This window comes from Gallinula chloropus, assembly GCF_964237585.1.
Source record: "Gallinula chloropus genome assembly, chromosome: 2".
Classification (NCBI taxonomy): Eukaryota; Metazoa; Chordata; class Aves; order Gruiformes; family Rallidae; genus Gallinula; species Gallinula chloropus.
Window position 1 is genome coordinate 141,065,484 of NC_140086.1, and position 288,358 is coordinate 141,353,841.

Consider the following 288,358-nt stretch of genomic DNA (forward strand, 5'->3'; position numbering starts at 1 on the left):
AATGACTCCAGGGATGGTGCCTCCACCACTAAATCTCTGGGCAACCTGCTTCAGTGATCTGCCACCCTCATAGTGAAGAACCTTTTCCTAATATCCAACCTAAAACTCCCCTTTTCTAGTTTAAAACCACTGCCCCTGTCCTATTGCTACATACCCTTGTGAACAGTTCTTCCCCAACTTTCTTATAGACACATTTCAGGTACTGGAAGGCTGCTATAATGTCGCCCCCAGAGCCTTCTCTTCATCAAGCTGAACAAGCCCAACTCTTTCAGCCTGTCTTCATAGGACAGATGTTCCAGCCCTTTGATCATTTCTGTGGCCCTCCTCTGGACACGCTCCAACTTGTCCATGTCCTTTTTGTGTTGAGGGCTCCAAAGCTATTATCCAAAAATTATCCATGGATAAGATATAACATAGAGGTCTGAGTTTGCTTCTTCCACTTCCAGATGTACAGAGTTACTGTTCTGCTTGTAGAAGCCAGTATCAGCTCTTGTCTCTGGATGACAAAACTGGAGAGGCAGCCTAAGCGTCCTCAGCCCTGTCCACCACAGCAGAAGCACTGTTCAGTAGATGTGAGTACTGATCTAGCTGGAGCAGAAGTTCAGATCAAGCCTAACAAGAACCATCTCATCTCAGACCTGAGAATGCCTTAGCACTGACTGTCCTCCACAAAATATCTAACACAACAAATAGGAATGGTTTATCTGGGAGTCCCTAGGCACCCTAATAATACAAGATAATACAAGAGAGAAATTATAATTGCCTTTTGCAGCCTATAAGATCTGTGCCACTCAACTGCAGCGGTGTCCATCACTTCTGAAAAGTTAACCCTTTTTTTGTTCTTACTGGCATGAGTATTTCTTTCAACATTATCAAAAGGCCTGGGATCTCTCCATTTATGAACTGATTTATGAGGATTCTTTCCATAATTTGCTATGAATATGAATGAATCTTTCCTACCTGGGGCCTAGCAGAGGAGTGGGACGTGGCATTTCGGGAAGTTTTGAGTCTAACTCACTCGAGTTTTTTTCCTGGTCCTCAGACTGATGACATTTAAGTGTAAAAGGAGGCTCTGCATCTGGTACAGCTGTCCTTTATATTCTTGTCAAGGTGACCTTTCTAGGTTGCAGCAAATGTTGCCACTCCCCAAGGTGAAAAAGATACTGGTCATCCTTATCCTCTCTGGAAATCTTGGCAGGACCAGGAATATACTTCTAAGTAATTCAGACCCAATGCAAACCGTCCAGTGACCAAAGTGAATGGAAGACAGGGAAGAAAAATGACCCAAAGTAAGTTCTAAAATCAATTTCACTCCCTTAGCTATTTCCAACTTAATTTCTAACTTGTAAACCAATTGCTATTATTTGTCAGGCCATTAAAAAAACCCAGCCAAACCTGCTAGAAATGGAGCGGGTGGTTTACATCATCCACCAGCCAACAGTGAGAATGGAGGTGACTGGAAAGATATGAAATGTATAGCCTGTGCTGATAGAACATGGGCTTGCAGGATTTATATGCACTCAGGGACCACTTACAGGACTGTTCAGTGCTTGTGTGGCCAGACATGTGAACGTCATGGGGTAGTTTTTCTTTGCAATGATGCAAGGAGGTAATAATTCCCACATTTTTCTCTCAGCGTCAGAGGGAAGGTAGCTTGAAGAGCAGGAAGGCTGAGGATTGGGACCTCTAGTTTCTCTAAGGTGATATTAAAATATTCTTTAACTCCAGACGCTTTGTATTACCTAAACTCCTTAAAGATTTATGACCTTTATGATGATCATTTTCCCCTGTGAAATTTTCCTTCTGCTTAAGTATTTACAGGAAGAAAAAGTTTTCCTCTTTTTCCTCTCAAGTCAGCAAAGCTTATCCTGTGAGGATTTCTGAATGAAAGGGGGAGATGAGTGTTGCAGGAACATACCTTAACTCACTTTAGAAGCATTTACTGGACTTCCTGCAATGCCTCCTGTCCAGCTGGCTGGGCAGCCACTGCCCTGCCTGCCTCTGTGCCTGGATCTTCGGCTTCATTTTGTGGGAAGAGATTGGGAAAAAAAATTCCACAAACAAACTCTGAGATGCTTTACATCACCAAATCCCACCTGGGATGTTATTGGTTTTGACTAAAGGAGGGAGCTTCACTTAAGGGGTTTAAGGGAATTTCCAGCTGTTTAGAGCCTCCTTTTCTCTGCCTCTTATTGACAGAGGAAAAAAAAAAAAGTTTCATCACTGTAACTGTGTTGCAGGATGAGGCATCCAGTGGTTATTGACTCGGTATCCATGGGCAGCCTGACCGCTACCACTGCCTGAACTGTACAGAAGGGAGGCAGCTGCCCTTAGGGATTCTTACTGAGACCTATTTCTCACCAAAACAGAGAACATTTATTTTGGTCCTTGGCATGTACTTAAAATTAACAGCTCCTCTTTTTTCTGTCCTGCTGTGGATATTTGGGAAAACAAATTAAATCACCTTTTTTTGTTGAACATCAGCTTTTCACAGAAAATCACTTCAAACTAACTTCCTTTCCGACTTCTTTCAGTTCTGGGGTACATTTCACTGTGATAGTGATAGATCTGTGTAGTGGGATCGCAATACCATTTTGTTAGTACAATGTAAGCTGTAGAAAGGTGGGGAAACACAGCAATCCAGCTTAAAAATAACTTAACCCCCCCACACCAGCACAAATTACTTACATTACAGTTCTGAAATTAGTACAGTATGTTTCAGAGAGTCAGGCATCTTTACTGTTTCATCACACTCTCCAAATTTATTTGTCTTCATAGCTTTGTTTCCCTGAATTAGAGAGGCAATTAAAAAAGGGCTATTAGGCTATTCTGTGATGGAGAACTACATACATCAGTGTGCTGCTATTGGGTTTTTTCAACAGAAGTAATCTGTAGATGTACTTCTGGCATGTATGGTTTGTGAGTACAATTGTATCTGGGAGTAAGCTCATCAGAATAACAGCCCTATCCATAGCAGTTTCTGAAATAGAACAGGTCATAGAGAAATTATATACTATTTTTAAAAGTGGATCAGCATTTAATTATTTGCCAATTTATGTATAGTTATTTGTTGTTTAACACTATCACTGAAGTTGTATGTCGGGAAATGAAAGACATTCTGTGCCCTAAGGAGCCTGTGAAAAGCTTTTTCTAGATGGACTTGCAGAAAACTAGACAAATTGCACTTTTACTTTAGACATATTCAAAGGAAACTTATCTTTTCAGAGGAAACAAAATTTTCACAGAAACTGTTTTCAATGAAGTGAAGTCTTTTCTTCTAAATAGGTTTTTGATTTCTCTGAAAGAGTCCACAATTTTTGTCTTAGAACGACCAAGGAAGTTCAAATTAATATTCTTTGATTTTGCTGCAAGACTTGTAGGAAGCCCTGGGGATTTTTATTAGGAGCTCTGGCACCTTAATTTCATCATTTTTACGTAAATGAAGCTCTTGTTAAATGTTAAGGTTAAATCATGCTTTGCAGAGATTGCCTAGCAGCTTGACTTAAAATTGTTCTCTCCTCTTGATTATCTGTTTTTCTTATGAATTCATCATTTCACTACATCTCCAATTGCCTTAGAGCTTAAACAGCTTATTGAACTGAGCCAAAATTCCCAAATAACACAAAAACTGCAGCAAAATAGAACAGAAACATGAGAAGAGGTCCCGAGAGGTAGGTAGAAACAAAAATCTCATAGTGTATTCTTCAGACTGTCCCCCACTTGTATGTCATTCTCTGAGTTAATCAGCCCCATATGAATGCCAAGAAAAATTAGCCAGCCTCCACACTTCTAAGAAATAAATATATGTTATTGCGCTATGTTTCGTTGATTTCATTAATATGTTACATTTCACCACTGTCTCTTAACTGTTTCACCATTTTCTCTAGCTTTCACCCATGAGCCTGCTAGAGGGGCCACCAGGTTCCAAAGTACAGCTTGAATGCTGCATGAATCACCGTTGGAGACTTACAAGACTTCATCTTCATGCTGGCCTGGCTTCTCGGTGCCTACATCACTTAAGCACATTTTTAATCCAAGTATCTCCCAAGTGCTTTGATACAAGACTTGGAAAAATCCCAGGTTTTGATCTCTCTGAAGCCCTACACAGATTTTATGCTCCCCAAAGGAGAAGTTACATTATTTATTTCTTGCTCATGACTCTTGGCCAACAGGAAAATGTATATCTGAACAACTTAGGTTATGTCCATATGGACAAGTTGAAAATTTCATTAGCTGCGTTGGACAATACCCTATCCAAAAAGTTCAGTTTCCATAGTGGAGCAAGCTCACTCCCAGTCTCCCCAGAACACAAGGAGAGAAAAGATGCAACAGTAGCCTTTCATGTAGAGATATATTTGGCAAATTTAAAAGCCTGCTGCAGCATCCCTTGAGAGGCTAAACAAATTTAAACTTGTAAGTCTTATACACAGCTCCTTTAAGATGTTATTTTCTCCCCTAAATACCATGTTGAAATTCTACTTTTAGGAAGTTTAAGAGTGTTTGTTACATTAAATTTTTGAAACCGAAAAAGAAATCCCTTTGAAAAAATAAATCTTGAGAAGTAACAGTTGCTTGAGGGCAACAGATGCAGGCATTGAACCACTCAAAAGTTCAAACACCCCAGGGTGTTTGAGCTTAATAAACCCAGCACCACCTACAATCCAGATCAGTAAGAGAGGCATGCTCTCCGGCCAAACTTGAGAGAAAGCTTGTATTTTCAAGAGTTCATAATTCAGTTGTAAAATGCTAATTGTTTCCCAGACTTCTCTTTGGTATTCAAGATTCAGCCAGAAATCCTTCCATTTCATCCAGTACAGTTCAGGTTAAGGGCAAAAAGTCCTTTAAATATATCTGCAGCAGTTTTTAATGCTACAGTTCTAGCAGGGTGGGAACTGTTGTAAGCCACAGGATACAAAGTCATTTTTATTTGTACAAACTGAATAAGCACTGTTAATTATTTGAGCACCTAGTTTTGTGTAATGCTTTTCACCAGTATATTTCAGGAAGTCAGATGTTATACTCTATGTTAATTAATGACCACCTAGTTCTGTGTGCTACTTTTCTAACTGGAGAAATAAGGGAACAAGTTAAGCTGTTCTACCAGACTAGCTACCGAGCTAGGGAAAAAAATCAAGGGATATTTAGTCCTAACTGGACCTGCTCACCAGAAAGCAAGTTACCCATGCAGTAAAAAGTATGACGTGCAGTCTGTACATGTGAACAGTATAGTACAGAGTCAGGTCTGTAGCACAGCCTGTTCATTTCACAGGTCCAGTTGTGGGGACAGCCATGGCTTGCTCTGGCTGAGTGTGACCAATAGCCCTACACATCCCCAGGGAGGTTTAATGTGCCTGTCAGGGGGGCTGAGTGTCTGTCATCCATGTGCTTTGGAGCATGCCATGCTGCTGTTTTAACTGTAAGAGGAGACAACAATATCCTAAGAATCAGGTGTGGATACAGTTTTTGCCATTCTCCTAAAAACTTGCATACCTGGATATTAAACCTGCAGTTTTCAGTGGCACAAAAATTCGCTTCCCAATTGTCCCTCTGAAAAACAAACCATGGAAGAAAATCAACCAGTATTATCCTTCTCCTGAACACCTCTAATGGCAACAGCTTTGACAAATTCTCTTGTACCATATTGACTGAGTAAAAGCATAGTGCACTTCATACAGCAACGTGTCATGGGTGACATTGTCTTTTGTTGCAATTTGTATTTCTTAGCCTACAAAAAGCTTTAAAATAAGAATTAAGTTCCTAAAAAACCCTAAACCACAAACCAAACCAGAAAGAAAGAAATAGCAGTGGTCTGATTCCTTGCTGCAATATGAAGCTGAAATTTCAGTTTCAAGTCACCTCTGTGAGCTTATTCATATCCAAGCCATGGCACGCTTGTGACAGTACTGTAGGAACAACTATCCGTACAGAGCATACAATTATTACCCATTACAAAGACAGCACTGGAACAGAGATATGATTAATTACAGTAAATTTAGCACCATGAATTGAAGGACTTGACTCCCATTAGCAAACAGGGGAGGGAAGCTCAGCAGGCAGATAATATCTTTTATAGACAGGGATCATATACGTGCCTATTTCACACTTATTTAATTTTCCAAAAGCACTATTAGGAATTTAAAAAAAAATTGTTTCTGAAAAGCAGATGAAACATTCAGACACTCCCATACAGAGTCTGTGTTCAAGATGGCCCAGAGCACAGCCTGTGACCCAGGCTGGTGGGCCTCCTGGGATAGGTAACAGCCTTAAGTGCCCCCATGGACAGATGCACAACAGTTCTGCCAAGGGCACCTCTCTCACCCCTTTGGCTGTGTGTCAAGTCAAAGATGCACTGCCATCCACCACGTTGGTTGCTCTGCACCACGACCAGCATGCAGTGCACACAAGGAGCTACCTGGGATGAAGGGTGCCTGGTGGGGCAAAAAAAGGGGCACAGAGTCATGTAGGCATCCTGCCCAAGGTTTAAAACCTTCATTAAGGCTCTGTGGTGAAAAACACTGCGGTGTGTTAATATCGGTGTGCTGCTATCCTCTGGAGATACCATCAGCCACCAGAGTGACTATGTTCTTGTGAAGATACCTGAAAATCTATCTGGCACTGTATTTGCAGACAACAGTCTTATAATGTCTTCCTCTTCATTTCCCAAGTATGCAGCAAGACTAAACAAAAAAGAAGTTATTGGGAAAACAGCAATTGCTATGAGATGGAAGTGTAATAAATAAACATCAGAAAAATCTAACCCTACCATAACTAAAAACCCAACCATCTGAAATTTCTTCTGCAAAAAACTCTAAGATACAAGGATTGACCATCAACTGCTCCAGCTAGGTTGGAGGCTAGATGCTTACGTTTAAACATTGGGAATACACCTATAAAGTATTACAAATGTGGTCTTTACGCAGGACTCTGAACCACAGGCTGTATCAGAGAAAGCAGAGCAGGAAATACTCCTGCAGATGGAAAGGTCTGTTACATTCCTTAAAATATTAGCATGTAGTGCTGGGGCCTTTTTGCTCTAATAAGGTACAGGTGACGAGAACGGCGCAGCCGTGCAGCAGGTCCCTGCACTCTCTCTGCAACACTAGTGTCAGGGAAGAACAGAGAAATGTGTAACTGCTGAACCTGTGAGTAGTTGGTAGAGAGGCTATTGGTAATGCCTGGAGTAGGCAGCAGTACTCTAGTTTCATACCGTCACTTCTTTCGTAGCCTGCAGGTGTGAAAACTTTAGTTTAAATCTTACTGGTACCATGAAATAGGGAAAAGCTATTGACTTGATTGATTTTTTTAGCATGCAAGGTATTTTTACAAATGATTTGGAACCTCTGCTTTTCCTTCATACATAGCAATATTTCTATTTTGTTTGTTAAAGAATATAATTTGGGTGCAGAATGTTTATTCCTCTCATACTACTTTTCTTACTAAAGTAGGTGGATGATAAGCACTATCAGTTGCTGAATTCTGCAATGTTGTCTTTAGTTACTGGAAATACACCATCAGTTCTCCTCATTATTGCAGGTCATGAGCATCCAGGTTAGCTGCTAATCCCGTGTGGAACTGAAACATGGGCACAGGGGATTTTGTCACAGGGTCTTCCTTCTTTTTGTTAAAAATGACAGAAGGAAACAAGACATGGAAAAAAGATGCACATTCAAAAAAACTAAATTCTAAATCCAACAGATGATGTTAGGCTTTAAACCCATTGGTTCATCTGGTAGGTTTCCCAGGATATCAGTTAAGATCAGTATGAGTGTGCACTAACAAAACACTCATCCTGAAGTAACTGCTATGCCAGTCTCAGCTCTTACCTCAGGCAGTGCCAGGGTCAGCGTGTTACATGGATGTGGCTTTAGAGACAATGTTGTCTTCCTGATCCTTCAGCCACGATGCCCTTGCACAACAAGAAGGCCAATCAGCAATACCAGTTCCTGGCCTGGGAAAGTGCATTGTCCAGTCCAAAACTTCTAAAAGCAGTGCTGGTGACTAGAGGGAAACAGCTCTCCAATGGCAGCATCCACAGAACCAGCTCTCAGGCTCTTCTCTATCTTCAAGTGGCTAAATGGTGATCAGTGTCTGACTCTGTATTTTCATGGAAGTTTTGTGATTCAGATATAGTTTCCCCAAGAACCTGTCATAAGGTGCTCATGGAAATGAAAAGATGCATCTAAAAGCCTTTTTCTTTAAGAAGCATTTAAAATCATGTCCTGTGCCCTATAACTGCTTTCAAATACATTCAGGTTCAGTAAAACATACATAGCAAAACCAACTGGGTATGCTGCATCACCTGCAGTTTCTTCAGGCAAGGCCACATCAGAGAAGCAAGAGTAATAATCTAGGAAATGCTGAAGAGACTTTTTTCCAGCCAACATACACAAATCTACAGTTACTTTGCCCCCAGGGGCTGATTGTCCTGTACCACATCGTGAACACTGTTGCTTAATTTGGCCTGGATTTTGTCATATGCTTAACACTGCTTCCCTAATGTCACTGATCATCTGAGGCTATTATAAAACATCACTTCTAGCTTGTTTCATCTCCTGATTGAAGAATGTGTGAATGAAGAACATTCACATATTTTTAATAGCATGGTTTTCTACAGCTCAGGAGCCACCATTCTGCTAAACTAGACTGAAAATCCAGCACAATCCTTCCCATCCTAATAGTCAGAATTTCACCATCAGTTGTAGGAAAACCAGGACACCTTTGCAAATCCTATCTAACGCTGTCTCATCTAGGGAGTGTTATAAAATCAAATTAATGCACATATAATCTTGGGTTTTTTGCTTGGCTTTGCTGCAATTTCTGTCCTGTAGCAGACATAGCATTCGTACTTCTGACAACTCTCAGAAGCTTGCACCTTGTTGGAAAGCCATGCATTTGTGGATAGATTAAAAAAAGGTCTTCTTTAATTACAGTGTTTGCAATGCCCCTTGTGGTAATGGCAACAGTCATCTTCATATAACAATACTTTCCTACAAAGGCATGAAGTTGTTATACCCATACAACAACCTCTATTTATTTGAATTAATTTTTCACAGCACTTTGCCATAAGTACCATTAATGTCTAGCTTGTACCCTACTGCTGTCCAGGCTTGCCCTTACTGCGCTCAGGAATCCCAACAATTTTGCCAAGCACCAGTCCCAGATTGTGCAGAGTTACTGTCACTTTACCACTCATATCATCCCACTTGCTTTAAGGGACCCACCTTGGGTTTAAATCTCAAGTTCACTGGCAAAGTTCGTACCACATTCAGGAGCTCTGTATTAGGATCTAATTGGTGCAATTAATCATGCATCTAATACCATGCAAGCCTCAAGGTAGGGATGAACAGATGGGACCCCGGGAGGACTGCTGTGCAGGAAGACTACAGCAGAGGTCACGGTGGGCCGGAGAAACAGCTTCTGGTTGTAGGCTGTCTGCAGCTACCAGAGCCCCAGCTCTTCATGCCTGTTGAAGAATCACAGCTGCTGATACTGTCAATAGGCCAGAAAAAGGAGAAACTGCAGGGGAAGGTGGGAGGACTGTGTGGAACCTCCTGACTCAACCCCACACTTTTGTGGCATAAATTTTTCCTCCCTCTCCCTTTTCTTCCCTCCCTTTTTATTTCACCCATAAAAAACTTGATTACTATGATTTCATGCAGGTGAAGTGAATTGCCCTTTTCAGGCTTGAGACTTGTTTCATTTCAAGCCCTAAGGGTGCACAGTGAGGAAGTGGGAAATGAGCTCTGAGAGACCATGGGTGTGATTTTACACATGTGGGTTTTTGGGGCACTCAGGCTCAGGAGCTGGGTTTTTAACCCTGCTGAGAAAAGTCCAAACTGAGGATTGCAAACTATCAGGTGAATGCCATAAAATGAAATGCAGTCTTTGCAGGAGATGGTTGTCTGTGTTAAATTTCACGTCTGCCGTAAATCTAAAAATGTTGATGTTCATGTTATTTTGTGTTTAAATGCAAAACATTAATTAAAAACCTATTTTAAAGCCTGTCATTTATTGATTCATGTGTAACAGAATAAGCTATGAACCCTCAGGATACAGAGTGACTATAAAAGACAAACTGCAATTTCCCATGTAGGTATTTTTTTTCCTGAGCCCTTACTGCTTATCTAATATAGTTCAGTCATCTAATTATTACATTTCTAAAAGAATGTGTGGTTTCAATAACTGAGGTCTTCATTGGATATTTCTCTTGCTTTCTCTTCTGTTTTTTCCCTATGACATACAACTGCACAGACTGGGCACGTAACTGAACTCATTAATGTTTTAGCAGATAAAAAATTGGACTTCAGTTCTTTCTTCAAGAAGTGAGTGATTCTTTTTATTATTTAAATCTGTTAAGCATATTTTGCAGACACCATTACTGCTGATTTAGAAAGACCTGTGACAAAACCTTTAGGCCTCGTGACAGCGTTAGGCTCTGGGGACCCTGTGGAAGGCTGCGGAACAAGAAGACCCAGTTGGGCTCAGGACCGTGGGCTCAGAGGGCTGCTGGTCAGACCTTGCTCCCAGCTGGGCCAAAGCACTGCAAAGTCCGTGAATGGACTGTTGACACGGGAAGCCTTCTGCAGTGTGAGAAGAGCTTGGGTTTGGTAGGTGTTGTATCATCCAAGGCTAGACCAGGAGAGATGGATGTAGGGGGGTATTGATCCCTGATTAAGAAATTGGCTGGTGTGCTCCAACCGTGGTTTCAGTTTTCCTTGCAAAAGTCATGGTTTGTGGCAGGAAAAAGAGGACTGGTAGGACATACATCCCTGGCTTACACCAGAGAGACTTACCAGACTGGACGCAGGAAATTGTTCAAGCCTGGTTGACAAGATGTTACCTAAGGGCTATAGAGCCCTGCAGTCTCTTCCAAATTCCCTATTTTCTCCTGTATCAACAAACTTCAGTCAGTCCTTGAAAATACATGCTGGAGTCATTTACCCCAAGCCTTCCTGGCTGCAGCTCACGTGGGACGGCCACCGCTCTCTGCCTTCCTGATTCTTTATCTAGAAGGAAGCTGTCCTGGAAGCATTCTGCTTAATAAAACATGCCATCTATCACACATCATAAAAATGAAATAGAGAAACATCAGACAGCAAATATAAACACTCCCACAGACCTCCTGACACTGTAAATAATTTATGGGGTTGGAGCTATACTGGCATACTGTCCCTGCTAACATTTCCACTGGCCTACCAGCACTGACAGATTCCTTGGTTGTTTGCAGAACAATCCCAGCTCTAGTTTCAGTTCAGTAAGTGACTTGATTTGGGTGCTGCTCTTCAGAAAGCTCAAGATGTGGCCAGCTCTCCCTCACTGAGTGGAAAACTCTGTTCAACTGTATCAGAATAGCTGTACTCAAATCCAGTTTAAGCACTGTGGCTCTTTATAGAATAATCCCCCCAAAAAAGGCTAATGGCCACCACATCATTTTTTCTCTCCTCAAATGTCTCACACAAGTTACTATGAAAGCTCTAGGCAAGAAAAATTCCTCTTAGACAAATAAGCCAAAACAGAGCAAATAAAAATCAGCTACACACAGAATTTAATATAAAACCCAACACTCTTCTGTCCTAAAGCCCAAAATTTTGCGAAATTCTGTGTGAAACTATCAAAATTTAAATTTTTTTTCCTACAGGTGGCAACTAATAGTGTTTTCCAGTGGGGGACGTGTTTTTCTTGCCTATGAGACCTTAGTAATATTCTAATGGATCTCCCATTCACAAGAATTTTTGTGTTATTAATGCTAATATTAGGTCCCTAAGAAAGTCAATTATATAGGAGAAAATCTCAATGGAAAGAGCAAAGGAAAAGGTCTTCCATTACTGTAAAAACCTCTTCTGAAGAACAGTTCTGAGTCCAAATGAGAAAGCCACAGGCAGTAAGTAGAGGAGTGAGCTTGCATATAAAGAGCCCTATGAAAGATACAGCTAGATGTAGTGCCATAGAAATGTCCATCATTTTCTACCAGATCTGGCAAAATTGATGACAAAGAAACAAAGAGAGAAGAATGATACAGAAAGATGCTGGTGGCAGACTGGGCCATTAGCAGGAGAATACTGGTATTGCAGTCAGGTATTCAAAGTCAACACAGCTGGATGACCGCAAAGTACATCAAATGTTTATGCTGAATTCCTTCTCTGCTGGTTTTCCAGACCATCACTGCAACAGCCCATTGACTCCCGTATGGACACAAAACCCATCAAAGGACGTGAGAGCGAAAGGTCAGCAGAAAGCACTTTCATACTTGAGTGCTGTATGCTAAGATACAATTGGAAGGTAGTTCTCATGTACAGTTTAACATTGGGCTTTTATCAACATAAATCTGATGGATACACAATGCAATGCTCATTGCAAAGTGTGCATCACACAAATGGGCTGATTACACTCGAATGCTCTTTCCTTGGTGTGTATTGCTCTTTATTTCTCTATTAAAGTGTGGGGCTGCACTGAGAAGCTGTACTGCTGAAACAAATGTGTGTGTAACACTGCTGTATCATCACACATTTTTCCACCACTAGCAAGAGAACACAAGAACAAGAGTCTGAATGGAATTCTTTTCCATGATAAACTCATAAAGTTAGAAGCTCCATTAGTTCTTCACTCACTGAACCCTCTTGCAAAAATAGGGTTGGATCCAGTGTGTTTTGGATGGGGAGGAGGGAAATGCACTTGGGAACACATCACTGCCAAGAGTGTTTGCTGTCCCATAAAAGCCTGAGGTGGGAGGCAAGAGCCACTCCAAGTAAAAGATTGAGGGAGAGGGAAGTATTTCATAGAAGTCACGGAAGTTACGATCAGCAATCTAGATCCAAATAATGAAGAAGATATTTTCTCAGTAAAAACTGGAATTAAAAGCACCTAATTTCAAAAGGGGAAAAAAAATTACTTAAGTACCTTCTCCATGAGAGTCAGGATCTTTGATTGCAGTTACCTGAAAAAAGCAGACTGAAATTTTTAAAGCCTCTGGTGTTACATATAACAGTCAGCTTGCAGTGAGCCAAGACCAGACTTTCTTGCTGATAATACAGTTAGACAAAGTACTGCTTACTTGATTAAGTGTGTCCTGGAATTTTTTCTGTTTGTATCACTTGAGTCCCATAAAAATACACTACAAGTTAAAAATCAGAATAATTACAGTAATGCCTTTATTCATAAAAAGCTGCTACCTCCTTTGCCAGATCATTTTGAGTATTCTGTAGCAAAATAAACTTGTGTTGAAAATATAAACACACTAATAGGAAAACAGCCTCTTAAGATTTAAACAAGGGCCATTAGAGAAAAACAAAAAAAAATAAAATAAACCATCAGAAAAAGGGAGAAGACAGGATAGAAGCAAAAAAAATGATGAATCATGGATCAAAAGTGATGTAACTAAAACATCTCTGATGCAGAATGGGAGGAGAGCCAGAAATGCCCTCTAAGATGCTGCCATGACAATGTGTAAGAGGAGGGGAAAGCAGTTACTGGGGCCAATGCAGACGCCATACAGTGATAAAACTCGTGGGAAAGAAACACCACAAACACCTCCCTGAGACACTTCACTCTGTCATTCTGAAATAAAAGAGGAAGGTTTTCTCCCTTGCAAAATGAGCTCTGGCACCCTCCCCACCCAGCCTGCTAGCCTGCTTTCCACAGATGTACCACTGCCACAGGACACAGAAAAGCAATCTCCACTGGACAAACCAGCCCCATCCATGCCCCATGTCTGAAGGAAAGAGGTACCTCAAGAAAGACATCACCACCTAACAGGGACTGTCATGTTCCTTAGCCCCATCTACTCTCTGTTCCTTTCCCTGCCTTAAATTATAAACTGAAAAGCTGCAAGAGGGATGGTCTGATCCAGCAAACAGCTGGTAAGAATTCAAGTTTACAAGGGATGGGGACCAGGTGGTAACATATCACAGGTAGGAAGTCTCCACAGCTCCTGAGGCCCCAAGACAAGGGTGAGATACCAACTTGCTCAGCATTATAAACAGCATGTGGAATGCCTCCCATGACAGACAGCTCCCAGCATCACCAGTCTACCACCAGTCATGACTGCACAGGAACTACTGGAACCGCTCAAGAAACTGCCTGAGATTTCCAGCTTCATACATCAGACTTAATATTAATGATCCCCTGACATCTATTTTCTCCTCTTACATAATTCTTTGGTTTTTCCACCATAAATTTAAGTCTTCAAAATTAACCACCAAAAATTCCTGTCCAGGAATAAGCCCTAAGCTCTTTCATGACACTGAACACCCTGACTACCACTCATTCACCTTTCTTTAAAAGACAAACAACCCTTCTGTGTTTCTTCAGTAACCTCTGAGGCCTGAGGCTCCTAGCTCACAAAATATTTAAGTGCTCACTTAACTTTTAACTTTAAGCATTTAAGCTCAGACAGGGCCCAGAGCAGTAACAGAAAAAATGAGTATGCAGAGTGAAATGTGCATCAGATCAACCCAATGTATTGTTTTGGTAAAGACTGGCAAAGAACAAATGTTTGAAAGGAAAAGAAGACCAATATTTTGCAATTAAATGAAATCCCAGTTTGATTCTGTGTTCAGATACACACATAAATGTCTAACAAAGGGAATACATGTGACTGTAACACTGAAATTAAAAGCCTATGAGGAAATCATTTAACTCTTTCAGAAGAGAAATTGAGCAAGTGCTCTCTGGCTTTGCTTGTCAATGTGAACATTGACTAAACATGGGTGTAACATTACCCCCATTGCCTGTAATAACAAAGCACAACAAGGTGTTGAAAGACACGTCTGAACTATGGATAGAAAAGCCTGACTGATGCAGTTCTTATGGAAACCCTTTGAGGTCTCCTTAGAAGGAACCCCGGGCTCTAAGTGTCCTGAGACCTGCAGCGAGTGCAGAATTTCCAGCTTCAGAAAGAAATTTACTCCACACCAAGAGTCCACAGCACTGCTCTTGTTGGAAAGCACCTGAGTGAAACCTTGGGTAGCCTGAGGATACGCAGAACAGTGTGCAGTGTCAGAGACACAAATTAGGCTTTCTTCCATTTATACAATACCTGAAAGACATGGTATTTAAATTGAACAGAACAAACTATCTATAAGAAGAACATTTGGTGCTCTGTATTCTTGACTGTTGCCATGATAGTTCTGCTTCAAAATAATTTCGACATCAGTAATCCCTGTCCCCCTCTTAGGGTCTCCTATTTGATTTCTCTACCCCTTCTAGATAACTATGGTTACCACATGTGAAGTTGAGAAATGGGGAATTATCACACAGTGGTCTTTAACCAGGCGTTAGTCATGAGGGAGGGATGGGGGTACACAGCTGTGGGGCTGTACAGCCTCCTCCCAGCTTCATCTGTCCCTGGCTAATGTTGTACCAGGAAAAGTCTTCTCAGCTATGGAGCTTCTGGTCACTGTAGAGGTACCTGACCTTGAACTGCTTAGTTTTACATAAGATCTCTACTGAAGAACAGTTAGGTGACTCCAAGAGACTGTCCTTTTCAAGGTTTGACACAAATAGCGACATGGACTATAGAAGAGTCTCTGCACACAATGATCCTAAAATCATGGGGCCAAATTTATTTTCAGTGTAGCTGTATTGGCACTAATGAAGTTACATCTGGGATGAATTTGGCCCTTAGCCTGTGAAAATGGAAACCTTATGACAATCTATTTCTGAGTTAATGACAAAGCTGAGCAGTAAGTAATTTTCCAGTAGACTCCAATACACAGTGGTAATAAATTGTTTTCCTTCTTTATTGGCAGCCAGCCCTGCTTAATCAGAGTGCTAGAAGGTGGGAAGTGCCCAGAAATCCTAGTGGCTCTTTGTTCCTTGAACACAGTGTCTTTTAGGGATAGAAATTCTCACTGTGTGTGCACCTGTGATGCACCAGCAGAGCAACCTCCCCAACAACTTTGCTTTGCACAGAAGCATCCAGCCTCCACCTCTGCCATTTCTATAGAGCTGGCATTGCTGGAGAAAGGAAAACTGATGTTTCAGCAGAAGACTGGGAAGGGAGAGCTCTCTAACGTGGGAAGTATTACTTGAATGAGATACGGATGGGGAACGACTCTGAGGAGAGAAGGGGAAAAGTCTGGAAGAAAGGAGTCATCATGTCTGCCTGAGATAGCAAAGCCTGGCAGAAAACCTTACCTCAGCAAGCAGGACAGGTGGAGAAATGCCTGCTCCTGCTGCAGTTCTACTGTACCCCACAGTCTTGAGAGCAACAACAAAGGTGGATCTGGCTTTGTGGAAGGTGTGTGTGGAGCACAGTTGTGTGCACTCTGTATTCACCTCCCTGCCCCAAATTCTCCGTTCTGGTTGGAAGAGGATGTGTTGCCATGTCAACAGACTTTGTCACTGAAATTAATTTTGCTCTGACTGCAAGATATTAGGGTTCATTGTGTTTCTATAAAATATACCAAGGGAAGAATAAAATACTTATTCTAAAAATGATTTAAGATAACGTTGCCAAATGTTCATGAAAACAGAAATTTAAAAAGAGAATGAAAAAAAAAAATCCACAGAAAAAAGTTATTTGAAAATCCTTTGGTTTTTAACCTCTTTCCTACCACTGTACACAGCTGCCTCTGTCTATCATTTCACCTTTCTTGCACCATCACAGAAACTTCAGCTGGAGCATGGGAAAGCTGTAGTATGTGCTGTGGCTCCACACTAACCATACTCACATTGCTGTGATACAAATGAATGTGTTTCACAGCAGTCACCATCCCTATAAAGAACTCCAACGGCAGCGATATCTCCAAAGACCTCAAACAATGTAATGAATTATAAACCATTCTAGATTTCCTTAATTAGAGTGAACCTTTCCAGGTGTTCTTTAGCCAAATCACTTAAGCAGTGTCCAGGTTTCTCTGCAAACAATGTTCCATTTGCTAGTTTATAGTTTCCTGTCCTTTGCCCTCTTTAAAACATGGGATTCAAATCTGCTACTTCTTAATCTTCAGGAATCTCTTCCTGACCCTTGTGAACTTCTAGAAAATGTCAGTGAAAGAATGTGCCTCTCCTAAAAACATATGACTATACATTATCTGGACTTTAGGCTCTGCCTGCTTTTAGTGCATCTAGAAATTTTATAGCTGATACTGCTGTTATCTCTCACACGTGGGCAGACTCTCACCCTCCCTTTCCTTTCTGCAGACAGCTACAAATGAGCTGTTTAACAAATGCACTGTTTCCTATCACCCAATATCTATTCCTCACTATCATTTTTCATCGACCCTATGATTATCCTTTGTCTGTTGTGTATATATAATAGGTCATTTAACATTTATCACGCTAACCACTTACAAATTCCAGAACTGGACAGTTGTAAGGGATTATTTTATGTGGAACTGAAGTCACTTATCTGAATGATTTGCAGATGTGATCTCGGAGCTGCCTCCTAGTGCAGCAAGAGGAGCGGTTACTGTCACCACTGGCCTTCCACCGCGCGCTGGAGAGGGACCGCTGTCTGTCAGCCTCAGCCTCAGCTCCTAAGTAGTGCAATAACCAAGTTATGCCAGGTGGGCAAAAGGCTCTTTTCCTGAAGTAAACAGAAATATTTTCAATTCCTTTAGGAAAAACAAAGCAACTAACACTTATTTTTGGATGACTATACTGAGAAGTCTGTGGTGGTTTGAGAAGCTTCTGTTGATGATTCCTCTGGCATTTGACATTGGGGTTCTTGGTATGATTTATGGAGAAGTTTGGAAGAGCTGACAGTGCCCTAATTGCTCAATAGATGACTCCAATGATGTCAGTGGCAATGGCGTTATTGTTTCTCTGCTTTTGAAAAGGCCTGATGTATTTTATCTCCCCCAACAGTTTCCTTGAATTCTACAGCCTGGGTTTCTACACAAAATATAGCATACTTTGTATTTACTAGCACCTTTTCTTGTTTATTCTCAACATTTTGCCTGTTCTGAAACTGTAATAACCTGTGATGTACAAGAAGGACGGAGAACACAAGAAGTGATCAATAAGCCTACTGCCACTTATGATATTCCTTATGTTGCTCAACAATTCACATATGCTGAATGCTCCGTAAAATTTTGTCCATATTTTTAAAGGTATCTTGAGATATAGTAGATATATTTACTATACAACATAGACAGTAATTTAAAAATCATGACTGGCAAGTAAAATAATTTCTGCTCGTTGTGACCTCATTCTTTGTAACAGCCAGCCCCAAAACATCCCCTGTAGTAGAACTACAGTTCATTACTTTCAGGTAGGAATAAACATCAAAAGCCAACATCTTTGATTTAAGTAAATGTAATTAATAAGTATTTATTACCATACTTTCAGCAATGGATGTTAATTTGTGCAGTATCAAAGTAGAGACTGCCGGTATGAAATGGGCTGATCACTGCAGCTTGTGTACAGTGAAGCAGTGGACACGAAGTCCCAAGGGTAACGCTATTCTTCTGAAATGACTGACACTTACTTGCAAGGAGAATTTAGCTGTTAAATGTTCAGCAGGTATAAGGTGGGATGTCATCATGTCTTTTCACTTTCCTGAGTTTTTTTCTGCGTGGCTCTCCCATGAGCTGCCCTTGTATTGGGTTTCCATAGTGATTACAGAAATGTCACCATCTGGTAAGTGACCTGGAAGGGCCAGTTTATTTTAGAGAGATTAAAATGTAGTAAAGTCAACAGTTTTTAAGAGAAGCTGTCCCCCAATCGCACAATTTGATTTTCTGCAGCTGATCAAGTTTTATACTCATGAAGTAAGACATTACTCTGTCCACAGTCTCTCTACAGAGACAAAACTGGTCACAGCCTATCCGATACGCACATTTTCCACCAGAAAACACACACCAGTGACTTCGCTTTGGGGTGACTGTTCCTCCCTGACAAATGTCACGTCAGGTTTTCAGCTTCTTGGGAACTTTTATTTGTAACGACAGTTGGAACCGTGACTTACAGCAAATACTTTGGTGAGAGTACGGCACTTCTCTGCATCAGCTGCTGGTTGCCCTGCAGCACCGCTGCACTATTATTAACATTATTTAGAGTTACTGAGATACTTATTGCCTCTGGAGACAGGAAGACAGACACGCAGCAGCCACCGAGAGCCTCTGGCCCTTGCGTCCTGCCATGCTCGGTGCAGGCCCGAGCCAGGAGACACTGCGGTCCATGAGGCAGCTGCAGTGTCGCTGACCGATGGCGGGCACAGGGCACCAAGGCCTCCTCAGCCCAGTGCTGGGCTGCAGGAGAGGCAGCCTTATTAAGGCGAAGGGTTATTACCTCTACGTAACGACTACGTGACCACACTTAAAGATCAAAGCAGCGGCTCCCACCGCGGCGTCCCACAGGCAGGCGGGCTGCGAGCGCAGCAGGGGGAAAGCCGTCACTGCCACAAAGGACGAGCGGAGGCGCCGGCCGCCCAGGGGCCGTCACGGCGCAGAGGCCTCGCCCCGCGGCCGCCGGGCGGCGCTGTGGCACAGGCTACGGCCCGGGCGGCTGAGGGCGGGGAGGGCGCCACGCCCGGCCGCAGCCCCGTCCCGCCCCGCCGCCGCGGGACGCCCCTGGCCGCCGGGGTTGGGATGGGGCTGTGATGGGGAGCGGGGCTGACGGCGGCGCGGCCCGCTCCTCTCGCCGTGCGGTCGGTGGAGAAAGCCGCGTCTCCGCGGCGCTTCTCCGCGTGCAGTCCCGGCTCTCGCCTCGTCGCCTCCCCGAGCGTTCTCAGGGCCCCCTCGAAGGCTCGGGGGAGCCCGGCAGTCACCGGGACGGTTCCCAGAGCAGCTCTCTGTGGCTTCCCAGTTCCTCTGAGAATGCTGGCCTTCCCCCTGGTGCCCCAGGCCGGAGGCGCCCCCGCGGCCCTCGCAGGGACCCGCATGGTGCCGGCTGCGTGTGGCCTTGAGGGGCTGCCAGCTGCAGCGGGGCCAGCGCGCCTCGGGGCCGCCGCCGGGCCCGGGCCCTCCGTGCCCCGGGCACCCCGTGGGTGGCAGCAGCCCAGGTCTGGCAAGGGCAGGAGCCCTGTGGGACACAAGGACAGGTCCGGGCCCCGGGGCAGGCATCCAGCTTGTTAGTTCCAGTTTAAAGAAAAAAGGAAATCTTTTTGTCTGATCATTCAGGAATTATTTTAACTCCGTGTTGATCTTTTTTTCCCCTCTGCATTTTTAGGTCTTACTCCAAGCTTTTCGCGTTTTCATGCCTACTCACAAAGCAAATGGAAAAAGTGCTTTCTTCTGGCCTGTGCATAAGCATAAGCACCCTCAAGATACCGTTCTAAATATTTTTATTTACTTCAGCATATTTCATCTGTGCCTTAGTCATAGTGAAAACAAATACTTGAATATTATGACAGCTCTTCTCAACTCTGCTGCTTGACCATGATTACACAGCAACTACCAGAAACATCCTTGAGCCAGTGAAGTGGCTCAGAAGTGCTGTTTACAGCCCCTAACTGTGTCCCTCTTCCAGCTCCCTCCGAACAGCTGATTAAAGCAACTGCGGTATAAGATGGAGGTTGGGATCATTTGTGCTGGCACATCTCATTCATCCTGGCTAAACTGTATTTGGCACAGAATTGGGGAATTTGGACTTTCTGGCTGCTATATTCACCTCTGAGAGCGAGTTGAGAGACCCACTAGTCATGGGCAGCTGACTACAGCTGTCAGCCAGACTTTTGGCCCAAAGCTGTTGTGTAGCTTTCTGTTTTAAATGTAACATTTAAATTTTTATATATATAAACATTTAATGATTTTTTTTCTCCCTGAGACTTCTTGAAATATAAGCAGGTAGCAATGAGACTACGTATCGCTTTGTGTTTCTAATCTTTAGGCAGTTCTGCTGAATCTTCTATCAGTGCCAAGGAAAGACTGACTGGCTTGTCCTATCTGAAGCTGTCCTAACCTTAGCAGAAAACCTGAAGAGGAGACCTGTAAGCTTTCTGTAATTGAGATTGCCCTTGTGTGAAATAAACTACGTTTTTTCATGTTATCTATCTGCCTTGAATTACACTATCAAGTAGAGACATACTAAGTCAGAGAACACATTTAGAAATATGAAGTTCTGTGGTTGAATTATGACTTTTTTCATTCTTCCACAACAGTCTCAGTATAAAATGGGGAATCCTGAGAGCTGTCCCTTGAAAGAAATCTGAAATATCTGGCAGCCACAGAAAGCTTTCTACTTGTGTTTTACATCAGGACATCAAGCCATATTTGCTTTTGTATAAAAAGACTCTACAGGTGACTGGAGAGTGAGTAGGACTAAGCCATGAGAAGCATGTCAAGAGAACGTCAGTCAAAAGAATAGCTTAGAAGAGAGGAAGCTTTGTTTTTCTTTTCCTAACTTAATATTGGATACAGTTAACTGTGCGATGCATGATGCTCGTTTATATGATGGCCTTGCAGAGAAGCTGTATCCATTTCCCACGTTTGACTGGAGCCATGGGGCCTTACAGTGAGCGGGGTGTTGAGCAGCAGGCCTGTAACAAGCCCCGAGTGCTGAGAGGCGGTGTACATTAGGTTCGGCACAGGGCCACGCTAATGCGATGGTACAGCTTCCAGATGGGAGCTGGCTCCTCTCCTGCCAGCCCAGAGTGCAGGCAGAACGAACACGTGTCTGCCTGCACCCATCTGCCCTATATCCCCCCACTTCCCTGGAAGGGAAGAAAATGCGTTACCACACAGAAGATCCAGATTGCCCTCTGCACCCTGGTTCCACATTCGTGCAAATGGTACCGATTTCCATATATTCCAGACTTGTCTTTAAAACAACAACTCTGCAGAGTTTGCTAGCTTAAGCTAAAGCTTCTAAAATCAACTGTCTTGCTGCTGATGTGTTGTTAGAGTTCACATGCAACTGAGGAACGTGAGTCTGAGGAACTGGTCCTTAAATTGCTTTGAAGAGGCTATTAAGGAACTGAGCAACAGTGCAAGGATGACATGAAGCCATTCGTTTCATTCCTGCTGGGTGCTTGGGCAACGCGGCCTGTGGGTTACGCCATCTTGTGCAATGCATAACCACGTATTCCTTTACAGAGACAATCATAACTGGAAGTGCAGTTCCCCACATTCCCTTCTGAGAGTCACAGATTCAGACTCACCCTCACGGTAAAGAAGTTTTTCCTCATGTTTGACAGAAATTCCTCTCTTCCAGTTTGTGCCCATTGCCCTCATCCTGTCACTGGGCACCACTGAGAAGAGTCTGGCCCCATCCACTAGACATTCGCCCTTTAGATATTTGTAAGCTTTAATCATATCCCCTCTCAGTCTTCTAAACAGACCCAGCTCCCTCAGCCTTGCCTCGAAAGAGGGGCTGCAGTCTCCTGATCATCTTTATAGCACTCTACTGAACTCTCACCAGTAGTTCTCTGTCTTTCTTGAACTGGGGAGCCCAGTACTCCAGATGTAGCCTCACCAAGGAAGAGTGGAGGGGGAAAAGAAACACAAATGAAGCCAAACAGAACAGGATTTTGCCCTCCTGACCATAGCAATAACCATCCCACATCCTCTGGAGTGAAGCTCTTTCATAGAGCGTTTATGGGATAAAGTTTTCCCTATAAAACTTGCTGCAGGGACTTTGTTCATCAAAACATGAAAACAAGAGGCTGCTGCTTCTTGAAAAACATGAAGATGTTGTTGTGAACACTGCTGTAGCATTTACAAGGGAATGGAAAAAATAGCAGCCTTTTAGAGAGACTTAACTCAAATCCCCATGTGCAGCAGTGTTGCCTCCAGCGTAAAGCCAATATAGTTTTTGATCCTAAGCCTTGCAGTCTGAAGCTATCCTGTGGTTCTGCAGTTGTGTTTGTTTTGGAAGATGCACAACAAATAACGAGAGGAAGGATATATGAGATATCACAGAGAGCTATAGGGAAAGGGGTTGTGACTCCAAGGAGGGGGGAGCTTTGTGCATGTGGTCTCTGAAAACCAAAAAAAAAAATGTCTGCGGATAATATTTGCTTTTTCTAAACTCCCTTAGGCAAACAAAAACAAAGGGCAGAGGGAAATGATTTATTTTTTTTTAACTATAGCTTTTGGTTACTGAGGATCAGATACTGTTTTAATCAGTTGATCTGTTGAGGAGGGAAGCAGAAACTCCCACTCCTAGAGAAGGTTGTAGAGCAGACAGGAAATCTGCAATATAAATGGGAATCTTCTGAGCTGGTTGATATGCTGAAGTTCTGTTCTGAGGGGGAAAAAATAGCCATCTGAATTTGTTTTCATCTCTAGATGGAATGAAAAGTCAAAATTCATACTCTCCCATATACCAAGTATTCCCCAAAGCTGAATTTTGGGAATACCAAAGTGGACTTACCAGAACATTTTGTTCAAGTGAAGTCAGAGCATTTTGTCTTGATAAAGTCAAAGGACTTTATTTCAGCTTTTGATCTGGAAGCTCTTTGACACAAAATGATGGGAGGATGTGTTGCTCTCTGAAGAATCTCATGGATTGTTTTTTCAAACAAGTTGGGGCTGAAGTGGTTCCTTGGAATCTAACCTTGCAGTGATGGTCAGCATTATAGTAATTCCAAAGCCACTAAAGCATTCTAATTAGGGGTAGCTTAAAAATCCTCAATACCTGAAAGGATGCTGGAATGCCACTTTGCTCTGAAGTTCAGTGAAAAAGATAATCTGATATACTTACAGAGGAGGTAAAGATGGGCAGCCCCTCCATCTTACATGCATCAGGCACTATGTGCACTGTGCCCAAGCTTCATTAGCCTAAGACAGCGATATGTTGTAAATATTCTGACCAAGACAAAATTAATGGCCTTAATATATCCAATTCTACTGTGTCCTTGGGACACTGAAAATGCAGTTAAAGCCACTGCAAAACACTGAGGCTTCCTTGGATTTCGCAGATAGCAATGATTCAAATTCATGTTTTAACGTGGCTGCTTGAACAGACAGCTTGTAAAGGTGGGAAAAGGACTCGTCTTTACTAGGGTGTTTCCTACTTCAGGAGCTGGAGTACTTACAAGGTTACCTTGACAATTAATTATAAACTGGTAATTAGAGTATTAATGGAGCTGGTAATGGTGGGGTTTTTTCCCCGTGTGTTGTGCCACGTTATGATAAAATCTATTAAAACCCTGCTATTCTCAGTAACATTTTAAATTAGCATAATTAAGAAGGCAAGGTCAAAGAAGAGTTGCTAGTAACTGGGCAGTTAATTTTTCCTGGGTGTTAGTTTTTAGTTGTAACTAGCAGTTGTTATCCCAAGGTCACCTTCCTTTAGAAAATACCAGGACTGCTTTGCCAAGCAGCCAACAGCCCAGGCTTTGGGGTGAAAATGAAAGTGTTACAAGAAATAACGATGGAAGCGTTGCAGGTAGATGAAATGTGGGAAAACAGGGAAAGAAGCAGCCAGAGAAAACATTCTTGTTGGCCTCAAGGGAATTACAAAGGAAGCAAGCTAATGAACCTGTAAGCAAGGAAATGCAGGATTCGGACTAAGAACAAGTGAAAGCAAACATACTATCTTGGCCCAAGAAGTCCAGCACTGCTGGCTTTCATGAAACGAAAATCAGATTCAGATCCTAATATTCACTAATCATTAAGGAGAGGATTAAAAAGAAGTCAAGTGGCTAAATGCAAGAGAAAGTTCACAGGTGAGTGGATAAGGGAGAGGGGGACTGTTGGTCACACCTGACAAAAAGCAAAGTACATGGAACAAGCAAAAATGGACAACAGTGATTAATTGCAATTGAGTTCTTCACAGAAACAGATTAATTTCAGGTTCTACAAGAGAAAGACACGAAATGTGTACTCTGTTATCTGACCTGATACTGAGGAGGAGGAGGGCAGTTACTTTAAAGGAGATTCATATGGTTGATAAGGAAGAAGGAAATAAGGACAAGTTTAAATTAAGACGTGGGAAACCAGGGAGGAACAAAACAACAAACACTGTCAAGGAGATGGACTAGATGACCTTGCAGGTCATCTCCATCTCATGTTTCTTTGACTCTTTATGAAGACAGAAGGGTCTCAGTAGTGGATATTTTGGATACCATGTTAATGGCCAACTTCAACGCAGTTGTTCAGGTACAAAGACTGCCTTTCTGGATCCTTTTTGTAATTTTATAATACTGAAGTCACTGAAATGCAACTCTGAGTTTCATCAAATCATATCTTTAAAATACTGACAATGAGCAGAGGTGCAGTTTTTCTCCTTTTACAGTCCAATTGTGGTGGTATCTACATTGTGAATTATTTTGGTCTTTTTCCAGCGGCTTTGTACTCTGTTGAGAATAACCAGGATATTTGGCTGTGCTGATCTGCGGTCAGTTCACATAGAAGACACCCTGTTCTCATGCTGGTATGCATCCAGTGTCTGTTTGTGGGTCATGCACCAGCAGTTTGCTGTAGCCCTGTAGCAGGCCATATCATTTCATGACATTTCATAGGATCATAGAATTACAGACTGGTTTGGGTTGGGAGGGACCTCAAAGATGATCTAGTTCCAACCCCCTGCCATGGGTAGGTACACCCTCCACTATACCAGGTTGCCCAAAGCCCCATCTAACCTGGCCTTGAACATTACCAGGGAGGGGGCAGCCACAGCTTCTCTGGGCAACCTGTGCTAGGGCCTCACCACCCTCACAGGGAAGAATTTCTTCCTAATACCTACTGTAAATCTACCCTCCTTCAGGTTAAGGCCATTACCCCTTGTCCTGCCCTCCCTAGTTTCCCTGTAGGTCCCTTTAGGTACTGGAAGGCTGCTGTAAGGTGTCCCCAGAGCCTTCCCTTCTCCAGGCTGAACAAGCCCAACTCTCAGCCTGTCTTCATAGGAGAGGTGCTCCAACCCTCTGATCATCTTTGTGGCCCTACTCTGAACTCACTCTGTCTTCTACTGGGGATCCGAGAGCTGGACGCAGTACTGAAGGTGGGGGGTATCACAAGAGCATAGTAGTGGTGGAGAATCACCTCCCTGCAACATGCTCTTCACACTTATTTTGATGGAGCTCAGGATGCATTTGGCTTTCTGGGCTGCCAGCACACATTGCTGGCACAAAAACCACATCAGTTTTTCATCCTCTGATACCCCCACATCCTTCTCCTCAGGGGTGCTCTCAGTCCACTCATTAAACAGCCTGTTGTTGTGCTTTGGTCTGCCCTGACCCAAGAGCAGGACCTTGCACTTGGCCTTGTTGAACTTCATGAATGGTTTTGCACAGTCCCACCTCTCAAGCCTGTCAAGGTCCTCTGGATGGCATTCCTTCCCTCCAGCGTGTTGACTGCACCATACAGCTTGATATTGTCAGCAAACTTGTCCACATCCCCAACAAAGATGTTAAAAAATAGGAGTCTCAGTGTGGACTCAGAGGAACGACACTCATCACTGGTTTCCACTTGGACATTGAGCTGCTGACTGCAACACTTTGAGTGTGACCATTCAACCAATTCTTTATGCACTGAGTAGTGCACCTGTTAAATCCACGTCTCTCCAGTTTAGAGACAAGGATGTCATGTAGGACAGTGTCAAATGCTTTGTAACATATCTAGGTAGATTTGAACTGGTCTGTCCTGGATGTCCCAGCTCTGCGGGGAAAAAGCATGAGAGAATACCAGTCCTTGCATCCGGACCCATGGCAGTGTTGGAGGGAATTGCTAAGGGAACAGCTACCCACTTACAGGAATGCCATGAAGCATTGAATTAAATCAAAGGGTAATGTGATGATAAACCCAAATTTCTGGTGGTACCCCCAGTGTTGTCTGTGTTTAGATGAGTTGGACAGGATTTTTGCACTAGATGCCACTATCTTGGATTTGATTCTCCAGTCATCAATCACAGAATTACAGGTCATGATAGAGGTCTGGTGCTCATCTAAGTCCTTGGTTTTGGGCAGATGCAGGGTAGTTGCTTTCCGAGTTCTCCTTTCCAGCTGAAAAAGAATGACCACAGCTGTGGAAATCACTGTACTTTCTAACAGTCCATCCACCAGTCCTTTCCTTCCTAAGCACTTTTTTGCCCTCTGCTTGCCCATACTGTTCCTTTTTTTTTAATTTGCAGTCATGCTCTGACTGTTAGAAGAGACAAGCAGCTGCAGGGTGGTGTAACAGGCATGACTGCTGGAAAACACCTTCTCCAGAGCTACATTTCACCCTGTATTTTCCTTCTCCCTGGTAAACTCTCTCACTCATGCCTAACCCCCAGCCCCTGCTTGCACAAGAAGTGTTTGAGAATTCCCCTTCAGGGTGATTAGATGCCAGAAGAACCCTTAGCCATCTCTTTCTGTCCCTGTTATCTTTTGGGTGTCAAAGACCCTTCTTCCTCAATCCCTGTCCTATATTGCAGCCAGGACATTTCGGCTTCCAAGATTTAGTGTGGTAGCAAATGGTTTGTGTGAGCAGAACGAGATGTCAACAGCTTTAACGCTGGAACGTCTCATGTCATTTCTTTCAAGTCTGCTCCGCTTAAAGAACATCTCTGTGTTCCAGGAAAATCACAGCACCTTTTCTTCAGGGTTATGTTTTGGTTTTTATTTTTGTCACTTGTTTTCATAGAAAGGCCAAGGTGCTTCTGTATAGTGGAGAACAGTCATAGTCTTTTAAAAATTCATGTCCAGCTTTGCATGTGTGGGTTCATCAACAGTGAAGCAAATATTTGCTCTCTCTCATCTGCATTAGCACCAGCCAAAGCAATGGGTGATTCCATCTCATGGGACAAGGTCTCCCTCCATTTAGAGGGGAGATCAACTGTTACAAATAGGTTGGGTCAGAGAATTTCAATAGTCCATACAGCCCAACAGAAAGTGCAACTCCCAGACTGTCTGAAATTCACTGAGGTGTAAAAGTATGAAAAGCAGACTCTTCACTGCTTGGACTATGATCTAAGAAAGCCGTGCTCTTAGTGGTATAAAGTCTATGCTAGCATCAAGACATCTTTCACAGTCAAAGCTTATGTATGACATCAGTTGACATCAGTGGTCCTGTGTGCTATTAATGAAATGGCACCTGTATTTACTGGAAGCATCGACAGGAGCTCGGCAGTTCTAGTAGCATTGGCATCAGATGGTCAGGTGCCATGGAGGTCTCTTAATGAAGGAAGTCCAGGGAGTGGCCAGGGAAGGCTAACAGATCTATAGTGGTAGTTTCCCCCCCGAGAGCCTGTCTCTGTTTTGGCTTGATCTTGATGTTTTGAGAACTGTTTTTTTCTGAACCACTTGGAGCGGGAGGTTCTGTACTAACAAACTCCAGACGCTGACTCCAGACAATGGTTTTAGTCCTGAGAAAACTGAGCTTTCATTAGCATTAGTGGTTTATTTGAAAGGTGTGGTCCCCCAGGGCAGTGGTGCAGATGACACCCATCTCCTCCAGTATGTGTCTTGCTTGGACAAATCTCAGTAGCAAACAAACTGGAAATGCCAGGATCCACTATCAGAGAGTATGTGAAAAGGATGGAGGCTTGGGGTAATCTGTCTGGCTGTTGCAGATAGTTTGTCCAGCTTCAGCTTTATAAACAGTATGTGCTCTGCTTCTTACCTCTGCGTGAGGGTGTGGGAGACAGTGTGTACAAACACAAATGGAAAAGCCCCTCATGCATACTGTCCTTTAATAGAGAGGGAAAGAATAAATATTAGCAAACAATCCTGACTTTCCTCTAACCTTTGCAATGAAATCATCCTGTAATTTATGGTTTGATTTTTTAAAAATGACTTTTTATTGGATGCACAAGCTCATGTGAGCATAAAAGAGTTCATCAGTCAAGAACATATATACACAGCTCCTAAAGACCAGGCTTCTTTTTTGTTTCCCCCACAAAAAAAGAGAGAGCCGTGAAGAATGTCTTGAGTGTGAGCTGGAATCCAGACAAAAGTGGAAAAAACCTGCCCTTTTTGTGTTTTATGGCACTCACTGTCTTTTTAAAGTTATGGGTTTGGTGTCAGCACTCAGCAGATTTAAGGTGAGATAAAGTCTATTCTTTTCTCCTTTTTTTCAACCTCTTTTCTGTTCCCTCCATAGCATCTGGGATCTTAAAACCAAAAAAAAACCCCTTATGATTTATCAGTCCTAATTGTCTCTCAGTGGGGTTTGAGAGAAGAGATCATTAGCATACCCAGACATAACGCAGATGTTCCAGTGATGACATGTCAGCAGAAGGACCGCATTTCTCTTTTGCCTCCTCCCTCTTTCTGATTCCTTATCTAATCTCATTCCCCTCAACACATCTGTCATTTCTATCGGTGTGATGTTTGTTAGTGGGAGTTAAGGGGAAGGAGTAGCTCCGGCAGCATGGCAGGGCCATGCTGGTGGAGGTGGTGAGCACTGCTGACCTGGGCTGGGAGGTCTCAGAGGTGGGGTGGCCCACGCACCCCTGTGCACTGCGAAGCCAGCTCATTTACTGCAAGGTGTGCTCTGCTGGGCAAGGCCACAGCATGCCAGGATGCAGAATTGGGTCTATCAGGGTGTTAGCAGGATTATCAGGGATTAGTAGGGGGACACAGGCAGCCAAATGACTCTGTTTGTGTGTCACACCTGGGAAGACCATCCCACTGGCATGACCTGGGTAAAACATCTCAACTGCTGTCGTGGCATCTCAACAGCAGAGAGGCCCTTTCCATGAGGTTGTTCCTTCACAGGCCGCCAGGGTGAAATAGGCCCACAGCTTCCACAGCACACTTATTTAAGAGAAGTATTATTTATGAAGATTTTCCTATCAAAAATAAATGTCCTCTGGCCTGAGGGGGAGCAATAAATGCTCTAAATTAAATTGTCAATCCATATCAATCTGGATGGCTGGACAAGGTAGGAAAGAAGGGATGAACAAGAGCTTCATTTATAAAGAAGCAGTGTCCCCTCCAGCTGCCTGGTAGTTTGTGTTGGGGAGCAAAGAACCTCAGGCATCTCTGAGTCTGAAAAGGTAAAGAGTAAAAATTACATTTATATCTAGAACTTTAAAAACATTTTCTTTGAGGAAAAAGTCCAAAGGAACGGAAAAGATAATAGGGATCCTTGATAGCGATCTTGCTAAGAAACATTTCCCAAAGAAAAAGCAATAGCAGCCCTGCCAAATCAGCATCCTTTGAGCATGCTTATATATAAAGCCCTTGTCCTTTTTCCCTCAAACCCATGCTGCACGCAAGACTTATTTTACTCTTGTCATGGAAAATAATTCCATGGCTGCTTTCCATTTTAGGAGTAAAGGACAGACTGTTTAAGTAGAATTGCACCCATTTTAAATTTCAGGATTTCTGCACGCATAGTTCTAACTCCTAACACATTTACAACAGAAATGTCACAGAGAGACATCATATCTGCTGCTGTATTTTCATTTTTTAACATGAGGAAGCCAGAAATGGGGTGAGAATGCCTATTACCTTCTAGCTTCTAATTTCCCTTTCCACTTTCATTAAGAAGCCTGTGAAAGACCTTGAGAAGAGCTGAAGAGCTTGCAGCTGCTGCTCCCACCCTGGCCAAGGTATCCACAAAGACATGGTCCACCTCCGCCATCCCACACCTTCCATTGCTCTCCATCTGCAGAGAAGGGAGGTTTTGGTAGCAGCTCTGACTTTGTGGTGGCAAAGGGATTCGATTGGGCTTTGGTGCTCCTGAGCCTTTTATAGCTGACAATTACCATTACAATTAGTGCTTCTAAACAGCAATTTACTTCTACAATTAACAAGTCCAGAATTAATTTTTTGTGGCACAGATGCTGAACATACTTTCCCTGCTCTGTCTGTGCAGCACACCCCTGAATTACGCTCCTCATAATGCACTCAGCATTGGTTTCAATGCATTTCACTACCAAGCTGGCAAATCACCTCAGCAGAATATATATCAGATGAATTTAACATAGCATGTAATTAATTCCCACATAACTGGAAGTTCAGAAGATGAAGGTAAGCACTCGAGAATGAAGCATGGCAAAATCCAAGGCACAGTTTAGTCTTTAGCTTCATGATGACTGACTCTCAGACCAGTGCTTTCATAGCAGTGGTGTTGGGACAAGTGGATTTGTTTCAAGAGTGAGCAAGGAGATGTCCATGTCTCTGTCCTAGCTTTTCCACACCATTTTTCACCCTTTTTAAACACAGTCGCTCCTCTACATCCATTCTGGTGACACATAACTACCAGGAATAGTTACTGGAGATGGTGCGGAAACAAGTCGAGCACACATGGGAACATTTGAGAAGCCAGTTGCTAGATGTGCTGCAGATGTTGCTCATCTGGAATACTGGTAGCTGTTCTGCTCACAATTTTTTCCAAAAATACACTGAACTGACGTGAATAGCAAATTCTTTTCTTAATCAATACTTTCACTCTGGAATTGTTTTGTTCTATGTTAGACAATTTAGAGAGGAAAGAAAAAGAGGCTGCGAATAGAAGGTAGTATATCTCAGACAAAAAAGAACATCCACACTGGGGAAAGGTACTTTCCACTCTCCACTGAATGGCGTTCTAAAAGCAAGTAGAGTTCAACATTTCTCACAGAACCTTGTCTTGGGTTTGGCATGCTTGTGGGAAAAGCAAAACAAGAACAGTGTGCGGGATACTGTACATCATTACAAATACTCCAGGCATTATGAGAGGAAAAAACCCCCAACCTATCACTGTTGATGTTATTGCCTCAGAGATGGTGGTGTTTGGTTGGCGTTTTTTGGTGGGGGTTTTGGTTTTAGTTTTTGGGTTTTTTTTAAATTGGTTTGGGTTTTTTGTCTTCTCTGGCATTCATTATTCCAAAATTAGTTTGTTTATAAACATTTCAAAATTGTAGGGCTGTGTGTAAAAAATTCAGAGATAATGGTTTTACAGATACCACATTATTTTAAAATAACTTTGTCACTTAAATAAGGATTAAGGGCTTCAAACATTGACCTTTCTTTGAGAAACCGAGTTGGTTTTAAACAGTCAGACTATCTGGGCTAGTTTCTTCTTTTTAAAGAGGGATTTAAACATAAAACCAGCTGCAGATAAACACTTGAATTTCAGGATCAGAAATCAAGCTTTTGTTTAAAAAATATTTAGTGACAAACTACATCAGCTTGAGAAGTGAGGGGTTTTGAACTGCATATCATTCACCTTCATGAAACAAAAAAACCCTCAAGCCTTGAGAACTGTGGTCAGACAGATATCCTAAACATGCAAGGGATGCAGTCTGGATCCTCTGCACCTGTATTTCCCCAGTCTTCACACCACTAGTTTACACCAGAGGAAAGTATTTTCCTTTTCTGTCTCTTCATCCCATATGATCCTCAAAATTCTGTGTTGAAGGTGGAAGATGTTACTCTTCAACATAACTTCTGGAACAGGTGACTGAAGCAGTGAGGCTCTGGCAGACTAAGTACCACTGATCTCCAAGTCACCATCTGCACAAAGGATCTTAATCTCTGCCAAACACCCCCGATGCCACCAGACCTCAGTGGGGTCTGCAAGCACTCAGCTTGTCAGAAGTGCCTAACACCACGTATAGGAACTAGCCAATTATAAAATTTGCTGCTGCTATTATGGCTGTGGCTTCTTATAATTGCCTTCAAGACACGTAAAGTTCCTAATGCTGAGGTGCTCCTGACGATGTGTGTGAGACTGAGCGGGTAGCACGGGGGTCAATCACCACCCGTGCTCTCAGCAGGGGTGCTGTTGCAGTCCCTCACTGGAATGTGCACTGGGGCTGCTCTCCATGAACAGCAGCAGCATGTATCTGTACTTCCCAAGAAGAACAGAAGAATGGCTGTGTCCAAGAAACTTCCGCATTGCAGACATTCCAGTTGTTCCTTTGAGCCACAGCCGTAACTCTCTCCAGATGTAACCCTTCACTTCTCCCTCTTTACAAGTTTATTTTCCTTGTAAGGAAGAAAAACATGGAAAAGATTTTTGGTGGGTGTAAACCAAACTGAGAAGTACTGAATGTAAAGAATGAAGAAGGCTTTATACAACATCTGACTACAACCAGTGGGCTGAGTCACACACATAAAGCCATGGAAGTGCTAAATGCCATCAGATGCCTTGGTCTAGCTTCTCACCTAACATTGCATGGAAGAGGAGTATACATCTGCTGGAAGGGAAATCTTTGCTTCAGCTTATGGCTTGACAAAGGAGCTGTGTGGCCTCTTTAGCTCTGGCTGCAAACTCTGGGCCAGATCAAAGTCTGAAGGTGCTGCACATGTCCTGTCTGGGCAGTTTTGATCACAGCAAACATGTACATGCAAGGCTGTGGCAGCTCCACAGCTCTCATGCTTCTCTGTAGATGCTCTCTGGAGCAGGAAGAAGGCACGAAGTGAAATCATTCCATCTTCACACTTCTTACGTATTCTACTGGTGGGAACATGATGGACTTTCCAGAATTCAGTTTGTTTTGGGCATAGGCACTTGCTCTTCCAGCTCCTGTGTGAAGAACACTTCCCACTTTTCATGACTGGAGGGTCACTGCAGCTAAGCCTCTGCCTGGGCCTGACAAAGCAGTGAAACACCTTTAGTTCCCCAGCCTGGGAGCCCTGTCTGACACTACAACTATGGGCAATGGTGAGGGGACCACAACCAGCTGTGCTAGTTTGGCCATGTGGTAACAGCATCATGGCAAAAGCTAATGTGCTGATTGAGGTACCTTGTCTTTTAACCAAAATCACTGGTCTCTGCTTTGCACCCAAAGAAGCTGTGGAAGAACCTGCCCAAACATGCTTAGAGCTGTGCCCTTCCCCAGGGAACCAGCTGAGCAGGGAGAGGAGTTGCAAGAAGGAAATGTAATCCTTTTTTTATATACTTCAGTCTACTGGATGGAGAAATTGCAGCAACAGTCTCAAAATACTCAGGTAGTGTTTCACCACTCCATTTTGTGATGCTGCTGCTGTGGTGTTGTACTGTGTAACAGAAGAACCCCCATGGGTTTATTTTCTCTGAACACAGGAGGAAAGCACATCTTGCCAAGGGACCTTCAGGCAGGTATTTAGCTTTTCCTGAGGTTGCAGGTAAGTCAACAAGCCTATCATATTTGTTAATTTAAAAATAACCCCCAACAAAATAAAATAGATGAACCAGGTTATTGCTGCATTCTTCAACACTGGGCATCTTCCAGATGTTGTCAAATGGGGCATCATCCCATTAACTTTTTCTTCACCCAGAACCCTCCTGAGGCTGTCAATTTGCAGAGAGGGCTTCATGCCCAGAGCTAACCTCTGCCCTTAGACTGGTGATCCTTCACCCTTTTGGTAAAACAAGCCCCCAGAGGAACCTCTGGAAGATGTGGACACACTAAGTTTAATTCCTTGACCAGGGATAGTTATTAGGACAACACCAGCAACAGAAGATGTGAAGACCTTTACCTTTGGTGACACCAAGCTTAATTTTTAGAAGGCCCAGGAGTAGAAGTAAGGACATGGGAGCAAGTGAAGACCTTCTGCTGATGCATGGTGGGCTCTTGAATCGCCACCACAAAACAGCTGTGTGGAGCCTGCCCCACTGGTATGTGTGAGATACAGTAGTTCTCTTCCAAGGACAATCTGAACTACTGATTCAATAATTCACATTTGAAAGGAAAATCTACATGCACACAGATGCAACAGGCAGGGATTAGTCCATATTTTATGTCAACACAGAGATATCCTACAGAGTATTGGTTTTCTTTCTTTCTCCCCTACCTCCTTTTCTTTGGCCTGGTTTATGTTTAGTCTCTTATTAAAAACATGTGAAAGTATCATAAACACAAATTTGGCTGTCAAAAGTTAGGTCCCTAAAACCATATGTAGGTATCTGGAGTGGCTGAGATAGGGAGCTCAGTGTGGCAGAGAAAAGTGCTGACATGCTAATACAGGTGCTTTGGCCAGTATGTTCAGGAAAGAAACGTGAAAATAGTGAACTCTTCAGCATCTGTCAAGTTCAGTGCTTAAAGGATAAACAGAATATAAACTTTCCAAGACATTCACTGGGAATCTCAAACAAACTAGTTGGAATTCCAGGCTTCTTCATTTGCTGTTGGCAAGGGACCACAATTAGACTGACTGTTAGCAAACCTAAGGCTGATTTAAGAGAAATTTAGGAGCTGTAGTTCAAGAAACCAATTTGTACTACATACTAGTTGGACTGCTAGTCCATGGAGATATCCAGCCCTAACACTGCTTTTTCTATTGCAGCTTTTTCTAGATGCTCATGCTTTTTACTGCATGTACTCAGAAGTGTTGTCAGCTCAAGTACTTCATTGCCAGAGTTTTTGAAACTGGTGCAAAATACCTTAAAATCTGTGGGATGGCTGAAGCCACTGAGCCCATTCAGGTCATGCTGGACACTGACAGGCTCAAGAAAGGACCAGAGGATAAAAGGATGCTGTATATCTAACAGCCTTTTGGCTACAGCCCTTCACAAAGCATAGAAAGTGGATGCTAAGCTTTATTCAACCCATCAGGATCTGAATAGCCATTTATTTGTCAGGAGAAGAGCATAACTAGGTGATGGAATTGAGATACATGCTTCATCCCCCTCATGGCATCAGTGCCATTGGTGCAGCAAAGTATGCTGGACACCTGGGACCCACGGGAGAGCGAGTGTCTTTCTGTCACCCAGTGAGAGGGGACCCTCCCAGGGTGGGGAAAAACCCCATGCTTTGAGCCTGCTTGTGCAGTTTGTAATGCAAAAGATACAAACCGCTCCCTCCTGTGAACACGGATCATAACTTCCCACTCCTAGAAGATCAGTCTGACTGGTGGACCACAGCCAGATACTCCCACTCTGTTTTGCTGAAGCATGTTGGTCCTGCTGGCAGGGGGCACGTGGGGCTGAGAGGAGCCCCCCACACAGCCTCTGGCTGCTCACCTTTCCACCTTGCTGCTTCTGAAGACGTGGCCTCGGGACAGACAGCACATCCCAGCGGCACCCAGTGCCTCAGTCCTCAGCACGGTGGGAAGAGAGACTCACGTTGGCGCCTGCAGTTTCCCCCTTGGCACCAGACTCGAGTGTTGCCGGATGGGCTCAAGGGAGTTGCTGAAGAGAGTTGCTGAAGAGCAAAGCCACAGCTGCCACTTCCACTGGCTGTATAAGGCGCTGAAGTAACTAGGAGAGATTCTCTGGATTGCCTTGATGGGCCAGATGACAGCTATTTAGGTATTAGGATGCCCAATTTAGGCATCCAGAATAGGAAGTCTGCTTGTGGCCCTGTGTGCTATGACCGTTGCTTATTATGCTGTTCATAATGGTGTCATTGTTTCCGTATGCTTCCTGTTTTATTATACCCATCTGCTGCTCCATATTTGATATCTGAAGGGCAGGCTTTCTGTGCCACAAATTTGCTCTGTGCTTAGCGCATCGGACAGGCATGCCAACACCCAAACTCTGTGCTTCCTCTGCAGCCCCCGGTGGGATCACTTAACAGCTCAGTGGAACAGTTGAGACAGAAAAATGCTTCACTCCCACTTTGAGCACCAACATTTGAGTGGTTTGCCTGCTTGTGCCTGCTATCTATGGCAGCAAAAATTCAAGACTTGGAGGGCAAATTAAGAGACTGATTCTCCTATCAGTCCTTCTAAGCAGTAGACATCACTGCCAGTACACTGAGAAGAAGACAGCTTTCACAAATGCAATGGACAACATCTTTACATCTGTGATGCAAGTGAGCCAAAATAAGGACATACAACATTAACACCCAGGCTCCACTGCCACCCTTTTCTGCTCATGGTGGCTTCACAGCTGCTTTGGATGCCAGTGTGCAGTGATCCTGCTAGGTTTAACAAAAGGCTTTGTCTGGGCTAAGAGTTTCAAGTGTCAAGATGTTTCTGACTGCTCAGTTTCAGCCAGGTCTGAATCTTCAGAGGGCACTCAGGGACTCAATGCCCCAGTCACTTCACCTCCAACTGCTGCTTATTTGAGTCAACACTGGATGTTGCTCAGGGACTCATGTTTTCCTTCCTCTAAATCCTCTTTGATGATCTCATTCATGGTTTGTGTATCTGTACTTACATTCTGGGCTGTGCATCTCTTCTGTTACAAGACAAAAAAGGCAATACTCTGGTATTTATGGGGGCAGAGGAGCACAGGCAGCGTTCTAACTTGTTGAGAAGCTCTAGAAACTACATAAAATTCCTGGATAATTCTGTGTTCAAAGGAAAAGCAAGCCTGATGCCTTTGGTATCCATGGACCCACAGTTGAAAAGAGAGGTATTTAATATTAATAGTTCTTCCCACCTGAATTGTTCCACATGACAGCTTGGAAAACTATTATTTGTATGATGTTTCAGTAGCTTTATATGTGACTGCATTGATGATAATGGATTAAGCAGACTTTTTCAACAGGCCTGAGATGAATAAATAGCTTAAATCACAGTACCCACAACTACTTTCCTCATCAGCTTAGTTTTACTTTATTTCACCAGTTATAATTGCTGCCACGTATAAAGCAAAAAAAAAAAGCAGCTAAAAATATAACCCTATATGATTTAATGGGCCTGTGGGGAAAGAAGGGGATCAGCCACATTCTGCTCCAGTACAGGCCCTTGAACTTGCAGGAAGTACTCCCCAGGGGCTGACGTTACTCATCATCGATACTGAGTTCTAAGTTTGCTTTGGCCTTGGAGAAACAGGAGATGCCTGGTTTCCACCTGATGGGTTCATTATCTGCAAGATGTATCCAGCAGTGGTGCTCACTGGCACCACTGCAGATATGGACACAAGGGATGCTTTGCCCAAAACTACATGAAGTTTGTGGCCAAGCAAATGAACACACAGTGTTTGCCCAAGTTCAGCCCTGCACTGAAGTAAAGACCATCCCTTCCCTCCCATGTCGCTGATGTACACTGACAACAGCACCAGCCTCAGAGGAAGCTGTAGGGCCTGGGGCAGCAGTGGGGAAGTTGTTATAAAATCCCTAGGGTACATATTACATGGTCAGCTTTGGAGATCCGGCCTGCCAAGAGGAACAGGCAGAACTCAGCCAGGGAAGGGTTGTTTTGAGGGGCGGTCTGCAAGGAAAGGACTGGGAGGTTGTTCTGAAACATGGGGAATGAACACAGAAAGAGAAATGGGGCAAGAGGTGTTATATGCAGCAATGAGAGAAGACCAAAGTGGTAGTTTGTGTGTTTGAAACAATAGGATTTGGGGGATGCCATCCCCGATGCACTGTGTCTGTGATGACATGGCCATTGCAAGCTGCTCCTCATGTAACCGCTCTGCAGCCCTGTGACAATTACATGGTTGCTGTACCCTCTCTGACAGGACTGGGCTCTGCCCAAGCCTCCCTGGGGAGGAGGTGGGGTGTAGCCACAGGATGAGACCAGCCTTCCAGTGACCTGTGGTCACCAGCTGGGACCACGTCACGTCACATCACAGGGTCAGGAAACAACTGGTACATGCAGGAGTGGGGGAGAGAGCTGGGGAGCTCCTGCTGCTGCTGCAGAGGCCCCTCAGACCCCCAGCAGCCAAGGAAGCCCCTCTCTCTACACCAGATCTGGAGCAATTCCATGCACTGGAATCATTCTACATCTTTCCAGGCACTGCTTCTCTGAAGCAGTGCTCAAATCCCTTGCTGCCACCTCCCCTTCTCCTGCAGACCTGCTTAGGAGGTCCCTTTGGGAGGTGGCAGGTGTAGTTGAAAGCTCCCCAGCTCTTTCTGAGTATGTCTGAAAAAGACAACTCCTTTTTTTCCTGCATTTCATTCCCACTCTCCAGAAAAAGCCAGCTGAACTCAATCTAGGTAAGATCAGTATATGCTTGACACAGCATATCAACTACAAGAGATGACATTGAAAAGACCACAACGTATCGTGCAAGATTTTCTCCTAAAGATACTGCAGTGAGTCAATGCATTGGAAACCTAACGGCTTCACACAGATGTTGTTTGCTTAAAATGGCTGGAGGGTCAAATTCAGGCTTACTTTGTTCTACTAAATTACAGAACAAAGACTTGGCTGGTTGCTTAGTGAAATAATGTGTAATAGATACCATAGGACTGAATTTTTGTGTATATATGGGCATTAGAAAAGCGGGGTGGAGACTAAACACCCCTTCCCCCAAAATCAAGGAGAATATACTCTCATCAATCATATGGGAATTACTGAAAAGTTGCAGACGTGTTCAGGAGACAGAACACATCCTCAGCTTTTTAAACAAGAAGCAGATGGAAAGGAGATGGCATTGACTCTGTGATCCAAACCATTTGAGTGAGTGTGGAGGAGCCAATGGAGTAGATATTAAACAAGCAGCACCCAACAAAGTAGTGCAAGATGCTCCAGAAATCTTTGAGGCAAAGGGAGTATGTCTGAAGGACTGAGAACTGTGATTGTGTCAGGACTTTGCTCTCTTGTCAGGGGAACTTTGCTGTGGGTTGCAGAGCATTCAGTCAGCCACAGCTGTGGCTGGAGCCACCCAACCAAGAGAAGAACATGGTCCTTCTTCCTCGATCTGTGTTCCTGCCTCACCTATCTGCTAGTGAATATCTTATGTTAAACAACAACATCACTGTTACTAATGTCTAAGTGCTTCATTAGTGCCATAATATATTAAATATAGAATTAAAGAAATGGTAAACTTCAACAATATCAAACAAGAACTCATTATATCAAAAAATAGGATCACTATCATCTTCACTACATCAATTAGCTTCACTGCCATTGTTGATACAGTTGTGCCTTCAGCTGTTAGAAAAGAATTACTTCACATCAGCTACTTAAAACTGTACATAAGGACTGAATCTATCCACATACACAGAGAAGCTTCTTGTGTGCGTAACAACACTTGACAAGTAAAAAAATAAAAATCCCACTTAAAGCCTGATTCATTCCTCAGGTCTCCTGACTAAGCCAGGCATAGACAGAGTTTCCACAAATGATTTAATTTTTACCTTTGGATAGTACAGCCTTTGCTCCAGGAAAAGATGTCATACAGCCTCAACAGACACCAAAGCAGTCACTTTGCAACAGCAGTGATGCCAGAAGCTTTAAGCAGCCATTGGAACAAATCCAAGCCTCATGTCTTTGCCACCTCCTTCCTTCTCTCAAAGTCAATGAAGTGAATACAGCCCTTCATTTAAGAATGAGGGATTCACAGATAACTCAATAGTCCTGTCACAGCTGCAGATATTTTTTCCTTTCCTTATCTAATTACTAGGGAAATGGTCTTCCTCAAACTTTGCATAAGCAATGAATCAGTTGGTCACTGTGAAAAATAATCACTGTAGATCATTAGTTTCCTTATCTTCTGAGGTCACAACTTCTCAACTGCTGTTGCTGAGCCTTATTTCCAATCCATTAATCTTAGTAATCAACCTTCTTCTTGTTCCTGATCTACTCTGTAAGTCATTTATAGTTAATGCAGGTAGTATCCCACAGCCTCTTTTACTATTTAATATGAAGTCCCTTGTGCCCAGCCACCTCGTGTTTATGCTTGTAACTGTTATACTTGAATCACAGAATCACTGAATCACAAGCTTGGAAAAGAGTGAACAAGTCCAACTGTTCCTGTCCTATGCTAAACCATATCCCTAAGTACCTGATCTACCCTTTTTTAAAGCACATCCAGGGAAGGTGACTCAACCCCCTCCCCGGGCAGCCTGTTCCAGCCCTGACAACTCTTTTAGTGAAAATTTTTTTCCTAACATCTAATCTGAACCTGCCCTGGCACAGCTTTGTGCCATTTCCCCTTGTCCTATTTCCTGTCACCTGGCTGAAGAGACCATTGCCCACCTCTCTGCAACTTCCTTTCAGGTAGTTGTAGGTGGTGATGAAGTCTCCCCTCAGCCTCCTCTTCTCCAGGCTAAACATCCACAGCTCCCTCAGCGGCTCCTCATATGATTTGCCCTCCAGCCCCTTCACCAGCCTGGTTGCCCTTCTCTGGACTCGCTTAAGGACCTCAATGTCCTTCTTATGGTGGGGAGCCCAGAACTGGACACAGAACTCTAGGTGCTGCCTCACCAATGCCGAGTACAGGGCAGACAGCAGGGGATGACAGACTACTGGAGCTTTAAAAATCTTTTGGTTTTCATGTTGATTGGCATGGGAATGTTTGTTATAACAAAGCCATAACACCCTTGGAAATCTCAGCAGACCTTCCCCCTATTACATCCCAATGCCTTTTCTGTGCCTAAAAGTGGAAAAGATAAGTCCAGATCTAAGCCTGGGTCTCCTGTGAGACTTCACTGTTTAAATCTATTTTCTTTTTCAGCTTTGACTGTGTTGACCCAACTTTTCCTAAATGCTCTTGAAATACTAAAAATGAACAACTCCCTCCCTTCCTCTACAAGGAAGGCCATCTGAAAAGCCAAGAGCTGTCATGTTTACTTCGAAACACAACATTTCTACAAAGACACTTTCTGCAACTTCAGAGACTGTTTTCTGGTGCTGCTGGTCTGATAAACAGACAGATTGCTTTGCTGGAGAAATGTTAACCTTCACAACCAGAGCATCAGAAGTCAGGTGGTGTTTGTGCTTTCAGCATGCACTTGATTTGGTTGCCTTTTCTTTGTCTTGTGCTGGCATGAAGTGTGCCCTACTCTCCCCAGCTTCGCTGTTAGGAGTGCTTGGTATTTGGTCTTTACAGTGATGATGATGGGAGGCACACCCTGATCCTTCTTGACAGGAGAAATGGGGAACCTAAGGTTGGTATGTTGTTAATATGAGACTTAACATGAATTTGGGCAAACTGTGAAAGAGTAAGCTAGCCTCTGCAACGCACTGACCATTCTGAAGAGCATCCTGAATTCTGCTCTGCTGCCATTATCCTGAGCTACTTCTGGAAAAGCAACACTGTCTGATGCAGTCCCATTTTGGAGAGAGATCCTGAAGGCTGCTTTACAAACTGTTACTGAAACAAAGGAAAATACACAACCAAATGGAACGTGGTACGTCAGTTCAGTCGATGCAACATGATGAAAACAAACGAAACCATCTGAAAAGTGAGTTGAACAATTACTTCCATTCTTCTTTTATAAAAATCACTGTGTACAGTAGAAGAGCATCTTGAATAGTTAAGTGCCCCTCAAATACAACATACAGGCAAAACAAGAACAGTCCTTCAATATTAAAAGCATTCCTGCTGTGTCACACCATGGCGCCTGCATAAAGCTAGAGTCAAGACTTTTATTGTCAAGAGGCACTACCATTACTCTACATTTTAACGTGGATCCTTGCCAACAACCATAAATAAAACACTCATAAGGAATTCCTAAAGGCAGTGTGTCAGATGGTATTTCATTTAAAACAAAAATTACTGTGATGCAGTGGGATACTGCAGGTCGTGGCCAGTTCGGACTTTCTCTCCCAAACACCTCTAGGTGTTTTGTCAGCTCCCCAAAGGCTTTTTAGTTAATGTATGCCATGCCTACTAGAAGATCCTTCTTCGTAATGGATGAAAAAGTCACAGATAAAAGGTAGAGAAAAATCAGTGCCATTTTTAAAAGACGTCTAATGTGGGAAATCTTTAAAAGCTGTCGGGGAAAAAAGTTGGAAAAGATAGAACAAATTGTAAATGAGTTCTAGAACAGTGACAAGAGAAAGTTCTTGTTAAGAAGGTGGTGGTTAAATGAAAATTGCATCCGCTAAATACCTTTAAAGATTAAATACCCAAATGACAGCATATTCAAATTTACTGATCCCTGGTACCTAAATTCTGAAATTTTCATAAACCAGAAAATGTCACCTGACACTTGATACTCTTAAAGATTATTCTGTAGGGATGAAATAACTGGACAGCCTTTTCAAGCTCATCAAGAAGCATGTGAAATAAAAGACGAACGTCTCTATTTAATAGACCACTATGGTGGTCATAGCAGTAAACAGTTTTAAAAGGTTTTAATTTATAAAGTAACCTCCTGTTTTTTCTGTTCTCTTAACTACTCCTTTATTCTCAGAAATTAGCAGCTCACCACATACATTTGGAAACATAAGGCTGGATTTTACAGAAAGCTGCATTTAGAAACTCATTAGAAGGCTGACATCACTGAAACAATAGTTCAGTCATGTAGGGATGTGGCAGAGGTTATCGTGCAGCACATTACTAATATACTGGGGGAAAAGATTATGTCAACTGCCTGCTAGTGTCCACATCCAGGATGCCATCTCCCCAGGGCATGAACACTCCTGGCAAGCACTGAAACTCAGAAATCTCCTTTGAAAAAGTGTCTGCAATTTGCAGCCAAAGCTATCCACAAATGCTGGGACCCAAGACTACAGTCCCTGACGGGACACAGCTTCCCTCCATGGGGGAAATTTAATCTACGAGGATGTAGAAATATAAAACAAAGTTTTGCTCAAAGTAACTGTTTGTCAGATCATGTGCCTCTAATTTGGTTTCCAGTGACATTACACAGCTGCAGCCAATGGATTCCAGCCAGGCTCAGCAGTCACTGAGGTTCTTTTTGGTTTAAATTTAGTATCTGAACATGTTTTGCCCATCATTAAAATGGAGAGTAATTGCTCAAAAGTGAAACATAGATGTTACAACTGCAGAGAACTTACTAGAGCACTTAGACTCATCCTCAGAGCAATGCAGGATTGAAAACACATTGCAACAAATACTGAACAGTGCTGTTTTTGGTTTTTTCTTTCATTTTTCTGTTCTCTTTTTCTTTATTGTAATCAATAATCAGTATATTTAAAAATTTAAAAAACAACCACAAATGCCAGTGTAAACATGCTTCAGGTATATAAGTAATACAAAGTATTGCACATACAAAAGTCCTATGTTCAGTATCAAGTTGTGGTGCTGTTTCATCACGGTTAGAGTTGTGCAGATGATGTGATTGTGATGATGAGCCACCTGATCTTATTTCAGAAGCTGCTACATGCAACAATTCAGTATTTACAAAAGCTACAAGCTCACTGTCTTTTTCATGGGAGGATGGTTTTGCCTGGAATGCATGGGCTACAAGGTGTGCAGATGTAGGGAGGGATCACTCTGTGGTGGTGGTGTTTTATCAGCTGATCTCTAATCTACAAGGTGTCAACTCAAACTATCTGCAGGAAGGCTGCTGTTGATGGCTTTCTGGGAAAAGGAGAAGAGAGAGGGAAGTGGTCAGGCCTTCCCTCTGTCTCCTCTCCTTAAGTCTCAGCAGTACACTACATCTGATAACCAATGACTCCATAAAGATCTTCTTGTAAATTTGCCTTAGATATGAAGATTGAACACACCTGCTCAAGCTCCCTGCTCAGGCTTGGACTTCACAGGTCAACCTGCCTGAAATGGGAAAACTGTAAGAGGGCAGTTACCTAAAAGGTGCCAAGCAGTGGCAGAATGCACGAGGCCAGCTGTCAATTAAGAAGCTGAGAGGGACTGGAGAGAAAAGGAGCCCAGGAGAAGGAAAGTGCTGTGTGTTTCAAAAAATGAGTAACGACAGAATCACAGAATCATAGAATGGTTTGGGTTGGAAAGGACCTTGAAAATCATCAAGTTCCAACCCCCCTGCTGTGGGCAGGGACACCTCTCACTAGAACAGGCTGCTCAAGGCCCCGCTCAACCTGGCCTTGAACACTTCCAGGGAGGGGGCATCCACCATCTCCCAGGGCAACCTGTTCCAATGCCTCACCAGCTTCATAGTGGGAGAATTTCTTCCTAATATCCAATGTAAATCTACCCCCTTCCAATTTAAATCAATGACTCCTGAAGTTTACACAATACAGCTAATTTCACACTCACAGGCAACACTAAGACTCAAGCTTTCAAGCGCAAATTTGCACAGATTAGAGATTACAGACCCTACTAAGCTAAGGACCATTTGCTGATAGAAGAGAAAGAATGAAGATTCTCTTCTTCAGAATCCTAAATCCAAGGAAAAGAAAATCTTAAATGTATCATTTTTACCTTCTTTTTGTTCATGCTTGGCTGGCTGACATACTGTTTTTCTGCATAAAAACAAATCCTGCCCACCTTCCTGCAAGACTTTGCTTAAGAAATAATTACATTCAGCCTCAAACTTTGCTGAAATCAATGCCTTAAATAGACTGTCAGCTTGTAGACTGTAAAATAAGAAAAAAAGAGATTTCTTTAGGTGAGCAAAGTGTTAGGGGTCTACAACACAAATTGAACAGAAGATACACTGGCAGCAGCCATTCCATTTTAAGAGACCATTTCAACAAAATAGCAGGGCAGTGACAAACAAGATTTATCCTGGCCCAACTCCCCCCCAAGCCTTCTCAAGATCACCAGAGTGGCTGTGTAATTTAAATCAGTGTTTCACAAATGCCTGTATCCTGTGTCAGCTGTACAGGTGTCAGCCAACAGCACTGCAGTGAGAGGGTAACACATCCCCTGCTCTATGCTGTGCATGGATTTAGGTACTTGGGTGTGATACTGCCAGCTGAAAGAGATACGACAGGTACTTGTTCATCATATGTTTCATCTTGTAAAATGTCACATAAATCTTCTGCTCTGCAAAACATCTCGTAGCCAGGAAATATGTGTTCTGTGTGTACAATGTGTTTACTTTTCTATTTACATGCAAGGGAAGTACATGATTTCTATTTTTTTACTTTCTTCTCTCAAAATCTAAGTCGATGATTATATCAGATACTTATCCTGGAAAGGTGAAAAAATAAATAATTGTGCCCCATCTATACAGTTCTTCATAGACTACCTTTGTTCTTCAGAAGTACTTTCACAGTACTGATATATTGCTTGTCTCCCTGAGCCATAATTTCATAGAAGTTCTTATTCTTAGGGAGGTGTCAAAGGTATTCTGCATGATACACTAACATTCAGAAGGTTTGCCCTGGTCCATCTTCTAGACAGTACAGCAATGCAGGCATTCTCTCCTTGGGAGATTTGGGTTTGTTCTAGAAGCTTCTCAGTATACCACGTGTTCAGAACCATCTGCTGAAATGTTGACTGGAATACAGGATAAATATTCTGTTCAGTGGTGAGTATGTTTGTAAGGCAGTGATAAAGATGCTTTCTTTGGCAAGGATGGCCATCATGTGGCATGTTCTCAGAACAATATGACACCACGTCACTTGCTGGTACAAAGGAAGACTGGTGGAAGGAATCCTTCATTTTGATCCTCATCGTTTTTCTAGTCGCAGGCAGGATTCTGACTTGAACTGTCACTCTCTTCCTCTACGCATCAGTAGTCTTGTTATTTGTCAGTTGTTCCCTGTCAGCCATGTCATCTTGAGGAGGCCTAGCTCTGTCAAAGAAGCCACACTGCAGAGAACAATCGACAGAAACAAAGACGTCAAGGTAAGACAACCACAGGGAGACTTAGCTACAGTTTGATTCTTCACTCAGTCAACCTGAAATGTTGGGTACAATCTATGGCAGGCCTGTGAGGCTTTTTTTGTTTCCATTCAAGTGAAAGTTTCAGGAGACAGGCATCAAGTTCCACAGAATAGCTTTCAAAATACAAATGAAAGCTGTCTTTGCAGGAGCTGTAACGTTGGCAGAATGCTGATACTGAGTCTAATGAGAAAACTGCTAATTTCAGTTCAGCAAGACACTCGTTAGGAAAATATATTTAAATTTAAAAAAAAATACAGCAAAAAAAATGTGTTTGAAAAGATCACTAAAGATGAGGTGCCTCTCACCTCAATTTAACTGGCTGCAAGTTACCCTTTGGTTTAAAGTTTTAAGGAGAGTACCACCAAAAGGTAATTTCTCTCATTGCCCCATGTTTTAGATGCAGCTTTTTGGTGCTGTTGTTAACTAAGTAGGTTAATCTGGAAAGTTAGCATAGGCTGCACACCTAACCCATAACCTTTAGGCAGCTAAAGGCAGATAAGCCATATCCTAACTTAAGGAATTATTTACTTTTATTTTTAATGGGAACTGAAGGGATGGAAGAAAGCTAAGCTGGCTCCCTGTCATATAGCAGTTTCCAGGTACCTGTCTTAAAACTTGTTAAAGGAGTGTAACAATCAAGACAGAACTAGAAAACTTTAAAACCAGAAGATATTGACATATAAAAAGAAATCTTCTAAAACTTAATTCTCAAAGCTGGGAGTGTTGTTACATGCTGACAAAAACTGGAAATTCCTGAAGTATTCAGAGAAAACAAAGTTAGAGTCACTTCTTTTTGAACCTAAACATCCTGAAAAAGAGGATCATAGGTCTTGGGAAACAGAGCCAAACTCTGTATGCCCATTTATAACCAGACTTGAATAATAAAGGAGGGCTTTGAAAACAAGTTCCCTGCATAAAGGTCACTGAACTAGCATGTAAGAAACTGCCAGAACAAAAAAGACATATGCATATTGTTGCTTTTGCTCCAAATTGTTAAAAGATTGCTTGCTCTTATCTGCTAGTATCTTCCAATATCTTTCAGGGCTTTCTTAAGGCAACAGTAACAGTGATAATGCAACATACCTTCCACAAAGCTAGGGTCAACATAGCTAGTACCAGTAGTCCCAGGAGTATTGCTAGGATTATAACCCATAAAGGGATTACAAAGGAGACGTTTGGAGTGGACCAAATGACAGATGTTCTGATCTGAAATGAAAAGGATATATTAAATGTACAAAAGTTAAGCAAGGAAAGCACAGAGGTTATACGTATTCAGTAGCATTTTGCAGATTAGAAACGCACATTGCTTGAATTCTCCCACATTGCCTGAATTAGCTGTGGAGTTCCTTTCTACTTCTTCAGGATAATTACTAGAAATGGGATTCACACATATACAGAAATCTTCTTTTATCAGCCATGTGGATATCTTTCACTTAATAGAGAGCAGCAAAGAATATCTTTCTGTGTAGATGCTTTAAGAAGAGTCAAGGAGCACAATTCTACTTGCATGTCGGTACAGCCTCGTCCAGTGGAACTGACTTACACTGAATCACTCTGAAATAACGGTTGACTTCAGCCCAAACTCTTAATTCAAACCACAATAGATACCATCTACAGTACTGTCATTTTAATTTCTGCTGATATGCCAGTATGCATTTTTTCCATGACTTGCATTTCAGCCAAGCAGTCCAAAATGCTTCACTCCTACTGCTGCAGATTTTTTTTTATAGTACCCCTGACTGGTAGGGAGTAGGGACAAACTTTCTATGTGGGGTACCACCTGCCTTCCACCAAAGCTTACACTGAGGCTTACACAGAAAATTCCAAGACAGTGCCCAGTCCTTTTGGGGTTAGCACTTTAACACTGGCCATTCCCCTGAAGATTCCGTGTTTGCAGTGCTGGCCATGCCATCATTGAGCTACCAAACACATTCAGCTAATATACTTGCCTCATGGAGCTGTAATATAGTTATTACTCTAAAAGAGTTCAAAAGATACCATATACAAAGAATAAATATGTTAGCTAATTAAAGTGATAAAAAACATTTCAAGGCTAACAGAATTGGTAAAAATCCCCATGAAATCCCACCCCTGGGTCCCAACAGATACCATGCTGGTGTGATCAAGTGATTGATCAGGGATCCCATTCCCTTCTCCAGCTTCCTCTTTGGATTGCTTCTTAACCACGGCAGAACTTCCTAGGCTCTCTGTATCATTAGACTGAGGAAGAGCAGTGCTCATTTAGTAAGGACAAAATAGTTTTGAATGGCTCTCCTTGTGTCTCAGAGTGGTACTGTATCTGGCATTAAAATTCAAGGGCAAAGAAAATGTCATCTGAACTGTCTGCAGAGAAAATGGTCATCTGAAGTGTCTGCAGATATTCCAGACCTCAAAGCATGTTTGAGAACATAGAATCTCAGAATGGTTTGGTGTCGAAGGGACCTTAAATATCATCCAGTTCCAACTGTTGTGCAATGGGCAGGGAGACCCTCCACTTGACCAGACTGCTCAAAGCCACATCCAACCTGGCCTGATGAAATCAGTGGAAACAGTCTATTTCATTATGGACAGTGTATTTCACTAGGCTGTGGACAAAGCTGATAAGAGTGTACACAACTACAAGTACCTGTGCAGCCATTCCATGTCTTCTTTTATGTACCACTTCCTAGACGTTTGCTACATTTGCGTGCTGTGTTTTCCTCCCTGTTTGGCTGTGAAAACAGCAAGGCAACCTAGCTCTTCTTGTGATACCTATAGAGCAACTATCAGCATGGATCCAGATAAGGACTGTGGGTCTCCCTGAGGACACACCATAACCAATGATGAGTGGCATAGCCTCGCTTGTACTGCATGACTTCGTAATCCCCCTCCTTCTTCTATCATTCTGCCTTTACAGACAGTTAAGTATAACTTACAGCATAATCTCAGTAGTTCAGCTAGAACCTGACAACTGTTAAAATAAAAACAAGAAACCATAATCTTATCAAAGTGCAGAGCATCATTTATCATGCTTAGATTATCAGCAATGAGTAAAAGAGAAATCAGGTCTATCCTGTTTCAAGCAGAAGCTGCTGCAAAGCTGCCACATCTCTCTCCTCTTGTAGCAGGAGTGAGGCCAATGGTTAAATCTTAAACCCATTTTGCCTCACCCACACCCCTTTTCCTATGAATCCTTCTTTGTCTTATGTTTTTGAAAGCAAGGGAAGAGTTGTGCTAAGTGCTTGAGATTTATTTCCTGAGCAGAGGATTGTATGTAGTCATCAGTCTCACTCCTGCCTGTGTGCGTTACCAGCGGAATATAATGCCCCCAGGCTGCCTTGTTTCTGTAGAAAGACTTGCAGGGCTACTAATGCAACTCCTGGTGAACAGTTTGACACTGCAAATCCTGAACACCCACAGAGTTGAGGCAGAAGCTGGAGGGGAAGAAAGAAACAAAGCATCCCTTTAGTTTTGCCTGCCTCGTTTCACCATTTCCACGGAAGACTGTCCCTCCTCCACCCCATGCTGTCCACAACAGTTTTACATATGATTTTGATTTAAGGCAAGTTTGAATTATTCAGCTTGGATTTCTGTTCTTCTCCATGTGGTAGGTTCAGTACTGCCAGGGAATGTTTTGGAAGGGATTTATCGTTTTTCATCTAAGGTGGCCAATATGAAGAAGTGGAATTTTTACACGTGTTGCATGTTGGCACTGCACTTTAGGTGGGTGTTGGCTTTCCTCTCCATTCAGGGATAGAAGACCTTTTCATACTGAACACTGAAAACAGAGGTTGCAGCTCTGTCAGGCTGGTGAAAAGCACACCTCACAGACTTGAGAGGAGCTGTCTGACTTTTGGCCTTTCTCATTGCCGAAAGTCTCACACCTTTTGTACACAGAGGGATGACAAGGAACGACATCTGGCTCAAGCACTGAGATGAGGGTGAGGTCAAACCCAGAGTTACAGACTAAGCCTTTGTTTGCTATTGGAAATAAAACCCAAGCTCGCCTTGGCACAGGCGCTGTCTGACAGTCTTACCTTCAGAATCACTGTTGTTGTGCCATGAAACTCTTTTGCTGCTCATGAAAGTATTTCTGTAGTGATTTTATTTCCCTTTTAAAAAATGAGCCACAGTTAAGCACATTGTAAGTAAAGAAAAAAATACTAGTGGGTTTTGCCACTGATTTTTGTACAGTTCGGATTTTGCTCCTAGTTTTAGTGCTACTCAATGTAATTACAGAATTGTCTTTGATTCCACTGGAAGGCAGCACAATGCAGAGAGAAACGTGGTAAGCTGACGGTTCATCGGCAGGTCCTTGTGGATAGATGGGAATTAGATTTTACTGGTGTACCATCATCAATGGTTAGAATACAGTAAGATCCTTACAAAGCCATTTTTTCCCTCTTGTCCTTCAAAAGACATACTTAAAAAACCCTTTTTCATTGTTTAATTTGCTTCTTTAAGAAACAGTAGCTAAATTATTATACTAATGCCACCCCTTTTACTGCCTGTGATGGCCTTCTTGTAATCTTTACTCATTTTTCTTGCAGAGACTGAGAAACAGGAGCTCTTTAGTACTCCTAAATGTTCTCACCCCACCTTTGCAGCACGATGTTCTTGTAAGTTCTGAAAAAATGCTCAAAGTAGAATTTTAAAGGCTCCTTAGGCTTGGAGTCATAATTAATATTGACGCTGATGTTTACATTTTACAAATGTTTGTGCAAATACATTTCATAAGGAAATTTTTAAAAATCATTTAAAATGAAAGTACTCATGACTGTGTCATAGCTAAAAAAGAGTTAAAAGTCTAAGTCCAAAACCAATTTTAGCCACTGTAGGACACTGATCAAACAGTTTATACTAAAGGCAGCCCCTGTGAAGATCCCATCAAGATTTAAGAAAAGCAATCATATTTTATTAAACTCCAAAACTGGATCAAGAATAATAAATTGAAATGGAACAAATCACTGCTCATTCTAACTCTATACATCTTATAATAAAAAATATTATTTCACCTTACAAGTGAAAGTCATACAGTAGGACAGTATTATTTTCCATAATGCCTCAAAGAAAAAATGATAATTTTTTCTTGAATGATACATCTTTTTGCAAGGAAATCCAACCAGTTGTATAATATATAGTTGCAACCCCAAGCCTATCAAAATCAGTAAAAATACTTTTATTGATTCCAGTGGATTTTGGTTTAAGCTCCACTAAGTTTCAAGCTAATTTTCTATTTGATGCCATTTTCACTTTTATGTTTTACTACAATAGATTTGGATTTTCTTACATTTACATAATCTTTCACACATCTCTGTAATGACCCTCTGGTCAAGACACAGACCTGTGTTCCATGATGATGGAAATAAAGACTTCAGTGCTGTAAATGTGTAATCATATAGATACATGACTGTGTAGGTTACTGATGTATAACAGGATTATTTATAATACTGAAATTAAATACACATATCAGCCTGCAAAATTGGAATCCAGTGCTTTATGAATTAGATGAAGGACATGTGGTCTGTACTTTTAGAATGTATTAGCTTCTCTATATAAACTGCAAGGTGTTAGCTGGTTATTAAATATCTGCTTTTGAAAATTAATTTTAACATATTAAAATATACACCCTTGGGTTGTCTGAATGAAAACCATAGCCTTCCAAAGAAATCTTTGGAAACTTTTAAAACACAACCCGTGATCTTTTTCAGAAGGAACAAAAATATTAAGCGTTGCCCAACTTCAAGCAAATATTTCTTCTTGCAAGTGGAACATCAAAAGAGCTTGTGCATATAACACATCAAGCTGTAGAGCTGGCAAGTATCCACTGCCATGTCCAGATATGAAACAACATAAAAGCACTATCATTTTTCAACATTTTACAGTTGCCATTACAGGCATTTTGCTGTAAATCATCTGCAGCAAATAACAAGCATTATACTGGCTGGAGTAAGAGAATAAAATGCTTATCTGATCGTTTGGTAGATCATCTGACACTTGTTGAGAACAGCAGGCTATCACCTGGGGTAAAGCACTTCAGTCCAGATGAAGGCACCAGTATCAACAGAGCTCTGCACAACATGTGTTTCTGGTATGGAACACATGCTGCAAGAAAATAAAAGGAGCTGGAGTAGATCTGTCAGCTTGGAGCCTTTGAACCTTTCTGGAGGAACACTGTATTAGGCATCAAACCTCTCTGGTGAAATCATGGTCGTCCTGATGTTTGAGATTGAAGTCACTGAGATTTTGCCCTGTGTCTTCCCAGAACAAGTATCAATCAACCATTCAGCCCTCATGCTTGTTCAAAACAAAACTCTAGCCTGCATGCTCTAAATATATTCTATGTAAGCTGTAAAAGATTTTATTATGTTGGTTTTCCATATAAGAAAATATTCTGCTCCCTGCTACTACATCTTAAGAGACTGATGTGGTGTATTTGCACCAGGATTTAACTGGGAGAAGTTTGTACTGAGCTTCCCCTTTAAAAGAAGGGCTGAAAATGATAAATCTTTACAAAGATGAGAACCAAAACCTTCAAATTTCGATTACTCTTAGAAGCAAATTTTGCACTCCTATTTTGCTTATTTCCATCACTAATGTCAGAATAGAGTGAATTTTACCCATGGCATTAGACACCAGAAGAAGCAGATTCCTTTCGCTTGCTCCCCAAGCTCAATGTTTTGGCATCAGCAAACAAAGCAAACTTAGGCCTCCAAGATTACTTTTTCATATCCACTCCACAAATAAGGAAGATTCTTTAATATCCATCTATCACATCTGTCAGGAATGCTGGTTAATTTCACACCTTGCATCTGGTGGGCTATGAGGTAGAAAACCTACACCTTTCTGAAAATCAGGGTATCAAAGCAGCTTAATACAGATAAGGGAGAAGTTGCCATAGATAACCCATAAACTTGTGTGAGAGAAATGCTGACCAGGAGAAGAGGGAGATCTTTAATCCTGACAGAAACAAGATTCTGGATTTTGCACAAAACATTTCCTCCAGATTTTTTTACCCATAGCAAGGTAATTAGATGCTTGCTTTCACAGTTTTGTTTTCTTCTCAATAAAAAAAAATCCCCTCCTGACTACAATAAAGCATTCTGCACATTAATGCAGCTAGAAGTTATTTAAAAATTGAGTTAGTATCATATATCAGCAACTTCCACAGAAAGCAATAATGGTATTTCCTTTATGTATTATTTCAGGAATTTACACAAGATACACAGGAAAGACTGATCTCAATCCCATCTATAAAAACTTTCACAGCTGTGGATTAGGATGACCCAATACATGTGCTTCACACAAAGGTGTAATTCTCAGTTACTTACTGCTATGCTTCCCTCGGGGAGCTTTGCTGGTTGCACTTTGTATGGCATGCTCCTAACTTCGAAGGACACATTGGAAGAAAGAGTATAGAAATCATTCTTCCTCTGAAATTAAAAACAATAAAAATCAAAACCTCATTTATACTTAAAAACATTATGAGAAATAAACAGCAAAAAAATACAGATCATTGATTTCCTAGTATCCTGGTTCCTTTTGGTAAACAGTACAGCAACCCTGGAACCTGTATGTGTCCATGAGACAAACACATAACACAACATAAAGCTGAGATACAACGACCACACGGTCAAATGGGGAAGAAGGGTTAGATATGTAGAAAGACACATACAGTTGTTTCTCATATTTCTCTCTGAAATGGGTGCCTGATGAGTTTGAAGCAGTGGTTGGGGTGGGGCAGTGTGTGTATGTATGTTAGTTGATGGGGTGTCTATCTTTTAAAACCTTGTCTCTGCTCCCCAAAAACAAACACCAGTATCTTGAGAAGATTTCTAGGGCTACATTCAGACTAGGCTGGTAGAGGTCCTTGATGGCATCAAAGGAATGGCAGTGCCTTTCCATCAAAGAACAACAGCAAGAACAAACATCTTTGTACTTAATTTAGAGTATGATTGATTTCCTATTGCAGTAAATATCAAAAACCCCAGAACAACTCACCTTGGTCTTTTACTACATTGTGCAAAAGCAACAGCAAAGTATAGCAGTCATTGTTTGACTGCTCACCAAAATATTTATATAGTTCCTATTAAGCACTTTAACAAACCCAAAGATGTGCAAACAAAAGAAAATGTATCTGTTAGTTCTCTGTCTTTCATTTATACTTGCTTGCATTTATAAAATATTATTGGATTATTTTAGATTACATTAGGTACTACCTTCCCTGGTTTAGAATGACTATAACCTGTTACTTCATATAGCTCATGCTGTGATTTTAATTAGTGCTTTCACCTCATTTGGAAGGCAGGCAGGCAGACATACTACATCTGACCAACTGTGTATCTCTTTGTGCTGTTCTGACCTTGACAATAATCTCCCACTCCGTACAAACTGCCCTGAAATGACAGCTAAGTGATGGTATGAAAAGTATCTGCCTAACTCTGTTAGGAACTGGCACAGGCACTGATGTGAAAGTGCATGTCCCTTAAAAGAATCTCCATAGTTACAACATTTACTACAATGGATACAAATATTTTCCACACCCACATTTTGAATCCTGTGGAGCTCTTGGCATCATCAATATCTGTTAGTGTTGAAGGCTGCCTACATTAGCTATGAAGTAAATCTTTCCGTTCACTTGGAATGCTACATCTTGCTACTTCACTGAATGTTGTTTTGTTACAGAAGATCCAGTACTCAACTATGTCCTCTTTTTCTTGTCTTTATCCCAAGGAAGGACGGCTGAGTGGTGTCAATGCTTTTCTGGAAGTCAACAAGCCTGTTTCTAATTCTATTTCTATAACTTATTTTTTGGGTGACACTTACCTTGTATATTCCATCCCATGTAAAGTTGGGGTGATGATACAGTTTGTTTAAAAAAGTGATTTGATATGCTATAAAAATCATGTGAGGACTAGGAGTTATGGCTATCACTACGTCCCTTGCACTCAGCTCCCTGAGGTAAACAATTTTATTCTTTTTTGTGAGTATATTTTTGAAGTCCTTAGCATTTTTTGCTACATGACTCAAATCTTTCTGAAATATGACAACCAGAATTCAACACAGGATTCACTACGTATTTACAACGACAGAGCCTTGTAAGAAAGCAATCTTTCATTTTGCCACCACCTTCTTACAGTCCAGTGTATTTGGAATGTTGCTGTCACTTACTAAATCCCCTTCTGCAAAACTCTTTCTCCTTCCTTCTGCTTCTCACACAGTTAGGAGTTCTGCTCCATTGAAAAGACTCTGTTCCTATGTGATTACTTGACATCTTTTCCTCCCCTCTAGGTGGTTTTTCTCTGGAATTTCCTGTTGCATCACAGGCAATCGCTTCTGCCCTTTCAGCTGTTTTGTGGAGCAAAGACTGAGATAAGAAAACCTAATGATAACTTTGAATACTGCTTTTGTCCTTCATTGATGGAGAAAGGTGTTCATGAACAAGAACTGCAATAAGCATAACCTAAACCTGGGAGCCAGTGTGGATGTAGTTGGATAACCACGACCCAACTCTAAGTTTTCACAGAATGCTGAAGTTGTAAGGTACCTCTGGAAATTGTCTACCCCAACCTCATGCTCACAGCAGAGTCATCTACAGCAGTATGCACAGAGGTTTAAGTATCTCCAAGATTTCCACAAACTCTAGGAGCAACCTATTCCAGATTTTTCTTATCACAGAATCGTAGGGGTTGGAAGAGACCACCAGGTCCAACCCCCTGCCAAGGCAGGCTCCCTAGGACAGGTTGCACAGGGAGGTGTCCAGACGGGTCTTGAATATCTCCAGAGAAGGAGACTCCACCACCTCCCTGGGCAGCCTGTCCCAGGGCTCTGTCACCCTCACTGTGAAAAAGTTCTTCCGCATGTTGGTGCGGAACTTCCTGTGCCCCATATTGAGGCCATTGCCCCTTGTTCTGTCTCCACAGACCATTGAAAAGAGGCTGGCCATTTCCCCCTGCATCCCACACTTCAGATATTTATAAACACTAATCAGATCCCCTTTTAGCCTTCTTTTCTCAAGGCCAAACAGCCCCAGCTCACTCAGCCTTTCCTCGTAGGGGAGATGCTCCAGTCCTTTAATCATCTTCACAGCCCTTCTCTGGACTCTCTCCAGGAGATCCCTGTCTTTTTTATACCAGGGAGCCCAGAACTGGACACAATACTCCAGGTGGGGCCTGACCAGAGCAGAGTAGAGGGGGAGGATCACCTCCTTTGACCCGCTGGCCATGCTCCTTTTGATGCGCCCCAGGATCCCATTGTCTCTCTTATCCACCAGTGCACACTGCTGGCTCATGGCCAACCTGTCATCAACCAGGACCCCCAGGTCCTTCTCCGCAGAGCTCCTCTCCAATAGGTCATCCCCAGCCTGTACTGATACAAGTGGTTATTCCTTCCCAGGTGCAAGACTCATCTTTTTTTAAACCTCATCTTATGTTTAAACAGAATTTCCTGTATTTCAATTTGAGCTTAATTCTGTTACTGGGTATCACTGAGAAGAACCTTTTTATTCCCCTGCTATTACTTGCTTATACACACTGATAAGATCCCGCCCGAGCCTTCTCTTCTCCAGAATGAACAGTCCCAGCTCTCCCAGCCTTTCCTTGTATATCAGATGCTCCAAGTAATTAATCACTGTCATGGCCCTTGGCTGAACGTGATCCAGTATATACGTCTGTGTGTCACTTGTCCCAGGGAGCCCAGGACTGGACAGGGCACTCCAGATCTATCTCACCAGTGCTGAGAGGAAGAATCATCTCCTTCAATCTGCTGTCAACGCTCTTCCTGATGCAGTCCAAGAGACTGCCAGCTTTTTTTGCTGCAAGGACACACAGAGTGGGCCCATGTTTAACTTGGCGTCCACCAGGACCCCCATATCCTTTGCTAGAACACTCACTTCCAGCTGGTGTGTAGGGTCATTCCTTCTATGACACAGGACTTTGCATTTCCCTTTGTCACACTTCATGAAATTCCTGCCAACTCTCTTCTCCAGCCTGTCCCTCTGAAAAGCAGTATACCCATCTGGTGTTATCAACCATTCCTTCTGCTTTTCTATCACCTGCAAGCTTGCTGAGAGTATACTTTGTCCCATTATCCAAGTCATTAATGATGTTAAACATTACTGGCCCAAGCAGTGAACCCTGGGGTACACCATAAGTGATTAACCTCCAGATGGACTTCATGCTGCCAATCACAAAGTTCAGGGGCAGTTCAGTCAGTTTTGAATCCACTTCTCTGTTCACCTACCTTTGTTCATTTTGACAGGCTAAAAAACCTTGCTGAAGTCAAGATCAAAAACAATGGCTGCTTTCTCCTCACCCACCAAGATGAAACTTGTTTTCCTCATTGCAGAAGGCTATCAGGCTGGTCAAGCATGGTTTTCCCTTTGTAAATCCACACCACAATTTCTAGTTACCTTCTTGACCTTCAGATGTTTACAAATGGCTGCCATCTCAGGGATTGCAATGAAGGTGGCTGGCCTGTAGTTCCCTGTATCCTCCTTCTTTAAGATAGGTGTGACATTTGTTTTCTTCCAGTCAAAGACCTTTCAAAGATAATTGAGAGTGGACTTGCACTGACACTAGCTAGCTCCATCAGCACTTGTAGGTGTATCCCCTCAGGTCCCTTGGACTTTTATATGTCCAGTTTGTTTAAATGTTCCCCATACCTGATATTCCTCCACTGCAGGTTTTGTATCTAGTTGCAGAGGTAGATTTTACCAGCAAAGACCAAAGTGAAGAAGGCACTGGGTAACTCAGCCTTTTCTACGTCCCATTCAGCAGAAGATACATTTTCCCTAGCCTTCCTTCTGCTGCTGATAAAGAACCCTCACTGAAGTGCCTTGCTAGACTCCTGCTGGGCTTTTACCTTCCTAACTCTGTCCCTGCATGCTTGGACACTGTCTCTGTATTCCCAACCCAGCCCCTGCACTAGGTCAACTGATCTGTCACTGTTTTGGTATTTCCTTTCTATGTTTTATTTTTATCAGGAGCTCCCTGTTCATCCATCCAGGCCTCCTGTCACCTTTTCTTGACTTCCTGCATGTCCAGATGGACAGTTCTTGGGCTTGAAGGAGATGATCCTGGATAATCACTGATTCTCCTGGACTCCTCTTTTCTCCAGGATCATTTCCCATGGAGTTCTTCCAATCACATCCCTGGAAAGACTGAAGGCTGGTTTCCTGAGGTCCATGGTTGTAGTTCTGGTATTTGCCTAGTCCATTCTGTCTTCTTTTAATAACACTAGTTTTCTCTTCAAATATGTGAGTGTTTACTGGTGACATGAAGCCAGCACATTTATTGCCTTCTGGAACTCATTTGGCTATGCCATAATTTTTTTTTTCTTGTAAAATATTTAGAGCAGCCAAATGTTTATTATCAGAACATTTAACCTCTCCTTGGGGTTATATTAGCTATGAGCAACACAAAGAAAACTGCCTCAAGTGACTACATAGGGACAGTCAAATCAGCTCCTTGCCATAGATGGCACCTAATGAAAGGGAACTACTTTTTCTATCAACAGTGCTGGAAATGAAAAATTAGACCGAGTTAATATTAGACTTGGCAAACAAGGCATTTTTTATACACTTTCATGGTGCTAAACATCTCTAAGATGGTCTTCAGAAAAACAATTTTTCCTTATCACATTAATTATTTTCCATTTTCAGACTCAAGCCACTCTTCACCTTTTATTCTACAGCACTACCCTTCTCACACGAAGTCCCAGCACGCTTCTGCAGTTGTGTGATGTTTTGCATCCAGAAAAAATGCCTGGAAAAAGCCTTATGTTTTCAATTCTAAGCAGTTCATATTAAGCAGGATTCTGGATATGATTTATATGATTTATAAAAGTAATCTGTACTGGGGAGAGCAGGATATGTTATATTATTAAAGAAGCAGACATTAGACAGATTGGCCAAGCTACAGTAAAAGCATTAACTCTCTTGAAACATCATGTAAAGGAAACACAGCACTAAAGAGAAAAGAAAAGAAATCCTTTCACCTACTATACATGGTTTACTTCATTTTCAGCTTATATCAGTAATAAGAACATCAGAGGAGGGTACTTTCTGTGGATTAATGCATGGCTGGGGTTAGTAACATTCGGTTGTGCCCACCGCTCTCAAGTCTCCTCAACCCTTCATTAGGCTCCTGGAAATGCTGCACATACCCACTGCTTTATAGCAATGGAGAATATAATACTAGAGGCTTTTTTCCTGCATTCACAGACTTAGGTGTTTGTAGGCAAGGACTTTAAAACAATGACTGTGATTAGCATCAGTTGGGAACAGGATTTTTACTTGCACAAACACCTTGGAGATACAGGCAGCTGTCTCTCTCCTAGAGCCTTGTTTATAATTCTCAAGACATTAATGAGAAACAGCATTTCTTTACCGTATCATTTTTTTTTTAAATAGCATATGTTTAAATATTCAGTGTTTACTGGAAGCAGCAGGACCTGTGGTTTGCAATTCAAGCTGAGGACTTCATTATGGCTCAGAGGAAGGGGAAGAAGGAATTTGGTATTTGTGAATGTCAGTACCTAATGACCAAAGGGGGGAGCCCAGCCCTAGCTACACAGGCCTTTTGAGGTTCCTCTTGTGGTAGAACATGCAGAGCCTGCTCTCAAGTGCATCGCTGAGATATCTGTTTGCCAATATCCTGACAAGCAGGCAAAACAAGACCATCCCCTTTGCTGCTTGTGTGGTGGATCACTGCTGGTGTATTTATTAAGACTTCTTTCTTTCTACACACTTTTTTTTTTTTTACAAACAGGTTTTTGAACTGAAGCCTTTGTTTCCTTTAACAGTTGTGAGAAAAAGAAGCATCCAGAAATGAAGGAAAATGTTCCTAATAAATATTTAGTGCAATGTTTCCCTAGGTATGAACAAAAATAATGTGGAAAGGGCTAGAAACTCTTGGACAATTTGAAGGAGAGTTCTCCAGGCTGCAGCAGAATGCTGGTGCTTTCTGCAGAAAACTCAGGCAAAGACCTGAAGTCTCCCCAGAACATCTTTAAGGCATATGGAGGCATCTTACAGAGCAGACTAAAACACAGGGCCCACAGGTAGCTAGACTGAGGGTAGGAGGAATACAACTTTTAGCAGCTTAAAGAAGTCTTACAGGTCATTGCTTTTTCACAGGTTTGAAGATCTGAACTACTTGAGAGACCCCAGAATTACTTTGCTCCACTGAGGCATTGTTCAACTTCTCTGAAATGCTTCTCTTCTGGTTAGGTGCAGCTCATGGAGTCACCCTAACTGAAGGGCATGTACTTACCTGAAAGCTGCATTCTGTGGTGGAATTTTCCCCCAGAACTTACATCTGCTGCATATAGTGTTCAGTGCTGCTATAACAATATTGGCCTTGCTTGATTAAAACTTGTTTGCCTTTGTGTCTGCTGGAGTCTGGCACATTTGAGAGACATCAGGGTAAGCAATATGGTGTTACTTTTTAAATATATGCTTTGGGAATTCATTAGCTTGTTTTCTTTGACCCATACCTCCAAAAACCTGAACTACTGCCAATAAATAGAGTAGCTTACATAAATGCTGAGAGTAGAGGTCATACAACTATTTGTTCTTTTATTAATTCATTAAAAAAGTGCATGTACCACACAAAAAAGACTCTCTAAGTTCAACAGCAGTAAAATATGGAGATTCTTAGGAAAATTTTTCATCAAGGAAGTACAATCAGGGCATGAACTTTAACAGTGCTGATCACAGAATCACTGAATCACAAGGTTGAAAAAGACCTTTAGATCATCAAGTTCAACTGTTCTGTCCTATGCTAAACCATATCCGTAAGTACATGATCTACCCTTTTTTTAAACACATCCAGGGAAGGTGACTCAACCCCTCCCTGGGCAGCCTGTTCCAGGCCCTGACAACTCTTTCAGTAAAACATTTTTTCCTAACATCTAATCTGAACCTGCCCTGGCACAGCTTCATGCCATTTCCCCTTGTTCTATCTCCTGTCACCTGGCTGAAGAGACCATCGCCCACCTCTCTACAACCTCCCTTCAGGTAGTTGTAGGTGTTGATAAGGTCTCCCCTCAGCCTCCTATTCTCCACACTGAACATCCCCAGAATTAACGATCCTTCTGCAGGTCATTGCTAATGATAGTTCCAGGTGCCGGACAATGAAGGCAAAGGGAGATGAGAGGACCAGGAGGACTTCCAGCTGATGGCCCAAAATAACAAGGTATTACATCAGGATCTGTTTCATTTTCTATACTCTTCCAGACCTTTCATTTCCTTTTTATGTCCTTGTAGAGGTGCAGCTTCAGTAGAAGAGAATACTGTCATCCTATAAACCAAGGATATGGGGTTTCTCAAGCTTATGAGGTAAATGAATTCACATCTTCCAGTCATGAATTCTCTAACACTAGACTGACAGCGCTAGTTTCTGCCACTCAATATTGAACAAAGTCCTCCTGAAGACTTTCAACTAATGCTGTAGGTACCTCCTGAGAATTTTTTTGATTCTGCTGAGAGGAAATATTCCTACTTAATGCTGATTTGGGTGCCTATCCTCCTATAAGGGTTAGTCCTCATGCACGACCCTGATCTTTAATTCAAATCAATTTGTCTGTGGTACCTCAATGTGTCCACATGTTGTACAGGGAGCCTAAGTATTTAGTTTCAGGTTTTGAATTCCAGTCTGGGGCCAGTGCCTTAAGATGTAAGTATTGTGGCACTTGTCACCTTTGTTATGCTAAGCATTTATTTCCCTATTCAGGCATCTAAAAAGAAACAGGAACAGTGCATGTTCAGAAATACTGAAATAACAAGGATTTAACGGAGGAGCCAAAACATGGCTAAGGAAGCACCTGATCACAGCCTGGCTGACATGTTTCTGTTGCTTTTCAGCTCTCAGATTAAAACTAGATTTCTCTCCCTTCTAGCTATTAAAGTTCATGCAGTCAGGGGTGCCGAATTAAAAAATCTGGATCTGTCTAAAAGTTAAGAGAGAAACAAAACAATTATATTCAATAACATTAAAGGAAAAGAAAATAAACTTCAAACCTCCGGGAACCTCACACACCCTTTGTGGTTTATTTACATTACTGCCTCCCCAAATCTCCCAGAAGGAGGTTTTTATCATTGTGAGGAACTTTCAATACAGGCTGAAATAACAGTCAAGAATGAGCTGAGTTCCACTTCCTACAGTGCTGTAAGTGTCCAAAGACCTTGGAGCCTTGAAGGATGTTGCAAATCAGACAGGTGGTACAGATTCGTCATTTAGAAACAATACATTTTCAAAACAGATGTTTTACTAGCCAACTCCTGAGCCTTATATTAAAAAGTGCCCATCAGAGTTCAAAGAGCACTGGGCAAGATCCCCTTGGATCTCCTTCTGATGACTCAGTAATACCATGATTAGACAAATGGGGACATAATAGAGCCCTAACAGAATATAACGTAACATAACCGTGTAGGGTTGTTTCTCTTTTGCACGAATCAGGCCATTATTTGCTCGATCAGCAAATCTGAAGGCAAAAGTCAGCCTTACCAGAGGGTTCATATTTACAGCTAGGCTTTGAAGTTAATCCAAAAACGTCTGCGATTCTTCTTGGCCTTTGCACAATGTCTGCCTCTATCTCTGTTGGCTGGTTAGGAAATTTGGGCTGCTTTATTTACTCAAACATGTCTAATCATTGCATGTCATTTAGCTGTTATTTGTTATGGGAGTTTGGGTTTTAAGGTGACAGATTACAACTGTCAAGAGGCAAAGAGGTCAGCTGTTGTCAGTTAAAGTAAGTGGAAGAGGAAGGAGTCACTCAGTATGTGACTGATCTTTTGTGGCAACAAAGTATACAGACTGATCCATACAACTTTGATGAGAATCGTGAATTATTTTACCCCAGCATTAATCAACCACTTTCAATCAAATTCTTACCACGTTTGCATTAGCATATCTGTAAGAAGAAAATAGATAATGACAGTGTGTTCTCAGTTTTAACGAGGAAAAGCGATTTCTTCTGCAGATTATCATGTCTTCAGTTGGATCGTAACACAGTTGAGGAATGTTGTATGTCACCATTATCCTGCTTTCTTTGGCATATGAAAATTTTGTACATTAAGCCCTTGTGCAGGAGAGCCTGGGTTGTTACTGTAGAAACAGCAACTTTTCCTCTAAATTTTCTTGACAAACCCATGACTGTAAGGTTCAGTCTGACCCTTGAACAGTCCTTCCTGGTTCAGAATCATCATGTCCTGATTATATTGACTCTATTTTCATCCTCAGTTTGAATCTGCAGATTTCAGCCTAGCCAATAGTAGTGGCTTTTAAAGTATACTTCAGTTTTATTCTGGAATAACCTTAGGAATTAGAAGTTTACAGGCTTACCAAGAGCAGATTCTGCCCTTTTTAGGAAACTAATTATACTCTACAGTCTTTTATGGTGATAGCTGTATAACTCTTAATTTTAAAAGAGGCTGTGGAAAGAGGAACTGTTTTGAGGTGAGTGGGAGGAAGCCAACCAGATCCTATCACACTGTTTTCTCTCTCTCTTCTGAACATGTAAATTTGCATGTGAAGCAGGGGTCATGTTATTCTGGCAGCTCCTTAGACATAAACAGGAGGATGCAACAGTTCTCTGGGGACTACCTTTTTTACTTAGAAAAAAAGTCTGTTGCTTTAAGTTGAGTTTTCTTTACAAGGTTTGCAAGCTGCTATCTGAAGGAAACAGAGATACTTCCTAGGGATCCAAATACAAGGTAAAATAAAGGCCCATAAAAAGCCTTGCCTGATAGCAAGGTCATGTATGGGTGGTGGAGTAAGAATAGGTATACTTGTAGGAGTGTTTGCCCATGTGTTCTCTGCTCCCAGGCAGCCTACAAGACAGCTCATCCTTGCCTCTGCCCACAGGCTGGTATAAGGTTCCACCTCTGCATGGAGCTCACTGAGTGAAGGGGGGGTACAGCTATAGCAAGCAAGGTATTTTAAGGAGCACAGAGTGGCTAAAGGGCCTGTAGCACTGACAATTCCTGGTTTGTTTGCACACACCTGTGTCCCAAGGCACAGCTGTGACCCTTCTACACCACTCCAATCAGAAGGAGGGCAGAGAAGGGTGTTTCAAATCAGCTGGATGAAGCATCCTCTGAATACCCTCTCTCTCTTGCCAAACAGGCAATTGGCTTTGGCATCTAACTTTCAGATGACTAAAATTAGGTAAGGCATATCCCACTGCCCCTGCATTAAATATGCCACTGAATTCCATGCAGTTATCCTCCTTCTGAATTTAAGTCAGGCTAACTAAGCCTATAGCTAGAAAAATATCCTGGCTTTATTAAGAAACACTAAGAAAAGGAGATTTTATGTCTTCTGTAGCTACTTTGTTCCAACCATTACACATCCTCTGTTACAACCAAAAAAAATCAGGAACACATTCTGTTTCTTATTAACTTTGTTTTGGTTTAATCTCTTATGGTTGTTTCTTGTAACATACTAAACTGGAACGTAGAAAAAACTTTGACCAGGCTAATTCTCACTGAAATAACTGTAAATAGCCTAGAAAGTTGGCATCAGAGGATCTGTGCAAGGGGGTTAATTTCTGGGATTTTCACAAAACCTTGGTTTTGACTCTGTACAGAGTTAATTAGATTTCACCAGAAGAATGATGAAGAGAAAAACCCGATTGGATCTGGAATGTGCCAGGTCCAGTCCCAGGAAGGTAGCCAGCTAAGGGAGCTAAGCATTATCTTGTGCTTGGTGAAGAAGATGGGGAAGGTTTACTGTGATATTGCTTGGACACTGCAGTGATCAAAATTATCACAGATTCTTTCAGCCAAGGATAATAGTTCAGCCTGTCTCTGTGTTAGGAACAGTGAACTAGCACAGTTAAGTTCTTAATTGAAGTTGACGAGGACTACTCAGTATGCAAAGGTCAACCAGTCTCCTACTGGAATTACAGAAAATTGGAATTAAGTTCTCGTCATAATTTCCAATACATATGTTTCTCCTATGAGTGCAGACATGTTTACATACTGGTATTTTCTGTGCAAAATTTTGTAAGTCCTTTGCAAAAGCTTACACCAGAAGATGTTCATCCATTACCCAGATTTAGAAGGACAGAAAGACATCCAAGCTATCAAGCTTTTGGGCTTACATTTGAACCAGAGCTTGCCCTTTTTTCCCACTGCTAGCAGATGATTCACTAGCAAACCTAAGGAAGCACATACAGTGTAACCTTTCAAGCACATTTGCTAAATAGCTTCCTCTTAAAAGCATTGTATTTTTGTTAAGGGAACTGAGAGAATGACAGTTTCTTGGGATTCATTGTTAATAGAAAAAAAATGTACTGACAAATCATGAATTAATTCACATAGTATCATAGTCCTTTTGTAACTGAGCTAGACAGAAATCACTACCTCTCAAGCAAGGCCAGGTAGTTCTCTGCTCTCTTCACCATAATGGTGCTAACAGCCATTGCAAAAAGAAACACAGGATTGACCTTAAGTCCTGACAGGTAGAAAAACCCTTTCAAGTCATCCTTTTGGTAAACGCTGCCAAAGACACCTGTAATCCTTAAAGTAGGTACCCACTGTGGACTTGGAGCCATGATTGTGAACTATTGTGCTGGCAGCCAGCCTTCCATAAATACTGTCCCATCTGCTCTCGTTTTTCCAGGAAAGCAAGTTAAGCAAGGAAGAATTTCTTTTATGTACTTTTAAGATTTGAGGAAAGGGAGAAATTAAATTAAAAGGTGTAAGGAGCTCAATTTAAAGCTCCTGTTGTAAGCTGAAGATCCTCAATTCTTCTCTTATTAGGGTTAAGAGGCATTGTGGGGATAAACCATTCTTCTCCTACATCAATATGGAACAAAGGAAAGTTCTTTCATCCCAGGTAGAAAGACTGGGAAATTTTAAGTCCTTTGAAGAAGGAAAGTGATACTGTTTGCTCAAGATAGGACCTCCAGTTATTTCCTTGTAACAGCAAACTGAATTATAAATTTCTCAAGTATTGCCCACTGTTACAGAAATGATAACCACACAGTGCTACAGACAGATGGCCAGCTGTGGGGTAACAGCTCTGCCTTATGCAGTGTAAATACAATGCTGAGATCAGATGAGGTTAGAAATGCAAGAGTTTGCAAAGACAAGTTCCTTTTTTCCATGGTCTGCATTGTCCCTTCTTATTAGTGATAAGTCACAAGTTGTCACTGCATGAGTGTTGTATGTCATATGAGCTTGCTACACATTACTCTTCCCTATGTTAACGGAGAATGAATAACAACAAATTTTTAAGCTGGACACAGTGTACACCATCTACTGTTTGGCTCCAAAGAAAACTTTTCATCAGGAAAGACAATGAATGCAGCACATCATGGCAACCTAGCAGACTATTGATTTGGACCAGTCCAGGAAAGTAGAACTAAAACTAGGAAAGGTGCTTCAAAATAATCTTGGAATTTTCAGGTATGATTCAGGATATGAATTTGAGAGGGAGTGATAGTGAGAAAAAGAAATGTAAGCAGCATGCACATGACTTGACCAGGAACCAGTGAGATGCAATCTCCAGAAAGGCAATGATGAAAAGGATATGCATTTGGCCCACTTAATTTCATCATTTTAAATATCCAGTCAAATAAAAGATCCAAGCATCTTTGGGTAAAGAAAGAGATTTTTGTGTGCATTACCTCCAGGAATGTTTGAGCCCACAGTCGGGACCTGATTTTTAGGGCTGCACTCTTCCCTCTTTCCAGCTGTCCCACAGTGCAGGAAATTTGGATACACTTCACATTTGTACAGTTCTGTGTAGAAAATAAAGGGAAGTCACACCTATGCTTTAAAAATGTATATAATCACTTTCAAATGCTACAGATTTGCAAAACTAATTAACTTTCCCTTAATGAGTTAAGTAGTCGGAAATCAGTAATTTAATATACATGAGTCATTGTGAGAACTATAAATCAAAGGGGAAATTCTTTTAGCAGCACCAATGAATACAACCACCTGCCTGTAGTAAGGAAAATAAAAGTAATAATTATCACCAATATCTAGTCTGAAGAACTCTTAAAATTCCAGGTTCCCCAGGTACTTACCAATCCTTTGAAGCACGTACTTTGTCTTTTATCAGTCATTCTGTGATTTCCATACAATTGGATTTTTTTGTTGTTACTGTGTTTTTTTTTTCTCTATGCCTGAAGCTTTTATTTATGTTCTTAAATCTTTCCCCTCTTCTACCTCTCCTGGGTTTCTTACTGATATTTACATTATATCAGCCAGAACATTTGCTGAGATTCATTAGTTGCTCTACTTGAAACTTGTTGTCCATGAAACGTTCCTCACGAGCAGTGATTCTGGCTCATGCACAGGGCTGAAGACAAAAGCCAAACAACACAACTCAAAACTACACACTCTGTTAAAGTCTGCCAGAAGAATGTTATAAAAAAGGTGGAGAGCTGACTGGAAGCCACAGCAGGGAATGAGCAGTGTCTCATGGGGTAACCACAGAAATGATGCGGTTGTTTGTGGTGTAGAAACAAAGATCTCATAGAAAAATGATTAGAAGTATGTGTGTAAAAACTGGCATAGGTTTTTATATACAAATGGGCTGTACCTGAAAAGTTTACATTTGACTCGGGAGGAAGGCTGAGGTTTTAAATGATTCATTTCTTTTCTAAAAAAGCAGAGAATCCTTCCTTTACAGGTGCTCTATTGACACTCATGACAGTGTATCTTGTGACCTGCAGAGCAAAGCTAAATGTTCACAAGTACATTCCCTTGGGAGAGTGAGAATGGCTCTGCTACCAAAGCCCACACTTCAGAAAACGAGATGATGATGTATGTAATGTCAGAAAAAAACCCCTAAGGAATCCTTTATCTTTTTAGACAGCTTTACCCACAAATCTCTATCTTATTACAAGTTAAGTAGATACTGTGTGCTAAATCACTGTTTTCTAAATCTGCCTGGAAATGAAACTGTAAACCTTTTTAAAAAATTAATATTCCAAAGTATCTGTTTATTTGGCTTTTCATATTTAAACATCCTCCAACCAGATTTATTTATCTTGCAGGAAGGAGGAGAGCTCTTTTCATTAATCATAGTGGCCAAAACCACATATTAACAAAATAAATCATTAGTATGCAAAAAAAAAATCTGCTTTTGGCTGACATTTTAGGACCTGAACAGATATTTCTTTTTTTCTTAGTAATGCATTTAGTCTGTAGTGATTTTCAGAACATGGTAACATTAGAACAAATAGAAGAGAAACCAAATATTAATAACCAGTATAAGTACAATAAGAGATTCTCAGCACATTTTTCCTCTCTGTGAAAATGCTTTGATGAAAATGAAATTTACTTAAAATTTTCTGATTTAAAAAAATGCAGATTTTAACAAAAAATTACCTTTGGCTAATCAGTCATTTTCCAGACCAGCATTTGCTTTTGATGCCTACTTCAAATGTGTAAAAAACATTTATATTTCTGGATCTGTAGTATATGGTGCTGAAGGAACATTGAATTGGGACAGTTTTCTAAATGAACAAGTGATATATTGCTTTTCTAAGCCTATCCTGAACAAAGTCTGGTGGTAAGCAGTGTACCCATCCTAATTTGTGCTTATCAAAAGTCTATTGTACTAGAAGACTGCTCATCACAGTACTAATTTTATGTTACTAAGTACTTAGCTAAATACTGTCTCTATTAAGCAGCTGAAAGCTCTGGTTTGTATTTTAAGATGTGAACACAGTACCTACTTAAGAACTTTGTTAACCACTTTCAGTTGCTGCAGTAATTTCTACTGGCAGCATATGAGCCTAGTCACTGAGAAATACAACTGATAATTAAGGTATTAGCGAAGAACGGCTTAAGTCTTCTGCGGTATTGATTGATATGTCTTTGAAAGTGCAAGCATTTTTCCTTTAGCCCCAGTGGGATCAGATTCTTCCCAGGGTATTAGGTTGATGAAAGAATTACATAGGAATCAACTGAGTTTAAAATGGGTTCATCTGTGATTTTGTTCTTAATAACATTATGGTATTCATTACTTTCAGATTCTATCTTCTTCCTGTTACAAAAATTGCCAAATTAACTTTCAGAAGCAGCATAATTATTGTATTACTCCAGAATACTTATGTCTGTGAGGTTCTTTTCTTCGTATCAAATTCTAGTGATGTCAGGGAATTCAAACATGAGCTTGCAGTAAACAGCTTAATAAGGGACTGGACAGCATGAAAGAAACTCTGCCCAAGGTTCATAAAAATAAAAGGATAGCACTGAACAGCATGAATCCCATGGCTGACCTCAAGGTCACAGTCTGAACACAGCCTCTAGGCAAGGGGAGCTGACACAGCGCTGAGGCATGCTAAGGATGAGACACTGAATGCAGGAATGGAAAATAATACCCAAGTTTAGGTACTCAGGTACCAGACTGACTAATCAGAACTATTTTCCTGGGAGAGAGATCTTTGCTCTTGCTCAAGCATTGTTAGAAATGCAGTGATTTGTCACGTTTGCCTTGCTCGTGGTACTGTGAAGAGACAGAGACTTACTTTTCTATGTGTATAGAGGGACTTACTGGGGGAAACAAGTACGTTCCAAACTATTTGGACAAGAGGGAATGGGGTCAAGTTGTGCCAGGGGAGGTTCAGACTGGATATTGGGAAAATCTTTGGATATTGGGAAAATCTTCAGTGAAAGAGTGGTAAAGCATTGGAACAGGCTGCCCAGGGAGATGATGGAATCACTGTCCCTGGAGTTGTTCAAAAAATGGGTAGATGTGGCACTTTGGGAGATGGTTTAGAGGTTATGGTGGTGTAGTGCTGATGGTTGGGCTTGATGATCTTGAAGGTCTTTCCCAACCATGATGTTTTTATGATTCTATGATTTGTATGTCAGAACTGTTACTTTACAAGAAAAATGTTAATTTTAAGCTTGAGCTACTCTTTACAAAAGATCCAGAATGTTAGGAGTCAAATTAAAGGGAGATGTATATTTCAATAAACAGGATCTGAAATTTAATTTGTGGAAGAAAGTCTCATTCTTTGTACTAAAATTCCCCCTGGTAAGTGTGCCATTGCATGACCACAGAGATTTGTCTGCAAACAGCCAGGAGTTTGGCATGCGTGATCTTTAGTGTAAAAATCTGTCAAACAAGAGCGCTAATCTGTGGTGTGATGATACATAATACACAGTATTTTAAATGGAAAGGTTTGAAATCACTTAGGACAGTATTTAGAAGTCTGTAAATAAATTGCAGTCATACCAACAGATAGCTTGATATATTGTATGCCCAGTCCCAGTTTATTGTTATAGCTCACCAATATTTTTGCAGAGTTTGTCCTGTGAGGTTCTGCTACTGTGACATCCCTTCTCCTGATGTAATGAGAAATTGTGGAATTATATAAAAAAGCAGCAAGTTCAGGAGTGTCTTGTGGAATAGCAAACTGCAAAGAGAAAACATGTTAATGCTAGTGACATACAATGACTCTAACAGATCTGTTCCCTTCTCAGAGGGCTTGGAGTTGGGATTAACACTGTTGTGGTTTTTTTTCAATTTAACAGCACAGCCATAAGAATATAATATCTCCAAGTAGGAGCACAATCAGTACCAGCACACAAAATATTGCAGTTATAGGAATTACAGTAGATACCATTTTCCCATTTTCTCCACTTTAGACAATTTTATTGCTGTATGTAATTTTGTTCAACCCTTGGGGCCAGATTCTGACCTCTCTAATAGGATAAATTCAAAGTTGCTGCACTGAAATCTGGTCATTAGTTCAGATCAGAATCTGCCTATTGAAATATAATGATTTTACCAGCTTTAGAAGGTAAGAGAAAAATCTGACTTTTAGCAACAGAACATTTTATAATTACTTGTTCATTTTATTTTGGTAACAACTCTGTATAATGCAACAGTTGAAAATGCATTCTCTTCAGAGTTATCTTCACAGATGTTTATTCTCTGATTACCACCTATTTTTATTGCTGTCTTTAATTTCTATGCAGAGCATTTACCTTCAAGAAGTCTCAGAGAATGCCTGGGAACCCAATTGCTACGGAGGGAAAGATAAATTCTAATTTACAACAATCCAATCATGTCAAAGCACAAGAAAATATATGCAGAAATATGTAATAAGATCTCATTGGGAGCTCACCTAAACATAGAGAAGACTATTCTTTAAGGGCCTCAGTTTCTGAAGAGCTACACCAGATCCTTCTTATCAGTTCATTTAACCTCTGAACACAAAACATCTTAAACAAATTCCTAAAGAAAATGTCATTTTAAGAAATGTTGCAGCACTAAAGGGAAAATAATAGCTACAAGCACACAAAACTAGTGCTGTGTAGTCCTAGATTTGGAAAATCTGTACCATTCATCTGATTAAAGTGATAAAGAAGGAGCTATTTTGACATTGTCTGAGATCTTCAGTCATAAGCATCCTGCAAAGTTACTATAATTTATTAACTGATAAAAACCGCAAAAATAGGAATAAGGTTTTTTCCTGTTGCTTAATTAGGTTAAGATTGTTTTTCTGCAATAAGGGAACAGTTAAATAGCTAGTAAATCTCTCCCTCTTAATGTGATAACATGTGGGAAATCTCTTTCCAGGATTCTTTCACCAGCAATATAATGACAAGCCTTTGAAGAAGCCCTCAGTATATAAATGCAACTGATACATATGTAGATCCATTTGAATACGAGATGATTTTTTATATTTTTTTTCACAGATCCTGGAGTGTCAGCTTCTTCAGTAGTGAATTATTACAGCAATGGTTTGAAAACAGCCCTCTGTGATCAAGGGAAAACATAGATGTCCCTTGCAGCAATTTTAAAGCAGAATTTCTTCACTGGTGTAGCTATTAAGGTTAAAGATATTATTTTATCCTTCTTGAGCCAGCGGAATGAAATTGTACAACTCTGTAGATATTTTCACATGCCACATATCTAGCACACCATACCTTGTTTTAAATGGATTCTCCTTCCCTTAAACTACAATGGCATGCCTTGATTTCCTCACCAAGGAAAACTACTGCCTGCTTCTCCTGAGCCTTGTCACCTTCAGCAGATTTCCAGATCTCTCCAGTTCTTCACATTTCAAAACCTGGTTTAGCTTTCCTCTTTTTCTAGCTAGGCAATACCCTCTGCTGCAATGTGTAACTCAACCAGAAATGTTCTGGAAGAGGGTAAAAGCTGTTACCACAAGAGGTGTCAGTGAACATTCAAAAGCTACACATCGAATGGTATTATTTCGTCTCCAGACCAGGACTTGGACACCGTAGTAACAGCTCCACAGCATGAGACACCACCTCTGTCAGTCATGTCAGTGGCTGTACCTTACCAATGTGGTGGCAGCTGCTGTTTCACTGCTTCCCAGCAGATGTCTCACTCATGGTACTACAGTGCTCAGCTATTGAGCTATATGTGCCATGTGTGTCATCTTGTATCACCTACCAGAGTTGGAAAACACTGCCTATACATCTGGTATTTATACACATTAGCTCCAGCAAACCACTCTTTGACATCAGTCTCGGAAAAAAATCCTCAACAAACTCATCAGGAGTACTAGCCCAGGCCAAAGGTCCATCTAGCTCAGCTGTCTTCTCATCAACACTACCTTTAAGCAGGTGTCGAGGGAAGAGTAAGAACAGGCCATGTATACACAATGCTCTCTCCTAATAACTTTCAGCTTCCAAATGTTTTGTACTCAGGGGCTTCCTGATCTGCATGAAGTTTTTGTTCATTTATTAATCTTCTCTGGACTTCTGTGACTTTGTTCAGTTTTCTCTTAAGACAATGTAAACTTTTAACCCTGAAAACTTCCTTTGGCAACAAGTTCCAGATATCAAATACCTGTTGCATGAAACACCACTTCCTTTTGCTTGTTTTGAATTTGGCTCTACAGGCTTCATTTGATGCTCCACTTCCTGTGCAGTGAACCCACTGCATTCCTGTGCAGGAACAGGCAGAGCAGTCAATCCCCACCCACGCTCTCCCTCCACTTCTGATCTCGCAGATCATACTTCTGCATGGTCACCTCCTTCCTAGATTGAAGTTCTTCCGCAAGGGAATCTGTTCTTTATCTTTCTTTGGTCCTTTTGCTACTCTTTTGCAAGATTCATAACTTTATTATCCTTTCATGTCCCTCACCACCTCCAGTGGAAGATAAACTACAGAAAAGGAAGAGCCTCTAAAGTAAGAGTCTTCCCATGTGTGTTCAAGTTTTATTTATCTCTGTGGAAGAAACAACACACCACGAAGACAGTTTCTACAAGACAAGAAATTCATCAATAGGGATGAACATACTGCTTTAACTGAAACTGAACAATCTTAGTCATTTCAAAGGAGAAACGCCCAAGCACCCAGAGAGCTAAGTTCTGAAATCTAAGAGGAGCCAGGCATATAATGTCCCTTGCCATATTTGGAAATTTGAGCCAGGCATCCTGGTGTTTATACAAAACCTGAAGGAAACTGTTTCTGTATCCTCTTCCCATCTTAAGCAATAGATAAGCATTACAAATTTGAAAGCTGATTTGTCTATTCATGCCATTCAGTGCTTTGAAAAACTGAAATAAGGAAAGGATGTTTAAGTTCTTGCAATAATGATTGTGTAGCTAAAGCCACATTCTGCTAAGACAGATGGACCGTTATTTCATTATTACAGGAAGATGTCACACAAGCCTCATGGGAATTTAGGCTTGTTTACTTAACAGATGTAATCATTATCAAGTAGGAGAAGGAAGAGCAAACTCAAAAAACTAAACCCAAAAATATAATAAAAAACACACTGCCTGAAAACGTCATTAAGAACTGTGGGACTATTCTGTCCAGGAGCTCTGCCCCTCCAGCAGCAATGTTCCCCTCTCAGTTTCCTCACTGAAACTTAGAACAGAACATAGTGGCTAGAGAGAGGACGCTGAACCACTTTCCATGTAGTTGCAAATGGATCTGACCAGTGGCTTTGAGTGGCAGCTCAGCTTCTTGCTCCTTACCACTTTTGAAAAATAGGGGGAAATGATGTTGAAAAGATTAACAGAAAAAGTCCTCTGTTTCCAAACTTTCTGCGTTTTGGGTACAAAATGGAAACATGTTCTGTCTTTGCTTTCTCATTCCTTTTTTCTTCTAGAGAAACTAAATAGAAGGGTGGAATCCAAACCCCTCTATGGCTTTCTGGGTGAAACACAAAAATCTAGCCATAATATATTTGGTATAGATAAGTTTTTCTATAGTCTTTTAAGTATATATTGTAGTTGTCTCTCTAAGCTAAAGACTTGTAGCACTTGTGGTCATGAGCAATCCCCTTCACTAGAAAGATGTCTCCACTTTCATCCACTGTACTGAACTCAAACCCTGCAAGAGATGTATAGCATATTTGGAACACAGCTCTTCCCACAAGATATTTAACAGGCTACTGGTTAAACTTGAGAAGTGTTGTTTATTCCAGAAGTGTCTGGAATCAATTATGCTCAATAAACTGGATACCTTGGTTTTGATGGGGTAATATGTAGAGCTGCATTTTGCTAAATCTTCTGGCCTCAAACCAAACCAAGCTCTTTTGGGGTGATTGTCTATCACAAACGTAGATCTTAAAACAGGCTTTTAGACACTGGCATATTGACACTTCACTGAGGATGCCACTGCTAGGCTTCCCCTTGTTCATATTTTCTCCAAACTCTGAGATCTCTATCTCTGCTATGAAAGAACCATGTCCATGAAAGAGGAAGCCATTAGGATGGCAAACAGTTCCTAGTAGTAACAGTTATGAAAAAACTGGCAGAGGAATTTTTTTTCCTCTTTGCTGGTATGATTAAAATAATTACAGGATCATTTCCAAGTAGAAATGTTGCTTTTTCATGTTGCTGACAAAGTTGTAGTTTCATGAGTTGATATTCATTAAGCCACAAATAGCTGAAGAGTATATGAATCATTTTATCAAGTGGCAATACATGAAGACATCCATGTCTGGAGTACATTTCATGCAGAAATGGGATATTCAAAGCTCATTCTTTAAAAAATTAAAATCATTAACACTTTAGACCAGGTAAAATGTATACAGGCTTCTAAAATGACTCCCATTTTACATATTATACTGTCTCATAATACGCTGAACTTAACCATAATATAAAATATAGCATATGACATTAAAAATATGCATTTTATCATATAATTGGTTGTCCTGGTTCTGGCCAGGACAAAGCTAGCTTCTGCAAGCAGCCAGCACAGGTAAGTCAAGTTGGCCCAGACTGCTTTCCACACCTCATGACATCACACCCCCATAAAAGGCGGTCGGACATCGGGTCAGTGCTCTGTGATATGGCCTTATCAGGTCAGTAAAGTGCTCAGTGTTATCACCCTGTGTGTGAATTCTGCCACTGGTTCTGTTCCCCTTTCACAGGCTTGTCAGTAGCTCTCCATATCCCACCCTGGGGCACTTTGTCTGTTTCTCCTCAGGGTGAGGGGTGGGTCAGCAGCACTTGTTGCTCACTCAGCCTCTGACTGGGGCTGAACCATGACATTGGTGCAAGGAAATAGCCACTGGCAACCAAACGTGCTGAGGACCTACTGGCTAAGAAGCAGCTCTGCAGAAAAAACCTGGCTTAGGCTGCACGAGCCAGCAGTGCACCCTGGCAGCAGTGAGGGCAAACAGCATCCTGGGCTGTATGAGCAGGGGCAAAGGCAGTACACTGAGGAAGTGATTATGCCCTTCTGTTCATCACTCATTAGATCATATGTGGATATAACATCCATTTTTGGAACGTCAGCAGAAGACAGAGATCAGTATACTGTAATGAGTTTGGTGGAGGGCCCCAAGGGATGCTTAGGGCTGGAGCAGTTGTCCTGCAGGTAGAGGCTGAGGGACCAGTGCTTGTGCAGCCCAGAGATGAAATAGCTCTGGGGCAACTGAAGCTGTTCACAAAAATGGAGCCTGGCTTTTCACAGAGGTGCATGATGGAATATTGACAGGCAATGAGCATAAGCTGAAACAAAATAGGTTCAGATTGGATGTAGGGAAAAACCTTTTCCTGTAAGGACAATCAACAGGCAGCAGAATTTGCCCATAGAGGTTTTGCAGCCTCTGTCCTTGGATGTTTTAAAGACCAGACTGGACAAAGCCCTGAACAACCTAGTCTCTTCTGACCCTGCTTGAGGAGGATGTTTTATCAGAGTACTCCCGAGGTCTCTTCCGACCTGAGTTACACTATGATTCTAAAAAAACTGAATCATCATACAAATAAGCTTTAAATTATGTGTATGGGAATCATAAACTAAAATTATGTTACAACCTTTAAAAATATTTAATGCTACAATAGCTGGTGAGTATCTGCTGTCTACGAAATAAACATCCCTGAGAAGTTGACACCTTTAATTTAATGATATTGCACTATTGTGCTACAAAGGCTTTTTCCCACTCCTAACAGGTTCAGATCAGAGTTAATAGAAAAGCTATGTGCATCCCATTACAAAACTAAGGTTTATGTCAACTTTGGGAGTTCATCTGCCAAACATGGCTGTACAAATGACTTTCTGAATTAATGTACTCCTTAGGACACAAGAACTGAAAAACTGAGTGTCATGTCCTCAAAGCCGTGTTACGAATGACACCACATGAAAACCCTTTTCCATTTAAAAGTTATCTTGTATCTAATACTGTGACACCGAATCAGAATACAAGTTTCTTCTGTTAAGAAGAGCACAGAAACCGACCGACATGCAATACAACTGTCACACTAGAAACACTATAGGCTTGCTTTGTGCACAAGAAAATGACCTAAGGGTCATTGTGAAAATTCCCCTAAAAGCTCCATCGCATTGTTGAAGTCTGAGGGGAAAAAAATCAAGCAAAAGGCAGACAGGGAGGAAATAAAAAGGGCTGGCTTACCTTTATTTGCATTGTATTGATAGGAGAGCTTGTTTGACAGTGCAGTGGTCCATGTGTCTGAATATGAAGAATGTAAAGAAGAAATTCTTCTCGACTGGAGACAGGCCAACCAACATGGAGAACTGTGTGGTTGATGGCACTTGGTCCTATATTGTGCAGCTGTCAAATAAATATCATCAATACTTTCCAAGGCAATATGTAGCAACAAAAACCACAGCAACCACTACTTAGGAATTTTCAAATTCTTCCTGTCCACATTAAAATATTTTGGGGAAGTTCTACAGGTTATTAATATAATTCTATTGATGGAGAATCTGCAGCAGATAGGGAAAAAGGACTTTTCCATGTTCCTCACAAACCTGCTGGCAAACATGGGAGAACAACATTTTTTGTCTGAGTCTGCATTCAATAAATCTCTCACCTTTCCCTTTTTTTCCTACCTATCTGGGCTATTAACATAGTTTCCTATATCAGTTTGCAATTTGAAAATATCTGATGATCACAGGAAGCTTAAATAGGTGCTAACACTGGGCATAAGAGCTAAAGAAGCAGAACACCATGAGGCTCAAAGTTTCTAGAGATGTGAGAACCTCCTTTTTTAAAAAATATGTAGAGTGTTTTTCAGTGATGAGCTTTATTTAGATCCAAACAAAATCTACTTTTAGTCTTAGATGTCATTCAGCAAGAGGCAGTGATGTGGGTATTTGGGCTTTTTCATGCTTTGCTTCTATCTATAAAGAATGAAAGTTTCTTTTATCTTCAACTATTTAATCACTGCAACTATTTTAATCCATTTGAAGTCACATATATAGTTCCACGAACAGTCCAAATGCTTGAGACAGGAAGATTTGTAAGAGATATTTCAATTTAGAGAAATGCATTAAGATGAGGAATATATAATATTATGAATATTACAGTCTGACTCATTCCAGTTTAGCATTAGTCATGCAAATTGTAATCTTACACTGATGATTAAGCCCAGTAGCTTAATTTTTCTGAGTGTTACTTTGTGGATTATAACTGTATGTGAAGCACTTTGTTTTACCCCCTGGAATAAAGGTCATCCATGAGATTCCAAAGACTGTATTCCATGGAGTTCCCTCAATGCACTTGTTTATAACTTGAAGTCTTTCTGAATTGATGACTCATCAATAGAAAATATGACAATAAAAGTTAGAAATATGCATACTTGAAATTTTAAGAGCTATTTTCAACAAAACTTTTCTAAACAATGACTTTTACCAGTTACATTTATGTCTATTTTTTTAGTTAGCTAAAGATTAAAGGAACCATATTTTTTCCTGTGCCCAACATGCATAGCTTCTAATGAGAAACCAGTCAAATCGATGAAAGTATTTGGCATTGATTGTAAAGAGATTTTAAGCACTGTTATTCTTATCAAATACTCAAAATATTTACAGATCCCTTATATGTCAAAGACAGACTCCTAACATAAACTAAGATTTCCTCCACTAACATTAAAAGATATAGTGGTTGTTAATTCCCAGATTAAATTTGATTCATGTGCTAAAACTAGAATATTTACATTTGTGGTTTTATCTACTTGCACATAAAGATGATAAGCCAGATTCATCAGGACTTCAATGGGAGCAGTAGGAGGTCCTGTGGCAACATATATAATGTTTACCTCATAGATGTGTTCAACTAAAGGACCGAGTTCTTCTTCTTTTGTAGGTTCATCTTTGGGTTCCCAGTTGTGAAGTGGCAAAATAATTGTTGGGGGATGAGACACACTGTAATAAATAAACCAGGTTAAAACAGTAACTGTTACCACTGATCAACTGCATTACTTTTAGAAAAAAATTAAGATCCCTACAGAAGTGTGAGACCTTAAGGGCATTTTATTTAGGTACATTCATGTGAATTAGGCGAAGCGAGCAATACAATGCTTCCATTAAGTCTTTAAAGACTGAGGGTGTGAATCTACTTTCATATTTCCTCTGAGGGATGGTCCTTTCCAGAAAAGGGAGAGACTCCGTCTCTATTTGCAGAGAGGAACAGTTTTTTTGGCATTTACATAATTCTCACTGATGAGGCATCTGAATACATTATCCACAAAAATAGACTAGATACATAAATGAATGTATTTCCTCATTTCCATTTAAAGCCTGTAGATGTTCAATGCTACGAACCTTCCTTCCCTGCAATTCATTTTTATATATTTATTTAACTTCTCTGACTCTGAATTCCCTATAAATTCTGCTAATACTCCTTTAAAAAACCTTGAAAAGTAGTGTACCTCATTTTACAGGTGGGAGACAGGCACAGATAGAGCAAATGACATCTATAGAGTCAAAATGGAAATTGGTGCATTAAGAAATTGAATTCAGTACTAGAACCTGGAATAGTTCTCCTGGCTTCCCATTCACTTTGCTAATGAAGTGGCAGCTAAGACATTCCATGAGAGACGCTGCTGTAACTTGCAACATGTAAATCAAACAGAAATGAAGAAAACAGTGACTTAATATTTGACTTCTGTCTACTATTTTATTTTTCCTTTCCTTCTCTGTTGGACCTCAAAAAAGGACCAAGTATCTTCTGTCAACGTCTCTATTTGAATCACAAGCACTTTATTTCCCATAAAAACTGAAGTTCCTTGGAAGAGTCCCATTCAGATGCCAACTTTAACTGTATACAGTTGTTGAGGAGTTGGGAAATCTGATCCCAAGAATCACTTTCAGCATGGTGAGTTCTGGTACAGACATCTGTCATCTACCAGCTACTGGAAGTAGCTTTTGATGCTAAAATGTTAAGTATTACCCTTTCTTTACAGGGGTCAACTCTCACTCAGTTTTGCTGGTTTCCAGGATATTTAGCTTAAAGAAAAGCCATTAAATTTCAATGTTTGTTCTGTCAAAGCTGTAATTTGCTGACAGAAAACTGTTGAAAGAGAACTGCTAATGATTTTTTTCACAATATAACATTTGACTCAAACAATGGACTTCTATCCACCTCTGTTGGTTCACTTTCCCTAGAGTCTAGATACAGAAAGCACCACTGTGGATTGCCCTGTCAAGCAGAGGACAGAAGACTGGGTGTTCATGTTGTAAATGCTGACATTTTAAAAAGCTTTAGGAAGAAACAAACTGTTCCTGCTTCCAGCTCTTACCTCATATACAATCAACAAAATGTCTGATAGAAACTTTTCTACAGAATAGTTTCTCAAAGCATCAAGAGATCCTGGAGAAGAACAACTTAATACCACCCAGTTAAAGTACAACCCTAAATATCTCCCCAGACTTGAAAAGGCCAGCAGTTTGTAGTAACAAAGACAAATCTACAAGCCAAACCAAATGATAATGGAAATGAAAAATATCAATTAAAAAGTAATTCAGATGAAGTACTTTGCTTGTTGTATTTCATAAATAGCCTTGCTTCCAATAGGAATTTTAATTACTAATTGTTGTTGGAGAAGAGAAACTCTCCTGATTTGTTACAAAATCCAAGACACAAGGACCCTTAACCTACTGCAAAAAATTTGCACACCAGAAAGTGCACATAGGCAAAAAGAAGCAGGTGTGAGGTCTCAAAACCCAACAGTTTCTATCACATTCCCTGTGCAGTGTTTTCCTTATCCACATAATTACAAAAATGCAAAGTGTAAATGCAGACAACCCATTAAAATATTACAATGTATATAAGAACATTTAATTTAAGAGATTTTATAGTTATTTTGAGGACTTCTGCTGTTGACATGAAAGTAGCAATATCAGGTCAAATTGAACAGAAATCATGTCTTTGGACTATTCTACTTTACATTTAACTTAGGATGTTTTGAACATTTTAATGATTTATTAGACAAGGATTTTTCCTAGACTTTTAGGGGACAATGATCAGTCAAACAAGAGCACTGAAAAATAAAAGAAGCATGTTCTACAGAAAATGCTTATGTGAGATGTACAATAACAATTCTGCCAGCTGCAAATCCTCCCAGTCCAAATTACTTCCTTCCTGAATCCTTCATCCTCCAGTGTGCCTTCACCAGTGGGAAATAACAATTAAAACTATAAAACTTACATTTATATAAGAAAAATAGTAATAAGGATAACCGAATATCAGACATCAGAGCAACTGCTCATTGAATGAACAACGAATGAACTATCTTAAATTTCTCCTGAGTAGGATATGGAAGATGTGTTCTTCCTTTCTCACGGGGCAGTATTCACATGGGTCCACTGTGCAAGTATAGATGCAAGTCTGCATTTGCACATTTTGGTAACTACCTACTTTTCCTCAGTAAAATAAACAATGTTTCCAATCCCACTTCATGCACCTCTGTGCACAGCAGTAGGGAAACCAATGGAAGATGATATCTTCCAGTCCAAGTGTGGACAGTCCCTCTTTTATTTTTATCTAGGAAACTCTGAGCAAATAGTTCCCTTAGAGCTGTATGCTTTAGCATCTCTGAGTAATTAGCAAAATCTGTCAACAAAGCAGTTGGGAATTTTCCTTTGCACATGCATGCTGTAGCTAATAAGGAAACCAAAAGACTCGAGGGGAAAGGAACTGGAAGTTGTTCAATTTAGTAATTACTCTGTATTTAATGACCTGTTTCTTAGCACTGCAGGCAACAATTCAAGCCACTTCTTCCACTTGTGAGCACACTCTTTTTAAGAACCAAGAATATTTTGGTCATTTTTTGGGCGGTTTTCGATTTATATATATTACAGAACTTTTCATTAAAAAGGAGACCTTATGGCACAGAAATAAAATGATGGAGTTAAAATGTTTCCAAAATGTTTGCAGAGTACAAAAATTTTCTAAGATTTTTCTATGAAAGTGATGAGCAACCTTACTGGAAAAAAAAACAGTATCCACAGCACTGGAATCAGCCCTTACTGAGAAGTCTCGTGTATCTATCCAGAACCACTTCACTGATGCACTGAAACTCCAATCTCATTTTGTATTGTTACCTCTCTTCCCACCCAGCTCATTTCCCTACATCAGCACTAACTACAGAAAATGAAATACTACTCTCATTTCTGTTCTTGTTAAACATGTTGTCTTTCAACTGCTCCTTGTGAGAAATGTAAGAATTAACATAAATCTACGCAGTCTTTGAGTGCCTATCCTCTTTTTTTCCACCTAACTCTAGCCTTAGGGTTAGCCTTCTTAACCTGAAAAGCACTTATGAAATGAGCTGAAAAATACTGTTTAAATCTCCCAGACTCAGCTTTAATATTAGGGCAGGAAACGTGATCTCCGTGGTCTGCAAAGTTGATCAACTCTTATATTGCACCCTTGAAGTGCATCATATGAGACAATTGCACCTCTTGCATCAGCCAGGCCTCATGGCCTGACTCCGGGAGTAAAGATGGACCATGTGCCTCCTGCTCTCCTCTTGCAGAACTGAGAACAGTTAAAAGTCCAGAGCTGTGGTCTGAGATCATGGAGGAAAACTTAGATCCCAGAAAAAAAAGCATTTTGGGCAGTTTTTTCTTCAAAAGAATTTCCTTCTGGCTTCCTCCATGATGCCAGGATTGGAGTCTAGTTCCAAGGTTTTTACAGCGTAGCCTGAGATTCTTATCACTTAATTGAATTTTATCATTTCCGAAACCAAACTGTATGTGAAACAGAGATAGGAATAATCATCTTTTATCATATCCTGTGTTTGTTTAGTTTTGGTATCCCTTGTGTTAGTGGACAGACACCTGCTTCAGACTGAAATGTAAGAATCCTACAGTAGTAGCTAGCTGATCTCGTCGTAAGTCATTCTTCATTCATCTCTTTTCCAGAGGCCTCATTCTGCCCTCTGTTAGTATATGCCTTCCATAATGTGCTTCATCATTCCAGCCATAAATGCATCAGAGATTCACAGAATCATAGGGGTTGGAAGGGACCTCTAGAGATCATCGAGTCCAACCCCCCCGCCAAAGCAGCTCCCCAGCTCATATTGCACAGATAGGTGTCCAGACGGGTCTTGAATATCTCCAGAGGAGGAGACTCCACCACCTCCCTGGGCAGCCTGTCCCAGGGCTGTCACCCTCACTGTGAAAAAGTTCTTCCACATGTTGGTGCGGAACTTCCTGTGCTCCAACTTGCAGCCATTGCCCCTTGTCCTGTCCCCACAGACCACTGAAAAGGGGCTGGCCATTTCCCCCTGTGTCCCAGACTTCAGATATTATAAACATTAATCAGATGCCCTCTCAGCCTTCTGTTCTCAAGGCTAAACAGCCCCAGTTCTTTCAGCCTTTCCTCCTAGGAGATGCTACAAGCCCCTAATCATCTTTGTAGACCTCCTCTGGACTCTCTCCAGGAGATCCCTGTCTTTTTAATACCGGGGAGCCCAGAACTGGACACAGTACTCTATCAGATCCTATTTTGGTTCATGTGCAGACCTACACATATGAACAGGCATTTTGTACCAGTAACATCCATACACATTGTGAACACCCAAATAAAATGTTGGCTCAGACTGGTGTTACTATGATGTGGGATCCTGTGGTGCTCTGCATTTGCACAGGTACATGGTAAATTTACTACAGTCCATGTGGGCTGTCCTACCCTACATCACCTGGTAAGCTTCATCTTGTAAGGCTTGTAGGAGTGAGACACTTTGGGAATTCTCAGATGGTTTTGTTAGATAAGGCATTTGGGATTATAATACATCAAAAGATTCACTCCATGGGGTTATTATAATGTGGAAAGTTTCAATATAAAAATTAGTTACCATTATGAATTGAAATGGTCAAATACTTACCCTCTGATCTGTACTTGAGCCGCAGCACTGATGTTGATATGGAGGTTGACTAAATTGCTAGTGGGATTAATCTTGTTAGAACTGGAAAAGAATAAAAAAGGTTATTTAGCAGAACTCTAGATACCACAGAGGTAGAATACCATAAGGCTTACAACTGGAAAATGATGCCATTGGACATACTACAGCATGGGCTTGCCATTGCCACTCTTCAATCTTTTAGGTACTAGTATTTAAGTTTTTTATCATTTGAGGTCACATGTTTAACAACAGAATCATCTCAAGCTTCCTTTCAAGAATCCTGTACACTAATATAATACACAAATGTATTTAGCTCAGTATGTAAATTTCCTTGTTTAATTCAGCTATCTGTATGCATTACTATCCTAATAGAATACACGGGTCTTTCCTGCATTGGAGGAAGGCAGTGTTAATGACAAGATAGGCTTTGTTATAGCAAAATTTGCTTTTATGACTGTTCAAACTTGTGACTTCTGAATGAAGCAGTTTCTGAAGAAAAAGATCCAAAATAACCTTTCTTTACCTTTCTTCTTTTCTCCCCTCACCTATTTGGAGATTGTTTACACTCTTAATCCCACTTAGCAGTGAAAACACATCCCTATCTTTCAGGCCTAGTGCTCTCACTCACTTTATTGTATTTTGTATTGCAAATCCTTAGTAGGAAAGGTAGTTTCTCCTACTTCAAAAGGCCATTCCTAAACTGCAGCCCTTTCACATAAAGAAAGGTTTTCAGGTTCATATTCATGAAGATAGTGAAAATAAATAATTACAGTCTTAAAATTTTATTTAATTATCAGATCAATGATACTAAATTTTGGGTTTGTTGGGGTTTTTTTCTCAGCAAGTGTGGAAGTACCTCCGTGTTTCAAAAACACAGTTTACTGTTATCACATCTGGGTAGCATCAGTCAAATGGAAACATTCAGCGGAGGCCAGCACTCCCAGTGACTGGCTCCTGAGGAGTAAAGGGCAATACTGCTTTGATCCAGACCTTCTGGTTACAGATTGCTAAAATTAGGAGCAGCTCTAATTTGTTTGTAAACTAATACAGATTCCCCTCAAACATCATTTGAAGTTTTGATGTAATACTCTGTAGCCACTGCTTTGAGTACAACAATTGCATAAGGTATAAAAATGACTATACCACCAATGTGTTAGAATAAACTGCTGTCCAATTAGTATAGTGCCACTACTCCCCATAGGCTTAAAATACAGATTTTGACCATATACTTTTGGTATTCAAATATTGTTTGTGCATTATGGTATTTTGTATAGAAGAGAATAGTTTAAATAAAAGTGCCAGAACATTTCCCTCTCTAAGGGGCATATAATTAGCTAGCAAAATCCTCATCAGGAAAGGAATCAGATTTCAAGACACTACTCAGTCTCTTGCTTATTTCCTATAAGCAATGAACTTCAGTCTTGCAAACCAAAATGTTTATTTTCCACTTGATGTTTTGGAGTAAATTAAACGTTTCTCTTTTAAATAACCAGGACACAAATCCACAAGTGTTCTCTGCTTCTCCTTCCTTCCATGTAGGTAATTTTCTCTTTCTGCTTTATGGACTTCTACTTCCTCTTTTAAGATTGTTTTACTGTTCACTTAACTACATAGAAATGCCCAAACTTAGTGCTGCTTGAGAAGAACAGTACAAAGCAGTGAGTTTCAACTGTGTTGTACATTCCTTATACAAGAAGGTTTAGGGGTTTTGTGTTTTGGTTTGGTTTGGTTTTTTAAGTAGCTGTATGCTCTTCAGCATTTTGATACCAGGTTGCAGAAACTCCTTTTTGGTAGCCCTACAGATTTCCCCCCTTTATGTTTTACTGAAACACAGTCATTAATAACCCAACAGTGAACAGGTACATAAAAGCTGCATGTCCTCTAGAGGACCCCATGCTCAGGTTTCCGTGGTCTCCAGCTCACCAGCCAGACTCTTGGGAGAGGACTGAGCCTGAATAGGCACCTCATGTTCTGTGGCACTGCTGCACCCTTCCCAAGTTTCTGCATATTCTTTCCTTCAAGGGTTACATTTTGGAAACATTTAAAATGTCTCAGTTATTCAACACAGTGACATGATCAAGGCCCTCATTAAAGGCCAGACATGAGCAATTAAGTCTGCGTGTGTGGGGCGGGAGGGCCCCATCAGGAACTCCAGTGTGTATTTGATGAGGACAGATGGAGCAGAAGCCCTGCCACCTACTGAAAATGTCCCAGGTTTGTTCTTGCTGTTATCCTAACCCAGCCCATCTGTGTGGTATTTTGTCCCTGTGGAGGAAGTACTGCACAGCATAAACCAGAAGATTCTCCAGCAGTAATATTTTGGGTCCACAAATGTGGAGAAAACTAATGGAAAAAAGACAAGGGTTCACCTGCATCAAACTGAAAAGGTTTTTTTTCTTCATGCCAGTAAATCTGCTGAGCAGATTTTTAACTGCTCTCCATCTATTTTCTAAATTGTTGTGAAGCAGCAGCATGTCTTTTTATTTGAGCATGATATGTTTTTAAATGCAGACCTTTGTTTCAAAATTATTACTGTTTATTAATCCTGATGTGGAGAATTAAATGAAAATTTGACAAATCTGAAGAAGATCCTTTGACCACTGACCAAAATGAGTTATATTGTATTTTAACACAATAAAATAATCAGATTGATTTTGCTAGCTAGCAAGACTCCACAGAAAGCTACCATAGGAAAGCCCAGTGAAGAGTTAGAGTGACTTTCTTGCATATTAAACTCCAGATATCAATATGATTTCAGAATTTTAACAACCATACTCTGATAAAATATCTAACCTTTTTATTTGCAGATCAAAATTGATGCTGAAATCTGCATTTTCAAAATGCTGAACAGAAAATCGAATGCCTGTAGAGAACTGGGAAGGAAATAAAACAAGAAGTTACTAAAAATAGTTTGATCTTTCCATATCAAGAAAGCAGCACTGTTCACCACCACATTTCACAGACTTGTATAAGATACTGTTACTTTTTAAAATTAGTATGAAATAATATTTTTAGTTGTTTTCAGGAAAAAAAACCACCATCCTGCCAATGTCTGTCACCAAAAGGAAAACTTGGCTGGACAGAGGAAAGATCAAGAGGAACAGAGAAGCAAAATCCCAAGAAAACAGCGGTGGGCCCTTCTTCATCCAGACAGTCTTTGCTTTACTTTGCCAAGCCCAAAGAAAATAATAATTGTCTGGCACTTCTCATCCCTGCCTCCATATATGCATGCCTTTGTCTAGGTCTCCTGCATGCTTTTTAGGTGCTGTGGGGCTGACTGATCATCTGTTTTTCTTCTAGAGGCTAAATTAGGAGCAGCTTCATATTGTAGTTTGATTTGGTTTGAGTTTTTTCATTGCAGCTTCTGGGAGCCATAGTTCAGTTAAGAGGAATAAAACTTCAAAGTTATGTTTGCAGTTCAGTTTTCCACAGCTTGCAGTGTGTGACCACAGAAGATGCAGGGTAAAACACACAGTTCTCAAAGCTGAAGGAGATAAGGGCTTCCACTGGTGCTCCCTTGTGTTTATCCCTTCCTCCCTCTGATGATTTCCATTTGCTTTCAGGAAGGGCATGGAGTAAAACAGCACAAGTTAATTCAGAAGAGAGAATGGAACTGGAGGGTAACTAAAGAAGGAATATATAATAGCAGTGTATTATATACAATACAGTGAGGCTTCTGTAACCCTCTTGTTGGGATTTATTTGCAGCCTCCATATGTAAGTGGCAGGGCAACAGGGAGACATGACATCTGCCCTCCATGTTAAATTGAAGAAATCATACTGCAATGTTTAAATTAATGTTTTTAATTGCCGCATTTCAACTGCACCTGTTTTGAATCTGGTAATTTTTGAAATGTGAATTTTTCATTGAGACTGACAGAAAAGTCTTTAGCCTGTAATCTTGTACAACTTCTCACTCCCCCCGACCTCCCCTGCTGCCTGATGGTAGAATTTCCTGTCAGATAACTTGCACGCTATGCTTTCATTTTTAAAAAGGATGGTTATGTATAGCTATATTCTCCATGTGGAGAAACAATCTTCCTGAGAAATTAATCAGAAGACATTAGGAAATGAGGACATAATTCCTTCATCTCTGCCAATATTGGGCTAGATTACAAGGTGGAAAAAAAAAAGGAAAAGAGTTGTCTGCTTGGCATATTTTTCTTATTCTCGGAGTCGCATCATCACCAACATCCTTGTTAAATTAAAGAGAAGATGAATAGCTTACTTGGAATGGATATGTAAGCTGTTTTTAAGACTGCTTTTTAGAGATGATTTTAACAACTATATTGCTATTTCATTCACCTTTAAAAGTACAGCATGATTTTTTAAATCTCCAAGACAAAAGTTTCCAAATACTGAATTCAACATTTCTGTTTTTAACAATGAATCTATATAAATTTCTTTACATTTATAACAGAAAAAAGATTTGATGAACCAAAGATTAAAGTTTCCCTAGAGAGCAGAAACGAACTGCAGTTTTGATGATCTATTATACCCTGGAGGCTTAAACCCTTATTTAATGCTGAAACACACTCCTACTGTACCAGTCTAATAAACTGCAGATGTTGCTTTTGTGTAGTCATGAGACTTTATTAATGTCAAGTAGCCCTTGACACTGCTACTAATAATGGGTCAAAGATGCTGACATGCCCTTGCTGAAACCTCGCTGAAACCAAGAGAGTTGAATTTGCTTGAGCTTCTAACTCAGAGGTCACTCATCTTCCTTATTTTAGTAGGACATTCATTTTATCACAGTTGTTTAATATTATTTAATATTTTCCAAGTGAAGTTAATTTCATTAAAATGGCATCATTTGCTACATTAGTAGCATGCAATACATGACATTTCTGCTATTACTGATAAACTTCAATCTGTTACTATGTACAGCAGGACCTAGAAGTACTCTGGGAGACAGAGGACTAGGGCTTTTTTTAAGTGTCTTACAGTGCATATGAAAGATAAAGCCACTGTGCTCTTGAAGAATCAGTTTGATACATATCAAGAAATATGCAAGATCTTCTGAGCCTCCCAGTCTCTTGACCTTATTTCTAGTAATTTCTATTAACTAACATTTTTTTTCTACCAGAACTTATAATACAAGCTACATCTCACTTGCCAAGGCCACTGAGCAGGCAGTAGGCTTGTCAGTGTGATCCATTTCAGTGTCATAAAGAAGTATTTTAAGCACTCTCTGCCAGTGAGATGGAATCACAGACATTTATTTTTCATTCTGGGACAATTTTCCCTCACCCTTCTTTTTATCTTCTTTTTCATCTTTTTATCTTTTTTTTTAATGATAAGGTTAAGTAATTTTTGTGGCCAGTATATGAATTGAGGTCACAGATTTAAGTCAGAGAGACAGTGATTTTGATGATAATAATGCATTTTGAAGATGTGAAGTGTCAGACAACTGCCCGCAGCAGTAATATCCCACGGGTTATATCACAAAATCCTGACATAACCCTCATACTCAGAAGTTGATGTTAAAGAGTTCAAGAATTCTAGGGTTTCAGGGTGCTGAAAAGTCATTACAGTGACTCAACAGTTAAGAGTTTTAGCAATGTTTTATTTTGACCTAACCCTCCCTTCCCACTCCCTCACAACTTCCACAGAGTCTCTTTCTGATTGAATGCTTTGAGAATAACTGATCTCCTGCCAGAGCAGAATTGTTTTGCAAAATTGGAAATGGATCAGAGAAGCCTTTCGTGATTTACGCAATTTGTAGAAAGGGCTGGTATTTTGCTGTTGGAAGTACATTTGCCATCATAAATACATTTGGACTGAAAAAGCTCAAGTCCTTTCACCTTCACGAAGCGTCCAGGAGAGCTGTTTCCAAAGATAAAGTTAGATTTTAAGCTTTCATTCACTATAATCAAACATTTTTGCCATCTGGCTTGGTAATGCCTTAATTTCATACGCCTTAATTTTCAAGGGCTACCTTCTTTTGTTATAAACCAGAATATCATTAAATATGTTTTGAACCCTGCTGTTTTATTCTGCTACTTCTAAGTGTCTCTTTATGAGATATTTTTCTTAGGAATATTTGGTAACAATGCATTTATGGCAGCCCTAGAGCTGAGTGAAGAAAACCAGGATTAATTATGTTGTGAGAATTCCTAAGAAGACAGGTGGGAGTAGTACTGCCTTAGTGTCCACCGAATAACATTCTTGATGTCTTCACACTGCTAGCATTTTGAGTCAAGGTTGATGTGGAAACAGGGCTTTGGATTCAAAGGGAGGAGCATGAGGGGTTGTAGTCCAATACCTTCACACTCAGACCTTTCCATTACTTATATTTCTGACAACATGCAGATCAAAAAAAAAAATTGCTATTAGCTTGATATACAATGTTAGGGTCTCCTGTGCTCTGTCTTCCTTTTCTCTTCCAGACCCATGGGTTTTTATGCTGTCCTGTTATTTTCAACAACTCTTACTTTTTAGGAGTTTCATTTAGTAGAATAAAACAAAAACTAGAAAACCTTTCAACCTTTCAGGTCTCTTCTCTACACTCACTGACTCCAATATCTATTCAGTCTACCACCTTAGTGCAACGTCCTTCCCAGAAAATGTTTATCGTACCCTCTTCAGACTTCTAGTTCACAACAGCTTTACAGAGAAGGGTCCTCACCAGTTCCTGCTCCCAGTAGGTGCATCACCTGGAATTAATATTTCAATCTTTCCAGCTCCTTGTAAGCCAAAATGTCTACCTGGGACTGCTCGTGACCATGAATGCAGGTGACTGTCTGAGACACCTTGTCCCCCAGTCACTTTTGAAAGCTCTGTGACTGAGCTGAAGGTAATGCTACAATCCAAACAACCTTATTTTAGTGCCAGTCTCCTCTCATATGACCCATTTGGTTCTCTTACTGAGGTTCAGGCAGTAAATGCTTCAACATCATAAGAAGCCAGGAAAACAACCCTATATAGAGAGTCTGAAGAGTGAAATATTGATCTTCCATAGGAAAGAACTTACTTAGTAGGGATTTGTAAAGTATTAAGGAGATTTGCTTTGGTTTCTTTGCAAAGCCCCAAGTCTCATATGAAATGCAAACAGTGGCAGTTTTCAAGTAAAAGCTGTTGTTTATTCCTCTGCTAGGGTATCCATGGCCGAACATTCCCGGGTTCAGCTTTTTTGGGATTGCCCTGAACTGTTTTGTCATTAAACAGGGACAAGTGATGACAATTGTGGGATGGGTAGTACTTTTTCTCTCTCCAAACCTGTGTTTAATCTTTATCTGCTGTCCACTCTCAGACTTTATTCCATCCCACTGTTGTCTAAAAACAATGCTTTGAATGTTTAATCTAATGTTAACTATGATTTATGAATAGCTGTCTTAGGAAAATGACTAGAATGACATTAATAACTTGAAAGAGAACTTGAGTCTACCCACATATTCATGGATATAAATCATGTTACAAACTGGTAAGACAACCCTTATGCACTCAAGATGAGAATCAGGGTCGAGAAGCTGACATGTACAATAAAGATCTTAAATAGAAAGAATACTAGAGGGGTGAAATAAACAGATCACATTATGGATTTGGATTCTCTTCTCCTTACTCTAGTACAACTTCTGTTAAATTGAGTCACTCTCAATTTCTTTAGAATAAGTGAAATAAAATACAGGCTCCAACATCATTAATCCTTTAGAATAACAAATTATCTTTTTCAGAACAGTTCTGCCTCTTATTACGCCAACAATTTCCTGTCTGAGTAAATAATCTGGTTTAGGTGCTGCTTATTGGGACACAAACTGCTAATTGAATAGTTTTCCATTTGCTTCTCTTTAAAATTCAATTAGATAAAAATCAGTAAATGCATCTGGTTTTCCCTTACGTTTGCGCCAGCCACCATGGGGTTCCCCAGATCACAAACCACCATTCTAGTTTCATTTTCCATCTTGTAATCACAGCTCAATACACGCAGTGCCTGCAACAAAAGGACACCAAGATGGGGGTCAGAGATCACTGTGAAATGAATCCAGTTGGGAAGGTGATACCTCTTGGACTGCCACATCTCGTTTGACTTCGGACACCTGCTCAGTGCACTATCAAAACATTTAACTGGTTATTGTCAGGCGATGGGGAAAACTGATGCCAGGGAAAAACAAACAGGAAAGTTTCTCAGTGTCCTAAAAGCCATGATGAGATCACTATTTCTAGTTTGGAATTGTTTGCTCATTCCTACAGCCATAATGACTCAACAGAGAAAAAAGGAGGAGGCAAAACTGGGTAAGGAGAAGAGGCCTCATACTAACTGCAACAGTTGTGTTATCCATCACTACAAGTCTCTGTACTGAAATTATGGCATTGGCAGAACTTTATTATAATGAAGTTTAGAACTCATTTTCCAACCCATGGTTAAGTACTTAGAACATTAAATACTTCATTAGCAACATAATTCCTTAGATGTGTTTATAATTTAGAAACAAAGGAGATAAATTTTCACAATATCAGCAATTTAAGTTGTTTGGTGTTTATAGTAGCAAGTAAAATTCAACTCCTTCCAGCAATTATTCGTTCAAAGTCCAGTTTGTACCAATCAGGCAGTTTTGGAGAATAACTTGGAGGATGTTCTCATATAATTTCCCTCTAAAGCTCTTAATGTAAAATGTTTCCTCTTTTTTCTCTTAACCCTGTATAGTCTTTATGACTAGTTATATCATCTGTATACAGAACAGACGTCATGAAAGGAGGAATGGTTGTAGAAGTTAAGAGATACAGAGTAGGACAAAGCAACAGAAAAGTTTTTTATTGTTTTCCTCTCTAGCATATTTAATAAAACAAAATATTACCATATGCATGCAGAAGCAAACCAGCTTTGTAATAGCAGGATGCAGCTAATTGTTGCTCATTTGTAGCTCTCACAGATTAAGCAATACATTCAAAGTCAAGCTCTTTCTATAAAAAGACCTGGGAAGTTTCCAGACCTCTGACTACCAGTTCATTCCTATCTGTAAAAGCCAGTACGGATATGCTGATCTCTTAATTTCCTGAGATTAAAAGAAAATACAGGGCATGTCCTAAAACATGTCCCTGTAAAGCAAGCCCTCAGTACATACCTCATTCTATACTGACGCTTCTACAATTTGCTAGGAGGAAACCAAGTTTGTTACACATGATGCCCAGTGCAGTTATAGCCTTTCCAAGCCTCTCAAAGGTCAAGAGAAGAGGATTTTTATGCTCTTTCCAGCTAGTTAATTAAAGGTGGGAAGTAACACATAGGAGAAGAGAGGGTGTGAATACAGTTGAAACCAAACTCATCTGGAAAACTTCATTTTAACTTCCTGTGTGGGTTTATAGTTTTGATTTTGCTTTATCTCTGTGTGTGAAATTGAGGTCTACATGTTAGAAAATATTCATCTATCTGGGATACTTTTCCGTTTCTTTATTAATGCTGTATCAAAGACCAGCACAGAGTAAATCAGTCCTTGTCACCAATTTTTTGTCCCTCAAAAGCTGAGTAGCTTGAGTAGGTTTTCTGCAAGTTGGAGGCTATTCTCTTATACTGAAAATGATTAATTGCACAGAATTTTCATGACCAGCATCACAAAAGCTAATTTGTGCAGCATAAAGATGTGACAGAGAGTCAGGTGTCATAGAATTTCTTCAATACAGAGATTTATTGCCTTTGCTTTTTCACTGATCACCTTTTTGAGGTGGTTAAGTACAAAACAGGAAAATTAAAACCAGGCAGAAGGCAAGCAAGAGTAGAGACCTACTACTGTCAGTATCACTGAGTTCAGATGGAGCTCAGCCAGATGGAAGGTTACGCCACAAAACCCTTCTACCTGGCACTGGTAGCAATTTATATTTTTATAGCAACACATGGTCTTTTGGCAGTCTTGAGCTGAAGCAAAACCCCAGCAATTAACACATGTGCTCCCAGGGTGCATTTTAACTAGGAAATGATTGGATACTTTAAGTAATCCAGGCAGCCTACAAACTTGAAACTCCTTCTGGTGGTCTCAGTGCTGAATTACTAATTGATGCCAGCATAGTTAAGAACAACAGGCTGCAGAGTAGAACAGCTCCACTCTTTCTTGATCAACACCTTCCAATATTATTTGCTGAGGTGCCAGAATATAGTTTCTCATCTGGCTGACGTTTGAAGAAGTTGTATTTCTCCTCACAAGGCTCAAATTGCATCTCATCTAGCCAGTCATGTAGTTACTGTAAGAATTTTCAGGTAAGATATAACGCTTTGGTATGGAAGAAATACTTATTTGGGCTTTGTATTTACTGAATCTATTCCTACTAATTATGCCATGTGATTTCAGTTCCCACTATTGCTACTAAGGCAGGATTGAGCTGTTCAATAAGGGGAACTCTTTTACTGGGCATTAGTGCACAGCATTCAGGCAACGGCTTGGGGTTCAAACACACAATCATACTATTGTAGTATAGGAATGTACCATACAGCAAGTATATACTGTTGCTGGATCTACTCCTGCCCGTGGAAATGTGAGGTCGTATCGCATGGGTATACTTTTATCATTGCAGCTAATTCCACTAACTCCACACCTACTGAATGGTTATTAAAAGCTAAAGGGTTCCCAGTAACCAGTAAAGCTGTGGTAGTTTACTCAGATCTCTGGATTTTCTAAGTGTTTCCACAATACAACTAATGAATAACACATCTGATTTCTTTGTAAGTCATTACATGTCATTAATCAGCTTTTGACTGAAGGAAGTATCAGTGTGTGCTAGAATCAATGTAACTTCAAAATCACTCACATCCTTGACCTCATAGACTTGGCTCTTCCCTGGCATGCGATCACGTTCATCCCTGCAAAATGCTGCTCTTTTGATATGGTTGCACAGTCTATGTTCAATGTGTTACAGCATCAGGCCTGAGATAACAAGCTCATGACAACTGAGGCAGGTCAAACATTGCATTCCATAAAGCTGAAGGGAGGAGGTAGAAGGGAAGTGAATTTTCAGTTAAATTGTTGACTTTAACACTTTCCTAGTCCAATTCAAACAATATAGAATAACCCAATAAGTTGTTCAAAAACAACCAGGTTGTACAGGAAGCACTCAAGGGACTTACTTGTTTTTCTGTTAGAGAGACTAAGTCCAGAGTAGCCCCATAATAAAGTAGCCTAATATGCTCTATGAGTATAGTTACTTGGAAATGATGGTAGCATTATAGAATGATTTGATTCTAAAGATTTTTTTCAGTTCCATCAGAAATGTATCAAGCTATTTATTCAGCTCAGTACACTTCATTTATTCTGCTTTCAGTCGACCTGATTCATTGGTTGTGATGTGAATATTGTCACTGCCTGAATACAAGGAATTCTGCAGTCTGGAGAAAAACAGCTACACAGAGGGCCACTGATACATCAAAGTGTCAATACAAGCTTTAGATGCAGAGCTTTAAGAGCATGATGGTAACAGGCTCTACCACAAATCCACCTGCTGAAATTACCCTGTATTAAATGAAGTACATTTCAGGAGCAGTCACAGATGACAAAACAGAGGTTGAGGAATATAAAAGAATGTTTGTGTTTAAAAAGATTCCATATTCTTCTTGGTGGTGTTCACAGCAGTTTCAGATGACGTATGGCAGTACAGAAAAGCAACAGAATGCATCCAAGAGCCAACCTCCACCAGCACTTAAACACCAGGAAGTTTTAGCTTTGTCTTTTTGAGGAAAATTGCAGTATCAACTTCTTTTCCAAATGCACTTGGAACCATAATATCATGAAGACCACAGGTTTAAAAATCACACATTTACAGTTTAAAACCAACAGAAAAAATGAACTTGCTCTCAGTACCACAAGTAATCCTTGTGAAAACAGTACCTGCAGTGCAGAAGGGACGGCACTGAGAATGACGTAGGAAGTAGAACTAATGTTTTGATCCTTCTCAGACAAAAGGTAATGACATGTCTCTGAATGGAATGAGACAGGGAATATGAAAAGTCAGAGAATAAGAAATAAAGTTTGTGTTGTAGTGAATTAAGTAAATGTGGGCAAAATGAATCCAGAAGGACTCAGAATTGGACTTGTCAAAAAAGTCTTTTATTGCCCAGAAAGTCTGAAGAAAATGAAAAAAAAAAAAATTAAAAAGCATTATATTTCCTGGGCTTTTACAAATTATTTTTCAAAAGAAAAATAACATTAACACTGTTTCCCAGCCTGCTCTAGCTTTGCCTTATTCTTCCAAAGAATTCTCCCACCTCTTTTGAACTTCCTTTCCAGTAAGTATACCTTGTCGGAATTATAAAATTATTTTTTTCCCTAAAATAATGAAAAGCCCTGAGTGATTTCTGTTCAATCCAAAAGATTGAAGCTAATGCATGCTGTGGGTTCTGGAGTAAGTGACATCCTTGACATCCTTGGTAATGACCAAAATAACAGCCAATGATTACTAAAAACGAACAAAGGAAAAACCTAAACAGCTGTCAGTATATTAAAGAGAATGTAAGTTTTGTAGATCACAGTCTGAAAAAACAGAGGCAATGCTAAGAGAACTAAAGAAATAGACAAGAGGAAGATGCTGGTGTCTTTATTTAGTTTGTGTAGAAAGATATGCTTCTGAGAACTGAGGTTGCAGAGAACTTTCATATTCTCATCTTTGATGACATTATTCTTGTCACTTTTTTCAAACTGGGTTAAAAGCCCATTAATAAAGACACTGACAGAAGGAGAATAAGGAAATACCTTGTAAGTTACTTTCAACTTCCTTATAAACATTTGCCTTTAGAAAGGAAATAAACTTGCTTGCTCCCACTCTCACCCTTGAGGCCCTTCTGAACGTTACAGGCACCGACAGAAAAAAGAAGCTCATGTTGCAACAACTTGGGAGATTTATGTGCAGATGAGACGATTCAGACTTGCTGTCCAACAGAGAATACATGAACACTCTGCTTGTTTGCAGGATAGTGTTTCAACTTTGCTCTTAAAAAACAAACAGACTCAAAAATGAATCACTTTATGTTCAGTACAGCTCAGCAGGACTTCAGTCAACATTAGTTCTTCTGTGAACAGTGGCACATTTTGCATTATAACTGCTTTTTTGGCCTATTCATACAATAAAATAATGTAATAGAAAGGAAATCAACTCTGACAAGTTTATACTGCAGTTGATTTTCAACTATTCAGTATATCAGAGACTGGGATACTCTTAATATACAGTAAAACACTGGTGTGCTGGGAGCATGAGACAGAAGTGTCCCAGTTATCTACGGTTCAGCAGGGCTCAGTAACTGACTGAGAGATGGTACCATGGGATGCAGGGTTGGAAGCACTCAGGGGATTCTGCACTATCATTCCCTGCTACTGGTAGAGTTTACTGGTTCATAATCTGAATTATATGAATATCTCTAGCCCTAGGAGAAGCGTGACAGTACTTGTGTGATATAATAACTAATTTAACAGCGTGAGCTGGCTCTGAATAGATTGGTCATGACCGTGTCATCTTCTGGTGACATGGATAATCTTTAGCCTGGGCTGTGTGAGCAAGGACAGCTGACAGCTGATGGAATGTCCCTTCCTAAGAGGCACCTCTTTACTTGCTGCTTTCCACTGGCATAGCCTATGTAGGTTAACCTTAGTCTCAGTTCTTCTGCCTTATTATCGCAAAATTTTGATTTTCATTTACCTTGTTGTTGCGTTCAACCCCGGTATAATCTGCTTCAGGTGGAATCTTTATATGTAGTTCAGCTTCATAGGCTCCTTCCCCATCATTCCTCGGATTTATGATGAGCATGACGCAGTTTTCTTCTCCAATTATTAGCTGATCTTTATCTCTATATAGAACATACAACTTGTCAGGAGTTAAAACATGCATAATTAAGATTTATGTATGACAGAAGGACACTTTGCTCTCATAACACTTTGCTCTTAGAACATCTGTTCAAGAAAACATTCCATCAACAAAGAACAAAATGTTTTCCATAAAAACCATAAAAAAATGACCCCATGGAAAAGTTGCCAGCACCCAGGTAGGAAAGAAGTCAAAAGAAAACATCACCATGGACAAAGTGGACTCCTACCACAGAACTTGAAATTTAGTTGTATAAAATTTCACAACTTAAGTACTTTCTAACCAGAACGAAGTATCTAGTGGAGAAATTACTTGCCAGAGAGGTCCCATCAGCATTGTTTCCTGGAGGGCACAAAAATGGCAGGATTCCAATTTCCCCCCTCATGGCCATTGTAAAATAAAGACTGGCAGATCTCCTGGGACCTGCAATGGCACTGTAACCCTTCCTCTCACGACTGTGTACTGATTTTGATGGCACAGAGTCAGACAAATGTCAGAGGTTTCCCACTTGTCCTGCTTGGCCTATTTCTCCCTCCATAGGAGTATCTGTTGCCATGTTTAGAAATTCTTTCATTCTGAGATTCATTTATGTCATTGAATACTGTATGAGGAGAATTGTGTCAAAAGTTTAAAGTAGCTGGCACACTGAAATACATTTAAAATCTCCTTTGAACAGCAATTCATATTGTCCCTTGGCATTCAGAGAACTGGAACCACTCCTAAAGAATACTTGCAAACTGTATTTTCTATGATAACCATGAAACATCATGAAAGCATCTGACAGGTACATTTTCAAGTGTATACTTCTCCATTGCTTGGTTTACTAGATTAAATGGGTGGCAGATTAAAATCTGGAAATCAGGTAAGAAAGAGTAGAAACAACAGACTGTATTCTATATAATTCATTCCGTTGAAGCAGGCAGAAGTGGCTGGATTTTGTTGCAAACACCATCATTCACTTTATTTAACTTACGGAGTAGCAGAAAGCTGCAAGTCAGGAATGCACAAGTTATCCTCCCCACAGTCAACCAGAATGTAAGCCTGTGTTGTTGTAAAATAATTCAAAATAATAATAATACAGTTAGTATCATTATGCTTAAAAGTCCAAATCACTTCATTAAATATCCCTAACCTAAGTGTCTTAAATATCACTGAACAATATGTCTTAAATATCACTAGCACTGCCCTGTTGAATTAATCTTTTTCTCCTATCTTTAAGTTCCTTCCCACATGACTACTGCTGGAGACTATTTAGACTGTCAACCCTGTTCTTAGCAGAACATTATCATCCTTAAGGCCCTTCTCCACAGTAATTTGGTTGCCTTATTTTAGAATGTGATCAAAACTATGAACACAATAATGTTTTGGAAATGTTTTAAAGGCTTGCCTGACTCTATACTAAATTTACATTTTGAATTAATTAAATCCTTGTGTAATTTCTGGGCATGAAATTGTTTTAAGGAAGATGGCATTCAGTATTTATAAATGCTTTCACGTTATATAGAGAAAATGTGGCATGCAAAACTCATACCTGTTCTGTTACTGAGCTTTTCTGGTAATAGTTCAGTATTGGCTTCACAGTCAAGCTATCTCCAAAATCGGATTCATCCAAACTGTAATTCAAGTTTATATTGATGGGAGATAATTTATCACGAAATTCTGTTTCATCCTGTAAGTGACAATCATATAGTAAAACCCAACGGTTTCATATAATTATCTGAGATTAATATGGCATTGCAAAAGATTAAGATGTTATTGAAGGTAAAGCTATAGTTCTTTAACAGCTGCTGACCAAATTTTGGCTGCATATAATGCCATTAGGGAAAGCAAGTGACTCATCAGCAACTGGAATGCCCAGAACACATTGCCTCCCCAGCCCGCATCTGGAAGAAGCTGGCTGAGCTGAGGAAACTCATAATTTTCTCAAAGAATTAGACTAAAATGAAGCTGCTTGAGACACACAGAACCAACTCCTATCAGCTACTGCCCTCCTTCCTTTTGGAATGGAGGGGGTGCACATGTCAGTTTCTGGAGTTAATATTGTTGATTTGTTCCATAACCAGGAATTTATATGGATTAGCAATGGGAAAACTCCACCAACTTTATTGCCCAGACACTTCCTTACTTGCTGCTTGAGACCCCCTCCATTTCACCTACCACTGCATTTGTAGTACCAGCCTTGGTATTTGCTTCAATTGCATGAGGTAATTCCAGCTGCAAGTGAGTAACCAATTGCCCTTTCTCAGAGCTTCAGTTCACCAGGTTTCATTTCTCTAAAAATATTCTAAAATATCCTAAATATATACATACATTTTAAAATATAGGCCAATATTGCTGGTGACAGTCTTTCAAAATACCTATTGAAACTGAATTGCCATCACATATAGTATGTTTAGTTGATTATCTCACTGTGAATGTTATAGGGAGAGGAATCTTGCATTTTTGTGTCAGGAGTTGTAGTATTTAGTAAGATGTCAGAAAAGCACAAAATTAGTGTATTTTTACACAGAAGAACTGTACACTCTTCTTAAAAGGAAGTCTTTTTTTTATACTTACATTGACAAAAGATGAGACAAAGATTTACATAGAAAAGTTCTGCCCAGGTACAAAATAGTTCTGGACACGCAAATGAAGCTTTTCTTATCTCACATGTCACTAATTTTGGCATCTAAGAACATTGGGAATTGTTCTTATTTTTCCAGTGGCTCCTTTATTTATTATTATCTTTAGATCCCTGATACTACAAATGATGATAGTGCAAAATATTAGAAACAACTTACTCTGAGATAAACAAGAAAGTCCTGGCAATGGGTCTGTTTCTGTCTTTCTATCACAATGGAGAAGTAATGGTGTGACTGATGGTAATCGAAGAAGAGAGTCCTCTTAACAGCTCCTTTCTGTTTCAATGAATCTAATTGCAATTCACCTTTCAGCACTGGAGAATACAAGTAAATTAAATATTTATTTAACATGGAAACAAAAATCAGTATATAAGTACTTCCATCAGATGTCCTGTACAAGTATGATCTGTAAATGAAGTTCCAAGAGAACATTCTCCAACAGGGTACATTCTTGGTTTTATTGGGAAAATGGCTTTAACTGAATCAAAAATGCTTCAAGTGAATAATAGAAGCTTTGTATTATATATCTACATATAGATACGGAGGATCTCCTATCATCTTTCAAGGTGTAAGGAAAAATATGACTGAAATTGAGTGGGTCAGAGTAAATTATAGGAATATAAAATATTTCTTACCTATCACATCTGAAATACTTTGACCTTCAAAGTCTGCGCAGACTCTTACAGTAAAGCTATGTATAAAAAAGAAGTAATTATTAGCAGAAAGAGAGCTGGCCTGGGATTCAGCAGTTCCCAAATAATATCTATCAAGTTTTCCTTTCTTTCTCTTAAAAGAATTTTTACTGAGATCTGTATTTAGCTACCTAACATATTCTGTAACCATGTTAGATAGTCTCCTAGGCTCCACTAAGAATCAAAAAAGACAGGGCCTGAATGTCTTCCTGGGAAAAATGCAGTCTGTGCTCCCACTAAACCATGAGACAGCCTAAAGAGATCACCCTTCTAATGCTATTGGGAATGTTGGGTTCCTAATGTTGTGCTTCAGGAACCCACCTTTGTAGGAGTCTGTCTGCAGAAGTCCTTTCTGGTTCATTACGGTCAAACAAGAAAAATCCTTGAGCATAGTCAACACCCAAGCTGTTTTCTAGCAAATGATGTCTATTGGCGTTACTATAAGACTTCCATGATTTCAAGAGGCTATAATTTGTTCCAAAGACACCAACTGAATACTTCAGGTTTTGTTACGCAAGAAGACCCCAAATGTACTGTGTTTAATTTTCTCAAGTTTCACAGAAGTTGGCAGGTACATGACCTAAACCAAGCTCAGAGAAACTACTTATTCATGTTCATTATTTAGTATGCTAATACAACACATTTTACACAGTGCAACACATTATAAAATAATTGGTTTTCATTTGCCTGTTCGTAGTCTGTAGCAAGTTGTTTTGAGCCTAGCAATATTCACACTGCAATTATAACTGTATTATACAATCCTCACCTCAGACATAACTAGGTATTTCTCATAATACACGTTTATTTCTAGAAGACAGGCAGTAGGTTTACAGCTACACTCAACTGACAGGAGAAGCCTTTTACGGTTTTATTGGCTGATAACAAGGCTGATTATGAAAATTAATTTTAACCCCCCTAAAAATTATAAATGCTTACAAAAATGACATTTTGTAAGGAATCTATGGAAGTTATAGAAATATTTAACTGAATCACATTTTTAAAAAGCTTTCACAAATTACTCTGGGTGGCTAACGGTTACAATGATGCTTGTTGATGCTAGCAGGGTGGGCTTCACTCAGGAATGACAAAACAAGAAATTGGTCACTCAAAAGATGCTCATGATGCTGTGTCACAGTTCACAAGGACTTAATTCTCCACACCATTATTCCCAGAGAAGTCCAGTATAATGTAACAAAATTACTCAGGTGAAAGGTTTGGGACTTCCTAAAACTTGCAAGCATCCTTGGTTGCCAATCATTATTACAGACTATTTTAATGAGTTCAGAAAATTATTTGTTTTGTATATGGAAGATTCAGCTAAACATGGATAGTAGCTCAGCACTGGAAGATGTGAAATCAGCTTGGGTTAAATAAAAACATATTTGAATTAGCCATTGTCCTTAATCTCCTCACTACTGTTAACGCTATATACTAACTACTCCACACAGTGAATTCAAAACCAGTAACATAACCTTTAAAATAACCTGTAATCACATTCTAATTGTATGTTTGCTTCCTCTGACAAACCCAATGAAACTGTGCCACATCTGGGATTCATGTAACTCTCATGACCTTATTAAACACTTTCCTCTTGGGCAAAAAAATTGCCTTACGCCATTAAACTCCACTTAACTGTAGCCTTCAAATGACATTATGAGAGTTGATTCATGTTCCATGAAGAAACTGCAAATTCAGTCATATTCTTATTTCTTTATAATTACAAGTTAACAGTTGAAGAAGAGATTATTTTCTAATACACAAGGACAAGAACAACAGAAATGAGAAAAGCTTCTGTAACCGAATAAACATAATCTAGACATCAGGCTTCACAGGCCAGTCTCACATGCCACAGTGTGAGAGTGTATTTTCTCAGCTGTAAACTTCTGAACTGCCATCATGTATTAAACTCAGTGATCTTGCTTTGGAGATCTCACATAATTTTTGCACTGTCATGTTGAAAAAAATGTTGAGCTAAAAATCCAGCTTGAAATGCTTGACTTATACAGCACATTTTCAGTGTATGTTTAATTTACTGTAATGAACAGAATGATTCATCACAGACATTTGATAACCCAAGTCATGTTCCTAGGTATTACTGTAAGAGCCAAGATTTAATCCTTCCACTTCAGGCAGAGCATGTAAAAAAGGGAATGGCAGTCCAAAAAAGAAAAGAAAAAAGGAGTATATTAGTCTCCCAGACTGTAGCCATGCAAGAGGCAAGACTATGGCTTTAGCAGAATTCTGCCACACATCTGTGATGTTACAGACATTTAGTGCAGAATGATTCTAAAGACATTACTGATTTTGATCACAAACCCAGACAAATTGAGATATGCTCATCTTTTTGACAAGAAGATGCTATGTTGAGGGATGCTTTACCTGTAAGAAAAAGAAAAGCAGAGGAAAAGACAGAGCATAGAAGAGGACAGGACTCTCAAACATTTGTGAGATTTAAGATGTGACTCCTAAGCACAGTAAGTAACACAACAGTTGAGCTTTCAGCCTTGCTTGTAGGAACAATAAACCAAACAAGAAAATTAACAATCAAAGCAAGAAAACTTAAGCAGGTAAGAATCAACAATATTTGCACACCACCTTTAGTTAGTGAGAGGTGAAGTAAATAAAATTTGCAGATACAATTTAAGCACAAAGTAGCAGCAAAGTAGATAGTGGAGACCTCAAATGGTAATAAAAATACCAGTGCAGAGATAAATTAGACCTTTTGATAGCTGGAATCCAGTCCTGCCTGGACTTAATAAATCATATGATGTGGAAACAGCTTTTGAAAAATGTAAATGTTGGATTAATTTATCCCTTTTCTTCAGAAATTAACCTGCACCTTTCAAACCTTAAAAAACCCAACCATACAAAAGAGTACTTTTACATTTTCTGTAATAGCCTCAAAATTGCGGAATGTTTCGACTCTGTTAGTTTGGGGAACTCAGAAATAGCCATATTTTAACAGAGCATAGGAAGAATTACATGTATCCACGAGTTTGGGGCAATTCTCTTAGGACTGTGCATGAAAATTACTTTTTCTGCATGTTTTCTCTGTGCTTCAGTTTTACAATTTAGATCACAGCAAAAATAATATTTTCCTAATACTTGAAAACGTAGAATAATCCACATTATTCATACACACAGAGTGCTGAAACCTTTCTAGTAGGAGGCTTCCTTCCTTTCAAATTTTGCAGTGTCAGTTGGTAGACATTTTATACAAGCTGCACAGCTGGCTAAGAGATAGGGAAATCTACCCCATGGGACTGAAGAATTCTTTGCCTGTTGGAGTTTCCCTACTAATTGTTTTCATATGTACAATACAAGCTTATATCAACTAAGGAGAAAAATTACAGCATGGAAAATAGCAGCTGCTCTTCAGTCATTTTGTAATACGAACTAAATCTTTAGGGAAGAGTATTTTAGAATAAAGCAGACAAATTAAATTATGTTCCTATTAGAACTCTTGTAGATATGAACCAAACATCTTCTGGCTTACTGTAAAACAAAAGTGAAAAGTTATGAAAAATCTACATACTTTGGGGGTTTTCTCCTTTTTTTAAACAGCATCACACAGCAGGAAGACTTTTATAACAGACACATTTTATTTATCTTGTACAAAAAAACCCCAGCTTTTTTCTTTCAGTACACCATCAGTAAATGTTATGGGTTTGAAATCTTTTCCATTACAGCACAAGGCATTCTTAAAATGTCTTAAAAACTGAAGTTCTGAAAAGACATAATTTGGATCAATTTGCTTCAGCCCGATGTCGGTGTAATAAATTCTCTAATATATCAACTCTTAAAACAAAAGGTACTTAAATAAAAAAATCAGGATGCATTTTGACCTGGATCCTATTCCAGAAGTCCAAAGCTTTTTAAGTTCTGGGACTGCATAGCTCTACCAAGTGCTTTCTGCATAGCACTGTGGATGGGAGATTTTCTATGCAGTATCTAGAAATGAGGAATAACATGATAAATATGAGAAGTGTCATAAAGTCTAAAATAATGGAGCAAAAGAGAATATTTTGGCAGTCTCATCCCAGAATTTCACAGTAAGTTGATTTAGGAACTTTCTGAGTCACAAATTGCATGAAATACATTGAAAGCCCATATATTTACTGATTTGAGTGTATCAGAGCTAAATTCCTTTACATCTCTTAAATGAACTACTCCTGGTCCCAATTATTTGTTACAGTTTATTTATGAATTTGCTCTAAAAACTCTTTTGCTGACTCTTCCATTTTAGATGATTCTTAAAACTCATGTCCTATGAAGAATGCCTCCAGTGTGGGGAATCCCTCTCACAGCCTTTAGTTTAAAAGCAGTGCAAAATTTCTGCAGACACCTCTTCTTCTGGAATCCTTCTTTACACCTTGATATTCTTTTCATCTGGCCCACATCAGGGCAGGCTTTCTGCCTTCAGTGTTTAAATAAAATGATACGACCAGTTTTTATGTCTTAGGAATCTGTTCCTGATGGTGTCTCTGGCAGGGCTTGCTGGTATTCTATATTTGACTTGCATGTGTTTATGCTCTCTTTTGGTTTTAGTTTCCTCATTTGTTATGATTTTCACTTTTAAAAAATATCTGATGTATTTGTAATAGCATCTTTTATCAACTGCTTCTGGGGTCATTTCTAAGTGAAATTTTTTCCGTACAGTAAATGTGCCTTTATGTGATATTATGTGCTATCAGCCTACAACTGTCTTGCAAGCATTTAATATTAGTAACTGATCCTAAAGTGTTTTAATTAGCTTCAAATTTTTGAATGTACTTTTTATTTTCAAAGCTAAATGCTACTGTGGCCGAGGGTTTCTCTTTCAATGCATGCAACATTGTCCTGTACAGTGCCCTGAAAAAACCTTTCCTCTGACCACTGCCAACCAGAAACAACATCCTGAGCTACTAGCCAGGTATGTTCTCTCTTCCACAGGCTGTGGTCTCTTGTGGGCACACCACAAGAGAAAATTGTGGGCACACCAACTCTTTTCGTCACTTTTGCTGTTGCATTATCTCAACAAAGAGGTATGTTCTCACAGATCAATGTTTCTGTGCTTTGTTTTGAAGCTGTTTCACGTTTCATTCAACCAAACACTGCATATGAATTTGTACCTCGATCCTAGGAGACACTGTGCATCCTCCTATGCAGGAGACTCAGCGTATCAAAGGATTCAGCTTCTAGCTATTTCATTTTGAGACTCTCTGAAGATATCAAAAAGAACTCTGTTCTAGATGAGGGGGTTTTGTTGTGCTCACAGCACGTTTGAACATTTTTTTGAACTTTAAATATGCTCAACAAAAAGCTGCAAGAAAAGTCAGGAACAGAAAGTTATTTGAGAAAGATTTCTTTGTCTAAACATGAACTTACCAGGCCACCAAAAGCTGAGAGCCAGGGAGCTGACAAGTTTTGTTGTCTGGGTTCACAATCATGGGGTTCAGAATGAGCTGCGCATTCACCGTCACAACAGGTCTGGCTCTGAGGGACAGAAATAAGGGTCACTGCTTACAGAAGGAGCATGTTAGTACCCAAGTTGCAACACAGAAAACACTTAACTGGCCACAAACAAGCCAGAAATGTAGGGTTCCTTGGGAGAAAACAGTTGCAATGCAAAGGGGTGCCCTCAGAAACTGAGATACCTCCTACTGTGACATTTTGAAAGTTCTTATAAAAATAATCACAGGTTAACAGCATCATTGAAATGGTATCCTACAGTTAGGTGTGTCCTGGGACTTAGGCACATTTCAACACACTGGGTTCTCACAAAGGGACAGAGTCTGCCTTTTGGAATTTAAAGCAGTCCTTTGGTCCTTACTTTATACTGTTGAATTTGTTTTATACTGACTCCATTAATGGTGACATATTCAGACTTGCTATCTCCATTTAAGACTCTTTCAAAAATAAACATAAATTGGTTAAAGTACAAGTTGATCTAGAATATCTTGATCCAATAATAAAGAACTCTGACAGGTCTTGATACAATTGATTTAGAAACCAGCAATAATTATCACAAAATTTTGCTGAGTATTGAGTATATAGTTTTGGTGATGGAAACCATCCCTCTGAATAATAATCTGTTATTGAGTAATGAGATGATCTATAACAGAGCAATTTACGAGACAAATGAAAACCAGAAAATATCTAAATTCTGGGTTTTTTTAAGACAGTGGTAGTATTTTACAGTAACTTATATAATTCTGGCAAAACCAACTTATTGCAAAATTACAGATGGTGAATGCAAAGAACTCCCAGCATGGCTGGACTAACAGGGCAGCAGCAGATTTTTTTGTTTCCATATTTGGTAACTTACACCTCTAATCAAACAGTGTATTTAATCCAAATCCACAGTCAGCAACAAATTCTGATTTGTAAAATGGGATCTTGCATGTTTTTTTCTAAACTGAAGCTAAAAGTAGCAGGTTTTAGTTTCAGGAAATACTTCACATCTTAATATACGTGATCTCTGAAGAAGCAGTCACTTGAAAACTTCTTACTAGTACCATTCCCCCCAGAAAGAAATTAGTTTTCAGTATTATGCTCTTTGAATTTCTCTCTGATAGCTGTAGCAAGAAATTTTTAGCTGTACAGGACTGTGTGTGAAATTGCTTTAAAGGTAGAAATTATAACATTTTATCTTCTTGGTTTATTTAAAATTAAAAGAGTCGTCAAACATTCCAGAAGAAGGTTCTTGAGCTAAGACTAAGTGTGGAGATTTTCATTGGAAATTACAAGTTTTAAGCATGGGGAAAAAGCATTTGTTTGTCACAAGATGCTTATTATCTGTAATAAGCATCTTTTACACATTGCACCAGGGAAACACAGGAATGTTATTTCTCACCAAAGCTGTAAAATAAAAAATCCACTGTATTTATCACATACCTGTAAACAACTGCTTTTCCAGCTCCAAATGCACCTACAATTAAATCTAGAAAAAACAAAACAGTTTCAGAAGAACTATATAGATGTCTCTAACACATTTTTCCAGCCTAAATTAGATTATTTATATTAAAAATGAAGTAACATAAACCAAATTGGTAATTCCTTTCTAAGTAATTTTTTTCAGGAGTATATCTGAAAGAAAATATTTCACATTGTTAGAGATGGGCTCATAAATGTCTTGGCTGTACACAGGAAGTGCCGATCTATTTAACACAAGGTTACCCATGCCACGATCTCGGTTTTCTCCACCTTGCATTAAAGGGAAAAAAGGACACCATTAACCCATTTATTCCAAACCATTAATTGCCCATTACACAAAGACAGGCAAAACACTTTATCATCACCCTTGCACGGGTCATGTTGAAAACTGATGGTGTTCCTTCCTGACAATCCTGCCTTGTGTTTTAAGGAACTTGCTCATTATTTTAAGCACTACATCTCTGTGTACACAAATACAACGCAGAGGTGAAAGGATGGCTGATTTCATAGTTTCTAATGCTGTCAGCATGTGCTGAAGCTTGCAGTAGTTATCTGTTGAAGGCCATCTTTTATCCCACCAGTCACCACTTGGAACAGATGGAGTCAAAAATACAAGCGCTACATCGGGCCTTGGGCACATCTTTGTTACTGGACACAAGCCAGACCCAAACATTTTCTCTTTTGCCTGGAGCCTTCACCAAGGTCCCTCAAAAGATCTAGACTGGCTTGCTGGACCACTCAGGCCTGCTGTGAGGAAAATGGATCAATTTTCCTGCCGCCTCTAACTGGAGCAGAGTTCAAGAGAAGCAAAGAGCTCTCTTTCATTTTCAAAGCCCCTAGTGTCCACCAGGGCACTCCTTTCACTCCACTGTTATTATCATACAATTTGATTTCCACACGTCCAATTCAGTAGACTGAGTCTTACAACAGATCTTTCAGTGGTACTGGGAACCTCAATTGATCTAAATGAGTTAATTAAACCAGTACTCAGGGTTGTAAACAAACCCTTACTTGCTGCTTCCATAGTTTCAGCACTGGTTTGCTTAAGAAGCCCTAAAGTCATCGAGCATGATGCAAATACAAAAGCTTTGACGCTGGTTAGCTGGTGGGTTTGGGCCAAGTCTGGCTGTGTTTTGCAGCACTCTGCTTTTCAGATGGTCAGGATTTCACAATTCTAAACAAGCACTTCACATAGCCTCCAATGAATTCCAGTGAATAATGTCCTAAGAGAAGCAGGCATGGAGAGTTTATGGTTCTGATCCTCTTTTTTGTACAACATTTACATTTTTCTACTTCCATTGGCCTTAGAGAACTATGCTTCAGGCTCAGGACCACTTTAAATAGCAGAAGAAAATGACTGTTGTTTCTATCTCCTTTTTGGGACATCTTTGAGTCTTTTTCATTGGCAGCTTTTATAGACAACTTGCACACATTACCCAGACCTAAGGATATTTTCCTCTTAAATAAACAACTGATTGAGACATAGCCATCACCACCAAGGCATACAACACACATTGTGGCAGCTTCCTGATCTTTTCCTGCCAGCAGCAGCCATAGTTATCACAAAAGATTTAATATTTTGTTGAGTTCTGAGGGGGCTGTGTTTGGGGTTTTGCTTTGCTTTGTTGTTTTTAAAGCAAAAAGAAACATTATGTTATGAACAGAAAGTGAAAGACAAGAAGGAATGGTTTCCATTCTGTTGTTCCCAGCTGGATGCTCTTTATGAATTCTGCAACAGTCTTAACTTAGGGTACGTACTGTGTCATACTCAGTAACTCAAAATGTTTCAGTAAAGATTATGTTATGGCAGAGACAAAGATACCCAAGACTTATCCAGATCCTGGTTGTGTGATGATTTCATAATCTGATTTTTCATTAATAAAATAAAGCACTCCAGCTCTTCATGGGCACAAAGAAAAGCCTGAGCACTGTCCTGGTTCCAGCCAGGACAGAGCTAACTTCCCCAAGCAGCCAGAACAGGCCAGATGAGTTGGCCTGGGCTGTTTTCCACACCATGGGACATCAAGTCCCCGTAAAAGGGGCTGGTTGGGGTGAGGAAGGTCCACGTGGCGCTGGGGAACTCTGAGTGCGGTCGGGCATTTGGTTGGTCGTGGTGTCAATGCAGTGCTCTGTGTTATCCTCTGGTTAGGTCAGTAAAGTGCTCCGTGTTATCACTCTGTGTGTGTGTACTTTGTCCTGGGCTTTTGATTTTGCAGTGTTGTCAGTAAACTGCCCTTACCCCAACCCACAGGGGCTCTGTCTGTTTATCCTCCTGGTGAGGGGTGAGAGGGTGGTGTGTGGTGCTCAGCCGCTGCCTGGAGCTGAACCACCACAAACACACAACTTGAGTAAGCTTAATGAAATGTAGCCTATTTGAAGGTAAAAAGAATGAGGCTGTGAGATGCAGTTAGACTCACTATTATGAGTAAACTCTTAATTTCACTATCTATAGCTGTGTGAATTTAGGTCTCCACTATCCTGGCATCCCCACTTAAATAATATGACTTTGTCCATCTGCTTAATAGTTAAATCCTGGTTTCTCTGGAACTGGGCCCAGATTATCTGAAGACAGAGTAATGGGTTGAGGAGCAGTAACAGGCCACAGCCACCAAAAGATTGATTTTCCATGGGCAGTTCTTCTATATTGCTGCCTTAGCCAGATTTGGCTAGGCAAAACAGATGAGGAAATTCAGTCACAGCACCAGCACAAAGGCCCTGTTTAAGCATACTCTGAGGGCAGCCAGGACTGTGCTCATTCTGATCTCCTTTGGAAACTCTGTTTTCCTGACACATTCTTTATTCTCTCATCTATATAATGCTTATTCTTGACCCAAACAGCTTGAAGGAGTGAAACCACTCAGTAGGAAAAGTAGACTTAAGAATGAACACACAAACAATAAAACATACTTACACCTAGTAGTGACATCTGTGATCTGCTATAAGGACTAAGTCGTTATGTATATTCAAGCAGAGTATTTACTGGAAGATCCATTAGAGATTTTGCTTTTCTTCTACTTGTTCCATTAAAGAGCAGTTTTATTTTTCTTTCTTTCTTTGGTGCAACTCCTGTACCCATCATTGGAAAAAAACTTTTTTTGGCCATTGATATGAATCCATGAGAACTGAACACACATCAAATCAGAGCACTTTAATAAGCAGAAGTTTTGAATTTGTTGTGTGTTCGGCAGAAGATAAGTTACTTATAATTTCTACAAAAAAAATGCACAAGATGTCTAAATTATCCAAAGCTTGGCAACTTTCCCCTCCTAAAAATAGAGAGAAGTTGTCTTTATTCATTACTTGTTAATGCTACACACGCAATGTCACTGATGTAAAGGTCACTAGCTGAAAAATAAGGGTTTAACAAGCAATATGGAATTCACAATAAAAAAAAGCCATCTAACTACGTATAACCCTTGCAAACAGAGCCTGAAGGAAAGCATATGAAAACCTTCGCTCCTTTGCATTTGTCAGGGGGTTTCTTCAAGCCCAGATTAAAATGATAAACACAGACAGAAGTATCAGATTCACAACATCTCCTTCACACCTTCTTCCATATTCCATGTTGTCAGGAGGATGATGTACCTCATAGATTTAAGTAAATGACCGCTTTGTTTATGTTGTCTAATTGAGAAGATCCTTTTTCTGCTACTGCCCTTCAAAGAATCAGATATCTGTAAGGAAGGGGTGGTGGCAGCAGACGTGTGTTTCTGCCTCATTACTGTTGTAGAATAAATGAAATATGGTGTCACAATCACACAGCAAAAACTAAGAAAACAAGCACAGAGCAACTTGAAAGACATTTTCAACTTCCATTTCAACACAGCTTGAAGGTTGTAGGCACTAAAATCCCAACCAGTGGTGAGAGCTCAATCCTGAAACAAGTGCCTTTGGCAGGTACTTAACTAAAGTCAAGGGGCACTGTACAAAGGTAAACAATCCTAATGCTTATTTCAAGTTTTACTTTTCTCAGAAGGAAAGACCTGAAAGATGTGTTCTGATGAAGCAAATCCATTTTTCTGAGATAAAATTATCATTTAAAAGTTAAGAAAAAGTATTCACAGAGGGCACTGGAAGGCGCACTGGATTTTGTGAGTTTACCTGCGTCTTCAGCTGATGTGGCTGTGCCAGGCCTGATACAACATGCAATACAGGCAGAAACTTGCCATGATGCTGGCCTACTTCAACCAACAGGAGGAAGTAGGAAGATCAAAAAAGTCCTACCTCCAGTCTCAACAAGATATATGAGTTTCTTAACTTGAGCAAATTCTTTGATGCCCAAGTATTTCTGAAGGCCATCTCCATCCCCTGTGAGAGATGCAGCCCCAGGGAAACTGAGCAGGGAGAATATGCGGTGTGCTCAGTGCCCCACACTTGGTTGGAGTCTGTCCAGCAATCCTGAAAGAAACTGTCAAGGCACTGTACCTCATGTCACTTCATGGGGAACAGTGGCCAAGAACAACAGCCAATGAAGGACTACATAATTGGCACATGCTTCACTTGTGAGAAACCCAAAAATGAAATGATAGCTGAGTCATCTCCCTGCTGCAACTCTACCAGGATATAAGCAGAAAAACATTGACTTTATGGGCTCAGAATGATTTGCTGACAGCTTTAAACACCACTTTGTGTAGTCTATCAGTTTAATTTCATAGTATAAATAAGGACTGCAAAACAATTAGAAACCTGAGTACAGGTGCTAATGGAAATTCCATAAAGGAGAGTAATAAAACTGCATAACTGACCAAAAGGAGAGTAATAAAACTGCATAACTGACCAAAAAAATCTTTCTGAGACTTTTTGGGGTTTATTTTCCTGAGTAGATCAGGTGCCAAAAAGGCCCGTGATCAATACTTTTCTAGTATTTCAGAGAGCACTACATTCCAAAAACTCAGTAGGAATAGGAATGCTACAGAACAACATTTCCATACTTCAGGCTGTACCATAATAAAGGACACAGGATCGTCCAGTTCAGTCAACTTTACTGAAGAATTTCAGTTAAATACTGCAAAAAACCACTACCCAATGCAGTGTCCCTTTATTTCAGTCTTGCCATTCAAAACCATTGTGGTAGCAAGTGTGTTAAGGATAAGTTATCTAAAGGTAATTAATTTCAATAATCCCCTTTTGTCTGAATGAATCGCTTTCATAATACAATGTTACTATTCATTATATTACAAACAAATCCAAAAGAGGGCAGTTAATGTTTTATCACTTCAGTAAACTTCTACTTACTAGAATTAATTGCTTTATTCTTATATTCCATTTAGCACCATATTATGATTTCATTAAATATCTTAAAGAATTTTGGAGAAGCATACCTGCAAATTACACAGATGATAATTTGCCATAAAATTAACATATTTGTAGGAGATTCTTGGCTTGTCACTACATTTTTGATTTATTACTCATGTGAAAGCACAACTAGCTGGTAGAAATACTTCAGCTTTTCTGCATTTGCTAGCAGAAACCATGCCCTTGTTCTGGCTCCCACGCTCAGCAGTCCTCTCCTACCAGAGCAGATGCAGCTTCTCATTGATTTAATTTGTTTGTCTTCCACAAATCTTCTGGACCAACTTCATAATATAATCATCATTAGATTATGATTTGTGATATTGTTGGCACAATGCCTATTGTTCTCAAAAAAAAATTATGAATGCTGAAGAACCCTTGCCTCTCAGAAAGAAACTTGAGGGTTTTCTTCCTGCTGTTTGAGTTAATGTACTTAGCAGATGAAGCTGTTACAGTCTTATTTTAATAAGGTCAGACTGGTCTACTGAAGTTCTGTGGAAATTTTGTCTGATTATCACATTTGTTTCCTTCTTAAAATGTTTCTAGAGTAATTTCTTTATATTAACAACAGGCTATTCTCAGGATAATAACCGAGTCCAAAATAACAAGGCGTGAAAATGCCTTTATGCATTTCCCTGTATTGATAAAGCCTTGACTAAAAAGGGTAACAAAAAGAACAGGCTAACAGCTGTGTTTCTGTAAAAGCAGGATACCTTGAAGATGAAGCTTCAGTGCACTGCCTCCAGGGTGACACTCCAAGTTAATAAGGAAGACTTACACAAGCATCTAAACAGGCAGGGAGCAGAAACAATAGTGTGTAATTTATTTGAGCAATTAACTAATTAACTAATCAACAGTCTTTGAACAGTGAATTCATCTAGAGCACTGCTCTGAATCCACCCACACGGTTAAAAGAAACTGGTTAAATGGTTCTGGTTCACAAACACATGTGAAGAAACCACAGTTTGCTGGAGGACATGCTACAAGAAGAAAGCAAACTTAATGAGTTGAGTAAGTTATTCATTACAAACTATTTGCTCAGCTATAATCAGCCATCAAGTGACTGAACATATGCTGAAATGTGAGGGTGGAAACCTTACAGCCTCCAAATGCCTGAGCCCTGCACAGATAGATGAACCAGCTGGAAGTGCGGCACCATCACCTAGATAATCACAGTCTCCAAGGCACTCAGTGGGGACCAGCTTTGAACGGATGCCCAGAAGCCAAAAGAAACATATTTCTTTCCCCTTAAACAGATTTACAGATTTCTTTTGTTCCTATGATAACTGAACTATGCTAATAGAAAAAGACAAATGAAATTATAAATAAACTACAATTCAAAATAGATGCCTAAGAGGTTTCATTCCCTGCTCCAGGCCTTGACGACACAAATAAAACTCAAGAGGGAGCAAAGGGGCCCTAAAAGCGCCTGATTACTGGGGAGTGGAGTGGAAGCTGTGTTGAAAGTTATCATTAAGTTGCTCGGATGTTCTAACACAGAAGACAGACAGGAAGGTTGTGCTGAGGCAGGGATTTCAGAAAATATTCACACAAACCTTGAAGAGCTGCTATTGCAGAGAATCCCCTGGCTATATAGAACTGTCTCTCCAGTACGGCCTCAGATACAGCACGATGCTGTTTGGCCACATCCAAACCTTGGCACTGAAAAGGGCAGCACAGAATCTCACACATCATTCCTTCCAACAACCACGGTATTTACATTTAAACTGATGAAAAAAAGCCCATCTTCTACACTTTTTCACTCCTTTCACTCCCACTCTCTATTTGTTTAATACCCCCTTTATTTTTTACACCACTGTCAATCCAGGGTAATGTCATTAAGTCAGTATTTACTAAGCAGCATATGTGAGATCAGATCCTCTCCTTTGATACGACCTTAGAAAATGAGTCTTCAGAAAACTGTGAAATGGGTCATCTGCTGAAAAATGTTACAACTATGTCACATACAAATATGTCTCTAGTGCCAGAGAATGTGCCTGTGCGATGTGCCTTTCAGCGTGTGCAAGTTAGTATTTGCCCAGACAGTGGCCAGGAATGGGCCAACGACCCTTCCCAAAAGGCAGTTTGGATATGGCCAGCCTGGTTCAGTGGGCTGGAGGGTTTCATCTGGTGACAGTGAGCTGTGCTGTGCCATGTAGCTTCAAGGACAGACCACGGTTCCTGGCTCACTTCAGTTTCTTGCTCAAACATAATCACAAATATCAATCAAAAATATTTGGGACTATTGCTTTGTCAAGTGCTAACTCTGATTTTCTTCTCAATAGGGAATATACAGCTTTTTTAAATGTCAGCTAAGTTTGAAACCCAAGCCAACTGTAAAATCTTTATAAGAAACAATGCTTTAGCCAGACATCTCACACTTTACACACTGCTCTTTACATAAAAATGTATGAAGAAGAGGCAGTGGCGATGGCAAGACTGAACCACTGGGTACAGCAGGACTACTGTGCCATTTATTTCTGCTCAAGGAACAGTTAAGTAAATTAGGATTCCTTCCACAGGCTTGTTAAAACACATGGCTGAGGGATGGCACAGAAAGTGAGAGCAGACTTAAGAGTTGTTTACCATCTCCTCAGTAGAACTAGGGCACATCCAAAGAAACAGCACAAAGAAACTGTCCAGTGCAAGGTTCAACACTTGAATGGGATGCAGTGAAAAGAATTACTTCTTCACCAAACATGCAGTCAGGCTGCGGGGCCCCTTGACACAGGTTGCAGCAGGTACCAACAATTCACATCAGATTGATCATATTTATGGAAGAAAACCCTGTCAAGGGCTACTAAATTTGAAGATGCCACCTCTGACTCAGCGACACTTTGCACCTCCTGTTGGTTAGAGATGGGTGAATATTCTGGGAAATGTCACAACTGCATAATTCTCTGAGTATCTGCTGTTGGCCACTGCTGGAGACGTGCTGCAGTGCTAGCCAGATCTTTCATCTATATCAGTACAATGGTTTTATGTTCTTCCCTGCCTGCTTTACTACGTCTCCATTAAACCTGCCCATGATCAGCTTTCTCCCATATTTATTACACAACTGGGACCCCGGGGACAAAATAGTCTTCCTCTGCCTTTCCTAAATAAGACTGGGAAGGAGGAGGTGACCCCTCTCCCTTTGCTGGCCAGGAGTTGCAGGAAGAGGAGGAAGGAAAAACCACTCCTCCATCAACAGGAAAGGTGGGGGATTTGAACAGTACTGAGTCTTAGGCAGCCTTGGTCTGCTCCCTATTTCCTTCTCTGTTCTTGAGCTTAAACTGGCATTCGGATGAGAAGAGAAAGATATCGCTTCCTGTACCATATGGCTGTTCTTTCCCAGAAGAATACTAGATAGATCTCAGCCTGACCTGAACTCCCAACTTAGAGAAGATTTAACTTTTGTCCAATGGAAGAAAAATTGGACTGTGTTTCACCTTCACTTTTCAGGAACTGTATTTCCCAACTTGTAACTGAGTCTGTAAGAGTGCTGGTTGCTGTGCTCAATTCAGAAAGCCCAGGGTGATGCTCAGTGGTCTGTGATAAGAAGCCACACACACAAGTGGTATCTTCTGAGAACATTAATGTATTATCTGATCTAAATAAGAAGGTTTGAAACTCTAAAAGCTCTGAAAATGCTACACAATGCATTAAAAACTGAATAGCAGAGTAACTCCCATCTCTTGGCGTCTCATTTCCAAGCAGGGATATATATGCCTGCTTCATGAACAAGGGTTTGAGTCAATCGCACAAGCACAGCTATAACGATATGGGTCCTTACAGATTGGTGTCAGTACTGAATTCTTGCAACTCTGATCCCTTTAGGAGCTCATTTGTCTTCACACAACACTTGAACTGCAGCCATGGAAGAGCTAAATTGCTTGGAGAACCTCACTCTAGACTGTGGAAATAATGGTTACACCTGCAGCCTGACGTTACGGCTGGGTCTCACTTCCCAGTCAATGGGAATTGAATTCCCGAGAGCAATGAGTCAGCATAATTTGGTTTATTACTTTTTTTCTTTTTATAAAATCGAGATTTTATAATACAGACATTAAAAAGCTTAAAAGAAAAATTCTGTTATTTTTTCCTGATCTTTCTTTTCTCTGAGTCAGACTCATTACCAACAGTTTGGGAAACACTGAATTAAAGACTATTTTCCTAGACCTTCTGTAGTCAGCAAATGCTCTGCCTCTCAGCTGACATCTAAAATAAAACTTCCTTCCTGTTCCTTCCAAGTTCAGCCCCTTGTTTCCTCCTTCTGCACAGGCTGATCTTCAACATTTCCGTCAGGAGGAGGAGAAGAAAAGCTCTTTGACACAAGAAGGATTACTTAATTGACCGATGTGTTTGTACTGGAGTTTCATTTCCCCATATTATGTCCTTTTGGGTTTTGTTGGGGGTTTTTTGTTTCCTTTTTCCCACAGGAAGGGATTCTGGTTTTGTGCTAAAACTGGGCCATGGTTGTGCTATTTTTACAGCTCTAGTTTGGTGCTTCAAATCCATGAACTAAGAAAGAAGGAAGACATGAAGGGAATCATCTGACGGATTCTTAACAGTACTCTGGTCTGGTCATTCAGATATTCAAGTGAGGGATGGAAGGAAAAGCTAGTTACAATAAATGCAGGTTTTGGGTTGTTTTGGGTTTTTTTTCTGCTAAAATAGGTAATCTATGTAATAAATCCAAGTCATCTAACACATAGTGAGCTGATTACCATGTGAAATTGTGCAAGTAGGACAGACGGTGAAGCCAGAAACTGTGGAGCCAACGCCAAGCAGAATCTCACAAGAAAGAAATCTCACACCTGAATTGACCAGAACATGTCCTCAGTAAACATTTAGAAAAACTGAAAGGCATCACCCAAACTCTTCACAAATTAGCTTAAAAGATGCTTCATATAAAGTATGCTAATACACTATTTAGACTTTTACTCTTTCTTCCCCACGTGACTCAAAGAGGACCTGAATGAATCTCTCCCTTCCCTCTCTCTATCTTTTCAATCTTAGAAATGTCAGGAATGCAATATCCTGTTTTCTTTGGTTTTGCTGGGGGGCTTTGTGGATGCTTTAGAAAATGTTTAAATGCTGAAACATTTATAAAGAGCTCCCTTGTCCAAAAGAACCTCATTAGTTATGGACAATGAAGGACTATTAATAGCAACATCAACAATATGCAAACAAAAGTCAGAACTGTGTTTAAAAGCCCTTTCTTTTCTCAAATACTAAAGGTCCTCTCACTTCAGTCTTGTGATAGCCTCACTTTATTACTCTGCAGTCAGCGTTTCTGTTTGTAAACCTGTAATTTCTATTGTAAACATCCCTTCCTGCAAGCTCTCTTCTGCTTTTGAAAAACAGACACCTCATTCATGGTTTTTACAATCCACCACAATAAGGTAAAAGAGATCCCATTTTTGTCCCTTTGAAAAATCACAATTTTGAAACAATATAACTTTTAAGAACACTAGCCTTGAAATAACCCAGGCTAACTAAGGGGATTTGGTATTAAGTTGGGGCAGTAAGGACTAACAGCATTTTACTGTGAACCTTTCACAGTAACAAAATACAAAGTTTTACTGCACACCCTTACTGAAACTTCTGAATTGTGATGAAAAGAAACAGAACAGATTTGCTTCTAGAGGAGAGAGCAAATGCAAGCACATTAAATAACTCCAAAATTCAGACTACTTATGATACTGTGAACATGGCTCTTAAAAACATACATACCTCCCCAGTGAAACTCAACTGAAGTTACAAACTTGGTAAATTTAAATGTTTGTCAGGTAAACTAACAATGAAGAATCAAAGCTAACCTAAAGAGAGTCCATACAGCAGAATGAAAACAAAAAGGATGGAAAAGCCCAAATGAAATACCTCCCTTCAAGCAGTGTCTTTTGCATTCTCTCTGCTGGGTTGTTGTTTTGGTTTTTTTTTTTTATATAATCAAAGCCATTAAGGACCTATATTTAGCTCAGTGTCTCTCTGGACAGCAAAAAAACAACTTTGCAACACAACCAAGACAATCCCTTTCTCTACGACACAACATGTTTTTAATTAAGAAAGAATGCCAGGATGAAGGAGACCTTACAAGTCCACTAAGCAGAGAGTACTCAATTTTTTGAAGTGCAAGGAATGGGTTAAGCTTTTTATTGTAAATGTCACATGTTTTATGTTAATGTAACTATTTAAGCCCTTTTTTGCCTTTCTGATCATGTCTTTTGACAGGAAAGGGAGTGTTTGTTTTGTCTGATTTTAACTCTCAGGAAAGCAAGCTAGAACTATCCAAAAATGTCTATTCTTTATTCTGACCTCTGCCTTCAAAAAGGAGCAGTTTAGGCATGATGCATTTTCCAGAGAATGGAAGTCTGAAATTCCCTTTCTAATGGAAAAATCTTACCTGGGTAATCATTCTTGTCTACATCTGAGTCTCCTCTTAGAGTGAAGCCAAATCCCGAAGGCATGGACTGTGAGGCCCACGCTCCATTGAGAACCTGGGAAGGGTTAGTATTTAACCCATTACTGTATCCATTGTAAATGAGCACTTTCCCTCTTCTGTCTTCTCCTGCAAATGGTGCCCCAATAGCAATATCTGCAGTGCAATAAGAGAACAAAAACAATGGGTACAACTAAAATAAACCAAAAATTATGTCCCTGCAGGAAAACAAGACATAAATGGCTTCTTCTATGTACATGCAAGAACTTCAACATTCTGTACGTCTGTATGGATTCTATTTTTAAGGCAAATAATACACAAAAGTGTTTGGAGTGTCTTTTCTGTGTCAAACTTTCATAGGCATATAAAATCATCCTATGAAGGGGTTATTGCATTATACTAAATAGCCAGTCCACACTGCATTCCTCTACCATATTCCAGGGCGTTTAATAAGCTTTAATGTAACGAAAACCTTCTTCTACTTCCGTATTTTTAAACAGCCACAAATTTTATTTGATTTCCTCTATCACCTAATTAATAAGGAACAGTTGTTAGATGAAATTATACTTCCAGATAAAATATTCAACATAGACAAAAAACCCCACACCCCTCAAACATCCAGTGCTTCAGTATACAAAATAATGTTTTCATCTGTACCAAGCCAATATCTTGTTGAGAAATGGGAATAGCACTGAGGCAGGAATTTAACAGAAGGCCTTGGGCTTTATGCAATTAAGCACTGCAGTCCTTAAAAAATGAGGTGCCATGTCCAAGAAGCGGAACTCATAATGCTCTTCTTAGTTCCTATGTATGGGATCTGAAGAGAATCATGCGTCTGGATTGAGATTCAACAGCTGCACTAGCTGAGCTTGCCAATAGGAAACACAAGAGGAGGATACGTATCGACAGCTTTCATTTTTCGTCTCTGATCTGGGACCTACTGCTGGAGTCCTCTACTAAACTTCTCTAACACCTGACATTTGTACCTTCACTCTAAAGGCAGGAGTGCACCAGAGCTCTATGACTGGCATCTCGTAATTCTCGTGACTTTCAAAGGCAGTTACATGCTAAAAAGCCTTTTTCAGGCACTGTACAGACACTTCATATATGCTGCTTAGCTATTTTTAATTTCAGTGTTATACAGAGATGCATATTACTTTATTATCTAAAAAATTACCATTATATCCATCTTGATTGAGGTCTCCAAGGTGCGTGATTGCGCTGCCAAATCTACCAAACACTTCAGTGCCTGTCAGAATTTGTGCATCTCTGAAGAGGAAGGCACTTTCTTGCAGGTAGAGATAAACTTGCCCAACTTCTTTAGGCTTGCTTTCAAATTCTCGTTCCATAAAGAGAGGGGCACCGACTAGGATATCATCTAGACTAGAACAGTCAAATGAAAACCAGTGTCACTGAGAGACTGAGGGTAATCAACACAGTTCATGCAGTTGTTAAACAGGAAACATGGTAATTACAGTGTTACAGAGTAACTGAGATCAGAAAGCACTTCTGGAGTTCTACTACAGACATTCGGTCAAAGTATGGTCAACTAGGGAAGGATGCCCAGGGCCATGCCCACTCCAGTTTTTAGTATCTCCATAAATGGAGACTCCAAAACCACCCTGGGCAACTGTTGCTAGTGTTTGACCACCCTCACAGCAAAAACACTTCTTTTTAGGTTTAAATGGAATTTATTGGACTTCAATTTATGTCTGCAGTAGACAAAGCTAATGATCCACAAGGCAGGAATTTAACTCAGAGGGGATTTGTGTTACTAGGGCAAATTCTGTATAGATCTATCCTTCTGATTTCAGTAAAAATATAAAAGCTTTTAAAAAGTATACATCAGTAAGTGAGCAACGGAACACAAACTGGCACTTTCCAGCAGATTTTTGAAGTAATACACAAGAAACACAGATAGAGCATCAATGAACAGAGAATGCATCAGCACTAATTCAAATGGAAGCTGCAAGGCAAAGCCAAAGCTTTATTTCTGAAAAAACTTCAGTTGAATACTAGGTACATGTAATTTACTGTATTAAATATTAAAGAGAAAGAACATAATAAAATCACAGAAACATGAGGTTTAGAGGGAAAAGTCCTTCTGTCCATTTTGCTACCCCAAGAAGAATCACTGAAAGAAGACAGACTAATCAAAGGATATTTTGCACGTTGTTGTTCTAAATGGGGATGTTTTGAAACACGTTACCAACATTTGTTTAGCTGGGGAAAATAGGCCCTTGACCAGACAGTAAAGAATAAACGGAAGCAAAATTGATAACCATGTGACAAGCAGAAATAGTCTTAACAGATTGTTCTGAGATATGAAATGGCAGCATCAGATTAATTTCTGAAGGTTGCTCAAGACTGCAGAAACTAATAGGACAATAGCCATAATATTCAGTGGACACACTGGTCATCCATATTAAGGAACTCTGTTATTGTAAACAACTAGTACTACTTGATCCCAGAATTTTAATTTGCAAAACATATTATCTTGTTCTAAGACGAAACTTTGTTCAAACATTTTAAAACTTGTAGAAAACTCCTACTCTCAATTCATCTTATTCCCAGTGGTGATGTTTTCACAAAGACTTTACCCATTAGTAAACCAATTAGTGAAATTGCACTGCTTTGTTTTTCCCAATCCTGAGAAAAAGCATCATATGATTTAGGATTAGCTCAGCTACTACTTTGCCATAGATATATACTACGGTTCTAAGATATACACCATAGAATTTAGTACAGATTATCTCATCTAGAAGCGTTTTAATAACATTGTACAACTTACACATTCTATAAATTGTTACAAAGTACTTTGAGAAATGCTTTTCTATCAAGTTTTATAGTATGTTTCCATAAAGGAAACCATAATTCAAAGTGCCAGGTCACTTTTGTACAATTGTTTTATTCTTTATATGTCAGATTTTACCCCATGGAATGAATAACTAAAAAAGGAAGGAAGCAGATGCTGACTTGACATCAAAGGTGGCATTTTCCTTCCAAACTAAATATCAAAAGTCCTCCTCTACTAATGGCAGATGTTAGTGACTGGGACAGAATGTCAGTTGAAATGGTTGCCATGAAACAACAGCAACAATAAAAACAGTTTATGAATGCTCTTTTTTGTTTTTTACAAGTTATTTTACATTTGCCATGTACTAAAATCATTACGCAGTATCACTATCATCAATTATTACTTTATTACATCACAGTCCAGATATTCTGGGGCACCACGGGTGTTATGTATTGTCTAAACCATAAAGTAAAAAATGAACTTGGCTCCAATTAGTATTTTACTGATGAAGAGTTGTAAGACTACGGGAAGATTGTTTTTAAGGAACCAAAGAATTCAGAGACAGAAAGCTCCCAGTACATCGATGTGAAATAGTAGATACCTAGATACCTTTGTAAGTCTGGTCTATAGAGCAGTATCAAGACTGTCTAAAATAGTGAAAGGAGAGAGGGAGACTATATATTACCCACAGTGGCCTAAAACTCTCGAAGCAGAAGCCTAACCCAGAATACAAGATTCACCAGGTAAGACAGAAAGCAAGCAGACAGGAGCTGGAAATTGTTGTGTAGAGATCAGAGCATCTAAGCTGAAAGTGCTGGAAGCTTATTTTTCTGGAAAAAAATCTACTTTGTTAAGACAAATGACAATGACTGTATAAAATGCAAGAACAGTCCAGGGAGCAGGGACCAGAATCCAGTAGTTAAGATGGCTGATTTTCTGATATGCTGAGGGAAAGATGAGAGGAAGGCAGACCTCTAAACTACACTGACCTATCCCTATACAGGTTACAGGCAGCAGTTACCTGGAATATTCAGAGCACTTAGTTTGTCTTCCCTCCAGGTCCTACCCACACCAAAACCTTTCTTTCTTCACCCTCTTGCTTTCCCCACTTCTCTGACAGTGCTAAGCATTGTAGGTCAAGGCAAGCTTCAGCAAGTCCTCTGCAAGAAGAAGTTCTCCCTCAGGTAGTGCTAGGACTTTGAGGCGAGTTTTGTTTTTTTAGGGGGTGGGATGTTTTTTTAAAATTTTACTGACACATCAATGTACTATAGCCAGAGAGAAAGGATTCTTCAGCTACCCTGCTCCCTCTGATCCTCCTTTGCTTATTTCTGTTTTCTCTCCAAGTGGGTAATAAACATGCAATTGCTGTTCCCATGCTTTACAGTCAGTTTTACTTTCCAGCTCCCACAGTTTAAGTATTTAAACATCAGTCAAGAGGAGTCACTTGTTGGGTTATAAGCACCTATGTGATTAGAACTATTTGTGGGTTTTGTGAAGGAGGAGATTTCAACTGATTTTTAAATTTTAGGTGTTTATATTTACAAAATTGGAGTTCTGACCCCAATTCAGCTTGATGTGGTCTCTTTTAAAAGGCTGTAAGAGCAATGTGAAAGCCCCTGGACAGTAATATTAAATCATGAAGCGTAGCTCAGTGTGGAGTGGTATTTTGAACTGGTTCATCAGATTTCTTTCATTACTGGACTAAGATGTTACAGTTAACATAAACTGTGTATTTATTTTTGTTCCAGCACAGAAAGGTAACCAGCCAGGATTGCTTCCCTTCTCATAAAAAAGTCTGTAAAAAGCACAGGCTGACCACCTGCTGAGACCGTGTGCAGTTCCTTTGTATCCTGCAGAGTAATAAAAAGCAGGAGTATGGGAAATGTCAAGAGGTCAAAGTGTAACTATGGGAAGCTTTGATATAGGCCAAATAAAAGACCAGTAAACAGTTTATTTCACTATTTTTATTGGACTGTTTCAGACTAAATTGAAAGTGTTCTCTTTTTTCCTCTTTACTAGGAATGTAATCTGTAAATTGATGGCAACACTTCATTTGTTAAGTTTCATTGTGTATTTCTCATTATTAACAGTGGGCTACTAAACTGTAGTTCAAACAATATCCGCAGTTTCCCTGTTCTCCCCACAACCCTTATGTGGCGCAAATAAAACTGCAAGAGTCACTCTGGAACACCTGTATAACTTCTAGAGTATAGGTCCACAGAGCTTTCTTCTTAGGATGAGCCTAACCTTTGAGCCATGCCTTCAGTCTTACTCCAGCACAGCATCATTTCTATTAATCTTTTCAGCATATAACTTTATCAGATTTCTCATGCAGATAAGCTGATCATTGCCGCCTTCAGCCTTAGCTGCACAAAGACCCCAGGTGACTCTGAAGTGGTCATTTCCCTTTTGCTTTTTTTTTCCCCCTTCTGTTTTACTCTCCCTTTTATATAAATATTTCTATCAACTATATGTGCAAACCAGCAAGGACAGACTACATATCTAATCAGACATGTTTATCAAGTAAAGCTTTTTGTGTTTTGTTTTCTGTGGGATGTTTGGATCTCAGAGGGAGTCATTAGATTTCTTTTAAGATATAGACTGGGAGACCACACATGCCTCACCAGCAGCTTGATTATATTATTGACATAAACTGTGGTCTTAGAGGTACACAGAAGATATGAGACCTGCAAGTAACCCTGTGGTTCAAAGGAAATAACCTGCACAGGAAATAGCTTGGTTCAGTGAGAAGTTAAATAGCAAGTTCCCTGAAAAAAACCTGATGAGTGTCTATTGTAATTTAGATCAATGTTTCTCCACCCTTTCCCATTAGTAAAGCATTACGGTAAGACTAAACTCATCCTAATTCTGTGGACCATAAAAACAGGACTTTTCAAAAGCTGTGGTATTATGACAGAATTTCACCTCAGAAATTTGGAAAGATTTTATAAGTACTGTGAAGCCATGATAGAAACTGTTGAAACTTATTTTGTTGTTGTTTTATTTTGGAACTACAATAACAATTTACCACCTTATTACTCTTTTCTGGTATCCCTCACTCTTTAAGGGGTCACTAGTCGTTGACAACAAGCAATGATTTAGCCCAGAGAAATTATTTAATGCACTGTGTTTAAATACCAAAGAAAAAATAATCACAGTAATAATAATATGAAATAGCCACATCTGAGACATTTTGCAATATGCCGCTTATCTAAATATAATCCTGACTCACTTTTGGGCAGACTTCCATGGCTCTGAGATTCAGGGATCTTTATCTCCTTGCAAGAAAGCTAGTATCAGTATTCACTTACTAAAGTCCTGATATTCTAAAGCATTTAATCAGACTTGCAAAGTTCACAAGTGTTTTGTTTGTCAGGTCCTGAAATCCCAGAGTGTCTTGGGTGGGACCCTGGGAGCTGACCAGCATTCTCCCTCAGACAAGTACCAATGCCTGTTATCACAGCTATGGGCCACAGACACTTCTGGGTCCTCTGGGTGGTGAAAATGGATGGCAAGCCAGGCAGTGCTTCAATGAGGTGCTGATTATACTGGAAAGCTTTTAAAAGTGAGGCTATGGATGGTACACACGTGAGAAGACTTACCTGCTTTTGAGAATGCGAGAAAGAATGTTTGACCTTCACCTATCTGTTCCCGCAGCAGCTACCACTGTTCAGTCACTGTTCTTGTACCTCAATCTGTTTCCTACGACTTTAGACATTCCTGCTCTGCCACACTCCTTTCAATAAATATTCAGGAAGATGAACTCACTGAAACTATGCTTGCAAATACTTGTACCACTGTGCTTGCACAAGAATAAGTCTATGTGAACGAGTACAATTAGAAAAGCAGAGAAGCCAAGAGAAGCGTTTTGAGGTACGAAGCACCTGAAAGCCTGTGTTCACTAATAAGCATCAGGCATTGCTTCTATGAATGTTCAGTGGAGCTGAATATATTTGGTAACCTACCCATCATTGTTAACATCAGATACTGCAACAGTGTACCCAAAATAAGACGCCATCTGGAAATAAAAAACAACAGATAGGCTTTCATATCAAACATCAATTTTTAAAAAGGTTTTACTGATAATCCTCTTTGTTTCTATGGTTATTAATTCTAAAAAGTATTTTAGATATTCTTGAAACTATGTTAATAAAAACATATCAATACTTTATTATGTAGTTGATTGACATTACCTGCTCCCCAGTGAAGTTCTGGATGAAGGTCAAGTCTGAAGAATTAATAATTGAGACCTGGTAACAGAAAAATATGTAAAGTTTCAAGCACAAATGGAGACGCTAAAGTGTAACATCACCACAGACCAGTTTGACACACTGAAGGATGGTCCAAGTGGCTAAGAAAGAAAAATATTATTTCAACAGTTTTCCTGTATGATCTTGAACAAATCACTAAGATTTTAAATCCCCCATTAATAAAATGGGGAAAAGATTATTTTTCTTCCTTACTGGACACTGCAAACAGCAGCAAATCACATTGTGTTTACTAATCAGTAACTACATTAGTATGCACAAAAATATGAACTTTGGTTAAAACACAAAGACACATATACATACATACGTATATACACCTACACCCACACACAACTTTCCTCTGAAAAATGGTAAGTTCCAGAGTCACAACTAGAGATGGTCTCTGTGTCTGCGATCTCTGTGTCCCAGCCAGGTTAGTTCTGAAACTTTTTTTTCCTGAAGTAAAAGATGTATCCACACATATTTTATTTTATTTTTTTCACTTCTAACTGCATCTCATGACTCTTTGCATCTGGTTTTCAGTGTATATACTTAGGGCACTGAAAATAAACACTGGGTAAAACTAATCTAAACTTGGACTTCTCTCCACTGTGGACACAGCATTACTGTACATGAACTATGCTAACCTATGGGTAAGCTTGGGTCTGATAACACTCAGTGGGTATAGTGATACTAGTCCTACTCAAACATCCTTGCAAATGGCTGTTTAAAATAAACTTCAGAAAGGACTACGTGCTTAATGCTGAAAGCCCAAACCAGTAAGGCATTTCAGCTCAGCTGGGTGAAAGTCAATGGCAGTTCTCTCCAACTAGAAAGTTTAGGATCAAAAAGAAAATATAACATAGACTTTAATGTTCCAAATGTCTAACTGCATTCTCACTATAAAAGCATAAAAAGTGGGACCAGTACATACATAGCCAAAGTTCTGTGCTCCCCTTGGGACTCCGGCAACCAGCTCTGAAAAGATAAATGGTCAACAATGAACTGGTTAAACTATCTGGTGCACGCAACATCCCTCCCAGGCCACTTAAATTCTTCCTTGACATAACTCTTAGGATCTTTGTTTGTTATCTCTATCAGAGACACCTGCAAATCACTTCAAGACATTAATCCATAAGATTATCTGTTCAGTGCAACTTAGTGCATGAAATATTACATCTTAACACTCATGCAAAGATCTCTTTCTGCCCAGCATTACTTAGCATAACGCAGTACAGTAAAGTACCTGATTGCTGTGGATTGATGGAACTCAAATTAGTTGTGCTGTCACACACTAGATTATACAAGCTAAACATGACTGACCTTAAAAACATCCCTTCCTTTCTGGCTGCACAACAATTTGTCTCATCTGTTATTTGGCTTGATGCCATGAAAAGCATCAACAAGTTCTGCAGAGCCTATCTAAAAGCAGTGCAAGGACATTTTTGTGAGTGTCGTTGGAGGAATCCATTGAACACGAACATGAAACATGGGACTTAACTGCCTTCTAGGATGCAGTTCTGTTCAATGGTGAAATATTAAACAGTTAGTGGAAAAAAATGGGGGGGGAAAGCAAAGTCACAGCCTACAGTCTGTGTCTGTGAGTTCAGCACATCAATTAAGCAAGGTTTAAGTATTGTTGGTATTTAGTTAAAGCCTGATTGGTGTTCTAGGAACTACTGCTGCTAATCCTAGCCCCTGAGGATAGATTGCTCTGAATTTGTCTTTAGGGAATTGCAGAGCTGTTACTGGAGCCACCATCTGCCAGGACGGTTTTCCCTGGTCATATGAAATTAATAAATACCCTGTGCCACCTTTTGCCAGAGGGAACAACTTGAACCTCTGTGCTTGAGCAGCATTCTAAATTATGTGTTTATATTCTGCAGATTAAAAAAAAAATTAAAAAAACTGTAATTCTGGTTAAAACCTGTTCTTCCATGCACATTATCAAATCATGAAGGCACAGTCCTAGAAGGTGGTATTTTACAGATCATGAAACATTTCAGGTGAACGTTTCACAGTGGTGATGTTTTTAAGCAATACTATTAAGTCAGTGAGATGTCTGGTTCTTTGTGAAGTTGACAGTTGCTTTCTAAATGCAAATTATTCTGAATATGTCCTGTATCAAACTTACTTGATCCAAGAACCTTTCAAATTCTTAGGCATAATTCTGTATTTCAACATCTATATTCATGTGCATTCAGCTTTTCCTAATTCAAGGGACTAATTGAACACTTCATCTTCCTGCAGAACATTTTCTCTTCCATTAAGCCCAGGCAATTAAATTATTCTGCTTTTGCTGTTACATATAAGGCTTGAGGTAGGAGCAAGAGCACAGCTAACTTGTTCTTACTGCATTATGCCTGTGCAGGAAAATATAACACATGAAAAGGGTCAGCTAACAAATCCCTCCAGGCACCCCATCCTCAAGGCACATGGACTGGAACTAAGGAAACTTTCACAAAGCCAATAGCTGCTTTCACCAACAAGAGCTAGCATGCTGGTTTAGACAGATGTTTTTGTCCAGATGAATGTTATCTCCTAGCTTGGGCTGTGATGTTTAAGTGGCAGCCAGAAATGTACTTTCAGCATACATGGACATTTCCAAGCCACACTGCATCTGTCCAGCCAGATGCTGGGGGACAGCAGCCTCTCTGCAGGTCAGTAACGTGCATGTGGACTAAAGGACCATACAGGATGGCACTGTTGGCTCTACTTGTTACTACCAGTCACCAAACTGGTTAAATTAGGTGGGCCTGGGCAGCTCCACCTACCATGCTGTCAGAGCTCTAACTGCTGAACAGATGCATGGACATGATGCTGTAACACAGACAGACTCCTGGGTTACTCAAATTCTGCTCTTGTGCTATAGCTTCAAAGGAAAGACTTGCCTCTCAGAATACTGGGCATGGGTAGTTTGAGTCCCGCCAGTGTTTCAAATGCATAAAAGGTACGTTTCTGTGTAGAGACCCAAAATCAGGAATTTAATAGGTGCACAGCCATATGGTTTTCATTCAAGTATATAGCTTCTTACCTTGTTCAGAATCTCCAGTAAATTCCCCAGCAGCCACTGAGTACCCTGTTTAAAGATAAATTACAACTAAAGCACTTGATAAACCATTCTTTAAAAAAAATATGCCGGGACAATCAGATTTATCAGTTCATCTGATCATGAGAATGCAAGTTTTCTAACATTAGAAACTGTGTAGAAAAAAGGGATAATTATTTATCACATTATTATGAATAAATTAACAGGAGGTCTGATGTCTGATTCTCTGGGCAACCTGTGCCAGGGCCTCAACACCCTCACCGTAAAGAATTTCTTCCTATTATCTAATCTATATCTACTGTCCTTCAGTCTACATCTATCCCTTGGAGTGCAAGGGATGCATCTTTGCCTTCAATGTCCACTGTGTATTTTCTTAAATTATGTGAAGAAAAATCCATCTCACATGCAGAGACACATGAATATCATGCAAATTCTTAGAGATCAGTACTACTATATAAAGAGCCTTTTTCCTATTTATTACATAATATATTCAAATTGACTTTTGTTATTGTTTCCTTCAATTATATTTTTCAACAGCAGTGAGAATAAAATGAGTATTTGTGCAGTACTGTACAAAATGCAGCAGTACCCAATATTACCTATTAAATATTGAAATAGTCTTTAATTACTTTAAATTCAATCCATCATTTTGGAATGAGACAAAATATAAATGGTAAACTTTTTAGTTCTGCTTAAGAACCCTAATGAGCCATTGAAGATCTCAACTTTCAAACCCTGCTGCTGTACATAATTTTAAGAGTGTTCACAATCCCACTGAATTAACTAGCATGCTACTGATTTGCTGTTGTGCTTAAGGCAAAACATGTTTAATTATCTCACAACTGGGACATTAGTAATTTAGGGCTTGTTTTCACATTTACATAAGCTCCATGTATTTAGACCATGTTGCTAACTGACAGATTGCTTAGCTTACCCATGTAGTTGTCGTCATATGAGGGTGGTGCCACTCCTGTCTGCTTCTCTCGTGTCAGTTTCCTCAGAATATCCTTGAAGGAATAATTGGCAATGATATCCGCTACACTTGCAGTGATTACTTGACCTGGATTCAAACAACTTGATAAATGAAAGGAACATAAAGGACAGCCACTCTCTACAAAGCAAGGCCAGCAGAACATCAGGACAGAGTTACAAGGGATAATACAGCACAGGTGCAAAGAGTAGACATCTTCTCTCAGTCTTTCTCCATTATTACTCTAGAAGTTACAAGAGTACACATAAATCAACAGAAGGCCCTGAGACTCCACTGAACCATCCCAAAAATATTTCCTGACACATTTCAAAGTGCTGATTCAAACTGTAGTCAAGCATTTTCAGGCTCAGCTACCTTTTGATGTCGTACAGTCCAAATGTAGTGGACTGATGGAAGCAATTCTCAGTGGAGAATTCAAAGCTATGAATTCCCTATCATCATCATCAACTAGATCTTCCTCCTTTAACAGCAGTGCAAAACCACACATCAGTGAGGCTGGCACCTGGCAAGCTGGTAGGCAGAGTCTGGGTAATCAGCTATATCATACATGTCAAAACAGGTTAAAGCAAAAACACCCTCTTTACCAAAACCACTTCAGTTTTTATCTATGTAAGAAACTACACCTTGGAAACTACAGTGATGCCACAAATAAACTAAAAATGTATGCAGATAGCAATCAAGGTTGCATTCAGAAACAAACAGTAACAAAAACTTTGAAAATATTACTATTACTGTAAAAATATTAAGTATTTTTAAAATTGCAGTATTTCTAGGGAGAATGCCAGCTTATTAGTTAAATGACAAATGTGCTAAAATGCCAGTATCTCTACTGGTTATTTCTATTTATTCTGCTCCTCATACAACCTACATTCTGAACTTTCCCTGACTTATTTTTATGCTCAGTTGCTTGTTAAGCAATTCTTCTGATTTACATTTGTTGAAAAACAGGCCAGAGACTGGTTATCTTAAATTGAGAAAATAATGGAAATCTAGAACAACATTTTCCACAATACTTTCTGCTTCACTTCTTAGGTCAAGTTAACCAGCCAGATGAACATACCTTGCCAATAAAAACTACCAGGCCCTCCTACTATCAGGTCTCCATTCTACAAAAAAGCAGAATTTAATAAAGTTACACAAGAAAAGAACCTACCAAAACTAAGCATGCATGGGAAAAACAGTTTAAATGAGAAAAAGAATATGAGAATTTCAAGGAAAGGATGTAAGTGTATGGTTGTGTGGGAAAATCCACACTTAAAGTTAAGATCACCTGACACATCTTCACTTCAGCGAAAGCTGCATTTTAGCCCTAACGTAGCATTCTAAAGAAACACAGTCCACATAAAGGTGGGTCTTCACATTCAGTGAAGCAACAGTAATGCTTTATAAAGAAATACACTTTTGTCTGTCCTACAGTGAGGTCTTTACTCCTCTATTAATTATGTGAATATCAATGTAGCTGCAGAACACCAGAAACAATGGCAATGATCAAAGTTTTGTGGGGTCCTGGTGATGAAATAATTTGAGTGCAAACAGATAAAAGGGTGTTGAGTGCAATATTTCTTTTACTAATGAAGCCACAAAATTTGAGGCATGTTAAGGAAGAAAGGGCTTACAACAACTACACAAAACTTCCCATATGCGACAGCACGGAGATAAACTCTTGATCACTAAGACAGCACTTAAACACTGGGGATATGTCAGAATTACATTTGGTAAGAGTATTTCACAAGCAGAATCTCACCTTGTAAAAATCTAAGCTGAAACCTGCTTGACAAAAGCCTTGTCCTTCGGGATCTGCATTGCCTGCAATCGTGAAGATAGAAGCATTTTACTGATTTCACAGTGCATACGGAGAACAGCCTACACACCCCTGGAACTGTAAGGCTGTAAATGCAAAACTACAAAAATATGTGAAAAGACATGTATTAGAAGAAGCAGAGCATATCAAGACCTTCTACAGGACCCTGAACATGCAGCCCCCTTGTGAAGATTTTTGAAAGACTGGACCAGTTAATTGGGACTTTCTCTTCTCATGGCCAAGGAACAACCCTTGCAACAACTATCTGTTTGAACTTGCCTGGAGATATAAAACAACTCAACAAGAAATCCTGGAATGGTCACCGCAGTCTGCTCTGCCATAAACACAAAAGTATGTGTGTACTAAGGCATTCTCAAAAAATGGCAACATAGTGGATGGGTCAGCATGTGTCAGTGTTTGGACAGCATGCAGCTGATCTGTTCTATGTCAAGGGAAAAGGGCTTCAATGAGCACTGGAATGTAATGTAGCACTGGATGCATGTTTGTACACACAGAAACATCTTTCCTGCTGCTGCCCATTTTTATTTCTAGTCTCCAAATTCTTATACAATTTTACAAATTGGGTTGACATGTATTTTAGGCTTTTCTATGAGTGCTGGAGTGCTGGAAGTCTGCAGGATTGGGAAACTGAGAGCAGGAATGGCTACTTGAACTCTCTCTTCAAATGGCATAAACCTTTGGCAAAGCACCAGTGAGACCTCAGAAATACATGAAACAGATCTGATGGTCATTACTTCTTACAGATTCAGCTCTTTCTGTACCCATTCATCCAGGAACAAGGATTAGGCTTTAAAGGAAAGACTTAGTACAACTCAGTTTAGAACTATACTATAATGTGAGAAAAGGAAAGCCACAGAGTAACACTGAATGTACATGGAAATGTCTCACGTTGCTACAGGTGTCCAGATTTTCTGGTAGGCCATGGAAAGCATTATCAGGCCACATTATCAGGCATCTGTCAGATGTCAGGAAAATCTAGTAGCTACATGATATGATGCTGTCTCTAGAACTTCACAGGAAAGAGACCTTCTAATTATGTGAAGTAAGCATCTACTTTTTCTATAAAATGCCTCTTATTTTCTTAGAAAAATAACGCATGAGAGAAGGCAGGATCAGAGTTTGCAGTAGAGAAACAGTTAAAAGGTGTGTTTTGAAATTAGCCCATGTGCACATTGCAAGAATGCTAGCTGCAGTAGCAGGGTCTCTGTACAAGGGGGACTGTGACAAAGAACCACACTCAGACTTCTCGTGCTACTGGCTAGCACATGCAGCCCTAAACAGCTACCCAACTCAGCTGAACTGACCAACACCATAGCCTGGCTGTGAGGGTTTCCCCTGGAAGGGACAGGTGCCCATCATATTTGCTCTTACACGTTACCTTCAGAGAATTGAAAGAACAATTCTCTGATCTGTGAGTGCAGAAGCTGCTGCAACCCTGGCCCAGTCCAAAGCTCAGTGAAGTCACTGGATACTTCATGTTGATTTTAATAATTTGGAGCATTGAGGTAATGAGGGTATTAGTACTCATCATAAACACTTAGACATAGGATGCTGAACAGGATGAACAGGATGTCGTAATCTACTGTGTGCCGTTTTCTGCAGACTTCTAGGTAAGGGAATGTGGTTCTAAATACACATACAGGTTTTCCTTATTCCTCAAGAATTAAGGCCCAGAGATGGCTGCAGCATCCTCAGAATATCACAGAGTGTGAAACAGCAGTGCTAACGTTTTTTCCATGCTGCAAGTCCTTCATAAATGAGCTATTGTGGATGATATTGGCATGAATGGTAATACAGGCTTGTGTGTTTCTGTGCAGGGTCTGGTCTTCAGATGGTGATCTTCTGATGAGAGATTTATACTCAACATAAGCATGAATAATTGCTTTAAAACGCTGTCTGGTTCTTATCTAAATCAGTTTGCTACATTTTAAAGCCATTTAAATTGAACCAATTATATCTCATCACTATAACTGCATAAGCTTAATTGACTTAATTTCTCCTCTTTCAATTACACAATAAAGCATCCAAGTGCAGGCGTGTAATTTAACGTCAATTTTTCTTTAAACACACATCCAGTGCCATGATGCCATAAAGTAATCGTTCAACCAAGACTGTGTGAAGACTGAAAGGATGGAGTGCAGTATCAATTAATTCCTCCAACACGAGTTTGTTCCTATTCATACTTACTGTTGCGACAAGGTGAATATTCAGCATAGGCACTGAAGTTCTGAATTGCTACATAGCAGGTGCCAACGGGATCTTTCTCAGGGCTATCTTTAAGGGTTCTCCAATGATATAAGGGAGCACAAGCCTATTAAAACAGAAATGATGTCACATGTACCTTTCACACACTTATGCATCTGGCAAAGGTTTTTAATAGTGTACATGGATTCTCTCTGGTGGTGTATCATTCATACAGCAATGATCATAACATATTGACAGAAGAAAATGCAGGACCACTGCTTCTTATAACCTGCCAGGAACACTGCTTCTTTTCATTATAACCTGAAAAGCATCGTCAATTTTTCACTTACAGCCATTAGCAGATGAACTCTGTCAGGACTGCAACTCACATTTAAGCATATGTTACAAATACCTTCTTAGCCTGCTTCACAACTAATGGTTGCCCTATTACTGCTCATTGCACAGCATTTGATCCCATAGTTTAAGATGTAGATCACAGACATTCCTACTTTTTGCCCTGATATGTCTTAAGACAATGAGTGTTGCAGAACTGCTATGATTCTACTCAGCAGAAGGAGATTTGTCAGAGAGTTGTGTCACATTGTCTATCACAATCATCAGATTGTCTTCTTATAAACCCCTGTTTCAAATCTTTGGAGAGATGGTACAGTGATAATACATTCAGCAGTCTCTGAGTGAGCAGGTTTTTGCTAAGTAAGTTTTGGCAAGTGAATTATTATTTAATCTTCTGTGTTATTGTAGCAGTGTTACAAACATGACACTGTAAGGATAAAAGATATACAAGTTGTGTAGAGAGAGACATTAACTTTTTTGAAAGTAATTTAGATAATTGGAAAAACAAAAAGATAAGCTGTCAGGTATGCAAGTCATTCATTAGGGGTTCTTGTGCCCTAAAACATTTGAAGTGGCTGGGGAAGTAGGGAGAAGACACTACCTCTCCCTAAACCTTGCCTGTGTAAGATACAAAGAAATCCTTCACTCATGTCCTAGCTTGCCTTACTTTTCCAACCAGAAACCTCTGGCAAGGCACGGCTATTATTCACATTACTGTATAAGCTTTCGTTCTGCAATCTGTTCCAGATGAACCACTGTGCTACTCAGAATTTACCATAACAGTGAGAACTTCTGGGACAATGGTTTGAGGAACAGGGACTCTTAACATGCCCCTGCCTAGAACCAGAGTGCAGCAAGGAGGTGTAAGCATCCTGTGAGGGTGATTTGAGGTACATTTGACATCAAGAAAAACAGATTGAAATAGGAACTCAATATAACCATAACTGTTGACCTAATCCAGTTTACTATCATATTACCATGCAGCTACCAGTTACTGTGTATCTCTAAAATACATCCACTATCTGTTTAAAATAAATCATCATTCACTTCCGTAAGAATATGGCATTCTGCTGTTTTCACAGGGCAGCCGGTTCATCTTCACTTGACCAGTTTTTATGGACTCCTTTCATTCTCTGAATTACTATCTGTTTTTATAATTCAAGCATAATCATAGAGTTGTTTCCATAATCCACACATCGAGAGCTATTTAAGATACACATTTGAGAGAAATACATACTATCTCCAAAATGAATACCAAATGCTAAGACTTACCACAACTTTTTCTTTATGAGCTTTGACTGTTGCCCCAAACCACTGATTTGTCTTAAACTCAATAGGCTCCCTGGTGCCATTGACTTTAATTTTCCTGTTGTCTGACAAAGAAAGAAGCAGTATGTTGACATCTTATTTTAAAAAAAAAGCTTTACTCTGTGAATTACAGACACAAGTGAACAGCTTAATGGATATGTTACATTGCATCCACTGTCACCATCCTAGCAGCTTGACAGAAAACTGACATTCTAGCATCACTTAAACTCTTCACTGGTCAGTGGAAAAAAAGCTTAAATTCACATCAGAAAATTCAAAATAATCACACTTCAACTTCAGAAAAAAATACAAAGGGCTGGAGGAAGAAGCCCTGTGTTTTCCTGAGGTGGGTTGATCTTAACTGGACAGCAGGTGTCCAGCAAGCTGCTCTATCACTCCCCTTCTCAGCAGGACAAAGAGGTGAGAAAAATAAGAGGGAAAAAACCTTGTGGGTCAAGATAATGTCAGTTTAATAAAGCAAAAGGCTGTGCATAGAAGTAAAAGGAAAACAAAAGTTTTATTCTCTACTTCCCATCAGCAAGTGATGTCCTGCCACTTCCCAGGAAGCAGGGCTTCAGTACCTGTACTGGTTGTTCCGGAAGACAAATGTAAATAACAAACACCCCCTTCTTTCCTCTCAGCTTTTATTGCAGATCAGATGCCATACAGTGTGGAACATCCCTTTGGTCATCTGGGGTCAGCTGTCCTGGCTGTGCGCCCTCCCGAGACCTCACCGACCCCCAGCCTACTGTTGAGGGGGGTGTTGGGGACACAGCCGTGATGCTGTGCCAGCCCTGCTCAGGAGCAGCCAAACCCTGGTGTGTTACCAACACCTCACTCACCAGCAGTGCACAGCACAGCGCTGTGAGGGCTGCTGTGGGGAAATGAACTCCATCTCACCCAGACCCAATACATCCCCCTTGACAAAAAAAAAAAAGTTTACCTAGAATTTACAATGAAGAATTAAGAAGTATCTACAAAAGCAGGTGAAAGTTTCTCATATGTGGCAGAAAGTTTCCATGTAAAAAAGCATGTTCCATAATTAGTTTTTGTCAAACAAATGACATTTCTCAGCATGCTTATTCAAAGACCAACACTACAGATAGCAAAGGAGGGTTTTTTTAAACAGAATTACATGTGTACACGCTGTCACAAGAGAGAGCTTCTTAATGTTGCTTTATATACACTCTTGCAGATGTCAGCATAAGAGAAGCCATCTGGGCAAAGACTCAGGCCAATTATAATGCATTTCAGGTTTTAATAAAAAGCAGACATCCCTTCCTTTCACCCTTAGTTCTCTGAAGTAAACTGATTTCCCATATGTTCATGAGCTATGCTCTTCCCTTACCAGTCATTCCTAATGAACTTCTCCATTTATACATAAGCAGGGCATTACTCCTTCCCCCTTGTATCTGCATTCCCTTATATTTGTTTCTGGTTCCTATCAGGAGAGATTTCATGAAAATCAATCCTTTTTATTCACTCTAAGTGAAAATAAAACCATATACTGTCTACCTTGGAATGTTAACCAACCCCCTCACCCCTGCACACACAGACAAAAAAGAAAAGAAGTAATATCAGGTTATATTCTATGGATTTACATACTTTTTTTTTAAAGTGAGGAAAAAATGCAGCCACCACTTGAAAAAGCCAACACTTCCTGGGATTTGCCTGACACGAATACAGGAGATACCTGAATGCTTTTCTAGGGTGTTAGGTTACCAGTTACTTCAGCTGATGGTAACCTCATAAATGTTACAAGTATAAACTGAATTAGGAAGCAAAATGCATTGTATTTGGAAAACAAGGGTCCTCTATCTCTGTATTTTTTTCTAAAAAACATGAAGGAAAGGTGAATGAGAACAAATCTGTAAAAGTTTTAAAGTGTCTGAGATAACATCTTCCTTCATACAAATACTTGTTTCTGTGCTGCACCAGTTATAGGGGCTAGTTCGGAAATCTGTGTTTTGAGAGATGAGAGATATAAATCTCAGGAATATTTAGATCTTAAACATTCAGGAAGTATAATTTAAAATCACTAGAAAAATATTAACTTTAAAAATACATTTCATTTAAGTTAGGCTTAAACTTTAAGAGTGTGGGAGATAGCAACTTTGACACACTGCATTGTAGGAACTGCCAGCATCTACCTAGTTGTTGGCAACACCACTTCTGATTATATTCTCCAGCGAAGCCTGAACCTTTCAAACTTTAAAGGTTTCTTTTTTCTCTTTTTAATGCTCCAACAGATCTGAACATGATCAATGTCCACAGATGAGGTCTTGATAGAAACAAAGCTTTTGAAGCTTGAAAATCAGCCACGGTCATCTTACAGCAAGCAGCCAATCCTGGCTCTGCAGATACTCACGACCAGTAATCTAACTTAAAAAGAGCTTACATTTTCAATCAAACCAGCATACTTGTCTACTGGCAAAGTAGATAAAAACTTGGATGTTAGGTTTTAAAACTACGACAACTGTTTGCAGGATTTATAAAACCACAGCTGAATTTACCAGCAAATCTGCAAAAACTGTATGCACACGCCCCTAGCCTATTTAATAGCATATGGTGCAGTATGAATCCTTCATCATAAGGCAAGGATTTTCATTAACAAATAATTAATAAAATATCACTGACATAAAATTGGTAAATAGCTCTTTTCCCTATATAAACCTCTTTTCATGGAAATGTATGATCACCATTGTTCAGAATCCTTGCTGAAGCTATGGAGTCATATTCCAAGTTTCTGAACTTGTATCATAAAACACTGTGTAGTTTTTATATATAAAAACCAATCAGTATTTCAGATTGCTGTAAACCAGCTATTGCTTCCCCTGTAACTTTTCCAAAATGAAGCTAACTTGTCTGAATACATGTTTACTGCCATTACTGTGCCCCAATTGCATTCAATTAGACAACAAGGCTTGAAATGAAGCCACTGTAAATGTTCACTTCCGAGCTAGTCATTCACTTAGACCTGAGGACACAGTTCTTCTCCTAAAGCAAATACCTGAGAAGGTCAGAAGAACCATGGCCTACAAGTACCTAATTATTTTTTCCCAACTGCAGCTAACCATGGATGACCAGCTTAGACTAGACCAATTTTAAAAAAAATAAAAAGTTTTATTTCTGTTTTGGGTACATTCCTCAAAACTGTGTTATCTAAGTGTTTCAAAAAATAACATGTCTGTATCCTGACATCACCCTTACATGACAGGGAACTATCTCTCTCTGTGTTATTTACGGGGATCTGAGGCCCGCAGGCTAAGCGATGTTTCTGTGAGACTTGGCTTGAATTCAGGTTGCATTCAAATGTCATCTTTTCGGGATAAGAATGCCTGGCCCCTTTTAGGAAGGAGTCCAGGCTATCCTGTACCGCAATACGTGACACTAGTGCAAGGATAGCTAAAATGCAAGGCAGCAGCTGGGCTGGGCACACAACGCCTGAGCCTGTCTGAAGAGCTGTCCGGAGAGTGAGTGCCTGAGTACCAGCTGGATTGCTTCAGAGCCAGCCTAGGAGCTGTTCCAGATGGTCAACAGTCTGAACGACTCGCAAATTTGGCTTGGAAGTCAGCTCTGGAGACACTCTTAATTGTACTGCCTAAGACTGTGCTGCAGACTAAGGGCCAGACAACCAGGAGCATGCAGAGATATGTATAAATATAAATTTAGGTGTAAGGTGATCCTTAAACTACATTTCAGCATCCCAAAAGCATCTCATTTTCTACTGCAGGAGCCAAGACTCCCACACATTGGTACTGCCCTACAATTCAGCTTCCGAAGCAGCTCTAGATATTGATGAAACATGATTCTCAAAATCAGTGTTCCTTCACCCAGCCTCTTAGATTTGAGGTACCCAAAGGGAGATACGCCCCTTAAATTGCCAAAGCAATAGCTGCCCAACTAGAAAAATTTTACCTCAAGCAATCAAAAGCAAACCTATGTAAGAACAACAGTGCAGAGGCTAATCTTTAGGAATTAAAGCCTGAACCTGGTACAAGGGTTAACGCAAACCCATCATCTGCACACCTTTGAACAAATTTGGCATGTTCTATGGAGACTGTTCTCCTCTCAGTCACTGAGTCAGCACATTATAAACTAACAGGCATGAATCAAACATTACTCATAAATACTTCTTTGTTGCAGAAATCAGGATCTGCACATGAAACAGATGTATACGCAATTATGTACTTGATAACGGCTTATTGTGATTCATTCAGCTTTTGAAAACTAGAAGTAAAAACTGCAGCATCAATTATAATTTGAAAATACTGAAATTAACAAAAGCAAATAAAAATATTTTAATCAAACTGAACACAGGAAAACAATGCTTCTAAGCAAAGCAACAAATCTGGCTGTGTAACACACCTGCAGTTATTACAGGCAAGTTCTCACTCTCCAGCAACTTTGAAAAGTGTTATCCTTACTTGCTTCATGTGTGTTTGTCTGTAAGTACTGGTACTGGATGCACACAGGTGGACATTAACCAGGCATCTGCAGCAGGCTGTTACACTGCCCTCTAATCTGAACCTACTCAGGCTACATCCAGGATGGCAAATCCCTTTCACATATCTGTTTGGATATATATGTTTGTGTGTGTATCCATGCACATCCATCAAAATAAATATAGATAATAAAAAAGATATATTTCATATACTTATACATCACTATATATACACAGAGTAGAGTTGAATAATCACCTCCACTTATCCATATTTATATAAAATGGTAATACAAACATATAAAACCAACAAACATTTGTCTTTATATAAATATATAGAGGTCAAGGAAAGTAAATATCTCCCCCACATGGAGGCAACACCTGGAATGCTATGTACAGTTTTGAGGCACCAGTACAAGACCTGCAGGTGTTTGGCACAGAAGGACCTATTTGCACTTCATCCAGTGCTCAACAGGTAGAGAGAAGACAGAGTCAACATCTTATCTGAGGTGATTCTGTCATTCTGTATGCAGCAAAAGGAAAAGAGGCAATGGACACAAGTTGCAGCAGGGGAATTTCTGATTAGATATAAAGAAAATACTTTTCACAGTGAGGGCGATTAAGCACTGGTACATATTCCCCAGAGATGCTATGTCATTTCTATCCTTGGATAGTTTCAGAACTTGTCTACACAACACTTTGAGCAACCTAATTTAACTTTGAAATCAGCCCTGCTGCATCATCAGGGTCCTAGCTTACAGAAAGGGAGGGAAGGGTTTGTACGGGCATACATGGTCCCATACTCTAGATGAGAGGGGATCTTGTCAACCCTATCACCATGGCAGGGTGATATCTTTTGTGTATCACTACCATCAAAGATTCCGATGATACCAGCCATTAGGAAGTAATGATAAGTCACTAATGTTCACAGGGTCGTAGATATTAGATGCACATGAGAAAGGCAGAACACAAATGCAATGCTAAATACTATGATCCAAGGAATGAGGCCAAGAAAATGCTTTCAACATTAATGCTGGTGGCAAAGGACTCCAGAATGCTTAGAGACAGTGAAGATATGCCAAACCCTTGCACAACAAGAAGAGTTGCTTCTATTTTTAGATTTATCTGATTCTGAAAACATCTATTTAATTTCTGGTTTTTATTGTGCTTTAGATGCTATTCATATGAGTTATTTTAATTTAATAAATCATATCAAGAAGCTTTATTTGGACTTTCATTCCATGAATCAAGAAATAAAGAATCATCAAACCCAATAGGATTTTTTCCCCTAAGTACAATCTGATCAAAACCAAATTAAGACCTCAGGGCTTGAACTAACATAGCTAAGGGTATTTTTTCTCTTCTTTAGATAAGGCTGAGACTTATAAAAGAAACTCAAGAGGGTCTATTATAAATCAGAATGCTGCAAGTGAACCATGAGGCTCCAGATAAGGTCTTACTGGCACAGTGGACTGAAATGTGTCAACATTTAAAAGTACAACAAAGTTCTCCCTCAGCAGTTTCTCTTGAGATGCTAATTCTGTTTTACAACAGGATTCTAAGTTTTCCGTGGAATCTTACCATCTTTACAGCTAATGATTTTTTCCTGTAACTAAACCTCTTGAGTCCCACAATACATCCTTTCCTTATGCAGTACCTGGGTTCTGTTACAATCAGCTCAACTTCTGGCTAGATTAGCTCATGTTTTTTATCAACTACACGCTTGGCCAGAACTGATCTACATCCCCCTGCCCTGTTTGTCTTCAGAGGCTGCTCAAGCTTTCTCCAGCTAGTTTAGAAAAATGTAACTGATTTTACTAAAAGTGGTAAAGAAAACACCCCAGTGACTTCTGGAAACTTAGGAGAAGTGCTATCTAAAATTCTACCTTTAGGAGTTAATTTAAAACATAAGAACTTGTTGCCGTCTGTTAAGTATTACAATTAAAAATGACCATCATAACGACTTTCTGAAACCCGAACTATTGCTTTTTACCAGATTTCAAATGCAATAGTGCACTTCAGGGGGCATTTAAGTTTGCTTCTGGCTGCAAGATGCTTTGAATGGTTCAGAAGTTCCCCGGTTAACCAAATGGGAAGAAAGTTTTCTTCATATTGCTCTCCTGCTACCCCTCCTGGCAGCCGAAGGGAAGAGCACCCAGTTTGAACAAGAACTTGGTAATTCTACCTCAATGCTAAAGCAGAAATAAGTCATTGTAAGCCTTATTTCATAATGGAAAAACTGAAAAGGAGAAGGTAGCTTTGTGTAAGTAAGAGAAGACAGATCACAACTCTTTAATATAATGCCAATGCTTGTTCTCCTGTCCTCTCATTGAGTTTCAAAGAGTATCACAGCCTTACACTGCAATGCAACAGGAGCAGGGAAACAAGGGGGAAGAGTCTCTGCCCGTCAGTCCGTATCTCCCGGAGTAAGGGGATACCAAAAGTCCTTCCATTATACTTGATCTCAGCTTCCTGCTGCAATGGTGCAGCTTAAAGCACCAGTTGTGCTCTCAGGGGCAGTGCTTTCAGCTTCTTCCCAGAGCCTTGGCCCCAGCCCCTGGATTTAAAGAACAGCAAACACTGGACTGCAGAGTCAGTGCTCGATCAACAGCAGGAAACATGGAGAGTTCCTGCTAAAGCCCCTTCTTGGCTGGATGCCATAGCACTGGCCAACCCATATGGGAATGTCCGGTTACATGACTTGCTTATGGATGGGTCAGCTCAAATCCTACAGCTTGTCAGAGTTCCCTCCTCATTTCCTTCTCTGATCCTGTCCCTTCTTGTGAACAATATTTTATCAACAGGACCAATTACTGATGTTAGTTTGCATGTAAATCATCTCATTGCTATGGAAATCTCTGGATTAGCTACTATGAAGAAGAGAGACAGGTGACCTGAGAAATTAGTGACAATCTGGGAGAACTGTCTGTAGAGCATTTTCAGCTAGGAGGTACGACTTTCAGGAATGGACTTTAGATACTCCTGCGCCTCTGTTAGCTCTAATTAAGCCATCTTCTCAGCAAAGCCATTTAACTGACACGTTTCCACATTAACAAAAGTTATGCAGCTGCTCATAGCACTCAGACCAGTTTGGGCATCCTAACCTATACTCAATGCCACAGTGATGATTTCAGTAGTAGTCTTGGTTTTGAGTAGTAAGGAGCTAGTAGTAAGGAGCCCGGTCTGGGTTTGACAGATAGAACACGGCACTCAGAAGTAACAACACATTTTTTAAAGGTGTTTTCACATCTTTTACTGGGAATTGAGTGAATACTGAGTGTTTCTGTTGGGTATACATTAGTAATCATTGCTATGTCTACTCTCACATGATCTTAGTTTCTGAGGAAAAAAAAAAGGAGCAAGAGAGCTTCACAAACCCTAAGGATTTTTCTTTTGTCGTTTAAAGCTTACATGACACAAATCATAGAGTTTAGTGCAGAGAGTCACAGACTGTGTGATGACAGGAAGGCTAGCTGCACCTTGCCCGTGACTCTGGGTGCAGCCTTAGTAGTGTCAGATCTCCCATCCACTGGGGAACATCACATCTATCTTACACCAGTGACAGGATGTCAGGTCCAACGAGGCTCAGCACTTGTATTCTCCCTTCAGAACTCTCTGGCATGCAGTATATAGAATAATTGTCTTCAACTTAAAACTAGTTATTTTAAAAATTGATACTTCTTGGAAAGAAAAATAAAACTCTTCAACAAACAGCCTTTACAGGACCAAGGACCATCCTATCTCAGCACTTACCATCATAATATTAACCTAAACAAGCCTAAGTTTTTTCACAGAGGTGACTATCACTTGGTTGCCTCAAATCACTTTCTGAATAAGTGCATCCTCTATCTAAGGCAATATACCGTTTACAATTTTAACACATACTTTTTTCTTCCCCTTCCCTTTTCTACCCTTCCTTTCCCTTCCCTGCCCCTCCCTCCCCTTCCCCTCCCCTCCTCTTCCCTGCCCTGCCCCGCTCTCCCCTCCCCTCCCCTCCCCTCCCCTTCTCCTTCCCCTTCCCCTTCCCCTTCCTTTCCCAACATCTATTCATTAAGTAAACACCTCAATATCTGTAAAACACAGACTAACCAGAAATGAGTACAAAGCAGCTCCACACCTGTAACACCGTGACACTAAAAAATGTCCTGAATCTTGACTGAAGCCATCACAGAACACTAGTCAATGTCCTCAGTGTCTTCATTAACAGCATTAATACAAATAACATCGAAGCATTTGCAAATGAAGGAATGCTTCTTGAACTTAGGTCTACTGTTCTTGTGGAAACAGGGAGATAATCTCTACAGTTATGTATGAGTCTTCCCAATTGGGTGCCCACTTAGGCGCTTACTTGTGGCAGCAAAAGCACTGCATGTTCCCTCCTCAATGGGAGAACACAACTTGCACTGAATGCAACATACCTGAGCTGCTTTTGTGTGCCCAGTCCTCAGTAAGGGAGGATGTCAAACCCCCATGCTCAGATGTAATTTAAGCCAGTGGTTTTAAACCACTTAGATTTTTTGATCTCTTGAATTTTTACCACACAGTGGAAATTTTAGTTTCTGTGACCTGCAGCAATTTCACCTTTCCACCTTGGGATACAGTGTATGTGAAACTGCTTTTCTTTCACAAATTCTTTAGAGTTTAGAAGTCCTCCATTGAACCCTTGTGGCTGAAAAATACTGATTGTTGGGCTACTGCCTTTTAAGTGTTACATTACACTCTCCCTTTCCACTCATTTTTTACTTCTGAATTTAATTAAAAATGCTTTCAGTTATTCAGCAGTTTCTTTTATTGTGCTTAAAGAATCTAATTGAAACAGCTGATATTATTTTGTTAGAGTGGAGAAAAAAGTACTTAAAAAGGGAATCTTTGGATAAAAATGCATCAAAATTAAATTTTCCAGCTCTGAAGCAGCCTCTGTAGTTCTGTTTTCTTTCAGAAAATATTCTCAAAGCTTTCCAAGGCTATTTAAAAATCTCCTATGAGGCATGAAACATTAATCTTTAAAATTAAAGCTGCTAGAGATTAATTTTCAGCCTTCTAACAATTATTGGGTGTTTTTGTTTTGGGAGAAAGGATAATCTTGTAGTTAAGGGAATGGGAGGAAGAAGAAAAAAATCCTGAGTCAGTTACCAGTCTCATCACCTACTTCCATGTGATCTTTAACAACACAGACTGACATTTTCTCTTTATTAGAATATATATAAAAGTGAGAATATATATATATAAATGGTAATAGCAGCATTTCTGCTATTACCATTTATATTTTATTTTATTTCTGCTATTTTTCTATATGTTACAGGGAGAAGGTATAGTGAGTACCAGGTGACTGTGCGAGACACTTGAACTGGAAACACCCCTTGTATTTACTAAGGACTATCTGGGTCCCACTAGGCATGTGATGGCCAAAGACTTCAAAAGTGTGTAACAGACTATTTGAAATAGTACCACATAGGATAGAGCTCATGTGGACTACCCTGTTTGGGGGAGTACTCACTCCTGCAAGTATTTTGAAGAGTAAAAACTAACATGAAATATATATCCATACTTCAGCAAAAGGAGACACCTGAAGCAGATTGGAGATGGTCTTCATGTTGCTGTCAGTAAAGCATTGGGGTTGGTACAAGCTATGCAAACCTTCCCGTGGTCCCTGTCTACAAGGGCAGTTGGCCATCACTGAATGGTGTGAAGGGACACCTTTCCTGGCCTTGGTACCAGAATTAGACAGATGATAAGACTGTTAAACCTGCCTATACTGCAGTCCCTCCTCCAAGTACAGTGCATTTATATACAGTGGGCTCTCTCTGGCTTAACTTCAGCTGTCTACAAGTCAGCAATCTACCCAAGGGGTACAAGCAACTACCTCAGGTAGACTGAATGAAGTACACTGTGGAGATTCCAAGCTGAATAGTTGTGTGACAAGGTCCAAAAGGCATTGCTGTACTCATCAGCCTGTGTTTGTGCCTTAATTTGAAACACAGTTTCTGCACAAGGACATCTCTGCCAACAGTACTGAGTTGTCCTGAGTTTCTAAGTCAACTTTCCTGGAGTTTCCCACAGGAAAGCCAGATGTCCTTCTAGGTTTCACCACTAGGTTTTCATTAATTTTTTTAAAAGCCCCTTTAAAGTTCAGTGGAATTTTCATTTGTTTTTTTAAGTTTTCTATTCAAACACAAAATTACTTTGTATAGATAGTTTATTCCACTTCTGTAACATGAATCATCTAATTATAAGAGGGAAAGACAGGAATACTTCCTAAACTGGTTTGTTTTAAAGATGTACACCTGAGCATATTACAATAAAAATATTGTATGCATTCTGTCTATGCCTGTACATTCAGATTTATAAATAACCACAGGCTGTACACAGCATTACTTTCCCAAGTAGCAACATACACATACAGGAGCCATCTCTTACACTGTTTTGAAGAATAGCCAGCATGATGGGTGGCTGGAGCTAGAAAGGGTAAAGAACTGCACTGGCTGCTTGCTGCATATAAGTAAGTTCTCCTAATTTAATTTGTGCCTTCAGAAAAAGAAAAAATAATTGTATTGTGTTCATATTTAAATAAACCACAAATCTTAGGATTAACTATAACCTACAGAATCGTATCTTTTGCTTAATGATTAAACTGTCAAAATCTTCCTAAATAAAGGAATCAGTTTTAATGTCCCTGCAAACACTAGGTTTAAATTATTTTCAGGACCTATAAAGAGACAACAGAAAACATAAACAGCCTGAATTGTTTAAAACGTGTGTTCCTTCTAATTAAATAAGAAACATCTGTCTTGGGAGTTTGGAAATGGATACAATCTATCCACATTGTGCCTAAATCAGTTTGCGTCTAGCCTCCAATATTCTGAAATAATATTCTTTCTTTCTGAAAAAAAAACTAAATCAGCATGTGACATGAGGTCCTTTATCCATCAGAAAGACCGACAAACCCCTCGGTAAAAACACCGGCGGTTCTGAGATTTCCATGATTCACCTTGGTGTGGGAAACGTGGGTTCTGGGGTTTTGCCTTCTAGGCACTCAAAAAAAAGGAAAAAAAGGTATTTTCAGAATGAGGAACCGCCGCAAAGCCCTTTCATGTGAGCATTTAAGAACAGCAACAGAAAAAAGCGCGGTGGTAACTGCTGAAGATGAGCAGCGAACCGCGCCTGGGGTCACGCTCCTGTTACATCCCCGGGGACCATCCTACCCTTCCCTGCAAGCGCACTGCACGCAGACCCCCGGGAGGGAGACCTCTTCAGCGAACTGCAGGCACTCAGCAGAGTGTCCCAACCAGAGCCAGCGCGGGGGGAGCTTGTGCCGACGGGAGACCTGCGCACCGCGCAGCAGCCGCTGCGCTGCGGGACGCGGCGAGTTACTTACTGGTGTTATCAAAGGGTATCTGCCTGCACTGGGTGGCGGGCCAGGCGCAGTAGTACACCGCTCCTCCTTCCACTATGTCTGGCTGCGTGGTGTTGGCCTTGGGAGCTCCCACCAGGACACTGACTCTGCGGAACACACCGGGAAGTCACCGGGGCGATCAGGACCGACGGGCGGCGGCCCCGGCGCAGCGGGCCGGGGGCTGTCACCCCCGACGAGCGGCCCGGAGGCGGCGGGCGGGACGCCGCCGTTTGCCCACCGCCTTCCCCAAAACCTCTCCCAACCAAGCCCGTCGTCGCCCCCAACCCCGGCCGGGCAGGGGGCGCCCCGGCGGCGCTCGCTCGGGCACAGCTCGGACCCCGCCGCCCCCCACCCCGCCACCCGCCCAGCCCGCCCGGCGGCGGCACTCACGTGTTGGAGTCAGGGATGTAGAAGTCCACCGAGTACCCGAAGTAGCTGCCCGGGGGCCCGCTGTACACCGTCATCTTCTCCTCGTCCAGGTTGAAGGCCACCAGCCCCGGTGCCCAAAGCAGCGCTGACAGGAGGAGCAGCGGGCACGGCCGCTGCCGGGGTCGCGCACGGCCGGCCCCGCGCCCGCGGCTGAGGCGCAGCATCCTCGCCCCCTCCGCGGCCGGCTCCCGCTGGCGGAGCGGAGCGGAGCGCAGCTGTGCGGAGCGCAGCTGTGCGGCGGCCGTGCGGTGCCGCGGCGGTCTGCCTGCCGCCGAGCGCCGCCGCCGGGGAGGGGGGCTGGCGGGGGAGGCTCGGCCCCACTCACCCTGCCGCCCCCGTCGCGGGGGGAGCCGCGCTCGGGCGCCCCCTGGCGGCCCACGCCTGGCGCCCGCGGCAGGCAGCGCAGAGAGGCGCCGAGCGGCTGCCGGTCGTGCCCGGGGAGGCGCGGAGCCGCGGTGCGTCCCCGCCGGGAGCGCGGCGTCCCGACGGGGAAGTTCTTGTCCGGGGCAGCATGTGAGCCCGAGGGATCCCTGTGCCGCGGGTCTGTGCGTGCGCTGCCGCCGGGGAGGGCGAGGCGCTGGGGGCCGCTCTGGGGCCGCCTCACCCGCGCCTCGGTCGCCGAGGGAGAAGCCTGGCTGGGGCAGAAGCGGTCCCGCTGTCGCCAACGGAGGTGTCGGCGCCTCGCCCCAGGTCCGCACGACGGCGCCGGGCTGTCTGGGAGAAGGACGGTGCTTAGCGCGCTGTGGCAGCGGGGCAGCCCTCGGGGACCCGCAGCCAGGCTCTTTGCCCAGTGCAGGGAGCGATGGTGGGGCCCGGGCCAGGTTTCTCCATCCCGGCGGAGCAGGGTGCGCCGGTGGTTTACAGCACGAACCAGGCCTGAGCCTGGGGAAACCAGTCTGTCTTACTAAGAAATTCCACAGGTGAAGCCGGGAGAAACAGATGCGAAGTAGGACACCCCCTTGGCTCTGCCCAGCAGTTACCCACCGGCTGTGTTCAGACCCTCGTGTTCTTGAAGGAAAATGGCGGAGCTGAGGCTGGTGGTTTCTGCTTGAATGTCCCTCAACTTCCAGCGTTTTCAGGAATTTAAGCTGAAGCGTCTGGTGCTTGGAAATCCCTTTTAGGAACCTAAAGTGCAGGGAGGGTGTGGGAAATAGACCTTCATCAGAGTGTTACGTGCCTGCCAGCATGGCCAGTATTAAAACAACCCGCCAGCAACCAGGAAACCCTTCTAACCACCGGAAAGATGTAAACCCTGCCACACCATTCAGAACACATTAGGAAATGCATTCCTATGTAAGTTGCTCTGTTAGGCCTTGCCTGGCTACGTATGCTAAACGGGGCGCCTCTCAGGTGGAGGGAAGCCTTGCTAGAGGCCTTTACCACAGCTCCTCGGGGGAGCAGGTGTCGTGCCTCTTCTCCCACAGAAGTAACACACTTCACTGCACGCGGCGCTGAATGGAGCTTTTAGAAAGCTCCTCTTGTAGTTTCTTCATAAAAGTAATGCACGATCCTGAGGCCGTATAACCCATTTTGAATTCCTCTGACCCCACAAACCTTGCAATAGCTGTTCTGCTAAATACTTTAAAACTTACTCTACCTAAAATGCTGGCTTCCCCTACAAAGCTACATGGGGCATCACACCCATATCTTGAGGGAACAGTGTTCTTATTTGTATTGCTTCTGCCTACACAAAGGTAGGAAGAATAGCAGAAACATTTTATTTTGTATTTAATCAACTCTGTTGGTAGGAAAAAAGGATTGTTTTTCAGCATTTATAAGAGATGTCTCCAAAGCTATATCAGAGAAAGACTGGAAGAACAGAGAACCCATTTATAAACAAGCTACAGTAGAGCATACCTATGAAGGCATCTGAGTAGTTTGTTTTGTTCTGAGATTCAAGTTTCTTTATTTTTGTGTTTGTTTTATTTTAAGTGCTTTATGGCAAGATTATTCAGATAAGACTAACATTCCTATTCCCAAAAATAGAACAGCACGTTTACTTCCAGCACTAACTGTGTGACCCTTAGCTGTACCTACAGGCGTTTACTGTTCTTTAATTCTGCTTGCCTTACATGTGTGCTGGCTTTACTGGTGCTGCTAAATTGAAACATCACCGTTGACATTGTTTTGTTATTTTACACCAAACAAGTATCTCATAGAGATCTAAGCTCCAGTAATAAATTCAGAAGTACCTCAATGACTTGTAGGGTTAATGCTCACTCTTACAAGTCATATGGTTTTAGGGTGACTGAAGGCATTTGAGAGTTGTGTTGCCTTGTGCTGAATAATAATGATAATGCCTTGCTCTTATTTAGCACAACAGTCAGTTCCAGTGCTGAGTGTCACAAGTTCCTGGCGCTTAGAGAACTGCTCAGATGGCACACCTGACCTGTGGCACCAGGGAGCAAGAAGGCAGCACATTTCTGGTGCTGTATCCATCTTGTACAGATGGATATCCAAAACACAGTTAAAAGTCAGTAATTAGTAGAGTTGGAGTGTGGTGAGTGTTCAAATAAATGAAAAGCAGAAGGTGCATAGCAAGACCATTGACACTTCTCAAGTGCCTCCTTTGTGCCTGTCTTGCAGTTGGAAAGGTATGCCATCTAACCTAATGGTTTTGAACTAAATTTTTAAAAGAAAAAAAGTGCTTCCAATGGCTATCAGTGCTGAAACCTGTATGGAGAGCAAGGCAGAATGAAAAGCAGGAAATCTCAAGATCCTAAGTGTTAACATACAGCAATCCCCCTCCCCTTTTCTTTTTTTTTAATCTAAAGAAATTAGGCAATAGTGTAGGATATTCCAAATCAATTCAAAGAGAGTCTTTTTGTTTTTCAATGGAATTGCAGTGTGTCCCTAAATAACCTGTTTTGGTCAGTGGAAGCTTATTCCAGATCTTGGTTTCCTCAGACTTTAGAAATGCTTGGACTGGTCGTTGTGACCTGCACTGTTCAAGAGGTACACAGCTGCCCAGCTGTTGATAGACTGAAGCTTGGTCTTTAGTATACCCGTGGCCTGACACATTAACTCCTTCGACATTGAACTAAAGTGTCTTACTGGGCTCTAGAGGCTGACCGGGAGCCAGGATGGAGAGCTCTTCTCAGAACAGTCAGCCAAGAGTCCAAAAGTCAATATCAAACCTAAAGAAGAGGGTGGTGAGAAAAAAAAAATCAGGTTCAGATTAGATGTTAGGAAAAAATTTTCATTGAAGGAGTTGTGAGGGCCTGGACCAGGCTGCCCAGGGAGAGGGGTTGAGTCACCTTCCCTGGATGTATTTAAAAAAGGGGTAGATGAGGTACTTAGAGATGTGGTTTAGCATAGGACGGGAACGGTTGGACTTGATGATCTCAAAGGTCTTTTCCAACCTTGTGATTCTGTGAATAACTGAAAGGTCAGATGTGGGACCAGCTACTGTACACTGAAAAATGCAAGACTCATGGTGTGGATTTCTACAGCTTATATTGTATGTTTTGGTGAGGTTAATGTGTCATTATGGTATTTCCAATCTTAAAAAGATCAGTCAAAAGGAAAACTTAAATATTAGTATTTCATAGAGAGCTTTATTTATGCCATTACTTTGAAATGTACCTGCTAGCAGAGGAAGGGTAAGTATTTCAAAGAATCATATGGGGTTTTAACATCAATCTTGTCAAAATAAATGACAATTTTACTGTTAAATGTTTTCAAAACATGGCAGTACAGAAGCTTAAGTGTCCATTTCTTCCAGTTTTTTCCTAGTTCCTTCCCTTTTAGTTGTTTCCTAGTTTTCTTTCTGTAGGCAGGAAGCCTGAACTGCAGTTGGAGCAGTACACAGACAGCACTTTGTATTATCCTGCCCCAAAGCAAAAGTGTAAAATGAGGATGTGACCATGCTCTACGAAGAGCATAATTTGTGGGATCTGAGTTTAGAATGTCATGCCAACAAAGGATGCTCAGCATTTAGTTTTGCACCTTACTTCTGTTAACACTGTCCAAGGTAGAAGTCTTAGCAGAAGTAGTTCATACATGAAAAGCATTAAAGCAAACTTGAGAGTGAGCAGACTGAATCTTCCAGGAATCCGAGCATGAAGCCTGGGAAAAAACCACTTCTTCTCAAGACAGCTCAAGGAAGTACTTTTTTTTTCCTTTTTCATTATTTATAAGTATTAACTAGTTTAATCATATGAAATCAGTATAAACCAGAGTCTAATGAGCCTATCTATCTACTGCATTTGTGAAAGCATAGGCTGAGGCTGGCTGTTTAGTGTGTGAGACCCCAAAGGATGGAAGAGCCAGGATGTGCAGGGGAGGCTGAGAGTGCACCTGGTGTTTACTCTGCACCTCCCCAGCTGTCACGGAGGGCAGGCTCACAACACAATACTCAGCAAACCCACCCTGGAGTTGGAAGGTGCTCTCCAGAGCACGCTTGATGCTCTGTGCTCAGCAGCTTTGCTTGCAGTCACGAGCACCCAGAGTGACTGTTCACAGGCTGGCTGCAGACAGTCACCTAGCTGGACATCAGATACAGCATGGTATGCATTGTGCTCGGAGAGGTTCTTGTTCCAGCTCATGAGTTGTGGTGCAGGCATAGCTATTTCAGCACCCAAGCGGATTTTATTCCCATGTCACTTGCCTGCACCATCCAGGCCTATCTTGGGCTCTTTTGTGCTAAACTCACCCTCCTAAGGAAGAGAGAATAAAAATGTCTGAAAGATAAAACCAAGAACTTCAACAGAAGTACTCAAAAACCCCAAGTGCTCTGCAAGCACGTAAGTGATTCACTGTTTTAGAGGGGTCTTCACGTGGATTATAACAGGGATATTTACATTTGGATTTATACCGGCTTTAACAAAGTGACAATACATGTGTTGGCCTTAGGCCTTCAAATACAGCAAGCCAAGGCAGGCACCAGGACCCAGAGGAAAGAACAGTAAAGGGGAATTTTCACCTTCCAAGACATCAGTGCAAGCCTGCCCAGATATTTATCTTAAATGTGCAGAAACAGATAGACCAAATACCTATCACCTCTGAGTATTTTAGGAAAAATAGTTTCAGGCTTGCCAGGCAATCCAGATTAAAACATTCTCATGATTAATTATCTATATACTTTCCAGTAGCAATCCTGCTGCTGCACAAGTGTTCTAGCATCAGGCCACAGAGTGAGGCAGAATACTGGTGTTCTAAGGAAAGCCAGTCAGATAGGATGAATTAAGGAACTTCTAAAAGTTACTGACATCTGCAAGGGAACGAATTTTTCAGGACCAGAAGTCTCAAGCAAAGGGAAGATTCACTGCTGTCAGTGCTGCAATAAGGAACCCTCACGGTAATTGCAGAAGTTAGGTTTGTAAACAAGTCCTGAGCAAGCTGGTTTGGTAGTCCTGGGAGTGGGGGGCTGCAGCAGTGGCCCCTGTGACCTGTCACCAAAAGCTGCCCCCATGCTGTGCAGAGCCAGTTCCAGCCAGCTCCAAGATGAACCTGCCACCAGCCAAAGCCGAGCCTGTCAGCAACACTGGTAGTGTCACTGTGGTAACATGGTTAAGGGTAAAAAGTGCTGTGAGATACCTTGAGAGAGGGTAGTGAGGATATGTGAGAGGAACAACTCTGCAGACACTCAGGTCAGTGCAGGAGGGGCAGGAGGTGCTCCAGGTGCTGGAGCAGAGATTCCCCTGCAGCCTGTGGAGAAGACCATAGTCAGACAGGCCCCTGCAGCCCATGGAGGACACCAAGCCAGAATAGGTGGATGCCCAAAGGAGGCTGTGGTCCCGTGGGAAGCCAGTGTTGGAGCAGGTTCCTGGCAGGACTTGCTACCCCATGGGAAACCCACACTGGAGCAGTCTGGTCCTTAAGGGCTGCACCCTTGGAAGGGACTCACACTGGGGCAGTTAGTGAACTGCAGTCTGTGGGAAGGACTCACATTGGAGAAGTGGGTGGAGGACTGTCCTGTGGGAGGGACTCCAGGCACTGGAGTAGCAGTGTGCAGAGGAAGGAGCAGGAGAGACACATGATGATCCAACCCCAACTCCCACTCCCTGTCTCCCTGCCCCACTTGGTGGCAAGGAGGTAGAGGAGCTGGCATTGAAGTTGAGTTTGGGAAGAAGGGGTGTGGGGGAGAAGGTGGTTTTAGTTTTGGTTTTGTTTCTCATTATCTTTATTTTTAATTGCTGATGAATTAAATGAGTTTATAGTCTGTTTTTCCCATGATGATTGGTGAGTAGTCTCCCTGTCCTTACCTTGATGAGGAGATAAGGAGCTTTTTATCTATTTTCTCCCCCATCTTGCTGAGGAGTAGTAGTGAGAGTGGCTGGTTGAGCACCTGGCAGTCAGCCAAGGCTAACCCACCACTCCCCCTGAACCGTACTGTTCACCCATCTCCAGGTCTAAATCTAACATGCACTGCACAGTCCTGCAGTGGACATACCCACAAGTGTCTCACAGAAGGTGTTCTCTTCCACTACTACGTGCTTGACAGGGCAAATTCTCCAACAGGGTCTTCTCCCCTACACTACATAGCTCGTTTCCAACCAGTGTGTTTTCCTGCACTATGACTGTCCTAGGGGCATATTGTTATGTACACATGAAAATGAAATTTTTAAAAATAAACGTTCCTGACTGTGAAATTCAGCCCTGCTGGCAATAGCACAGCCTCTGCAACTGCAGTTAAGACGCAGTAAATTATCTTCTGTTGTTGGCTGTTCCCTGGGATGTGTGCAACTCAAAACCTGACGTTTCTAATCCCACGTTTCCTCTTCGTCATCTTAGGGAGGCAGCAAACAACTTCACAGAATCACAGAATCGTAGGGGTTGGAAGGGACCTCCAGAGATCATGGGGTCCAACCCCGTTCGATTACAACCAAACTTAAAACGATACATCATGATTCAAGGAAAAAAATTTATTTTAGGGCTAACAAGTTGATAATAAATAAAGGAATATAATAATGTAATAACAGATGTTCTCATGCAGTTAACACATACAATAACGCTGGCTTACACTGCTGTTTGGACAAATTGAGAAGAGGTATTTATTTGGCAATATTGTAAGTTTGAATAGTTTAAAGATTAGAGAACAAGAAATTCTGTCTGCTGTTTTTACATTTCTTTTATACAAATTCAAATAAATATTAATACATCTATTTTTTCTCAGATTTTCTGTTCACTTTAAACATGCCTGATAACTAAGCCACAGTAATATACAACTGCCAAGAAAGAGTATTATTGAATTAGACTTATTAATATTCCTAAAAATGTATCATATTTATGTCACATTGTGCAAGCTCTTTAGGTAAAATTAGATTTTAGGAAAAATTGCAGAAAATTTAAAATCATTAAAACATATCCAGTGCAAAGGCCAGTCTAGTCCACACATTATGGTACTGTAATGTAAGCCAATATCATTTAAATAATAAAACATGCCTATATGATTCCGAGGAAGCTGAGTATGTTTTGTGTTTGGAAGATCTGACATCTAATATGCAGATTCTGCAATACCAGATGGTTTTCAAATCTTCATGAGATGGCAAAATAATGTTAAGATTCTATAAGTAGGTTTTGGGGTTTGGTTTGCTTTTTAGGATAACTCACATTAACAGTACTACAGTGGCCAAAAAAGACAAACTATTATAATAGAAATCAATCTGATTAAAAAATTAAATATTCCAATTAACACTGAAAAAGTGTCTGTAATCATTATTTACAATTCAATGATACCAGTGTATGACTCCACACAGCCCAAGTACACCGCTTCCCAAGCAAATGCCAACCCTCACATCCCCATTCCAGCACCCGACAGCAGCGTGTCACTTAGGCCCAACGGGTCAGTTTAAGGAAGGAGATCGGTCTGTGGTCCAGAGCAACTCTATGTATGGCCATTTGGTTTGCAAGCAGCGTTTTACAGGAGTGTCGTCTGTCTGCAGCATCGGTTCTTCAAAGCCCATAACAACTGCTGTGCCTTCTACATACATGACCTGTCAAAATAAATCCAATTAGGTCACCCTGTCTTTGTTTAAAAGCTCCAAGATGAGATTATTATTTTCACTGGGTCAGAAGAGGACTTGTTACGATACTTTTTTTAAATACAAAAAACAAATCCGTGGAGTTTTACACCTTTTTTTTTAAACTGAAATGAGGCACGAAATCAAAAAACTCCTCATCTCTTAGATTCAAACGCCTGAAAATCCTAATCAGGCCACATTCATTTGACTGCTTACTTCAATGGACAGTAAAGGGCAGAACTGGGGGAAAAAACCTCCGGGAAATGCAATGCAAAAGCCCTGTGACAGTCGACCTTCTACTGCCGCTGCAGCTGCCAAGTTTGATACTGTTATAAGTGTTCCTTTGACTTGACTTTATGGAAGTAATTTCTGTGGCAAATCAGTTTTATCCATAAAACAGTATTTAAAATGCTTCCCCTAAAAACAAAAAATTGTTTAAATTTTCCTGATTATGTGTCTGTGTGTATAAATAAATATGTCAAATAGTAAATATAAATGCACCTTTGAATGCTTTTGCTTACTTTTTGGGGCATGAAACTGCAGGAGACTTCCCAGGGGTAATTTTAAAGCTTAACTCCGAGCTATTCCAGAGATGGACTGTATCTATCTTCTCAAAGAGTCTTCCTACTTGAAGCCACTTTTGCTCCCTCTGTCTAGTGATGCTTTATCCTCCTCTAACCTAAACGCCAACTCAGGGGCTAACTCAGCAGCACTCATAGTGTGCCATGCATACCCCCTTCTGAGAATGTTGAAAATAAACCAGGTCTGCTTTGTCCCCCCAGTTTTTTGTGGTTCCAAAACCTACTGAATTTTGCTGCAAGTCTGAACTACTATAATACTTCAGCAAGGATCCAAACATCTCCTTTTACACGTAGGGTTACTTAGAGAAGCTGCAGTTTGCCTGTGTTACGTCTCCATTGTCCTTTACAGCTCAGATCCTGCTTCACATGGACGAGCGTGAGAAATGCCCAGCTCAAGAGACGCGGTCTGGCCAAGCCACACGCTACGCTTGCTGAACTACATCAAGTGCACAAACCCGTTTCCAATTCCAAATACATCATCTTGGAAGGAAATTACTGAAAGACTAGTTTTGGGAAAAGTCTGTTTCAAGTATTTTGCCTGTAACTACAGTCAGTGTTTCATACTAATTGTTATGTTTCTTAAAGCTTACCTTTTCGTTATAGTTGGATTGCTTGAGTCCATTGTAGTGGTAAACAGTGAAGGACTCTGAAACCCTGGAGTCCTAGTAGAAAGAAGACAGTTAATTTCCTGTGACACATGCATTGTGCCTTGACAGCCTCTTCTTTTTCAACTAACCAGACGCATTTAAACCAGGAAGACTCACGAAAAACATAAAAAAGCACAATTTCTTTCAGATGACATCATCTTCAGGGATTTTCTTCATTTCACCATTCTCATCAGAAATAAAAGGTGTCAGTAAATTGGTGAGCAATGCCCCAAGAGCAAGCTATGATTTTTCTCATCCAGACACTCTCAGTTACAGCTTCAGCACTGACCAAGCAGAAACTGTCCTAATTTTCTGATGTCAGACACCTTAGGTAGTAGCCACATTAGTATGGATTCATGACTGGATGCTGTGAGGTTATATATTCCCTAAGGACCAGACCCAGCCTCCAACCCCCATTTAGGAGCTGAACAGCACTGTACCCAGACACAGGCTTCGAGGTGACCTGCTCAGCTGGGGCCCAGCAGCAGATGTACTGTTGGGGTCAGCCTTCACCATTCCAGGTGTTCTGATGCTTTAGTCCCAAAAGGACTGGAGAGCTTTGCATTTCACTGCATTGGGAAACCCCAATCAGGTGTAATAACATCTCTTTTATGCACCAGGCTCCAAACAAAATCTTATTCCTTTGTTTAAGTATGTGGAGACAAAGGCTGGAATGAGAAGAAATCTGCTCAGGTTACAGCACATCCATCAGATTACGAAAAGCCCTCATTCATTTTTCTCTTCTCAAATGTTCCAAACCCCTTATCTCTGTATGGGTCTCACAGCAACCCAGGCTGCTCAGTGGAGGGAGGCTGGTGAAAAGGAAGGTACGTGCTAACTCTACATACAGAAGTTGCTCCAGAAGGATAAATAAAATCTGACTTTGCTGGGAAGGAAAGAGGACACTTGCTCTTTTCCCTGAGGAAGGTATGATCACCCGGAAGAAAAAGAAGTGCTGCTTTCCTATTCCTGTCCTATGGATGTTATGAATTTTATGCAGCAATTGTTTCCCCCCAGAAAGGATACTGGGGAATGCAGGAATCACCCTCTCCAGGTGACTGCCCTAAGCTCTACAGTCAGGCTTGCTCTCTCTGGCTGACGTTTGAGCATTTCTCTTCTAAGGCAACAGCCCTGAAAAGGAAAGCTGAGATCTCTTCCTGCTTTTGAGGTGGAGTTTAGTACTTCCTAGGACAGTAAGAATGGGGTTTTACATATTGTCAGCAAAGAAGGATCTCCTGAGCACTAGATACGTGCTGAAGTAGTGCATAAAGGGTGTTCCCTTGGAGGGGACCCACAATGGGGCAAGTCATGAAAAACTGCAGCCTGTGGGAAGGACTCACAGTGGAGAAGTTCATGGAGGACTGTCTTCCATGAGAGGGGCCTCATGATGAACTGACTGCAACCCCTGTTCCCTGTCCCCCTGTGCTGCTGGGCGGGGGAGGAGGGAGAGAAACTGGGAGTGAAGCTGAGCCTGGAAAGAAGGGAGGGGTGGGGGGAAGTGTTTTAAGGCTTGGTGTTATTTTCTCATTACTCTGTTTTGATTTGCAACAAATTAGATTAATTTTTTCTGAGTCTGTTTTGCCTGGGACAGTAATTGCTGAATGATCTCCCTCTGTCCTTATCTCAACCCACAAGCCTTTGGTTATGTTTTCTCTTCCCTTGTCCAGCTGAGGGGAGTGATAGAGCAGCTTTTAGGGGCACCTGGGCTCCAGCTGGGATCAACCCACCACAAAGGGTAACATCAACAATTCCAACCATCACTTGCATCTTATTCACACAATATTTTAAAGACAAATATTCATCTTCATTTGTGCGGAATTTGACGTTCAGAAAGAATTCTGAACAAGGTGTCAGCACAGGGAAGGGCTCCTGTTCTCTGATTTGCAGAGCACAGGCAGATTGGACAACATATCCCTGCCCTGATACCAAATGAACCCCAGTCCAGAATGTGCTGGTTGTTGAGACTGTACCCTCAGGGCAGTAACACTTCCTATGTTTGGTACTGGAGGTAGCAAAGGTTCCAAGCACATGCCAGACCGAGTGGTGGGGAATCACGTGCAGCAGGGAATTTGTACTCAATGTGCCCACCCTGACCTGGGGGCTCCCACCTGACAGTTCTGTCAGCTCTCTAGGTGACTAAGGCGCGGATGTGCCCATGATTCCGCCATGTCCCTGCTCCACGTGCCCCTCTTCAGTCAGCGATGCCCTTCGGGAACAGAGGCAGTGGAGCCACACAATGGCTGTATGCCCCCCTCCAGCTACTGACAGCCCGTAGTACTGGGCAGTTTAGGCACAGGCAATTCTGGAGGATGTCCTCTGCCTTTCTGAACTTCTTTCTAAGCATCTGGGGCCTAAAATTAAGCAGTTGAGTCTTCCAAGTTTGCAAGTAATGTAATTGTATGAAATAAGATTAAACTACATTTGATTATAAGGTACGTCCAACTTCTGGATACGCAAATGAAAGGAAGAAGAAACAGTTGGCAAATATGCAATGTCATCTCGTAATGACGTATCCAGTCCCCACCACCACGGGAAGTGCAGTTCCACTGTCTTTGGAATGACCAGTCTGTTTCACAGTACAGAATGCCACACCCAAGCAATGCTGCACAACCCGTAGCAGCGTGTCACTGGGGAAACAGTCTTTCTCCAACTCAAGCCTCTGCGTGGCTGTGGAACAAGGCTCCAAAAGCCTGCAGAAAGCTCTCCTCCAGACCAGTTCCCTGCTCTGGTTTACCACATATCTGTACAAAGATGTTCCCGGTGTCAGGAAGGAGCAGCCTGAGGGCAGTGCTGGTGGGATAACACGTGCTTCTCAGGGGCGGTGCTCACTTAACCACTACATGGGACAGACCGAGAATTTGAAAATAATTTTCCATTACCCTGGCAGATACTGGCTTAGACATTTGCTAAATGCAACTTTATCATGACTTTTTGTTAAAAAAATTGTCAGAAATTGTGCGTTATTATAGATAAAAACAGATTTAGATGTGATTGTAACCCTGTCCCACTTGCAAGCAATTGCAGCAGACATCTGTAATGACAAAACCAGTATGCACATTTATTCTTGGAAAAAACAAACTCAGATGAACTTTCTGAGTAGGGAACCAGTTCAATTTCATATGCAAAGTAATTATGTATGTTGTGAAGTTAATTTTAGACCTTGTCACTACACTCAAGTTTACAACTCCAGTGTTAAAGCTGAGAAAGTCCCAGACACCATATGCAGAATGGAAGTCTACAGTTTGCTGTGTCATACAAGGAGTTATCTGCTGGTCACTGTGCCCAATGACAGCACTCCTCATCACCAGGAATGGCTCCGTGGCATCGGCGGAAGTGTTTAATGAACCTCAAAGACAAGCAGAATAGACAATGCTCTGCAGCAGTAAAGCTGTATGGATTACCTGCTCAGGGAAAAATTCCTGCAGAAAGGGACCCAGTAGAATGATGCCCAGTCCTTCTGGGTCTAATTTGGTCTTCATGAGGTTTACACTATAACAAAAACATTGAATATAAAAGTATGAGTAAGACATTTTTATTCTTGCATGACTGTGCTACCACAGAACTGGGTGCCAAGCACAGCAATACTATTCTATTTTTAATCCTAAGTGACAACTGCACCAGAATGGCATGCAAGTTGCCAAAACATGGTTATTTTTAAATAAGAGTCATCTGTTGCTTTAAATTAAATAAGTGATAATTCTGAAGGATCACCATATTTGGTAAAATAATTTGAAGCCCGTATAATCTAAAACCAGGTTTACAGCCCAAGAGGCATTTTGCTGTCTTGTAAGCATTCTTAAACCTCGATACATAAACCAGTCACTTTTTAAATACAGCCCTGTAACTGCCAAACAACCTGTTTTTAAGTGGGGATTTGAAAAGCCTCCAAGATTTTCTAAGTACACTGAAATAAAATTAACAGATACACTTGTCATTTACATCATGTCCTTGAAATAGAAAAAGCCAAAACCAATCAATAACGAAAATATTAACACTACTAATCTGAAAGCCCTACTACATGAGTATCAATTCAGGTGATTACAAGTGAACGTCACTTATAACTTTATATTTTCTATTTAAGCAATATATTGCTAAAGGAATCAGAGAGCTTAAACATTTATTTCCATCTACCTATCCTCTTGCCTAAGTTACAAGTTGTACCGTACACAAGAATGCCCTCATTGGGTCAAACCACCAGGGCATCTGGGCCAATATCCTGTTTCTGACACTGGTCGGCAGTGGATGCTTACGAGAGAGTACAACAGGGAAACATACAGTGATATCCTTAGTTTACCCTCCCCATTTCCAGCAGTCTGCTGCTCAAAGACATCTTCAGTGAGAGGCAGTATCTAAAACACAAAGATATATTTTTTTCTTTCCATGCATGTGCCTAATTGGCTTTGAACCCATATACACTCCTGGCAATTAAACAACTCCACTCACAAAATGAAAACTTAACTGTGGATTCTGGGAATAAGTATCTCCTGTTTTGAACCTATCACCTGATAATTCAGTCTGATGACACCTCATTTTTGCATTGTGAGAAGCAATTAACAATCATTCCCTATTTACTATGAAACTCCTGATTCTAGAAACCTCTGTGGGAGGTAAGACGTGCCAGTGGTTGTCTCTTTTCCAGGTCAAACACACTCCTAACCTAGTTCTGCTTTGTACTAGTGCCATTCTGTACCTTCAATTAGCACTATTGCCTTTCTACAATCTTCTTTTTTAAGATGGAGTGAAGTGGCATGCATTTATACAACAGCATAATTCCTAGATATCCCACTCCATGTGTCTGAGCATAAGTCAAAGATCCGCTTCCTGAATCGAAGTACCTAGTTCACTTTTTTTTAAAAATATTTTGAAATATTTTGAAAACTTTTGTATCCTCAGAGAAAGATCATATTAATCGCTACCTTCTAATCCTTACTGGTCCTGTGACAAACATCCCAGACCTAATACCAATTCCTCAAAAATTCCTCTAATGAACTCCCTCCATTAAGAAAAAAATGACATTTTTATCCTTTGATCAGTTACTTTTCTACAAGAAAACTTTCCTTCTCATCCCAAGTTTATATATGACAGATCTATATGTGAGTTTTCCCCAGACTGGACTTCAAATGTGTAACCTAAAATAGTTCTGAGATTTCATTGTGGTGTTTCTTCAGAATTTTGAGGGTTTTATCCTGACATTTCTGATTCCTAGTTACTCTGACCACCCATAGAAAGGCTTAAGTGTGGAAACCTCCCTGTAATCTTCCCCAGTGAGGATGAGAACTACTCCCTATCATCTTTGCCCATGAATGTGAGTATTTCCTACTGGCTTTGAATACTTTTTAATATCAGGGATCACCTATCAGAACCTCAGACCTCTTAAAAGTGTCCCAGTTCTGACTGAGTTAAAGAAGGTACTATTAGCTTTTGGTTTATAACTTCATAGTTTTTTCTTCAGAAGATTTTAACTCCACCTTATTTTGTATTTACATTCAATGTGCCATATACATAGATTCTTCCCTATTTTTTTGATGTAGGCACTGCATTTTCCTTCCAGAAGACACAGCCTTAGCGTCTCATAGCTGCCTCTTCTCCCACCTATGCCATTAACCACCTAGGTCTCTTTTGTTGGGGGCTGTGGGCAGAAGACTTTTTCTAAGCTCTTTTTTATTACTGCTGCAGGTAAGCATTTTATCTGTTAGGCTACCACTTACGTGTCTTCATTTTTACGTAACTTCCTTTCTTGCTCCTAATATAGTAGTAGTAGTAAATTATTTGGCTTCTTTTTGTTTCTGCCTCAATACACACAACTACGTTACGCAATTCTTAAAGAGAGTGGCTCTGTTACACAATACAAGAACTGTTTAAAAATGCAGAGCCATACTAAGTTTTTTAAATATGGGCAGTGTACAAAATGAAATCAATTAAGCAGGAGAGAAGATTTAATATAACTCGACTGCTGTATGTCTCAACTGAGGCTCTCTCATTCAGCACATAGCTAATGCCATTCAGCATTATTGATGCTGCAGCACAGCTACCACAGAACAAATGTGCCTACAGGCGTCGGTCACTTCAGAGTGAAGTCTGTCTGGCATCTTAATTGAAGAGGTGAAGAATTACAGAATCATCACTGTGGAAAAGGCCTTCAAGATCATCAAGTCCAACTATTCAATATAAGGGTGATGATATTGATGGCCTCTGTATTGTTATGGCTGTGAAGTGTGTGGGGACAAAAGCCTCCAGAACTGATCAAATAGATATTTAGAATAAAACCCCTTGAAACCAGCTAAACCTAGGCTGACAGGTGTACTCAAGTCAGTGCTCTAAAGAGTTTTGGATGGGTTTGAGAAACAAATGGACAACACAAACAAGAGCACTGAGCTCTCAGACCAAAATTTTACTGCCATCAGATGCAATGGCTTTCAGCGCTGGAATGACCGATCCACCTCGTTAATGCATATATGTTCAACAAAGTTTTCCCTTCTTGTAACTCTTAAAACATCTAAGCAGGTCTGACCATTATTCATCTTGATTCTGAGAAGCATAAAGCCTCAGATTAGATGATCACAAAGAATTTCCATTTAGTTCTTGAACTAAAAAATGTTAATAGTACACTTGGAAGCAATGCCTTTAAATCTACTGAAGAAAAACCCAAACAAGCTGTCCTGGTTTTGTCTGGAAACAAACAAAAAGTCCCAAACCCTAGAAGAGCCTGTATGGGATTTGAAATATGTTATTTATCCTTGTGCTCCACATTAAATAGACAGGACACCTAGAACTAAAACAGAGTAGGTCCTCAAGACAGTACTATTAGACAGCGTTTTTATTTAAGAGATGTTCCAAGACAGAACATTCCATGACTTGTGCAGGGCTTTTCAATATAGCAAGTGTTCTGACTGGCGCTCTGATGTGCTATAAAGCAGGCCAGGGCTGTGCCACAAACGGCCTCAAGGACAAACAGCCTCATGGAAAAGCTGTGAATGCAAAAAGAGGACTTTTGCAGATTTACTGAGGCAGCAGAACAAAAAAGCCAAAAGAAAGCTACTCAGCCCTATTAAACTCAGGCTTTTTTCTTTCCCTCCCTCAAAAAAAGCCTCCTGCAGATTTCACCACTTATCAACACAATATGAATGCCAGCATATTTGTCCTGCATTTTTTTCTTGAGTGTCTTTTGTTTTCAATTTTCATTCTGATTCTCCACAGGGAACAGCTCAGTGAACTTTGTTGTACTTTGTAACATTTGAAAGGACAGAAAACAGCGTCAATTAAATTTCAGATGTGCTAAGCAAACTTGCAGCCTCCATGGCCATTCTACAGAACAACTGATTTAGATCCCAATAAACTAGACTGTATATTTAAAAAAGGGCAGAACCATCTTTTGGATATGTAAAAAGGATCAAGCACAAAGCCTTCCTTTCTGTGTGAAGCATTTAGTGGGAAAACACAGTAAGCTTTGACAGCCAAGGTGAACTGCTGCCACTATTTGTCCTGTCTGTCCACATAACATCTAAAAGTAAACTACCTTTTTCATTTGGTAGTTTTGACTCTACTCCTAGGGGTGCAAAGTGTCCTTTCTGGAAACAAATGACAGCTATAAACACTACAAGGAACTGAGTGTTGGCAGAAACAAAAGTGTAACTTAAGTAGTTTCAGCTTCCAACTTTGAAGATAGATCCAGTGGCAAGGCAATGCTAATCTGCCTCTGAATACCCCCGTCTGGCTCTTTTGTCACTGAGTTTCACCCTCACTGACATGTGGAAATATATTGACGACTCTCTCCTCAATATATAGTGACACAGTAGGTATGAGGGTTTCTTTTTGGGTTTCTCTTTGACTTCTAGTTCTCACTACTGAAGTCAGGGGCATTTTAGTTTGAAACATTCTGTGCCCAGAAAGCAAGCTAGGAAAAAACCCAACATAAGTTATAATTAATACACAGTTAACTGATACTTCTGTAGTGTTTAATTTTATTATACTTACTATTCAGGATCTGAAACAAGGTCCAGAGCCTTCATTACATCTTCTAGCAGTGTGTCAGGTATAAAACCATTATCTGAAGAAGCAGCAAAATGTTTTGTTAGGAAAAGAAACAAAATGCTTTCCAGGAATACAAATTTTACTGAAAAAAATACGAATACAGCACATCTTTACCTCTAAACCTGGCAAACAAATGGTGGGGTTCTAGAAGGAACACAGTTTTCAAACACTTATCTCTGACTTTAAAAAAATGAAGAACGCAATATAGAAACTGCAGGTTTATCATTCATACACTTAGAAGCTTAACACTTGCTGAGAATTCAATTTCTTTATAGCAATCTCTGCTAGACTGGGATATAACTATACATTTTTTCCCTTTTGGTTAAAGTAGTACCTGAATGTTACACATCCTGTTTTCCAAAACACAAGAACATTTTCTGTGAGTAAACAAAATTTAATGAGGAATGCAATCATAGTGGATCAGTTGTTTTACGAAAATGATACTGTCTCCCATGACATCCTGATAGAAAAGCTGAGAGAGCATGGGATAGATGAGTGGACAGTGAGGTGGGTTGAGAACTGGTTGTCAGGCCGGGCTCAGAGGGTCGTGATCAGTGGACCAGAATCTGAATGGAGGCCTGTGACTAGTGGTGTTCCCCAGGGCTCGGTGTTGGGTCCAGTCCTGTTTAATATCTTCATTGATGACCTTGATGAGGGAATAGCATCCACCCTCAGCAAGTACACCGATGATACAAAGATTGTTGGAGTGGCTGACACACAAGAACACTGCGCTGCCATCCAGAGAGACCTGGACAGGCTGGAGAGCTGGGCAAGGAGAAACCTAATGAAATTCAACAAAACCAAGCATAAAGTCTTGTACCTGGGGAGGAATAACCACTTGTATCAGTACAGGCTGGGGGATGACCTGCTGGAGAAGAGCTCAGTGGAGAAGGACCTGGGGGTCCTGGTTGATGACAGGTTGGCCATGAGCCAGCAGTGTGCACTGGTGGCTAAGATTGCCAATGGGATCCTGGGATGCATCAGGAAGAGTGTGGCCAGCAGGTCAAAGGAGGTGATCCTCCCCCTCTACTCTTCCCTGGTCAGGCCCCACCTGGATTATTGTGTCCAGTTCTGGGCTCCCTGGTATAAAAAAGACGGGGACCTCCTTGAGAAAGTCCAGAGAAGGGCTATGAAGATGATTAAGGGCCTGGAACATCTCTCCTACGAGGAAAGGCTGAGTGAGCTGGGACTGTTCACCCTTGAGAAAAGAAGACTGAGGGGGGACCTTATTAATGTTTGTAACTTAAGTATGGGATGGAGGGGGAATTGGCCAACCCCTTTTTAGTGGTCTTTGGGGACAGGACAAGGGGCAATGGCTGCAAGTTGGAGCACAGGAAGTTCCGCACCAACATGCTGAAGAATTTTTTCACAGTGAGGGTGACAGAGCACTGGGACAGGCTGCCCAGGGAGGTGGTGGATTCTCCTCCTCTGGAGATATTCAAGACCCATCTGGACACCTATCTGTGCAATATGAGCTAGGGAGCTGCTTTGGCAGGGGGGTTGGACCTGATGATCTCTCAAGGTCCCTTCCAACCCCTACAATTCTGTGATTCTGTGATTTAAGCTTTATGTTAATTACAAAGAACATTACATGGTTAAAAAGCTTCTGTTGTAAAAACTCTACTTCCTTTTGCACAATGTTGTGCTCAGTTCCCTTACTACAGAAAATCTCTTCATGCCACTTACAGACTGACTAATTTATTGAAAATGTGTTTTCTTAATTATTAAGTATTTCATTCCTCTCTTAATCACCTCAGGTAGAAACAGAATATTGCCTGTGCACAGAAAGCAGAATGGATTTGAAAGTGAAGTCTTCAGAAAAAATTTAGAAAATAATGATCCTATATTTAAAGAGATGCCCTCTACAGTGCAGCATTCATTACTATTTGCAAGCTGTCTCTACTGAATGAATACATTCCAGTTTTAAAAGTCTGACATCAGCAATAAGTAGGGCCCTTACCCTCAGGATCATATGTCTGGAAAACCCTTCTGGCTTGTTCTGAAGGTGCTTCAGGAGCAACAAGGGCCATATCCTTAGGGGAGAAAAAAAAGAAAAAAAAGGAAGAAAACTTTCAGAATATTCTTAATTCAGATGCAGGTTACTAAGAAAATATTTAGCCATACTACACAGGTTTGGACTGTAAATGAATGAAAATCCAAATACAACAAATGAAAAATTAATTTGGCAATGCTGTCGATAGTGGTGCAAAACGATCAAGAAATATGTTAAAGATTATTCCATAAACTTCTAGATAAATTTCATTCACATGTTGTGGCACAAGAGCTAGTTGGAGACTGCATGTATTATGTAGACACTTACATTTGCAGTGTTATTCCTTATATGTGAAACACACATACTTGTACCAGTGACATTTACTGAGTGAAAGATAAGAATTGTTTAGATAGAAAGCCGGGAGAGAATGTTTTGAAGTCCGTTTCACAGAGAGACAGAACACAAGTTTGTTGCATAAAAAAGTAAGGTTTCAACAGCAGCTACTGTAATGTCTTTATTCATCTCAAATACAATCATGTCTTCCAAAACATATGTGGAGGCACATACTACTCCTACTTAAAGCCAGCAAAGAGCATGGTCCTCTGGTTTTATGCCATAAGCTTTATAATAAAAAAGTGAAATGAGAAAGAAAAGGGGGCACAAAGGAAGAAATCCACCTATCCAAGACAGCATTTAGCTTAAAAAGATTCAAAGACTTGATGTTCATACAGAACATGAAACTTCAGCACAGAGCTCCAACACCTGCTCGCTAGAAGTACTCAAAACCCTACATCTCTTCTTGCAAGTTTATGGTCACTTACATTGGCTTTCACATAGAAAGCAAAATGAAAATCCTGCTCAGAGGGAAACACTGCATTTGACAACCCCCCCTCTGCCAAGTGAAAATGTAATGTTACCTGCTATGTTATGAACAGTAAACACAACACCCCAGAAACAGCAGCACTGAGGAATGCAGCAGGACTCCAAGTCTAGAGAAAATGCAAATTTGCACCAAAAAGGAGCTCTCCAACATGCTAAATCACTACTGGAGATGAGGCCAGGGTGAATCACGCCCGCTGGGATTCTCCTACTTCCTGAGACCCCATGGACTTACCAGGACTGAAGTACAACTGCTGGCTCCAGCCTGCTGCCTTCCTTGCAGCACAAGTGCCACCCTTCACTGGGGTTGGACTGCGGAGCCCACCCGCAGGTGAGAAGCAGGCCAGCCTGCAGGTACACTCCCCTATGGGATTTCTCCCATCATCCCGCACCCAACAGCTCCAAGTGAGAAAGCCTATAGAAGAAACTGATTTGCGAGAAGTCCCTTTGTCCTTCTAGTGTCTTCTAGTGAGAACAACTTATAAACTGCTTGCTGAATATACTAAAAATACAAACTCTAGATTTTTATATTAATTCACTATGATAATGTAATTTTAAGGACCCATAAATAGACTTATTTGGAACAAACCCACTATTTATTGGAAAATATTCTAGCAATTTTATAAAAGACTAGAAATGTTACAAAAACGGTACTTTGACAGTGTATCTTCATGGTTAAGTATGTTCTAGATGGGTTTTTTACACTACTTTGCAAATAAAGAGACCGTACTGCTGTAGTATCATCTACAGCTCAACACAATTAGTTTCATGATGCCAAACAATGTATGAAGTTGTGCAGTTGTTGAGTTTATACTCTGTTACAACAGGTGTAACGGGTAGCACACAATGATATAATATATGTATATGTGACAAATTCTTAAAGAATTGGGAATACTCCAGAATTGGAAAAGTCTCATTTTCAGGGGTCAGTACTACAACACATGCTAAGTAGGTGTAGATTTCCGTATCAGTGAATTATAGTAAACTACTGCAATTAGTTCTGAGTTTAAAATAGACGAGGCCATAGCATATAGAGCTTATTAACAACAAAATGATTGGTGATTTCATTGTTCAAGATTTAACTCTAAAGAGGTGATATTTTTATGGTAGGTTCTTATTAATGAACTAACATCTTATGCAGCTCCTGTAACAAGGGAAAACTCTTAAAATTTCCATGGTATGGAAAGATATATCCAAAGTAACTTCCAATTGCACGGATACACTATTTCAAATGCAAACTACATAGTTCTACTTTGGTTTATGAGTGTGCAGTTCTTTCCATAAAATTGTGATGTAATCCAAGATTAAAGACTATAATTTGAGTTGCCCTCCCTCCCCACAAATTATCGTTTTGATGTAGTACTTTCCACAGTTTCAGGAGATGCAAACCAGATTTTTAAAATGTCTCCTGCAACCACCAAGTATTTCTTTTACAGTCCTACTGCCAGTAGTGTGGACTTGTTGGCTTTTTAATTTTCCAGGTCCTCAGTTGTTTCTGGTGCATGGATACGTGGGAAGAATTTAGGGACCAAGCCACTGAATGCATTACTCAATACTGAAAATTCTCCATGTCTTTCAACTGAAATTTGAAATATAGTAAAGCCTGCTAAATATTACACATTAGTGTTTTTTAATAATGAAATATGATTTACTGATGCTCTAGAGCAAATAATTTCAGGAGAAAACTTAGAAAAGGTACCTGTCCTGGAGACATGACCCCAAAACCCACCCCTCATCTTCAAAATAATTCTAACTTGTCACTGAGATTGTTGTCTTCTAAATAGTTAACAATGCAAGATTTTAATCCTCTATATACAAATCCCATTCATCCTCTAACTTAGCATTTACAGTATCCAGAAAACTTTTAAAGTTCAACTAGTCCATATACTTGCTTCTAGGGAAAAAGAAAAGTAACATACCTCCTTTGAGCAGCAAAGCTGAAAGCGTGACAAACATCTAACAAAAACACATTTCAGCCGCCTAAGCTGGTATCTCATCACATGTGCCAAAATATATCCCCCACCCCAGCCTTATGAATTGTATTTTGATGTATCCCATGCATTCAAAGTTCCTTATAAGGGAATCCCATCAACAGTTAATTATAGTAATTATTTCCAATACTAAGTACGACATGTCCCAAAAATGATGTTCCACTCATTGGCTCTTGTGATACACAAACAAGTCAGTTCATATTACTTTGAAAAGTTCTTCTCATCAGTAGTACCAGTTATTTTAAGATCCCATCTTTACCCTCAGACGCAAAAAACGGTCTTCATAAATTTTAATGAAAACATTGCAGAAGTGCTCTTTCTACAAACCAAAAGCAGAACATAATGGCCAAGCTACACTGAAACCCTGGCTATGTATTTTTACAAAGATTCTACCCTGAAAGACCAGCTGACCTTGAAAATGAAACGTGTTCACATTGCTCTACAGTTCTACCCTACCACTGTTTGTGAGGAGTGGAAGAATTCCCTATTGTAATACTTTCTTCTTTAAAATTTGCCTAAAGACAATATAGAAATACAGAGTTTATCAACTATTCACTTGCCATAATTTACTCAGATCTGCAAGAAAAATTATTTAATACACTCTTGTATTAGAGAGAAAACTGTGTAGTGTTCCATGCTACAACTAGTGGCTTTCATACCAACAACTTGTCCAAAATGGTTTCCTAAGAAAACAAGGTTGATAGGATCTCTGAAACCAATTCCCATCTCTCCAGCTGAGTTCTGAATCCATTGCCTGATCTCAATTTTACATTCAATTTTAGGGAATGGGGTCTCACAACTGGAAAGCCAGGCAGTAAAGAACTGCATGGGTCTGTGTGCCCACTGAGAGGGAGGGCAGAACCCTGCTGTGAATCGCTGTGGTGGGCAGTAGGTAAGGAACCAGCCAAACACCAGAGGCACAAGCCCAGACTTGTGACTTCATGCCTGGCTACTCGTAGGTGGACCATTGCAGGAGACAACTGGTGGGTATTTGCATGTGTGGGATAGGGAGAAAGAGAGATGAAACACAGTAATGGAAAGAGTGAAAACAAATAATTAAAATTTAAGAATATTTCGTAGACAACCTGCTGGATGTCAGGCTTCAGAAGGTCTGCTCTTATATAACCTGCTTTGACTTGGAAGCAAAAAGTACTCCTCAAGACTGCTCTGCCTACAAATGGACAGTACATGAATTGCCATTTCTGTACTGCTTTGTGCATTTTTCACAACAGGTACTTTACATGTTCACTACTACAAGCTATTCCACTAAAAAATCAGCTAACTTTCAGAAAGAGTGTGCCATTTAAACTGTAGTCAAAATATTGTTTCAAGAAGATGACTGCACATTAGCCTCAAAGATATTCCAAGATGTTACTGCTAATCTGATTTTTGAAGACAAAAATCTGTTCTTTAACCAACTGAAATGCAAACTCAGGAAATAGAAAGTGCTTTGAAGGGAACTGAATAAATAGATGACTACTAGAATCACTACTGCCTAATTGTATTTAAAATAGACTTGAAATCATTAAGGAATACACCTTTTCTGAAAATGTTTAATGTGATTTTCACAGTCAATACTGAAGCATATTTACTTTCTAAGTTTTCCAATTCAGAAGTCCTCCTACAATGTATTAAATTGAGAGCTAAACAGTTCATAGGAAATTCTTCCAGCTTTCATTTGTGAATCTAGAAAAGGTTTTCTTTATTACACTGGTTTTCTTGCCTTCCTTCTTTTATTCCTCTTTTCCTTCATTTCAGAGGGCATCTCATGCAACAAATGGCAGTATTTTATTCTGAATTTTTAGATTTAAATTTTGTTAGCTCAAAAGTTCCTACTGGAACTGCTGGAATTACTCCCCTTTCCCATTTTATAAATTTTCAGCTAGGCTTGGAAACAGCATGCAAGAAGTCAGTACAAACCAGTATCAAAATGCATAATGTTTCAGGAGAAAGAATTCAATGACACAAAAATTGGAACAACTCAAACATAAAACACATGAAAAGTGATATCATCTAAGCAGCCCTACTCTCAACTACCTCATATAAAAAAATTGAATCTCCCCCTCTGAAACAAAACAGATGGATAAGCAGTATTTTTCCAAAAGGAAGTAATTTGCTTATTTGCTATGGGGCATATACAATTACATTTCATGGGCTGTATCAGTCAACCATGAACATCATCCTTAAATGATCACTGTGAAAGCTGTGTATAATGGGGTGGATGCTAAAAAATTTCTGAAACTTTAAAGAACACAGATATGGCTAAATAGCTAAAAGTAGTCAAAGAATCAGGGTAAACACAATGAATACAATTCTTTTGGGATGGTAAACTCTAAATAATTGGTTAGATTAACAGAGTCTTAAGCCTCTAAGTTTAATGGCCTCTACATCACAATTTCTATGGCTCAACTGTAAGAGCTAATAGTGGAAAGCCTCATGATCTCTTTATGATCTAAGTAGTACATCCTCATAATTGCTACTCACTGTTACAGGATACACAGTTATCCTAAGTTCAAGGATAAGTTTAATTTATTTGGATATACAAAGGTTACTTTTGCAGAGGCCACAGTTGTTAACACATACTAGTAATGGCTGAATTTTCACACAGGCATCTTAATTTCTTTCATGGCCACTGACATTCTCTATTGGTGTTCTGAGATTAAATACTGTACCCAGTAACACTCCTTCTTTTGCACTTCTGGTAGACACCACTGACTCAAATTCAGGATCTCCTATAGCAGCGTCAGTGTTTGCTCAGGTGTCCCTCTGTTGAACTTTGATCAAAAAGATTGTTTAGGAAGAGAAGTGAATAGTCTTTCTTCTGAGGGACAACATTATCAAGGATGCTGAAGAAAGGCCCTGAGAATATGTAGAACAGGTTACAGTGATCAAAGTTAGAAAAACAAAAAAAAACGTAATCCAAAACGGCAAATCCAATCCTAACACAGCAGAACAGGCACACTCTCCTTCAAAAGCAGCAATTTGTAACTTATTCACATGTCTCAGCTGGGAGCTTCCTCTGCTTATCTGATTCTTCAAGTCTAAGATACGCTACAATGCTGTAATGGAAAATGAACAGCAGACCCTGTTGTGGCCTGTGCTCCCCAAGACCTCGGAACAGACTAAGGGAGTTTCTGAAGAACTTGCACAGCTCTGAAGTATCCCCACGGGGAGTTTCCATCACCAGCCACTCATTCCGTGCTGTCTGCTCACTTTCTAAGAATCCTGAATTCAAACCTCCAGACCAAGCGAGTTTGCATGTCAGTAGACAGTATTTAGAAAGCAGCTATCAACCTGCTGTTGTTTGCACTGAAATAGTTTCTCATTACACTTCCTGTAGCATTTCAACCTGTTGATAATTCTTTTATATGATGTCAGACCACACTATGACATTCCTCAAATTCTTCTGACTAATCTCAGCTTGCCATAACTTCCCATGTTACAAGTATCATAAAGGTAACTAAGACCCAGAGCACTGCAGCCTTATCCCTACGTTTAGTAATTCAGAGCTGCCCCACTTCTCATGCACTCTTTTCCTTATAATAATAATAAAAAAGACTTTGACTTAAAAGTTGATTTTTAGGGGACATGTACAATATTCTGTATTTGCATTAGCACCATCTGACAGAGCATGCAGAGATACTTGAGTGTCAGATGAAAGCTCCTTGTTTATTTTTGTTGGCTTGAGGCCATTTGAAAGTTTCCTTACTGAAAGGAAGGGAGGTGAGGGAGAGGCAGAAGTTACAGCTGCCTGGATTTAGATGCCTATGAAGAACCTACCTACTCACTTTTTCAGTGAAAAACTACCTTGCTTTAAATGCAGAGTCCATGACCACTGGGAGTAACAGCCACCCTTATTTTTTCAATAAATGTTAAATTTAGATTGCCAGGCACCAAGAAACGTTCTGGCCTTATACACACACAGTTGCAACTGAAAGAAAGAAAATATGCTGATACTACTTACAGTTCCCTGCTAACATTTTCCCCCTTCCCAACTACTCACACAAGTTTTTTCAGCTCTATTACTACACAAGTAGTTCTTTCAGAACTAATTTACTTCTACCTCCAATTCCTTGCAGTAAAATTAGGCTAATAATACTTCTGTATATACCAAATGAGTTTTGACCATCAAGATGTGGAGGTGAAGACAATGCAGATAGAAAAAAGTCTCTTGTTTTAGTGAAGTGGGAAACTGCTGACCCGCTGGCAAACTTTAGTTAAAACTAGGAACTGACTCAGCTGTCACTGTTTAAGGCTATTTCATGCAGCAGCAATTACAAGAGAATTTAAGCCCAATAACACACTTTAGTTCGTTTCTTTATTTTCACTTTAAGCTGTGTGATCGTCAGCCCTCAGACACTGTGCTGCAATTTTACTCATTGAATGAAATCCACTAAAAATGTAGGAAGTTTTGGAATGACAGCTATGGACAGATTCATTTATTTTAGAAAGTATGACTGAAAATCCTTTCTCTCAAAGTCACAGCTACAGCATGTTCCATATGTAGAGTAATACAAATGCATTCTGTCAGCCAGCAACAGTTGCTTATCCTATTAAATTCAAAATGTTCAGAAACAGAAAAGCAAGGTGGATGATCTTTCATTCCACAGTTAAAATTTCTTTGTTGAATCTCCACACTGAAGAAAAGTCCCCAAGATAGCAATGAATATTCTGACCGGTTCCTGATTTTCCCTCACTGTTCATCCATAGTGACAGCAACCTAGAAAGGCTGCTTTTTCTCCAGGTTTCTAGGCCCAATTACTCAGCTAACGACAGAAGTGACTACTGTTCTGCTTAATAACTGTCTAATGTTCTTCTATTTAAAGATAAGTGTTGAGGCTCCTGTAAATCAGATGCAACTTGAAAGAGTCAAAGGTGTAGCTCAGTTTTTTGAAACTTAATATGCACTGCTTTTGGCATCACGCTGCATTTTTGCCTTGGCATTCTGAAGATTTCTTCCAACTCATATACTCCAGGTCATCACTGAGCTAGAAGTTATATCCTCAGTATCAATTACCATCTAGACAACTACACAACTAGTTTTACGACTTGCTGACTAACCACTGGCAATGAATTCAAGTTTCTTACAGTAGTTTTTGGCACATAGCTTCAACGGATAAAACAATGGATTTCCAACACGATTCCTATTTCTACTGTAGCTGACATCTATGCTCCATGTGAAATGCTCACTAACCTTTACTTTAGAAAGGATGAAGTCAGACATGCAAAGCACATATTCACGGGCTCTTGGAACTTGTATGTACCTTCAGCTCCTACTTCATTAAAAAAATTTCTCAGAAATTCTTTGCCAAACCCCTGCTGCTTCTTTCTCCTGCTTTTTAGCTCCTAAGATACTAATCACATGCTGAAGTTTTCCATAGCCTAAGTGGAGTTCAGTGAAGAAAGAGGAATCAGGCTATATTGATGGAACCAGAACTAATGCCCAGTTACTCTGCAAACTCAGCAAACAGCCCTCATTATCCTAAAAGAAATAGTATTAGAAACTGATTTCTACTTGGAAATGGTCTCTGTCGACACAAGACATTAGAAGGTGTGATAACATTCTGCTCAGGTGCACTTGACTTGTATAACAGTGATTACATGTATTTGTATCTGACAGCTACCTCTACGATGAGGTACTGACTTCCATGGTATAACTGATAAAAATCGTGGATAAAATTTTGAAATTGAAACAAAAAACTTTTCTAGGAAAGACTATGGAGAGAGTAAGGCAGAAAATAAACATCCAAAGGAGGACAAGCATTACTATGGAGTAGGGAAGAGAGAGCATTTATCAGACACAATGAATTCAGGAAGTTCTAGCACAGTATTTACATCAGAATCTGCAAAAAACATTCACTGTGCAACAAAGACAAACTAATTGAACAGATATTTTTTAATTTAAAGGTAAAGAAATACTACTGTCCATAAACTGCCAATGCACTGGGGTGGGTTATTTGTTTTTGTAAGAAAAATCTCTTACTTTTTTTTGGGGGGGAATGATGTCAGGTGGTGTGGAAAATAGCCCAGGCTAACTCAGCTCCCCTGTGCTGGCTGCTTGAGGAGGTTAACTCTGGCCTGGCCAGAACCAGGACACCTCTTTTTAAAGATTAGGCTGAAGTTTTCCTTAAGGAAGTTCAACAGCTAAAGAAATTAAGGCTTTGTCACATGTTCTAACATTTATTTTCAAGATTTATACATAGAATATTCATTCACTTGGAAGATGTTAAGTAGAAGAAAGTTAACTTCTAATAAGTACCAATAAATATAGTTGTAAGTACCATTTCCAGTTTCATCAAATATTTTCAAATCAAACCCAAGTTTTCTATAGAAATAAAAAATAAAGAAATCAACTTGCAATCTTCAACTAAAGAAATGGAAATTGTCTCCTCATAAAATTCATTCTAAAATATTAAACTGAGAACTCTGTCTCAAAAGCATTTTATACGTTCCACAGATTACAGTACATACCTGACGAAATAAATACAGGAATTATCATAACAGTCCTAATATCTATTTTTAATCTCAAAAAAAAATGGTTATAGGTTAACAGTGTGAAAGTACTGTCAGGGATTTTAACTACTAAGAGACACCCACACATAATAATTTCCTTTTTAACTCTCTCATGTGTTATAGAAATTTAAGACAATACTTATCCCAATTATGGTGTTCTAAATCATACCCTTCCCCAGCACAATAAATTAAGCTAGAACTGAAAGACTTCACTGAAATTTATGAGATATTAAATCATCTGAACAACTCTGCCTTCAAGGGAAGGCTTAATTAATTTGGTGAGTACATTTTTACATTAAAGCCACATGAAACTCACATTGTAGCAAGATCTGAAGTTTGAATTTATGTGCTGTTTATCTGCCTGAGGTTACCAAAAATCACAGCTAACATACCTTGGCAAAAAAGACTGTGAGGTGCGTTTCGCTGCCAAGTATCCAAATGGGAAATTTTGGAGATTTCAAATAGGAGCCAACCTAGAAAATGACAATAAGAATCAATTCAGAACCGACACTGAAAGGGAAGTAAACAACAAAAACGCCTTTTGACATGAAGAGTATCAGTGCTGTTTCAGAAGTAGTATTTGCAAAGCACAAAGTTTCTCAAATGCAAATCTCAAATCAAGGAATTTTGTGCCAGAACAGGAACAATACAGACTAGGCTGCGCTTCAGTTACTTTCAGATGTTCACAGATGAATATATAAAGTAGCTTTTAGGTCTTGAATATATTCTATTCAGAATACATTTGCTTAATAGTACTTTTACCATTTTTACTTATGGCTATTTATTTTAAATGGAAAACAGTGATAGCGTAAAAAGTGAACAATACAACTGCAATATTGACAACAGCACGCCACTTTGGGCCCTGAGAGTTTTATAACTGCCTACAGAACTTGCATTAAACATTATTTTAGTAAAAATCCCAAGATTCTAACCAGTCATATTAAATTGATCAAATAAATTTCTAATTTAAATAGCATCAAAAAGCATTTATTCCATAAGATGCATTATCTTTTTAATACAGTATTATTTTCAATTTGAACACACTTTGAAAGTTAGTGTCTCCAACTGAATGCGGTGAAGCTTTTAGTTACACTATCAAAGAAACTAACACCTTAATGAAAGAAAAATGTTAAGTGATGAAGAAAGCAGCTTACCTTACAATATCTCAGAGACTCCATCAGTGTCAAAAAACCTACTGTTGCCTGTTTATGTATACCAAGAAGTTCTGTTCAAAGGAAAACACAAAATTTATTCAAGAAAAATCTGCAAAGGCTCTTAGAAGCCATTCTTACTTTCAAAATTGGTCAAGTAACAATAACAATTTAAAAAGTCATGCAGTTTCAGTAACAATAGCAAATCATCAAGGCATAGTCAAAAAACTAAAAAGGTTTTAAAATTTCCTTCTTTATAAAATATGAGGAGCCAAATGGGTGGTTTTAAAAGTTTACTGTTGAAATATTCTTTTCAAAAGTTGTTGGATTTTTCAGAGATGAAGTACTTGTACCTTATGGCAAAATTATTCTCAGAAAAATTTAACAGCTATTTTGATGGGGGAAAGCTTGTATACATGCATCTATGTCTTTCTTTCTTTCCTTTTTTTTTTTTTTAAGAGTTCCCTAGCTACAATTATGTTAATAATTTTAAATTCTGAATTATAAAACATAATTTTGCAAATAATTGTTTTGTTAGCAGGAAGGAAAGCAGCCAGTCAATTTGATTTTCTGTACTGACTTCCATTTTATGTAGCATAGAGCTCCCTCTCTCACATACACACAGGAAGGAACAGCTGAAGTATGTACGTACTACTGATTGGAAGAGCACTTACAGAGACTTATTTGAAGCTCTCTATTAACAAATAAGGAAGCATTTCCAAATTCAGACCTCATTACAATTGTAAGGATTTGAAGAAGCTCGGGGCTTACATCTCCATCATCTCAATAGTGGAAGTACTGTCTACTTGAAACAGCTCTGGTAGGTCCCTAAATAGTGTCTAAACAAAGAGTAGCATGTACCTCATCCTGAAAATACACATGGAACAAACACCATGATCAATTTAACAAGATCTGTATTTGTTTTCTTTCAGAGAACGTTAACTTCTGTATTTCAAAGTTCCTTCTAAAACACTAATTCTCAACCATATTTTTAACATGGATCACTCACAAACAACACCATAAAACTATGATGTCTTTATCCACAAGCTAAAGCCCAAGGACCATAGCAAGTGAAACAAATCTAAAAGATTTCTGTACTTTCAGAAATGAACTCTGAATTTCACTGCAAACCAGAACACTAGGTATGGTATGCCATTCTTCCTTCACCAACTTCAAATTTACCTCTCCGAGTTTGCAAGACTGTAGATGTTATTACAGTAATGGTTTAACTTCTACCACTAAGCAAACCACCACCCCACCCAACAACTCCCCAAACCAACTCCAGAAACAAAACCCAAAACCCATAAAAAGACCAGCTTGTTCAGTACCTTTGTGGTCTGAAGTGCAACTCCTTCCTTAGAGTTGTCAGCTATACCTAATAAAAGGCTCTTTTTGCAGTGCAGAATTCTTTCACCTGAAACCATGCTTTCAAGGATTATCTTCAAACTTCCTTGGAATTAAAATATGCAGGGGTGCACAGATAATACTTTGCAGAACCCCATTAACCTCACTGATTTATAGCTTTGTTGCTATAAATTTACATATGCTGAAACAACTTATCCTTTAAGCTGAGGGCAAGGGAGCTAGCACAATTAAAAAACTAGTGAAGGATCCTTCAAACTATAGCTATTGCTCAGAAATAGTACTTCTACATAAAAGAAGAAAAAATGAGTGGCAGAAGTAAAGAACAGTGCACTAAAGAAATAATTTTAAACACATCACATGTATTTCTTAAAGTTTAAAAAGTGCAGTCTGCTAAACAAAGGCTTCAGATGTAAGTGCTGATATGTGGAACAAAACAACAAAGTTACATATAAGTATTATTTACTATTCAAAAAACTATTCAGAACACTCCCCACTCCACCCCCCTCCCCGATTTAAAGTTATTTGTTCCCCTGACAGATAATTAGATGAGAACTCTAACTGATAACTACAAAGAGCTGGGATCATGACTATGACAGTAGCCACAGCATGTGAATAATCTGAATAACCAGCAAACTACATAGAAAGCAAGCTATTAGGTTAACTGTTGCCTGCAGTCACTAGTCTACCCATGCCTCCAGCAGAGAAGACAGACCCAAAAGCAAAAATCAGATTACTTATGAGGAAACAAAGGGAGACCAGCTGCCCTAACAGTTTATCCCTGTCAATATCCTCACACCTCAGAAAGAAAAAACACCCCTGGAAAAGATCGGATAGTATCAAAAATCATCTAAGAACATGAATATGTCTGCCCCTTGTCAGACAGTTAGTTTCTCCTTTTTAAAAAAGTACTTTTGCAAAGAACAGGCTCCCCATGGAGGTGGTCACAGCACCAAGCTTGACTGAGTTCAAGAAGCGCCTGAAGGATGCACTCAGTCCCATGCTCTGACTTGGCTGGCTCTGTCTCGAGCCAGGAGTAGGACTTGATGATCCTTATGGGTCTCTTCCAACTCAGGATATTCTATGATTCTATAAAGGGAGAAAACTGGAGTCTTCAAAAGAAAGTCAGGCCCAAACTACTGATGGTTTTATGTAACGATACTGTTACCAACCGTATCAGAATATCGCCACCTTGTGACAACATGAAACACCTCAATTTTTTGGCCCTAGGAAAAAGCAAGTCCCACAGCATTATTTGTATTCATATTAAATTGCTACTCTTCATCTAAGAATAACAGTCTTCAAAACAGGAGGAAGAAATAAAAATCCACCTCCCCAAATCTTCCTTCTGTGGATAACTGTGGTAAAAGAATAAGAAAAAAAAAATCAGAGTAAGAAAAAGGGTTTATAGGGCACTATTTAGATAGTCAAAGAATATGGACATTTCACTGGTATTTGTACTAGTGGTGGCCAAGAAAAATTCCAGTTAACCATTCCTACCCTATTTGGAAGATATGCAATACTGTAAGAGTCAGAGCTCTGAGTACAGTCTGCAAACTACCTAGTAATTCCTCCAGTTTGTAATTCAGTATGTTCTTTGTCACTGGTAAAATTACTGGCAGTAATGTTAAAATGGTTTTAAAATAATTCTCAAAATTTACTTATTAATTTAAAATTGCTTATCTAAGCACTTGAGAAAGTGTGTTTATGTAACCTCTGAATAAAAACATCAGGCAATTTTGAAAATTAAATTAAGTAAATGTGTTTACTTATAACAGCATTACCTATCTAGCATTTTTCCTGTTCCTGCATTGCAGCTAAATCCTCTCCCTGTTGCTTCATTGCTGCCTCTGCAAATATGCCACAAACCACATCACATCCATTGCTTTCTGCCACCCTTCAGCAACACCTTTCTTTCCCCCATGCCAGGGACACCTTTCCTGCTCCTCTGTTTCAGAATTCCACCTACTGATTACCCCCAATCACAGAAGTACCTGAAATCTCTTTCCATTAGTAATCATTCCACACACATGGAAAAATCAAGCAGCACTGGCAATCAACTCTGTACAATACTGGTGTCAAACCTCCCAACTTGTAGTTACTTGACCAGAGGAGTATGTGACCAGTAACCAAACCAGAAAAAACACACGTCAAGCCAACTTCTGCAAATAGGCACCGGACACATTCCGTCCTTGTTATTCTGACAACTGCAGCCCTGCTGCAAAGAGAGCTCAGTATTTTCAGAAGAGAAAAAAATCCCAACTGGGATAACTACAAATAAGGTCTACCAGTATAATGGAAAGTTGCAAGAGCAACTCAGATTGATCACAATCTAACACCACAAAATGAGAAAACAATCTAAAAATCAAATGGAAAAAGTTAAAAATACTGAAGAGAACACATGGATAAAACCAGGAAGGGTAATTACAACAAGTGCCAGTTAGGAAGGGGGGATGGGGGAAAATGATAACAATGTTCTATATATGTAGCAGGAATTGGGGCAGAAATTCACTGATAAAACACAAAATTAAATGAAAAGAGAAAATACAAGTATTCAAATCAAACTTTGCTTTAATTCACAAAAAGGTTAATGATGTCATATATTCAAGAAGATTAACAATAAAATAATGGTGTCAACTGTAAAAGAAGAGTAAAACTGCCTAAAAACAGTAAATAAGTAAATGTGTTGAAGCTTGTAGATCCTAATGAAATTCGTTATGTAACAGTTAAGTAGCTAGACAAAGTAAGTCTCTGAACCGTTAATGATTACCTTATGTATCAAAGATAAAGGAGGTGTCAGGAGACTAGAAAAGGGAAAAGAGGGTACTTACCCTAACAAAAATAACAAAAAAGCTAGAGGAAAAACCCCAGAAGAAAGGATGATTTTAACCTCCATTGGTCTTGAAACAAATTAGTAATCATTTTGCATGCACTAGAAGGACAAGGGGAAAAAAAGCAAAGAGAAAAAAGAAAAGCAGGCAGTATGGGCTCATCAATAATAGACTGCAATAATCCAATCTGAATACCCTGATAAGAAGTCTACCAAATAGAAGAAGAACTAGATACAATACCCAAATGACATTCTGATAAGTGATGCTGAAGTACAGCCTGTATGGAATCATAATCAAGTGGAAGTCTAAAAAGTCTCAAAGAAGATTATACTACTTGTTCATTGTCAAATGAGAGCATTTTGATTCAGGTCTTGTATGGATCTGCCTCGGATCTCAGTCCAAGTATTTTCAGTGATGACTTCGATGATGAAAAATCCTTGTTAAAAACATGCTGATGAACCTGAGATGGACTTGTAACAGTGGGAGAGAGGAAGTAAACACTTCAGAATTCAAAGTGTTTCATCTTTCAGATCATCTTCTCTGTAAGATGAAACGTAAAAAACCACAAAACCTCCATATCATTTTAATGACCCTCCACTGGATTCGCTCCTCTATGTTAATGTCTTTCCTGTCCTAGGAAGCATAAAACCAGACATAAGACTTCAGAAATGGCCCCATAAGCACCAGAGAGAGGGAAGGAAACATCACTTCCCTCCACCCACACTGGCTATCCTCCTCCTAATGCAGCCCAAGATGCAGGTGGACACCTTTGCCAGAAGAACGCACTGATGACTCACTACTCACTGCCTACAAGGACCTTGCATCCTTTTCTACAAAGCTGCTTCCTAGCCAGCCAGCGCCACCCTGTGCTGTTGCAGGGGCTCTTTCCATCCCAGATGCAGGATCTGTGTGAATTTCGTGAGGTTCCTGTTAGTCCATTTCACTGGTGTGATGTGGCAGCCCTGAACAGCGGTCCTTTCTTTAGTGTACTGACCAACCATCCCAACTTGCAGACTGCAGTCCCTTCCATCATCCAGGTCATCAGGTGGCTTACCATTTTAACCCACAGCTGACAATCCTGTACTCCCTGATATCAGGTATTTTGAGCAAGTATGTTTTATTTCCATTTGTTTTAGAAAAGTTTTATTTGCTTAAATGAAAGGACAGTGAAGGAGGAGATTATCAAAACAGAAACAGACCACGCTGCAAATATGTAGGTCAGCATTTTAAGAGTATGTAAATATTAAAAGTAAGCATAAATTAGAATGAACTTACTCATTCCTGAACATTCCCTGTCTCCATCCCACACATTAGAAACAGCATGCCCCGTTAACAGGAGGTTGATCAAACTTTGGCTATATAACAGAAAGAAATAGCCTGTTAAAAGGGACATAGAATTTATTTCTGAAAAAGTGGTTCTCTCAAACACATAAAAAAAGATTGCCAAGAAAGTTAAGCAGACATTCTCTAACTATATTCCTTTAATTAGTGTGGATTTGTAATTCAGGGACAATAATATGATCTCCAGTCTCTCAACCAACATGTTGATACATTAATGTAGCCCTGAATTTGAGAATTACACCTCTGAAAATTCAGCAATAACAGAAGCATTTTCTCAGAGCTGATGCATTAAATGGAGTAAGCAGTGAAAAAGGCATGCTATGTTAGAAGTTGCTTTTAGCTATTATAAAGTTGTAGTTCAATCTTTGTTGTGATGTAGGTAACTTCCTAAAAGGATAAGTTAGAGAAACATTATGAATTAGGCCAGTAATCTATTTCAAGTGATAGCAACCATATTTTGCAGCTTACCTTCCATGACCGTAAACAGGATCTATCAATGGCTCAGTTGCATCTTCAATTTCATTTTTTATGTTTTCAATACCCTGCAGAAAAATTAAAAACATTTTTGCTCTCATAAGAAATGAATTACAACACTTACAGCAACAGACTGTAGTAAAACACGAGGAGGCTGATATTCTTACATGAATTAAAACTTAAAAATGCTTCTTTCTCTTGATAAGAAATGTGATATAAATGGGATATTTCCAGAGAAGGGAAAGACAAAAATACCCCGAACACACAAACAAAAAAGAGACACCCAAAGGAAAGAGGAAAAAAAAGAAGAAACATACTGAGTTTTTATGCTAGAAATGTATTGCAACATGAAGATATGACTTCATCCATTTATCTAGATTTGATTCCATTTATCACTTGAATTTAGTGTTCATCTTTTTCAGAAAAAGGGTTACATGATCAAGCTTTCTGTTAACAAAAAACAAAACAAACACACAAAAAATATCAAGCCACTCACAAACCTTTGTCAGTATCACAGAATACAGAAAGAGTAATACTCCAAATCTGTTTGTCCACACCGAATATTGATCCCAAACTGCATCCTTCAGTTCAGGGAAGCTTTTGAATGCTCGTTTGCTAAAAACAAACAAAATAATCAGAAAAGGAGAATGTATTCAGATGAAGTATTCAAATAGTGTCACAAAACACAAACAACAACTATTAATACTTAACATGAAAACGTCCAAGTAAAAACAGAGTAAAACTGGTGTTCTATACAGAATGACATGGCAGCTGTTCTGGAGTTACAGTAACTGCCATCATTAGCTTTTATCCATCAGAAGATAAGTAATTATGGAGCAATGTGCAAAAAACCAACATAATTCTTATAATCAAACTAACCATAACCTTATACACACTTGTGGAAGAGTTGAGTGGCACAAATGAGTGATTCAGCAAAACACTGTTAGAGAAATTGTGAATAGACTGTACGTCACCAAAATGATGTTTGCATTATATAGTGTTCTGAAAGACATTCAGTCCATAAACAGTGGAGAAAAACAACGGTTCCGCTTAATCAGGTAAGGCTTTCAGCGCAATTAGCACATTTCCTATGTGAATTTGATTTTAAGATTGTAGCTTTGGAAGAAGCAAAGTGTTCAAAACCAGGAGTGGTACATTAACATTTGAGAAACTATCTGTTTGTATAATAGGGCTGTTGCCTGGCTGATAAGGTAGCACCCAGTGAATGTATGTTTTAAAAGAAAAAAGGAAAAATAAAAGAAGAGGAAAGGAAGAGATCCATCAAGATTCCAGTGAAGTAATACACTTTCTGTCTCTTAGGATACTTAGAGCTAACTGCTTTTCAGAACACATTATTTTTTATTGAGTAACCCAAACTAGATTACACTCCCTGCTTATCTTACCCAAATTTAGGCCTATTATTTTCTTTTTGATTTCTTGCACACTTTTAGTAAGTCTTGTTTTAAAAAGAAACAAACATCTGCAGAAACATATCCATAGATGGGTTTACTCTGGCTAACACTACCTTTCATTACCGATGGAGTATACAAGGCAGACAAAGTATGCAAGTCAAAGCCCGTTCTGAAACCCATCACTCAGCTCACTCTAGAGGCACATGCCAGTGTTTATTTCCAGTAGAAAAAGACCACCCCCAAGGACTGGGGGTGGCTGGGATAGAAGGAGGGTGGGGGGTGGAACAGTATTTTGGTCAGATAAGGTCACAAAAAATTTATATTCTCCTTCTTCTTTCCTTATAGGACAACGTGTTTAAAGAACAAGCTGTATTTCCTACTGATACAATAAGCTATACTTATTGCAGTTGAAACTGAATTAGTAGTAATTACTAACTTATTCCCAAATGCTTTTTGAAATTCTGTTGCTTTTTACTTCTCTGGGAATTTGTTTGTAGAATGATTACAATTGTTCACCATGAAAATAAAAAGCTGTTACCTTTAAATGTAAATTCACTGGAACTCTAAGCTCTGTATTTACACCCAAAAAACCCCAGTGTTTGAAATATGAAAAAAATAAATCAGTCTTGTGTATGACAAATTTTATAAAAGTGTTTCTTATGTTGTCTTGAATCCGGAAAATACCACATGACTACAGTGTCCAGCTCTGAGGCTCCCAACATAAGACAGACATGGCGTGGTTGGAGCAAGTCCAGAGGAAGGCCACAAAAATGCTCAGAGTGCTGGAGCATCTCTCCTGTGAAGCTGGGCTGAGAGAGCTGGGCTTGTTCAGCCTGGAGAAGAGAAGGCTCTGGGGAGATCTTAGAGCAGCCTTCCAGTACCTAAAGTGGCTCCAGGAAAGCTGGAGAGGGGGTGTTTAAAAGGGCATGGAGTGGTATGACAAAGGGCAATGGCTTTAAACTGAAAGAGGGTAAATTTAGATTTAATTTTTAAATTTAGAAATTCTTCCCTGTGAGGGTGGTGAGGCCCTGGCACAGGCTGCCCAGACAAGCTGTAGGTGCTCCTCCCTAGCAGTGTTCAAGGCTGGTCTGTATGGGGCTTTGGGCAACCTGGTTTGTGAAGGGTATCCTTGCCAATGGCAGGGGGTTGGAACTAGATGATCTTTGAGGCCCCTTCCAACCTTAACTGTTATGTGATTCTATGACAATTTTTTTTTTTCAGTTTACATACATATATATATATGTATATATGTGTATATATATATATATGTCACAAGTATTTCAGATAGAATCACCTGTGAAGACTGTCTATAAAAAATTGAGGATTAACATCTTAAAACATGATTGTTAACTAGCTGTGTTCATATACTTGCAATACACAAGTTATTTGGCCAATTTTGCACATTACATTGCTCCAGTTTATTTTAAAGCCTACTGCTTACACTCAAAATACTACTCCATTTTATCTGGTAAAATGCAAAGAAAAACCACCAAAACCCCCAAACCAAAACTTGAAATCCATGTTTAGCCTGGTACACAGAAAAAGTTCCTTAATGTGCCCCTTTCAGGGCTGTGAGTATTAGTGTACTTCAAAATACTGTATTTTAAATGTTCCAACATATTACTTACTGAATTAATGCATGAAATCGCTCAAAGCCAAGCTCTTCGACAGCCAAGGCAGCTATACACAAGAGACACTTTTCAGCACTACACATGGCAAAAAATGACACAAGATACACACAGCAAGCTAGTATACTTTCAAGCTTTAATTATATTTTTAATTTTTAATCCTCCCCTGGCATTTAGCTTTTTAACTGATTAGTATAAACTAATTTACTGCAACATTAAGATTCCACCATACAGATTAGTGAGAACATTTCTATTTGGACTAATGAATTTATTAAAAGCACAAAGCCACTGGAGTGTGTAGACTTGAAAATATTTGTCAACTACTATGTTGTTGATTTTGTACAAAACGTGACTGTCACAAAGTCATCAAGCATGTGCATACTATAGATATAATTCTGCAGGTCAACAAGAAGTATTATTTCCTAGAAAAGCAAGCATGATTATTTGGATCATTTTATCAATGTAGGTAGGCTGTATTTTTTCTTCAAATATATGGTTTTGTTAATGAAATTTTGGAGGTTTTCCCCCTTTTAATGCTTATAAACAAATAGATTTATTCTACAGCGTTACACACTTTGTTTTAAAATAAATTCCTATTATTTTCTTTCAATAATGGATAGATAGCCTTTCAAATCAATGTTGTGTCCCAGACAGAAAAAAAAAATACAGCATTAGTGTCTTCCCAAGTTCAACACAAGCTTTATACCTTTGTTCCCCTCACAGCATTTCCAAACCAGGGAGATGAAATGAACGTTTAGGATCAACACGAAGTTATACTCGCCAGCTATGTAATTATCAAATTCTATAGGCATTCAAATATTAAAGATTGGAACAGTTTTTCATGCCCTCTATGTCCCTAAGGATTTTATCTTCCTGATAACAGAATAATATACAAACCAGATCTGCCTTCTGATAAAGGCCACTTAATGTTCAATATTTAAATAATGTCTGATCCTCTAGCTACTGAATTTGACTACATACAATTCATTAAAGACATGAAAATGCTGGGGCTAATACTACTGATCAATTCTTCCCACAGCAATTCCAGAAAGGCCTTTTATGCCTTTTCTGATTTTATTTTCAATGATGCCCTTGATTTGCCTATGTGCAAATACAACTGATTCTCCAGCAACAGAATACTTCCATTTTATACTGCAGAAATTGGTCAGCAGTAGTCTAAAGAGCCTTAGTTTTTCTCTACTGGAAAACAACAAGGAATTGTTTAAATTAGGTTACCAAACTAGACTTAAGAAAATGTATTGTTAAGAATTCAAAAAAAAACCCCAAAACAATGCATCTAAATTGTAGAAAATGCTACAGGAACTAACCCTGCTCCAAGAATGTATGTTTTTGCAAGCAGAAAGTTAAAGGGACTAAATAATATAAAGCAGTCTTTGAACCTGGGAACGTGCACTACTACAGCCAACGCATGGCCAACAGTCACTGGTATACACCACAAAAGCAGATGAAAAATGCTATTGCATTCAGTAAGTGTGCTCGAATCCACCTTTTGTTCACACAGCAGGATGACAGGCAGTTTTATTCTGTTACTACAGAACAGAGTGAAGTGGTAAAAGAACTACTATTGGAAACAAAGGGAAAAAAGTAGAAATCCTAGAGAGAGGAGCAGCTATACATAATCCAAACAAGGCTAAATAAAGACAGGGCTTAGTTGAGAGGGAAAGAACGAACAGCAATAGAACATGAACTGTATGAGAAATACAGTAGTATAGAAACCCTTTAAAATTATACGCTAACATGCCATGGCTAATCTTATTTCCTGGCTTTATTATAACTATATCCCCATATTCAATGCCCAAATAGCAGTAGCCTGCCATGTGGAATTGTATCTGTAATACTCTACTACCCGCATAACCCATCTATTAAGTCCTACCAACTATGACAATATCTGTTTCTATTTTTATTTATTACAGCCACCAAGCAAGGAATAAGTTTATTCCTTCGCACTAGTAGTAAAAGAACTCTGCACTATTAACAATACCACCTTCTCCACATCTCTGTCCCAAACCTCATCAGGCAAGAAGCTGGTCTGAAGATAAATAGCAGGGCAGAAAAGACAAAAAGCAGCTCAACCCTAACAAACGTATCTTATCATGTATTGCATCACATGTGTAAGGTAAAATGCTGTTTGCACTGCAGAATACATACATGAGGGACACTGAGCATCTAACAGGGAATGTGGAATATGAATAGTGACAGAGATTAACACTGCTTATGACAAAAGCACTGTTCATGGTAAAGGTATCCTGCTCTTCCTAAGCACATCCCATGCTATTAAGGACAAGTCAGGCAGACTTGTATAGAAAAATGAAAAATGTAGATATTTAATAGAATGGATTAGTTCATTGTCAGTGTTGAGAGTAACTATTAATTGAGCGTGTATTTAAAAAGACTTTCTGATGAACATTTTCTACAGTTAAAAGTTATTTAGAATAAGGCAATATATTAATAAGCAAGACAGTAAAAGCCTATTGATAAGTAGGCTCTACTTCACTTTCTCTTCCCAAGAAACTTCATAACCTAAGCAAGATCTTCAGAGTCTACTGGAAAATCCACAGAAATTAGGAATTTGAGAGTTACAACTGCATTATTATTATCCTTCAGAGGAAGATTATTTTTTTAAGAAATCACAAACATCATAGACACTTTTTCTATTAGTACTTTTTCTTAATTAAAAAAACCCAACAGTCATGGAGCATTTGATAGCAGCAGATGAAGATGACTGGTAACATAAAGAGCTCCTGCACTACTAATTGCTATAGCTAGCTGTGCACGTATAAATCTACTTGTACAATTCTTACTTTGTAGTAATGCCACAAACTGCTGAATAACATACTCCTTCCATCAAAAGATGGCACCTTTATAAGCATGTTCTCATGTGAAGAGTTTTTCGTACTTCTTAAGGGACACATTGGGAACAAGAACTAAAAGAAAAAGAAGCTTATCTTTTAACATGTCAGATATCTCCTATTAAAAGGTTAATAAATACACATCTCAATGGTCATGTGTGCACAGATAAAACTTTCCATGGACCTGGCTCCACAGCAGTTTTAGGTATGACTCGATGTTGTATCTTAGTGCAACAGGTAACGATCACTGAATCCTTGATGTCAGCAGCTAATGAAGGAATCAAGACATTTGCAAAGAGAAAGTAAACGAAAAATTCTAACTTACAAAAAGAATTCTGTTACTCTACTAGGAGGTGATTTGATTAAGCTGTTTTGGTACTGCAGAGAGTCAAAGAAAAAGAAAAAGGCTATTTGTCCTTAATGTAGGATCAAAAATTTTTTAGAACAGATAAAGCTTTGCAAAATTTCCTACAAAAGCTCTTCTGAAATGAAACAAGTGACAAGTTAAAATATTCCTCCAGTGTTAGAAAGCAACTAGATTTTTCCAAATTAAAGACACATCAGACACAAATAAATTACAAAATGAAATTGAAAAGATTATGGAAATTGCTGAAATTCAAGAGAAGCACATACGTTAGAACTCCAGTGACAGCACATTCCTTTTAACAAAAAAGGATCAATGCCTCTAACTGCAACTGACAAAAATCTCTCTATTGCTAATGAAATCACAAATGCAAAAACCCCATCTGTGTAATAATAAAAAGCAGCGGCCCCTCAAAAAAACTGTAATATTTGACTATGCAATGAGTAATTTAATATAGAAATACATCTTACAAGGTTGTTCCTCTTGACGACTAGATTCTGCAGGACTTTCAGAAATACTAGCTGTTTCTTCAGTTGTTTTTCCTCTTATCCACGTTGCCAGAGAGTATGACTCAGAATTATCAGAGCAAGCCATTTCCAAAATATCACATAATGTATTACAGAGAAGGTTCTTCTGCTCGTCTTCTGAAAGATCAGAAACCTACATGAGTTCAGTTGCTGCTAATCAGGATCTTATATAAGCTACTAGTGTATTTTTCATAAAGTTATCTAAATAACTGAGTTTATTAATTTTATCTTTTTAATTATTAATGTTAATTGCTGTTTGACTATACTGGACCAAAGAATTGCAAAGCTGTCTTCAGAAAAATATGTTTTAATATGATTTCTAATCCACTCCCTTTCCTTATAATAGATTTCAATCAAATATTTATAAAACACAGAAGTACTGTAGACAGGCACAGACCTCACGAATGGGAGTTGGGATACAGGTAGTATACATACTGTATGCCTCTTTAAATAGCACGGGAGCATACTTAATTTAAAATATTTTACACTTTTGTGTTTGTTTCTTGGTACTAGGACATGTTTTACAAATACTTAAAATAGAAAAAATAAAGAGGAAAGAAAGAGGTCTTGGTACCTGGACAGTCTCTCCAAGTAGACTTTTCGCTGGTAAAAAGCCTCTTCAAAAGGAATGCCTTTGTTAGCAAAGCATAAAACGGTATTAAAATACAAGACAATACCAACTTTAACATTATGTCACAAACTCTGTATGAAAGCATTTCTGCATGTTATTAGAAGGGTTTCAAGGTGGTTATCATTCAGTAAGAAACCCTGAGCCTGTGCTGCTTACTGATTTTTCCCATTCAAACTCACTACAAAGGGGCCTCACACCTACATTCAACATTATTGAGTTTAAACCTCAAGTACACTTCAAATAAACATAAACATCTCAAGACACATAGGACTGCAGTAATGGAGGTAGAAATATTTTGCAATATAACTGATGCATAGTGCAAGACAACTCTAGTCACTTACACCCCTCTAGTAATTAAAACCCCATCTGTTTTAACCATTGCAAGTCATAATTCACAAATCAGATTAAAAAAACCCTATGCATCTTCATATCTCTGCTTTGTTTTCCATCAATGCTAATGTTGCAATTAAAAAAAAGGAAAGGCATACTCTAACTCACAGAGAAGGAACAAAGAAGGAACAAATTTTGGGAAGCAGTCATGGTCTTTTTTAAATACTAGATGCTGTTTCAGGGATTTGCAGCACCTTAAAAATAGCTACTTCAATTTGTACTTTTTCTCTCACACACTCACCCTGTTCTCCATCACAGGTCTTTTGCACAGTTTTCTTAGTAATTCATAGCAGCAGTAGGCCCTGCAAGATCTGCTTTAGCCCTTCCTCCCTTCCTATCTGGAACTCATCTCACTTTTAAACATGATTTAACTACTTAATTTCAAGAAGTCGAACTACACATAAATCTGAAAAAACACTGTCTATAAGAACACTTCAGATGGTAAAGACATGGCACTGCCCATAAGGACCTGGTTGGCCCCGTTCTTTACTCTTCCAACTCTTCCCAAATAAGACTCGTAATTCTAACATTAGAGGCCACACACTCTACATCTGGCTTTAAGACCACAGAACTAGGAAGCGACATGTGACAGAGTGCAATTATTAACAAAATATTTTTCCATTGTTCGTTTAAAGCCAAACAAGTGGTGCTTCCTATAGTGAAGTCCTTTACTAGGACCAGCATTTAGAGTCTCAAGGAAACCATAACAGAGGTTTCTCACTATCACGACACACACCAGAGATGCAAACAATTCCACAATGGCAGTTGTCTGACCCAGATACCTTCTGGTTCATGATCAGATTAACTCTGTTAAAGGACTGCAATAGGCCCACCATCAGTGGGCAAGGCCTGAAATCAGACCTTAATATACCTGCAGAATTTGATCTGTGTGTGAGAAGCCAAAAGCAGGTTACCAGAAAAAGTAATCTGTCCCATAACTCAATGTCTGCCTGTGACTACAGGATGTTTCTAAGAGAATGAAGAGCAATCACAGATTAGACAAAATGCTTTAACAGAACAGATCCAGCCTACAGGTCATATATCGACACAGCAGTCAGAACTGCCACAGGAACAGCATTCAAAGAGTAAACACATAGCCTTTAAGATACAATGGAGTAAGAAACCGAAACCTCACAGTCACAGTCGGTTAAGCATACCAGAAGCACAAGAGAAATCCTAAGCAACAACCCAGAATAAAATACAGTCACCTCACATATTTCAGTTATTCTGCTAACTAGGACTTTGAAAGTAAATGTGTTTTTCTTAAATAGCAGACCTAGTTAGGTTTGAAAATCTATTACTTCAACTACTTTAACACAGTTTGCTAACACAGCCATCGCAGCACAGATATTACCCTTTTTAAGGACAGGGAATTTGAGAGATGAAAAGAGATTAGCTTCACATTCATATCTGATCTTTTACTTCTCCCCTTTATCCTCCATTCCTCACTTTAAAGTTATCTCTGCTTGGATCAACCTGCTGCACTTCCTCAAACAAATCCATTTCTGCCAAACTATAGTTCAAAATCAGCCCACTTCTGCCTTTTAACTGAGATTTTTGTCTCCTTCACACTATAATTATGAAGTCAAAATACATCTGATCTGCAGTATTTTAATATTTTTTAGTTCTATATACATAGAGAAAATAACAATTTTTGTGTTTATTAATTTTCAACCATTCTTACAATAAATGACCGTTACCTGTACAGGTGCAATCACTGCACAAGGGCCACCTTCAAATTGTTCTAATGCCGTTGACTCAGATTCACTAAAGACAAATCCTGTCAAATGAAAAAAGACTGCTTTTAGTGAAACATATAAACAAGCATATACTTATGTATACTACTCCTCTAACAGAAATGACACCTGATTTATTCACCTTTAAAGATCAGTTTTCAAGACTTTGTTTTCCCCTGACCATGCAACAGAAGAAAAAAAAAATTATGAATACAGGTGAGAGTAACAGAAATAGCCAAGATCTAAGGTTTGAAAAAAAAAAAAAAGGATTTTAACAGTAAAACTTGCTAGAGCACATGTGGCTGGATACTTAGACTATAGTTTTTATTTGGCTATGGGTTTTTTTCTTATAAATCAATTAATTTTTTTACATGAGTGGGAATATTTTGTCTCACATATGTAAAAAAAATTAATCATCTTTGGACCTTCACTGAACCTGCATTTCTATTCCCTATGAAGGGCACAGTATGCTTTCCACTCATTTAATTTTTTGGCCCATCACTGCTTCCTGTTAAGACTGAAATATGCTGAGTAACTCAAATATTCACTTGTAACCACTGAAGCAAGCCTTTTAATGGTGTTCTTTCACAGAAGATACACTACATTTACTAAGATGCAAGATCACTTATTTTCCCCCTCCATCATTAAGGCATTTGTTTTTCAGAATTGTCTTAGTCACATAATAGAGCAAAATGCCAGAGCAATTACTGCAAATTTGTTTGTTACCACCTTGCCCTTAAACTTGTCTTGAAGATATAGTAATTTAGAGTTTCCATAAATAAATGCATATACATGGACAATTACCTTGATGAATCTGACACATGGCAACTCACACTGAATGGTATTTTGCATTATTCTTTTAAGTGCTGATAAGATTATGCTGTAGTGACTCTAGTTCAATGTAATCTAGAAACCATGCAACTGTAGTCAGCAACTAACCAGCAAGTGCAAGCAAGTGGGGGAAGGAAGAATGGGGATACACACATGTACTTTCTTAACAGTGACAATCGCAGAGGAAAGAACATGCAATGTTTCTTTCCCACAATTTCCCAATTCTGTAACATTACACGATGCCATATCAGAAGGATCTATATTTGAACTGGGAAAATGCATCCCCCCAGTGTAACTTCCACACTACTGCGTGGCAGGTATATCATCGCCAACAGCACAAGAGTACTGCTGCGTATTTCGTAGCCCTTATTTCATCACAGAAATTATAGCTGTTAAACAAAAATGTGAGATTATTTTAAGATGAATCAATATAGCCAGAGTTCTTTAAAACATGGGGTTTCCCCTCTATCTGACAGCAAGGCTTGAGCATTTGGGGGTTTTTAACTGAATGTGCAAACGTGCATTACAAAGATGTATTTTACACCCAAAACCCAGATACACGTCACACGTATTTAGATCCAGCATCATCTAATGTAGCAACAAAGTTCCATTAAACCGTAATTTAACCAAAGTTTACACTACTGTCATTTCATTCCCCTGTTAACATGCACTAAGAAATATCACCAGTCCTTTAAACTTTCTGAATTAGTTTGTGCGGGTTTATCATATTAAAAGGCAAGCCTTGCTCTACTTCAAAGCGCTACTGCATGCCATCTAAGCACACTGCAATAGCAGGGTTTTTTAGTTGTTTTAATGATTTAGCCACTGCAGAGAAAACATACTTGAATGTGGTACCACTAGACCATGCTTAAGAAACCTTGAATTTGTTTCGTGTTCTTCAGGCTTCTTAAAGAACGCATGAACTGTCTCAGTTTAATCCTATCCTACTTTTCAAAACTGCTTCCTAAGAATAAAGGAAACAGAATGTGATCCACCACAATTAATACAAATTTGACACAGACATGCAAAATTGATATTACACAAAATTTGACAGAATACAACCACAGGAAAAAATCATGTACCCAAATACCCAAAGGAACACTCAATTTCTTTTTACCTAGATGTCAAGGAAAAAAAAACGTTTGGGGGACCAAATCTTGTACAAACTCTGAATTCAGCTCAGGTAAAATTTCAGACACCAGCAGTCTGAAGTCCAGCTGGTTCAAGTCTACCTCAGCCTGCAATTGCACCTATGTGCCTTTAAACCAACTAAGTTGAGCATCTCCGATCCACATTCATTTCTCCTTCTCAAGCAGCCATATATATCACACAGCTCTTTTCACTCAAGATGAAATTTCAAGACCCAGAGAAATGTGATGCAGCCAAAATGCATTTCTTTTAATTACTGTGCCTGCCTTTTATCCATGAGTATAATTATCACTATTTACCCGTAAGAAACATAAAATAGTACAATTATCATTTGTCTTCCTTGTCATTTATAACCCTATTTAATGCTCCATCAACCTCATTTTTTCAACATCACTTCTGCTTTACTGCTCTAACCTTTCTGATAGGTGGAGGAGTGAAAGTTGGATCTAGATTTCTGTTGATAATCAGTGTATTGCCCAATATTTTGTGTTATGGTAACTATGATATTCCCAAATATGTCATTATATCCTTTGTCCACTATTAATCACACAAAATAAAGTTTTATTGTCCTTATTTCCCCAAAACCTAGCATTTATCAAGGCCAGTGTTTCTTTTCTTACACCTAATTCTTGGCTGTTCTCCGCGAGGTTTACCAAAATGATCAAATGACTTGGTTACCTACTCTAGTCTTTCATCTAATATGCCACATTTCAGTTCAAAGCACTACAAAAAGCATTAATTATTTTATTATGACTGCCCCACTGTTTTCCTGCTTCTTTTTATAATTTGTCTATTTCTCAAAAATGTATTATTTTAACATCCAAGACACTAGACATTACTAACGCTGTCATTTGGATCTTAAAGGTCTTTTCCAACAGAGACAATTCTATGATTTTACAAAGGATGCTGTATACCTTCAGTATTCTCACTCTGTGCAAGAAGCAATTCCAGGAGAATGAAAGAGACAAGGAGAGTAGCTGCAGTGCATGCAACATTAACCACAGTAGAAAACCCCCCCAACTTGCCCAATATCTGATCCAAGCCAGCTACGAAGATGCTGTGGTGGGGTTTTGTTTTTGTTTTGTCCTGTTCTCTGCTGAGCCAGCCTCTTACCATGCAACTGTGTTTCTTTTTCTCTTCTGGGATACAAAAACTGCCTGACAGAAACACTAGAATAATCCATTATTACCTAAGTACAAGGTTTACAACATGACTTAATGTTTCATCCTTTCTCTAGAGCTGGATGTAGAATTATAGATACATTTTTGCATATGACTTTGGGTTTTCAAAGTGTATTTTTATGCCAAAATGAAACTTAAAATTTTCAGAAGCAGAACAACTTTTCCCTCCCCACAAAAAAAGCAAGCATTTACTACAGCAATATCACAACAAAGTTCCATTTAACGGGCTGTGGATAAAGATACAGAACATCCTGGAAGAGTTTGAGTAAAGTATCCAAATTACCTGGTACACTACCACTGAATTGGGCAACACTGCCAGAAAACAAGATAAGAGTCCAACACTGCTTTTTTTCACACTTTTGTAAAAATAAAGACAAACCAAAACACACACCCACCCCCCAAAAAACAAACAAACAAACAAACAAACGCACAAAAAAAACCCACTCCATGAAACTTTTGAGTTTTGACTGAACCTTATGGATCTATTCCATGGTAAAGAGGCTTCTATATATAGCCACTCAAGACCTTTTATTTTCTTTAAGCCTGTCAGACTTATCCAGAGTAAGGAACAAACTCACTAGCACCATATTCTTGCTTAGAGTAGGGACAATGTCTTTTCAAGATATTCCTTTTTGGACACAGACAACAGCAAAGAATTTTAGGGTTCACTATTTAGGTAACTGTGTTCAGGGCATTTCAAATTCCTACTGCTTTGCGTATTCTGACTACATTAATGGCCATGCTCATTAACGAGAAGGCATAATCTTAACAACTTAATGTATGCTTTCACACCCCATCATTTCACAGTGAATAGTATCTTATCTTCTCCTTCCAGTTTAACAGTGCTGAAAGGGCTTGCTTACACATAATGACACAGTGCCTCAAAAAACTTCTGTCCCAAATCTCTCAAAATTTCTGCCCCAAGTCCTAACTTTTCATTCATCAAGCTTCACGAGAGATTTTGTGTTCTTCGAAATGAATTCACTATTTTCAGACAACTCTGCATTTGGAAGTACAGAAAATAAATACTTAAATCTCACATACAATAGAAAGGGATTTGACAGTCCATCTAAAACTGCAGGATGTTGTTATTTTGTCTGTAAATACACTATCACTACCCCAAAACCAATATGCCACACCAAAGGAAGAAAGAGAACAAAGTCTACCAGCATAAAATTGAGAACAGAAATTCTTCCCTACAGAAGGCTTCTTGGCAGCACGTTCCTGCTGTTTTTCCAAAAGCTACCGCTGCCTCACATTCAGTAGTAGCATGGCCTGTGTTAGCAAGAAGGAGCACTTCCTACGCGCAGAATTAGTAATATCTACTTAAACTGCAGCAACATCTTCTACTTAAATAGAAGGTCTAAGTTGGTAGTTACCAATAGCTTCTTATTGAAGAACTCAGTCTTTCTTCAACACGATGTGCACGTTTCAGGCAGTAGATTTGGCTCCCAACTTGCTCATTTTTACAGATACCTTAAGGGCAGTCCACAGACCATGATCTGAAGACCACTCACTAAGGTTTACTTAGCTAAATGTGACTGGTGTCAGTAAAACAGAAGCTTCAAAAGCAGTTCCACCAAAAGACTGGAGGAGCCGTTACCACAGACAAGCAGGAACAAGTAGGCCGAGGTGAGCCAATAGCTGTATCCACTTCCTCCAGCTGTTTGCACAACCCACACTTGACTATACTCTAACTGTGAATAAGAAACTTAATGGGCTTTGCTTTTCTTCCCAATTAACAGTTTGCACTGAGTAAAATGGATCTCAAAGAAAGGGAAAACAGACAAATGCAAATATTCTAAAAATCACATGGAAACATGAAAGATTATATAGATACTGGTGACTATTTCTCTCACATCACCCAAATGAATTAGACATTATTAATCTCAGAGGACTTTTCAAATTGCTATTTCTGATTAAGACTTTCAAAGAATGACAAGTGTATTCCTTTTGCTCAAAATGTATCCATTTGTCTAGTAAATATATTCATTTCTAGTAACAGTAACTTGATTATGCTTTAACAGTACTATGGCTCAAATGATTTACAAACAATACTGTAAGATTGAGCTCCTCAACCAAGGATTCAATAAAAGCCAGTCTGGTGATGTTTGAACATTCTAGACCAGAAGCAAGACTTCCAGGCATGTAAAAAAGGAAATGTGGGGGGGAAAAAAGGGGACAAAGAAACGAAAAGTTGTCAATCTACTCACCCTGCTCTCAACCTGGAAGAAGATCCAGATAAAATGGATGTTTTTACATTGCACAGTATGCATACATAAGCAAACGGTACTATTACCTTCACACTATGCTTTTGAAGTTAAATAGTCGTTTTGAAAAGACTGTCCCTCATCTTCCTTTCCCAAGACCAGTGAGAAAAAAGCATGGGTAATTCTGAAAGGATGCTGCACTCAAACCTGCCAGACATTTATAAGTGTGTAGGGCTTAAGAGCAACTTTTTGAATTGAATTTATCTCTTGAAACAATGAAGAAAATCACTCCTAATATGGAGTGATTCCTTAGGGTTTAGGCCTCCTCCTAACTCCTTCCCAAGTCATCTGTATCTATGCCAGGAAATAGGGAAGTGCAGACTGAGCCTTTGCATTACATTCCTCTCTGTCCACTTTGAGGATTCTGGTAAATGGGTTTTGTGAGGTTCAAACTGCAAATTCTGCTGACATCATAAAGAAAAAAAAAATCAATACAAAACCAACAAACACACCCCAACTGCAACAACAGCTTTGCCGCCATGCCTTTGTTAAGTCAGGCATCAAACCAATATATCTAAAGTTGCCAATGCAGCAAACCGAGGGAATTACTGTCACGAACTTCAAACAGAATACCCACATTAGCTACGGCAGTTCTGTTAACTCCCTGCAGATAAGTCTGTCTTCAGTTTTGACCAAGCAAATATGATTGTAAATGAGTTTGGTGCATGACAGGGATTCCTGGAACATTACTATCTACACTGAGAAACTATCTGGTTCAAGTTTTACATTCCTCAGCAACCTCCCTACTCCCTACTTTGCTTTCTAAATGTAAATTATAGTTCTCAGCTTCCAAAGGCTTTGAGAAAGGATCAGACAGTATTCAGAAAGTATCTGAAATAAATACCAGTGCTGGCACTACTCTTGAAAATACCTAACAAACCACAAAAACCCTCAACACCAAACCAGTTGTTTAAGCAAGCACCACTTAGACTTCTTTGATACCTTCTGCACATATGATGGGAGACAAGGGTCTATCTCTTAACCTTTGAAGTCTTTGGAAATATTAAAGCTTGATTTTTGAATCCTAGTAAGTTAGTGACAAGACTCCTTTGGCAGTCTTGTCTGGTACAGGACAAATGGTACAGGACTTTCTGAACAAATAGAAACAGAATGTTTGACAAATGTATTATGCTGCTACACAACATAAGGGGCTGAGATGGACTTTTTTGATTGCCAGCACAAGACCTCCAAACAACACACTAACTTGGTGTCATGTGTTTTTACTACTCAAAATCAGTTGTATTAAAGAGGATATAGAAAAGGAAAGGAGTAGACTACACAGTACAGCTCCCTAAAGACAGATAGGAAGTAACAGCTCCTTTCTGGGAACCACCAAGAACATGAGAGAACCCTTCCATTAATATTTAATAGAATCACAAGTGTGGGATACTACAACATACATTTCCATAAATCCTGAAACTGCTAAAATTTCCTAGACAAACTCTCTCAAAAACGTCAATTTCAATAATCAAACATCAGCAGTTAAACAATCATTTAAACACCAATTCTTTTTTCTGACTTTGCAAAAATCTGGTACTGAAACAGCAACACTCTGCCAAAACTTAAGAGGGATTTCAGAAATTAATTGTATTTGAATAAAAATAATCAATTCACTAAAAAAGTAATGGCTTTACTAGACCTGCCTAAATTCTACAACCTAAGAAGGAATTTGCCATTTTTTCCCAGTATTTCTCAGTGCATTATCTGAACACAGATTTACCTACAAAAAGATGTGTGTCTGGTAATGCACTCAGTGTCCAGTGACAGGAGAGAAGCTGAGTAGCTCCAAAATCAACATTACACTAAGCAGATGACAAAACTCTTGCTAAAGATAAAAGAGCAAGGAAGAAAGAACACTAAGAACGTCCTTTACCCAAGACCTGAATGCATTAAAAAAATAATCTATAAATTCCACTGTAATTTGTGAATTTTCTCCAGAATGGGTGTGGGATTGTGTGTGTGTGTTTTATTATGCTCTTCATAACCACTACAATTATTCTTCAAAGTCCATAGTACTCCATAGAGAAGGCTGTTATTCCCTTCTTTCAGCCAGGACAGGTACATGGACTGATTTCCTGTATAATTTTTATCGGTCACAGTATTATACCTTGTAGTCGCTGTTTTGAAATGACACACAAAAGTCTCCATCAAGAAGAATCTATATATAGGTTGCATAACTTAAATATGGAAAAAAAACCCTTACAAATATGCCAGGTTCCATGGTCATTGTTTTTTTACCTCTTACCACATCCTCAAGATGTATGCACCTCCTTTAATCGCCAAAGAACCGGTTTAAAACAAATAAATCAATCAATCAATCAGTCTCTGTGTGTCTGTCCCAGCCTGTTCTCACTTTTGGCAAGCCTGAAGGCTACTAGTGGCTCCCATGTTCGTTGTAATAAAAAAAAAAAAAAGAGGAAAAAAAGCAACAACCCCCCTCAAGTTACGCTCACGTTCCCACGAGCCATGTAAAACCGCGGCGCAAGATGCCGTTGAAATACATTCCCGAAATTATTCTCTCCTCTAGTCCTTTAAGTTCCTTTGAAGATTTGTGGCAGAAGCCGACCGAGCCGTAAAATATGTTATTTAGCAAGTGAAACTGCTGCATCATTTTCCCCGTGGGCCACACGCCGAGTCGCCGGTGACACGGGAACCCCACCGCAAACAACCGCCGCCGCCCCCGGCCGCCGACGGACGGTTGGGCCGACGGACGGTGGGGCCCCCGCCCCGCGGAGCGGCACCTCCCTCCTCTCACAGACACACGGGCCCGGACAGACAGACGGCGCGGAGCCCCGCGGGGGCGTCGGGGAGAGCTGTGGGTGTGTCCGGGCAGGTGGGCCAAGGACGGCGGGGCGGGGCGGGCCGGGGAAGAAACCCCGGGGGGAGAAAGCCGGGCAAGGCACCGAGGCGGGGGAAGGGCCGGGCGAGGAGCGGGACCGGGGCACGGCGCACGCAGGTACCTTGCGCCCAGCGGCAGAAGATGGTGTCGGCCAGCCCGCGGGGCCCGGCCTTCTTGCCCCACACCAGGTGGACAAGCTCCTGGCCCGCCTCGGACATGACGGGGCGTCGGCGGCCCTGGGGCCGGGCGGACGAGGCGTCTCCCGGCGGCAGAGGCGGCTGTGGCAGCCGCTGCCCCTGCGCAGGGGAGGGGCCGGGCCGCACCGCGCCGGGCCGGGCCGGCGGGAGGGCGGGGCCAGGCGGGGCCGTCGAGGGAGGGGCGGGGCCTCACCGGGCGCCTCGCGGAGCCGCGCATGCTTGGCGGCTCCTTTTCCGCCTCCCCATCAGGCCCTGGTCCTTCCGCGGGCGCCGGAAGTGCGGGGTGGGCGGGAGGTGCGGCGGTTTGGTGGCCGGTGGCCGGGCCGCTTCGTAGCCGTGCGCCCACCGGTCCTTTCGGCGGAGGCGTTGGCTGACGGCGCCGCGGCGGCTGGCAGCGCCTGAGGAGCGCCGCGCCCGTTCGCTCCGCGCCGCTCCTTCGCGGTAGGCTGGGTCGTACTGCGACCGCAGCCTATAGAGGGGGCGGTAAGGTGCTGGAACGGGCTGCCCAGAGAGGTGGTGGGTGCCCCATTCCTGGGCGTGTTCTAGGCCAGGTTGGATGGGGCCCTGGGCAACCGCGTCTAGATCATGCCTGGAGATTTGTGGCCCTGCCCGTGGCAGGGGGTTGGAACTCCGTGACCCATGGGGTCCCTTCCAGCCCAGACCATCTGTCTGCGCAGCGTGCTTGGGGTGGCGGGTAGGTGGGTGCAGCTGTGAACCCAAACAGTAGCCCGCGTTGTCAGCCACCTGGGCCGCTCCCCCCGGCTCCTCCCTTTTGGGTTTGGCTCTGCCTTTGTTAGCGCTTCTGTTTTGCGTTCTGCTCAGTCTGGGCTGCCCCGGACACCATTAAAGATTGAATGTAGTGGCATTAGTGAGGAGATAGCGCCCTTAGAACAACCTTTTAAGTCTTGATGTGAAGCAGGCATAGTCAGTGTTAAGACACATCATCTTGTACGTGGGCTGGACATACCAAAACTTGTTGGGAATTCAGGATCATACCAGCACAAGTAGTAAGCTTAGAGTGTCTTGTGCAAGCACTAACGTAACATACAGGTAAAGTATAGTGTTTGTATGCATATACATGAACCATTTTAGGAACAGCTTGCTTACCTGGCAGTATCTATATTGGTGCGATAGTTTGAACTGAAGAATGAAGGTCAGCTGTATGATTTTCTTAAAATTACATAGGAGTGGTGTTAGATGGAAATCCCATAAACTTAAAATAAATAAGATTTAGCTAATATTTTTTCCAGTACAGATTCTAGAAATAAAGACTGGGTATTTTTACAAAAGGTAACTGCCATTTATTTCTGAAGTACCTCAGCCATCCTGATAGGAATTCTTCATTGAGGTTTTGTGGTCAGTATGTACAAGATTAACATAGACTTTATTAAAATTCTTCAGAAGGGTTGCAACCATTACTACTGACAGAACTGGATTAAAGATTTTCTTTAAAAAAAAGTGTTTCTATTTAGAAACATTCAAGGTGAAACTGTTGAGGTGCCACTTGTCCACCATTCATGTGGTGTACAGGTGAAATTGAGCAGTAATATTGTGCCCACCCACTTACTTCATCATGCACTTACTACTTTTATGGACATTGAGCATGTATTGAGACTTACATGTTTAGTCATTCTGAATTAAGTATGAAGAGAGCCAATATCAGGGTGTTTGTAAGTCTTCTGATAAGTCGTGTTTAAAAAAAGGGTAGATCAGGTACTTAAGGATATGGTTTAGCATAGGACAGGAATGGTTGGACTTGATGATCTTAAAGGTCTTTTCCAACCTTGTGATTCTGTCATAACCACAGATTGATCAGAAGATGGTGTGATTGTACTGATTTTTAAGCATTTTCAAATACTTGCACAATTAGGCATTATCTGAATAATTACTGTCAGGCCATCTATTTCCTTCAGTATTGATTAACAATACATTCTGAATTTGCAAATACAATGCTTATAATAGGCAGCTTTTGATATTTATCATAAAGATTAACTCCAAGTGGGAAGAATTTAGTGAAAGTTAACGGCATCGTAACAGCAGTCATGTTCTGTACATACTGTAATAAAGGCCATCATGTTCTTTGGTTTTTGTGTGTTTTGAATCAATTATACAGTAATTTTTTATTTTTGTACCTCCAGGGATGGTGACTCAACCACTTCCCTGGGGAGCTCATTCCAGTGCTTGACAACCCTTTTTATCCATATACCCAATCTAAACCTTCCTCTGTGTAACTTGATGCCATTTGCTCTTGTCTTCTTGGGAGAAGAGACCAACACCCACCTGGCTACCACCTTCTTTCAGGGGCTTGTAGACAGCAGTAAGGTCTCCCCTCAGCCTACTCTTCTCTTCCCCTCAGCCCACTCTTCTCCAGACTAAACAACCCCAGTTCCCTCAGCTGTTCTCATAAGACTTGTGCTCTAGATCCTCCACCACTTTCACTGCCCTTCTTCAGACACGCTTCAGCACCTCAATCTGTCTTGAATTGAGTGGCCCAAAATTGACCGCAGTACTTGAGGTTCAGCCTCACCAGTGCCAACTACAGCGGGACAATCACTTCCCTAGTCCGTCTGGCCATCCTGTTTCTGATACCAGCTGGGATGCTGTTGGCCTTGGCCACCTGGGTGCACTGCTGACGTACTCAGCCAGCTGCCTACCCACACCCTCGGGTTTGTTTAGTGATAGAGTGACTGGTGGGCATCTGGCCTCTGGCCAGGATCAAACTACCACACAGATTAACACTCCCACACACTTTGGTGTGCACTCAATCCCCTCATCCACATAAATGATAAAGATATTAAAGAGAACTGGCCCCATTACTGAACCTTGGGGAACACCACTTGCGATTGGCTGCCATCTAGGTTTAACTCCATTCACAACTCTTTGGGCCTGGCTTGCCAGCCTGTTTTTTTACCCAGCAAGGAATACATCCATCCAAGCTCTCAGCAGCCAGCTTCTCCATGAGAATGCTGTGGGAGAAGGTGTCAAAGGCTTTGCTAAAGTCTAGGTAGACAACAACCACAGCCTTTCCCTCATCAACTTAGCAGGTCATCTTGTCACAGAAGGAGGTCAGGTTGGTCAAACAGGACCTGCCTTTCATAAACCTATGTGGCCTCATTGTCCCATACATGCCACATGATCGCACTCAAGATGATCTGCTCCATAACCTTCCTTTGCACCAAGGTCAGACTGATGGGCCTGTAATTTCCTGGATCTTCCTTCCAGCACTTCTTGTAGGTGGGTGCCACATTTGCTTAACTTAAGTTAACAGATGTCCCTGGTTAGCCAGGATGAGTTATAAATGATGGAGAGTGGCCTGGGGAGCACTTCCACCAGCTCCTTCAGTACCCTGGAGCAGATCCTATCTGACCCCATAGACTTGTGTGTGTCTAAGTGGTATAGCAGGTTGCCAAATAGTTACTCAGTCAGGCTTACAGAAAGCTTCTAGCTGCTTCTTGCAGAAGACAACCCTGCAGCCCGCACTCCTCCTGCCCACTCTCCCCCGAACCCAGCCACACAAAACTACAACAGTGCAATCCAAGAAACTGAATTCAGTGAACAAGTGGAGAATTAAGAGGAGAAAGCGCTGCAGAACAAGGATGCTGACCCTACAACTGGCCCAAGGCCATTGCTCTATGGAGGAGGAACTGGATGGCCCACCTGGGGGCACCAAAAGGCTGGGAAAGCTTCTCTTCCACTTCCCTCTCTGGTGCATTGAATCATCATTTGCACATTGTAGGTAGGAAGTTGATTAGAATGGGAGTGTCCTTTGATTTCATGGGTATAAACAGGTATTCTAACCTGAATTAGAGTGGCAAATAACCACATTTTGGTATAGTAGCGGGTTTATTGTGTAGCAGTGACAGTGAGGTTTTAGGCTGATGCCCTGTGTTGTGTAAAAAAGAATGCACTTTTAATATGTCTCACCAGCAACTGACTGTTGCATACTGCTGGTATTCCTAGTTTGAACACGGATATGAGAAAACAAGTCTTCAGAGCTACTCCCAATAGTGACTAAAGCAAAAGCAGTAATCAGAGGCAGAAGATGAAAGCAATTTGACCTGCCTTTATTTGGCTGGTACACAGCACATGCAGTTCAATGCAGACAAATAAAGAAATTAATCTGGGAACAAGGGAGCAATTTTGTGCTAATGTGCCAGCCGGAACAGTCTGCCACATGCTGGTTAGGAAAAGCATCAGGAAATTATTTTGGAAATACCACTGAAACCATTAGCCTCACAAACAGGAATGGTAAAAGTCAAAGTGTACAGTCACCTGTAGCAAACAACACTGAACACATGTGAATGAGGCTGTGGATGTCATCAGTTACGGCTTTCGATCTCTCACTGATCATCTTTTAAATTAGTGATATGTTGCATATCCGTGCTGAAGAACTGGACTGGAAAATATGTATGGGAATTTATGTAGTAGTTGGGATGCAGTTAACAAGGAGGAAACTAAAAACGATGATTAGGAGAAAAGTATACAACAACACAGGGAATGCACTGGGACTTCTGTTTTTTCAGGTTGCTGGATTTGCTCACTAAGGGAGAAACTAAGAGCTCAGTCTGGTCTAACATCAGGCTGGCCTATGTTGTACGAAGGTAAAGTGCTGTGTTTCAGAAGCAATGTATGTGAATTGGAGTTTGAACTCTGAATGAAGAGTGTGCAAATCAACCCTCAATACCTGGAAATGGTGCTTTCTAAAATTATGAAACAATGGTATTTGAATCTTGTTTCTGTGGACTTTGGTGAACAGTGATGTTTCATGGAAGACAAACAAGATAGCAGCTTTCTCTGCATATCAGGTCTTACCTCCTTAAAATGTTTAGAGGTATGCAAATCATGAAAGATTAAAACTCACTGATCTACAGCATTGCTTGGATATTCAGAGTAATACGCATAGTTTGTTACTATTAACATGTAGGGGTTCTTTTTTTTTTTGTGTTGGACTGCCATCATGTGGTGGGTTTGGCGACTTAATCTACAGGTTTTCTTTTTATTTTAAATAGTACATACTATTAACTACTTTTTTTTTGTCTGTGATCCCTCTGCAGTGTAACTTGGTAGGTGTTTGGGGTTTTTTTGGGGGTTTATTTTTTCGTTTTAGGGGGAGGGGTGTGTTGGGGTCTTCTGGCTGTTTGGTTTTTGTTTTAGGAAAACGTGGCAACTATCATTCTCTCTTGTCTAATTTCTAATCCAACTCACTTGGTTTAGTTTGACTGTTAATTTCAGTATCTAAGATCTTAGAATAGCTCTCTGCTACACAGAAGGAGACGGTAAAGAACATAAACATGTACTCTACATGTCTGCAGCCCCTTTTGGTTTATTTACTGTATTTTTAAAGGATAAAAACTATTCATGAAAGTTTTTTGATTAATTGAGAGTTTAGAGGTTTACTGCTGTGAAATGCTGACAGACTACAATACAAGTTAAAGATGTACATTTTTTGGCAATGCATTGCCTGGCTTGGGAAAAAAATGTATATTAATAAATGCCAAGCTATTTAGTGCATACAGCTCCAGAGGGAGTCACACTGGTGACTTGTAACTAAACTGTTCCGACATTAGTGAAGAGGTAGAATTGAATATTACAATTAAAATTTCTACAGTTCCCTTTTCTGTTTACTCCTTCCTTTTATTACTCTCCTCCTTACTCTCAACAAATCAAAAATCCCACCATCAGGTCAATGTACAAGAAATGTTATATTAAGAACTTGAAATGTTGTGGTGGGCAAGGAATTTTGATATCAAAAATGCTCCTCAAAATTCCATTTCTGTGCATATTTTTGCCTGGGGAATAATGAATGTCACCAATTTACAAATTGCTAATTACTCCCTCCACTGTGGCTGGACTGTGGGTAAGTAGCAAGAATGGGTGGCAGTGATTCCTCCAACTTGTTCTCAGTTAAGAGGTAAATACAGCTGTAGTAGCAGTGGTGACAAAGCAGTGTGGGAGAGAGATATCAATCCTTGCTTTTTGCTTAGGTAAGCCAGCAAGACACTATAGGGAAGAGACAAGAACACAATTCATGCTTGTCTGCTCAGTGTCCCCATCCTGATTTGGGGTAGCCCTGCAGAGTTTCTTGCCTGAAGAAGGAAAAAGCCCTATAATCCAGGGAATGGACAGAATAAGTTGCCTTCTGCCAGCTGGGAGGTAAGAAGGGAAATTGGAGCACAAGAAATGAAATTCTTCAGGTGCCAAGGGACATACTATGACCCTTAAACTTGCGTGGTTCATTTTTCTCTCCTTAGACCTCCTTATTTTGAGAAGGTGGTAAAACCTTATATTTTGACCTGGTTCTTGAAGAAGGTAGACTCTGAGCCTGAGAAACAGAAAGCTATGTTATTTTTTCTTTTAAAATGATGAATTAGTGCTAGATTTGAAAAAGTTCTTTAAGAACTGACTCCTACTGAAAGTATAGAGGAAAAAAAGAAAAAAAGGACAAGTTCTTGGCAGATATTTGCCCTGAGAATCTGTCAATGACACTAAACAAGCTACTGGTTGTCCTGAGTACGTTAACGTTTGAGATTGATATCCTTGTGGAATGGGAAGAAATTCCTGGAGAATCACACTTTTCTCTGTTGGTCAATATAGGAAGTTAAAAAAGAGTTATTACTTGTGTATATTCCATAGATATAGTATTTTAATGCTATAGACAATATTTGGTTAGTTTTAGGTAAGCTGTTTAAAATTGCTGACACTATAACTACAGCATTTACAGAAAAACTGATGAGTGAATACAATAGTACCAGCTACATCAGAACGTAATGATTCTGCTCACGATTGTGTGGAAAAATGTATGACAGAAAATGTGCAGTATTAGAAGCAGTCATTTAGTCACTTTTTGCAAGTTACCATGGCCTTTTCACATTGTTTAAAGACAAAAGTCTTTCTTTCCTTCCAAAGCATGCTGAGATTTTCTGTTCTTTTCAAATAACATCATCTCACAGAGAAAGGTAAAACTTTAACAAACACCTTTGGATTATGGTCTGCCATTTTGGGGGGAGAAAAAAGAAGAAAAAAAAGCATTGTAATTGGCAAAGACCAGTCTATAATTATTAAGACTACTAGGAATATAATTAAGAATATCAAGTACCAACACAGTGATGCTACTGCTGTCTCTGGCATTGTTAGTTACAAGTGTCTCACACAAGCTTAGTGCAACAGGAATGGCCTAATGACTTGCTGTGCAGTCACCACTGGTTAATTGCAGGTTTACTGAGCAGTGACAATGCACAGAAGAAAAGATCAGAAGAGCTAGTAATGCATTTAAATTTTTAAAAGGTATACAGTCATCAATTTTTGTCATGTGAACTACATTTCAAATGGAAAAGTTAGTTGAAACAGAAGACTGAGATGTTTGACTTCAAGAAAGCTGAGCTGATTTAGATTAATTGTATTGAAATGTTAAAAGGATGAAATGCACATAATTTTGGGAAAGTTTCTGTTTTGCAAAAAGGCTTGTTTCCTGGACAGTTGCCTTTTCTGGGGAAGTTTTGAAGGAGGTAATGTCTTGGAAGAATGCAGAATGAAGAGGTTGTTCAGATTGCCAAGGGAGAATGAAGATACCCAGAAAGTGGTTTGTACTAAAGGGATAGGAACCTCATTATTCAAGAGTGGCAGTCAAAACCATTTGCCCATTAAGTGTCTTGTGCTCTCAATTCTTTTTATTGCTTTCTCAGGTTTTCTATTTCAAATTCCTCTTTTCTAAGAGCCTGACACAGTGGTTGGTATTTCTCCCTTTATGTTCTCATCTCCTTTCCATCTACAGTACTTATGCTTAATGACAGTAGCCTTTTGTTTAATTTTCTATCCTCAACCATTGTTTTGTCTCTGTAAGTTTTAATATAAATGTTATTGCTTTTTTATTCTTGGAATGATCTATTTCTTCCTATAGGACATCTTGTCCTTCAGATCTGTTATGAAAATTCATTATTTCATCTCTTTTCACAGAGGTAGCTGAAAATCCCATCTACTTTCATACTGATACCCTTTCCACAAGAGCCTGTGAGTTCCTTGGGCCCCTGGCATGTTTCTGCAGTGCATTCTGCAAAATTATCACATACTAGTGACATTTTAAGAATATATAAGGGAGAATGCAAGGACAAGAGATTCACAGGGAGCAACGGTGTTGGGAACAATGATTTGTGAGCAGTCAGACCTCAGAGGAGATGGTGGGCAGTGCTGAGAAGAGTACCCATCAGATGAGAAGCCTTAGAGACAGGGAGGTCACAGGTTAAATTACTGTAACTTCAGCTGATTTAAGATGGGTCTTTTCTTTCATCAGTTGTGATGCTATTTGTTTTGAGATGGATTGCTGCTTCCTCTTTACAGAATGTTGTCATCATATCAAAATAAATCATAGGATTTCATACATCATTATAGCTCGTATATAGCTTATTGTGTAGACTGTATACGTGTGCCACACGCTCAAGCTTCAAGTTCTGAAGAGTCGTTGGTTCAGGTCTTTGAAATTAACTGAACTTTAACATATTTGAATACAAATTCTTTGCCCACTAGAGGGTGATGCAGTTCTTAGAATAGCCAGAGAAATCCTACCTCCAGTAACTAAATTCAGTGCAAAAAAATCCTCTGCACGATCCAGTGGTTAAGAAATTAAGGGTCAGGGAGCTTTGCTGATTTATAGCAGCAGAACATCTGCTTTGGAACATACAAAGTGAAGGATTTCAAATTTATGGTTTCCCACAGCAACCATGACTTGCCCCTGTTTTACATACTGCTGGCAATTTTACTGACAACTTTTATTCCTGAAAATACAAACTACTTTATTCATTTTTTCTTTTAAATTTATCAATGTACAAAATTGTGCAGACATTTTTGTTTGCTTCCCATTTCATTACTTAATTTATAGTGAAATAATAAAGACTAATAAAATCTAATACCCTTTCTCCTATCATTCTAAATATCAATTGATAGACATCAAAGCTTCAAGAGGCAATTGTGATTTAGGACTGTCTAGATGAATTAGGAACATATCCTCAATACCACATTCCCCACTCAGTTAAAAACTGTGTAGATGATTTGGAGCATTTCTTCAATACTGTTTTCCTCTGATAGCTAAACCAAACTGTTCCTGAGATAAAATACTTCAAATGAGTCATGGTCCCTATAGTAGGGTCCCTATAGTAGGGACCATACCTGCAGCTACTACAAAGGGTTTTCTTTGAAATTTTGCCATGAGATGGAAAGGAGCAAGTTTCCTAGTTTTGTACCAATTGCACTTTCTTTGGCTTTTGTGAAACTATCAATTCCAGAAAGGTCTGAGCCTACTAAGAAGTTTTTTTCTCTACTTAATTCCTTTCTGCCCTTTTGAAACACACTGAATAGCTTTAGGTATCACATGCTCTTAGAAAAAGTTTTTTAGTGAGATCCTACCGTTGATTTGCTTTAGAAGCCATCTGCATGTCAGGGTATTCTAGTCTGTCAGGCTTTAATGATCTGTTCAGTCCTTTTGCTTTATTGTCTCTTATGTCACCCTTACCGCCTCTTGTGCAGTTGCCCTGCAAGTCCTATATGCTCATTCTCCTGTGAATCTTTCCATAGCCTCCTGCTTTGTTCTGTAGCATTCCATATCTTCTTGACAATAATAATTCATCACTGTAATCCTCCCAACATGTGTTGGGTATTACAGCTTAGTATGGCAGCTATGTGGTCCTCCACTGGTGGGTTTGTATCTGCTGTCCATTGTTACTGTCCCAGCATACCTTGTTTTTAATATATCACAATAGAATCGCATTCTCAGGGAGATTTACATTCCTAAAGCCACATTTCTTCAATTGTATCCAGTATGTTTTCTGTTGCTAAATCCATCTTTAAGAGGAGCAGAAACTAATGACTTGCAGTCATTCAGGCAGAAAGTTTATCTAACTGTCTTTGCATTTTTTTACTGTAAATTGGACATGTAGTCAGAGCAATCACAATTACACTGACTGTGTGAAAGGACCGTAATTGCCTATGCAAATTAGGCACACAATTGAGACCGCTTTTTTCTGCAGATTTATGCTTAAAATCATTTAGTCCTTTTCATACAATTAGAGCTGATGACAGTCCTCTAGCAAAATTCATAAGTATTCAATGGTACACCACTTACCTATTCCTCAACTGTAGATTTGACTGAAATATATTTGATGCTCTTTATCTTTGGCTCCAAACTGCTGCTCATGTTTGTTACTTTGCAGCGGTGATTATATTTCAGTGTAGCAGCAACTAATATATCTGCAATACATATACATCTATATATATACCTCTTTGAATGATATTTTTTTAAGTTTAAATTGCACTTTAGTTTAGTAAAATTCTTCAATAAACATCATTAAATAAGGCACCTCAAAAATATGTCTAATCACGGCAAAAATCTGTTCTTCCAGTTAAATGGTTTCCACTCTATGATCGTTAATTACTAGAGGTCCAAAATATTTGAAGGGATCAAATTTATCTTAAACTGTGAATTCTGCTTATTCTGCCTCATAGCAGAGCAAAAAATTTCCAGACTTTTCAAATGTCATTACTGTGAAGCTGTCCAAAAGTAGGGGAAAATTTAGCCCAGTTTTCTTTTAAAAATATATGAACACATGAAAAGTAAAGCTGAGAAGAAAACTGCCCATTCAACACAACAGTGGGACTGCTGCTAACATGTCTGTTAAGAAAACATAATCAGCAGATACTTCATGGCAACTCTCATCTTAAGATGGCTGGCTGTGGGAAACAGAGGAGACTGGTTTTCAAGCATCTTTTTTGAGTCACTAGAAATGGGTGAAGTTTAAATTCTTGTTATTAAATTGTATGACATTAGTAGTGTCACAGCCTATTCTGCAACTTGATGTATGGTACATCCTTGCATAGTCTTCTACAAAACTGAGTATTACGTGACACGTGTATGGGTTAGTTTCAAAATGCAGTCATCTGTCCTATCACCTCACCTAATTTTTTTTGTTTTAAAAATAATCATAAGCTGTTAACATTAGTACACTTTCTGCAGCATGACCTCTGAGGAGAAATCCTAGGCCAGCTTCCCTCTCCTCTTCGGTAGCTGCATTCTGGAGCAGTGCAACTGAAAGCAAAACTCAAGAGCCTGTCAGGAGCTGTGAATGTTAAGTTTGTGCTACGATGAATGACATGACGACAGAGGTATATTTTTGGCTTGGCACCTTTTTCACATGACATTGAAAAGAAAAATTGATGTGCAGCTTAATGTGGCAAAGATTTCATCAAGCTTTGTGTCTTCTAGTAAATAAACCTGTTCGTTTTAGGGAATTGGTGAAGTTCTATACCCTCAGTCTTGCGTCTCTGAACTTCCAGTGTTGCTACATTTGCATAAGAAGTTGCTACGCTGACAGAGCAAACGAAAACTCTGATTTCTGTTTTTGAGTTTCAGAGGGCACTGTGTTTGCAGTGAGCAGAACCTCTGGGGTCAGAAAAGTTTCCTCAAAACCAGAAGAATCACAGAATCACAAGGTTGGAAAAGACCTTTAAGATCATCAAGTCCAACCGTTCCTGTCCTGTGCTAAACCATATTGCTAAGTACCTCATCTACCCCTCTTTTAAACACATCCAGGGAAGGTGACTCAACCCCCTGCCTGGGCAGCCTTTTCCAGGCCCTCACAACTGTTTCAGTGAAAATTTTTTTCCTAACACCTAATCTGAACCTGCCCTGGAGCAGCTTTGTGCCATTTCCCCTTGTCCTATCACCTGTCACCTGGCTGAAGGGACCATCACCCACCTCTCTACAACCTCCTTTTAGATAATTGTAGGTGGTGATAAGGTGTCCCCTCTGCCTCCTCTTCTCCAGGCTAAACATCCCCAGCTCCCTCAGCTGCTCCTCATAGGATTTGCCCTCCAGCCCCTTCACCAGCCTGGTTGCCCTTCTCTGGACTCGCTCAAGGACCTCAATGTCCTTCTTACAGTGAGGAGCCCAGAAAAGTACTTGAGGTGTGGTCTCACCAGTACTGAGTATAGGGGCACAATCACCTCCCTAGACCTACTGGCCACACTATTTTTGATACAAGCCAGGATGCCATTGGCTTTCCTGACCGCCTGGGCACACTGCTAGCTCATACGCAAGAAAATGCAAGGCCAGCCAAGGTTGTGGCTCATTGGCTCAACCACTGCTGAATGCTGTTTGGCTTCAGTAACAACTTCAATGACTGGACAGAGTGCATTCTTCACAAGTTTGCAGGTTGTATGAATGTGGAAGAGTGGTCAGTACACTGGAGTTCAAGGCTGCTGTTTGAGGGACTTAGGCTTCAGAAATGGGCTGTCAGAAACCTCATGGAATTCAACAAAAGCAAATGCAAAATCCTGCATCTGGGCTGGAATAAACCCCTGCAATAGCACAGGGCAGCGCTGGCTGGCTAGGAAGTAGCTTTGTAGAAAAAGAAATGAAGTCCTACGGGATTATGCAATTTGTCAGTGTGCTCTGTGGCAAAGAAGGGCAGCTAAACCTTGGGCTACATTAGTAGGACAATAGCCAGCGGGTGGAGGAAAGTGATGGTTCATTCCCTCTATGTGGTGATGCTTGTAGGGCCACATCTCTAATGCTGTGTCTAGTTTTGGGCTCCCCAGCACAGGAAAGACATTGACATAGTGGAGCAAGTCCATCAGAGGACCATTGAGATGCTTGGGGAGCTGGAGCACATGACATACAAGTAGAGGCTGAGAAATATGTTTGTTCCATTCTGAGAAGGGTAGTGCAATGGGGAAGGGTGTGTGTGTGTGTGTGTGGGGGGGACTTCTTGTTGTCTGTGATTACCTAACAAGAGGATATTGAGAAAATAGAACTAGATTCTTCTCAGAGGAGCACAGTGGAAGGACAAGACAAGAGAGCAAGAAGTTAGAACATGGCAACCTTCATTCTAGTGGAAGGGGAACATCTGTTGCCCTGAGAGTGATCAAACACTCAAACAGATTGCTGACACTGGTTGTGGAACCTCCATCCATGGAGATATTCAACACTTGACTGGACACTGCCTTCAGCAGCTGGATCTAAATAGACCTACATTGAGTAGGGATTGGTCTAAATATTCCCCAGGGGTTCCTTCCAACCTAAAGGATTCTGTCTAAGGGAGTCATTACATGATAGTCATTGAACGTGTATGGTGTAACAGCAGTAAGAGAGTTCTCTTTATTAGTATGATCTTTCAAATAGAATGTACAGGTCTATGCAGTTTAGTTTTGCAGGGGACAATATAGAAATGAAAAATATAAAATGAAAAAAGAAAAAAAAGAGTTATGAATTTTCATTTATATCATACCTAACTTCAGTCTTAGAATTGCATGAACAATATTATACCTTCTCTGTGTCTTCTTGATATTTCAATTAATAACTTCTTTTATCTCAAAAAATTCCCTAGGAATTGAGTTCATTTTCTTGCTGCAGGTATGTCATGTGTTTGTTTGCATGCACCAGTGGCAGTCCACCTGAAACAGACGTTTTGCTCCTCCCAGTCTAACTGCTGGGCTTTTCTGTAACTTCTGATTAATGGTTTATTATTATTATTATTGTTGTTTTATGGTTCTATTCTCAGTATTCACACTACTGAGAGGTCACTAGTATTTTTGGAAGGGTCATCTTCAGTGGAGAGGTGGAGTCATTCTACTGAAACTAAACTGTCTTGAGTTAGCAACTGTGTACAGAGATAGTATAAACTATATAGCGAGTGCTTTGATTAACAGCTTAGCAGTTTCCTATTTGAAGTCTCTTGCTGCCTTCCCCACCCCATTACTAGCTAAAAAATTAACAGGAGTTGTAATTTTCACCTCTGACAGTCCAATATTTGAAACTTTAAAAAAGAAAGGTTTGTATGTAGATAGTAATCAGTAACAGCATCATCTTTGTTCCCTCAGGCTAACAGTCCAACGAGGAGCACCAAGACAAAATCAGTTCTAAGGTCTGATTTCAGATAGGTTGACTGCTGCACATTGATCTCTTTCTAGCCTATTTTGGTGTTCTCTCCTGTAATGTTGTGTCGTCGTGTCCGTCCGCCCCCCCTCAAGTTATATAATTCTTGTATCAAATGATTTTATTCAGAAATAAATGGTAGTTTAGAGACATTATAGCCTCACAATGGAATTAAATACACAGACAGTTCTGGGTGAAGACATATAAATCATAACAGTGTATTCCATCTCCATTTTTATATCCATAAGATGAGGCATTAAGTACAGTTTTTACCTTGTAAAATGAAGAAAGGGAAACAAAAAGAATTTATTGCACCCAATAAACAAAACAAAGGGAGTAGAATTTAAGAAATAATGTGCTAAACCAAAACAATCCAGAGATGAATATTAAATATATACGCTATATATCTGAAGCCATTCAGCCTAATAAATAACATAAAAACCCCACTGTAAATCATAGGACCTAGTTTAGTTTCCACCATTGTGGTTTTATACAAGACCAACCAGGCTGTATGGGAAACTACAGAACATTTTTGCACAGTGTACTCCTTTGAACTAGGGTTATGTAGGTAAAGCCTATGAAGTAATAATGTACCAAATGTTTCCTGTGTTACCAAAAGTTATCGTTACCCTACTGTTTGCCTATAGACCTTGTCATAGCTGGGTCTTTTGCTCAATTTGAGCTTCTTGATAGGCATGAGCTGCAGTATTTTATTTCCCTGTTTGATATGTCAAAATTAATATTTTAGATTACTGAACAGAATTAGGATTCAGCACAAAACATTGCTGATGTTTGAAACTAGGTCAGGTCTGGAAGCATCATATCTGCAGCACGTTTTGGGAGTAGTTTTCAAGCAAATTTTAAAACACATTTTAAAAGTCTTTGCAATAAACACCTTACTAGCTCATTTGCCAGTAAGGTTTTCATAAACATGAAAAATACATTATCCACTTATATGTAATTGTGCTTGGTAAAGAAATACAGTGCTGCCAACTTATGTAATCAGAACCTTCAGTCCAGAGGCCCTATGTTGGATGGATTTTCAACAAAAGGTTTTGAAGGACTCCCATTTATCTGAACTTAGACTTTTAGAATCACAGAATGTTTTAGTTTGGAAGGGATCTCAAAGGTCATGTAGTCCCAACCCCCTGCCATGGGCAAGACACCCTCCACTAGGGAAGAATTTCTTACTAATATCTGATCTTATTTGCCTTTTTCAGTTTAAGGCAATTAGGCCTCATCCTATCACTACATGCTCTTCTAAAAATGTCTTCATCTGTGGAGACTTTGGATACAAAAGCTTCTTCAGAATCATCAACAGTTGAACCAATGGGAGAGAAGTTATTTTGCATCTAAAACTGAGAAGCTTTACCAAAATATTTGCTCTGACTACAGTGCTCAAAAGCTTCTCAAAACTGTACTGTTACGGTATGCCTAAAAGGAATAGCTTAGAGATCAGTCACCTAAGACACATAATCACCCTAAAGTGGTTAATAACTAACTGCCAATATCTGGTTTCAAGCTGGAGGAAGCCATAAGCTATACAGCACTAGCTTATTTAAGTAATTGTATCCTGTATGTTTCTAATGCAAAAACTGATAAAGAGTATAAGGTGCAGTGAAAAATCCATTCCTCATTACACCTCATATTTCTAAGTTCCTTACTGGGAGTAAGAGAAACAGTCACGTTACTGTGAAAGGGGAAATACTTTATTCTAACTAAAACGTACCAAAATTGTTTCATATTGAAGGACAGAACATAATTAAGTTGGTCAAAGAAGATTGACTTCATCAAAGAAGAAAATAGCTGTAAGACTTAAAATACTTTAAAAAAAATGTGGAGAGATGCACAAAACCTGAAAACCTTATTAGCATCTTGTTTGGAGAAAAATAGTTTACTAGCGGAAAGGTAAACTAATTGTAAGTAAAGTAATAGCTATGTCATGTATTCTGTAAAGGTTTTTAACTGTATTATCTGTTCTAGAGGTCATATCTTTTTGCATTTTGTCTCAACCTGGCTTAAGTGTCATTTCAGGTTAACAAGGCATCCCTCACCCAAGCCTATAAAGAATCTGTGAAGCGGGGCCATCTGACATCTTAACAAGTGCTCTAGATGCCCAGCACATCCTCTGTAGTGTCTAAAATTTGCAGACTTGTTCCTTGTGTTCCCCCTGCAGTAAAGAGGCAGAGAAGAAGCACCACAAGTGTCAGGGGAAGCAGATGTCTTTTCCAGTGAAAGCATTTTTTCCAGTGACTGAAGAGTCTCTGAGATGCTATAAGGTACTGCTGTGCAAGCCAAAGGGTAAAGATTACAGGTGTCTCTTTTTTTCACTTTTGTTTAATTTGAATTTCTAAAGAAACAAAATATGCCATGCAATTATTCTTTTAGTCTGTCTGTACATCTTTCCTTCCAACTATCCAGAAAAACTTTTGAATCACAGAAACTAATTTCATACAATCTCAGACCTTAAAGGTAATGAATTTTAAGAAGTTTTGTGAAAATTATTATTTGAATAGAGAATTCGTTCATTGAGGAAAAGACAGAGAAATCTTAGATGTGTGAGAACATGTGAAACCACCACATGTGCTGAAACAGAACTGGCTGGTCAGTCACCATGTGTGTGGTACCAGCCAGCCATTGCACCTTTTCCTGGACAAGCAGCTGGGATAAAAGCAGGAGCTGTGGCAAGCCAGCTGTGTGAGGGAGGAGAAAAGGACTCATCAATTCTGTTGTTCATGGAAAAATATTTATGCCACATCATGCTTGTTAAATTTAAGTGTAAATATATATGATCACAGTTGAAAATATTGAGAGAAACAGACTACTAGATTTATCAATTGTTTTTAATAAACTACTATATTGTAGTTACATGTACATTTTTGTTTTAAACAACTCTTTTAAAAATAAGATGTTCACAGTGGGGTCAGCACTTTAAATATAATAGAAACTGAATGGGTTTGTTTTTGTTGTTGTTGGCAAGTCATACGACGCCTTCCTCAAGAAAGTCATGCAATTCTTTAAAAGTGCATTTTTAGTCAGGAAAAATTTGATCTTTTTGTTTCTAATCACTGCAGACAATGAAATCTGTTTCAAATATAGCTACAGCTCTCTCTGTTTTATATAAATATCATTTGAACAGAAACTTCTTGAATCAGGAAAAGGCACAAGTTTTAATTCTGTCCCTTGCAGTGCTATAAACCATATTATGTTATATTCTGGAATTTTGGTAGATACACAATACAAACTTTAGGGTCAGTTCACAGAATGTATTTGTCTAGAATAAAGTTAAACTATAAAATAGTTAATGCAATCTGTTTATAAGTTTTCTTACTATTAAAAAAACATAACCCAAACAAAAAAAACCAAACCCAAGATGTTCTGCTATTGCTATTAAAGTGATTAAGTAATTTACACTGCAAAGATCCATTTCCAAACTTAAGCCCTCAAACAAAGCCATTGTTTTTCAACACTGGGAGAGTACGTACAGCTCCTGGCTTCGTTCTATTTTGATGAAATGTGTCATTGATAAAAGAGAGCTCAAGCTTCCCTAAACCAATTAAAATGTTTTTGCCTCAGGTGGTAAATAAAAGCACATGATAGAACTAAAGCAGACTGGGAGAGTGGTAATCAGTACAGTAGTTCAGTATTGAACAATATTGAACACTGCAACAATAACACATAATAAATCATTTTGAAAGGTACATTGGATATTTTTTTTTTTCAAGGACAAATAAAGTATACTCAAAAGGATCAAAAGGACACCTTAGTTATTTTTATGTTCTATTTTAGAAATTATTGACAGTTCCTTTTTAAAGTAGCTTTAGCTTTCTTGACTGCAAAATATTTATGACAATAGTTTTGAGTATGGGTCAGCTAGATGTAAATATGTTTTATTGAAAGCTTTTTTCTTGGTAACATTCTGCAACTTTAACATTTCAGTTTGAAGAGCAGTAGCTTGGTTTTTATACATTAAATAACTTCATCTTATATTTGTGAGATATAGTTAACCCACTTATGTTTTTATTGTGCCAGGCAGTGATAGAGTTCAGCTTGGGGTATTGCTGTACCATGTTTTCCTTTATACAGCTAATTCACTAAAAGAAAAATCATATGTGTTAGGAGAAATTACTATTGCTAAATGCATGACCATATTCCTGGCAATTGCAGCAGACTCAATATTTCACCCAGAAGGATCCAAATAGACCGTTCTTTACATTTTTTCAGTAGGAACCTCAGCCTTACCCCAGTCTCCTTGGTGGGACTGAGCAATCCTGTTTTAACCAAACAAATCTTTTACTTACTTCAGTTGCTTGCCTAATGACTAAAACTACTTTATTTATTTGAAACCACTTCTGGAAATTCTGCCATTGTATCTCTTCTCCGTAGATTGTGGGGGTTTTTTGATAATATTTTTTTTGCTGTGATAAACCAAAGCTGACATTCTTTTCTAAATTTTGTCTGCCAGTAAATCAATTTTAGAAATGTAAAATTCTAAAATGCACAGGAAACATTATAAGCATCTTGCTGTAAAACTGCAGTTCTCTGGGCATATATGAGTTAATTAGAATATTTTATGCTTCTACTTCCAACTTTTTTATGAGCTACATTTTTCCCTCCTTTGACAAAGACATTTTGAGCTGAGTTACAGGTGCCAAGGGGGAAATTGAGGTCCCCATGATCTAAACTCAGTAACAGGAAAAATCTTTCTATTTATTTGTATAAATTGACTATTATTCATTAGGTGTCAGCTTCTAGCTAGGCAATGACATTACAGCTATATGCAAAAGATATATTACATATGTCATTACATCACCGGAAGTTCAGTGTTTGAGCCTCAGACATCACATTACTATGAATATGAAATCTCACATGTTGTCTTGAATTGTAGCTAAATATTTAATTACATTCTACTATTAAGAGAAGAAGATTTACTGCAAGCTGCCAATTGATATTTGAACAGGCTGCCTCACTTAACAGCAGAGATGTAATCAGCTGAAATTTTTTGTTTTACCTGTGACCACTAATTTGTTACTTTTTTTTCTGAAGCCTGTATTGGTTGAGGAAGGTGAAGTCCTATTGCTTGTTGACAGAGAACTAAATAGCATTGCAACAAAAATTATGTCATAGACCTTAATAAGAATTCTTATGTTAATTAATATTATTTAATCAAATTGTGAATTCAAACAATGTGATAATTTAATGCTAATTTTTTATTTTAATATATTCATAATGCTTTTACTTTATTCTTTAGCTGAATTACCAAAGTATAGGCTTTTGGAAACACATGGTTTAGATATTTCTTTTCCAGACACTGGCTTTATAGCTCTGTTAGAATAAAAGGTCTTCATAATAGTGGTCTTGGTATCCTCTTCCTCAGAAGGTGAAAGGTGAATGAGAAAAACTAAGACAAATTGTAATTTATTGGCAGGATTTTATTTCACTGGTCATTAATGACTGTCTACCAAGTTGAAAACAAGCTACACCTCACCATAGGTTGCTCCTTAAAATGCTGTCCTGACACATCCGACAACATCATCCATAGCTCTCCAAAACTGTGTTCTGAAGTCAGATTGTATTGAGGTTTAATGTGGCCTAAATATTGTCCACATGTTTCCATTCCTACTAATGTCACTGTTGAGCTGCAAACAGTGCTAGACACAGTATTCCTGCTTAAGAGGAAGCTAGAAAGGGATAAAACCCTGCTTTCCTATTGGAAAATTTCCCTTCAGGGCAAATGAATTTGTAATTTTTTACTGTGAAAAATTTACCACAAAATATAGCTGGGGTTCTGAAGGTAAATTCTGGAGAGCCACAGATTGGCTACAAAGTAGTTGATGTTAGCATGGAGTTACTTACTGTGTCAGCATACACAGAGATCCTGTGGGAAATGTCTTAGATTTGAGTTAAGCTCTCAGTGGACAGCAGTCTTCATCAGAAGGTGACACACAGCTGGACATGGAAGTGAAAGTGAGTTTGATTAGCTTTTGATACTACTTAGGAAAGCTAAGACTGATTTTTCTCTCCTTCCCAAAGGGCACTCAAGGTCAAGGACAGAAGGGAGTTTGAAGATATTCTTGGTGCAGCACTGTGCTATGCGGGACACCCAGCTTCTGTTGCATTAGTTAACCTCTCAGGGTAAACATTTGCCCTCACAGGAAGAGAAGAGCAGCAATAAAATATAATACACACCATTCACAGCCTTTAAAAGTGCAAGATAATACAATTTCTTTATTTTTCAATTTTTCTTCAAATGTTTGTGGCTACCCTTTGTATCTTCATGCAGTTTGATTTTCCAGGCAGTCTTAGCTTTGGCACCAGCGCTCTCTTCAAGCCATTTGCTCTGCCCTGTGTCTCCCCCAGTGCTGCGCCAATAGGTCTGGGAGGGGGTTTCCCACTGGTAAGTCAGGCCAGGAAACTAATAAATGCTGCAATTTTTAAATTTTTTTTTTTAAGTTATATTTAGGATGTCATCTGTCTGTATAGCACCAGCAGGTGATTTGCTATTACAGATGCTATTCTGGTCTTCCATGAACCATTTTGCACAAAGTGATTTCTTGCTGCTCACTCCAGCTGTATTTTGTTAGTAAAAACTGGAAAGATAAACAAACTAAATCTTAAAGATTCACAAGTAAAGTGCCAAATATATGTGCATATTGATGATATGTCTGTGTGATTTCCTTCAGTGCTGTGTAGTGTAGCTGTTCTTATTAAGGGTGATGGTCTTAATTGTGCTGTATTTTCCATTTTTTTTATTCCCACTCATGCTCTCCGAAGACTGAAGAAATATTACTGCTCTTACCATAATATATGCACTTGAGAAAACACTGCAAAGATATGTTTGTTAAGCACTCCAAGCAATAACTGAGCATTAATGCATCTGCTTTGGCCACGTGCTTCCTAATTTTGAATCAAAGGCAGGAAATAGAATGTTGGTCCCAAAGTGGTATTAAATTTACACCCTAATGAATCCACTCTGGGCAGATATAAAACTTTTAGCCATAGCTCACTATATCCAAGACCTTGTTGCTCAGACACCCATTCCATGTAGCCACCCCTCTTTGATCAAGCTCTCCAGCTACCTCATTATTTTGTTGTTCGCTTGATTCTCATGTTTTACAGAGCAGGACTTGGTACCCTCAAGGTCTGGTACAGGAACAGGGTGGCTCACCGTCATCTTTCTGTTTCCTCTCTCTTTCTGTATATCTTGAATCCCTAACAGTTTTAGAGCAGCTCAGTCCTTTTGTGGGTTTTACTTCTGAAGAAGCATGTTTCCAACCTGAAACATCCGAAACATTCCTATGCTTAATAAAGAATGGAATACTGCAATACTGGCTTCATGCTACATGAAGTTTCACATGCTTGTGGAATCCCTCCATGATAATCTTTATCAAAGCCTGTTTAAGAGCGGTCCAGATTGTGTTTTGCCTGTTCCTGACTGCTTGACGTGATTGTTACGGTGCTGGCACCTTCACTGATCCTGCTACTCCCCATCCTGCTTTTTTTTTTTTGCACTGCTTGGGCCTAATTATCCCCCTCTGACTAGACTGCTTACTTGGCACAGAGGTGAAGAAGACATACAAACAGTAAAGAATACTCCTAGATCTCTTTTTAGACTTGAGCAATTGGTCAAAGAGGTATTTCTTTTAGGAGACGTTGCTGAGGGAGTCAGGTGCCTTGATATCATCCCCTGTGTTTATAAAGAGTGCACAAAATGACAGGAATTATAAGCCTCTTTCAGATAGCACTTGGCATAACTCTTGCTGGGCTTTTTTCTTGGGCTATACTCCCAGTGTTGTTCATATTGTTGATTTATTGATCCTTTCTCTTCGTGTCTTTGGTCTTCTTGCCTCAATTGCACAAAATGGTATTGTGCAAAAATCCATCTACCCGCATAATTCACGTGCCTTTGTCTGTCATATGTGCTTGGTCCCAAGTTGATGCAACTATTGCTTTATGTTATGTTGTTCCATGAAGCAGTTCAATGGCATCTTACAAGTCTCTTCTTCTGCCTAAAAAAAAAGCACTCAAGTGACCAAAGTGCAGCCCTGCCTATAAAAGATATTAATCTAAGTACATATACATGGTTGGTTTGATGAGTTTAAATGTTTTAGAGCAGCCTACTTTTAACAGAAATATCTGATACAGAACTGATAAGGTACTATAGTTGGAGCAAGCATGGAAAAATCATGTAAGTTAGGTAAAATAATGTAGGTTTTGTTTTGTGAAAGACTAGGAGAGTAAACAAAGGGAAAAGTCCCATGCACTTAGGAGACCCTAGTGTACATTAATCCAGGCCTATTGAATGCAGGCACAAAACAATGAAGTTAAGTGACCTGAAAAAAATCTCACACATACGAGTTTGTACGTAGAGTATTATGCTCCTTATATCTTGTCTTAGTCCAACTGAGAGGGGAAAAGGTGAAAAATCAATTTAGTACAATTCATCAGCTACTAAACTAGTTATATTATATGGGTTCCTGGCTTTGTGATACAAAACTAACTTTTTGTCATTTTGAGCATTTTGAAGCTTTGTGCCTGTGCTATCAATTCTAATAATTTTTGCTGTTGCTATTAAATTATGAATTATATTTTCCAACAGTTCATCAGGAGAGTGTCCTTAAAAGGCTGAACTGGCTGCATCACTAAAGTGCAAGGGAATGTGTGCTTTGAAGCTTTTTTAATGTCTTGCAAAAATAAGTATGTCACCTGGTGTCCTGGGATAGAGTTAATTTTCTTCCTAGTAGTGGGTATAATGCTGTGTTTTGAATTTAGGATGAGAATAATGTTGATAATACACTGATGTTTTGGATGTTGCTAGGCAATGTTTGTACCAAGTCAAGGACTTCAGCTTCTCATACTGCCTTGCAAGTGAAGAGGCTGATGGTGCATAGGAAGTCAGGACAGCTGACCCAAATTGGCGAAAGGCATGTCTCATACCATATGATGTCTTGCTCAGTATATAACTTGAGGGAAGCTGGTGAGGGAATGTGAGCATGACCTGGGAACCAGCTGGGCCTTGGTGGTTTGTGGGTGGTGAGCAATTCTGCCACGCATCACTTGTTTTTGTATTATTATTATTGTTATTATTGTTGTTATTATTGTTATTATTATTATTTCATTATTATTATTACCTTCTTTTCCCATCATATTAAACTGTCTTTACCTCAGCTCACAAGTTTTATCTTTGTTTTTCTGACTTTCTCCACATCCCACTGAGGGAGGTGAGCGAATTGCTGTGTGATTGCTTTAACTGCCTAATGGGTTAAACCACATCACCTGGGAAAACATAGCTACTCAAATATTATTTCATGGTGGGGTCTTTCTCCCTCAGTCCATACTCCCTTGAGAGAAATAACCTGAATTAACTCTGCAATGAAGGCTAATAGCCTTCGCGAATAGAACCTGCGGCCCTTGAATTTTGTGACAGCTTTTACTCCTAGACTTTTCTACCTCACTTTTATCATAGGGTAATGTTATTTTTCAAGTAGAGGGGAATGAGAAAACAAATACTGAAAATTGTTAGGATGCTTTCTTTATTCTCTTTTAATTCCATTCTCAACAATGCCAGGAAACAATAGAAGTATCACTTTGGCTTTAACCAGTATTTTTTGATCTAAATCCATTGCCATAAGCACAACTTTTTCACTCCTCTGTAGGTAAAAATAATGAGCATAGCACTGGACTCAAGTATCACACACAAGCTCAGTATATATAAACGTGCAATAGTGTGAATACAGACAGTAGCAACAAAAACACCCAGAAGAAACGGGAGAAATATGGCTATGCCATTCCCCCAAATTAACAGAAATTGACTTTTTTATTATCATCTACCAGAAATGCCAGGAGTACTAAATATCATGAGGTTTTAGAAACAAAGAAAATGGATGAAGTCATCATGTATGTTTGGTAACAGCGGTAACAAAGAATTATGCTGTTTCCAATTAACAGTGTTGCAGTACTGAAATATATTTCATTAATACACAGGTAAAGGGCTTTGCTGCTAATCAGAATAAATTGCAGCATTCAACACAGAGCGGCTACAGGTCTTTAAATTGCTTTTGCCTTGCTGTATGGATATAGCTGAACATAGCTTAATACATTTTTTACATGATGTAATTTTATCCAGCTCATACAATGTCAGGGTAATAATAATGATATTCTAATATTAATGCAAGCACAAGATATACATATTGATGAATAATGGTCATATGTTTTTGGATCTCCTTGCCAAGTCATATTAAAATGACAAATAATTGCCATTGCTTCAGAGAAATGGTACAGGCTCTGTAGTCAAAAAGCACATTAGGGACCCACAGCGTCCATTTGTTATCCTTTGTCAGGAAAACATGGTTCTTTAATGAAAGTGAATGAAAGGACACTGATTGAGGACAGTGACACTAAACCTCTTTCTCAACAGGAGCCATGACATGAGTATTAATAAGCAGATTGAAAGGTTAAGACTCAGCTTTGAAACTCTGGAGGCACAGTAGAATCTGAAATAACTCCCCCCTCATACTGTGGGGAAAAGCAGAGTGTAAAATGCATTGTATAAGCCTTCTGGCCACAGGAGGATAGAGAGGATGGAAATTGGTTTCCAGACAATTCAGGCAAATGCCATTTAAAATCTTAACCAAAATATATTTTTGTTAAAGTCTTGCTTTTAATTCTCTGTCTTGATAAACGATCCCTTTCCTTCTCATTATCCCCTCCCTCTTTGCTCCCAGTACTATGAAACTGCTAACAAAATCAACTCAGGCATTTCCTGAGCATTAGCGGGAGTAGTTGGGAAAGCAAGGGCACAAAGGTGCAGCCCGGGTAAGTGTAAACAGTAGCCTGGTGTGGTGCATTTGGCATGAATTCAGCTTAAATGTTACTTGAGAGAACAAAGAAATGCATAATGCATTATGGTGATCACTTATTAATTGCTGAGAACCTAGAGGAGGCAGTCAGGATCACAGAAGAGTCTGAAGCAGGCAGTCCCTGATCCTGTTGAGCTCTGTAGGTATCTGTGGACCCACTGGAGTCAGTGGAGCACGCAAGGGGGTAATGTGTGTTTCTCTGCAGGACACTGTCTGAGGCTGCTGTGCTCTCTTGACAAGGTTTTGCCTTTCTGAAACTCTGTACGATTTGCACAAACTGTATGATCACAGTCTCTGACCACCTTTGCAGTTTTATAGTCCTTTTACAGTCCCACTTTTCTATGCACAGAAAATACCTTCCAGGAATTTATAGGAAGAAGCCCTGTAATACTAAAATATCGTTTTCTTCATACTAGGAGCAAAGCTGGGAAAAATGCCCAAAGTTTAGAGGAGCTTGAATGCAGAGGCTGGTTCTGTTCATCACAGAGATAAAGTGAGCTGCGATGTTTGCTGTTAGATTTTAGTATACTGAAACAAGATTAAAAGACTTACTGTATGTCTTGCCTCCTAAAAATCTGACAAAATAGCAAAACGTTGCACACACTGAAAAACTGCATTTAAATGCAGATTTAAATGTATTTAAGTGTTTGTAAAAATTCTAAATTATTTCAAAATATTTGGTTTATTTTAAGGCGAGGCTAATAAAGATGTGGGCAGCATCTACACTGGCAAATTAGTCTGGGACTAAATTCTGATGCAGAAGCCAACAGCATGGCACAAACAATGTTGATATTATTAAATGCTTTCAATCTGCAAATAGATTGCCTCCATGAGATTGAGACTCATGCCGATTGAGACTGCTAGATTGTGGTTACTCCTGAATTGTGCTTAGGAGTTGGCTGAGACAGCTAGTTCAAACAGAGTGGAATTGCACTGTGGCCTTTTCTAGTAATTGCATGATAGAGGAGTTCTGATGTTCACTGGTTCTGTTTTCTGTAGCGGTGTATCTGTAGGTAACAGGCTGGTAGCAGACTGACTTCTTCAGTAAAGTCATTGAATCAACAGAAGTTGATGCTGTTTTATATTAAAGATAGGGAAACAGAGGAGATTTTAAGGATGGAATGGTCACAATAAGAGGCGACTGTGATGTGATGCAATTTAAATAAAAAATAAAGAAAATGTAATTTGCATTAATCTGATCAATGGAGAGCAATAGCAACATTTTCTGCCAAGTAAGGGGCCACCATCTCTTGCAAGTAACAGATGGGAAAAAAAGATTGAGGTGAATCTGGCATACTGCAACTCAGTTTCCCTTTTATTTTGGACACCTTAATTTGAAAGCCACAAGGGAATTAGTATTAATTCTTAGGGCCATGGGAGTATGACGCAGACACCACAGGGGACCCAGATCAAGTGTTATGTGATTTGGACACTAGAAAAAGGATTATGTGTCCCAAGCACTGTGGGCTTGAGCAATTCTGCACCATTTGTAGCTGTGTCTTCTGCTGTTACCTGTAGCAGGTGCCTTAAGCAATGTGGATACAACTGTGGTCCATCAAAGGGTAACCCTGAAATTGTCTGGATGCAGGACTGTGAAAAGGAAGAAGTCTTAGGAGATATCAAGTGAAATCTTTCTAAGAGAGAAGAAAATATGAGTGCCATTTTAGAAGGCTCTGGTGAGATCTCATCTGGAGTGCTCATAAGAAAAGGTGAAGAGGGATTTTTTACAAAGGCTTGTAGGGGTAGGATGAGAGACAGTGAATTTAAGGTGGAAAAGGGCAGATTTAGATTATATATTAGGAAGAAATGCTTCCCTGTGAGGGTGATGAGGTGCTGACACAGGTTGCCCAGAGAAGCTGTGGCTGCCCCCTCCCTGGCAGTGTTCAAGGCCAGGCTGGATGGGACTTTGGTCAACCTGGTCTAGTGGAGAGTGTCCCTGCCTGTGGCAGGGGGTTTGGAACTATGTGATCTTTGAGGTCCCTCAAGCATTCTGAGATTCCATGAAAATTATGCTCACTTACCTACAATAAAGCTGAAATCAAGTAGAAATAATTGCAAATAAAAGTTCCCTGGATGATCAAGGAACCAGAGATCACAACAGGGTTTTATTAGCCTTTCAAAGAGAAAGCTGAAAGACACTGCAATTGCTTTAATTACATCAGGAAGGTGGACACAAGGGATTGAGAGGAATTGCCTAAACTCAAGGGCGTTGTTGACTCAAAAGAAATGAGTACTGAAGTACAGATGAGTAAACATATGAATAAATAAATTTAGACTTAAATCTAAAGGAAAAATGCAGCCTTTAGGAGAGAGAGCTTGTGAAAATCTTGTGTGTGAGCTGTGGAGGCAGTATGCCTATTTTTTCAAATGGAGCTTGATGAATGTAAGAGAGGAAATATATTGACTTGGTTGGTTAGGACACCACAGGGTTGACAGTCTAGCGATCTTTGCACGACCGTCTATTTCAGCTATCCTAAATATTGTAGAAATCTTGTTCATATAAAGCATTCCATTGTTACCGTTTTTAGCACTCTTTTAGCCTGCAAGAATTTAAATTATTTTCATTCTTTAAATGGTTTATTTTTACATTGAACAGAATATCCGTGTTATTTCAATGTCTAACTGTATCAAGTACAGAGCAAAATGTAGATAGATAGCTGCGTCTGAAATGAGAAACTGGACGCATACTTGCAGATATGCCTCAGTGACATATGTATGCATTTTGTGTTTTCGTATAAAAATTGTGTCGTGCAATTTGAATTTTGCGAATTTTGAAAATTCAGCTCTTGCTACAGGAGTCGTTTGAATGCAGTCTATGCTGCCTAAGGGCTTTTTTCAGGTTTTTCTTTTGTTTTGCTTCATTTCTGATCTTCGGTGAAGCTTGTTCTGGCAATGACAGGAGGGACAAATTGTTCATAGATCTTGTGTGCCATTCCTGATACAGTATATTTTCAGTACCGTGGTTCTCATGTGCAGTGTTAGAAGTAGTTGAACGAAGCGACAGGACGCCAATATCTTGGTAAATAATGGACTTATTTTTCTTGCTGATAGTCTGATCTTTCTGGAGCTCCCTCCCAGAATCTGAGGCTCTAATGAGACTGGCCTCCAGGATCCAGTAATGGGCTTGTATTGTGACTAGCTTTATTTTTTTACAGGGTTAGTCAGTTCTGAGGAAATTTAAGAAATGTAAACAAGAGGTTTTGAGGCTGGTTATATTACACTGGAATTCCCTGCAAAGCACTTTTTATCTTATAGTCATATAATACTATATACTTCTACAATTTTCCTTTAAAAAACAATAGTTATCTTTATGGCAGAGAGGCAAACTCATTCAGTAGTGGTTTCAAATCAAGAAATACTGTGACAGTTCCAACAGATTATAGCACTCACAGTACTGGATTTATATCAGTTTTATTTTTACAGGAATAATACAAATGCAAATTGTGGATTTAAATGTGTTTTAAAATTTACTGTTAAAGCAAAGAGTATCAAAAAATAGTCACTGAAAGTGATTAGGCAGGAATGTATCCATGATTCCTTGTTCATACCTGAAGTATAAATAATACTCTTTTCCCTCATTAGGCAGTTAGTTAGGCTTTTAACCAGTGTTTCACAGCACCAACAGCCGCCTTTGTCTTTATGTCCCTTATGTTATAGTCAGTGCCTGCTATTATATTTAACCTAAATAGCAGCCTCACTTGTGATAGTTGTATTCAGCCATTTATTATTCACAGCTTATTAGAGTGGGAGTTAAAGACAGATTGCTGTAGTTTTCCAGTTTTCTTGGAGGTTAGGCAGAAATATTCCCTGGCATAATCAACACAGAACCCCACTACTGGAGATGCCATCGCCTTGTAACCTGTGAGCCCTGTAACCAGACAGCCCTTTTACATCATTGCAGCTTGGGAAATTCTCTGTCAGCTGAAGAGATAACAGCCTACGCATACCTGTACACTGTTCAGCATCATGAGCATCATCTCCAGGGGTGACACGAAAAGTTTTTTGCCCCAGAAAAACAGGAGCAGGAAAAGCTACAGGCAGAACGTCTATCCTTGACTAAGCACTGCTAGCTTCCATTTAATTTTGTGTATGGGCAGTGCTTCAGCCTCAAGGCACCACTTTCATGAACTTTAAAACAACTCAGTAACATGTGTCTTCAGCAGAACAGTGCTACTGCTACAGCAGGTAGCTAATGAACCTTTCTGTATGATTAGACTAGGAAAGTTTAATTTTTTAAAGAAGCAAATAATTTATATTTCCCAAAACTATTTTTCCAATGTAATTTTAATAGCTTAATTTTTTGAAATAGCTAGACAAACTGCTGTAAAGTTCATATAAAGGTAGTTTTTTAATGCAAAAAATCCAAATTGTCAAAATCAAGGTAATACATTTGAATGCAGAATCATGATTTTTTCTAATCAGATTTTCTAATGAGATTAATCACATAAATTTATTAAAATATCACTTTGTCTCAGCTGTGTTTCTTGGAGAAACCCAGTTCCAAAGTTCCTGAACAATGCCCAGCCTCTCAGAGATATTAGGGTGTTTAAATAGCGTTGAAGTTTTGGCCTTAGTTGAAATGTACAAGGAACTGCACAGACCTAATTTTGCCCATGTTTATCTCCATCTGCTTTAACATTTCCATGTCCAAAATGAGACTGCTTACATGTATAAAGTAAAGCCTGAATATTCTTGGTTGAATCAGGATTAGGATCTTGAATTTTTACTTGAAGTCAGATGCTTTCAGTGTCCCATCTCATTGCTACCTAAGATGCAGGGTTTTTATTTTTCCTTCATTTCAGAAGGAATAGAATCAAACGCAGACATTCTTCATTGTCTTAAAATAATACAAATACCAAAAAAATTAATTCAGGTACATAACTGGGACAAACCCAGCAATTTTTTAGGTGGATTTTGAGTTCATGGAGAAGTCAACAACTACCAATACTTGCCAATGAAAAATAGAATCCCTTGAGCTTGTCTGCAGAACCTGCTCCTGTGCACAGAATCTTTGCTCCAAGTCACAGGGTGCCCTGCATGGGAAGATAATGAAGGTGCCAGCCAGGCTGGAGGGAAATGAATAATTAAACAAGCTTGTAATTTATGTTGCCATCAGATGCTGGAGAATGTAGTCCTGATGCAAGAAAAGAAATGGCTCTCGTGTATCTGAGCTGTTTTTCAGAAGATACTGAGAGTGATTACTGGATGACTAATTGGGTTTTCTTGAAGGTATGTGAGTAGATGAGAGGTTGATCATGGAATAACTTCTATTATCTCACATTACCTATACTTTGAGCAGTTGTGACACTGCTTGTATTTCTGCATTGCATTTCTCTAGTGGATATTTTTTCTAGAATAGATGAATTTTAGACAATAGATGATTACAGTTGCTCTCTACATACAGCATATGGGGTGGTTGCATTTTTTTCTTTTCTCTTAATTTTATTCCCTTTATATATTTCATCTCTCCCTTTAATTTAACGGGAACCATACACAGAACTCAGGCATATGAACGTACTGAAACCCTGTTAGCATTTAATCTCTTTTTAAACAAATGCAAATATTGCTGTCGATGATACTGGAGCCTTGTCCAGCTGTCATCTGAGGAACTTGCCCATCCATTTTTCAGAGTGTGTCCATTACTATCAGTTGCTGAAGATTGTGATCCAGAATATTCGTTCTTGACGAAAACAATAGAATTAAGCCACAGAGCTTCAGAAAATTGCTTTCATATTCAAGCAGTGCTACACATATACAGACACCTTGTTGATGATTTTCCTGCCCTGAAGAAAATATATTGCTGCTGCCACAAACCTGTCTTTTGGCACTTTGTCACTTACAAGTGATGATAAAATTGCAACAAAGAGACTTCTTTTTAATCTCATAGGTCATCGTTTGTACTCTGGACAGTCCTCCCTTTGTCCTCTCAGTTTAGATAAAGTGAAAAAATCCCTTTAGTTGCCTCAAAACTTCTCTTAAAAATCCAAAATCAAAAAATCAGCCTCAGCATACCTTAAATGTTTTAATTTGACAACATTTTTCTTCATGGTTTTCATTCAGATCAAAAGCTTTGTGTGCATTTTAAAGATCTATTTTTTAGGCAGCTGAGTTGTCTTTTTAATTCACGGATTCGCATCATACTGCAAACCTCCAGAGAGACATTTTATCCCTTTAATTTTGTGAGAATCCCAGAATCATGTTATAATTGTATTACTTAAATTCTGATCATTATTACATCCATTTGTTACTCTAAACACTTAACATAATTTCTTTAAAATTTGGTTATTTGGTCCAGTAATCCAAAATTGCAGAAAACTTGTTGCAGATAGAAAGACAGGGAAATTCTGAATAAATTCATGTTTATGTTGAATATTTTGAAGATAGATTTTCACACTATTTGTACAGACAACAATTTATCTGGCAACATTTTTTGGATATTTTTTCCATATTTGCTGAGATCTTTTTCTCAGCTTTTCCAGCTTTTTCTTCAGCATTATACGTCAAAGTCCCAAACCTGTCTGACCTAAAAAAGTCTGCAGCCATGGGATTTTGAAGTAGTATTTAGTGTCCTATCTGTTCTCTTCCAGTCTGAGTCTCTTCCAGTTGGAGGTCTGGAAAGAGCAAAGAAGAAAATGAGTCTTAAAGTCTCCTGAAAATGGCAGCAGGAGAAAAAAAAACATTGCACCATGGTTTCTTCTATTCACATTGTACACCAGGCTTCTCTGCTCCTCCATCTGACAATCGGTATCCAGGAATAAGACTTGGAGGAAAGAGGTGGAACACAACCTGATGTCATCCTCCTTTATGTGGGGGTTAACCTTACTGTTTTAAAAAATTAAAGGGCACTATCAATACCTAGGACAGATTCTCTACCTTTTCTCTCTTATTTTGGTCCCCCAGGCTACCATCAAGCAGAGGCTGTGGAGGCATCACACATTCTCTAGGGTGAAGGAGAAGTCAGCTCCTGTGATCCACATTTCACTCAAGGTCTTGAAAAGCATATTCAAAGGAGGAGAGAGGCAGACCCAGAAAATTTAGTTTACTGATATAACTTCCAGAAAACTAGGACATAAACGGTTCCTTGTATGAGAAAGCCAAGCATTAGGAAATACAGATACGGTCACTTAGATGCCAAAATAACCATTAAAGGCCAAACCTCTGTAAACACCCAGGGGAAGCAAGCCTCATCACTCAAGAGGAAGGGATCCTTGTGTTCAAACCAATCACTACTGAGGATAATAGACGGATCCCTCATTTACCTGTATTTGGCTCCTACAAATAGAAATGTCCTTGGCCTCCTGGCAGTGCCACATTCCCTAGTCTCCTAAAATCACTGCAGACTCACCAATAAAAACTGGCAAAAGCAGAATTAGCCACAATGAGCATTCTTGCTTCATCACAGGACTTTTCACTCTGTGGGCTGAACTTGAAGTTAATGAACCAATATGTTGTCTGGTTTGATTATACAGCTTAAACCCCTCCATAATAAATAAATATGCATACCTAAACAACTAAGTTCAGAAAATTTTTTTCCACTAGATAAACGGACCTTTTAGAGTTATTAATTATTCTTTTTCATTCTTACATTCGCCTTATTAATTTTAATTTTGTAGTAGGTGTTTATAGAAGAAATACATCCAGACACCCTTTCCTTTATCAAGATTTACATTACAGTAATCTTCAAAGCTTCAAAAATTAATGTTTCAGAATAGAAACAGATTTCTACATATCCTGAAAAACTGCAATGCTTAAGAATACTAATGCAGAAGTGTCCAATCTAAGTTTTAGAGCCAAAGGAATGGCCTTTATGGAGAACAGTATTTTGCAGGAATTATTAGGCCCGAGATGTTTGGACTTAAGATATAAAAAGCAATTTCTTAAAAAAAAAAGTGTAAATATTCTTGTTCATTGAAATTTCTCAGTATAATATTGTATGACAAATAATTGTATAAGTAATGGAAGTTATTTTTAAGTTTCTTTCAAATTCTTTTATTACCTAAGTCACCTCTTCCTGACCTTATGCTGATCATAGAAGATTTTTCAGGGGTGTGTGCTTCTATGTCAAAAATAAATAAAAAGGCAAGAGCAAGAGGATTTTCTCAACTACAGACTATAAAACAGGAGCGGAAAATTATGGGGAAAAAAACCAAAAATGATGAAAAGCATGAGCAGTTTTAAGCCTTTGATTGATGGAATTTTCTCAAAATTTTAGGAGGCTTTCAAAGTTTTAGTGCATTGCACAGCAACCACTAGTATTTTCTGAATCCGTATTTTAAGGCTGTATTCGTAGTGGGTGCTCTTCTGAACTCAGATACAAGCTTTTTTACCCTTGTGTATGTAATAGAATTAGTCACGCTCTTCCTGTGCTTATACAAGGCTGCTCATGTGCCCGTGGCACACTCAGCTGCGCAGCTTCATGCCTCCGCTGTGATGTTCACCCCTGGTTATCCTGTCTTGCACAGACCCGCTGTGCCCAAAAGGGCCAGTGCACAGCAGCAGGCCTCATTCAGACTGTACCCTATATGCAAACATTGAGTAAATCTATGGCCCAGTTAAAAACCCCCCATTGTGGACAAATGCGGGAGGAATTGTGCTGAACCACCACAGGTGGCTAAAGCTGGAGCTTCATCTTGTCCTGCACTAGGAACAGGACACATCTGTCTCCCAGCGGTGCAGGTGGGATAAGTGTGAGCATTCCATAAGGGTGGTTAAATGTGTAAGAGAGACGGGGATGTTAATGTAACTGTTTTCTATCAAAAATTCCCCCTGGGCTTATGAAACACTTTTTAAAAAGCAGCAGGTAATTCGGCATTTAGAGACAATTTAGCCAGCTCTGGCACTTTGCCTGTATGTAATGCTGATGTTTTTATTCAGTTTAACTATTTTCACAGTAATGCTCTAGTGTTTAATCATCTCTCTCTATTTTGTGGTTTGGTTAGGGTTCATTTTTTCTGTTTGTTTGTGGGTTGTTTTTTTTTTGGGGGGGTGTTGGGTTTTTTTTTTTTGGGGGGGGAGGTGGGGGCAGTGTTTGATATTTTTTCAGCCCTTGTTTAGTGAAGCAAAGCTTCTCTGTTATAATCCTGAGTCTCAGCACTTGGGATCCCTGTGGTAACCTTGGCAACCTCATTAGCAGGGTGGGCTACAGCTCCAGCACCTCTCTCTGAACAAAGCAGAGTCCTTTCCCCCAGCCTGCAACACAGCTGCTGCAACCAGGCGCCTCAGCTGGGGTGCATCGCTGCTGCTGCTGAAACATCACCAGGGCTGTTGGTGCTGAGGCTGTGAGGCTGATACCTGTGTGCAGTTGTGCATTGGTTTTTGTGTGATAGCATAGTCTCTCGATTAACCCTATTTAGATTAACCCTATACTGCCATTTTTGAGGGGGCATTAAGATGCTACCACATAGTTCTTCATCCAGGTAGGTGGCAGGGCTGAGCCCAAATGTGATTTGTTGGCTTTTGAGATTTTGTCATTATTACTTATACTGGAAATTATTAGGCAAGGTCTTTTGAATTCTATTTTAATCCACTAATTGAGTCAATAATTCTGTGTTTGCTATAGACAAAAAGTTTTAAAAAATGAAGGTGGTGTGGTTTTGTGTGGCAAAATACATATCTATTGAGCCCTCTGTGACACCTTGCGGGGAGAAGGGAGAGAAATCATGAATAAAGTTGAGTCCATGAAGAAGGGAGGGGTGGGGGGAGGTGTTTTAAGATCTTGTTGTACTTCTCATTTTCCCACTCTGGTTTCACTCTGTGTGTGTGTTTGTTGTGTAATAAGTTAGTTGTGATTTTTTTTATTCCATGTTGAGTCTGTTTTGCCCATGACACTAATTGCAGAATGATCTCTTCCTGTTCTTAACTCCTAAGCCTCTCAATATATATTTTCTCCCCTGTCCCCCTGAAAAAGGGAGTGATAGAGAGACTTTGGTGGGCATCTGGCCTCCAACCAGGGTCAAACCACCACAGAAGGTATTTTCTATCCTATTCCATCAGGTTCTCAGGCACTCACTCTGGTAGCATAATCCATAGCCTATTAACATAATCTAGAGTACATTTTCTTAGGAGGATCTGCTCCATGATCTTGCCATGATGCTAAGGGGAGACTGACTGGCCTGTAGTCCCACAGGTCTTCCTTCTCACCCATTTTAAAAATGGGGTTGTTTCCCCTGTTCCAATCACTGGGAACTTCACCAGACTGCCAAAACTTCTCAAAAGTGATGGACAATACCTTAGCTACTTCATCTGCTGGTTTTTTCATGACCTGTTCATGAATTTCATCAGGTTTCATGGACACAAGTGTGTGACTTACTCTCCTCATCTCTGCCTTTGCCTTCTATGACTTGAACAGTGCGGCCAGAGCATTTGCTGGTGAAGACTGAGGCAAAAAAGTCAGCCTTCTCCACATCTTGGGTAACCAGGTTAACTCATAGAATCATAGAATCATAGAATGGTCTGGGTTGGAAGGGACCCCAAGGATCATAGAGCTCCAACCACCCTGCCACAGGCAGGGCCACCAACCTCCAGGCCTGGATCTACACAAGGCTGCCCAGGGCCCCATCCAACCTGGCCTTGAACAGGTCTCCTGACCCCCACTATAATGTCCTCTGTGTCCCTGCCCTCTCTTTAATCCTGACCCATAAACTCTTGGTCAGCTCCTCATCCATCCTCAGGTGGAGTTCCCTACAATCCAGCTGGTCATTAACATAGATGGTGACACCCTCTCCTTGTGTTCCCTGCCTTTTCTCCCTAAACACCCTGTATCCTTCCATCCCAACACTCCAGTTACAGGAGCCATCCCACCATGTCTCCATGATGTCAATGAAATCACAGCCCTGCAGGCATGAGCATGTCTCCAGCTCCTCGTGTTAGTCTCCCATGCTACATGTTTGCACAGAGGCATTTCAGTTGGGTCCTGATGAAGGTGACTGACTGGATGGAGTGGCTGGAATTCATTTGTGCTGCACTTCATATGCTGCATTTTGGGTGCTCTCCTGCTTACCTTCGATCCTTCTCCTGGCTCTGGGCATCTATTACTGGCACTGGCATCAAACTGGTAGGAGTGAGATAGACTGAGATTCCCCTCCTCAGGCAACTTCAGTTTAAAACCCTCTTCACCAGCGTGGCAAGCCTATGACTGAAGATGCTTTTTTACTTTTCAGAATTCAGCATGTGAAATACATTGATTTATTGGTGTTTTAACCAAGCCAAGAACGTGCTGGAGTATTGGGGCACTCCGCGACAATTGAATTGAAATTGATTTACGGCATAAGATTAATGAATAATTTCTTCTTGATCTCATTGTGGATGGGAAAGCCTGAAGTGATAGACTTACTGTTCAAGTTTCTGTGTCATACAAACCTAGGATAAAACTGGAATGAGAAAGGGATGAGAAGGACTAGATTCAAGGTTATGGTTTGAATTAGAGTTGCGATTGGGACTAAGGCCTACTTCTTGACCCTCAGAGACCTTGTCTGTGTTGGTTTAAGAGTGAACACTGCTGGTCTAGCAGTTTCTATTGGGTTGTGGGTAGTGTTAAGGTTTGTTATATTTGCTTCATGTTTGGGTTCTGCTTATCTCTTACAGGGAGAATGAGGGATGGGACCCTGTTTCACTTTATTGTGAAAAAGCCCATACCAATATTCACCTACTGGGTATGGGCTTTTTTTAAAGATAGGGTTGGATGTAGGTTAGTAATGGAAAGTAGCTTATTTGGGCATGTGGACTATTTAAGTCTGCTTCCTCAGTCTTGTAGATTCTTTTGCAATTCATAACTAATTTATGCTGTACCAAGGGTCAGCAGGCTGCCGGCTCTCCAGGCCAACTTGGAGACCTTGCCACCAGTGGCCTTGAAAGGACCTTTCCAGGAAGGTCTGCAAAGGACCCTCAGCCATGGATCCCTCCTCAATTTTCTATTGTTTTGAGATCCGTAAGAGCAGCCAAATAGAGGTAGTTCCCATGAGGACAGAGGCCCAGCACATGATTTTATTACTCCATACCTAGAGTTCCTTGTGTCAATCATAAGCATTCTTTTCCAACTATGAAAATGACTGCTGGATAATTGCAAGCTGAGACAACTTCACTGGCTAACCTGTGGATTTGGTGAGATGGTTACATAAATGGAGCACTTCAGCCACTGATCTCTGTGGCTGTCTGCCAGCCTTTGTCCTAATGCTACCAATAATCCTTAATGGTAGTTTAGATACCTCTCCCCTGGCCAAAATCAAACACAACTGTTTTTCCATTTCACATCCATTGTCAATCTATTTCTTCAGGTGTTTAGTTTCATACAGCAATAATGATTAAAACAATTGGTTCCTGGTGTTTGTGGAACTAATCAAACTCCAGCTTTAGAACTAACAGCAGCAAAGGGCAAATACTCTCTTTTTTGGCCCAGGTCTTTTTCCTGATTCCCTGTTCTTTCAGGATCATGTAGTAAAAGAAATATTATCTGCATTTTGTAAATCTAATCATAGCCCTTTCTAGCACTAATCATTATCCAGGCACTGTTTATGGGAACAGAAATACTAACAAATCACATGGTTCTTACTCTACTGCAATTGATTTGAACATCAGGGTGTAAAATTAGTATATTTATTTGAACCTGACCCCAATTCAGTCCTAACCCTAAACTTAAAAGCAGTCTGGGACACCTCCCCTGACAAGCACAAAACATAAATTGTTTGATTTCCTCTGAGTGTCAGCCTTCACCCTAGTTCTGTGGGACCTGAAGGAGCACTTCAGCTTCCTTTATAGTCATATCCCCAACCCCAACACTAATTCTAGCAAGACCACCTTTACTGTTAAAATACAATGCAGATTACAGCATTCTCTGCACCTTCAATGAACTCTCAGGCACTGGCTGTCAGGCTTCAGTCAGATTGCATTGAAAATACAGGAGGTTTTTACTGTGTTTTGTTAACTTCTAGGCCCTACTTCTCAAATTCTGGATAGTGAGAGGTTCAGATGAGACTTTGTCTCACATTATTCAAGAGCTCTGAATATAGAGGTATTTATAACCAATGAGTACTTACATGATCTCAGGTGGTGTTAGACACAGTATTACAACAGCCTTCCTAGAGACAACAGCAGGATTACAGATAAATGTAACCAGGGAATCTTTAAACTGTAAAATGCTGCACAGTTAGAAACTTTTGGAAACGAAACACTGACGTGGTAAAGCATAAAATAATAAACTCCAAATATTAATAACATTCTAGTGTTACCAACTTCATAATGATGACACCTAATAATATTTGTATTGCAGTCTACAGTTTATAATGAGGAGAGCTATCTTAGCAGACCATTGAGCTGACAATTAGTGGATACGTGACTATAATGGGATGTGTGTGGCTGCAATTAGCTCCATGCTCACCAGCTCCTTAGTGGTCTAACCAAAATGGCACGAAGATCAGGAAACCAAATACAGCAGAAGCCGGAACAAACACTCATTTATTAGGTAAGTTAATATAAAAATTACCTGACTTTACTGATGTAGTATTGTAAGGTTTGGGCTAGATCATTTTGCATTTCACTGATGCATTGCATTTGCTTTCTTTGCCAGGCTTTGCAGTGCATGCTTTGTTCTGGGATAAGTAGTTTAAGCCTGACTCAAATGTGTGGGTTTCCTACTGTTTCTTTTCCCTCAGATATTTGGCTTTTCAGGGACTTCAAGTCTAATACTATTTCAGTATGAGAATTGGAAAATCATTCTGAATACTATTACTCCTGTAAAACTGTAGTATTACTGATGCCTACAATAGGTGTAGTGTTTTCCTGACAGTCATTCCATCTTCAAAGATACTTCAGTATTAAGAGAGAAACTCTCTTTAGTAGCCTATTTACTAGCCTACTACTATAATTTATTTATCTTCCTAGTAATGTCTTGAAAATGTGGTGGCAAGATTTGGTAACAGATTGTTAGTCAGGACACAATATACCACCTGTAGCTTGCCAGTTTCTGCAAACACCAACATGGGGAGATCCATTATACTGGTACATCAACAGGTCTTTCTAAACAACAGTGCAAAACACACTGTTCCAGATATATTCATTCTCTCATTGTAAAAACCTGAAGAACAGTCAGCCATGGGAAAAAAAGAAGGCAGAACCCTTAGATCCCGTGCATGTCAATGCGTAGGGAGTTTGTTATGAGGTGATACTTTTGGAACACAAGCTGTGATATACAGCCACTGCTTTAAAATGTTAGAGAATAAGTTGGGAGGAAAAATATAAATATCCACTGTCTTGGGGTGCCAGAAGGCATGAAAAATGACCACCCAATAAATCTTGTTGGGTTAAAAAATGAGTTTGTGGCACCTCTAGGACTGAATACACAGGATTACCTGATTTATGGGAGTTATGAAGTTACATGGTGCCACTTGAGAAGCCCAAGGCAGGGAGCTGTGCAGGTGGAAGGATAAATAGTGATAGTGATCATCTTTGATTTTCAATACTGAGATAGAAAGGAAAAAAAGTTCCATCAAGCCTCAATCACTCTTTGAGATCCTGTTGTGAAAATAACTTTCTACCAGATACAACAGCATTTGGGCAGTTTCCAATGCCATATCAGAGTGGTCTGTTACAGTAAAAGAGTGACAGGCAAAAACTGCATGCTAAGTGGAGATGTGGATTTTCAAGGGAAAAATTTCCCTTTCAGCAGGGAAATTAGGGTAAATTTTTTCATCTGTGAGATTGGGATGTTTAGATCATGATTAAAGTAGAGGAGAGTGCTCCAAACCCACAACTGAGCAGCTGAACAAGGGAAGAATTAGTTTTTAGATTTCAAATGTGTGTACGTGTGCTTAGTAAAGGACTCTCAGCTAGATCCTGCTTGTATAACACTTGAAAATAGTTCTCCTATCTAATTAATGGAACAGGAGTCAATGCAAGCAACTTGATTATCAAAACTACTGTGCAAAAGAGTAAGTACTGATTCCTGTTTGTCTATTGGGACAATTTCCTCACCTTCTTGAAGATGCTGTTACCATAAAGCAGCAAGCTCTGTTGTAGATGGTTTAGGTGTAGGTGCTGTTTTTTGGAGGCAGGGAATGGAATAGAGCACCTCTGAAGGTCTGTTCTCAGTGGTTACTAGTGCACTGGAAGTAGAGCTTAGTATGAAGCAATACACCTGGTAATCATGGTAACTGAGGGAAAAACTGGCTGAGGATTAAGGTTGATTTACTAGAAAAAAACAACAGCATAGTCTTCTGTTTGAACTTAGGGACCAAAATTAAAAACTGGGTTGGAAGACATGTTTAGTAACTGAACTTTCCCTAACTCCAGTGGAATGCTGGAAAAAAGTAGTAAGGGAAAACCTAGTGGTGTTGCTTAGAGTCCCAGCTTTAGTTACGGGATTGTTTTCTTCTCTTTTTTCCTTTTTCCTGCCTCCCAGAACTGAAATTGTTTATAATACTCTCATTGAAAATGTACTTCAGATTATTTTTCGTCATGATTAACTTTTCATATTTCTCTCTTTAACTTTTTCTCTCCTGCCTTCCTGCCTTCCTTTTCCCTCTCCTCCCCTCCTCCCTTCTTTCTTCCTTCTTTTTCATTTACTTCTGCAAACAATCATTGGAATAAGGAAATTGTTGCCCCAGATTTGAAGTATCACTTACATTTTTTCACTTTAATCCTTCAGTAAGAACTGGAAATGTCAAGGTCTACCTTGTGTCAACATGGGCCAGTTATTTTGAGCTATGCTTCCCAAAGAACAGTTAACTAAACCTTTTAGAACACCAACCACATTTTCTATGAAAATTCTACCTTAATAGGGCATGCTGAGTGGCTGCCCAGCTCCCGTGTGCTGGGCAAGCGGCACCACAGGCACACAGGGACACACTCCTCCCTCCTCCCAGTGGAATGGCTGCTTGCTTACCCTGCTGTAGTTCTATCCCAGGGTGGAGGAACAGCTAGACAGCAAATGTAAGAACAAAAATTTCCTGAGAAGTGAGTGCTTCCACTGCCATTACTTATGCAAAATGTAGATTAATGGAGTAAACTGAGGTTTGCAAAGAGCATGGGCTGATTAGTCTGAGTGATCAGAGTTAAGAATGGGAAAAGTAGATAGAAGCCATAGGGCACATGCAGAAGGATATTTAACTCCACTCTTCTTTCTGAAGCTGAGTCCACATCTAGGAGAAATCCTTATTTCAATACTCCACTAGCAGAATAACTTTCTCCTTCTCCTTTTTCTTTTCTGTTACATGTCCACATAAGATCACAATTAATAGATAAACTCAACCAGGGAAAATCTGGGCTGTGAGTATAAAATTCTCCTCCTTGCTAAGGAACTATTTTGTGCCAGTATGCTTGTCTGGCAGAATGCCCATTCTTCCAGGTTGCATTAAAAGAATGTGGATATGAAGAAATCACATTAAAAAGAAAATTAAAGAGAATATTGTAGTTGCAAAATGCAAAGCACACTTCATTATGTCTTCTTTCACTGTGTTTCCACATACAATTTTGTTCTAAAAAAATCTGTTTTATTCTGGCTGTGGTATACACTTAGATACATTTAGTTGGTTAGCTGCTGTATTTTTTTTTTAAACCAAGTATCTCAAGCAGAATTAAATTTTCCTACTAAGCAGAATTAAATTTTCTGTTTGAAAGGAATTAATTTGCTTCAGTTCTCAAAAATACACCCCAGGAACCAGCCCTCAGTCAAAATAGAACTTGATGAAAAATGGAAAAATCTCTGTTATTCCTGCAATTTTATGATCAAATTTAGTACTAAACTTTATTAAGCAATGTTTCGCTTTCATAATTTAATAGACTAGAAACTTAGAAGTGTGCTGCACTTCCAGAAGTGGTTAAGAAATGTGCTTGTGCATCTCATAAATAATTCTGGCAGATAAGTGCCAAAGTGCTGCTCTTTCTGTGGGCACCTATGTATAATTGTGTAGTGGACTTCCACAGGAACAACATGGCATTATTGAAGATTTGTCTTGAAAGATTTATCTTACTCTGTTAAAAAAAGTCATTAGATTTATCTCTTTCTGTATCATAGGTCTTCATTGAGTCAAATAAACCATATTTTGTTTACCGCCCTGGAAAGATATAAATGCTAAATACTCTTTAACTTTATTTTATGAGAGTAAATATTATATTCCTCTTTCCAGTGACCTTTTATTGCCTTGTGAATAAAAAAATAATTTACCAGACAGAAATAACAGCCAGAGGAAGGTGGGATTTATGAGCATGCCAACTCCACTAAAACCAAAGGATAAACATAATAGTCACAGAATAAAAATGGTGAATTATCCAGCGCTCTATTTTCAAAACTTTAAAATAACTTTTCTCAGGAAAAAATAGAGCTTTACTCCTGTCATCACTGCAGAACTAAAAGAGCACAGGTCCTGTTTCTTCTTTTTTTTTTTTTTTTTCTGTTCCTTGTGTCCTAATGAATCAAAGAAAAAAATGTCGATATGTTTTGTTTGTAAGAAAGGAGAATATGAAAGAATTTTCCTTCCAGTCTCCAATACATCACTAACTACATCAGCTGCAAAACATCTCTAAATCAGTGTTAAGTATTACTTTGTTGCAAAAAATGTCATGAAGTTTACAACTTTTCAAAACAAGGCAAACATCAAGTTTCCATGCTGGAATCTGTTTGCTGCATAGGATCTCTGTTTTTGAAAGACAGTCTGCTTTGAGAAGTAACTAAAATGGTAACTTTGCTTTCCTGAGATCAGCTCTCAGAACTTTGTTTTACACTACAGAAATATTATTTAGGCAGCCCCATGCTAAATTCCTTACTGAAATTTGGACACACTAGCTCTACACTGTAAGAAACAGTTATCTTCTCAAAATATGTGGTTAGTCTAGTTCAATAAGCTCACTTTGCATTTTAACCCAATACCCATTTATAGTTAAATCTGATTTTTCTTTCATTTTAAATTCTCACTGAATTTGTGCACAGAGACAGATCAGACTCACAGGTATAATAGCTGATTTTGTAATTTTAAACTTTCTCTCTTGTCTTAAATGTAACAGGCTTGAGAATATTAGGGGTTTTTTTCAGTCATTTGGTGCTGCATCTCATTGACAGATAAGTACAAATGCTTGGCATATATCTAATGCATTTGTTCTTGAAGACTTCTAGGATAGGAAACAGCTTGTTTTCCCAGCTTAGTTACATTTAGCACTTTGATTCTCTTTCCAACTGGTATTTAGCAGTTTCCAATTCTCTATGCCCCTCCAATTAATCCTGTGGGATCCTTTGGAGAGGGAGAAGAGAGTGAGAAGAAAAAAAAGTGGGGGATAGAAAGGCACCCGTTTGCAAGGTGCCATCCAACCCCCTCTGTCAGGAGTTTTCAGGTTACAGATGGAACATGAGGGGGAAGAGCAAAAGGCAGGTGAGAAATTAGCCTGTGCACATTGGAGGAAGAGAGTTTCCAGGTAGTCAGAAGAACCACAGGAAGTAGGGTAGGTTCTATCTACAGTAGATCAGGGCAGGGAGAAACGCTCTTTTCTAAATGGGGTTCAGGATGACCTATACTGTATAATGATGGGATGGTTGCTTCCTCCCAGGGAGCGGAGGTTTGAAAGGGAAGCACATAGCAAAGCACTCTTTCTTCCTTGTGCACTCCCAGTCAGGTTGCAGTCTCCAGGTTCCCATCTGTCTCCTGGGGAAGTGCTTGGGATGGTGTACAGGGATGGCATGTGCTGCTACAGTGGGTTAGGTGAGAAATTTTACCCATTTTTCTCAAAGGTTTTTAATTCATATTAATTTTATTCATATTTAAATTATGTCTCCTAGTTCATATTTCAGACAGTTTTTCATATTACCATCAAGCTAATGCTCACTGATGAAATTTCACAGTTGCATGTATTTCCTAAGCAACATATTATGGGAAAAAAGCCCTTATCTCACTCTTCGTTATCTGTAGTCTGGAGATGGTGCTCAGCCATAGCTGAGGAGATAAGCAAGGAAGGTTGCTGGAGTGGGTGGCTTTCATTCCCTAATGCTTTCAAGGGACCTTGTTGGGACTCCCATCTTTGTCTTCCTGATGGAAGACAGAAGTGAAGGAGCAACTTTGCTTATTACCTTTCTCAAAACCAGACACACGCACTTCTGAGCACTACCCAGAATTTGTTAGCTCTTCAACTGCACAAAATAACAAAGTCAAAAAATGAAGTGAATTATGATTTGTCTTTTTGTTCATAAGAAGAAATGAGTATTCTACTGCCCAAAGATTTCATAGATTTTTATGCTATATTAACAATAAAAATATTGGTGAAGAAAATGTCCATTTTGCACCTATAATAGAATTTTCTTGCAGCAGCAGCAGCTGTGTCTGCTTCATGTAGATGACAGGCTGACAAATGGAAAGATTATTTCTGTTCCTTCTTTCATTTGAGAGTCATAAATCTGAAAAATGCCGAATAGATTTTTTTCGTGCATCTTATAAGATTTTGTAGGAAGATCCAAGATGGCAGAGAGGGCACAGTTCCAGAATATAAATTAAGGTCTGTACTGGTACCACCAGCAGTCACTCAATGTGATTTGACAGTATCTTTCTCAAATCGATATACAATGCTTTGTTGAACTAGTGGAGTAAGTGGACACGTCTGATAAAATAAACAATGTGCTGTCCATGCCATTGACATGAATGCTTATTTAAAAAGATCATTTTGATTCAAAGTCAGTTTTGGTATTTATGCCATTGCAAATCCTGCAGAAGCAGTTTTGTCAGCCATCTGTATAACCTCATACTCCGTAGAGATGCAGATCTATCCTGCTTTGTCTTGAGAGGTGTATATAGTGTTACTGTTATCGACAGTAAATACTACGATAATTTATATTCAACCTGCATAGACAGACATGAAGCTTTATCCTTTCTCAGTTGTGATACAAAGACCAAACAAACTGGATGTCAAGTTACTGGTCAGCTCAGGTGCCCTTTGTCATCAGGCATTTCACTCTCTGCTGCTCTGGAGCCAGCCAGTTTTGGGGAAGTAATTACACAGTGGACCTACAGCTCCAGAGGATTTTTTTTTTTTGGGTTTCAATGCAGCAGTTCCAATAGCAAATTTTCCTCAGATATAGAGCTGCTAAATTTGAGTAAAATATAGATCCCTCCATACATATCTGTGTCAATTCAAAGGCAGTGGATTAAGTTGCATTTGTGCTGGTTAGCAGCTAAAGCCAGGAAAAATGTCACCCTGACCACCCTGCAAAGCATCTTCAGGGGATGGTGGTGTCAGTAGAAACTGATCTCTCAGATCACTGACTCAATTTGATTGCAAAATCCTTACTAAGCCTTAAATGACGTATCTCATATGTAATATTATTTAGCTGTTCTGATGACTGCCTGAATACTTTTTAATGATAAACCTTTTTTATTCTATCCTTTTCTTCTTTTTATATCTGTACATAAATACAAGCACAGATACTCATTCTATTGAAATAATAAGATTATATAATCAGAGGGCACATTAATGTCATCTTTTAGTGCATGAAAGGTCATATTACAGTAAGGATTTATGGTTGTCTGGTTAGCCTGAGAAATTCCTTTATTCATAGTGTAAAAATTAAAACCAGGTGGCAGCAGGTTCTTTTCTTTAACTGTGTCCTGACTTTTCCATGACTCTAAGCCCTTCTTACCTCTCATAGTGCAAGAGAAGTTGTCACTTGAGCACGGGTGATCCAAATTGTCTTTTATATGGAAGAGATGTAGCAAGATACGTCTTTCTCCTTCGCTGGTGTTGCTTTCACAGAGACAGGCATATCCTCTTTCTACCTCATATAACGAAACCTTTAGCCTTTCTTCATCTTCATAGGCAATGGAGATCATCTTTTATAAGGGATTGGTGTAATGTTTGACCTCCCACTTCCGAGGCCTTGAGCAGAATTCAGGGTTTGTGCTTATGTTTTACACACAGAGCAAGCCACAGTGTGTTTGGAATTATAAAACCCTATTTTTTTGTTTGTAATTATAAAACTATAAAATAACAGTTCTAACTTGAATGTGGAAGGCCTGCTTTGGTACAGCTCCCTGGTCTTCCTTAATACATGAAAGAACAGCCCAAAGAGAGGAGAGGGCAAGCCTGCACAAGTGGGCTGGTGTCTTCAAATGTGGTGAGTGGGAGGTACAAAGCTCCCCATGTGCCTCCCCTCTGCCTCCTACTCTTATGTTCAACATCCATCTCCAGATGGAGTGAAACAGGGAAGAAGCAGAGAGGTCGCTCCGTTCCTCCTCCATAGCGTGGCCGCCTTCGTAGGATGATTCAGGAAATTATCCTTTTTCATGCATTCCACCCTCTGCCAAGCATCTTCCCCATGGAGGATGCCAGCAGCATTTCTACCTCCAGGAGGAAGGAGATAAAATTGTAAATAACATTTAAGAGTTAACTATTTTTGGCTATGTTGCATGGGCTGAAAGTCCTATTTTCTCCTTCAGGAATTTGTTTTGTGTGATGTGACTGAGGCAAGTCAGGGAAAGAACACAGAAGACTTTTCTACAATTACAAGTGCCACAGATCAGAGATCAGCAGCACAAGTGAGATTCAAATATAATGAAAAATGGGAAATCACAAAGGGCAGAGTTGCTGCCACAGTCACGGTGGCAAGACTCCCATAGCTGCTACAGCTTCTGTAACACTGAGCAATCTTGTGCTGCAGTTTGGACGTGTCCCACACCATGAACACCACCCTCCTCTGAGACAGCACCATGCCAAACAGACCTGGGACAACATCCTCTGAGCAAGGCAGCACCATTTATTTTTCACCTGACCTAAATGAGGAATATTTTTGTTCTGTTCTGCAGACCAGTGTGCTGAGGAAAGACAGCTATCTGGTCATGTACAGTCTCTTACAACCTGTTGTCTCTCTGAAAAGACACTAGTGGGTCATGGTTGGGCTCTATTGCTGGTCCTATGTTCTTCTCTACCAAAGCATTTTGGGCCATGGCTGTTTTCTAGTTCTCATCTTTGCATGCTTCTAAATCTAGACACTTCATTGTTTGGTTTCTTTTCTAACAAATGCATCTCTGCTGAGAAGCTCTGCACTCACATGGCCCAGTTGCTCCTGTATGTTCTCTCCAGTTACATCTGGCAAGCCAGGTAGTGACAGTGCACTGACATCTGGGCTTGACCACTCCACCTCCAGTGTCCTCTGGAAAAATATCCAGGCACAAAACCCAGTAAGGAACAGGTTTGTTTGAACCTGCTCTAAACCACAGGCTGTGTTTAATCTGCAGTCTAAATATTGCCTCTGAAATGCTCCTTGTGCTTCCCTTGCTTAGGAAGGAAGAATATGGCAGACAGTAAGGGACAAAAAGATCTTAGAAAGCTTTTACTTATTATAGTAACTTTTAAGAGAGCACTCCAACAGACTTCTGCTTGCAAAACGGTAAACAGCACTAAGGAATTTCCCTCCTCCACCATGGGAGATGTAGAGAGAACAGGTCTTGCCTCTTGATGCTTCCTCTTGAGACTGCAGTTTGGCAGATAATGCTAAATGATTTATCTGCCTAATTTGATACATCACAAAGTTTTGATCAGTAAATTATACCAGTGCAATACCTACACATCTATGAATGCAGCCCACATGAAATGCATTTAGTATCAGTTTAATATTTAAATGTCATTAATTGCAATTATAAATAGAGAACAACAGTAAAGCTGTTCTAGTCTAGAAGTGGTTGTACAAAATATGATTCTTGACCCTGTGTTGTCTAGCACTTTCAGTATTAACAATCATCTGGGGGAAAAAATGCTAGGAAAATTTGTAAATACCCACAAATCATGAGAGAAAGCAACAAATTTATTGGCGTTCAAACAGATATGTTCGATTCAGTCCAAACATCAGGTACAAAGACTGCTACCTCAAAAAAAGTACCTCTAGAAACAGAAATTCTGAAAAGTGTCTTGGGGTTTAAAACAGATGATCTGCCTCTCAGTGCTATAGCAAGAAGAGCTAATGTAGATAAACAAGAAGGTCTCAAGAAAGGAGGTCGGGGAATATTTTTTCACTGTCTCTTGTAACATGAAACCTGGAAGACACAATAGTGAAATACTGTGGCAAATTCAAAACAAACAAAAGGGTTTATTTTTTAAAATACTCCATATTTAAACTGATAAACTTATTGGCATACAATATTATGGATAGCGAAATCTTATGCTAATAAGGTAAGTTTTTGCAAGTACCTTCCACAGAGCATTCTTGGGCACAGAGGTGTTTGCATTTGTCATGAAACTAGAGGCTGGTAGAGGAGTCCAGAAAATATCACTCACTTTTTTCCTTATTTAAACTTTCCCCAAATAATCCACTACACATCACTATCAAAGACAAACTATTTATCTAGATAGACCTTGGGTCTGACCTAATACAGCTAGTCATATGTTGTTGTTCCTATGACTGCTATGTTTATCATCCTGATATATGATCAACTGTCTCATATTGCATCCAGTTCTGCTGTTCATATTCCAGGAAGAAAACTGAAAGTTTGAAGACTGTAAGTATGGTTTAAATTATCGGGAATCAAGTGCAATGCTAAGGGATCCTGTTCTGTTTCCCTTAACAAGGGCAGGGTAGTTTGCTCATCAACCAAATCTGGGAATGACTCAACTCTTCAACAGCAAAAATGGTAGGATTTGTCAGCATAAATACTGATGTCTGTATCTGAGTGGATCCATCTAGGAGCTCTGTGTGTCAATACAGATCTAAGCAGTCCTCTCAGTGGATTGTAGAGCACAATTCATCTCAGTCTAAAGTATATGTCTAAAACGGGTTAGATGAATCACTCCCTTAAAGTTTCTATCTGCTCAACTGTCTGTGAAAGGCACCTAGTGTGACTAGTGCAGTTGCAGACCTCTACTGAAGGTGCCCAGAGTTCATTGACTCTTACTCCTAATGTCTATGAACTGATTAGGAGAGATTACTAAGAATAGTAGGGTACTTCTCAGTGTGATTAGTGACAGCAACACATTATGACAGACTGAGATGCTGCTTCCCTCAAAGGTTTTTTAAAAATTAAGGTTACATTTTATTTCCTAGAAAATATGCCCTAGTTGAAACACAGCTGTTGGCGTGGAGTCAGAGGACTCCTCTGCCCCACGTTGCCCAGGAGGTCAGACTATCAAATCATAATGATTCCCCCGGCCTTAAAATCTGTGCCTTCAATCACTGCTAATGACTAGTGGCATGTTTTCAATTCCTTATTAAGTGGTTCTCAATCAATACAGATGTGCCATTTACCTGCAGGTTTTTTTTCCCACAATTGTTAGCTGCTGCTGCTGTGTTCATTTCAAAGGAATTAACGTTACAAATCAGCTTATGAATCTCAGACACGCTGAAGTTTTCCATCAGTACCAAAGGGCAGATTTAGCAGCAGCTTTGAAGGTGGTAGACTTCCCCCTTAGCCCTCAGCTCCATGCTGTGCAGCCAGAAGTGAAGCTGCACTGTAGTGCACCCCTTTCTATCAAGATCATGGCAAAATCCAGCACTATGTAGCCAAATTTATTATTGCATCACTTGTTTTGCCATGAAAATGGCTGAATTTAAAGCATGGATTTTAATAAGAGACTTTTCTAGCTCAGTCTTTCCTGTCAGAGATAGGTTTATCTATAGTGTAGGATGCCTTTATATCCATCATTGTCATACATAGAGAAAAGATAATGGTGTGTGGATGGATATGTCATGAGTGTGTTGTAAGCTACCTTTCTTTTCATTAAATATAATGGCAAGCAAATGCATTATTAGTGTTCACAATTAGTGTTATTTGGTATTGCTGCCATTTAGGATGAGTAAACAGGACTTGCACACAGTAGCTGTGTTCTTGGGGTAGCTGGTATGAGACATTATGACATTATGAGTCAATACAACAACAACAGCAACAACAAAACCACTTTTGACTGGTCTGAATACTTCCCAACTAAAAAAAAATGCTACTAATTTTGTCAAAGCTATGACATGCATAATAGTTCCTGACACTCTCCATTATTATCGATGTTATTACAAGTCCTGTGTGGATAACTTTTATTAAAGAGTTGATCAAGGATGGCATGGGGGAAGGGGGTGTTGAAGAATGTTACAAACCCAGAAAAATCTGTTTATTTTGGTCTGAGCAGTGATCAGTATAACCAGTAATAATCTCCGTCTTGTTGCAGTTGTTTTAATCTCACAAATAAGCATGGCTGGGAAAGCTATACCAGAAGGGCTTAAATTCTTGGTTCCTAAAGCTGGATCTCCAGCTGCAGGTGCTCAGACATCTCTCAGGTACTATCAGCAAGCCCAGTCATAAATCACAGAGACTTGCTGTTTACCACTATGACTGATCTCCAAAAACAGGATCAATGCAGCTCATTCCCGAAACCTGAAAACAAGTGTATATATAAGAGAAAGTGTCAAGAAAGACAATATTAAAAAGAAGGTCAAACTTCAATTCACCTTGGTTCCCAGAAACATTCCTTAAACCTCCTGATGAGAATAATTCCACAGCCTGTGTGGATTGCATTACGCCTACCCTTAAACTGAGTCCTTTAAAGAAAGTTACTGACTCATTTTTATTCGAAAAAATCTTTACTGTGGTGACATCCCTACTTATCAAATAAAGCAAATACAGATTAATTAAATGTAGTTTTCAGTGGTATTTTTGCTGCTAGGAGGCTGACTCCAGGTTTCGTTCTGATTTGGGGTGATGGAGTGGCACCTTTCCGCACTGTTCCAGGGGAGGCTGGGAGAAAAGCGAGCGCTTTGAGGCAGTGATGCATAGAGCAGTCTATATTCTCCAGCACAGGGAACTGCCTTGTTATGGGGAGAAGGCAAAATCAAAGCTCCTGCCAATCTAATTCCTTTCTACTTGCACAAAGCAAAGTCATTACTCTGCAAAGAAAGATCGCTCTCCCTCTCACAATCTGGTCTTTAACTCCAGCATAGAGCACTGAGACACAGGAGGAATTCTCACAGCCTTTGGCATCTCTTTTCTTTGTGCCGGCTGAAACATAGTTTGTTCCTTCCTGGATACATCTGCAAATGAAGGAGCACTGTGCTATCATCATACTTGTATGAGGTGAGATTGAATACCTTTCCAGCCCAGTATCTTGTTTCTGAAAGTGGACAGCAGCAGATGTTCTGTGAAGAGTGTAAGAAAAAGACATTCTCCAATGATGCTTTCCCAGTGTGTTCACCCTGACTCCAGAGATTTGTGCCTCGTGCATTTCCTCAGCTAGAGCCAAAATCTGGTCCACACTTTTCTCTATAAAAACTCTGCAATGAATACTGTATGCTGTTCTCCCTGGAGCTGTACCTCGAGGTAGCAATGTCACTGTAAATCCATAGTATCTGCCATTCAGCATTACATGAACTTGCATTCTCCACTAGCTACTACAGAATCAGTCTTTCTCCTGGCCTGTTGCCTCTTTTCCACTGACACAGCTTGAAACAGGAATAAATGGTTAGGCACCCCACCCTCCACCCCCTGACAGGACTCACAGCATATTTGTATAAATTTGCTGATTTTCATGGAGCTGGGCTACGCCTTCACTGGGCTGTTTGTCATGTTTAAATGCTGACCTGGAACAAAAGGTTTTGTACCTGTTACAGTTTTAGAGTAGCGCTGTGCAGGCATGGTGGGGTTGATGGGCAAAGGAATCATTCACACCATGTTCTGGTGCCAATTCCAGCACTCAAGAGTCTTCTGTAGCAAAGACAAAGAGAAGGCATGTACCTCAGCTCTACACTTATCCTAGAGAGATCAGCCTCCTCATTTAGGTTCTAAATTTGGAGCTAAAATTCAGGCATATGAACACCCTCCCCATTACTCCAACATATTCCATTTACAAATTTGGATTTAAAAATAAAACTTAGTGACTAGATCTCTGACAATCTGTGGTGGCCCAGCATCTTGCCCTGCAGCGGTTTCAACTCTGGCAACAACAACAGAACTTTTAGGAATAAAAACTCTGACTGATTTTCTAGTTAAGTTAATTTATTGTAATTAGCTTTACTTAATTATACATACAGCTGTTCTGCACCCTCAACATAGCTCAGGGGACTGTTTAAACTGCTTAAGTCTAAATGTCATGTTTTACCACAATATAGAGCACAGTATTCGTCTCAGGATCTGGTGGGAGGGAAGGGCATCCAGCAGATCATCTTTCTTTCCTTTCACCCTCACCACACACCCTCAGCACATCCTCCTCCCCTGCTCCTTTTCTTCTCAGGCAAGGAGGAGATATCTGTTCCTCCGCTAAACCTGACACTGTTCCAGGCCAGGCAGATGAATATCTTCACCCCTCCCTGGGGCACACAGGTGCTGTTGCCAATGTCTCACCCAATCTAGTCGGAGGAGGAATGTGTCCAAGACAATCTTAACCTTGACTTTTCTGCTGCATTTACTCCACTGGGGTATAGAGGTGTTCTTATCACAGATAAACAGTGGAAATATTTACAATACTGGATGCCCTGTTGCAGATCTTGTAAGGAAACCTTGAATGTAACGCTTCACGAGGACTTTTTCCACCCTTCTCACAAAGCATTCCTATGCCCCTAAAACTGGTTAATACATTCTCTGTCTAAAGCACCTCAGTGCAAGAGACAGCACAATTTCAGCAAACCAAGCACTTACATAAACAATCACCTGGACTCTTCCACTGGGTTTTTATTATTAAAGGTAGGTAATGACAATATTTGAGATAGATTGGAATTTTAATCTGCTTTTCTGTCAGATGAGACTATGCAAGGTCACCTTCACTGCGGTTCAGATGCTCACATGCACAGATAACTAGTGCTCTCCGATTTTGATTGTGTTGTCATTTCACTTAATTTATTTTAATTCTATCCCCTTTATTAATCCAAGAGAGCTTTGATATCTTTATCTTTGCCAGGTCTTTCCTATTTTGTTAAACTTTTGCAAGCAAGATGTAGAAGGTGCCAGAACATCTTGGGGATAATTACTCTTCAACTCATTTGAAGCAGTAATGATGATATTCTAGATTTTTATGGAGCAAATGTTTTATGTTTTATTAATTGCACTTGTTCTTTCCTTTGGTATTTTTCCTGATGTCTAATAGCCTTCCAGGTTTACTGTCTAAACTACTCCTGTGCTGCACATCTTGTACCCCAAAAGAAAGCCTTTATGATAGCACTCTAAAGCCCAGATGCTGCCCTTTGGAGAAGGAAAGTATTTACAAAGAAAACTTTAGTCAGAAGCCTGTGCACTACTTGTGATGGGGAATGTCTGGCAGATTGTGCCCTTTCAGAAACCCGCGTCTCAATGTACAGATTCTACTTGTCTAACACAATCATGACTTGTGCCACCATCCTAACCAGCTACCTCGAAAAGTCTAACAGGTATAATCAACACAAAATCCCTATGCCTTTTCTCCTCCTTTCCAAGTGCCTCTTCCTTCTCTCTTTCCTTAACTTCCTCCCTCACTGGAAGACCAGTTGGGTAATTTTGTTTTGTGTTGGGAATGTTACATTAAAGGTTTGAGGCAGACAGTTATAATCTGAGTAGTGTTCTGGAGACTGTCTTTGGGTAGCGTAAGGATGGAACTGTGACACAGTTGGTGTCCCCCTGGGAGGAAAATTCCTTCCCCCAAACTTCTACAAATCCTTATAGGATCTTGATGGTAAGGACAGGGGAGCATACAAGGTGGGGGCATCTAAGTTTGACTAAGAAATTATCAGACACTTTTGAAAAATTGTTGAATATCTATATATCACTTAAAACACCTGGATCTGCCTTTCCAAGTTTTCAAACCAATTTTCAAAAGGGAACTTGTTGCTGAATAATCTACCTCTGTATCCTATATTTTGCATAAATTGCCCCCATCCTCCATGTATTTGCAAGGTACAGAATACTGCAGTGGCAATGGCTCTTACATCACTCTCTGCTCAGGGAAGTACCATTTAGTATATGGGAATAAAACACACAGCCTGTGCCTTCCACATCATCCTTCAAGATGTTTGTGACAGTGCAGGGATGTGATGCTGGGCTCTGGATATACCTTTAACTATTTTCTCTCCTCAGAACTACTGGCTGGTGAAGCTGAAAACATCAAACTATAGCTTCTTAGGAAGACTAAGGCATATTTTAAAGTGAAGGTCAAATTATTCTTTTCTAATGAAGTGTTAGTTTTTTCTTGTATACCTTGCAGAAAAAAGCATAGGTCCACACAACAGATGGAGGCCTAGCTCTCCTGCTGTGCCCCTCCGAGTCCCTCTTTCGCAAATGAATGAAACACAGAGGCAGGGATACACCTGACCTCTATTCAGGACGTTTTTCTACTTATTTAGTGAGGCTATGAGGATGCAGGTTATATTTTTTCCCATGAGTTTCGTCAGTGTTTTGTCACAGACAGGAGTCCTGAAGTCAAGGTAAACCAGCTTTAGCCGCCAGAGGATTTTGTGGCACAGAAATGGTCAGTGGGGCTGTTTTACCAACTGTAGTTGCAGACTTTTCACTTTAAGGACACCTTTGTGCAATTCCTTCTGTAAAAAGCTGTGGAAAAATTGCTTTTATTTCTTACGACTGAACATGATTTTTTTCCATGTCTCTCTCTGCTGCCCAGAGGATGTCAGCAGTTTGTGAAGCACATGAAGTAGTGTTAAACACAGAGCTCTTCATCTGTGTTCCTCAAAGCCCCCGGCTATGGCTATCAGTGTTCCTCTCAGCACTTTTCCTTGCGCTAACCAAAGCACGGAGACATCTTTAACTGCAGGGATTACCAAGTGATCAGCTGGCAGTCTGAAATGGCACCTGGAAACATCCTGTCCATCTCCTGTAAAGGAGAGCCAAGGCAAAAAAAAAATAGAACTGTTAAAAATCTCATAGAAGTCAAAGTCATTTTCCTCCAAGTGTAATGACTCAAATACTGAGAGGAGTAATATCCCTGTTGCTTTAATGAAATTTGTTCTGGGCCCTCAGATTTACTGTTTCTTGGGTGTCTACACCAAATCTCAGGGTCAGATCTCTTCAATATGCTTAAACTTCCGGGAGCCCAGGACTGGGGCATGAGAACCCAGAGTCACATGAGAGACCACAAATACCAGAGGAATTTGTCACTGAAAACAAGAGCAACTCATTAGCAAGGTGCCAACCCATACTTGTAAATTTGCATCTGACATTTGACTGTCCTTGTGGGCACCATTTCTGTATTTATGTACCATATTGCATCCTCTCATACTTAAGGAGTCTAAGGCTCAAATTCACAATGTGACTGAGGTTCAGGTATTGGTACAATAGATGGTTGCTATGGTCCAGAAATGCAATTCCCAGATAAAATTGTCTGTCTAGGATTAAATTCCTGATGCCCAGTATGTCCAGCTGGTTGCCAGGGAGTGATGCAGAAACCCAGAGCGAGCTGCTTTGGGATTTACTGTCCAAGAGCCCTTCCTAACTTAAGCCCACACATCTAAATTAGCCCTTGGACATATGCATGTATCTCAATCTTTTTTGGTTTTGGAAAGATGGTAGCAGGGAAAGAACTGTGAGAGGTTGGCAGACTTACCACCTGTAATGACTCTGTGCCCCTAAGCAGGTTATGCAATACTTGAACTAATTTTGTCATGTTTATTTCATGTTTAGCACCATGTGTCCCACATCTTCGTGGAAGATTCCAAATGATTCCAAAACTGAAAAAAACCAAACCCACCCAAACAACACAACCCCAAAAACCGCCTAAACCCGAGCCCAAACAGTAAGGTAGACAGAAATATTCCTTGGTACAAGATTTTTCAAACTGGCTGCTATTCCAGACAGAACAGTGTTACCCTGAAATTGGAAAGAAAATACCCATATGATTTTGCTACACTCTTTGAAAAAGATGTTAATCTATGTTGGCTTCCTATAACAATAAAAAAAAAATTGTTTTCCTCCGTTATCTGTCTACTTTGTATCTTAAAACTCTAGACACAATGCACAAATATCTAGCAACTGTTTCCTTCTAATGGACTTTACAGAACCTGCTGGGCAAACACGATCCTAACTAAATAATGCTGATTGTACTTCTTCCCTAGAAGAAATAATTGAAAGGAATCAAATGATAAATGAAATGAATGGTGCCCAATCAAAGCAAATGGTGATAAATAGAAACGCCTCAGTGTTGCTAACACTGACTCTAATATGAACTGGTCAGTATAATTTATAACTTTTTTTTTTTACCTTTTGAAGGCTGATTCTTTGTTCTAGATCTGATGTTAAAGTGATAAATTAGGAAGAGGAAAATTGTCTAATGAGCAGGTAGGCAGCAATATATCAACCCCCCCAAATGAATCTAGGTTCTTACCAATCTGTGGGGGTGATTTTTTAGTGTTCCTTTGAGGGTAGAAAAGCATAATTGTTCGGAAGATGCATCCCAAAATATGAAAATAATTTTCTGTTCCTTTCCATATTTATGCATGACAGGAATACATATATGCATATCATCTTCAAATATATGTAAAAGTCTGCAGGACTGGAGAACAATCTGTACACAGGATCAGCGTGTAATACAGTCTGCAGTGACTTGCTTGTGCGTGTTTAAACATGCAACTGTACATCTGCATTTCTGAATGTGAAGCCCTTCATGTTGCACATGATCTATAACCCACTAAAATCAATGGGAAAATGATCATTGTATTCAATGAATATTTGATTAAATGCTTAATTTTCTTACCTTTAAGGTAGGATGCAGTTTCTGTAAGGAATATATTTAATCTCAGGCAAAGCATCCCATATTCTTCATTATTCCGTTCAAAAAGCTTTAATGAATAAAGAGGAGAGACTAATTTTTCATGTCCTACAAAGATTCAGAAATCTTGAAAATTTAAACCATACAAATATCAGAAATCAAAATATTGAGAATTTTCATGAAGATAATGTGGGTGAAATCGTCATTTCTGTGGTTTCAAATGTTTCATTTTGCTTCTCGCTTCCGTATTTCCAGTAATTTAAAGTTCACTAGAGAAGTCATTTTGAACTGAAAATCCAACATGTCCTTTTCTTAGAATAGTAACGTTGGAAGTTTTGTGCTGTTTCTGTAAATATCCTTTTCTTCTTGTAAGCTAAAATACACAGATCTTTTCCCACATTTTGGTTTAAACATTTTTCAGCAAGAAAGCTGTTTAACAGGAAAATTCACCACTTTACTGTGTTGCAAACTCTGCAGTCCCCAGAACTAGCAAAGCTGGGAGCGTTTTTCCTCCTGTTGACGGGTGAATTTCCTTACAGTGTCTCTACACTTTAATGATCTATTACATACAAATCTGGGCATAATTTTCTCTACCAGCTGTCCACTGAAAACACCCAGCGAAGACAATGAAGATGATGGTTTGCCCCAGTGCTTTCAGTTTTTCTAATGAAAACTTCAGAGAAATGGAAGATAACCTCCTGTGGCTGTGATGTACCTTCTTCTCAAATAACTCACAGGCTAAAAATAGGGTTTTCTGTTTATCTACAATTTGTATTTTTATTTTCTGCGAGTTTTCCCATTAATAATGGACAATAAGCTAATTAAAAAAGTCTCTCTGTGTGCTTTGGCTCTCTCATAGCTGAGTTAGCAACTCTGACTCCATGCTGAGATGACTGGTAGAGCTGCACGCCCTTATTGCCAAGGTCTGCAATATATTTTTCTCTTACTGGCAATGAGCAGCTTTTTCTTCTTTTAAAGCTTCTAGGTAATATTCTTATTATTAAAGTCATGGAGAGGGAAAGACACCCAAATAGACACCAGATGATAGCTCGGCGAGTCTTGATTTTTTTTTTTTAATTTATTATTGTTAAAAAGAATTCCCTTTACTCATATGTTCTTTAAAACTTTAGTTACTACATCAAAATTTCACCTTTCCCCTCCAGGTCATATTTTGTGCTTTTCCTTGGTTACCACAGAAGCTGAGCGCCTTGCAGGACCCCTGGGAGATTAAGAAATACTACCATTTTATCCACAGAAGCCATAGTCCCATACATTCAAGGTGCCATGTTTTACCTGCCTTCAAAATCAGCTACTTAAGTTCCCTTTGATATTTCCCACAGGCATACTGGAAATCTTCGGAGAAGCAGAGACCTAAACCTGGAGTACTTGGTACTACATGGCCATGTGCATGCTGAGTACAGCTTCTTGTCTGGCCTGATGACATCAGATCTTCTTAAAGCAGCAAATCTTTTAAGACTTTTTGTGATTCTGCAAGGAGAGGGACCAAGAACAAGAACTTATTCATATCTGGATGGGGGATGTGTCCCCTACACCTTGTAAATCATGAGGGACCAGCCTACTACAAAGCAAGGGCTAGGGAACTCCTGTGGAGAGCAATCAGGGAGCATTTGCAGAGGTAATGAATCATGCAATAAGTAATAGATTTGATTTATTTACCTGGAGACACTTTTCTTATATTTGCAGAGGTAGAGCTTCTGTCTGGAAACACACATTAATGTTCTAGCTGACCTGTAGTTTTCAGTTGTAGCAAGAAAGCAGTGAGTTTTTGTTTTCTCAGGTACCATAAATTGGATTTTGCCGTTGGGATACCGCAGCATTAGATGCAGTGGGTCTGAAGACTAATTATTAAATGTTTTCCAGTGTCTGAGAGAAATAATACAGTAGATATGTGGTGCAGGAATGTATATTATTCAGTCTCCCTTATTTCAAACATTTTTATCACACTTGCAGTTCGCCCTATGTAAATCTAGCTTATTCACGTGGCTCTCATTAGGATTTCCTGTTTTCAGGAACCCACACGTGAAATGACTTCCTTTTCTCCAGCTGCAACAGAGCACAACTTTGTATTCAATTACTGCTGGAGTATTTGCCACTTAAAACTAAAGTGCTCTGTTTTGCTGAGTTGAGTCATCAGTAAAGGGTATGCAACATCCATCTTGTAACCAACTGTAGTCAGACCCTTTAATTAATGGCTTGGGATTCTGCTTTGTCTTTTAAAAGGATAAAATCTAATTGCGGTTCAGATTAGGCTGTTTAATGAGCATGACCACAAAGCAATTGATCAAAACTAATAGGGGGAATAGTTATGCTTGCGTCAAATAAACCTCTTGTTTGTTTTGCATAAGTAACCTAAGGAAGCATTGCAAATATTATTGATGCATTATTTACTTCACTGGAATTTTAGCCAAATACTTCGCTGTGGTTCAAAGACAGAAACTATAATCCACATTTTCCCAGTACTAAGAGTATTGTTTATTCATCTTCCATTTAGTACAATATTACAAAGATGCAAATCAAGTCTAACTTTAATTTACCTTTTAACTTTTTTGCAGGGGTATTCTACAGGTTTAACCACACATGAAAACAAAACTAAACCCTGTTTTCTCCTACAGAATCTTATATTTTTATTGCTGAAAACAAACCTTATGTCCTAATTAAGCAGAGTCGGAGATCAAAAGATAAACTTCCTATTTTTCAATAGGTTCCTGGTGTACTTGTAGGCAAGAACTAGGTCAGAGTATGAAATCCATGCTCCAAACACACAGTAAATATTTCACATTTACATGATATAGCAATATATCTTTAAAGTTTGTTCTTCTCTACCTATTTTTAGGGAAAATTTCTATCACTTGAGGAAGGTTTTCAAGATGAAGCCCTCCACAAAGATCTTATAAGATTAACATGTATGGTGCAATTACTCAGGTGTAAGACTCATGTTTAGTTATATTCAGATTTACAAACAAAAGTACAAACTCCTTTTCCATAATTTTTCTGACATGACACTGCCAGTGTTTGACCACCTCCAGATACATTTTTTTCCGTATGTTTAAGAAGAACTTTTTGTACTTCAGTTTGTGCCCATTGCCCCTTGTCCTGTCACTAAACTCCACTGGGAGAACTGTGACTCGGTCTTAACTTCTTTAGTCCTTTCTTTCAAGTATTTAGACACTTCAATAACATCCTCCCAGACCCCTCTCTCCCCCAGGCCGAACAGCCCCAGCTTCCTTAGCCTCACCCTGTGTGTCAGATGCTCCACCTGGACTTTCTGCAGGATGCCTGTGTCTCTCTTGTACTGGGGAGCCCAGGACTGGGCACAGCACTGCAGAGGGGTCTCACCAGGACTGAGTGGAGAGGAAGGATCACGTCCCTCAACCTACTGGTGGTGCTTTTCCTGACACAGACTTGGAGTGCATGTGTAAATTTTGCTTGACTTTCAATATCTGCAAAGCAAATATTAGCATCTAATTTAGTTACCCAAAGATGTCTCTGTAATCAATGGAGAGAAATGCACACATCTATTAGAAGCAGAATGAACTGCATCCTAGAATTGTGTTGTTGGGTTTTTTTCTATTGATAGTAAAGGGAATCTAAATGACTAACCAAGATTAGAAGTCAGAGTTAAAAAAGAGACACTCCACCTCTAAAGCACACCAACAAATCCAAGAAGGAGGTCTTCTCTGCCTAAACTCTTGGGACCCATTTCCATCTATCTCTGTTTGGGAATTGAAATAAATTTCCTGAGGTTTCAATTCACTAAGGATTACTTTTGTTTGGAAACATGAACAGAGAGTACCCATCTTCTGTAGAAGAACCTGTTCACCCAGATAGTGGGAGAATGGAAAGACAGGTCTTCATCAGCCTGAAGTGCAAGCCTGTAATTCCTACCAGTCAGGAAAATATTTGGACCACTACCATATAACCTAGTTGGAGCAGATTATGTTCCAGCGTGGTAAAGCCAAATGACAGAACAGAAAAGAGATGCAAGATTGACAAAGTCAGTTAGAGAGCCTGACTTTCTAGCTTTTCTGTAGGTTTGGACAGAAAGTTTCTTGAAAAAAAATAAATTATTGACATCTTGGCATAGAACAACACTTGCATAGGGAATCAGATTTCTCAAACATGACTGCCAGTTGCTGTCTGGTGGTGACAGAAGTCTCTGCTGCAAGAATCCTCGCAGCAGTCTTTGGGTGGGTTGAGACTCCCAGAACTGCTCCTCTGTTCAGTTCTAATCTGGTTGGTTCATGGTCCTATCTGACCACTCCAACACATGATTACATTCACTCTACACAAAAAAGCTCTTGCATATCTTCACTACATACAAAAAAATCTCTTAAATATCTTAACTACATTTAAAAAAAGGTTATGTGAACATATCTGTAGCTGCAGAAGCAATTTTTAATATTTCTAAGTGTCTTATCAATGCACATGTTTATCAATTCTACAGCAGAAGCAGCCTAGGCATCTCTAGGACACTCCAGTCAGGATGATAATCAACACGTTTGAGCATACAAATTGTTGCCCAGGGGGAATCTCCAGAACTGCCTGAAATTCCCATCTGGAGAGTTCCTGGTGCAATCAAACACTTTTGTGGAAGGGCTACATTGAGCACCTATTTCAAATCAGTCGTCTATCTCAAACCAGCCTGTTATCTTTACCAAGTGGCTGTCTGTGGGGTCCTTGACTACCCAGGGAATTAATGCCTGAGGTGTGCACAGAGGCACATCCTTGGTACTCAGCTACACCACCAGTAAACTACAGAATAAACTAGACTTTCATACTCGATACTCACTTATGTAAGTTCCATAGCTCCTGCCATGTTGTCCACTGATGAAAAGACTGTCCTACATCTTGTTGACTCTAAATACACCAGACCATCCTTAGAGCAAGGTACATGGCCCAGAATGTCTTCTGGCAAAAAACGTGTCATTACAGAAAGGACACAAGAGCTCTGAATTACAGAAATTTCAGCTGGAATGCCAGAAATAGATACACATCATTAAAAGCTCCACATAGCTTACATCTATAGTTCCAACAATGAGATAAATCAACATATTTTTCCAAAATATTCCTATGGCAAAAAAGGAGCAGGCTTCCTTCCCATTCTGTATGCAAACTGATGTAGAAGTATTATTTTTTTTTTAATTACATAAAAGCTGCAATGAAATTGCAAAGGAAGCCAGCAAAAGAAATGTAGAAATTAAGGTTTTAGCAAGCATTTCAAGGGTGTTCACTTTCATAAATATCTATTTCAAAATATGAAGCCAAATTGATTCCTTAATGAGGGGGGAAAATTATGTGAAAACCTGACTGCTCTAATGAGGAGGAGATAAGAGAGGTGATATAGATTTATTTTTTTCATATGTATCTGAAGTACAGGCTTAAATAAGAGCACTGAAGAAAGCCAACACATACAAAAGGAATCAGAAAATATATATTCCTTTTGGTCACAAAAATCCTAATCTCTAAAGTATGAGATCCCAGAATAAAAGCAATGAATCACCACAATCAGAAATTAAGAAAGAACTGTCAAGATCCCCTCAACCTATAAAAAATACAACTGTAGTGAAGAAATACTCTGACAAATTTGGATTTCCAGAAGAGATATGTCTGTCACACTCAGTTTTGGTAAAGAGAATGTTAAAAATGACAGCCGTATGTGTAAGTTGTTGGTTGGCCTTGAGAGAGGAAGAGAGAAGGCAGAAAAGATATAATTGCTTTTTTTTCTCTTTTATTTACAACATCATCTTTCAGTAAGCCAGAAATTGGACTGAACAGATGCGGGAGATCCAGACTTTGCAGAATTAGCAAGGAAACTGCATCAAAAGTGACACAGGAATTTGCCTCCTTTCTATAAGCAGCTGAATACGCTCGAGATGACATGATGGGGAGTGCGCGGTATGTTGTCACAGAGGTACAGCCCTGGAAGAAATGTATCAGCCATTGGAGAAGAATTTTACTTTGTTTTAGTAGGAAAGGCATTTTCAACACTGTTTCTGGTTCCAGTGAGCAAGGCCTGATGAGCTTGGTCCAAGCATTTGGGACAGCTCAGTACAGGCAGCATCTAGTTGCCCATGGGCATGTGCAGATGCTCTGACTGCTGGGACACACTGGTTGTCTGAAACAGTCAATTAGATGTAGAGCTGATTAGGTCTGCTCTCTCCCCACCAGGGACAATATTTTCACACATTTGTGAATACCTTCAAAAACAGCAGCTGGCTTCATTCTGACACTAATATATTGTGTATTGGGTTTAAAATTTCTGTCACTAGAAGAACGTGCCTCACTGATCTGAGGTGAGAATCAAGACTATTACCTTTAAGTACCCACATTTGAAAATGAACTTTCTCTCAGACTCCCTTGCAGGAATGAGATGTGCTAGCATTCACAAATGGCCCAAGAGACAGAAAACATATTAAATGAATAATTTTGAACTCAGTGGGTGGTATGTTTTAATTCAAATGTGTCTTAAGCCTAAAATATTAAGCTTCCCACAATTAAAAAAATGATTCACACATTGCAAATAACATTCTAAATTTTACTTTCATGAAAATTCCAGATATTTTTCAAACTTTATGCTTTATAACACACTCTTGCAAAGTGGTCTTTAAATAAATACAAGAAATTTCCAAGTAATTTCACTGTCCAGTATAAAACAGCATGGCATGATAAAGGTGCACAAGTGTCTAGGACTGGGGGGGCGGGAGTGGGGGGCTGGAGAAGATAAAATCAGGATAGAAATATCCTCTGGGAATAAGAATTTCTCAAGTCAGAGGACTCTTCAAGTTGAGGTGGAGTTTGGCAGACATTATATATAGCTTTTCCCTCCCCAATTCCCAGCATCAAGAGGCATAATAAAAGAACTCTTATAAAACTTCATAACAGTGATGGGTTTGGCACTCTAGCTAGTTAGCTAGCAGGGTCTTGCCAGGACACTACAAGAACATCAGTCTCTAATAATTTGCTGCTATGACATCTGTGCACCTGGGAATGCATTGCTGAGTTTTCATAATTGTGAAATACATTCTTGTTTGTATACAGATCAGCATGCTCAACATAGCAACAGTTCAGACATTCAACACCCCAGGATTCACTGTTGCCTGCTATTTAATCCATCCCTATCTCATGCTAATAATTGTTGTTGATATTAAAAAAAAATACATCATTGTATTTTTCAGCGAATGATCAATGTCAAACAAATCATTTTGCTGACAAAAAGTGATACTGCTTATATGAGGCTCTCCGATACCTGAAGGTGGAGTAAGAAGAATAAGATTAGGATCTAACAGAGATTTGATCGCTGTCATCTCAACAACAAGATGTTGACAGCTAGAATAAATAACTTCTCAGGAGCAACTTGTTAAACTGGGTTAAAAGAGGATCTGTAATGATGTGGCCCGCTCTAATACCTCCTGCCAATCAGATTATATTTTATTACTCAGCTGAACTATACAGCATGATTCAGTTTGTGCTAAACTGGAGGGGGTCACAAGATACAAACACTCATATTTCCTGGAAGCATTTTGGCAGAAAATGTGGATAAGAACAAGAGCACCCTGGTGTCAGGAGGAAAGACAAAAGACTTCATGAGAGGTATTTAGGGCTAGCAGAGTGCTGCTCTAAGGCCAAGCGGCACACTTTGCCATCTAAATGTTCTCTGGGCTTCTGTGGCACATACCAGTAAAACCTCTGAAAGCATTATATATACATCAGCTCACACTACCATTAAATGTCCATGGGAGTAAGGTACAGGGCAGCATCTGCCATGTCAAGCAAGTAAAAGTTCTTCCTGAAAAATGAGTGAATGGAAAAACTTGCAAGTATTGAATTCAAACCCACCCGAGTGGCCAACAAGAAATAAATAGTGTTGGTCAGAAAACAGTTGTAGAGCCCCATCAAGCATGGCAATGTTGTTGCAACAGCAGTGCTAGTGTCCTGAACATTACACATTTATACCTGAAAGGAGCTAGCTTTTGATCGGTCTTTTAAAGTGCAGCTCCCTCTGTAATGATCTATTTTTACATTGCAGTCAGTGTACTTTTAGTTTTCTTGCTGGCAGCTGGATGCAAAGACATTCTGCAAGGGTTTTCTCCAGTTTTCAATTTGCTGTATTGTTCCTGTGTTCTCTTTCAAACCAACTTGTATGTATGTGGTTGTCAGAACTGAATGCAGGCCTGCACAGTTATTCTTACTGATAGTAGGTTCAAAACCAAAACCAATGCTGTTCTCTTAGTAGTGTCACCTCTTCTGATTCAGCATCTTTATGACCTTGGACCCCCCAAAAAGGCCCACAAGTTAAAGCTGGAGGAGAAGGTACCTTCTTTTCCAGCAGCTTGGTGCTTGGACACTTCCACTGGAAGCAAAAGATGAACTTCTGATCAATGTGCTAGGTTCAAATCCATTTTTTTTCAGTTTTGTTAGAAGCTGTTTCTCTGACCATAGTCTAATCTGAAAGTGGGGGTTGGGGAGGGGGGAGGAGCATCTGAAGCCATGCTGCTGCATTGTAACAGAGACTGGAAGATGCAGAAGAGTGCTTGGACAACACAGCCCACCTCAGCATGGCAAGTTGCAGGCTGTGTATATTTTTTCATTAATTAAAGTATCTGGCTGTCCTGTCTCATTGCTATTCAAAATTCCACTGGCATTTGTGTCAACATCAGTGTTTGTAGCAACAATTTTGTATGTAATTGTGGACGATATCATTAAGTAGTAAGGAAGTTCTTGTAGAAGCACGGCCCAGTCACCACTGCTAATAGCCCATGCTCAAGCATTTTAGATCAATCCTTGCTCTACCACTAGAGTGCCATTTTAACCTTTTGAATGGGAATATTTCCTTTTTTCCCCCCTCACTTTTGGCTCTGTGGGTCCATCTGCAATATCTGCCAACTGAAAGAGCACAAGGAAACTTAAAATGTTCACATCTTTGAAGAAAAATTACCAAATTTGAAGAATACTTCCTGTATTCTGCTGCTTTTCTTGCTGTTTAACCAAAGCTCATACCAAAACCAACACATGGAGGCAAAGTGAGAGATAAGGAAACAACTTCTCCAGTGCCTTTTGTTTCTCTCAGATCATAAAAAAAAGAGGATGGATTAGGGAGTGCATGAAGGATTTAAATGTTGAGAGGTAAGCACAGAAAGGATTTTCTCCTATAAACCAGTGTACAGTGCCTTTGAAATGTTTTGATTTACTTTAGCTTGGAAAACCAGCTGATTTATAGTTGAGTTTATCCCATATTAACAGGCACGCTGACATTAACTTGGGGCCGAAAGACTGAGAATCCTCCTCTGTCTCAGGCAAGTTATTAAGATTCACAGTCAATCTTTGCAGGAAAGGAAAACAACTGTGAACAGCAGAGCTGAGTTTGCTGAAGGACTCTGGGCTATGGTGGTGGCCTGGGGGCAGCACGTTTGGGGCGGACATGCTTGTCTGTCACCAGTCAGCATCCTGAGGGACTCCCAGGGAGCAAATGTAGGACCAGGAGACAGAAAGAAAAAAAAACCCTGTTTATTTAGAGAGGCCATGCTAGAATAAAGCAATCAGCCCTCACTCTCCAGCTCCAGGGTTCTCTACAGAGCTGCCTAAACTTATTTTCTGTGATACCCCGCAGCTTTCCAAAGCTCCCAGTCCACCAAGGCTCAGACTGCAGCAGCTGCTCATAAACATGTGAAACCAACAGGAAAGGACAAGTAACTTCCAAGGACTTAACACTGAATTTCTAAAGGTTTGCACCTTGCTTTGACTTTCCCCATGAAAAGTCAGGTGGATAGCCCTTTTCTGAGATCATTTTGGTCAAGTGCTCCTTGTGGAACCGAAGGGCAATACAGAGTTGTGATTAGCCTGGGCAAAGCCAGAGTAATTTAAACTTTAGTGACCTTACACAGGCAATCTAGACTCTCAATCGCCTGGGTTTTGTAAAAAGTTTTATTCTCTAAATTTAGAGTTAAATCATCTAACCTATTTCTGTGAATAGCCAATCTCCTGCTACCTTTTCTGGAGCTAAGGTTTTGATCCTTTAGTGCATTCACATTGCATTTCAATAGAGAATTAAATAGAGAATCCATTGACAAATCAATCTATTGACAAATCAAAATTTTCTGCCTACTACTGAGACCCTACATAAAACATAATTATATGTGGGACTTACTCTCCTGTATTGCAAAAAGCCTTCCCCTCCCCCTTCATGTGATCACTGCTATGGTCTTTCCCTGGCCCTTATCCTATAAGCTGGGGTGATTTCCACAGGGTTTTTTTACAGAGAATCAGCTAAGAAAACGTTGCCAAAGTCAAAGAGAAGGTATACAATGTAAGAACTGTGTAAAATACTTCCAGACCCAGGTCACTGTTCAGTTTGTCCTCCCTTTCCATCATTATATAAATCTAAACTGGGAGATACAGGTGCTTCCTAACCTGCGTACACCCTCTACCCATACCCAAACTCACACAAGGAGGAGAGGGAGTCACACTGAGCTCCAGTAGCCTCTCTGGCCTGGATGCTGGAGGATTGGATCTGCAGGCCACAATTTGGAGCATACTTGCACAGCTGTGGAGACTTAGCACTGAATCTTAGAGCTGTCAGTCTGTTACAGTTAATTGCTAATTTGCAAGTCACAGATGGGCTGCATGTGAATTAAGTATATTAAGTACTAAAGGTGCAAATTCCATGGCTATCTAGTAGCCTAAAGGAGGGGAATGATGGCCAGATTAATTTTTTGTCACGATTTTATGTGGAAAGGCCTTGGGCTGTTTATGAGAACTCTCAGAATTATTTAGGCACTATATTGTTCTCATCTTGTTTGCTATTAGAAGTGAAAGTGTTTGATTAACTCACAAAATGAATGATGATCCACAGAGAAAAAGGAGAGAAGTATCGAAGTGTCTTCCTTAATTATAAAGTCCTGCTTGCTGCTGTCTCTGTCAGTCACATCATGTAATCCTTTTCATAAAATTATCTCATTTCATCTTAGAATGACTTAGAGGGGTTTTTGTTCCTGCTGTATCTGCAGGAAGGTGATTCAAGAACATATTTTTTCTGATGGCAAGAAACTCAGTGAGTGTCCAGCCTAAGTTTATCCTAAGATCAATATTTTTTTATAGAAAATAACGTCTGTTAACTTAACTAACAGCATTTCCCCCCCCCCATTTCTTCCTTCTATGTTACACCCATATACAGTGATCACATTCCATCTGAGTCTGCCTGTTGTGAGACTTTGCAAATCAAATGCTTCAGGCATTGTACTGTCTCCCTGGTAGCCTTTCTCCATATCTGCCCTATGGTCAGTCATTGCTCCCACACAGAAGTCACTGTCACTGCTTGTAGTGTTCCAGATAACATCTTGTCAGTGCCTGGATGGACACTGATGACAGTTGAATACAGTTTACCTGTTCATCCCTTTTCCCCACTCATCCCACACTACAGACACTTCTATGGAATTTGTGATCACATTGAATACCCACACCTTCCTCTTCCTCAGTGATTTCCAAACCCACATTTTTCAAAATTGTTCTGGTTTTAACCCACACAGCCATTTGCTTACTCCCCCCATCAGTGGGATAGGGGAAAGAACTGAAAAGGAAAAGGTAAGACTTGTGGGTAGAGATAAAGACAATTTAATAAAAGAGAAAAGGAAGATAATAGAATAATAGTAATAGAATATACAAAACAATTGATGCCCAGCACTATTTCTCACTGCCTGGAACTGATGCTCAGCTAGTTCCTGAGCTGTGGCATATCCTGGCCAACTTCCCCGCTTATAGGCTGAGCATGACATCATACAGTAGAGAATATCTCCTTGGACAGTTTGAGTCAGCTCTGTCCCCTCACATCTTCTTGGACATTTCCCACCTCTTGTTGGCAGGCCAGCTTAAAAGTCCTTGATTGCTTGGCAACAACTAAAATACTAGTGTGTTATCAACATTAATCTCCTCATAAATCCCAAACACAGCACTATACTATCTGCTAGGAAGAAAATTAATTCTACCCCCGCTGAAACCAGGGAATAAACTTCTGGCTAAAGAAAAAAGTTCTGGTTTACATGTGGGTGATTTTACCATTTATATGATTCATTTCATGACAGGTCTTAAACTCCAGTCCTCAAGGTCATCGAGACCCTTCTTGCCCTAACAATTCTTTTACATTTCATGTCATCAGAAACTCTTGTTTTTCATATCAAGGTTATTAAGAAAATATTAAACACGAACCAGGCTGCAGATGACCCTAAGGATCCCTTCAGTATCATGTTTTTCCTTCAAGTTAATTTCAGCAATGTCCTACTTGGTTCATTTCCTACATCCTTTGAAGTCCTGCTGTAACCAGCACTGCTCTGTACAATTGCTTCTGTGGTGCTTTACTGAGGATCAGATAGATAAGATTGCCTGCATATCATTTGCATGGAAAAATAAGTTGTTGATGGAAGATACTGGGTTATTTTGATGGTATTTACTTTTAGGATATTAAAAAAAATTTCTCATGCTGAATTTTATCCTATCTTCCTTCTACAGGACTGGAAGCAGTGGTGCCCCGGATGATGCGCTTGTACAGCAAAGTGAGAGCCCCTCCACCACTGCTCACCACCCTTCCAAGCATCTGCACCACCTGTGTAACACCAACCAGTGCTGCTGGGAGGGAAGACACAGGGTTCCTTCATTTCTCTCTCCTGGTTTCATAAATCCTTGGTTGTTTACCTCTGAGTTGTTGATAAGACCATTCTCACACTTTGTTCTGGAAACCTCCAGATGTCCAGGTGTTCTGGGATGACCATGAACCATAGAAGAGTTACTGGGATTGCTCTTCTGCTCTCTCCTAAAATTGTATACTGTATTTGCTGTGCTCCAATCCTCTGATATAATCCCTGATTTTATGAGCTTGTCAAAAGTCTTTTTCTACAATGTATTTTTTGACAATGTTGGAAAGGATTTTAGTAGATATTTATTGAAAAATGAGGACTTGTATTCATCTATCTTTAGGCCATACCCAGTCTATCTTTAATCATTCTCTCCTACTCTCAATGCATTGCAGCCAACTCCCTTTATTTATTTTATAATTATATTAATCCTTTGTTGTTGTTTGGTTTTGATTGTGGGGGGTTTTCTTCCCATTTTCTTTGGCAGATCTAACTCAGTTTCACTTTTTGTGGAGTCTCATTCTATTTCAATATCTTCCAACGCTTTAGTTTTCTTTACTGAGCGCTTCTTTCTTCCTTTGTTTATGGCCTTTCTGCTTAGCCCTGGTATTTCCCTTCAGGTCTACAGCTGTTCTTTCCAAGCTTCTTACCTCTAGGCTGGTATACGTGTTTTGGATGGAGGCTGGTAAACGTGTTTTGAGATGCAGAGAAACCTGAACACCCCCCACACCCTTACATGCCAGTTCTGATGCTTTTCAGTTATTTTGATATCCTTAACTAGTTGTCATGCTGGCTGTGATATATCCTACTAAATGCTGTTTGCTTGGGAGGTAATATTAGTTGGCTGCTGACTCCTCATGGGAGAGAAAAAGTAATGTTGGTGCAGCACCCCGACTCACCTCTGTCACTGCCCACCCCTGAATTCCCTGGTCCCCCTCACACAAGAAGAGGCAGCGAACTGGCTGAGAGATGGGGGATGTTTTTGTAGCAGACGTTCTATGTTTGTTAGTGGTTTTCTTCTTGGCTTTCCTTGGAGGAACAAAGTAAACTGCGGTACCATTTTTTTAAGGAAATGAGGAATTTAGAGGATGAGAACTTACCTCAGTGAAGAAATCCAGTTCTGCCCTGATCTTAGACACAGTCCAGATCTTCTGAGGCAAAACCCCTGGCTGAACTAACCTCACCACTGTGCCTTGCACTTCAAATAAATGCATCCCTGAGAAGAACAAGTTCAAGCTAATGTTAGACATGGATCACAAGCTGAGTGTCAAGGATGATCGAGCTCTAGAAAATGTGATATGAGGCAAGAACAAATGGACAAGGATTGCCTAACCCAGAAAAAAAAGAATAAATGATAGTTCTCAAGACAACTACAGTGAGAAAGGGAGAAATCTATGCAGGAGTAAATAGGAAAAGAAGTAATGGACATGAATTGCTGCAAGAAAGTTTTATCACATGTTAAAATCCACATCTCATATTTGTATACATAAAAATGGATAAGAATAAACTATCAAGGAAATCTGCAACACCTCCACTGCTGGAGGTCTGATTAGCTGATTAAACAGATTAACTGATCAAACAGATTCATCTAGTCTTTCTCAGGAAGAGCATGGTAATCGCTGATTTTGCCTCAGAGATGATGAACAGATCATATGAGCCCCAGGGAAGCTCCCAGCCCTATAGCCCTGTGGCAAAGATTGACAGGTCTGGGAAAGGTCTGGCCTTTCTTGCATTTGCTCATTCATCCTTTAGACTCTCCATCAGGAAAGTATGTCAGTTACTGAAATAAATTTAGCTGTACTAAATGTAGCAGTCTAAGTCTTAAACTTGGTATCTGCTTTGATGAGAAAACATAGTTTGGTGAAGGCCAAAATCAAGTTGCAGAAGAAATCCTTTTTGTATACAGTGGCATAAACAGGTCTTTGAGTATGGAACCAGCTGGACCTCATTGTTTCTGAAAAACTATAGGATTTGTCTTTGCAGATTATAATTTTGATATCACTACTTGCTTCGCCTCCCTCCGTATTATTCAGATGAAGGACAAGACTTTTTTCTGATAAATCTCCCCCCCCCATCAGGGCCTTTATTCTTCCTCTCTCAATTCATTTTCTGGGTAATTTTAGCTGGCCTTTCTAAAACAGCCTTCATTACTATTAATCTATGTCCTCTACAATATCTAATTACATATGGCTATCATACACACGAGTTTGTGTGAAAGCCTTTTATATTTAAACTCTATAACCCGACTGTATAATTAGAGCCAGCAGGTCATTTTTTATCTCTGTCTGCATTAGTTTTACCATTACCAGTTCATGATGTGCAGCAGCCACTGTGGCTGCTCCCTCTCAGCACTGCAGGATGTGGCAGCATGCACCCAGGGAGGTCCTCTCTGCATCACCCCGCTCCTGCAGCCCTGCTCATCCTGTCCTTCTGATGGACAAGAAAATTGCAATTTAGCCTCCCCACAGGAAATCAAGGGGCAAAAAACCCCCAGGAGGACCAGAACAGATAATTTTTCTTCACAGGTCTCCCCATGCTGCGGTATGTTTGTGTCCTGCTCCCATTCAGAGCCTTTGCACTGTAATGTTTGACAAAAACATTACCATTTTTAAATTTACACTTGGGGATTTCGAAAGACAGTTGTTTGAAGATGGCAAAATGTTATAATCTAAGGGCATTTTCTACCAACGAATGGATAATTACTTTTTTTTGTGTGGAAAATGTCCATAAAGCATTTTCCTTCCTTGTTCAGCATGAAGAAAGGATAAAATGACATTGTTTTAATTTGCAGCAAACAAGATTTAAGTTTGACTTTAGGAAAACCTTGCTAGTTAAAACAATAGGAAATTACTGTTACAGGCTACTCAGAGAGGTGACAGAATTCCCAATGGAAAGTTTCAAGAACATCTTTCCAGTATATTTAGTTCTGGCTCTATGGAAAGATAACCTGACCCAGCCTTGTGTAACTCTGAAGTACCTTCCCTGTGTATTTTCAAGGAGAGAAAAGGGAACCTGAGAAAATCTTTCTCAAATTTTAGTTTCAGGTCAAGTTATATTTTTTTTTCTTCTGATTAAAAATAAAAATCATAGAGAGATTTTGTAAAAAAACTCCAGATGGTCTTTTTTTTTTTTTTTCACAAGTTTTAATGCTGATTCTCTTTCAAAACCTCAAATTCTTTTTTTCCAAGAGGAGAAAATTAAAAAACTTTTTGAATTTCGATGTGAGAGCCATTTGACCTGCACTGTAAATGGAGGTGAACTTCTCTTTCTGGGTTTCACTGCTATGTGAGCCTGGGAATATGCCACACATGTTGACTGACCAGCACGACAACATGCTTTTCTCTTAGTCTTAAGACTTCTACTGCAGGAAGAAAGTCTCAAGCAAATTGGATGTAGATGGCAGCATCTCTTCCAACTTGGCATCACCTCAGCCAATTCAGAAGAGACAGTAAAATTCATCACAAGGAAAAAAGTCAATTACTTGGCAACCTAAAACAAATGGAGAGCTACCTTCTTCACAGCTGGAGGCACATGCTGTTGTTATTTTGGAGACGATGTCGGGTTCCGTAGGGGGAGAGGTGAGAAAAATCAAACAAAATTAGATGTATTCATGATTTCTTCTGTTCCCTGCAGAGTAATTCCCAGGAATGGTAAGCAGCCGCCCCAGAGTGCAGGTTTTCAGCTGCTGTGTGTGTTGCAGCTCGGCGCTCGGTGCGTGTATTCTTCCTCCCGGTGCTTGCTGACAGGGCTGGCCCTGCTACCATCTGGCTTGCGAAGTAATGAGACCAAATGAAATGGAGCTTGAAGAAATTAACATTCTTTCCCTAATCTATTAATAACTGAAAAGTGTTGATTTTTGGTGACAGCTAGATACTTTATTGTGAAGCAGATTGGTTAATTAGAAGCATCGTAATGAAGGTTATATTGGGTATGTGCATCCCTTCAGAAACACACGTATTTTTAATAAGCAGAGTTGGGTTTTTCTCACAGACTTAAACATTCGCAGAAAATGCTATGTGTGAAAAAGTCAACCAAATGAAAAGAAGACAATTTTCTTCTACTCTCTGTTGCTGCTTTTTTACTATGCAATAAGTCTGTCTATTTTGAATATGGCTACCAGCTAAAAGCCGTCAGCATATGAAAGGAGGCATCAGGCACATGCAGATCCCTGCACCGCTACCACTTCACCTCATTGTCAGGGTCCTGAGGGCCATCTTCCCACCTCGACTAAGCACCTCGCTTATTAAGGAAAATCATTCCCATCTACCCAGCTTAACTGCTGTCATGAGCATCTCATAGGCTCATTTGTGTGTTTCTGCTGCTGGCAGATGCAAGACCCAGCCAACCTAGAGGCATTTCTTAATTGTATTTAAAGCAGGTTCATACGGATTCGGATCAGTTCAGATTAGGTCTATAGGATCTGTCGATAAATTGGAAAAAACAGAGGATTTGCTTGATTTAAGTAAACATATTTTAAACTGATCTGCAGCCACACTGGTACAATTTTGAATTTAGCCATCACCTTCTGGTAACTTGTTATTCTGGAAGTAGCTTGTTCGCATGTCAAGGCTTTCAGATTGAGGAGCTGGCTGTTAAAAATACCTTCCATTTTCCTGGCACAGTTATTAACTGGTATAACTCGATGCTTGTAAAACTGGTGGTTGTTATTTGAAATATCAGCCTTTAAGTAAATGTCTTCTCATTACCACTTCCCAAATCACAGAATCACAGAATCACAGAATGTTGAGAGTTGGAAGGGACCTCGAAAAATCATCAAGTCCAACCCCTGTCAGAGCAGGATCACCCAGACTAAATTGCACAGGATCGCATCCAGGCAGCTTTGAATGTCTCCAGAGAAGGAGACTCCACAACCTCTCTGGGCTGAGTAAGGTAACACAAGTTACCTAACTCAAAGCTAGTCTCCTTTTAAAGCTTTTAGACACCAATAGTTGGCCTGATTTCTAGGAAGGCTCAAGAACACTAAATTTTACCTCTGCATTCCTGGAAATCTGGTATGCCATTTAGATGTCTAAAAATGTATTTAGCTTGATAATAATTTGTGTTTAAATACATTGTGCTGGGAATATCTTGCTTAGATAATAGGTATTCCATTATTGCAATATCTAAATAAAAGCAACAGAGTAGTATTTTATTCCAACTGGAGAGGGCATTCATAGATGTGTGGGGGGGTTACACTGTCTGGAAGATAAAACCAGGTTTCAAGAGAGCATTCATCGGAGTGGATAGTAGAACAGTTTGGCAGAACAAAACTAGAGAAAAAGACCTGAAGTTTTGCATATATTTTATGACTGTTTGGGAGTCATTACAGCTCTATCAGTGACCTCTGAAGAATATTTCATGTCCACAGTTGGAATTTCATTTCTATATTGGAAAAAGACACTCTATTTTTTAACAGAAGTGGGTGAGAAGCTGGTGAAATGGAACCAAAGAACCTAGCAAGAGCTTGTGAAAAACAGGAAAAAGCAAGCAATTTATGGCTCTACCCTGGCTTGCTTTGTGTACTATGGTCTTCACAAGATGTAGTGTTGCCTGAAAAGGTCTGTGGGAGGAATTATACATTTCCAACCTTCCTCTTTTTTTCCTCCCAGTGTTATAGTTAAAATACTATAAAACTGACATTTGTTTTGGTGAGTTTTGCCTCCTCTGCATCTGGTTGCCTTTCAAGCTGTGACTTAAACCACTGGTATCTTTGGAGATGTTCCTTGTGGTTTAGAGTAGGGTTAAAACTAAGCAAAGCCCACCGTACCATCTCAGACCATAGTTCCAGACCACTTGCTCTCAACTTTGCATGTAATACGTAAGCCTGCAAGTGATACTCACAGTAATAGTGCTACTGGCAACAGACATCTAAGTTTAGCACCAGATTTGAAGACTGGCACACAGTCAATACAGTCCAAAACTGCTGCCCAGGTCTCCTACAATAACAACAGCCGCAGCTGAAGACTGTCGCGCATCCACCAGACGTTCTACGATAACATGCCTGGGAGGTGTTCCTGCAGTAGTCCCAAAACTCGGTGAAGAAGCAGAGAGACACACACAAAAACCCCAGCTTCCAGATATAAAATATTTTGAGACTGCATTCAGGCTATTATAGCTGTGCTAAAACTGGCCTTGAAAATTTTAGACGTGCTACTCATGGGCATGAAAAAAACATTGTATCACATACTAAATTGAGTATTGTTGATGAATTCACAGAGAGCCCTGAAAAATTAGATAATGTAATGCAAAAAAAGATAAAAGTAGTGAACACTTAAAGAATTACATGCGGTGCCATCTGTTGCCTCTTTTGTTCTCCTTCCATTGAATCCTTGTGCATTCATTGAAGGTTACCTTTCTGTCTGCGTTGCAGAAACGCTGAGTGAGTTTCCAAGTTCAGAACTTGTGAACTGCAGCATTTAGCCTTGTCACTGATTGAACTGTTTCATAAAGCATTTCATTAATCTTACTTCATTGTATAACTTATTAATTTAAAAGGATTTGTTGCAATGTGTTTTCATAGTGCAATAAAAAATGAACAAGTTGAAGTGGAAAAGGATATGGAGCAGAAGGCCCCGTGCCTTTAGGGACTGACACCAGTTATTAGACACATATCTTGAGGAACCTGAAATTCCTCCTGGCAGGTGTATCATAAACAGGGAGCTGCAAAATCTGTTCTGATGGTGCTGAGCTACTTGGCTATTGTAATTAAACTTACATTAAAAAAACCCTCCTGCTGTTCCCCTCTCCTTCTGGAAAGGCCAGCAGTTTTCTTCAAATAATTATGACAGTGTTTCTCACACCTCTGCATTCGTTTGCAGGATATAAAAAGTCACACGCTCCTTTACCTGGACAGACTGCAAATCTAGCAGAGGGGGAAGGGAGCACGGAAACAGGGAAGAGGGAGCAGAGATGGGATTGCTGGGAGGAGCAAGGCAACGGCAGGAGCGATCTCTTCTTCTAGTTCTGTTTTTAAGATAAAGTGAAATATCTACACAACTGTCTTGATAAAAGGGCTGGCCAAAGATCTGTGTGCCATCGCTATGCTGCATATTTAAACCATGACATGGGGGGTGGCAAATTCAAAGGTGAAGCTTCCCCAGGAAGTGTCACTACTTCAGTCTCTTCCCCCAGAACAATCCCAATCTCCAATTTCAGGCTCTCTCCCAGACTGGTTTTCTCCCTGGAGCTCTGTCTCCCAGACCCCTGCTGACTTTTCTTTTAGCAGCCTGGCTCACACCTCATCAGTAAATTGCACCCTTTCTGACTCAGTCCCATTTCCATCCCTTCACGTCTTCTCTTCATCTCAGTTTACCTGCAGGCTCCCAGTTTACTCACACATGCCAGAGAATGCATATTATGATTGAAATTGTCAGGACATTGAGAAATAAAATTTTAATGAACTTCTACTGATCCTCTGCCAAATGAATTTTCAAACTGCAATTTGGGCTAATGTTTGATGCATATGAACACAGATTTCTGGCTCCCCCATATTCCTGCTTGGGGCAGTAGAAGCTTTCAGCCCCTCAGATGCACTAACCTGTGTGAGACAGCCGGCTTTTCCTCAAAGAGTTTTTGGCAGAATTCTCCCAAACCAAATTTATTCTCCAAACAGAAAGTTATAGGCAGAGCACTTAGGAGCACTTAGAGCTTTGCAAAGGTATAAGCAACCAAAAAGAGGGGCTAAAATGGGAATCAATGCCAAATCTTAGCTACAGCCAATCCTGGGATCTTGTTTGCAATATGAACACATGCCTGAATAACATCTATATAGCATCCTGTCCACCTGTTGCTTCAAGAGGTATTCAGGCTATGTCAGAAAATACTAGCACTTCCAAGTCTTCTCCAGCCAAGCCTTCCAACTGTAAATTCCCAAAGTGCACAGAAATATTTATAACTAGCATTCATATTGCTAATTGAAATATTAGTAGGAGATACCAGCTGCTTCATGTATCAAAATACTGACATTTCATTATTATTGGTTGGCAGAGAATTTGGGATTTTTTTTTTTTTAATTTTTTGGTGTACATGAAAGCATACTAGTGGAGTTGAGAGTGTATGGAAACCATGATCTAAACATGAACTCTAACCCTATGGTCTACTGCCTTTCTGAGAGCTTTAACTGTGGAGCCGAAGCCTGGGCTTGATTCCCTGGAAAGGAAAGGACTAGCATCACAATTTGACTTTTTCCAGACTCTCTTTCTTAACTGTGCAGGAAGAGAATGCACCAGATATTTTAAAAGGTTTATGCTACCCATGTTGGCTAGGTGTTCAGTTATAGTAGCAAGAAGAACAAGAAAAGTAGAAAAAGAGAATCCTGGTCAACCTTGAAAGACATTGCTTTAAGGAAGCTTAACTCAGTCCCTTCAGGGTGAAGACATTTTATCCTATGCATTGCCAATTTTAACACACCATTTTCTTAATTGCATATTTAAACGATTAAGAAGCACTGTTGCTAGTGGTGTGATCACAAGCAAAATTAATGTTGGGTCTCACTGCTTTGCGTGTGATTTGGGATGTTATCACATGTATAACATTACATGTATATTAAATAAGAAAATAACAGTCATTTTAGACATTTTGCACAATATAGGAACAGCAGGAACAATTTGATTATTCTCTTTATGCAGCCTGATAAAACCCATAATTCTCCTTCTTGGAAAGACTGATTATATACTGTTATCAATCTTGTAGTACCAATCTTGCTTAATTAGGATGACACATTACAACTTAGATATCCCTGTCCCAGACATTGTGCAAGCAGAATGAAAAGGTGGACCTACAGAAAACCGAAATGACAACCTTAGTCCAAGACAAAAGTCAGTAGGTGGCAAGGTAAAGATAAAATATAATTTTCTTTATAGTGTATTTTTACAGCCGAATTGCCCATTGCCATGGCTGTGATTTCAGGACTGATCTTACCTTAGCGGTTTGTTAACTTTTACTTTTATCAATCCAGACATTTATGCTATGTACTCATTGTACTCCCTGCTTGGGAGAGTTGAAGGCTCATCACGGCCTCAGTAGCCAACTTTTGGATATACCCATGGAGGAGCACTACAAAAACAAAAAGCAGAAATTTTATTCTCAATATCCTATTAGTATAACTTAAACCGTGATGGACTCTCACTCAAGTGTGTCTTTAGAACGGGTACAAGATACTCGTGGCTCAGCATCCCTTAGACAGAAACAGGATTACCAGTTGATCCTCCTTTAACTGGTTAACTAATAAAAAAATCCAGTAGAACAAGTATAAAGAAATAGTTATTCAGTGTCTTTGACAGTAGAACTATCTCCCTTGCTGTGTCAGGACAAGGCACACACTGGACAGAGTGACTCTGATCCTGAGTTTCCTCCTGTTTGCTGCATTAGATCTTTGCACTTTGTTTTTGGCATTATGCCCAATGAAACAACACAAGTGAGAAAGCAAAGGGGTCCTAAAACTCCAGTGACACAGGGGTGAACTCTGTTAGTGTTGGAACTCCCCGCCCAGGCTCCTCATCAGGGGTTTGCATAGGTCAGCTCCATCACACAAGCTGAGTGCTAGATCTGTCTGGAATGTTTCAGCCACACAATTTGGTCTGAAAACTCACTTTTTTCCAAAATAGCACTTAGGGAAAAAGCATACAGTTTCACTGAGGAAGATTTTTCAGGGTTTAGATAGAATTTTTAACAGGAAAGGAAGCTTCTCTCCCCAGAACTGGTCATACAAAGCATAGCAACCATGTCTCCCTTCCCTGCTCTTTCTGAAGTACAAAGCGGATTCCAGCCTGCATTTCCCTCTGCCTTGCTTGGCACCCTAAATGCCAGTAATAGATTATTTCAGGCTGAGTCAGTTTATTGTTCTTCAGTGTTTGGAGTGCTTCTTTTTTCATCCTGCTATGAAAGGGGTGTCTTTTTTTTTGCAGCCAGAACATCTACCTGCTGTCGAGACATACTGAGATCATCAAAACTCTACCATCAGATTTTATTCTCTCATAATACATCTGTAGGAGTTAGAAAAAAAATACTGGGTTTTTTTTTTAGGTGGAAGTGGAGCAAAGCATAGGTAAGTAATGTCTGCCCAAGGTCGCTGAGAAAGTCTGCAACTAAAGTCGTATTTCCTGTTTTCCCAGCCACAAGGCCAATGTAAGCCACAAAACTAATGTAGAAATGTATAAAGATCTTCTGCAACTCTAGAACCATTTATTTCAAAGGAGCTAAATACCTCAGCAGTCCTGGCCCAAACTCTTGAACTGGGCAACCCATCGCTGAATGTAAATGGCTTGCATACATTTGAAATCAAGATTTATGCTTTATCTCCATTTGCAAAGGCTACTTTATGTAGTTTACAAAATAATGAAGACAATACGATTGTTCTTTCTGAAAGCACAGCAGCTTTGGTTGTCTTGTTAATTTTTTTCCTCTCATCATTTCTATTACCCTTAAGTAAACTAAAACTGGTGATTTGAAGATCAGGTACAAAATTCAGGAATCTTTTCGTTGCTGTTGGTGTTTTCACTCTCATGCTGTTTTCATTTTTAATAAAACCTTGTCTGGAGAGTGAGGTTAGCAGACACTTTGTTAGCAAAACAGCAGCTTAGTAGCTAGGGAAAGCAGATAATCAGCTTCCCTGTTGCTATAGAGTCTGTCTCCGGTTGTTTCACTATTCAAATACCATGTCTTTGTATTATGCCTTTTAGGAATATGTCTAAGACAAGCTTGCATCATATTGGATTAAATCAACTCCTGCCAGTTTTTTCTCACTGTATCTAACATCATATTATTAATTAACTATAAGGTATGAGAGATCTGAGAGCTGCTGAAAAGGAAGAAAGCAAGTTCCTTAGGGCAAGAGACTAAAGATTCTGTTCTGCAAAGAAACTCACTTCAGTATAGTACTATGCTTTGGTAGATTTTGTTTCATTTTGCAGCATCAAACTCTGCATCCCGATTCTATAATCCAATTCCTGTTAACTGGACCATATAATTGTATGGACACAGGACACAGCTGAACGTTAAGCACAGCATGTAGTTGAGATGTACATGCAAAATGGAAACAAAACAGAATATAGAACACAGAACAAGGAAATAACTTACAGTGATGGTAAAATAAGGCTAGGAACAGTCTTGAGATATGATCTGCTTCCTTCCTTTGTCCCCATGGCAGGATCAGCTGTCTGTTCACAGCAGAGATGCCCTGGCCTGCATCCACTGCTTCCCGCTGCCTTGCTGGGTCATTGCCGTTATGAAATTTAACCTACTGCCTCACCCGGGCTTTTTGTGCTACAAGTGTAACTCATTGCTCTTTGCTTCTTTGGACAGTAACCTCCTCCTGTGTGATCCTTCACTTGCCACAGGAAGAAATTATCAGAAATGGCTTAAACTTCTCAGTCCAGATGCATGAAGCCCACTCTGCAGCTCTAACGTGATTGCATACTGTCCCACAGGTTAACCAGGGATGCTGCTTTTGCTACGTTTGTAAATGCCCTTGTAGTACTGTCAGTAGTTGGTAGACACTGCCAGTGCTGTGTTTTGTAGTTGCATGTACTTATTTCCAAACACCTCACTCCAACACTGAGAGTGCATCACCCATTAGTCTGAACGGCAGCTCACTCACTGCCAGATGCACTGACTCAGTACGGTACCACCACAACCATCTTCTTTGCTGTTGCCTTTATTTGGTGGCTTTTTTCAACCAGGCAACGCTCCATAGACCACTTACTGACATGGAAACTTTAGCTCAGAATGTGGTGATTCTAACCACTAACAAAAAATACTTTTAAAAATAATCCATAGGGCTCATATGTCTCCAGTGGGATAATATCGGTCTTGAAAGACCAAAGGAAATCTTTACCTTAAGAAGATGTTACAAGATTAATTTCAAGAGCATCTACATTATACATCTTGAACATGTTTTAAAATATCACACTCACTGAACTTTTAATCGCATTTGAACATGCAATGATGATGCCAATGTTTTGTAAGTTATTATAAAAATAAATTTCTTCAAAGATCTGCAGAGTAACCATTGACAACCAAAGTTTCATCCTGTTGAGTTCACTGCATCAGTTTGGGAAGAAAATTTTTCCAGGCAATCATGTCTCAAATGCACTGTCTAATTAATCTATTAATATTAAAGGCAAACAGTTGCCAGTCTTGCAGTGCAATTTCACCCCTTGTGCATTCTCTCTATAGCAGATCCATTATTCCAATGCAATTAAATTCTTTGAGTTTTTGCAATGATTTATTAATAGTAATTTGTAATGCAGCATTTCGTTGGAGCCCCAATGAACTAGACATATACCAAGAATATTGCTAGTTTTCGGGGCTTTTATTCTAAGATTAATGAAAGGGAGGGGTTGTGGGAGATAGAGCCAGGATACTGTAAACATATCTTTTTAGTTGCTTCTTTTAAAATACAGTGTGCTCAGTGTACAAATGATTTGTGAGAGGGGCAGCATCAAAGTTTGTATGTGTAAGACATAGTAAACCAGAATACAGCCTTTTATAATAACAATCTTTTAAACATACTTCTGTCAAAGATAGGAACTCCCAGATTTTCATATTACATCCAGGTTTAAAAGTAATTAATAAATGTTTAGATACTGTAGAACAGAAAGGAAATTCATCAAGTTGTCCTTCAATAGATACACAGAGAAAGAAGTTTCCTTTCCATCTGTCACAGCTCAGTGGATCCCACAGCAGTGAACTGATACTGCATACAGTTGGTTTTGATGAATAGTTTTGGGGGTTTTATCCTTTAAGGATAGGGGGAAATAAAAGGGGGGAGGGAAGCCTCCCTACTTTACCTGTGTATTTGTTACACCACTGACTCCATGAAAGCCCTATATATTAACTTCACAATACGAAGCTAGTTGTATCTTCCCTGCTGGTCTTTACTAGTTTCAATTATTGAGGCATCTGGCATGGGTATATACATCTTGTAACCACATAGTCACAAAATTAGACTTATGTATTTTGTAGTTGAATTTAGAAGAAGTAAATTCCACGTGGCAAGAAATTTCTCACTTCCATACTGATGGTACACAAGACAGCCAATACCTGGTTTTGTTACAGTTCCCCACCCAGGGTGTGGTATTCCTTGTTATCATTACTGGCCCTCTTTGCCACCCCAGTACAATTTATTTTAAAGACCAAGTTCTGCAGTGTATCTCAATGCATTGTTTCTTTTTAATAAGTGTCAGAGGTTGAACATTATTTATAAGAACCCCAATGACTTATTTAAAACTAACTTAAATAACTTTATTTCAAATTTAAAATCACTTAAATAACTTAATAGCTTAAAAATTGTACTGAGCAGAAAAGAAGCCATACCCACCCACATGAACTGTCAAAAATTTCATTAATCTTTACTTCACTTGTATAAACTTTGGTCCTGATAGTCGCTATGATTACCTGTAAATGCCATACATTTCATTACTAGACTGACATATCCAAAGCAGATGAACACTAAAACACACTGAGCTTTTTAGACCTTTTTCAATTTTGTTTGAAGTTTACTTTTCCCCAGTATTTCTATTCACGCAATAGAATTAAAGATAAGGTAGAATTTTCTTGTGCTGATATTCCGAACTGAAGCTTGAGAGAACACTCTGTATTTACAGGATACATGAAAAAAGACGTGATACTTGGCAACATGGGTTTTGTTTCGTTACCATCACATCCAAATGCAGGGAAGCTGCTCCCAGCACTGTTAACATTTACTCCTCTGGAAATCACCCAGTCCACCACCCTCCTCTGGGCTGCAAGGAAGTAAGATGGTATCTGGAAGCAGTGAGGGAAGCTGGCTGTTAAAAAGCATGCTCCGAGCAGAGATTTTTTTTGAGTCAGGTGGCAAAATATCTGTCTGTGAAGGAGGAAGGCTTTTGACGAGTCTGTGGGCAGACCTTGCTCAGGTGGTGGCAGGTTGCAGATTCTCCACCAGCTGGTCTGGAGGCTCTCCCGAGCCAGTGGAGGAGAACAGCTCCTCCTCTTCAACCAGCTTCTAGCAGCCTTTCATTTGTACACAGGATCAAATAAGAGGAGGGCAACTACTGGGTCTCAGCACAGGAGAAACCTCTCCTTTTCCTGGCTTAGATAGAGCAAGTCTCTCATGCTCTCACACTTCCCCATAGCATGAGGCTAAGATCTTCCCTTTTTTACCACCTTGTAGTGTATTGCTACTGTTGTCTGCCAGTTTGTCTGGCCATCTGAACACCACAGTACCCGCACAAGGTGCCTCAGTAAAAGAACCATGAAACTTTTCCACTTTCAGACCTGTAGGCTGGTTTGAGGATGTAAACATCTCCTTTATCACATGCCTTAGTGCAGGGTGGCATTCCCTACCAACAAAGTTCAAGGAAAAATCTTCCTATTTGGAGTTTAGAATTAGAAAGCACAGGAAGTTAAAAGCCATGAACAGATTGTGAAATAAATCCTCGTGCTAAAATGAAATACAATAGTTTTTTTAAAAAAACTTTTGTCTGTTCCTAGACAGCTCACAAGAGGATGGCATCTTGGAGAGATACCTGAAGGGAGTACAAGTGGAGATTTCCTCCTGCATTACTGATGACTGGACCATATATGGGTCTATTCAGCAACTGTGCACTGTATTTAGCAGAGTTGTAGGTTGCCTAGAAAGTAATCAGTGGTGAGGGTGTGCATGAATGTGATTATGGGGACCTCAACATACCATATGTTCTACAGGCTCAATGTATGGGAAAATGATTTTCTAATTGGTAACATATATCTGAAACAGCTGTTGTTTTAGAAGAAGCAAATCCATCACTTAGGACTCCCAAGAGGAGTCAAATCATCACTTGATGTGTCAAAGTGTTGGATTAACTTTTCCCCATGAGGCAGAGTATAACTGCCGCTGTATTTGATCCAGACACCTGACTGTCTTTGTAAGTTGAACAGAGTCTCTACATGCCAAAATGAAATGGGGATTCAGTCTAAAGTAAACAGGGATTTTCCAACTTTCTTGAAGGAGACATTGTGAAATACACTAATCTTTTGAGCGGGAAAACCCTCCAGAAAAGCAGGCCATGCAAAGAAGTTGTCAACATTGAGAGCAAGCTTTCTTGAAATAAGAGTGCAAAAACTGTCACTGTTAACTAATGAAACCACTAATATTTCAAAATTCCTGTAGTAGATCACCTCTGGCTCAGTTTTGCTTAAGCCATGCAAGACCAAACCTGTGCGCGTATAAAAGAGTTACATCTCCAAAGTGTTTCTCAGATTTTATTTTAGTCTTCCATGGCATTCAGCTATAGGTTTCTACAAAAGGTGTTCCCATCCAATGGTGATGGAAAGCCATTTAAAACCAATAGAATCCAAAGTTAGTAGTGAACTTTGAAGAGAAACTAGTCAAAAAGAGAAGAAAATGATTCTTAGGACAGTTATCTTGTTTTCTGAGTTTTGGATAGCTAGATGTCAAACTGTCACAAAAAGGAGACAACTAGGCAGGATAGACAGCTCTCTCAGCTGACACTCTGGATTTTAAAAAGCTCTGGAGTATCTGGGGAATGTTTGACACACCATAAAGGAGAGGAACTGGAAGAAGGAAGGGTTGAAGGACTCTGAGACTCACAAGTATGTATCTGTATAATAAATATACTTGTAGATCTCAATAAGCAAATGACATGGCCCAGAATGAAGGGGCTGGAGGGAAAGGTAAAGGATTTCAAGATTTAGTGTCTTATAGTGACTGGAAGGGAAAAGGGAGCAGGGAGCTGATACAGCCTGGGATATTGATTGATTGAGTACCAAGAAGATTAATTTGAAGAACAGAAAATTACAGAGGCAAAATCTTTCTGGAAATAATGGAGGGAAGGAAGGAAGGAAGGAAGGAAGGAAGGAAGGAAGGAAGGAAGGAAGGAAGGAAGGAAGGAAGGAAGGAAGGAAGGAAGGAAGGAAGGAAGGAAGGAAGGAAGGAAGGAAGGAAGGAAGGAAGGAAGGAAGGAAGGAAGGAAGGAAGGAAGGAAGGAAGGAAGGAAGGAAGGAAGGAAGGAAGGAAGGAAGGAAGGAAGGAAGGAAGGAAGGAAGGAAGGAAGGAAGGAAGGAAGGAAGGAAGGAAGGAAGGAAGGAAGGAAGGAAGGAAGGAAGGAAGGAAGGAAGGAAGGAAGGAAGGAAGGAAGGAAGGAGGGAGCTTGGAGACTGATTCAAACATAGGTTTATGGAAGCAAGAGAGGAAAGACCCACACATGAGAATGAAGAGAGAAAAAAACAAGATGAAGAGGAGATGTCAGAGCAAATTATTTTTAAGGTTTTTCAAGAAGCTAAGAGATGAATTGGAAAAGGGAGATGAAAAGATGTTTGGGAAAAGCTTGCTTTGTATTTACTAGGAGCACTGGTGCTAAAAGCTGAACTGACAGGCAGAAGGTGAGGGACTGAACAGAAGGAAGCCATTTTATAGCTTACAGGGACAACTAGCCAGAGGGAAAAATAAATCTTAATTGATGCAAGGTCTTCTAGTTTATTCAGGAAAAAACCCCACAATATTTTTCCAGTTAATTACTAGGGATGGTTCTTGAAATGCAACAGCTTGTTTTAAAGAGCATATGGTAGGGGGTGCTAGGCAAATGCAGCAGACAATGTGTTACTAAAAGAAGAAGATCTCTTTTACATAAGAAGACATATGTAATCCAAATTTATCCACACCATATCATCAAAATGGGTATTTTAAATCATGCCATCTAATATATTAATATTCAGACTGCAATTACTCAGTAAGGTATGTACAATCAGTCCTTTCAGACATTAAGGGGCAGCTTGAATCTTAGATGTGTAGAAAAAGATAGAGGAAGTATAGGCAGGAGATTGCTCTGATAAGTGATGTGCTAACCTAGCTGTGATAAGTGATGTGCTAACTCAGCCTGATCACATGCTGAGGCCAATAAATGGTCTTGTCGTCTGGAAGCTTCTTGAAGCTCTACAACCACAGGACTTACTCCTTTTACATAAATATCCTTTTTCTGCTTTTCTCAATTGCTCTTTGAATATATGCTCATTACTTAAATTTATTTTTCAGTAATGCTATTTTTATGGCATTAGGATTTTATATCTTTGCAACAACATGGTTCTCTTACCGTTTCTGCCACCTTTTGTCAGTTGTCTCCCAGTTTCATATTCTCTGGCACAGTGTGAAAAAAATTCTGATTTACCCTCTCTTATCTCCACCCAAATCCTTTTGTAGATGAGCCATAGGGGAAA

The 288,358-nt window shown here is 39.9% G+C and overlaps 2 protein-coding genes across 2 annotated transcripts; both read right to left on the bottom strand.

Moving 5' to 3' along the window:
• Positions 1-45,902: 45,902 nt before the first annotated feature.
• ITGA8 (integrin subunit alpha 8) lies at positions 45,903-148,511 on the bottom strand (the record flags this gene model as incomplete). Its single annotated transcript, XM_084280496.1, has 30 exons — positions 45,903-45,989; positions 47,148-47,270; positions 53,375-53,476; positions 66,681-66,794; positions 70,308-70,433; positions 76,872-77,030; positions 78,520-78,625; positions 83,593-83,673; positions 86,404-86,483; positions 91,450-91,542; positions 97,224-97,371; positions 98,362-98,429; positions 98,920-99,057; positions 100,169-100,323; positions 100,645-100,700; positions 106,069-106,176; positions 107,578-107,623; positions 119,297-119,488; positions 120,510-120,715; positions 126,095-126,147; positions 126,323-126,379; positions 127,311-127,354; positions 129,411-129,455; positions 130,360-130,485; positions 131,477-131,522; positions 132,161-132,222; positions 134,426-134,549; positions 136,049-136,149; positions 147,901-148,025; positions 148,309-148,511. The coding sequence occupies 30 exons, from the start codon at positions 148,509-148,511 to the stop codon at positions 45,903-45,905; spliced, it is 3,174 nt and encodes a 1,057-aa protein (XP_084136622.1).
• Positions 148,512-155,200: 6,689 nt separating this feature from the next.
• Positions 155,201-202,347, bottom strand: MINDY3 (MINDY lysine 48 deubiquitinase 3; the record flags this gene model as incomplete). The annotated part of the gene is given in 17 exon segments (XM_084280537.1): positions 155,201-156,284; positions 157,483-157,554; positions 160,941-161,028; positions 165,514-165,586; positions 167,531-167,603; positions 177,339-177,419; positions 178,101-178,171; positions 183,566-183,645; positions 184,100-184,173; positions 184,606-184,720; positions 187,146-187,197; positions 190,850-191,023; positions 191,481-191,538; positions 193,628-193,707; positions 198,428-198,521; positions 202,055-202,308; positions 202,311-202,347. Coding segments are annotated over 17 exon segments (1,626 nt in total). The 3' UTR covers positions 155,201-156,134.
• Between the last annotated feature and the right edge of the window lie 86,011 nt (positions 202,348-288,358).